General features: G+C 40.7%; 6 protein-coding genes and 1 pseudogene across 12 annotated transcripts; 3 read left to right on the forward strand and 4 right to left on the reverse strand.

Moving 5' to 3' along the window:
• The first annotated feature begins 1600 nt into the window (after positions 1-1600).
• Positions 1601-4373, forward strand: LOC146631794 (uncharacterized). Its single transcript, XM_085354841.1, has 3 exons — positions 1601-3538; positions 3588-3818; positions 4263-4373. The coding sequence occupies exons 1-3, from the start codon at positions 1601-1603 to the stop codon at positions 4371-4373; spliced, it is 2280 nt and encodes a 759-aa protein (XP_085210967.1).
• A 10874-nt stretch (positions 4374-15247) lies between these two features.
• aqp7 (aquaporin 7) lies at positions 15248-21873 on the forward strand. Its single transcript, XM_085353129.1, has 7 exons — positions 15248-15310; positions 15450-15651; positions 18638-18764; positions 18851-18988; positions 19337-19455; positions 19603-19820; positions 19961-21873. Exons 2-7 carry the CDS (start codon positions 15514-15516, stop codon positions 20145-20147), a joined length of 927 nt encoding a protein of 308 aa, XP_085209255.1. The 5' UTR covers positions 15248-15310; positions 15450-15513; the 3' UTR covers positions 20148-21873.
• Positions 21874-22575: 702 nt separating this feature from the next.
• Positions 22576-24577, reverse strand: tpgs2 (tubulin polyglutamylase complex subunit 2). The gene is made up of 7 exons (XM_085353130.1): positions 24499-24577; positions 24313-24392; positions 24130-24217; positions 23827-23967; positions 23543-23656; positions 23192-23355; positions 22576-22794 (listed from the first exon to the last, which is right to left on the reverse strand). Exons 1-7 carry the CDS (start codon positions 24563-24565, stop codon positions 22576-22578), a joined length of 873 nt encoding a protein of 290 aa, XP_085209256.1. The 5' UTR covers positions 24566-24577.
• A 243-nt stretch (positions 24578-24820) lies between these two features.
• kiaa1328 (KIAA1328 ortholog) lies at positions 24821-39420 on the forward strand. Of its 2 annotated transcripts, none has more exons than XM_085353913.1 (12): positions 24821-24884; positions 25262-25297; positions 25368-25609; positions 26761-26861; positions 26999-27114; positions 31542-31666; positions 32705-33087; positions 33187-33405; positions 33551-33646; positions 33735-33826; positions 33991-34099; positions 39192-39420. In XM_085353913.1, the coding sequence occupies exons 1-12, from the start codon at positions 24830-24832 to the stop codon at positions 39418-39420; spliced, it is 1803 nt and encodes a 600-aa protein (XP_085210039.1). In that variant the 5' UTR covers positions 24821-24829. The 2 variants fall into 2 exon arrangements, with proteins under 2 accessions (XP_085210039.1, XP_085210038.1); XM_085353912.1 differs by having other exon boundaries at positions 24830-24884; positions 33735-33823.
• Positions 39421-47924: 8504 nt separating this feature from the next.
• celf4 (CUGBP, Elav-like family member 4) lies at positions 47925-137205 on the reverse strand. Of its 6 annotated transcripts, none has more exons than XM_085353901.1 (13): positions 136929-137205; positions 111125-111207; positions 65130-65178; positions 58010-58138; positions 56985-57064; positions 54720-54860; positions 54230-54368; positions 52843-52995; positions 52399-52509; positions 50977-51039; positions 50506-50586; positions 49219-49302; positions 47925-48052 (listed from the first exon to the last, which is right to left on the reverse strand). In XM_085353901.1, exons 1-13 carry the CDS (start codon positions 137203-137205, stop codon positions 47925-47927), a joined length of 1518 nt encoding a protein of 505 aa, XP_085210027.1. The 6 variants fall into 6 exon arrangements, with proteins under 6 accessions (XP_085210027.1, XP_085210026.1, XP_085210032.1 ...); XM_085353900.1 differs by having other exon boundaries at positions 49159-49302; positions 50977-51042; XM_085353906.1 differs by lacking the exon at positions 52399-52509 and having other exon boundaries at positions 49159-49302; positions 54230-54367; positions 54713-54860; positions 136929-137202.
• LOC146631799 (uncharacterized) lies at positions 120121-123634 on the reverse strand. Its single transcript, XM_085354756.1, has 2 exons — positions 122761-123634; positions 120121-120236 (listed from the first exon to the last, which is right to left on the reverse strand). Exons 1-2 carry the CDS (start codon positions 123632-123634, stop codon positions 120121-120123), a joined length of 990 nt encoding a protein of 329 aa, XP_085210882.1.
• Positions 137206-215682: 78477 nt separating the features above from the next.
• Positions 215683-225539, reverse strand: LOC146631800 (uncharacterized; annotated as a pseudogene).
• Positions 225540-288358: the final 62819 nt, after the last annotated feature.

Here is a 288358-nt window from a genome sequence, read left to right on the forward strand (position 1 = left end):
AGAAAAGTTAAGTGTAGCAGGATAACGCATATAAAAGCGCATATTTTTCTGGATACGTTTTTGGCACACTCCGTTAAACGCACGTCGCATCTCTTTTACTCCGGTTGCCAAATCTTGTCGAATATGAATGATCTGTCCATCATAAGTCAGGGGGCCATTATCTTTAGCTGCAGTGAGGATCCTAATCTTGTCTACCGGATTATGCACCTTAATAATCATTGCACGAGGGTGATTAGGTCTTGATAATCCAATGGACCGATGGGCTCTGTCGATTTTGATTTTCCCCTGTTTAGTTTGAATACTCAACAAAGTTGGTAGCCAGCCTTCGAGGAATTTCACCGGTTCACGACCTTCAGTGCCTTCCTTTAAATTCAGAATTACAATGTTGTCTCTTCGGCTCCGGCCCTCCAAGTCTAGACATTTCTCCATAAGAGTATTCACTTTAGTCTCCATATCAGCCAGTCTAGTTTCCATACCTGACAGCGAGTCTTCTGCAGTCGAAATGCGATTCTCCGTGTCAGAGATCCGTTGAGAATTTAATTCCAGTTGTGCCGATATACTTTTTAGTGATAATGAGAGCTCGTCGAATTTATTCTCCATCATAGTAGATATTTTGTCCACGACTGTCTTTGATATTTCCGCAGCGAGCGCGTCGGTGTCCGGTGTACTTGGAGTGGTAGCTGTGCTCGTCGACATACCCTCTTTCGCTTCTGATTCTTCAGGGGATTTGTTGGATGCAGATTTTGCAGCTCTTGTAGGAGGCATTTTAACAGACTCTTGTTTAAAGTTTTTATCCCTCAAGGTTGTACAGAACGTATCGATAATAAAGCAGGATATGCTCAGTGGCGGCGGGAGCTCAGGAAAGACCTCCGCTCAGTCTGACACCATAAAAATTATAATACAAATTTTTAAAATCTTCCTGAAGAATGACAAAGAAAAACACATCTTCAGTTCATCATTAAGTCCATTCCATAATTTCACTCCCAAAACTGACACACATCTATACTTAACATTGGTTCTCACTTTAGGCATTTCATGTCATGGCCTGGGTCTAGGGACCCAGGGCTCATGTATTTTCAGTATATGTTTATGTTTTCCGTGTGTTGTTTTGGTTTGCTCTCCGTTTCTCCATGTGTCTCCGTGTGAGCTTCCGGAGGTGTGGGTTCGCTGAGGAGACTGCGAACCTGGAAGTGTTTCTGCTCCAGAGACAGCCACACCTGCCGCTCGTCGTCCTCTGCCAGCTGCAGCAGATTACGCTCGTCAAGGGAACGGCATTTAAGACTGCAGCTGAGCTGAGGCCGACGCTGGATCCTTGAGTTAGAACTCGAATCTGGAGCGGAGTGTGTTTCTAAGTCACGGTGTGGGAATTGGAGTTTTTTTGGAGTCGCCACCTTTCTCTTTTACGGACATCTGCACTGTGTGGGATTCAGGGAGAATCACCACGGGACCACAGTGCTGGAATTTTGTATATAGTTGTGTGTTTTTCACCTCCTGTAAATAAATCCACTGTCCTTCGCTAAGAGTCTCGCGTTTTGGGCCCTACTTTCATTGCCACTCCACGGTCTGCCATCGCAGCCCGTGACAGAAGGATCCAGCCATCATGGGCCCAGCGGACACAGGGACCGTCTCACAGGAGGAGTTGCTTGCCCAGCTCTGGAGTTACTGTCGGAGCATGCTCCAGAGGGCAGATCCTCATCAGAGACACTTACAGGTCGTATTTTTTGATTACTTCCTATCATCAATCACCTTATCTGTGAGCTTTTTGGACATTAAGAGACTAATTTCGATTATAACCACGCTGAGGGAAAGTTCCTGTTTTGAGCTGTTTGGTGTGGGCTGTCCGGGCGAGGAGGATGTGGCAACCTCCCTGGGAGCCCTTGCTGCCTATTTCTTTTTTCATAGGCAGATAGCCTCCCCGCCGTCGCTTGCAGCTCTCTCGTTGGACCCTCCATTGCGGGGGAAACGTTTCACACGCCCTCTGCACCTCACCACATCTCCACTCGCCTCTGCGGCACCTGCTGAGTCAGCGGACCAAGGACCGGCAGCTCAAAATCACACAGCTGCTCTCCTGTCCGGCCGGCTGGTGGAACCTCAGCCTGATACGCTGGCCCCGGCATCGTTAAAGAAGCGACGCTTGCGCCGCCGGCGTGCCTCACCGCAGCCAGACTCTAAAACTTTCCAACAGCCGGCTGTGGTGAGTCATATGGACAATTCATCTTCACTCACCTCATCTGTTTATTCACTGGACTGTGTGAAAGCTAACCTCGTAGCACAGCCAGCTGCCCAGCCTGTAGCCGTAGCACAGCCAGCTGCCCAGCCTGTAGCCGTAGCACAGCCAGCTGCCCAGCCTGTAGCCGTAGCACAGCCAGCTGCCCAGCCTGTAGCCGTAGCACAGCCAGCTGCCCAGCTTGTAGCTGTAACACAGCCAGTCACCCAGCTAGTAATTCAGTCTTCAGTCCAGTCAGCCTCTCGTCTTCATCCTCAGTTGGAGGCTGATATGCCTGCTGGAACTACCCTGCCATTATGTCACCCGCCTGTTGTTTCTACATCGCTGTCCAGTCTACCACGAGTAGCTGCCACACCATTATCACCTCCGCCCTTTGCAGCTACTTCTCCACCAGCGTCCCATCAGACTGCAGCGACCGCAGAACTCTCGGCTTCACCATCCACATCACCCGCTCGACCGTCATCTTCACCACCTGCAGCTTCCGCATCGCCATTTTCACCTCCGGATCAACAACCATCTATACCCGCGTCGCAGCCGGAGGAGCGGCTCAGCGACCCGGAGGAGCTCAGCAAGCCCGAGCAGGGGCTCAGCGAGCGGGGAGAGCCCGCGTCGCCAGCTGTGGAGCTCTGTGAGCCGGAGCAGCTCAGCGAGCCACCCACTGAGGAGCCCGCACCGCTGCTGGAGAACCTCAACGAGCCGGAGGGACCGGCGTTGCCTGCAGAGGAGCTCGGCGAGCGGGAGGAGCCCGCGCCGCCTGCAGAGGAGCCTGCAGAGGAGCTCGGCGAGCGGGAGGAGCCTGCAGAGGAGCCTGCAGAGGAGCCTGCAGAGGAGCTCGGCGAGCGGGAGGAGCCTGCAGAGGAGCCTGCAGAGGAGCCTGCAGAGGAGCCTGCAGAGGAGCCTGCAGAGGAGCACGGCGAGCGGGAGGAGCTCGCGCTGCCGGAGCAGGAGCTCAGCAAGCGGGAGCCGCAGGAGGAGCTCGCGCTGCCCGAGCAGGAGCTCAGCGAGCGGGAGCCGCAGGAGGAGCTCGCGCTACCCGAGCAGGAGCTCAGCGAGCGGGAGCCGCAGGAGGAGCTCGCGCGGCCCGAGCAAGAGCTCAGCGAGCGTGAGCCGCAGGAGGAGCTCGCGCTGCCCGAGCAGGAGCTCAGCGAGCGGGAGCCCGGCGTGCGGGAGGAGCGCCCACCATCAAGACAGCGGCTCGGCGTGCCGGAGGGACCCGCTCAGCCACAGCCGGAGGTCGGCGTGCCGGAGGGACCCGCTCAGCCACAGCCGGAGATCGGCGTGCCGGAGGGACCCGCTCAGCCTGAGCAGGGGGTCAGTGTGCAGGATCCGCATCCACGCCCTCCATGCCGTCCACGTCCAGCACGTCGGGGATTATGGGCCGTTCTACTCCACCACCCGCCGGAGCTGTTGCAACGCCGCCGCCACCGGACCTGTGGCCGTCCGCCGGAGCTGTTGCAACGCCGCCGCCACCGGACCCGCGGTCGGCCGCCGGAGCTGTCACATTGCTGCCACCGGACCCGTGGCCGCCCGCCGGAGCTGTTGCGACACTGCAGGGCGCCTGAAGTATTCCGTTGCTATCACGGGACCCGAGGTAGGCCACCTGAACTCTTGTGTTATAGTTACTGGCCGCCTGAACTGGTTTTCTCACGCCACGGTTTTGGGGGGTTATTGAACTGTTTTGTGCCTCCGCTGGAGTCGCGGTTGAGCCTCTGGGACTTTTGAGATGAACTATTTGGTCATTTGGGGGTTGGTTCCGGCCCTCCGTCCTGTTATCCCCCCCGCCGCCCGCCCTGGGGTGGTTGGGTTGTGGTTTTTGTTTTGTTTTGGGTCGTCGGGAGCCGACCCTTAGAGGGGGGGTACTGTCATGGCCTGGGTCTAGGGACCCAGGGCTCATGTATTTTCAGTATATGTTTATGTTTATGTTTTCCGTGTGTTGTTTTGGTTTGCTCTCCGTTTCTCCATGTGTCTCCGTGTGAGCTTCCGGAGGTGTGGGTTCGCTGAGGAGACTGCGAACCTGGAAGTGTTTCTGCTCCAGAGACAGCCACACCTGCCGCTCGTCGTCCTCTGCCAGCTGCAGCAGATTACGCTCGTCAAGGGAACGGCATTTAAGACTGCAGCTGAGCTGAGGCCGACGTTGGATCCTTGAGTCAGAACTCGAATCTGGAGCGGAGTGTGTTTCTAAGTCACGGTGTGGGAATTGGAGTTTTTTTGGAGTCGCCACCTTTCTCTTTTACGGACATCTGCACTGTGTGGGATTCAGGGAGAATCACCACGGGACCACAGTGCTGGGATTTTGTATATAGTTGTGTGTTTTTCACCTCCTGTAAATAAATCCACTGTCCTTCGCTAAGAGTCTCGCGTTTTGGGCCCTACTTTCATTGCCACTCCACGGTCTGCCATCGCAGCCCGTGACATTTCAAACTTATAAGACCCCCTCAAATCATATTTTCCATCTCTTAGTTGAAACATACTTAAAATACAAATTGGAACATTCTTTTTCATCACACGATATATCATTTCTAAAGTTTTAGAATATGTCCATGAATTTTAACATAGATGATCCTACAAAAAACTGGTTGGTGGACTCCCTATATCCAATCCTATCCTATATCTCATTCAAAAAAATCTCTTGTTTTATAAAGAATAGAAATAGACTTGGATAATTTCCTTTTCACATGTTCTATGTGGGGCTTCAAACAAAGTTTATCATCAATAATTACTCCTAAAAATTTTGTCTCATATACCCTTTCAATTTCAACCTTATTTAAATTCAATTTTACTTTAATATTACTTTTATTACCTCCAAATAACATAAATTTTGTTTTACTTTCATTCAATGATAGTTTATTAAATACAAACCATCTGGTTTGTATTTAATAAACTATCATTGAAAACTTCATGAGTTCTGTTTCCACTGTTTTCAGTAATTTCTTTATGTCTTTTCCAGAGCAAAATAAGTTTGTATCATCAGCAAACATCACATATTTTAAAGTATCACTGGCTGTACAAATATCATTTATACAAAGTAAAAATAACTTAGGTCCCAAAACAGATCCTTGCCGAACTCCACAAGTTACTTTTCTAAGTTTAGATTTCATGTTATTAATACTCACATATTGGAACCTATTATTCAAGTAACTATTTAACCAAAATTCTACAACACCTCTTAAACCATACCTTTCAAACTTCTGTAAAAGTAAAGAATTATCTATCGTATCAAAGGCTTTACGTAAATCAATAAACACACCTATTCCAAACTATTTTTCATCCACAGCCATTGCAATATTTTCAATAAATTCCATCACAGCTAGAGATGTTGAGCGATTTCTTCTGAACCCATACTGATGATCATTCAATAAATCATATTTATCAATAAAGGAATCTAGTTTGTTTGCAAATAGTTTTTCAAGAATCTTTGAAAACTGAGGCAGTAAAGATACCGGTCTATAGTTTGACACAATCTGTTTATCACCAGTTTTATATAGTGGGATCACTTTGGCAATTTTCATTTTATCTGGAAAAATTCCAGTTTGAAATGATTTGTTACAAATATATGTTAACGGTTGAAGGACACTATGAAGAACGACATGTCAAGGTCGTCACAATCCATGGATTTTTTACTCTTGAATTTACTCACCACTTCTACAATGTCACTCTCACAGACTCCACCAAGAAACATTCAGCTACATTTACAAGAAGTAGAATCTACTTCATCATTTCCTCCTGGTACAGAAATCTCTTTTGCCAAGTTGGGACCTACATTAACAAAGTAATCATTAAATTCATTAACTATGCTCTCAGTATTATCAATCACTACATTACCTCTTTTTACAATACGTGTTGGAGAACATATATTATGTTGATTTTTTATTATCCTATTTAATACACTCCAGGTAGCCTTAATATTACTTTTATGTTTTTGAAGCAGCTGTTCATAATATCTTTTCTTTTCATATCGTATAATAGATGTTAATTTATTTCGATATTTCTTATATTTGTCTTCATTTTCCTTTGTTCTATGTGTCACAAAAATCTTGTATATCCTATTTTTCTTTTTACAGGCTCTTTCCAGACCTTGTGTAAACCATGGTTTTTTTCTTTTTATAATTTTCAGAAAACTTTTTAATTGGACAATGGCTGTCATAGATTGACAAAAATATATCCAAAAACGCATTGTATGCATCATTAGTGTCTTCGATATAAACTTTTTGCCAGTCATAATTTTCTAAGTCTGTTTTAAAAGCCGCAATTTGTTCTGGTGTTTTTATTCTACCACTGAAATAAATGTGCTTTTCCTCTTGAAAATGAAGTTGATTGTTCATTTCAAACACTGAAAAGACAGGCAAGTGATCACTTACATCTGTGACTAACAGTCCACTATGTAGCTTGCCGTCTATCTTATTGACAAAAATATTGTCGATCAAAGTGGCGCTATCCATCATTAATCTGCTCGGCTTTAGAATCAACGGATGGAATCCAAAACTAAACGTCTTATTATGGTCGTTTGCCTTCAATAGATCAATGTTAAAATCACCACAAAAAAAAGTCACCTTCTCCTTGTGTTTTTTTAATATTACAGAAATTTCTTTAGTAAACTGATCTATACAGGATGCAGATGTACGATAAATGCAGCTAACTAATATGTTTTTCGATCTTTCAACCTGAATTTCAATGGTTAAACATTCCATCAAGTTATCTATCAATCACAGCAGTCATATTGTTAACAACTTTACATTTAAGATATGAAAAAACAAACATAGCAACACCCCCTCCTCTTCTATTCTTCCTATTTTGCCAAAACATTTCATATCCCTCTAGTCCATCTTGCAATTCTTTGTCATCATTCAACCATGTTTCTGAAATTGCTACCACTGCAAACTTATTTTGGAATTGATCAAGAAACGCTTTGATTTTAGAAAAATTACTGTAAAGACTCCGACTGTTAAAGTGGATTAATGAAAAACCTTTTATCTTGGGATCCAACTCTTCCCCATTATAATATTCACATGTCATATCAACATTCTGATAGAGGTGGATATCTGGATCAATACTATTGTCCAACTCATAAAATTTATAATCATGAGATCCAAAATATTCCATTTTTTTGCCTTTTATTTTGTTCACATTCACATGCATAGTTATTTTTCTCACACTTATCAGATATTGTTCATATCACAGTCAGCAACACAATTCTTTTCTACACTGAACTCTATTTCTTTTGTTTAAATCTCTCAAGATCTGCAATGTCTCTGACAACAATTACTTTAGCTTGTTCTGGTGTCCCATTAAGTCTTATGAATACCTTACAGTTCCTAGTCCAGGTATCTTGGATGTGCCTTTACTTCTTCAATAGTCTTGCCTGTCGTGCAATTTCAGCATTTCTCTTGGTGAGATGCTCATTCACATATACGCCAGTTCCCTTTAACTTCTTTCCCATCTTTAACAGTTCAACTTTATATTTCCTGTTCACAAATCGTAGTATGATAGTTGGCATCTTGGTATGTTTTTGTGGAATAGTATGACATGCAGCTATGTTTTTGCTATCCAAAAGAATGTCTTTGTCTTTGAAAAACTGAATAACTTGCTGCTCAAGCAAATCCTTTTCAGCTCTTGGTGCATCTTCCCCCTCCTTGTCACCTGCTGTACTCCGTGCATAGGTGTAGTGATTTGTCTTCAGTCCAGAAATAATCACATCTTCCATTCTTGTATACTGCTCCAAATCTTCAACTCTTTTTTTCCAGCTCTTCAATCTTCTTGTCTTTTTCCTTAATCACAATCTTCAGTTGTCTTACTTCTTCAATTAAGTCCAGCAGTCCTGCTTGCTGTTTCACCACCTTACTCAATTCCTCTGACATGAAGTTAAGAGACTTCTTAACTTCTTCAATATCTTCTGTTAGCCTCTTAGTTGTCATGTTTCTTGATCACCAATTTAAATTCTTAGAAGACAAAATGAATTCCAGGCTCCAGGTAATCCAATAAGCCAGGTGTTACTTGTAGAGCACGTGATGAAAAAAGGGACCCTAAACTTCAAAGTTTGTGGAAATACTCACACAAAATGAAGCAGAACTTCTTTGTGAAGATACAAGTCTTAACCAATCTTTTGGATGTTAAGTTCTTTTTGTGATGTTTGTTGGATTGCTAAGAGTAACAAACACAGTTTTCCCAATCAGCAGCCAATTTCTGTCAGTGCAAATACACATTTACTCTAAGGAGCTTGGAAGGAAAGTGACTGGACTTCTTTACGTTTTGTGAAACCAAGCTCCTTAGACTACCATGAGCAGAATGACTCAGTATGTAGAAGATAGTGCAAAAACTATTTTCTCTTTATTAGTAGCAAACACTCAAAAACCTATGAAAATACAGTTAAAACTCCAAAATCAGTGCATTCCTTTACACTGGGGTCTTTTCCCAGCTGATCCTGGCCCCAAGGCCTTGTGTTTGACATTCCTGGTTTGGAGGAAGTGGGATATGCAGTTTGATTACCATGGCAGATCAAATGTTTCACTGCCCAAACTGCTGATTTTAGCTAATTCAATGTTATGTAATTTTGTTACAAAAGTGCAACATTTAATGGAATCTGGTGTAATGAAGGTTACTTGATTGTTAATAGCAAGTACATTTTCCCTAACAATTAATGATTTGAATAAATAAACCTTTGATTAGATATGTTTCAGTTTCATTTGAATCAAAATTAATAGTTCATGTTAAGAAGTGAATAATATTTTATTTTTATTTTTAGCGTGAGGGAGCTTCAGAGGTAAACACTATTTTCATAGGATCAACATTTGTAAAAATTCTTAGTTTAGTGCTGGATAACTGATGAAACTATCCAAACATCCATCCATCCATCCATCCATCCATCCATTCGCTTCCGCTTATCCTTTTCAGGGTCGCGGTGGATGCTGGAGCCTATCCCAGCTGTCATAGGGCGAGAGGCAGGGTACACCCTTGACAGGTCGCCAGTCTGTCGCAGGGCTAACACACAGAGACAGACAACCATTCGTGCTCACATTCACTCGCGTATTCACACCTATGGGCAATTTGGATTAATCAATTAACCTATCCCCACAAGCTGCATGTCTTTGGACGGTGGGAGGAATAAAGAATCCTCCGGCAGTCCAGTATGTCTGGTGGGGTTTGTCCAGGGGTGCTTTTTTGCCTCTTTTTGTCTAACCTATGGGTTTTATTAGGGCCTGAGCACCGAGAGTGCGAAGGCCCTATTGTATCTGCTCCGTTTCTTCTTATTATTATTCAGGTAAAACAAGTGCCTTTTTGAGGGCTTTAACATGCTCAAAAACTCATGAAATTTTGCACACATGTCAGGTCTGGTGAAAAATTTCGTATTTTAAAGGTTTTATATATGAGCATTGGAAAATGGCTCTGGAGCGCCACCTATGTGTTGTTAAATGCAACCCTAGGAACACATAGTTTGAGCTACATGAATGAAATTGGGCCCACACGTGTATCATGCTGAGACGGACAAAAAAGTCATTGGGACCATTGATGCACACCCAACAGGAAGTCCGCCATTTTGGATTGAAGGTGACATTTTGTATCTGATTTTGCCATTTCCAGGCCTTGTACTTTTGCGAACTCCTCCTTGGGATTTGATCGTATACGCTTCATATTTGGTCAGTGTCAACTACACACCTGGGCCATATTAAATTGTAGAGCTTTTGAGTTTTCGGACAAGGGTGTGGTCGTGGCACCACGGTAAATTTTGATAATTTGCCATGAAAATCTTATTTGCTCTCATTTCCATATAAAGTGTCCCATCTGGACCAAACTTCTGACATATGATAAGACTCTGCCCCTGAACATATTTCACTTGCCATATTTGACAACGGCAATAGCGCCACCTAGTGGGAACAGGAAATGTCATGTTTTACACTTTGAGGTACAGTATAGATGTCGGTGAACCATGTAGCCTCAAATTTGTCCAGGAAAGCATTAAGGAGTTGGTCTTGGCAATACATGGAAAACTGTGAGTTTTTGCGAACTGGCATGACCCCAGCAGGATGGCGAACATTGATGTCTCGCCGCGAAGAACGAAAACGCCATAACTTAAAGAAATCCAGTCTGATCATTACCAAATTTTACAGACATGATTACGTAGCCATCCTGAACAGATTGATATGCCCATTGTCAGGAATACGCAGAGCACCACCTAGTGGGAACAGGAGATGTCATGTCTTTCACTTTGATATACTGATTTTCACAGGTTCATCAGGTCCACCTCAAAAGCGGGGAATATTAACAGTCCCTCATGATGCTTCAGTGACAAAAATTGTGAGTTTAAACTGAACAGCACACCCTGGTGGCAAGGCGGTTCACCATGAAAGATGAAGTGGCTGTTGAGGGGCTTGGAAAGTTTAAAAACTCTTGACATTTGGCCCACACCTCCAATGTGATGAGGGTTTTCTAGTCATTTTCATGGAATATTGCAAAATGGCTCCACAGCGCCCCCTGCAAAATTTAAAAACATCAGCCCCTGCTCCGTGTTTCATCTATGAGTCTGAAACCTGGTAAGCTTATGTAGGGTACCAAGATGTACAAAAAAGTCTCTTGGAGCAATATCCCAAATCCAATAGGAAGTCAGGCATTTTAAAATTAATGTGTAATTTTGGCGACATTTTCCCCTCTTTTCAGGCCTCATACTTTGACGAACTCCTCCAAGGGATTTCATCAGAGCGACACGATCTCCAGTGGAAGCATGGAATCTAAACACCTTTGTGATGTTAAATTGTGAAGCATTTTACGTTTAGGGAGTTAGCATGTGGAGTTTCAATCACTCGCCAAAAAGCAGTAATCTGCTGTCACTCGAAAACACAATGTCCAATCTCTCCCAAACTTCGCAGGCATGAGTCGAGAGTCAAGCTTGGAGGAAAAATACTGTGGCCCTGAGAGGCCAAACAGACTGCAACCTAAGAAAACATAAGCAAATAGAAAAACAGCGCAAAAGCACACACAATACAACAGAACACAAAGTAACTAAAGTTACAATTTAACCCTCATCCTACTGAAATATTTAACAGCCATAGACTACCAACTGCATAAACTCCCTCAGGATGCCAAGAGTAAATTACCCTAGGAACAACAGCAAACAATAGATAATAGCAAAAACAGCCTTTTCTTTTAAATTTACTCCCTACTTCCCTTGATACTGTGTGATGCTTTAGTTTAACACACATGCCAAGTAAATGGTAAATGGCCTGTATTTGTATAGCGCTTTACTTAGTCCCTAAGGACCCCAAAGCACTTTATACTACATTCAGTCATCCACCCATTCACACACACATTCACACACTGGTGATGGCAAGCTACATTGTAGCCACAGCCCTGAGGTGCACTGACAGAGGCGAGGCTGCCGGACACTGGCGCCACCGGGCCCTCTGACCACCACCAGTTTGGCAATGGGTGAAGTGTTTTGTCCAAGAGCACACCGACCGAGACTGTCGGAGCCGGGGCTCGAACCGGCAACCATCCGATTAACAAAGCTGTAAATTGCATGTTTCTGATAAAATAAGTAGACTGGTATATTAAATATTCCTTTAATTTGTGAGTATAATCATGCCATATCATAACTGTCTTAATTCATATAGAACAGAGGAAAACTGAACCTTAAACAGGATGATTTTTGCTAAATGAGTCTGACAGGAGTGAACAGAGATGATACAAACACATAAAATCCTTATAAAATATGATATAACACTATAAATCAACTTACCTCAAAATATATGCTGATGTTTTCTTAAGTTGCAGTCTGTTTGGCCTCTCAGTGCCACTGTGAAAAACCCCCAAGAGCTATTAAATATTTAAACATTAGCTAACTAAGATATTCTACAATAAAGTGTACCAATCCAGAGCAATTATAAGGATGAACTTTGTCTTATTTTGAAGGCTGTAGCCATTAATTATTTTAGTAATCGAGTATTCTAGCAATTATTCCATTGATTAATCGAGGAATCTGATAAGAAAATGCTTTTGTTTTATTAATGTGCAATAATAAATATTCAAAAGAGAAAAATAGGTCTTTCAGAATGAACTACTCATTGGTTTCTATTTTAGGAATTGCATTTTTTTTAAGTTTAACTGCTTAAACAACATCTGTCAAATTAATTTTTTTAAAGAAAAAATGTTCTTAAATTCCAAATGAAATAAATAATCTCAAGTACAGTCAAGTACAGGGTCTACTAAGTAAGTAAGTAAAGTTTTATTTATATAGCACCTTTATGTGTCATGGACCCGGCTCTGGAGGACTCGGGGGGTCCTTAAGCAGGATGGACTGTTATTATCGTTATTATTATTATTATTATTATTAGTAGTAGTAGTAGTGTTGTTATTTGGGGATGTGTGTTTTTCTGTACTATTCTGTGTTGTTCGGTGTTCCACTCATTATATGTAGAGGCAGGGTGTGGGTGTGTACATGTGTGGCTGGAGGATGGAGAACAGCCCATGCAGGCCTGATGGGTGTGGCCCTGCAAGAGGACTGGCCACACCTGAAGTTCCTGCCACACATCTGTTGGTGGTCAGGGCTCGTCGGGGGAGCTACTTAGGAGAGTGTTGGAGCTCCCACCGGTGTGGGATCATTGAGTTGTCTACCCAAGTTAGTGTGTGTCAGCGTACGACGGTGCAGTTCGTGTATGCCCGCTGGGGTTGGTGTTGATGGCTGTTTTTGTGGTTTTCCCCCCAGGTGGAAGAGTGGACCAGAACGGCAGCACGCACAGGGTGTGCGAGAACACAACAGTGGGGAGCACACACACGGGATTCAAGGGAGCAACGGGGAGTTATTGTGTTTACAGCCTTCACTGTAAATAAAGTGCACTGTTTGAATCGCAGAACCATGCGTTCTGGGTCCTCATTCCCCCATATCCCCACGGTCTGCCAGCCAGACCGTGAAATATGGATAAAAGATCACAAAGTGCTTCACACAGAGATAACGAATTATAAAACAAAAACAGACAAAAGTTAATGCAATGCAATTCTAAAAAGATGTGTTTTTAGTTGTTGTTTAAAAGAGACTACTGAGTCCACAGATCTTATGCTCAGTGGGAGAGAGTTGCACAGTCAAGGAGACACAGTGGCAACAGCTCTGTCTCCCTTAGGTCTCAGCCTTGTATGCTAAATAATAAGTGGGTCACATGTGAGTACTTAGATGTTTTGGTCAGAAACCTAGCAGCAGCATTTTGAACAATCTGTCCCGGTTCTGGGTCATTCTGATCCAGCATTTTCTGTTTTTTATGTTTTTGGTATTCTTCTGTATTATAATTTATGTTCTGATTCTTTAGCTATCCTGTGTTGATTATTATTATTATTCTATGTTCCAGCTTATTCCAGTTTAGGGTTTAGTTCTTATGCCCTCATGTTTAGTTTAGGTTTAGTTCTGTGCTTAGTTTTTTCTGCCCGTGTGTTCCCTCTGTGTAAGTCTGCATTTCTTAGTCTGTGTCTTTGTGAATTGTTTCCTGTTTTATTTTGAAGGGTTGTGGCTGATGTCAGTGTGTCTAGCTTCGCTCCCCGTCTCGTTAGCCCTAATCCCTCCCAGCTGTGTCTCCCTCCTGTTTTCCACTCCCTGATTACTCCCCTGTGTTTACCTTTGCTCTCTGCTGCGTCATACCCTCAAATTGTGCCTGTGTGTTTCTGTTTTCAGCGGTCTGTTTTTCAGTTCATGTTTTGTTTATCGCCAGCAATAAAGCTATGGTTTCCGCCTGCCCGCACACAGAGCTCTGACACAATCTGCAGACAACCCATGCCCCCCTTTAGACTCACCGCTGTTTGTTGCTGGTGTCACGGGCCACAGTGATAGAAAGTGGGCTAATTTAATCATGGTATCAGACTAAATTAACAGTTCATCTGCATATTATCAGTATTTCTTTTTAAAAACCAGGGCCTGCCTGGGCTTATTGTTGTCAAAATTTGTATTCACATACATGCTCCTAAATACGTGTTTATCGCAGGTCTATTTTATTCCCAAATGTGGGTGAAACGTTTATATAGAATTTAAACGAAGCGTCGAAAAATTTGCCTCGAGGACTTTTTTTTTTTTACATTTTTTATCATTGAGTTATTTGAATTATGCAATGAATCATTGCAGCCCTAAACTATAAACATCATTAGTCAGGCTGAGTGCACATTTAAGCATACTAAGATTGAACAAACGTAGCATTATTTTCAAAGATCAAAGACATTACAATTAACTTTTCAGGGAACATGAACATAAAATTTCATGGCAGTCCACACTGTCACGTCATTTACTACAGACTCAGGTTTGGTTAGGTTGTTTATGACTGTGTGAGCAAGCTGGGCGCTGAATTACCCTTTTTTGTGCGATCAATAAAATAAACAAATCTGAAACAGCTGAAATCAATAAATACGACATTTATACTGAAGTAACCAGTATTGGTGAAAATCAGATTTTGCAGCTGGAAATTGTTTGTGTGTATTGATCAACTTTTATCACCTACAAACTTCCAAAGTTGTAGCCATCGTAATCTACTTTTCAGTTTTTGTTGTTGTGTTTCTTTTGCTTATTTAGGAGAGAAAAAGCATGTATGGACTTTGTAATGCTATGAAGTCCAGATAGTGTGTTACTGTAGCAGCCTTGCTTCAACCAATAGTTTATGCTGTTTTGACCCCACTTCAGTAATGTAAGGTGCGAAGTGTAAGTGTAGATGTAAAGTGCATTTCATATAATCAGAAGTATACAGAACATGTGCACAAAACAACATGGAACAATTAAAAAAAGTCTACATAATAATTTCAAGGTAACTTTTTGTTGCTGTAAAAGCCATAAATAATAATATAAAAAAAATAAAAACATCTTATTCAGCCTTTTAGTAAGTTAACTTGTAATGAGTTTCAGTTCTGAATAAAGTACTCCACAGATGTATTTAAAGTGTTTTTATTATGACAAATTTGACAGATAATCAAGCACAGCAGGGTGTGTGTCACTGTATCTTTGGCCATTTCCAGGAGGAGGGGAGAGAAGAAGGGGGTGGAGGTGGGTGAGAGTGTGTTGAAGCCTTTAAATTGTGGACAACTTCCATTGGATGTGAGTGACAAAGAGAGACTGAGAAACACAATTAGGTAAGTGAGTGGAAAAAGGGGAACTTTTGAGGTCAGGAGACAAAAAGTTGGTCTTGTTTGCAAAGTACTGTGTGCCAGTCACTTCATAAATTTTTCAACCAAGGCTGAATGTGTAGTTTTTTTTTTCTCATTCAAAAAGGGTAAAAAAAAGTCCTGAGGTTGGAAGGAAAGAAGAAGAGGAAGAAAAAGTAGAAGAAGAAGAAATGAAGGACTTGGTGCAGTCAGTAAAACCCAGGGTGTTTCAGCAGAGGGGAGGTAAAGTAACTCGATCCAAAGTTTGGCTAAAGAATGAACTCATTCGTGTGGGACTTGCTGAATCACTTAGCACATATGTCATGATGGTAAGAATACAGTATTATCACAAGATTTCTGAAGTGTCATATGCTTTCAAATAATAATATGTAATATCTCATTAAAAACTGTAAAAGCACCTCTCAAATCCATGATTCCGCTGACATTTTGACTTTTCATTTATCGGGTCTTCTTTCTGTTTAGAATCTAATTGCTTATCTGTAGCACCCATATGCTATTAATCATTAATGTCGTGCTCTTTATCCTGATAAGTTGCAACATTCTCCCAAATACACACACACACATAAGCACTATTAACAGTCACATTGTCAGGTTCAGTGAATGAACCTGAGAGTCTAGTATTATTATAGAGTAATAGTCAGGCAGCAAGCCAGCTGAAGAGGTTTCCAGAAGTCACACGTCAGCTGTTACAATAAACCTTTTACTTAGAAGCCTGGAAGAAAAACACATGCATTTATAACATGATGAACATGGGAAGCGTAAATGCCTGAATGTGAGCACAAAAGAATTGCACTTACTGTGTTTGTGATTCGGAATCCTGACAGAAACAAAATACTCGTGACTTTGTTGGGGGAACCAGACTTTTCCTGTTTCCTGATAGAATGGCTACAGTTTTTCAGTGTCAGCATTTTTTTTTACCCTGATAACATAGCCGCTTGAGTTAAAAGCAAGATAATTCAGTAGTGTGGTGTCTTTTACATTTGTGCAGTACCATAATTAAAATGAAAATTAATTGTGCAACTCAGCCTTTTAACTTTTAAGTAAGAAAGAAAATGTTACTTATACAGTATGTTTAGAAACGAAGGTACTTCTAGAAATAATTAAAACAAACAAACAAAAAAAACCTCCCAAAAAACGTAACTTTTTGCTACTTACCTCCGTCAGAGAGGTTATTCTTTTGGTAGCATTTGGGTGCGTGTCAATCTGTCTATAAGCAAGACAGCTCAATTCTGATAACGCTTTCTAGGCGTGTAGATAAGGTCATGTTAACATGCCATTAAAATTTGGCTTACATTCACTAAAGCCTTCTAGGAGACTTAAATTATTCATCGGTTGAAAAGTTACAAAAAAACCTTATAACTTAGAAACTATGACGCTTACAAGTGTGATGTGTATTGTGAACATATAGTACCGTAGTACCGTATACAGATTTAAAACATGTGAGAACAAAAATGTGTGCGAACAAAGAAAATAAACTGAATTATACCATTCTCTTAAAAGTAAATTCTGCCCAGAGAGTGAGCTGCGTTGTGGAGGTTTAAACTCTCAGAGTGCTTCTTGTTTACATCCAGAAAGTATTCATAACACTTCCACATTTTTGTCATGTTACAGTGATATTTCAAAATGGATTCAATTCATTTTTCACCTAAAAAATTCTAAACACAATACTTCATAATGACAAAGGTAAAAAAATATTGAAATGTTTATAAATAGATATAAAAATAAAAAAGCAAAACTATAACATGTACATAAGTATTCACCACATTTTGTTGTGACACTCAAAATTGAGTGTCCACTGAGCCTCTGATGTTCCACTGGTGTTTCGACAACTTCCACCTGTGGTAAAGTCAGCCAACTGGATGTGATTTGGAGAGGCACACACCTGTTTGTATGATGTCCCACAGCTGACAGTGCATGTCAGAGCAAAAACCAAGCCATGATGTCCAAGAAATTGTCTGGAGACCTCTGAGACAGGACAGTTTCAAGGCACAGAGCCTCAATTATCTGGCTCCAGGTTATTCCATTTTGGAATAGCCATAGTTAGGAAGCTAATGAAGAACCCAATGGTCACTCTGACAGAGCTCCAGTGTTGCTCTGTAGAGAGAGGAAAACCTTCCAGAAGTACAACCATTTCTGTAGCACTTCACCAATCAGGCCAGTGTGGTAGTAACCAGACAGAAGCTACTTCTCAGTAAAAGTCAAATGACAGCCCACCTGGGATATACCAAAAAGCACCTGAAGGACTCTCATACCATGAGAAACCAAATCCTCTGGTCTGATGAAATAAAATTTGAACTCAGTAGTAAAATGGTGGCAGCATCATGCTGTGGGATGTTTTTCAGCAGCAGGAACTTGAATGAATGAATGTGCAATATACAGAGACATCCTGGATGATAATGTGCTCCCAAGAGCTCTGGACTGGATTGGGCGAAGCAGCTCTCTTCCAGCAGGACAACGACCCTAAGCACAAAGCCAAGATGACAAAGGAGCGGCTTTGGCACAGCTCTGCAAATGTCCTTAAGCAGCCCAGCCAGAGGGAAGGAACCTGTCTGAAAATGACTGTAGAGTATCTCAAGCTCCACCAAGTTGAATAAGGAGTGCTGGTTCACCAAAAACAAAAGGCTTGAGGCTGTAATTGCAGCCAAAGGTGCTTCAACAAAATATTTTGCAAAGGCTGTGAATACTTTCTGGATGCACACTATATATTTGTTGAGTGGCTTTCCCTACATCATATCAAGCTGGTGCACAGGATTTTTTAAAATGTTTTGTTAGACAATTCCATTGCTGGAGAGGGAAAAGTTGTACAGGAAATTATGTTTATGTTGCTTCAAGACTGTAACTGTGGTCCAACTCCTTGCATCCTGGCAGCATTCAGTGTAGTGGTGGCTGATAAACTGACATTCATATAAATCTGCAGTGCAAGGAGTAGGAGAATCATGTGATGAGCTGATATCTTGTCATATGTCAAAAAGACAAGGAGCTCAGGATGAGTTTGTTTTTACAGCCAAATATTTACAGTAAATTGAGATATTTTACAGGTGTTTTACAATCATTACTATTAGATTTAAAGTGGCAGAATAATAGCAACCAAACAGCTGACAGTGTTACACTATAAGATTTTTTACAGTGAGAAACTGCTATTGTCGATTACAAAAGAATCTGGCTGCCAGCACTTAATCACAGTTTGCCTCAAACATTTCTTATATTGTGAAATAAGCTTCCTGGAAAGTATTTCTTGTAATCTGTTTCTATGTTTGACTGCATAAATGATATATGGGTTCTCTTTGTCTCCAGTCATTGGGCTTGGGGTCTGTGGCCCAGGTAGTGACTGGTCAGGGAGCTTTTGGACAGTACCTCAGCATCAACCTGGGTTTTGGACTGGCTGTTGCCATGGGGTCTCATGTTGGAGGGAAGATCTCGGGTATGAAAGATGATGACATCAAAACCTATGAAATGCTTTCCAATTGTTGTTCAGCAGTCATATTTTGCTCTTTTGATCTGTTTCAGGGGCTCATATGAATGGCGCTGTATCATTCACAATGTGTGTGTTTCGCCGCCTCCCGTGGAAGATGCTACCTCTTTATATTTCGGCACAGCTATTGGGGTCATTTCTTGCAGCAGGGACAATTTATGCTGTCTACTATGGTGAGGAAACGCAACAGTATGTGTTAAAAAAGAAAAAATAGGTATCTAGGTCACTTGAAGGTTCAAAAACAAAGAAGCAAAGTCTCAGGAAATCGGCCCATGCATGATTTAAATTTAAAGCTTATCTGATGTTTTTCTGCATCTACACATGTGGAACACATTATGAAGAGGCCCACCATGCTGTACTGCACCATCATGTGTCCTAAGCGGCAAACGTCCTAGAAAAAGTATTATAAAAACCACATGGAAAACAACTCATACAGATCTGGAGGCACTGTTACTGAAGTATTGCTGCGATTTCTTGGAGTCACACAACTATCACGATTTATCTGTTTGATATGTTTGCAGAAGCCATTCATGACTACTGTAGAGGAAACCTGACTGTGACTGGTGAGAAGGCCACTGCTGGTATCTTTGCCACCTATCCTGCTCCATACCTCTCTCTGATAGCTGGATTTTTTGACCAGGTAGCACTGAAAGTCAACTAAAGCTTCATAGTTACAACTCTCCATCATCAGACATAATCAGCATGAATGATTTCCTTTACTAGATGGCTTTCTACACGGTTATCTTTCCAGACTGATGTTTTTGTTCTATGTGTGTGTTTGGGGAAGGTATTTGGCACAGCGATGCTACTACTGTGCCTTATGGCTCTATCCGACCAGAAGAACAAACCAGCGCCAGCAGGAAGTGAGCCTGCATTTGCGGGTTTCCTGGTGCTTCTCATTGGCATTTCTTTGGGTAGCAATAGTGGCTATGCCATCAACCCCACCAGAGACATCGCACCCAGGGTTTTCACTGCCATGGCAGGCTGGGGATCTGATGTGTTCAGGTACACAAAAAGGCCATATCATTTTCTTTTGCTTTTTCCACCTTAATCAAGGATTAGTCAAGAATAAACCCCCCCCCAACTACTTTTCATTATTAATTAACTATTTACTTTTTTGTGGTTTGCTGCCTTTATCTGTGTAGGGCTGGAAACGGATGGTGGTGGGTGCCTCTAGTTGCCCCCCCTATTGGAGGAGTCCTTGGAGCAGGGCTATACAAGGCTGTTGTGGAACTGCATCACTCACACCTCTCTAAAGCGGGTGGAGAGATGGTTGAAGAAGCTGTCCCTCTGGATAAAGAGATAAATACCATTGAAAATATGTGTGTGTGACACCCTAGCTAAGTTGACAGCTAAGTGAATAGCTCTATGAAGATGCAACATTCAATGAAGGTAAAGGGTTAAAAAGCCCAAAACTAACTTGTTAGATGGGAGACAGAGGATGATTAGCAAACAGGGAGTGAAATAAAGATTTGTTCAAATCAAAAATGCTCACCGTGTTTTACACAATTTCAACATCAACTTAAATTGGGTGTGGTGAGTTAATTTTCCCAAGTGGCAACATGGGAAACTGAGACTGTTGTGGAGGGCTGGACCAATAAGATGAACTCAGTTCTGCTCAATATTAATTATTCCTTTATAAGCTGCTACTGGTAAGAGTAGATGTTACAATTAGGCCCTAATTGTGGTCTCTTGGGAAAATTAATTGCCCATCCCTGAATTATTCTTCTAGAGTTAGTGTAAATGATAGACTACAATACATATAAAATATACACTATTAGACATTTTGACTCACTGTACTCGTTACTATACGCTACAATAAAAAGGTTTGAGACAAACATACGGTCACTTTAGAGATGAAAATTTGACAAAACCACACTCATGTTGTTTTTATTACTGCAATAGCAGCTTATGTAACCTTAGAAGACATAAATATCATTCACTTTAACACTCAACAGGGGACTACTTCCACAACTGTGGAAAAACTTAAGGGTGTGCAAAGAGAAGCAAACAGCCCCCATACACTGGGATCATATATTTTTTTGAAAACCAAACACACAGTAGGAGATGACTCCTCACCGCTTGAAAGGACAGCGACAAAACCAAATACAGACATTTTTCTTTCTAGCATTCTTGTGCACAGCAGCCTACAGACAAAAAGTACATACTAAAAAGTACTTGAACCAAAACTGTAGATGTGAGATTGGGTCTACTGAGCTTTATATTTGTGTTACAAGAGCCATTATCTTAAGCGCTTACCCAATTTAGAATCGGTAGGTGGGGTCTGTGGCAGGGGTATTAGCTGAATTAAACTTCTCTGGTGATTCTTTGTAGGGTCGACAGGGGCTACCTACGTATGCGGCTGATGTTGTTGCGGGTATTCAGGCTTGTGCGTGTGATCATGTCCTGATCTATTAGATGCAGTGCCAGCCACAAAAACGTAGCCAGACATGCATAAGAGGAATCAGTGGTACTAAACGTACCATCTGGTGCGATGTATAGTTGCTTATGAAGGGAGGCGCACGTCAGGTTAGGGCAAGCACTACGTTGTTGGCTTTCATAGAGGTTTGTTGTTTTGACATACCTGTGGCGAAGACTTAAAGTAGAAATCATGTGAAACAAACACAAGATAACCATTCACAACCTACAGCCAGTTTAGAGTCACCAGATAATCTGATGTGAATGTCTGTGGAAGAAGCCAGAATATCTGGTGAGAACTCGCACAGGCACAGGAGAACATGCAAACTCTGTGGATTTGAACGCAGAGACCTTCCACGCTGTGAGGTGACAGTGCTAACCGCTGTACAACTGTGGCCCTGAACTGTTAAAATATACCTTTGATATTCATTCACTCATGATGAATAATCTGTGTTAGAAACAGTGTTCATTTCTGAAGTTTACATTACAGAGCAGCATTCATGAGGCACTGCAGTAGTACAATGGCCAGTTAGTAGTCCTTTTATAATGTAACAGGTCACGTTTGTCTTCACACTTATGTGGCTTAATGTTTGATAATGAAGCTCTAAAAGCATCTGTTGAGTCCTATACGTTAGTTTTCAACCTGTCAATTATCAATACATATAGGGTGTGAGATACACAGCATTACATTAAGTCTTCTTGTTTCCTTAAGTTTAAAGTTATTAATATAAAGAGATGTGTTATCTAGCCATTTCCGCACTTTACAGTATTACATGCTGCATGTAGAATTTACATAATGCATTCAGAAATCAAGCCCACTGAAAACAGCAGCACTTATAAACTCTGGTTCTGGTTACAGCAGTGGTACAGTTATATTGTACATCTGTCTGCTTTGATTTTATATGATTTTTTTTTAACCATAAGCTGTCAGTAGTGAACATTACCTTAAATGAGTTTATAAGTACTGAATATACACTGATACAACTCTCTGTTAATTCAAAGACTAATTACTCTGGCAACACTTGGCATCCAAAGGTGGATAAAATTCAGGATTGTGTCTTTCTACATGTGAGGGGGATTCATTTTTAACCATCTAAGCCAGGTGTGATGGAAATTGCCATCGTCTCCTCAAACATATAAAATTTAGAAACATTTTTTGCCTTCAACACTTTTAGTACTATAACTGTATCACCTTTCCAATGTGTCTAGCCAGCAACAACCCTGGCTACATATCAACTCAGCCTTGGCAAACATGTCAAACAGCACCAAGTCCAACAAACTGAGTCCAGCTCCTGAGGGAACTGGAGACATTTGGAAATGTCTTCATCGTACGGGTACCTTCTCACCGCTTTGCTCCACTTTGTCTTCCTGCATTGCTTTGGCCCTTGGCTGCGCCCCCTGAGTTGCACTGTGTCGACTGCTTCTTCTTGGGGGCTGGGACCTTGGCTTTGCCTTTGAAAGCCTTGGAAGGATCCAGCTTGTTCAGATATAAATCCCCAGCAGGATCCGCCAAACTGAGCTCACAGTTGAAAGTCAAAGGCTGGTAGAGGGATGCCCACTGCTGCAGCAGCAACCAAGATATACATAATTTAACATAATCCATGTAACACATGGGGAAAAAAACAAAAAAACAAACCCACACCAAATGTGTTTTGAAAATACTACTTAATTTACTAACCGAGCCAGCAATGCTATATCTGATTCTGTGGAATGTATGGCACCTTATGCACATAATTATGCTCTCTGGAAGCAACTTAAAACTCAGTGCTGTGCTAACTTACTAAAATGTTACATTTGCCAGTATTGTAGTAGACTGTGAAAGAATCATCCTGAATAAAATGTATTCATACAACTGCAATGGTCTCACATGTTGTTAATAATATGAATAAATATTAAAAATACAATTTATGTCACAGCACATATTCTGAAAAAAAAAAAGGATTAGACACTTTGACTACCTTAGCCTGAGGGCTGGGGCCATATGGGGTGAAGTGATACTGCCACTCAGGCAGACCCAGATGGGTTATCATCAGTCGGTAGTAAGAGGTAAAGGTTGTGGTCAGAAAATGCCAGCACAGAGAGCGGTCTAGAAACCATATTTCACTCCTCTGAGCAACCACACCTGAAAAAAAAAAAAAGCAAGGATGTTAACTTAAGGAACTCAGATTTAAAAAAAATATTTTTTTAAATAAATATATATATATATATATATATATATATATATATATATATATATATATATATATATATATATATATATATATATATATATATTATAACCTATAAGATACAATACACAAGCAGAGCACCTGGAGTGCAATTTTTGTAGACTAGGCACACTTTGCCATTCCCACCACAGGAATCCAGCTCGAAGATGCGGCTCCGGGAGTCGAAATGAGGTGCGACGGGCACACGCGCCGACCCTGACAGATAGCATTAATGAATCTTGAATAAATATTTACGGTCCAATCAAGAGCTCATTCATTAGCCTGCTTTCTGCACAACTGAGCACACGTACTGTAAACAAACGTAATTGAAAGTGACGTGTTGTAATTGAGGATCCCACATGAGGATCCGGCAGGTGAATATTTACCACTTTCTGTGCCGCTCTCCTCCCAGTCTAGGTCAGCGAGTGATGGCGCATTGGGCAGAGAGAAGAGTGACACGGGCTGGAGCAGCGGGCACAGTCTGGCCACACTATTAATCATCATGCATCCTAAGGGAACACACTCACCTGAAAGACAGCACATCCACACAGTGAGGGCTGTGTGCCAAGAACATAAGAAAAGCTGCTATTTTCATTTACAACATTACTTTAAAATAGTTTAAATAAAAACAGACTTTTTTTTCTCTTTTGAAAACTGTGAATGCAGACAGAACACATCAGGACACCTACTGTCTAGTTTAACGCTCCATGTTAGTGTAAAGCTATCAGTTGTCAGATAGAAGTCTCTCAGGTCCTCTGGTAATATACATGTGTTTTTCTGGCAAATAAACACAAAAGATGAATAACACATGACAAAAGTATACAGTACTGCCATATCAATATCTGACATCTACCATGCATCTTCCTTCCCACCTGCTCCCATGACAGCAAACTCCTCTTCTCTGCAGGCTCTCTTTCTGCGAAACGCACGTCGACCACCCCAGGCATGTTCTCTGTCCCAGCAAGGACAAGTTCATGACATTTATTACAATCTATTTTTTCACAGAATTCAATGCTTTGCTAGCTAACGCTCTCAATACATATCACAATCATACACACCAAGTATCCGAGTGATACCGAGCATCAGCCTATCGGCAATCTTGAAGCTCTCCTTTGTTTCTTCCATTTGGGTGATTGCGATCACAAATTTGTACAAAACCCAGAATGCATCCTTTGCAGATGTCTGTAGCGCATTCTTCCCCTTGCTCCAAATAGCTCATCTGCGGACGCAAGCGGAGGGAGAAGGGACGCAAAACGGACATGAATTTGCACCAATAGAAAGCCACCCTTCTACAACGCAACCAATGAGATTTTTGCTTGTAAGAGAAAGGCGGGACATCTATTCCTTAGCAACGCTTGGCTCCCTGGGAGTGGTGGCGGTTGATTCAACATGGCGGCAGCAGCGAAAAGAAGTGAAAATTCGGGGATATTTTGGATGAATGGCGGTACGCTGACTTTTATCGAGCTACATTAGCCTTATCCAACACTTCACAGTTGTATATATCTTACAGGAAGACATAAAGCTTTTCGAAGTAGAGTTATAGTGTTACTTTTACGTCCGTACTAGAAAGTTGTTTTCTCTGAGGAAGTGAGAGAGCTTGTAGCTAATTATAGTTAAGATAAAGACTGCTCACCTAACCACTTATTTCAAGTTGATTTTGGATAGTTTGTTATTGATGATAACGGTATTCATGCTACCTCTTACACTGAGTTAGTCCTGCTAGGTCTCCCAATACAGAACAGAGCAAAAATAACACTGTAAAAGCCATCTGCAGCTGTTTAATTTGAGTGTCTCCATCCTCTTTTTGTTATGCCCACACAGTGTCAGATGATGAACGGCCTTTGGTGTTTATTCCTGGTGAGTCCAGTGATAAACAGTAAAACTTTATATAGAGTGGCTCTTATTGTTGTCTTCTTAACATCCTCAGGGGTGGACGGAGAAGTGACGTCTCAGGCCCCTTTTAACCTGAAACCACTCAGTACCAGTACATCCAAGAAAAGAGGCCACAAGATGGGAGTGAAGAGCACTTCTGACTGCAAAAAACAGGCCAAGCAAAGGAGAGAAGTCAAAAACCAAAGTGATCACTCAGGGGTTTATACTAAGGAGGACGTGTCTGTTCACCACAATGCTGCTGTGATGACACCTCAGACTTTTCTTCCGGTTTCACAGGTATCATAGGATTTTTTTCGGCTGAACTTTTTTGATTAAATGGCAATATGTAATGCACTGAATTTAAATTCGTATAGTGCTTTTTTTGGTCTCAAATAAACCCACTGTCCACTTCATTAGTGACGCTTTGCTAGTATCAGGTTGAACACCCTTTTGACTTCTGAACTGCCTTAATTCTTTGTGGCATAAATTCAACAAGGGGCTAGAAAGATTCCTTAAAGATTTTTGTCCATATTGATGTATTAGCATCACACAGTTGCTTCAAATTTGCCACTTGCACATCAATATTGTCAATCTCCAGGTTCGCCAAAACCCAAAGGTGCTCTTTTGCATTGTGAGCTGGTGACTTTTGGGGCTATTTGAGTAGTGAACTCCTCATCATGTTCATGAAATCAGTTTGAGATTATTTGAGCTTTGTGACATGTCATGTGACAGAAGATAGTACACTGGTCATAAAAAGATGGACATGGTTAATACTCAGGTAGACTTTAGTGTTACACCAAAGCCATCATGCTAATACAATGCAGGATGGATTCATTCTTTAATGTTATTTACTCCAAATTCTCAGACTACCATCTGGATACCACAGAAAAAATCAATACTCATTAGACCAAGCAATGTTTTTAAATCTTCTATTGTCCAATCTGATGGTTTGAAATGAAGCAGGTCAACTAGACCAGCGGTCCCCAACCTTTTTTGTGCCACGGACCGGTTTATGCCCAACAATATTTTCACGGACTGGCCTTTAAGGTGTCGCGGATAAATACAACAAAATATAACTAGTACTGGTACCGAAAAAAGAAGATTTATTCATAACACACGTGAAAAGACCCAGAAAAACCAAGTTAACGATAAAAACGATAACAAAATAACGCTGAAAACTGATAAAAACCCTGAAAACCATACATTTCACACCTGAGCCTCAACTCTCGTGGCCCGGTACCAAACGACACACGGACCGGTACCGGTCCGAGGCCCGGGGATTGGGGACCGCTGAACTAGACTACATGAATTGCTGTCATATGATTGGCTGAACCTAACAAACAGATGAATTTGTTAAATATAGTGGCCAGTGAGTGTATATAGAAACAGTACTGCTACTCTTTATTATTAAATCTGTATGTTTAACTCTTACTCTCATATTCTTAAAGGTAATTTCTGAAGTCAGCAAAGCAAAGAGTGAGGTCTGTCTGAAAGACCTTTGTCCTGAAGATAAGCGACGAATTGCAAATCTCATTGAAGAACTGGCTAGGTATCCAACGTTATTATCTTTTATGAATTTAACAATTTATAGTGATGGAAATTAAAATGTATTTTATTAACTCCTCATATGTTTTCCTTCTTTTTTTATTTTATTTTTAAATTGTCTTTTGTTTCCCTGTTCTCTAGAGTGAGCGAGGAGAAAGAAGAGTCGGTGCGGCGTCTGAAAGATGAACAGGGAAATTTTGAATGCAAGATTCAGCAGCTAGAGCAACAGAACCAAATCATAGCACAGGAAAGGGAAAGTATCCTTTCAAAGCAAGCAGACAGCTGCAATGTATAATGCCCTGCTTTTCCTAATGGGCCATATGAAGTGAATTTTTTTTTTTTTTAAGTGAAATGATAAGGCTGTGGATGCTCTTTTGAGAGCTGCATTGGGTTATGTTTATAATCAGTGAAAGCAGATCTGCTCATCTTGTTCTGTTTGAATGTTTGTCAGACAACTTGACCTTCTTTAATGATGTTTGTTTAAACTATTTTGGAACATGCATCTTCACGTGATAAGGCTGCTGCAAAGACACCAAAAAGGAGTTATTGTGCTAAAGCTGATGTTTAAAAAACCCCAAAAGTAAAATGTATTTAAGAAAAGACATTTCATAAAGCCAACACCTTGTGGCTCATTATGGTATTTACTGTATATGATTGTATTGTGTGTGCTGTTCAAAAAGAAAGTCTGCAGGGGGCAGTGTTGTCTCAGGCAAGGCTATTTACAGTCTTTGGGCAAGAACCTTCAATCTGATACAAAAGGCAGAGAAGTAGAGCAGATGAATTTATATTACTTGATGTCTGCTGCAGTTGTCTTTTGCGAGTGCTTGTAGCTTATCCGCTGTTGTGTACAGAATCAATTTCATGGTTGGAGCCGTGCCCTAAACCATCTAAATCATCTTATCATCCAAAGATGAATTTTCATATTCACAGAGAAGACCACAGTATTTGCTTTTTACCGTGTTTTTTTGTCACCCTCCCATACTATTCAGTGTTAGAGAATATCTCTCAGTTTCTCCTGTAGAAAATGAGATCAGACAGGTCAACAGCTGATTCTTGTTGGTCTAACATGTCTAACGGTGCTAGAGTTGTAATGCTACACCCCAATCTGCTGTCTTCATAACAATTCTGCTCAGGTCAAACTAGAGTATGGCCAGCAGTCAATTTAGGTTAAAAACACTGCGAAATATGAAGAGTAATTGACCCGGCTGGTAAATTGCACGATTGGCAACGGCGGCAGGGAAAATTAGGAAAGCACAACTCAATTAAAGGCACTTTGGCTTGGAGACTTGGCATTTACACCAAACTTCTAAACTCCATTAAAAAGGTATTTGAGAGGAAAAAGTGTTCGGATCCAAGCACCTCCGGGGGGGAGAACGTAGTCTTTTAAAGTGTGTGCAAGAGTCACGAAGGCTCTTCTCAGGCAGAAGGTTTCGGCACTTCTCCGAAAGGTTAAGGAGACACCAAAGGCAAACACACTGAATGAGAGTCTTGTCAAGTCTAATTCCATTACGCCTTAGCTTATCTTATCTCACCAAGATTCAGGGATGTCAGGGGTATAAAGAATGTAGGACTATACCTTAGCCCCAAGCCAACTAGGATGAGAAGGAAAAGTACCCTTGATATTTGGGATGTTCAGCTGACATTTGGAGCTGACTGGCACACAGGGCTGAATTTGTGTTTCAGATAGAAAGGATGCTTTTTTACTTCAGGGCATGTTGGCACGAGCACAAGTCAAGGTGGCGTTAGTAACATGGTATACTGTTTTACTTTCTGTATCCAGAACAAGGCACAGCAGGTGCTACATGTAATGCCACTTATTGAGCTGAAACAATTGGAGGGAATCCTGAGGCCATGGAGAGAGGGACACAACAGTTCTGCTGCGTGTTACTAAAATGGCATTTGATAGAGGAATGCATTGGCATTCCTCTATCACAGGAGTGCTAAATCCATTTCTGGCCTTAAAGGTTTTTATGTGTGACATTTACAATGCGGAAATCTAATTTTATCAAGTGTGCTTTTTGTGATAAGCATACATCAAATGCTTGCTTTTGGATAAATTCAAATTTGTTATGTTTTAGGGGTTATGATGATTTTTGGTCTTGTTGTTGTGTAACTCACCTTTTATTCTTGGAAGTAGTGCAGTAGTCCTTTACAATAAATTACTACCTACCAGTGGGTAAATACGACAGCTTTATATTTGAATATATAGCCATTCTTTCTGCAGGAGTATAATAAAAGTGAATGGAACCAGTTGTGAGCCTAATGTAAAATAAATAATGCTTAATAAATGTAATATTTTTTTTATGGACCTTGTGTTTTAAGCTTTGGTAGGTGTGCCATTTGACATATTCCATAGCCACCAGCCAGTTTGTACTGATGCCAGGTCGTGCATCTGTGCCTCAGAACTGCTATTGCTTTAGAGTTCTGATCAATGAGTCTCGAAGATGCCTGAGAATGGTTTTCTTCATCTTCACTCTTGGAAATTTCCAGACATTTTCTAAAATAACTGTAAGATGATGTGTGGAGTTGTGTATTGGTTTATTGTGAGATTTGGCATTCATGTCTCTTTTTCAGATTCAGCAGGATTGAAGCAGTAATGTAAACCGTCTCCTTCTATTAATTCCCCACCATTTCTTCCTTACACACATTCATACTCTCACACATATTCACACATCCGTCTCCGCCCCCATACCTCTCACATTCCAGCTCAGGCTCAATCTGTTTGGCACACTGTGCTAAAGCAGGTTTTAAAATATTCCCCCCTCCTGTGCAAATTTGTTCCACCTTGAAGTGGATTTCATTATTTCATTTGAGCCTCGGCCTGACAGGGAAGTGAATCATTTTGACAGACCCCGTCTGAAGCCTCTTCAACCCAAGCCCTTGATTCGGAGTATTTTTGGAGCAGGGGGGAGGAGTAAGTCATTGTTGGCACGTTGCAGCTCTGATGTAAACTAGGGGCTTGCTGAGAGCTTGGCCCCCATTGGCTGATGTCCAAGGCTGTAGAGGAAGCATGTTTAGTGTAGCGACTGGCTGAGAAGTGGAATCTTATCAGTGTTGCGCCACTCAGTTCAGATTACCTAGCACTTGCTATCCAGGGACTGCATTACCCTGTCAACACATTAACACATGTTATGTTCATCTATGCACTGGGATGATATGATGCTGCAGCCTGCTTGGGTGTTCAGCACAGATGGACTTTGCTTGTGTGTTTTAGATTGCGTGTGGTCTCTGCTTTGTATGCCGACATAAAGTGGGAATTGCCTTATATTGTGGTAAAATATGCATTTAAAAGAAAAACAAACCCTGAACACACCACACATTACCTTGGATTTCAGTGAGGTTTAGTTGTATAAGCATGTTCACTATCTCCCCTTTAGGACTTTTATTCATGCTGCATAAATAGACCTCCCAACACAGGTTTACATGATGTGATGTCCTTGTGATGTCCTTAAGTTCTGTGTATGGAACTGCTTCCATGGAGATCAGTGAGGCGGTAGAGGAGCCCTAGTTAGACGGAGGGTTCAATCAAAACATTTCCTCGCATTTTTCTAGTGTTTATGGAAGCTGTTGCATTGCTTTTGTCTGGTGTCTGGTCCTCAATTCAAAGTCGTCACCGCTCTCTTCTCTTTCCCTGTGTCTCATTTCCACAGCCTGATTGAAGTCTTCTAACAACCAAAGTGTTTTCTTATGGAGTGTTCTGCCAACTATTCCTTCAATAAGACTCTTCTTTGAACTTTGATTTTCTCTTTAAAATGAGGGTTTCTTTTCCAAATGGATGCTGAGAAACTCATCAGCTGGGGGAGCAGGGGCACCATCATAAAAAGATATGGCCTAAAGGAACACACTTTATGGTCAGCTTGGGTGGGAGTGTGTGTACTACTTGCTTTATTGTAGTGTTTGTGTGCGGGCTGTTTACAGTGCAGGTGGGGAATTTGTGCTCTTGTGTCTTGCTGTTTTTATGTTTGTACTAGAGAGTCAGATTGACAATGATTATTGAATGTGTGCGAGTATGTCTGTGTGCAGTCTCTCCATTCTCATGCTCATTATCTTTGTATGTGCGGGTGTGGTTTGGTGCTGCCACTGTCATTAGTGGGGCTCCTGAGGCGCAGCAGTAGTCCCGCTCCAGATTAGTTTTCTTGTGTCTGCCAGCTCTCTGTCTGGCAGATAGCCTGGCGTGGCATTGCCCAGCTCAGCTCAAAACAGCTTGGCCCTGCCCAGATGGTGAAAGCTCTGTGCCACAACAACAACTTTGATTTTGCTGGACTCTTCCCTGTCTCTGTTTTCAGCTTTGCCTTTTCTCTACTTTTCTGGTCCAATGTGTAATTGATTACGGAAACAAGGTTTTAATTCAGATTGTCGATCTAAATCCAGCATCTTCAAAGTAGCACAGGAGAAACTTTTCTTTTACTAAAACTACTTCTCAGCAAAAATTGAACTCATCAAAGAGCTACACGTTAGGGATTTGTAAGATTTATTTATTTATTTTGAATGAAAATGAAAACTCCTTCCTATTTGAATCAAATAGTGAAGCCAGAATTTCTTTCAGTCACACAATTTGATGGAACTCACTGCATGATTTCTCAGCCAAATCTGGGGTGGTGGTTATGTTTTACTCTAAGGGTTTCTTTTGTTTCAGTTTAGCTGTTGTTCTACTTTGTTAGTTACTTAACCCTTGGTCCTCCAGGTCTGCAGCAGCAGTACAAAGAGTGCCAGGAGCTGCTTGGGCTCTACCAACAATACATTTCTCAGCAACACGCAAAGCTCAATCAGTCCATTGCCCAGCTTAGCCAGCCATCAAGTCACAGTAAGGTAAGATATGGGATAAAATGGTTGTGTGTGTGTTATAGGTTATATGTACACACATTTCCTTTTATGTTTCTATTGCAATGGAAAATGCACAATAAAATGACAGCCATTCTCCTATGGGAGCCACATTCAGGCAATAGCCCTGTTTGCCATCAGTCACATACAAAAAAATCCAGTGGAAACACATGCAAGAGGCATTGTTCCATGGCCAAGTGCCATAATAATTTATAACAAATCACTACAGTCCACAGTCACTACCTCAATATGACTACAACCTAGTAAAAACTCTCTCAAGGTGACACTTTAAAGGCGAAGATGCCTCTCTGGCTGCAGCCTCTGTATGAATGGATGACTTGGCCAACCTCATTGTCCGCAGTGGCTCTGAATAATGTGTGTTTGCCTGCTCTCTGACCCTCAGCAAATTAGTCAGTCTCTTTCTCAGTCTACTATAAAATGGGCTTTTCTCCTTATGTTTATCTCATAATGTTCATGATCTTTGCTCACCTGTCACTTGTGTTTAGTTGAAAAACACAGGTTTATCCCTTTTATATTATAGCTATACAAGGTCCATGGTGAAATCACCACTTTAGCACAAGAGGATCATCAGTGTCATCATCATATCATTTTCATTACCAGTGTCTACAGAGCATGTGCTCACCTACTACCTTTTATATGAACTGTTCTTTGGTATCTCTTAACTCAGTACACAGCCACAGTAATTATGTGCACAAATGGAAGGAAGTAGACCAAAAAAGATGCCTTGGGTCGCAGCAGCTCACATAGAGTGCAAGTGAAATGTGAGTTCTTGTGAAATTGCTCTTGTAAGCAAATGGGGAGCTTTTACGGCACATAGTAACGCGAGCAAATTAGGTTGCTAAGCGAGGCCTAATTCCGTATTGGTAAATTTCAGCTTTGCAGCCAGCTCTAAATTAAAGTTTTATGGAGCAGTCGAATGTTTTGGCTGAAAAACTCCCATCAGTTTTTCAGAGGCTTCCTTAATGGGCCAAAACACATTAATTGTCCTCTTTGTTCTCTGTCCAGGTGCACAGTAGTGAGGAACTCCCCAATAGGACATCTACAAGCAGAGCTAATAGCTCACTCTTTGATGGCTCATACCTCAGTCACGCTGCTACTGGAGGACCACAAGCTCGAGCATACAGGAATGGTTATGGAAGAAGAGGAGCAGTACGGACATTTAGGAGCACTGCTTGTCTTTCTTGTGATGGACCGTTAAGTCCAACTCATGGGCCAGTAATACAGCATAATTGTCAAAAAATAGAGTGCAGGGGCCCACACTCATCCCACAGATGTGAGTGTTGTGAATGCAGGGATCAAGGCACTGTCTGTGGAACACAGCAGCAAAGAATTCACAGTTCCTCTCGTCTGAGCCACCATGATACCTTTAACCAAGATGAGTGTAAAAGGTACAGTATTCAGCCATACCAGCATTACTTTCCTTTTTTCATGTTGAAAATTTTAGCAAGGCACAAAGGAGATGGCATGTAACATGCATTTGCACATAGGCTCCATAGTGGGAATATCATGGACTCTGGGGCCAAGGAAGCTCTGACCAGGCCTCTGCTGGGTCAGGAGGACTGGGAGGAGAAGAGGCACCAGCTGCTGCTGCAGAAGATGCAGTTAGAGATGGAGAGAGAGAGGCTGCATGCACGCCTGGCAGAGCAGGAGGAAAGGCTCCAGAGACAGAATCAGCAACTACAGCAGTCACATCTTGATTACAAAAGGTAGAACGGTATTTGCTGTTGACGGTAGTTACTTTGGTACATCCATTACGTGTCTGCAATCCTTGGTCTTTTCATATTTTGTGTCATCCTCTGTACTTCAGTTTATACCATTGCAGACTATTTTAACTTGCTATATCTGTGTTAGATTTCAACCAGCTACTCAAGCTGAGGTCAGCTCCTCTAATACTAGGAGTGATGTTACAGAAGTGCAGAATCCTTCGCACCAAGATATACCCTCCAGGTAAAGCAAATTTTGGCATATACAGATATTGCACACCAACCAGACACATGTGAAAGGAACATTAATGCATTTTGTATGTTGTCTACAGTGTGTGTGATGATGCAGGAGTACATCCTGGAGGACAGAGCTTGCATGAAAAGCATCCAGAAACTGTACCTAATCCTCTGAACAATGGCAGTGGTAAGCTTGTATTATCAATTAATCAATAAAGTGTTTGCACAGTTTAGCTTGAGACAGGGGAACAGTTTAGCTTGAAATACATATTTTAGCACTCTCATGTATCACTAAAATACCTTGTTAAATTTTTAATAAAAAAAGCAAATATATCCTTTTCTTGACCTCAGAATATTTAAAACAGCCCACAAAGGACATGGCCACATCTCCTGCTGAATCACCTGCAAGCCTGAGGAAGCACACATCAGTATCTGCAATCCAAAAGACTCCAGACACCAGGTAACAAACATCAATAAACAATTTAATAAACATTTATTGTAATAGTTTGTAAGTTCATTAAAGTGCTGTACAATGTTTATAAGGGTGGTCCATTTTTAGCAATTATATTGGATAATGTAGTTCTCAGAAGAACAGTCTGTGTGGTTGAAATATTTATGTTAATGTGTTAAAGTGTTACAGTGTCCAGCATAATATTTTTCCCCTATACTACACAAGAAATACAAAATTTTATGTCATAAAGGTAAATCGATCAAATATTAAGTAACTAAAGGTTTAAAGTAAATGTAGTGGAGTAAATGCTATACCCCTTTTTAGACTCGCCCATGATTTGTGTATCGCTGGGCTGGGGTAGCTGCTGTCTGCTCCAGCAATCATTACAAAAAGTCAGCCAAATTTAAAGATTGTGGCAAACTAAACAAGCAGTTCATTTGCATATCTTGACAGCTTTCATTTGAACAATTTCTTAGTTTGTTTGTGCTGCTGTTGTGTAAAATGCACCAGTGGTGGGTTGGAGCAGCTGAAAAGTAGCTTTTCTTCACATTTAATCTAACTGAACATTTGGTGTGTTGTAGGACTTATTGGTATACTAACTGTAAGAAAAAACACTTCTCATATGTGAGAGTACATGATCACTGAAAAAGCCTTCACTGACCCCAACAGGCCAGCAGTTAGCCAGTCAGGGTCCCCAACATACTTTATTATTATTATTATTATTATTATTATTATTATTATGTATTTATTTATTAACTGACCCGTCGCCATCAGGCCACCAGTTATGGTGAATCTTGTGCCAGCAGATTTGTGATTTAAAAACATATATGAAAAATCAACACAGTTCAAACATCTGAAGGATGTAAGAAGTCATGAATCTGTGTTTATCTAAAATTCTGAACTGAGGGTCCTCGGGTTAAGGAATGTTTTCCACAAGGATTTATGGGTGAAATAAAGGTAGCAGCTTAGAAACTAGGTGATAAATTGGAGTGTTTTATTAGTGGTCTGTGGCAGCGAGTGTCTTTTCCTCCTGTTTCCAACAAAAAGATTACAGCAGATTTAGAATATAAGTATTTAATGTTTTTTTCCTGGGCTTGCTGTTGCTGCAGTGTTTGTGGTTAAATGATGACTTTTCTTAGTCTAGCTAACTTTTCGAGCTGCGAGAAGCTAATTGAAGCTTTTTACTGGGCTAGCTAGTGCTGCGGCCAGCCTGTCAGGAGACATGCTGCGTTCCATTAGTCGTCCTAGCAGGGATCCTGCAGCAGGTGTAATTGAACAGACTTCTGGATACACCCCCCCCCCCCCCCCCCCCCCCCCCCCCCGTCCGCTCAGCCACAGAAATGAGACGAAGAAAGCAGAAGTGAGGGAGAGATGTTAAAAGTGTGTTTGAGGGTGAGAGCATTGGATAAAGTGAAAAAATGGGAAGCGAGGAAAGGTAGAGCAGGTTCAGATGGATAGTAGTGGAAACGGTGAGAAAGATGTAAGAAGGGGGGAGAGGGGATTTGAAGATAGGGATGAATCACTGAGTGCAAGCATTTCCTAAAAATGCAAAGGACTCTGTACATGGAATAGTAATTAACCTGACTGTGTGTTGTCTTAATGCGTGTGCAATGTGCATGTTCAGTTGGACTCCAAGGCCGCAGTGGAATTAAATGCAAAAAAAATATCAGATGCTAAAAAATAATTTGTGATTCTGCACAGCTTTCCTTTAAAGCCATTATTATTTCCACACTGGAGCAATTCTTTTCTGTAATGTCAGATTTCCTCTACCTTGTTGTAAATGCAGTGGTAGATAGCAGATACACTAGCTGTGAGACAGCCTCCCCCTCCTTGTTTTGAAGGATAGTTCTTCAAAACACCTTGAAGTTTCCAACTTCTGACGATTAACTCTTAAATAAAGCAGCGCCTGGTCCAAGTTGAACTGTGAGCTCTAGCAGATGCCCATTAATTCCAGCAGGGGATCTGGAGTATCAGATCTTATTACCATTCATTTTCACCTCCAAAGCCTATTAAAATTGTTCTACTCTTAGATACACAATGTCTTCTTTCTTTTTTTTTTTTGTGCCAGTAATGAGGAAGTCTGTGTCTCAGATGCCTTTTGTGGTTTTCTTGCAACATGTTTTTTTCATGTGCATCTTTTCAGATATTTATAATCCTTTGGTAATCCACTGAATCGTATTAGACATATGTCTTTCCCTTAGCTGGTGTTCAAAATACCGAGAATAAAAATAGTTGTAAAAGAATTCAGTGAATGAAGTGAAGGCAATATGTTGTTGCTCTGAGCTCATCAGAAACCTGTCAGAGCGGCCTGACTTTAGCAGATCAGTAATGTGTGGTTTGGTGCTAGTTTTCAAAAATACTTATTTTCATCTGTGTGTGTGTGTGTGTGGGGGGGGGGGAAATCTTTTATAGCTTTGGTTAGTGAATCATGGGAACAACCACATCAAGTTTTGATATTTGAGGTTGTTTAAAGAAAGAATGGCTTTATTATCACTATTAAACTTGTTTTATTTAAATATCTTTAAAGATAAAACAAACAAACAAAACAAAACCAAACAAAAAAATCTTACTGAAAAATTCCCCATGTTACCTGAAGCGTTCTCCTTCACTTGGCAACAAAATAGCTCTTGTAACCATCTAATCTTAACCAATTCGATGTTGATGTGCAAATCGCACAACCAAACTGAGGTTAATATTAAGTGACCTTTTTAATCCTTTCATGAATCCTGTGCTAGTTAGTAATGAGACAGTTCCAGCGCACGCCGCCCATCTCATCTTGATCCTTCCTGCCATTGCCCGCCTGCTATTGATTGGCTGGGAAATTGACATGCGGGATATACACAGTGGCCATTATAGGTTTTTTATCTTACTGTTTGGACTGCAAATGAAAAGAGGCGCCGGGGCGAGACGGCTATCTTTAATGAAAGAGAAAGTTATGAGTGGGAAGGAGGTGGTGAGTAGCATATGCTGAAGAAGTTTTCTGAAAATTTTTATCTGGCCTCATGGAGCTAGAAAAGAGAAACAGAAGCTCTGTAACTGATAAATTGGGGAAAATAAAGTCCAGTAGTTGTGTTTTTTATTTTTTATTTTTATTTTTTTATTGTACTCTGAAGACTTCTTGGTGTACGAGTTTGAAGCATTTAAAAAGTATTTGAAAGCAGAGCAGCGCACATCTACTGTTTCACAGTAGTCATTATAACCCCTTTTTTAAATTTCAAAATCAAGATTAAACTTTGTCCGAGTCTCCTTTCTGTTACATTTCCTGTCCTAAGGATAAAAGTACTAAATGCTTTATGTTGACAACGTGATGTCTTCAGATGCTCTCAAAATGACCCGACATTCCAGGTCCAAGACCTTATTTTTCTCTTTTTAAAAAAAAAAACAGTGACAGAAACGTGTGTTGCTGCTACTGCTGTCCATGTATTTTATCTGTAAGCACACAGTAAAAATGATTCTGCCAGGACTCCCTTGGGAGATATAAATATCCATCATCAATTCACAACTTTACTTCATGCAAACTGGAGCCAAGAAATGAAGTTCTTTGTCGCACCGTATACCCCCTCTGAAAATCTATTGGCATTCTTCTCTTTGGCCTTCATGCAATCTCTGTGCCAGCAGCCCTCCCTCGCCCTACCCATTGCCACCCCCCAATACTGCTGCCCAAACTATACCCCCTACCCCCCGCACTACCCTTGTTATAGATTGTGACCGCCGGTAAGTGATGCATTATTCATTACCAACATGTCGTTTGTTGATGGATGGCTGTTTGAGAGCCCTGTCCATTAAATAAATCAACAAATAAAAATGCAAATTCTCACATTTCGAGCGAAGCAACCCAGCCAAAGTCCCTCCCCCACATTCCCTCTCTGCCTCCATCTCTATCCACAAAGCAGCAGTCATTTCCAGACTCTCTCTTACAAGCGGGCACATACACACTCCTTCTCACTCATGCTCTCAGACTTTCTCCTCTTTTCTCCTTTGCTGTTGACAGGCAGGAGACCAAATGAGGAAGACAGATTTACTTAGTTGAGCTTCTTTTCTTGTTTTTTTTCTTTCTTCCCCCAATCAAATCCCTTTGCTCAAACATGTACATACATGAATTCATGTTGCTAAAGCAAAATATAGCCCTTTAAAAGCCTTTTCGGCTATTGATATGTGAAGCCTGAAGTTAGTTTGAAAACATGACATATCAAGGTCCATAGTTACGTGTTGAGGAACATAAATGCACCCTGATTGGAAGTTTCACCACTGCGTCTGTGTGCTGACCACCCGCATGCATATCAACAAGTACATCCCAAGGATCGGCCTTACCTGGGAGAGCTGTGTGCAGAGCCGCGCAATGCAAATCGATGCGGCTTTAAACGAGCAGAGAATTATGTTAGCAACATCAGTCGAGCGTGCTTTAAAGAATTCATGTTTTGTATCTGGAATGGCCGTCGTTCGACTGTGTATACACTGAATAATTTATCAAACCAGCCAGACTGAGGGATTGAATCTCTATTAGCTTAATCTCCCCTGTTTTGGTTTATTTATTTCACCGCACATTCCCCTCATTTCTATTCCAGGGGAGAAGGCACTGGGTTCTCTCCCCCTTGTTCTCTCACACCTGCAAGAAACTGTGTTTTTCTGCTGGGACGCCCCAGTGGTTTGGACTTGTTAACGCTGCTTGTTAGGGTTCAGTAGGCACTTCACCAAGAAAGATTTGTTAACACTTGTATGAAAATATTTTTTGTTCACCTTTCAGTTGTTAACACAGACCACAAGAAAGCAAAACTCTCACCCAAGTGTTTTGTTTTTTTTTGCTTTGTTTTTAGCTCTAACTGGATGTTGCTTTGTACATTTGTGATGTCAGTCTCTCAGCTTGCTCTGTTTATGTGCCCTCATAGTTAAGCAGAATGTAACTGGCAGGCTTTCTGTGTGCATTCCTCTGCTACAATGAAACCACAGTGAGAAAGCTCATTTAAAGTGTTTCCTCTGTACAGGGCTCATAAATGTAGCCTGTGTCAATTCAACCTTTGAAACAAGCTGTGGAGGCTAAAAAAGCAAAATGGGGGGGGGGCGGGGGCTAGAAACCTAACCTAAAGTTTTTCTTTTTTTTCAGGTTGGACTTTTCTCTGGTTGAGTTATTGGATATCTTTAGTCCTGTTTCTGCACCTGAGCAATGCAAGACAACCACTCAAAGAGCCAGAGCATTGCAACACAGACCGGCTCATACTGCCCCCAAATCAGTGAGCCGAACCATGCTTACCCCTGGTGGACCTCGTCCTCAGAGCACTCAGCAAGACCTGGAAGAAAGCAAAATACTAGAAGATATTTTCTTCATTTGCTGACGAAAAAAATGAGGAGCATGAAAAAGATTCAGTCAGCTGTGTCCATTTTTTTTTTTTTTTAAATGTTTTTCATTTAACTTTTTATTGGTTTTCTAAAATCAGAATCAATGTCACACGGTTTGCATAGATTGTGATATTGGTAGAATTTTTTTTAAATACTAATAAATGTTTATTTTTCAAGCCTCGTTTGTAAAAAATTGCCAATATGACATAATTTTCCACTGTGCATCTGGCTAAAGGATGCAAATTTTATAAATCTCTGATTTACTGGAAATATTATACATAGTCGGTTCCATACACATGTGACAACTATCCTGTAGCAGACAGCTGTTGCCATTGTGTAAACCCCAAAGTAACCAGGGGAATCTTATATCAAGAAGTTACCAATCAGCAGTAATTATGACACAACACAAGAGTATTTTATTCTAGACTGTGCTTTATTATTGGGCTAAGCTGAGACGCATCATTCATTTAGAATTACAAAAGAAGAGTCCAGGGGACCAGAGAATGGTGCAGTCTGGAGAGACGGGGGCGGGAGCCTAAAGCGTGCTGCCCATCAGAAGCTTGGCTCATCAGGAACCTGGCAAAGCTTAATATGCAACATTCATCACCCCCCTCCATATGTGCTGAAATTGGGAAATAGATTTCCAGAACACTTTGAAAACCACATGAAGTAAAATGTGATTCTAGCAACACTACTGAGCTTTAGAAATAAAAATCACTGATAACAGCACCGAAAAAAAAATGATAGGAACTCAAATTTCTTTTGGATGAAATAGTGCAGTTTTCATTGAATTTAGTTCTCGGTAGAACACGTGAGTTGAACAAGATCAGAGCTCTGTTGAACAAAATGAAGCACAATGGGGAGAATAGGAAGGGAAGGGAATACAGTTTTCAAAAGTTGTTTACAATAAACCAGACATTAGTTCATTAAATATTAGCAGCAACTTATACTGACCTCAAGGCGTCTCTTCTGATTGAACAGTTGATTTAAGATGTGTTTAACTAGGGATTACTATTTCCCCCACTTTGCTTAACGGTGGCATTTTATTTTGAAACGATCTTTTAACAAAGCTTTTCCTTTTTTTTTTTTTAAATGAACAGAACAGTATGCATTTATAATTACAAATATACATAAGGCTTTAGTGTTGTACTGCATTGTTGTGAGTAGTTTGCAAGCCACAGGAAAAATGTAGAAGCAGTCTTAGTAGTGGTTAAACTTCCAATACTTGAGCGGTAAGATGTGTCGCGATTCAAGGTTAACGCTTGCAAGAAAACAGATCAGTGTCAGTAATGAGAGCTCAGATCTTGGCTCAAACAGCACAAATAAATAAACAAATAAATAAACAGACAATGAAATAAATAATTCAAATCTGTCTTTGACATCACTTGGTCAAAAGGAGCGTTTTTCTCCGTCATCAAAGAAGTTCTGAAGGCATGGTCCTGCAGACAGGAACAATGATCATCTGTGGACCACAACAGTGGCCCATGCATGTCATATAAAAACTATTTGGTCACGTACCAACTCATAAAAAAATAATGCCATGAAAGCATGCTTATCATTTCAGACATGACTTATAAATAAATATCTAAACAAACAGATAAATGAATAGAACCCATTAAAGTATTTCTTTTTTGTTTTGTTTTTTATAAAATAGGTCAATGTGTGTCTAAGCTCTAACTGAGGTCAATGCTCTCCCTGACTGTATTCTGGATAAATGCCTTGGTCAGGTCCTACAGTTTGTACCGTATCCTAGCGAATATTTTTTTTTGTACCTGGTTTTAATGAGCATTATCATGTTTTCATTCATATTTTTTTTTTAAGTATTTAAATTACTTTATCCAGTCCTTGTAGATAGAAGTAAAAGTCCTATAAAATATGCAAACCTATGTACAGAGGAAAACAGAGCAAAAAAAGAAACAATTTACAGTATATTCATCAGTTTATGTATATATTTATATATATATATTTATATTCAAACTTCCTCTGTTTCTTGTTTTTGAACCACTAAACTTTGTTTTTCACTTTTCTCATGTAAACTTGCAGCTTAAAGTTGGAGCAAATGAAGATGAGGTGGTTGGCATTTGAGTTCTCGCACATCTTTCTGCGTCTGCTTACTTCGTTCGCCGTGGGAAAAAAATGACTGATTGCTCAAACAAATCATACGAGAAGCACAGACTGTGATGGCAGTTTTTTTTCTTTCTAATTTTCTCAGAGCAGCGGGGCAGTCAAAAAAGGGCACACAGTGCTGCGATCAGGGACACCAGACATATGATATTTTGCCTCGGATGTTATTGTTAGACAGAGACAGGTCAGGTTGATGAGCTAGAGGTTTCGTACTAATCCACCAAAGTTAGTGGAAGAAAAGAACAAAAAAAGAGATCTCGATGGTCATCTGGTTTAACTGTATGCCACGCTCAGGAGATTGTTAAGTGGCACACACACAAACAGAGGCATTCTGGGATGTGCACTGGTGTCTTTTAGACTCACTGGATTTGGAAGGTAAATGTTAAATTATTCAAACTGCTAAAAAGGTTAAACAGAGACACTGGGGAAATGGCATAATGAGAAGTTTATAGGAAAACTAGTAACAGCACCCAACAGGAAGCATAGTCTTCCAAAGTGTCATATAGCCTTATAAATATTCATATATATAAATATTCATTGAGTAATCTCCACCAGCTCAATAAGTGTTGAATGCAGGGTCTAATAAATCCAAGTCTGTTGACCTTTTTCAGGTTTATAGTAGGTGTTTATACCATTTTTGTAGACTATTATGAGAAACTACGCTAAAGCAATATGAAACCAGCCTCGGTGATACAGCAGGCGTAATGGGTAAATGGTTTTTCACACTTATTGCTTCATTTTACAGTTTCATTAGAGCTTTTATCTTTATTTATTTATATATATATATATATATATATATATATATATATATATACATAATTGCATGAAGACTTAACGTAAGGCAATATAACAATTTCTAAAAGATATGCTTCATGTCAAGTATAAATCCTTTTTTTTTTCTGTTCAAAGGGAAGCCAGCTCTATGACATATTCATCAATATCACATCTCCTTCACAGCCATTAACCCTCTCAGGCTCAAACTAAGTTTTTGTTGCTAATGCACAAAAGAATACCTGCAGTGGTACTTCTGAGTAAAAATACCTCATAAAATATGTATGTGGGGTAATCAGGTTGTTAGCTTTTAAGTGTTACAAATCTGCAACGCCTGCCTTGAGAGGGTTAAAATCCTCCTCGGTCCAGTAAGCTCAGTCGCATCCCTTATCAAGCCACATTGTGCCCATTTCAGCCCTGATTTTTACCCTTTATTACCTTCCAACTAGTGGAACTTAGTCTCAGGTGCCTTGCACACAACTTGAAAAGTTAGTGCCTGTGCTAGAAGGTTACCTAATGCCCGCTTTTGTTTGAAGTTTGAAGTGGTATCGCATGAATCTACATTAGACCCCCCCCCCCCCAAAGACAATGATGGACCAACAGTGCTTGGACATTGGACAATTTTTGTTATATTTGACATGCACTGAAGCTCTCTACGCAGCTGAAAAAATGATATGGATCAGGCTGTAGTTTTGACATCATAATAGCGCGCTGGCTACTTGCAGTAGTGTGTGTGTGTTCAGTTTTTTTTTCTTTGTTTTCTGAGAGCACAGTGCTTGATGGCAGATTCTGCAGGTGACAAGGCACACCTTGACATGGTGACAGCCCATACGCTACATGCACTTTACTGAATGCAAAAGAGAGCAAGGGTTGTGAGACATTTTCATTTTGGTTCAAGTTTCAAAGAGAAGTTTGTGTGTGTATGCATGTGTGCGTGTGTGTGTGTGTGTGTGTAAGCTCAAAAGATATGTTTGGAATAGAGTCGAAGATAATTGTCCTTTTCCTCTAAAATCATCTAGCCTGATTCTCTTAAAGCCTGCTACTGAGATTGGCTTTTTGCATTTTCAGATAATATGTACACCATATGTGTTTCATCACACATGAATCTTTTTAGCAATATATTGTGTGTCAGCATATAGGTAATCAGAGAAAGGAATGCCTGCAGTTTTGGGAGGTGCCAGATTTGCGATTCTTCCCAAGCAGAGCAATGCTTCAAACTCCAGCTAAAATCTACAAAAAAATTACAGCTCAACATAGTCAGTAGCCGTTCTATATACAGACACACATATATAAAATATGTGCATATAAATACATATATTTGTGATTAATATCTATTTATCCATATATACTGTATATATGAATACATTTGCTTGAATGCCTGTTATACATATATATGTACTGCAAATATAAACAAGTTCATATATTTCAAACATTTCTGATGTTATTCTATCTATGAGGTTAGGATGTCAAGTTAAAAAAGATAAGGCTGTGATACAGAGCAGCCCCTCCCATGCACTCGCCATCCCTCCCGAGACAAAATGAGAAGAGAAAAAAATAAACATTTTGAGTAATTGTAAACTAGCGAAGTGAGAGACCCCATTTGGTCATCTGAAATAGTTTTGCCTGTATTCAAAAAGCATATCAGCAATATATATGTATATATACATGTGTTGTATATATTCGTAATGTACACTTCTTTTAAGTGCAACTCCCCAGCCACGCTGGCTGACAGAGATGCAGTGGTCCGAGTATATTAGAGCTACAAGTCCTCAGCAATAAAAATGTTTGGTCTTTTGGTCCCTAAAACAACTAAGGAATGATGGATAAGACTCCCTGGAGACTGTTGCTATGGCGCTCCTCGGCAACGGTATCCCCTGGAAACGGACAGGCACTCCGAGCTAAAGATGGCCATCCCAAATCGAAGCCAATCTGTGTCGTGAAAATGTCACATTCCTACTTAAGTTCTCTCTCAGAGAATTTGTCCCTTCTTGTTTCAAATCTTAAAAATTGGTCTTCAAAACTCAATTGCTCCACACTATCTTAATGAAAGATCTCCTACGGCAATCCGCTATTATGTTTTTTGTTTGTGGTTTTTTTTGTGGTTGTTTTTTTTTTTTTTTTTTTGTTATTTTTATATTTTTTTTTCAAAGTTTTGTTCTTGTTGGACTTTTGACATCCGTATTCCTTTCAAGAGTTCAGCGGGGTTGGTCATTGTAAGGAGGTTTGATGTAGTTTCTTTTACTTTTTTCTCCTCCTTTCTTTGTTCAAGTAAAAGTTTTTGTGGTCCAGAAAAGGTAGCTGTCATTCAAGCAGGGTTTTGTGGGGAAAGAAGTGTGTATATGTGTGCAGAAGAGGGGAAAAAAAGTCCTGGGGCTAACCAGGCTGGTACAAATTCACTCTGAGTTCCAAAGTTTTAGTACATCCAAAAAGGAGGTGTCCTTGACTCGGTCATCGCTCTCTCTCTCTCTCCTCTGTTTTCTGAAGCAGCCTCAGTGGTCCAGATGTTGAGTTTGCACTCAGTGGTGGGTAGCAAATAATCAACAGCTCAACAAAACCTGAAAAGCACAGAAGAAAAAGGGACTGTTTGAGTAAAGGAATGTGTGGAGAAACAACACAAGGTTTCACGTTTTGCACCTCGATGCATTGATGCTTGCACTTTTCCACAGGATAGCCACTGGCTCGAGCTTTTCTGCAGATTGCTTAGGTTCCTAGAAGTATCCCACGAAAACTGCACTTTGATACCAGCAGCTGTGGGGTTTGAAGGTGTGTCTAGCTTTGCGGTTCATTTGTGCACTTGCTTGGATCTGATTTAGATAATTGAATGAGACAGCTAGGTCGCTTGCCGTTGAACTTTCATTACACATTTCTACATTATACCGGAAAACAAGAAAAATGACGGAGAGATATTTGCTTTGATTTTTAAATTAATTTTTCTTTGGAAGCAATGACGTCACCAGTGTTGTGTGTTCCTTCTCTGTTGATTTTTGCTGTATTTACATGCAGATGGAGCGGTGCAGAATACTTAACAGGACACCTGCCTCTCTAAAGCGTCTTAGCCAGCACTAAGACTCTAAGTCCTGGTGTGGATAAACAAAGATCATTTTGCTGAGACAATTTTCAAAACAAATCAGTGCTCATCCTGCAGTGAATTAATCTGGCTTCCTGGCTGCAGCTCCGTTGTTATCTTCTACGCGATGAAACAAATTTTTCGTTTCTATTAAAAAACAAACTCTTCAATCCTGTTTTTGAAATGGTGAAGGGATTCTAATCGAGACACACCTTACCGTGTCATTAGATGTTAAATAAGAGTACTCTAGCTTGCTGTTGTGCCAACAGTGTGTTATTATTCTATTTTATTCTATTTTTATTTTTTTAGATGATAATACCAATAGTAAAGCTGGTGATGCAAGTCGAAAAGCAGCTCGCTAATCAGTTGAGAGCGTAATGATGCTCTGGGAAAAAAAAAAAAAGGAACTCAGAAGATGTTTTCTCCAACATTCAGTTTAAAAAAATCATTTTACATATCAAAAGGAGTGGCGGCACACATTTGATGACAAATTCATATGAGATTGCTCTTCCACCTGCAGTGATTTGCCTCAGGACACTGTCTGGTATGGTTCAGTTAGTTTGTGAGTGGGTGATAAGTTGCCCTTGAATGAAGTCATCAGTAGTGAATGAACGACACAGCCTAAACTCTCCATCACACAGATGAAGGGAGGAGACAAAGAGGAACAGCACAATTACCTGCCTGAGGGGTAATAAATGCCTCTCCCTTGGAAGCACTTTCTTCCCTGTGCAACATGCTGAACCATTTACCAATTATCTTTTACCTACGAGGTAACATACAGGGTCATTTACTGTAAAGTCGTTCTGCAAATAGAGGAGGCTACTTTTTTCGGCCAGCCTGGAAGCTGACATCAAAACAAGGTTTCACTTTCAGTATAGATAGACACGTCTTATGGTTCACAATTACATTTAACATCTTATATTCTCAATATGTTTTAACTAGTCTGCTTTGCCCCCTGTGTGTGTGGGACATTTCCGTTAGCGCTGTGCATCACAGCACTCTTGTTTTCAGCGAATGATGCACGGAGCTAAGAGTGTTTTCCGCCGAAGAAGGCGATGTGAGTGACACTTGTTTGCCCAAGAACACACGGCGCTCTGGCGAGAGTGTTGTTAGGTGTGTGTGCTGCACGTGAGGCACTGTAACACAGCTGTCAGCAGGTTAAAGCTGCAGGAGTTTTAGACAATGCAGTCGCTGCTGAAATTCCCTGAAATGTCACGTTTCACTCTCAGCTTGTCTTGGGAAATATCTGCATGTGACTAATGATAACAAAAAAAAAATCATTATTGTCATCTTCAATAAAGGGTAAGACAACAGCTGCAAAATTTCCTCTTGTTCTTTAGCAGGAAAAACGATTTAATCATTTCACTGTTCAATGAAAACATGAGCATGCTCAGTGAGTGCTTTCATGCACAACAGTGAACACAATTGGGGATTAAAACGAAGAGTTTCTCAACGAGGCTGAATCAGAGGATCACAAGATACTGAAAAAGCTGAAAACTGATGTTGATGCTTCTGCATTAAAAGCATTTTGTGTAGTGGAAATCATTACTACTGTACAAGTATACCAGTGCATCATCCAAAAACGTTTTGACTATCATGTAAAGATAAAAAACAAACAAAACATTTTTAACATGAAGAGGAATAGTCCTTGAATCAAAATCTCTAATTGTCCTGCATGGATGCTGCATTCTCTGAGGTAAATAGTAGAAGTGTAAAAGCATCTCAGATGGTATAGGTTTGTAAATGCTTTTGTACATCACATGGATAACTTGAACATCTGAGACTTGGTGGTAGTGAATGTTACAAAGAGGTTTTGAAGCAACATATGCTGCCATTCAATTGTCTTTTTGAGATAAGGCCTTGTTTACATCCTCACTAAACCCCATTCTGCGGGTATTACAACAGCGTTGCTTCATATTAAGAGCAGCTATAACTACCTGTATACAGTCTAGGCCTGTCAGTTCTTTTTTCAAAAATTTATGAAACAAAAGACAGCGGATTCTTGGGCAGAAAATCCTTTAACAAGGAAGACTGGGGAAGATTTTGCTCTCTATAGGTGAACATTTGGTCTCATTGGTTCCCAAACCCTTACAGAGTGCTGTTAAGAGAAGAGGTGATGCAATGCAGTGGTAAACATACCATGCTTCTAACTGTTTTTTGTGTGTTGCTGGCATCAAATTCAACACGAGCACATTTTTTTTAAACAAAATGTTTCAACTTTAATATCTCATAGGCTCTCTTTATACAATTTTTATATTTTATACAATTCAATGTATTGGTTACATTATTTTTATTTATTTATTTAGGTTTGTAGTCATGGTCCTGGGAGGATTGTGGGAATGTCAACACCTGGTTTTGTTTGGTGAGTGTTTGCCAGTATAATTTGCAATAGCTGTGCATGCACTCAAGAAACCACCTGTGAAACTAAACTGACAACAGGTGTTCCTCAAGGAGTCAACACTGATGCCTAACCTGTCTTTCCCTGTGTTCGACAGCTGCCCCGGCCGCCAGGGTGGCGGTGGCTGGCTGGGGCGCGGGCTAGTAGGGACGGTTGGCATCCTTTGGCCTCTTCAGTTGCACCTTGAGTCTTTTCATGCCGATCTGGAAGCCATTCATTGACTGGATGGCAGCTTGGGCACTACCTGGGTTGTCGAAACTTACAAACCCTGGGGGAAAGGCCAAAAGAGAGAGAAAGAGAAAGGAGGAGATATTGTTATATGAAGAAGCAAGAGCAGTTTGGGACACTAAAAACATGGAATGTGAAGATGAGTTCATTAAGATCCAATAGTCATTTACAGGTGTGTATGATATGAAAACTGGAACGATAATGAAAACCTTTAATCAGCACATAAAACTAAAAAACAGTTACCATTCATGAAACAACTAGTTGTAAGCGTAAATCTAATATAGTGTGATTATTAAAAAAAAAGCACATTAAACTAACATCACACAGATGTGTAATAGTATGACAACAACAACAACAGGATTACAGGATAATGGGATTTTATAACTAAAACATCAATATGGTAGTGCAACATTTCAGTTTTGCTTTTTAACTTCCACTGTGATGTGGGGGGAAAAAAAGCATCAAATAACAAATTAAAACCCGCATCACAAAAACGCCAACATGAATTGAGGAAATACATTAATGCAGCGTATTAGTGAGAGAAAGCTAATTTGCAAATGGGTTGCACCTGATGGACTCTCCATAAAACATTCTCCACAATCCATTTATAATTTGCCACATAATTATGCGTTCGACTACGCTGCACTGTCAGCAGCATGACGTGAGATGGCAGTTTTCTGTCTTTGCACGGCAGACTAACTGTGGGATTCTGAAGTTACGTTCTTGGCATGCATCCCTTTTTTTTTGTTTTTAGCTGAAAGGAAGCTATAGTCAGGGGCATGCGACTGAAAAACCCACATTTGTATTATACAAAATGTCACGAAGAGCACAGTCGTAATCGAAAGATAAAACGGGCCGCTGAGTTCTCAGATCTCAGCTGTCTGTAACGCTTGGAAAAGGAAAACAAAATATCCAAAGTATCCACTCTTTCTTATTAGTAACAGCACACCTGCAGAGAAACGATCTGCTCTTTTGTTCATCTTTTTAAAGGGAGAGGTGTCAAGAGGTTTGGGGGTAGGGAAGGCGTGGGGGTGGGAAGGGAGTATTGACTGCAGTGCAAAAAAAGGGTGATTAGGAAAAAAAAAGAATAATAATAATCAGGAATAAATAACCAATAATCGTTTGGTTTTGTTCATTTTTACCCACCAAAGCATTTACTTTGGTTTGTCGCCCGATCCACAAACACTTTGGAGGAGATGACATTACCGAATGGCAGGAACATCTGCATCAGCTCTCCATCTCCAAACTCCTGAGGGAGGTGGTAGATGAACAGGTTGCAGCCTTCCGGTCCTGCATGGAAAGAAACGGAGAAAGGCGAGAGAAGAGAGGGGGAGGGAGAGAGAGAGAGATAAAAAGGCAAAGGTCAGAGAAAAGGGTCAAGGAAAGAGACGGGGAGTAAGAATGGGAAAGGCAGACCACGAGAGGAGAAAACTCTGTGATGACAGTAAGAAATTATTTAAAGTGTAAAGTAAAAGATAAAGAGGGTAGAAGAGCACATTGTTAGTCAAAGTGGGCTAAAAGGCAGTGAAAGTCAGTTGCCTCTGACAGCTTCTTATAAATGATGTATAAACTCAATTTTCTGCCAAAAATAGAATAATGTTGGTTATTTTAGAAAAGACCTACATTTTTTTTTAACATAAGCTCTCACAGAAACCAATCAAGATGAACATTTCAACATTTGATTGCGTAATTTCATCAGTTTTCTTTGTTTTCTAGCTGTGTCGGTCCTATGTGGTAGTTAATCTCGCATGTTTGGATTGTTGTTTTGACTAAACTAGAATTTAAAATGCATCAGAGTGAAAAACACAAAATAAATGTTCCAGTTTTCTGCATCAGACCATCTTTATGCCCAGTTTCACATTAAAATTTTTTTTCCTTAAATGTGTTTCTTAATATTTGCCTAGTTTTAAGGTTCCAGAGTTGCAAAAATGAAACACGAATAAAACCCATAAAAAGTGTAGAGCAGTTTTCTCCAAGGCTTCAGTCACAGTTGAATGGTAACCTTAAGTTGTCAGGTGATTGCTGAATGTTAAGTATCATGAAAACTAACAACCTTCATACTGATAATTTTATGGCACCCCTTACTATATGACTCCCAAATGCTTAAAATATGGCCTCTGGGTTGCCACAGCTGTGAAATCATCTGCAATTTTTATCTTAACTTCCACAAGAGGGCAGTAAGGTCCCAGGCATGGGTGTTGAGCTTGGCGGTCATTCGGTTCATGAGAAGGCTTACAGCTGAGTTTGAGATGCTCAGTAATATTCTTCTTTTTCTTTTTCTTTGACTCATTCTCAACTCTGTCCTCTGTTTTTTTTTATATTACCGAACCAAAAAGCACCAATAATAAAAAAGCTGTTTTGTATCAGGTAAACAAAAACACCCCAAAACACTGCTGAATATTTGTACTTTTCGTAAAAACTGACTGGCAACATTTCAAATCACCCCGCCAGCGTGTATGAGTATTTCAGGAGCATGCCGTGCGTGAGCGTTACCTTCTCGCTGCTGCTGTGGGATGATAGGTGGAGGGTGGGGGAAGGCTTGGCTGATCTGGCCGTATGCAGCGGGGTAGGCTGCTGACACACACAAACACACACCGCGGATCAGATAACAGTCATGACTAGAGCGCACACTTGTATACATATAAACAATGTGATATATGCAGGGGCACAGCAGGCAATCGATCAGATAGCGCACAATAGAGTCTAACGTGTTGCACACCCGACGCGGTGCAGAGAACAAACTGATGGAGTGAGACTGAAACACTTAATGTTACAATATCAAAATTTTAATTTCGAACAAAGGTATGCTTATCCTTGTCCTGTTTTCCGTAGTCTGGCCTCCCTTCCTACTGCGCACACACACACACACACACACACACACACACACACACACACACACACACACACACACGCATACATATGCAGACACACATATCATTGGTGCAGTGAGAGTGACAGACAGACCTGCATACTGCTGGACCCCTGTGTAAGCCTGCTGGAGAGGATCAGCTGCAGTGGGACTTTGAGCTGCTTCAACAGAGACACAGAGAAGAGAAGAAAAAAGAGGAGGAGGTGGTGGTGGTGGGGGAGCACAGATGGATGGAGGTGTGTGTGTAGGGGGAGCGAGACAGAGGGAGAATGTAGATGGAGGAGAGGGCACGGAGGAAGGAGAGAGTAATATATAGCAGGGATGAGAAGGAGGAGAGCGATGGAGAGAAGAAAAAGCAGAAAGGTTAGCGAGCCGAACAGCGTGGAGTCAACTCACTTCACTTCGGTGTGTGAGGAACTGAATTCTGAACCTCTCCCTTCTCTTTTTCCAGACCCTTATACTTAAAAGTTTCCCCCAAAGCATTTCAAAAGTTTTCTTCTTCTTCTTTTTTTAAGAAAAGCAGGAAAGCAAAACTTTGATAAACCACAGTTAAGACCAACACACACACACACAAAACAAAAAAGAAAACAACCAACAACACATGGCTCCACTGTCACCACAACAAAGAAAAAAATGTACCTAAACTTGTGCCTATCACAGAAAACCTAAAAAAAAAAACAAGAAACACATTTATTTTTTACATGTACAACAACAGGACGAGCACAACGCACGTAACAGTGGATACGCCTGCTGCTTTCACTTCACATGTTCACAGATCTACAGCAAACTCTCCCTGCATCTGAACTACCGCCGGCACTGTGCCGCACCTTAATGCTACACACCCGTGCGTACAACGCATGCACAATAAATACACCACTGAGAACACACACACACACATATACACACACACACACACACTGATAAACATGTACACACTGATAACGCCAGTATCCTTTAAAACCAAAGTAACACCGAGCACGCTGTGGACTAACAGTAACACTGGAAAAACAGCAACAGATAGCCAGAAGAAAAGAAGAAGAGTTATGGGCTCAAAGAACCTTTAAAAAAAAAAAAAAAAACCAGGTGAAATCCTGTTCAAAAATAATTCAGCTGTCTGTGTTATTATCATCCTTTGTAACACTGTGATACATTTTGCCAGGGGAATTGCAAGTTTGTGAATGTAGCAGCCACAGGGATAGGTTTATTCTAACAAGATGATTTGTATTTGTATACACTGCAAAGAACTTTTCTTTATGACAGTGTCTGGAAACACGAAGTCAGAGTCTTTTTCAGAGCATATTACAGAGCAGAAAATATTTCAGATATTTGAAGCAATATAAATCTTTACTGTTCACTCACAAACTTGAATTTTCCCTCTTTCTTTCCTTCTTTTTAAAATGTTTTAAATGTAAAAAGAAAGAATGTTTGGTCCCAATGGCTTTGAAATGATATCTTCCTGTCCCTGAGCTCAGAAAGAAAAGGGATGAGGGATGAGGGTGGGAGGGAAAGAGCGCTACCTTCGGAGAGAGATGAGAGGAAGCAGCCACCCTGAACCCCAAAACAACTCCGCGGAGCCACGCCCAAGCCGTTTTTCTCTGAGTCCTCTCTAAAAACCACCTCCTGCAACACTGGGGAGACAAGACAACCAAACACATCCAATAAGGTACTAACCACGGCTCATGACACAAGCGCATAGTTAGACTCCGGCAGCCCGAACGCCTTTGCCAAACGATAATCGCCTCAACTTGCTTGCTTTCTGTGGACTACATTCGTCTGGCCTCACCCCCCATGAACATGCTTAAAGGCTATCCTAGTGTGTAAGCCAACATCATGCACGCTTTTCCTGTTGATGGCTGCTTTACAGTGGACGTGTGTCTACATTGAAAAAAATCATACTTTAACATTTGAATTTTTGTGTGTGTGTGTGTGTGTGCGTTTGTCTCTGAGATGATCATATTTACCAGGATAATGGTGTATCCCGTTGGTAAAAACTGCTTCTGCGGGGGGCTGTCCATTTGCCTGCGGGGGCGGCATGCCAGTAAAACCATTTACACTAATTGGAGATGGGATGCTGGTCACTGTGGGGGCGCTGATGCCTGGTGGAGTACTGCCACCTGCAGCCATGGGGCAGACAGACAGAGACAGAGAGAAACAATGCAATTTTTCCACCCCGAGGACATTATGGAAAAGTTTTACTTTGACTGGCCACCTAGTAACTCTTGCAAATGTCAGGAGGGCCGGTCCAGTGGGCCGGTGAAGACACTAAATGTCAGGGCTGATTTCTTGTCCAAGTATGGCCCTTACAGTGAAACAACAGCCATTAGATGTGACCCTCAGACGTATTTTCTGAGACTAGTGAATACTGTGTTGATATCAAATGATTGCTAATTATGTGTTCCCAGAATGATCTTCTTTTACATTCCTTGGGTGTATCCAGAAACATGCATTTTCTTCCTTTCGGCTGTATCTTATTTCCACTGCAGTCTTAGAGTCGGGTCTTAAAAGAATAAACTATTTTTAGTCATTAATATTACACTTTATTAAACAGCTGGTGCTGCTGTTTTCAAAAGGATCTCATACTTATATTCGATTTTCCACATCTTATTTTAATGTCTTCGCTTTAGACGGCATGATGGAAGTGAATAAACAAAAAAAAATCCTTTTATCCAGACTGTTGTGTCATGCAGTGCAGATATATTATGTTGTAGGGCCATGTTAACACTTCAGTCAGCCAATTTATGGATTGCATTTATATAGCGCTTTTCAAGGAAAGCCATATCGTGCCATCGGCCCCTCTGGCCAACACCAGTAGGCGGTAGGGTAAAGTGTCTTGCCCAAGGACACAACGACCAGGACAGAGAACCCAGGGATCGAACCAGCGACCTTCCGGTTGCAGATGCGCTTCCCAACCCCCTGAGCCAGTTTTAGTGTTTGAGTAAATCTGTAACCACAGTAACCAGGTGTTTAGACTAAAGAATCAACCTGATGTATTTCTTTGATGGATATGGTTATTCAATTTTATTGATTTATTTTATGTTGTATGTACTTAACCTTAAGATGACCTTTATGACCTGTAAAGACTTTTATGAGCACTCAGTAGCACTGAGTGCTCATAAAAGTCAAAAGTCTCATGTGCACAGATGGAAGGTTTAGGGTTTCAGATTTGGGTTCTTGGCTTCCAGTGACACCAGATTGTCTGCTGTCAGCCCCCCTCTGGAACATTAATGCTAGCTTGTGCTCATGTATATTTATGTATAGAAGTATAATCCACAATGCATGCACTGTGGTAGATGCACTTTCTGAAAAAACTCTGATAGGTACTTTAACAATTGACCTTAAACCAGTTACCTGACGTGGGAGTCAGCGGTGCTCCGGGGAGGCCATTGATGGTGGCCATGTGCTGCATCTGGGCAGCAGCAAAGGCTGCCATTGGACTGAGGTAGCCTCCTTGGCCTACAGATGCCATCAGTGCTGCTTGCTGCTGCACCTTCAGGTGGTGAAGAAGAAGGGAAAGCAGAAAGTAATAAAAGTAAAGACCTGTGAGTCTGAGCTAAGCAAAGCAAGACAAAAAAAGCATAAGAAGTAGAGCTATAGCAGAAATGCTGCTACAGAGATGGGAAACAGCATATTAGGAGGTGAAAACCATGTATTAAACTTTATAGAACATCTATCCTTTAATTTTTTTTTTTTTAAATTAACATTTGACTTGATGACTTTTGCTTCTTCTTTTGCCTTTTCAAATTTAAATTTGAGCTAAGCTCGAGCGCTCTGTTTAATCTCTGTGGCTCACTGAATAAATAACTGTGGATAAAAAAAGGAGTTCTGTGGGGCATCTTGCCTGAGCGTAGGCTCCATAGGCTCCAAACTGCAGGGCCATAGGGTTGAAGATGCCCATCTGACCAGCCATCTGCTGCATGCGGCGTATGGTGCGCTCCTTATCCGTGTCGGCGAACTTTACCACCAGACTGGATGAGGCCCCCTGTGCACCCACCCATCCACCCACACACATACACACACACACACACACGCCAGGAAGTACATGTTAATGTGGTTCGATAGACGTCTGACATAAGCTTGCATTAGCACACATACACACATACTGTTTTAAATCTCTGGCCAAGGCAATGGCCCCCAGAGCTTTAACTGGTGCCCATTTTCCCCAAAAAGTCCTGATGGGTTATAACTAAAAGGGACATTCCATGTTAAGTCAACCTTACATTCTCATGTAATTTTTTTACATTTTCATAATTTCCTGTTGCAAGGCTTCCGTTATGAATATATTCCAATTATTAGAGCAATTTAAATATTTATGAAAAAAGTGCCACTTTTACAGAAGGGCAAAATCGTACTTTTTTGCCTAAATCATAACTCACAAGTTGAGTGGTTTCACAAAGCTGCTCAGCAATACTTTATCTCCACCATTGTGCTTGTGGGAACAGCTGGATAATTTGTGTGGAATCTGCCAGATTTGGGAGTATTCTATGGGATTTTTGTCAGATACAGCAACAAACACAAAACAACAAAAAAGCAAAACATCAAGACAGATCTTGACTATTTTCCCCTGAAACCTGTAAAAAAATATTACCAGTACTAAATACATACATGTACATGTGCAGGTGAACACATCGCTATGCACTCTGAATTTGGCTCATGTAAACAAATTCTTTTTCATAGCTCTTAGTTTTGACTGTCCAATCAAACAAACGTTTTCATCAGTGGTAGGCAATGTGAGCTCACTCTCATTGCACTGTAAGCTATAGAGATATAACAGGTACAATGAATAAAATATGAACAATGTGAAAATGTAATTGGTGCTTCAGATAAATTCAGAAATGCCTGTTGGACTCCTTTAATGAGCCACTCTTCAAACTTTTACTGCCAGCCCATTGCAGGTTGTAGGTACTATTGTAGCTGATGTAATGCAGCACAGTAAGCTGCAATGTAAAATATCTTCCTAGTGTACGAAACACCACATATGCAAATTACCCATATAAATGCACCGTATCCATGAAGAATGTTTAAGATTTCAGATGCTAATAAGATCCAAATGGTTTATTCGAGGGCTACATGCCTTAGTTTGTTTATTTTGCTTGCACTGGAGGTTCAAGGTAGCGAACTGACCAGAGGATGTGTACACTGTCGACATCAGGGGATGGATACGCTCAGTAACAATACTCAAGAGGGCTCTGGCATTTAAACAATGCACAGTTTGTACTAAGGGACCCAAAGCGTCCCGAGAAATTGAGCCTGTGTGATTTATAGCCTCAGTTTTCTATTCTTAGCTGACAGGGGTGGCACCTGGTGTGGTCTTCTTCTGCTGCTGCTGTAGACCCACCTGCTTTGCGGTTCAACATGTTCTGCATTCAGAGATGCTCTCTGAGTTACTGTTGCCTTTTCAGCTCGTAGCACTCTGGCCATTTTCCCTTGACCTCTGACATCAGTACTGGATATTTTCCCTTTTTCCAGACCATTCTCTTTAAACTCTAGAGATGATTGTGCTGGAAAATCCCAGCAGATCAGCAGTTTCTTCAAAGTTCAAAGCAATTGATAATTATTTAAATGTGCTGCCTTTGTAAATTTAGTGAAAAATGTAACTACATCTGTCCCAGGCTGAACTTTTTTTTAAATATGTGAATGTTTAGCAGTTTTTAGCAGCTATTTCTTTTTAAACAGCAGAACAGGATGACAGATAAAAACTGCTGCAAAAAACAAAAATAACAACTGTGCCTACCAAAATTATAGGTATACAACATTTCCCAGTAGTCCTAATCCACTGACTATAATTTAAGCAAATATTGTGCATATGATCACCTCTTCTTTAGAGGACGCTGTAACTTGAAAAATATTTCCTCTATGGGTCTAATATTTGAGAAATCTCATGACATAGATTCATAGATTCATCTTTCAACCCAGGAAAAAAAAAGTGTAAAAAATGGCTCAACTGAGATGGAAAGATCGAATAGCCCTAAGGACAAATTTCCTCACTGGGACTGATAAACTCCAGCCCGAGTTAAATTTATAAGGAATATAAGCAGTATTTGAGTCATCTCCCTGTGTGACTCACCTCTCTCACACACCTACATGCACGCACGCAGTTACTCACAGGCATTGTCTGGCTCCCGTGTAGTGCACCGATGGCTGCCTGAGCTTCAGCATGAGAGGAGTATTTTACAAACGCACAGCCTTAAAGAGAACGAGAGAGAGGAGAACCTGAGTAAGGGGATAATGAGATCGTGAGAACAAAGGGAAAAAAAAGTTTCCTGAGAAGTATATCATACAGTATCACAACAAAGCATTTATAGTAACAATACAACAAGCAGACAGTCCCCCCCCCCCTCCTTTTTTCCCCACCTGGGATAAATTTTCTACAGTAACAAATATTTAGTGAAGAAAGCCTCCTTTGCTGCGGATTGCTACATCAATGTTGATCGAAGCTCAGCAGACTAAATGTGCCAATCTGGCGTCATTAACGACTTCGAGGATACAGCGTTTTGGTGTCGCTTACTATTGACAAGCGCCGTTGATAAATTTGAGTGATCAAGTTCTCAGTAATTATTGAGCTAAAGCCCACTTAGCTGAGTAAGCTGGCTGATGAAGCCTTGTTAATGGAGCTTCACGGAGGAATCAGAATGATCAAGCCCACTGTAATCATCAGGCTTAGTTATCATCGAGTTTCATTGATTAGCTGCTAAGCCCACTGATGAACTTCATGCGGTGAACTTGTGTAGCACTCTGACAACATTTAAAAAGGGGCATTTTTCTGGCATGACATGAAGCCCGATGGTTAATAAGGAGGGTGACTTATTTTTTTTTTCTTTATCAGAGCCTTGTAGGTTGACTCACGAGGTTAATGGGGTTCATCTGTAAAGAGCTGCTGGTTTGTATCTCTCGTCCCTTTGGGCGAAAGCTTTCAAATGGCATTTACTGTTGAAATTTACTGAATCTCCGGTATTCTTATGTAACGACTCCTCTGATGATTGTGAAATAGCCCGCTTTGACATCACTCAGCGCGGAGTGTTTTAAGAAGAACTTTGCAAAGTCACCAACTTTGAAAGGCCAAATCATTTCTGTGCAGTAGCCTGTGAAAAAAGTCTGCCGGCTCAAAGTCATAAACAGCTATAAACTCACCTTTGCTGTTTCCGTCGGGACCTCTGAGGATGGTGCATTCCTCGATGCTGCCGAAGGACTCGAAAAGGCGCCGCACATCATCTTCTGACTGTTGCTTGTTGAGCATGCCCACAAAAAGCTTTCTGTCTTCTAAAAGGAAAAAGGAATAGGTCACGATCAGGAGATCAGGAGATCAGGAGATGCTTCTACAAAGAGACGTGCTGTGTCGCTTAGACGGAGGCATTTTTGCTAAGCTTTAGATACACAAGCACCAGGTCAAATATCAGATGCAGTTTTGTTTTGTGATATAGTCAATTGCAACAATTTTCAAACTTGAAAATCTGCTTGATTAAGTTTCATTAGAAATTCAACTTTATTTGTGTTAAAAACAACTGAGTTGAAGCTACACGCCAAAAAGAGAAAGTTATAGTAGAATAACAGTTCACAAAAAGTTCATAATGCTAGAAAAAATAATTATGTAATGTAATCTAATGCTGCAGTCCTAGTGTATTTCTAATTCAATGCTGTTCCTGAGCTGAAAGTCTGTAATGTGCATTTTAAATGGACTAGCTGGTTGGTGTATTATGTTATTATTTAGTATGCAGTCTATTTGAGGTGCACAGCTGTTTCTGCATATTCACTTTAAAATGTATTAATACTGTTTACTGTTTAACCAGCTGCCCATTGCATATTTGCAGGGCACCATAATCAAGGCGAGGAAGCCCTTTTCTGTGGAGTCTCTGTCCTTTGGGAATATGACTACCCCATGGCACAGTATGTCTGATGCTAACAACAATGTTCTCTCTCATCACATTCAGTGCAGCTTGCGTGACACATGCAGTGTCTGTGGTAAATGTTTGCCACTGTATAAGTTGGCTATGCTGCTGGTTTCACGTGTCACGCCCCCTCTGCAACCTCAACTCCTTATGCAGCGGTAGCGCGAAAGTTTCTGTTGCCCTGGATTTAATTGTCTATACCTGACAAGGTGTGGCAGGGAGACCAGACACTGTCATGCTCTCTCTTGGGTGTTGGTGTCGTTTTTAGCTAAAAATATTTAGTAAATTAAAATAAAGCCCATGTTTCTAAAAAAGAAAAAAAAAGCAGTGTGGAGTCAATCTCCGATTTATGTTGGAGCTTATGAGCCAGGTCATAAAAGATGCCAAGGAAAGATGTTCTCCAAGTTTTATGAACGCTGTTGCTAGGTAATATTTTCCCTACATTTATACTGAGAAAATAAGCTATTTTCTGCTCTGTATCTTTTTTTATATTTCTGGACTTCATCTGTTTCATCTTGCTTTGCACTTCCTTGACAAAAACAGGTAGTGCAAATAACACTAAACAGAATATGGAGTATTAATAGCTATGATGTTATGTAGAAGATGTCTTTGTAGAGAGATTATCTTCTTCTTCTTTTGGCTGTTCCTTCCTTCCTACCTCCGTCTCATCCTATCCCTAGCATCCTCCTGTGCCACACCAACCCACTTCACGTCCTCCTTCACCATATCTATGAACCTCATCTGAGGGCTTCCTCTTTTCCTCCTGCCTGGCAGCTTCATCTTTAACATCCCTTATGTTGCGATGATGAGATATTTGACTAAAGTTACTTTCATATAATACCACTTTGTACCTCAAGAAGGGATAGTGAGTCAGTGTAGCAGCAATTCCCTCACTCAAGCGTGAGAAGAAATAGTGCTGCCCAGAGATTTGGTGGGTTTTTTTTAAAATTTCATTCAGCAGGAAAAACAGTCAGGGAATGAAACTGTAAACATAACTCTGGCAGAGTGACAGTTGAGAGAAGATTAACAGGAGTTACCAAGCGAGCTGGCCAGCTAGTCCAGCTTATGCTTCCTCTCACACTGCCCAGGCCACCAGTATTAAGAGATGATGGGGACTTGTAACGAGCAACGGGCGTACAGCAGATCATCACGGAGGCTGGTTGCAGAGCTTTTATGGTTTTGTGTTTTCTCATTACTTGTTTTTGTTTTCAATTCGGTTTAGTTTCACTTGGTTTCCAGAATGGCTTTGCTTTAGTTTAGTGTTCATTAGTTGTAGTCTTTGTTAATTATTTTCATACAGACGGTATTTGTCAGGGGGAAGAATTGGAAAATAAAAGCAAAGATGTTTTCATGCATAAATGCTTAGTAAAGAGGGTCCGACGCAAGTTCAGAAAATCATTTCAGCTAGTCTTGTTTTATTTTTGTTGGTTTTTGGTTAGTTTTTGAATGATTTCTATGCTGTAGCAATGTCTCACAAAGGCAAACCAGCACTGCTGAGACATCCATATGACATGGAAATAAAAGAAAGCAATACGAAGCACCACTCAGGATTCTGAGCAGTCACTGCTTTCTACTGTGAAGCAACAGTGGTCTCTTCTAGAGCGAGGTATTTGTGGCAAATTAAATGGTTTTGTTTATTTATTTATGACTGCCTCCTGCACCCCATCCACCAGGAGTCATACTCTTCAGTTCCATTGTGGAAGGAAATTTCACCAAGTCCCTCGGTCCTCCCGAGGATTCCACAACATGTCGTAATTTTCAAACCAGAATATGAATGATCTGAAAAATCTACCATGTTGAATGTTATTTGTGCAGATTCTACAGAAAATAAGCCACCAAGTGATAATCATCTTGTATTAAATGTTATGTGTAAATAAATGTGAATGCATAATGTGTGGTGAGACAACATCCTGTAAGCAGCATCCTAGTAGCTGTTTCATCAGATGTTTTTGTCAGATATGAAATGGCACGACAAGATAGAAACTCACAATGACAGTGTGACAATGCATGGGTCTTGCTTGTCACATCAGTCTGACATTTTTTTCCCCCATTGAATCAGTCATTTAAAATTACAACCTATAGGCAAGGAAGTGCGCCTGTCACAGGTGTCAGATATGAGAGAAGGCAGCTGTGTGGGTGTGCCTTTCCTCAGGTCAGAACATGATTAAAATTTAACTAAGGTCAGTTCCCTAGTCTTGCCAGTGAACTTTTCCTTCCCCCCCCCCCTCCCCCCCAAAGAACAACATATGTATTGTCATTATTATTATACAGAAGTAGGAAGTAATATGCATAAGTCAAAGATTATGCTGAATCCAGGAGACAGCTGTATGAATGTGGGAGGCTATGCGCATATTTTTCCCATGGCTAAAGAAAAGCTTTGCTAAGACCTTCGAAGCAGCATACCTACTTTCTGTATAAGGTTACAGCAGGTAAAGCGTCAGGAAAAATACTTTATCATTTCTCACGGCCAACACCTAATGCATTTATGGGTCTAATTCTCATTTATGAGCACGTAGCAATAATCCATTTGCATATATTAACTGCTGGCCTCTTCTTTGGCAAAAAGCCTCCACCATATTTATGCCCAAAATGCTGACGTGAAGTAACTTGATTACATGTAAAACTTACACGTAATTTTGGTACAAAACATTAAATTTAATGCAACTGGTGAAATTAAATGTATTTGATTGGTATACACTGAGTTTATACTAAACTATGTTTTTCAATGATTAGTTTGATTGAATTTGAGTTAAAAAACATTTGATTTTATATATTTCAGTTGCATTTTACTCAAAATTATTGTGTCATGTTAATGAGGGCCAGCACTCTTTTTTTTTTTTAGTGAAGTAACTCATAATTAAAACCTAATTTCTTTCTTTTTCACTGCCAATTTTTTCACATATAAACTTACAGGCTGTCAAATACATTGTAGAACGTTATAATTGGATACAAATCGGTCATTCAGGGTCTCTAATAAAATATGGACAGACCAAGGTTCGGCATCAGTTCATTAGTGTCAGCGTTAGTCGAGTCACTCAATGAGTGGTCGAGGAGAATTGTGAAGCTGAGAGCGAAAGTGTGCTGGAAGCGAAAGCAGCAGATGTGTCGATGTGCACGGCTGTCATCAGTTCCCGCGTCGCAAAGAATCTGAGCTTTGTGGAAAAAAGGGGGTGTATACGTTCGGAAACTAATGAGCCTCAGTGCAATTGAGGCTCTGAATGTGCTCTGCAAATTAATGTGTGTCTAGGTGTGGGTATCTGCGGGCGCCCGTGTGTGCGTGCATGCGTGTTGAGGGTCCGTTCCCCGCTGCTTGTGCCTGACAGGGTGTCCTTGCCAAGTCAACAAGACTAATCTGCGCTCTGGCCTTGCACCGGGGGAGGGGGCAGGGTGGGATGGTGAGTGTTTACAAGAATGTAGCGCATATCAGACACACATATGCACAGGCACGCACTCGCAAATCTTGAAATGTTTGCACCCCCACACCCTCCTCCTCCTCACATCTTCTCAGACACATACACATTCATAGTACACACCTCAATGGTGCCCAACAATTCACCAGGGAAGCCACCAATAAACATTACATCTTTCTTTGTGAAAGGACTTACACACACACGCACACACACTCATATTCAGCAAGAGAGCAAATCAATATACACCAGAGTCTCAATAACGATGTAAAGCCCCCCCTCTCTCTCACGCACACAGACAGTACATGACAGTGGCTCTCCCCGATCTCCCACTACAGTAATATTTAGTTGGCTCGAGTTGTACCAGGATACATAAAAAGTATTAGTTTCCAATTTCATTATTGATTTTTGCCACACTTAACAGTACTCCTTTTTTTTATCACTTGCGCAGACCCATCTTCACTAAATCAGTTTTCACACATGAACTCAGGGTCAGGGTAATCAGGTGTCCCCAGTTATCCTTTCTCACACACGTAGCGCACTGTAGCAGATGGCCAGCGTTATCTGCAGACTCAGTACTGGAAATACTGTTTGGTTTAGGTGAGGGAGATGTCTGACTAGAGCAAGCACAGAGCAGGATATAGGACACTCACTTGCTAGCTGTGAATTTGTTGGACAAAGCTGTTTTTTTTCAAGATCAAGGCACATTAGTGCACCTGGTCATCAGGCGGTCTTTGTACTTGGAAGCTGGCAAGTTAAAGGTCTCTTAATGTCAGAACTGACTGTGTGGCACGTTTTCATTCTCACGAAGCTCGATCAGAGAAGTTATGACTGAAAGTAGCTTCTCCTTATTTGTTAACAGTGGTGGAAAGCAATGTGCTTATTGAATCAAGTGCTGTACTTGAATCTCATTTACTTTAATATTTTTCAGTTTTTGCTATCTTATTGTTAAAGTAATTTAAAGATGAAATATTGTATTACTTACTCCAGTGCATCTAGTTTTATTTTATTAGAAAGCCATAGTCTTCAAGTTTCAATCTTGCATTTAAACTTATGACAAGCATTTAAAATCCAGAGCATTAAATCAGTGGGTCGAAACCTGTTGGCTTCTGGCACTGTTACAATAAGAAGCGCCTAGTTGGTGATCCATGCCAGTTTTTTAGATGTGAAGTATTTGCTACTATTTTACCCTGAAAAGGTAAAATAATAGTAAGTACGGTGGTGCAGTGGTGCACTGCTGCCTCACACCAAGAAGGTAGAAATCTGACCGAGATTTTTGTGTGAAGCTTGCATGTACTCTCCGTGTGGGTTCTTTCTGGGTGCACTGGCTAGTACTTAAGTGAATTGGTGATTCCTAAATTGCCTGTAGGTGTCTCACTGTGTTAGCCCTGTGACAGCAATCCGTCCAGGTTATACCCTGCCTCTCATCCTGCGGCACCACCAAGTGCTGTAACATCTTGTATCAACACTGGTTTTAGCTGAGTAATATCACACTGAAATGTATGTAACTGGGTTACAAGGGGCTAGAAGGTACCACCAGTACACTTTAAAACCAGTATATAAAAATTCAAATGCACAAATGTTAAGATTTTATTGATAACAGGTTACGATTATGTTATCAATATAATTGTTTTTGCCTTGTTTTTTGGCATACATTTGTTTTTTTATTATCATCACCAGTTTCTGACCCCTTATTACCCCATTACACAAACATACTCAGCTAAAACCGCTGTTGATAAAAGATGATACCTACTGGATACTGCCATACTGGATATAGATTTGGTATTTAAGTGGTAATAACTTGCTATCTCCATATTATTACCTTCTTATTCCTTCCCTTTTACCCCATTATTACCACATCGTTGCTGAGCTGTAACAGAAAGTGCAACTGAAAGATGAATTATTCCTCCACCAGTACAATTTAACACTCTGGCACTATATTATATTGCTTTGCTTTCCTGTGTGAAAATATGGGATCAAGAAGTAAAGAAATTTCCTGGAAAACCAGCAGTGTAGGGAACTAGATAAGAGGCAGAGAAGTATGGATGTCTTGCCTTGCCTTCACTTTCCTCATTCTCAGTGTTGCCTCTTTTCTCCCCCTTTCCATCAATCATTCTCAGAGAACCAACAAACTAAACAGAAGAGGAAGTTGCGGATTCCTTGCAGTTTTATTTATTTATTTTTTTGTACAAACTAACACCTCTCTCAGTCTGTAGACATCCACTGCTTATCAACCTTATCAACGAACTCCTTGCATGCTCCATTTCTTCTCCCCCCCTCCCCTCCCCTCACCCTTTCCATCTTTCTTGTGCCTGGAGAATCACTCTGGTGCCTGTTATATTAAAAACTGAAAACTTTGAAAGACTTCAGCCAAAATTGGTCAGACTGCATCAATCTTGTCTTGTACAGTCCATTGATTGATGTCAGGAGCAGGTCACTACTTGTCTAGACATAGAAAATTCGCTTTAAGCGGCCTTAGCTGTCAATATGGCGCGCTGCACACAAAATACCAGACCGGAATTCACTTTCATTGACACAGACCTGTCATTTACATTTTCAGTTCATTTGGCTGACACAAGCTTGTGACATTAGTCAAATTGGGTTTGCTTTGTTTGTCTTGGTGTTTGACAAACAAAGTGACCTGTTTCCCCCTCGAAAATAACAGGTCATGCGTATCTCCGTGTATGCATACGCGTTTGTACATGCATCAGCGCATATGATGAGACTCAAGGAAAGGAGCTAGAGGCTACACTGGCCAGGAAGAGCGCCGTTTACATAATGTGTTCTGAAAACTGGAGGGTCTGGCTGGGCCGCGCTGTCAGCCCGCGTCGAGGTACGGGGCATCGTTTAATAGGACAGATAATGGTGAGGCTGATACGCGCAGGCAACATGCTTGAAGGGCTAGAACAAAGAATGGAAGTGGAGGGAAAAAAGGCAACAAAGAGGGGCGTACAGTACCTCCTCGACTCTCACTGTCTGCTGGCTTCACCTGGATCGGTCTGTTCATCTGTGACATAGAAAGAAGAAAGCAAGAGACAAAGAACCCAGTTAGCATCATGTAATGGCACATGCTTTTACCCCCCGCCCCCAACCTCCCCCCCCTCCTAAAAAAAACTTTTTTAGAATCACTCAGCCGCAATTGAGGGTAAAATGTATTGAAAATCTCCAAAGCTGCAGCACTTACAGCCATTGGGGGAATAGCTGGTTGGGAATATGGGTTGGAAATATTATTTGATCTGAGATGAAAGGAGAGAGAAGGGTTGGAAAGGGGGATAAGCAGAGGGATGAAGGGAAAGATAGAAAGAGGGGATGATAGAGGAAAGGTAACACCGGGTCAGCAGAGCTACTGCGAATGTGTCTGTCTCTAGAGGTTTGATGTGGCACCACAATATTATCAGTGTGGGCTTTGTGTTTTTATGTGATACATATGCACGTACAGCGCAGCCAACACATACAGTACATACTGTACAGTGAGACTCTATCTTACATGGGTTTTCAGACTCCTAAGCCTCATTGCAAATTGTTCTTGCACAGTCTTCTTTTAGCCTCACACACCAGTACACACGCGTGCGTGCGTGCGTGCATGCGCGCGCGCACACACACACACACACACACACACACACACACACACACACACACACACACACACACACGCTGTCCCCCACTGAGACCTTTCCACACTGTGTCCGCCGAGGCCCTCCTTTCATTTCACTCCTGCCTGTCAAAATTTTCCTCTCCGCCTCGCCACCCTGCTAAACGCTCGCCACCAATCAATTTTTAATAATGCCAATCACCATGCTGCCAGGAGGAATAGAAGGGAAGGGAGAGAGGAAAGGAGAAGAGATCAGAAGAGAGGAGAAAAAAAGGAGAGGAGAGGAGAAGATGGGGAATGTGAAGGATGAAAGGGAGAAGGGAAAGGTCAAGGTTCTGTGTGATGCAGAATCAGTGTTTTGCAAAATGTCATTAAAATCTTTTCTTTTGAATTTGCTGATATAGTCATCACCCTTATGAATCTGCAAGCTTTCAGATGATTCCCCAAAAGGCAAAAAACTTTGAGCACGAGGACACGAGGACGCGGCGCAAACACAATTAATGCTCGGACCTTCACCCTTTTCTAGCGCTTTTCAGCTGCTAATATTAAATCACATCATTCCCCACAACACTTGAGTTACCCATTCCCTCATCTCCCTCATCTCCCTCGTCTCCTCCCTCTCTTTGACAGCCAAGAACCCTGCTAATGTTTTTAATGTGCTGTGATGCATTATTTATCAGACTGGCTGTTGATATGGAAAAAGGACAAGAGGGGATAAAGAAAATGGGGAATGGAAAAAAAGGGAGTTAAAAATGAGTAAAAAGCGAGAGTACAGTCTTGTGAAAAAAAGTTTTCACAAGACTTCACAGGACTCTGTGCAATCCTGTGCAAAACTAAGTACACCCAGTCACAAACTGCTAATCAATTGACCAACAAAGTATAAGCACCTCTAAAATGCCACAATCTTCCCTGGAGTTGCTGGCTCAGCAAATTCAAACCAGGGTCAGATTATGCACCAAGAGCTACATTTCAGGCTCTACAGACCTCAGAAACATGATGCTAAAATGAACAAGTATGGCCTGTTGGAAGGGCTACCTTTCTATAAAGGACATGCCCAGTACTGCTAAGGTTTGCAAAGCTGCAACCGAACAAACCACAAGACTTGTGGAATAATGTCCTTTGGACAGACAAGACTGAAGTTGCGATGTTTGGTAATGCACAGTGCAACGCTTTGCAAAAACCAACCACAGCATGTCAGCGCAAACACCTCACACCAACTGTCAAGCACGTCGGTGGAGAGGTCATGATGTGGCCTTGTTCCAAAAACACAGGACTTGGATACTTTGCAGTCACTGAGTCGACCACGAATGCCTCTGCATACCAGAATATTTAAGAGTCAAATGTGAGGCCATCTATCCAACAGCTAAAGATTGGCCAAAAATGGGGCATGCAACAGAACAATAATTTCAAACACAGCAATAGTCTCCAACATAATGGCTGAAAAAGAAAAGAAAGGTGTTGCAATGGTCTGATTGAAATGCTCTGGCGGGACATTAAGAGAGGGCCAATGTCTCCACAATGATGTGAGACATTGATAAATTCATGGAGAAAACAATTACTCAAAAGTATTGCTGCTAAATGTGGCTCTGCCAGTTACTCATCAGGGTGTACTTTTTTTTTTACACGATTGGATGGATCGCTGTGAAAACTTTATTTTCACATGACCGTATGTGAATCAAAAAAGTGTTAGGTAAACAACTGATCGCAGGAAAGGTGAGATCACACTGGGTGAGAAAAGTAAAAAAAACTAAATGAAAAAAGTGAAAAAAGGGTGGCGATGGAAGGAATAAATGTAGTGATAAAAAAGGGAAGTGGGATAAGGAAGAAGAGTAAGGGGAGAGGGAATTAGGAAAACAGGACATAGGGGAAGAAGAAGATATGGATCAGAGTATGGGCAACGTCAGCTCAATGCTCCCGAGGGGGTCGGGGGTAAAAGCCTGCATACATATGAGCACTTTTACTATGATTCATACAAATAGTTTGACCTCAATCTTATCTAATTGTGTTCTACCTCAACTAGTTCTTTATGCAAGTGTCAGCATTAACCTGCATGTTATATGATAACACTGACCCACTGAGATTTTATTTAATTACGCAGGTCTTTATTTAAGTCTTCACTTGGAGTTTAGAGAAGCTACAAAAAACTATTTGGGGATGGCGATGGCAACAATATACAGTATGTGATATATACTTGATCTCTTATATGTAATAACATATAAAAAGCTAGATTTTATTAAAATAATAATTCCTCACTCTTAACGTGCAAAATCCCGTGAACCCGGATGAATTGGTGAATCCCTTAAATCATCATTGCCACTTGAGCACCAGCATGCGAAATGTCTGCTCATAAATTTTTAGATACCGTTCAAAATAATGTTAAGTGGTTAAACCATTATTTTCTTTTTGTCACTGAGGGCTGAGTGCTGTTTCATGGGCTCTCTATCAGTGGTTTCCATTACTCCAGGCCCATAAACTGCTTCAAGGTCAGCTTTATCATCCTGCTCATAATAGGGTGAGTTAGCACCAGCCCACTGGACAACTGATCCCAAAACAGTTGTTAAACCCACACGCTGACTCGCACAGATAGCTCCCCTCGGATGTCTGTGGTAGTGCTAGCTAAAGCCAGATGGCAGCATTGAGCAGGAGAAGCTCTCTTTAGCCTAATACCAGTGAAAAATCTCATTTACACAAAAGAGGCTAAAATCCATACATGCATACATATATATACACGCAGACATGAAATAAGAGTAAGTGGCTAAGCTCACATGACTAGACATGGATGCTTATCCACACAAGTCTGGCGCGTACACAGAACATGCAACAGCACAAAATAGGCCTATGCATCCAAGCGTGCGCGGGTCGGGAAATAAATAAGTGTAGGTATGCACAAAAGATATGTAAATGTAGCTTTGTGAGTCAACATGTGCAGTGCCTAAATTGGCTCATCTCACAGCACGCACACCTAATACCCTGTTTGTAGATCACTTTCTCTCCTCATCCTTGTAAGTGCGGTCGCCTGTTTTTCATTTCATATGCCTAAAAAAAAAACGAAAAAAGAATCACACACACACATGCTAAGCTCCATTCTTGCTGAAAGTCCACCTCAGCAGACTTGTGTTGAGAATGGCCTTGGTGTGTACCACATGATTGACAGCTCAAGAGGAACTGCAGCTACACAAATGCATGGGGGCACGCACACTCACACACATTCTTGCTACACTCCTCTGTTGATTATGTAACTCAATGACAGTGCTCTGCCTCAGTGCTGCCATAGATTCCCTGTTAACTAGAAGCTGAGGGAATACATGGTCTGCATGCAGTCTGTGCTCTACCAAACTGGTGAGTCATTCTTCTGAATCAGTGTGGCTTGAATGTCTAGCAAGGCCCACAAGATTAGCTCCAAGCAGTGTGGGACTCAAGCTTTGCCTCATTGGATTCTCCTTTGAAATGGGACAAAACTGAAGTCCTTGATCTGAGTTTTGCTGCTTACAGTATTGATTTCACTGTGTGCAAAGCACAAAAATGAAGTTATAGGAACAATATTTTGATGACAACTCTACGGGATTTCTTTTCGCTGAATTTCTTTATAGTACCTTGTTATGTCAGATGCACTTCAAATACAGTTTATTACAAGTTGCTCAAGGCAATGCCAGCATCACAAGCCGCACACACACACACACACACACACACACACACACACACACACACACACACACACACACACACACACACACACACACAATAATGCATGCACACAGAGCTACATTAATACACAACACTCGCAAGGACACGAAAGTCCACAGTCACTCACACTCCCATCACTCTGTGAAAAAGAATATTGAAAGTATGCTTTACGAAACTCGGGAGAGGAGGTAGGATTTTCTCATTTTCACCCTCGTCTAGCAGATGTGTTTTTGAGAGAGAGTACAGCAGTGCAGGCCAGGTCATTTCATTATCACAGTGAGAAAGCACTCCATGAAAATCTCCCAGGGAAGCAAGGAAGGCTGCTCGTAATATTCCTCCCTTACTATTGTCAAAACTTGCTCTATTTTACATTTTACAGTCGAAGGTCTTTTTCTTATTACATTCCAATTGCTTTCGTTTTGTCTTTATCCCATTTGAATGCTGAGATGTTTGGGGTTCTTTTGCTCTCTGCTCATACATATAATTACTGGTTCTTAAATGTGGTACACATAAAAGCATCTACAAAAAAAAAGAGAACTGCTCCAAATGTTAAAATTATCTGCAGGAGCAATGTCACTGAGTGCAACTGTAACCAAATGCTGGTATTCATGTCAAATGAACCACTGGCACTCGACCTGGACCTGCTTTCCAAAGTATCTCAGCATGCATAACACTCATCTTGGGATGGAAACGCGCCAATGGAAACATTAGCTGAACAAATATGGTTATAACCCTGAGATGCTTTTGGGAAACTGGGCTGTTGATGGCGAGAAAAATCCACTCTCAATGGCAAGATTAGCTTGACTAGAAACATTAAGCAGGTGTATATTAGATTTTACACGTGATCACAACCTATTTTAAAAGCAACAATTAAGATTTGACACAAATTAAGCTTCTACAGTATATGATTTCCCCCCCTAAGTTACAAGAATGTTTTATAAAGCCGAAACAAAATCTCACGCATCACCGTTACAACTGCTTCAGGTGACGACTGAAACTGGCCTTTGCTTGCCACAGCATCAGATGTGTTCGTTACAAGCCATTCAGTCACAAACTGAACAGCTATATTTGCAAGTGCCTGAACTAATCTGTGCAACAAATGCTTTACCAGTGTCATGTAGCAGGATGAGCTGGAAAATGTGTAAAGTAAATGTTAACAAATGCTTGAATTGAATAACTCCTGGAGGTAACAGGAAGAACCACTATCAGAATTTTACTACAGCTGCTGTTAGAGGGATTTTAGGGCATGCCTCCCTTAAAGTTGTTTGAGTACATTAATATTTCAGGTGTGGCTTGAGTGCACATTCTTCTTCGGGTCGTGCCACAGCACCTTAGTTTGGTTAGGGTCAGGACTCTGACTTTTTCACCCCAAAACCAGATTTTCCTGTCTCTTCAGCCGTTCTGTTGTTGAATTGTCTTGTGAGCTCTAGATCGGTGTAGCTTTTTATCAGTCAGCCTCTCCTAAGCTTTAGGTCACTGACTGCTGCCCTGACATTTTCCTGTGTAACCTCACCTTTTTCAAGTTTCTTTCTTTCTTTGTTTCTTTTTTATTGTTTTGAATTCAAGACTCTGAAGAAGGAAAGCAGCTGAAACAATGACGATCCCTCCACCATGCTTCAAAGATGGGATGGCATTTTAGCGTTGGTGTGCAGTGCCTATTTTGTCATCTCAGCAGACAAGTTCCCTTTTCATACCTCCTTTACCCTACTAAAGGAAAACAAATATACGCTGTAATTCACTGTAATTTTTAAAATCATTCTTGTCTTCTTATCAGGAGTGTGGCACTTTTTCAAATTCTTCAGTCAGTATTTAGTCGTGTCAAACTAAATTCTGTTACAAATACTTATTTGTGGATCACAAAGTTACATATGGGACATTATTAAGCTCACTTGAACCATCACCTCTATGTAAAAGAAAAATCTGTGTGAACTAAAGAAGAATTGTTCTTCTAGACGTAAATTTGGCAGGAGTTTTTTTTTTTAAAACATGGTCACTGATTTCTTGAGTAAAATAAGCTACTTTCTATATGAGAGCCAATCTAAACTCAACTCATCCAGAATAACTACCTCAGAAGTAATATACAATGATATTAGTTTGGCAATTTCTCTCAGGGCTTCACAGCATACAGAAGGGGGGCATAAATTCTAACAGCAAAATGGTCACTACCTCCAGAGCAGATGTCAACAGCAATATATTCAAAAGTCTGAGGCAGCGAAACAGCAGAACAGGACCACCCTGCAAGGAGTCTTTGACATTAACCACTGCTCCACCTCTTTTAGATTTCTTGTCACTACAAAAGATCGTGTAATGCTCTTATAGGTATTGGTATCTGAGACTCTGTTATCTAGCCGAGCTATGAATCAGGCAAAAATCTCAGGGTGGCATTTATGTATCAAGATGTTAACAAAGTCCACTTTTTTAAAAAAGTGCTCCTAATATTTAAATGTAATAATCCAAGCTGGGATTTGAGTGGAGATAGTTGTAGTAAAGATGTGTCGTATCTCAGGAGGCTGCATGTTGATCTTTACAAGATCATACTAGGCATTTGTCAGACACAATTCTGTTACCAACAAACAACAGCCACCATGATGTTCTACTAGTTCCTGAAATGCCAGAAATGCAGTGTGACTTGATGTTGCCCCAGGCTCCAGTTCTACCGGGGCACAAAAGCATGCCTTGCACCCTCAGTTGGAACTGAATAATAACAAAGGCGTATCACAGACAGGCGGGGGTATTACAGTAATGTATAGTTTTTGTTATTGCTCTTTAATTCATTAAAAGCAGCTGCAGACATATATAAATGGTTGTAATCTGTTTTTGGCAGGTACCTTTTTGGGTGTCCACACCCAAACTCATTTCAGATGGATCCTAAGTCATTTTGTACTGGAACCAGGCCTGCCTTGGTTTGACAAGAACCTTTAGGTCTATTCTATAGTAGTGTTGATAACAGCTTATAAATTGATGAATGTTTAAATCTCACTTGGCTTCCTCTCAGGTTTAATCTCCACTAATGTCTACACATCTCACTGAGTATTTCCCCCCCCCCCCAACCACCGCTGTAGTTCTTCATTCTGACATACGGCCAAACATTAAACCTCTCTTTTGAAGTGAAACATATTGCAGCGAGATCAGGGTCTGCGTGTGAGGGTAAAGAGGGCTATAAAGCAAAACATCACAATCGCTTCCCTTTTGTTGCATTGTCTTCTTCTTTAACCCCTTTCATCTTTACAGACAAACGGAGATGGGCAATCTGTTTCGCGTCAGATCAAGAACGAGAAGAGAATTTCCTGACAACAGCACAGCCTGGCCCAGTTTTTTGGGGTGGGATTGAGTAGCATGCTGCAGTCAGCCGGAGTGGACAGGAACAAAATAAATATTAAGAGAGAGAGAGAAAGGGGCGAAAAAAAGGCATCCAGATGAATTATGAATTACTGGCACAGACTGTACTTTATGTGGCTGTTGAACCGCAGCACTAATGTGGCTAGTAGAATGACAACTTGGCTGCAGTATGCACTATGGCCCCCCCAAAAAGACTGATCAGTATTTCTTAATGTTCAAAATTCTATAAGATCACGAAGCAGCTCGCTTTCTCTGAAGAATAATATACATGCACAGTGTTTTTAGGGCTAGGTTTTGAGCTGCAGCTGAAATAGGTTTAATGTTTGGTGGTGAAAGATGTATTTGAATGGCGGAAGTTAAATTCCCAAACGTCCCTTGCAAAATCATCCTAAACAAATTCAAATTTAATATAAAGCTGCCTCTCTATCTGAACTGAGAAATCCCTCTAAAGCCACTACATAAATGAAAAATACCGCCACCTTCTTCCCCCTGCCTGTTTCTATATGCTGCTGCTTCCTCTGTGGTGCTGCTGTCCCAGTAGTGTCTACAGAGATCACTACGTCTCCACAAAGGCAGATGAAAGGGAAACACACAGAGATCACAAAAGAAGGCAAGCCTCCCTGTCCGACCCTCTGATCACCCGGTGATTCCTTCATCAACACGGCTTTTGAACACCGCTCAAGCATGCACGGAACATGAAGACAGAGGATGATAGACAGGCACACACACAAGCATCCAAATCAAATCACACCCTCGAGCACGGAGCATCATTCTTGACCTTGGGAATAATGTGTGTGTCAGAATAATGACAACTCAAAAGGTCCACTCGGTGTATTTATGCTCAACTTCCATGCAGATCCATCCTTTCCCGGTTAACGACAATTTCTTTGAAAATTCTTTCCCCAACTTTCTGACGACCTGTTTTTAAAAAAAAAACTAGTTACAAAATACAGACATTTTTAAAAGCTGCAAGTTATCGCACACCCCCACTCCTCCTCCACTCCTTTTTCTGTTTTGCCCGCAGTTGGTTGAGAGCAGCGATGCTTTTTCTCACATCCATTGTTTGATCCATTTCACACCAGCCCACCTCTTCTTTTTATCTCCTCCTGTTTTCTCTTTCTTTCACTGGCAAGCAGCCTGAATGCTGGCAGTAGTGGGAAGACTCTGGAGCAATTTTGAATGAGAGGTTAAAATGAAAATGTAGTTCTCTCTCTGTTTTTCTTTCTATTCTTGTTCCTATTATTCCCCCCTTATTCTTCTCCCTCCTATTCTCTTGTATGAATTTGTTTGTCGAATAGAGTAAATGAGTGTTAAGACCTATTTTTTCCCCGCAGCAAGTTCATGCATGAAAACAGTGTTTTCCCCTCATTTCCTCCACGTTTTTTCAGTGCTCCAACCTGGATAAGAATCTATGTGGAATGAGAGCAGACAGGGTTTATGCTTCCCGTGAACACTTTAATAGGAATCGACAGTTGAGAATTCTGTTGTCACAGCGTAACAGGATAGAAAAAGCACATCATCTGCACCCCCAAATGATTTTGCCCTGTCAGAACCTGTTATGGCTCCACACTCTCCTGTGACATGCACTCGTACACGAGCTACGCCCCGACTCACTAAAGACTCACGCGAATGAGATGCGCTCCCAAATGATATATCATATGTCAAAATGTTCTATTTTAAGTTTACATAAATGTTTCATTTGTTTCTTTAAGGCACAAAGCATCACAGCTGACTCGGAAGATCTTTTTTTAAGAGCCCTGAACACAGGTTGATTATCACACTACAGCTTGATTCATCATAGAAAGAGGCATCACTAATACAACAGTGCCAGGGTGGGAAACAAAAAGCCTGCAGAGCACGCACACACCTTTTGTGAGTTATATAATTAGATGTACAGCACCTTGGCAATCAACAACTCTGATGTTGCCATAGGGACAATAGCTTTGACTATAAAAAGAATGGATCTATATGTGGAGGTGGTTGAGGGCGGAGAAAGAAAAAAGTGTGAGAAAATTGGTGCAAGAGAAGCGAAGGTGTTGCCGAGGTGCGGAGCAGCTCTCGGTGCATGTGTGAGTTTGTGTGCATGGTGCACCTGCACGCGTGTGATTAGGAGCGTTCAAAGCTCGTGGGTGTGTGTGTGTGTGCACGCGCACCTGTGTGTATGTGCTGCTGTTCTTGTGTATGAAAGTGTGCAGGAAGGGAGAAGAAAAAAAACAACAAGGACAAAATGTGATAGAGTTGGTAAGTAAGTGAGAGAAAGAAAAGAAAAGAGCTAACTACAGAAATTGTAGAGGACAATTTTCAGCCTCTCTCTCCCCCTCTAAGCTTGCTGCATTGCTAAGGCTTTGCAGCATATAGTGAAGATTAGGCCAGATGAGAAAGCCATAAATTCTACTTTTCTCTTTCCAGAGGTGAACATAAATCATGGCTGGTACTGGCATGCCATAACTGGGTTTTTGCTTTTCACTTATCTAATAAATAAAATAAAATAAAAATAAGTGTGCGGGCTGTCATTGTCTGAGCCGAGCAGACTGCCTTCACTTGCATCCCTCCACAGTTTTTTTTGTCCTCCTCTCCAGCCATCACCGAGGTACAGAGACGATGAGTGGGTTTCCCATAATTGCTGCGGGAGCACTGTATTCATGAGCTGACTATCGCTGGACTGTGTGTGTGTGTGTGCGCACGCGTGCGTGCATGCCCCATGCATATGAAAGACACCTTACAGCATATGCAAATGTAAATATAGACACAAATAGCAGCATGGGCAAACGCGCCATCGTTGCGGCTCGGGAAGGAAATGCAACCTCTCTCGTGTTCATGTAGACTGAAAAGCCTGCACACGCACACTCACACAGACATGGAAACACACACAGCTTCTGTCTCATAAGGTTAGAGGGGTTAGAAGACGGTGTTGTAATGAGCTGTCACTCAAAATAGCCAGCTTTTTTTGTCCTGGAAAACCCCCAGAAGGGTGGTGGTGGTGGAGGGGTGGGGGGGGATGATGTAAGGAAAAATGAGTTGTTGATACTGATTTCCCCCCCTCCTGTCTTAATCTAATGAGTTTGATGAGCTTAATGCCATGACACTGTAACAGCTTAAGGAATATGGTTTCCATCTATCACTGAGTGCTCTGACTGCAGACAGAAAAATATAAAACTAGAGACCTTGGGAAGATTTAAAGGAATAGACACTGGCATTTTGAAGTTATGAAGTCATTACTGAAGGATTTGCCAACAAACAGAAGACGCTTTAAAGAAGCTGCCCAAAAACATACAAAACATAACATGTTGATTGGAAGCATTTGTTGGATGGATTTCATCAGCGACGGCCTGCGGTTAGTGGAGAAATGCTTCTGTCTTACTCTTCTAAGACAGACAGAAAAAGCATCTCACAACTTTCCACTGTTGCTTCTGTCAGCTGTAACTGTTTCTACCAGATCAAAATCAACACTGCCCTTACATGGACATAATAACATCCAAGTCTGGAGACAACTTTGACCACAGGGATGACTCTCTTCTCCCCTGTCCTAATGTTAACACTAGATTATTAACAACAGAAAAAGTACATTTAAGTGTAATGGCTATATATAAATATTCTGTATTTTATAAGCCAATTTAAAAAAACAAAACAATTCTAGGGCATTTTAAATTAAATACATCTTTTCTTTTTTCTCCCTTTGACATGACTGAAAGCACCTTGATTCTTAAATTCATGACTATCCTGTGTCTATGTTAACATGGCCTCAACGCTCCCCTGAATGGAGAGAAACAGGGGCTAGTAGGGAATGTGAGGGATGCTAGTATAAATAAAAAAGGCAGAGGGAAATTGCATGGAGGTATCATTCACGGGTGCATTGTCCATCTAAAACCCTGTAAAGCCTATTAAGTAATGTGTAACCTCTGTACTCCTTCATACTCTCCAAACGCTGGACTGCCCTTAAATGCCGGGAGGGTTTCAAAGGATTCAGAGAAATAAACGGCAGCTTGTCTCTCATGTGCATGCACGCACACACACACACACACACACACACACACACACACACACACACACATACACACACACACACACACACACACACACACACTCCTTCTCTTAGCTGCATATTTCCATCAAATAATCACTAATTCCGTGCTCCCCGCCTGATTAAATATAGAAAAGCCAGGAAGAGAGGAAGACGAGCGAAAGAGAAAGAGTGTTGGGAACAGAGCAGTGTGAGGGAGAAGAGAGGAGTTAAGAGTGGAGGAGGAGGAGGATGAGAAAGAAGGGAGTGATACAGTCAAATCTGCCTCTTAGGCTCCGCCAAAGAAACAACAGGGAGTTTTTCAGTAAGACAGCTCTGTTGGCTCCAAGCTAAGCCCAGGTGGGCGATGTGAATGTTCTCTCACTCCCACTCACTTACTAGTCAAAAATATGCACATGCACATGACTGAATGCAGTATAAAGTACACACAAGTGCTCACAAACAATGATGCAGGCCTGTATGTTTCATGCAACTCACCGGTCTGCCTACATTCATACACACTTGCTAACAGAGTCAAACGTCCATGACTTTAGGGGGCATTACACTGACTTAATGTAACTAATAACCAACATAACTTCACCCTTACTTTAAAACACACCTCCATCTCTAACATGTCTCCCGACTATGTGACTAAGTTTGAGAAATACCTGAGACCACACACTCACAAACACAAGCACAAGCACACACAGAAAAACATCTTCAAGGATGCAACAGCCAATGTGTCAGTCTGTCTTTGTTTTTCACACACGCATTTATTCCCACATTCACATTGATAGTTTTCACTTTTCAGTGGCCTGTAAAATTATCAAAGGCTCACTCTGTGTAATCCTGAAAACATGCAAAGAGACAAAGATGAAACGAAGGAAAGATGGAACGGTGGCTATGCCACCCCACTTGCTTTCCTCATTTAAAAGTGAAGGTTTATACTGAGGATAAGAGGAAGTCTTAAGCAACTAAGTGAGAGAGGGGAAGTTTTAAGTAGCAGCAACAGACCAACACCAAGTTCGTTCCAGAGGGAAGTGAGAGAGAGGAAAAGAGGGGAATACATTTCATTATTAATGAAGGAAAAGTTTGTTCAAATTGAACCTGTAAAGTATCTCCAGCTACTTTTCTTTTCAAACATAGGGAGGCAGGGAGAGGAGGTGGTGGAAGACCTGAATAAGGAAGTGGAAAACATTAGTGAGCAAAATGAAAAAAATTGTTTCCTCCATTTTTGTTGGAGTTTGGTTAATTTAATTTATGAATATTTATTGTCTTAGTTTTAATTTTTACCCATCCAAACCGAAGGACAAAGTAGTCATTAAAGGCATTGCGAGTAGCGCCAGTGACACGTAAGGCCTTTAATGTGTGATATGAAGTGCAATAACACAAACCTAGCTGAATTACAAAATACAAAATGCAGCATTGCTTAGTGGAATACATTAAGGAGTTTTCTGCTACTGCGTGTTTCTCCGGTAGATAATTTTATACAGATATTAATTCATTATTGTGCTTTGTGTAGGTTGTTCAACCAATTGTTTCTTACCGCTTTACTTTCCTAAGAAAACTACTGAAATTGTAATTTGTGACATGCTAGAATGGCGTGGCTGAAGCACAAGTAAAGAAAGACTACAAGGTAAGCAAACTGAATTTGTAATGTTAGTCAGCAAACGATACAGCTGCTGTCTGCCACTATAAACTACTCTCATAACAAAACCAGCTGAGTGTAGCAAAATGATTGACGTGGTGGGACACGGTGTGATGGATGTTTATTTTTGTTTATGGATTTTATTTGCTAAGGAAGATTATGTCAGTTTTCCTCCACAGTTAAAGAGAATTAATGTAACCATTCCCCTCATGCACATCATCACTTATGTGCTCTTTTAGCAGAGGAGCTCCTGTTCACATGCCGAGCTCCCTTGGTGTTAATTTCAGCCCTATGCTTTGATGTACTTTGTAGGAATGGTGCCAAAACACAGCAGTTTTTCATATTTATCTCATCATTTGAAACAGACGCCCTTACCCCCAACACACACACATATGCATACACATTGACACACACCCTCAACCAAATGACCAAATGAACTTTATTTAGTACACACTGAACTTAACATGCAAACATGTGTACAACAGATATACTTAAGTAGGTGATCTATCCACTTCTAGGGTGCTTTTGCCTCTATTGCATCATGTAAATTCAGCTAAATAAAAAAATAAATAAAAGTATAGCTTTACAGTCTCTGAGAAAGCAAGTTGTCAGATTGGATATGTGCAGTATGAATGCATTTTGTGAAAGAGAGAGAAGATCGATTCAGTGTGAATCACTGAGGTGCATTTTAATGAAATGCAAAATAACATCTCTATATAAAAGAGACAAGCAGGAGAGCTCTTTGCATGCTGTGGCTGTGAGTGCTAAGATCAAGAGTTACATCTCCAGCATGTTATGGGACCCCTTCCAATTGTAAGCCCTCCACCTTCCACATCCAACTTCCCTTGGGATATCCCATATGTCAGGAGTAATGTTTTACGTTGTATGAGCTAAAGTTAAAGCTCTTATGCAACTCTGCAGTGGAGTGGCCTTTATTTTCATTACCTGTCAGGGTGGGTATTATGTCATTCTTATGACAGCGCTGGCCAATATGTCAGCCTCTTTAGGCTGAGTGCATCCATCTGTGTTACTATATATCTGACTGTAATATCTTCCTGGCTGTTGGCCAGCTGAATCTTGGTCTGCCAGATTTGCTACTGTATCTCGCAGCGCCTCTCCTGCTCGCTCCTCACCACCCCCATGGACCTAAAAATATTGGACTTAGTGATAGGAAGGCATATGCTCCAGCCAACTTTTTACACACTTAAAATCTATGAAGAGAACTGACCATTTGTACACTTCCAAGAATTTCTGTGAGGACGCGAATCCAAATCTATAACTAAATGCATGAGTTTGTACTTCCAGTAGCTGCAAAGGCGTTTTGCAAGAAGAAATCTATAGATATTCGAGTGAACACCCTTATGGAGTGGTGCCTGGGAATGCTGAGGCAGAATGACTGATTTCAGGCGATAGTTTCTCCCCTGCAGAGTTAAGAGGGCCCACTGGCCCTTGGGAGCAGCCTGTCACAACTAGAGAAACTCCTGCTGGGGCCACTCTGTTGAGGTTTTCAGCCAGTTCCCAGGGGGTCCCCTCCACCACTTACCCGTTGAAATAAAAATCAATGGCTTAATGATCCAAAACAGGAAACAGAATAGGAAAAAAGAAAGTCCCTTAAACAACAAAATGTCTTTTGGCAAGGGACATTCTGTCCTGGGCCTTCATTTGTTTGTTTGTGTTGAAAGAAATTTGCTGGGATGGTAAGTGAGTATATGTGTGTGTGTACATGCACCAGCAGCTTTGAGAGAGTGCGCTTACCCTAGCTTAGTGGCACAAAACATATTGATTTATTGATTGCCTGTTTCACCCCCTCGCCATCTCTCTCTCTCCCCCTCTCTGTCTTTCTCTCTCTCGCCCTCTCTCGCTGCCTGTTATAGAGGCTCCGGGGACTTGAGACCGCAGTGGGAACTGAAAAAGGGACGTGAGTTTAGGAGAGATGGAAGAGGAGAGAGAGTCAGGGAAGGAGAGAAAGACACTGAAAGCCAGGGAGGAGTATCCCATTTGAGGGTTGATCCAGCGGCCTTTTAACCAAGGCCCCTACATCATTCAGATTTATGAACTAAGGTCATGGCCAAATCAAAACCTTGACCTATCTGTGAGGATGTCGATTTATAAGCACCTTGTAGTGGGGAGTGGTGGGGACTTGGCAGGAGGACTTGGCCCTGCTTTCCTATGGAGAGAGCTGGATCAGGGCTAGAGGAGAGGCTGGCTGTAATTTGTGATTAGCAGACAGGTTGTGCTTTATCATATACTAGTCACAGCTGATGCAACTCACTGTATTTTTTTTAAGTCACTGTCAAATACCATATACAGTAATATGTGCTGTCTCTCTATAAGCAGAGCATGGTGGAGCAAGTCATGTTGTAACCATCCATGCTATGGCTGTCTCTGTCAAGATCTGCAAGTTCCCATTAACTGATACTTTTAGATGAGTGGCCTTAAACACTCTTTAACCAACTAAACATTGCCACAAAGTGTCACTGACACGTAACATAACACTTAATGGGGGCATATCTGCAATGATTACAATGGCAAAATGGCAGCAAGCACAGTGAGTAGCTTACAGAAAACACATGTCATCATCGATTTGCACTGTGCCCCCTCCAGTTGCTTATGACTCTGGGGGATGCTTATGACAAGTATCCCCCCATGTTAGTTCAATGTCCCTTCCTAAACCTAGCCTCTCCATAAATTATGGACGGGATGAAATACGAGTCATGCAGCCCTTTGTTTCCCCCTCCCAGGGAGACCCAGCACAAAGCAAAATTTGTTGCTATTTTTTGTTCCTCACGCAACAGAAAAAGGAGGAGAGGAACAGAAAGAGACGCAAAGAAGTTAAACAAACTGAACAGCCCCTTGCACATTATGTAACAGAAGAAAGGAAGTGCAAAGTCACAGAGGCAGGAGGGCTACATTAAGCCTTTCTTTTTTTCTTTCTCTATTTACCATTTCCCTCCTGGTTGTCATGACGACATTTCATCCTGGGGTTGGTGCTGGTCTGCTCCCCATGGAGAAAGCTTGAAAAACCAGGTAGAGGAGGGCCACAGGGACCAGGGCCATTCTATTCTTAAAAAACAGCATCAGGCAAATACAATTACAAACCCAAGAAGGGCCAGAGTATAATCTAATAGATGCTGCATGGTGCATGTGGTGAAAGCCTCTCACTTTGCGCGAGATGGCAAACCCAGGCACAGTGTGCCATAGGGGGCCGTGGCACTGGCAGACATCCTGCTATGTGGAGTGCTGGGAGAGACTATTTGTACGACTGTTACAGAACACACTACAAGAACGATAATTTTATCTTCAACTCAAACCCACTGACTCAACAGTTCATCTGTGAGCTGTTGATTAGCTGTGATTAAACACAGTGTTGGTAAATTCTGGCACTTTTGTTGTGTAAGGGAAACACTTTTTGGACTTTTTCATGCCTTCCAAATTTGAGGTTATTGTACAGGCCAGTGGCTAATTAAAGGAAAACCCAACATAAAGCATCTCAGTGAAAATGCTGGGCCACTCAGCGATCGCACAGAGCAACTGCGTATTGATTTGCAGTGGCCCTTCCCTCTACGGGTAAAAATGGATCCAAACCATGCCAGTAAAATGTCACCAGATCTACTCAGTCAAGGAGTAAATAAAAATTCCTCATTCATCTATATATTTAAGACGTAAAAATCTATCTTTTTAACATTTAATGTGCAGCCAGCTTAAAAAAAAACTACGTATGTCCATTATTTATAACAGTTTATTCTCAGATTTCCCTGCTTTCTGCACTTCTGCAACAATGTTTCCTGCAGCACTGTGTTTGCCCAAGATGATGAGTCAGACAAAATCCATCTACTCAGAGGGGTTAAAGAGTCCGTTTGAGTCTTGGACGTCAGCTTGTCAGCCACAGCCAACTCACTCAGATTACAAATGAAAGGATCTAATGGTGTCGACTGCGGCCAAATTCCTCTAATTAAAATCACAATGGCTGAAAACGTGGTAACACTGGCATGTCTTTGCTGAGGGATGCCCATTTTGCCCTTAATAAAGGATACCTGGAGAGGAAAGGTTAATAGCACAGAGCTCAATGATACAAGCACTAGTGTAATTCTATTAACTACAGTGTGTGAGGCAGTTGTGGAAGAACTCTTTTTACATGCACAGCTAGAGCTTAAATGTTTAAGGCATTAAAGATGAAATAAGGAAAGAATGATTCAAGAGTTTTATTTAATCCTGTTTAAAAAAAAGGAACGACTAAAAGCCATATTTGGTGTGATCTATGCCTTCAAAAAGGCTACAAAGTTATAGTTTTTCCCTGCTCTTCTGTTTTTAAATATACTGACTGAATGACTCCATAATAGTCAGTCCAGGCAAATATAACTAGTTGTTAGCCACTATTAAATAGTTTGGACTAAGTAATCTGAGTCAGCATTCTAAATGCAATGTAAAACAGGAAATTATATATTGATGTTTCCAAAGGGAACTAATTTCCTTCTTTCTCTCTTAGTGTAGCTCTTCGAGTTATCTAGTTGGACCACAAAGGATCTCTGCACTGATGGGAATCAATTATTTCTTGCATGGTATAGGCAGCTGAAGGTTAACTCAGCAAGCTTGCATCAAAAAGGTAAATATCACTCAGAAATCACCATTCAGGTCTGACTGATAAACAGATGTACACAGGGACAGACTTACTCAGTTTTTTTTATACCTCTTTTCAAATGTATGCTGTCCCTGGAGAAATCCATGTTATTTATCAAACAAGCTCACTGGCCTGGAAGAGCAGTTTGCTTGTCACCTGCAGCCCACCTTGCATGTAATCAGTGAATTGTTCCTTTTTCCTTTATGCATATGTATTCAGGGCAGGATTACAGAACTAATTAAAAAAAAGATATGATAGGTGTGGCTTATTATTTATTCCACTTGATTTGCTAGTGTTGCGATTTGTGAACCGCGGTAAGTTTTTGTATATTCTGTGTTTATTACTGCAAAAGCTAAAAGTTAAATGTGCTGTTACATTTGGTTAGCCTGATGTAAACTTCTCTATGGTTCAACAGTTATGGGAAGCACAGTTTGGGCACTGTTACTTGTCCAGCACATTCCCAGTAAACAAGTGCATATTCAAACTACAGAGAACGGGAATGATCCCGGAAACATGTTCTTCAGTCCTCTGTGAATTGTACACATATGCACACGGTTATTAGTTAGAAAGCTCCCAGTGGTAACCACAATGCACGCAGCAAACATGAGTGCTAGCTCAGCCATCAGTTGATGGTTGAGCTAGTGCTCATGTTTGGAAATAATGCAAACTGACACCAAGTTTAGGTATAGGTTATTGTGCAGTAAACATTATTTAGAAATGTACAAAGTGTGAGCCTATTATGATTAAACTCAAAACAATTATTAAAAAAAACCCTAAAACAGCCCTATTTATAAGTTTGTAGGTAAAAATAAAAAATAAATAAAGCTGTCAGACCCAATTTAGTCAATTTAAGTCCCTATAGAGATTTTAAGTTTATCAAATACTGTGGAACTAAGTGGCAGCCCTTTGGGGTTATTCCTCTGGAAGTAGGCCCACTTTGCCTGCTTAGAAATGGCTACTAAATGGATTGTATTTATATAACACTTTTCAAGTCTTATTGACCACTCAAAGCTATGCAGCCCTGACATCCCAGAATGCATCCCGTAGGTATAGAGAAGTGTTTACACCTGGAGTTTTTGGCTTCTCTGGTTCTATCAGGACCACTTTAGTCAAAATAGGGTTGCTATTTGAGCTGTGGTATATTTAGTGGTGTGACTTTGTTATAGGGCTTCTTGGCCCTTTCATGCACAGACATGGAAAGCCAAAAGGCAGGGAGAGCAGCAGAAAGACTTGATCGCAGAGTGACAATGGACGTAACACTGTTTATGAGAGATATAGCATCAATAGCAGGAAATGGAGGAGATTGTGGGTTGCAAAGCAGCTTGCAGAAACAGCAGCATTTGTACACTGGCTGCAGTATGTGAAGTATCTATCTGGATCTGCTAATGGGATGTGCAGAAGGGTATCAGTTGGTTCGATGTGAGCAGCCACTGATGTGCCAGGATTGCTGGCTAAAGTTGACCTCATGGCCATCCAGTAGTGCTATGCTCAATTTTAAGCTTGTAATATCATCTTCCAAGTATCGGGGAGAATAAAGCAATGACATTTTTGTCATATTTTATTTTTCACAACATGTAACAGCAGGAGATAGTCTGCTGCTTCAGACATGTTCTCGCTACTGGACGTATGTCGTTTTGATTAACAATTTACCCAGTCGCACAATTTACCCAGTCGCCTGGGTAAATTGTGCGACTGGGTAAATTTATTTTAATCTTGATGAATAAATTTAGTAAATTCAGTTACTTACATTATTGCCATGTTGCCACAATCAGACGTCACACAGCATTTGTGTCTGATGCAACTACATCAGACATTTCCCTGTCATGTCTGATAAGCTCAGTACTGCACATGTTTGTAAAAACGAGTTCTATGTTTAAAAAAATGTATTTATGTATTTTTTTTTTTACCTTTTTCATGTAGCTCCTGTGCCTCCTTTTATGTCTCCCTCATCTCTGCTTTGCTCTCATTGTTGTTGCTTCCTGCTTTATTTTGAAGTTGCTCACCTTGTGTTTCCAGTGTCTTTGCTTACTCCAGGGCTGTTTCCAAATTACTTGTCTGTGCATTGAAAGTCCTGTTTCTTCCTCTTCTTTGTTATCCCTGCTTGTTGACCTTCCCTGGTCCCTTCCCAGCATTTGTCTTTGTGTTTCTAGTATCTTTAGTTTCTTTTTTTAATGTTTTACTACGCACTTTGTTGTAGCTACCTTGCCTTAAGAGTTTTCTCTCCCCCCCCCTTATTTATTTATTTGCTTCTTAGGCCTACAGGATCAGTATTTTTTGCTTTTACCTGGCTGTCCTTTTATGTCTGTATGTAGATTTTCCTTTGACTTTCAAACCAAGACAGTCAATGCATTTGTATATTGTAAAAGTATAAAGTCTCTGAACAAGTAACACATGGAATGAACCAGTATCACAACTGTGCAGTTTTCTGTCATGTCTGAGAAGATTTGTAGGTTTATGTATTTAAAGAATTACATTAATAATTTATTTGTTATTTCTGCAAAATTAAAGTCAGAGTGTTGACATTAGCACCTCCTATTTTGTTGGCAGTTGCAAAGACCAGACAATGAAGACTAAATTAAAGAGTGAATCACACAGAAACCGAGAGAGAGGTTACTTTTCCTAACATATAGATACAATTACATTTCAAGCAAATCCCTGTTCCCTGTTCAAAGAGGTCAACTAAAGTGTATCTTTATCGCTCACAACTACAGGAATAAAAATAAACTGTCTTGCCTCTGTAGAAAACTGTGATTAAATATTATTTTACTTCCCATTATTATGAGACTCATTTGAACCATGGGATTTTATTAAACACTGCATCAGGTAGAGTGAATATAGACAAAGACAAACAGGAGGAAAGCACTCAGGGGAAAGAACAAAAAGCACAGAGGAGGGTGCACATGGAGCTGCGGCTGACATAAGATGACACATGCACGGAAATAAATGAGAGATACAGTGAAGCAGAGAAGAAAGAAGGAATAGTTCTTTCTACCAGACACAAGACAGGAGCATTATAAGACTCAGCAGAGTTATGCTTAGTTGACTTTGAACGCATTTCGATATATATCTTAAATTTTGGATGTTTTGTTCCATCAGTTTTCCTTAAATCGGCATGTAATCGCAAAAAGCAGTCTAAAGCTGGAAATTTTAAGGAGTGCTTAAACAGCAAAACTTGAACAATGAAATTCTCCAACCCTGACTAATTTAACTAAAAGGGCAGGATAGAAGTAATCCTAGCCAATGCTCACACAGGAGGGCCAAGCAGCCAAAGAGCTCCCTACATGTGAGCCAGATGAACCTGCTCTCTTGGAACCTTGCCTGGACAAATAGGAGAGTACGCTTGTAAGGTCTGTGCATCAACACACCTGACATAAGCCAGCACTGCTCTGTTACACATGTAGGTTTGGCACAGCATTGGGAAATTTAGCATAATGTGATATGGAAGTTTTTCAGTTTTCTGAACGTCTTTTTAATAAAATAGCACACCTGGTTTTTAACAACATAAACTGACATGATTGCCAAATTCAAACGGGGCTAGAATTGACGTGTGTAGATATTTCCGCCTATGATAGCTTCACAGAAATGGAAACAAGCAAGTTGCACCGAGGACTTGTCCTGACTGCTATGCTGGCAAATTTTCACAGATGCTATAAAATTTCATGCGCTATCATATTAACTTTTGTTTAAGTGTTTATTAAAACCACAACTCTTTAAATGTCTGATGTGTGAAACACTGATGAAAGAAATGCTGAATGAGAGACTCCTCTGATTTATGCTAGCACAACAGAAGCTAGCAAAGGTGTGACGTGTGGGATTTCTTATATGTGGGTTTTTGCACACTGTATTAATTTACACCAAACCCATGTGATTAATTGTTCCGTGCAGACATTTATATTGACTTCTAGCAGTTGAACACAACCCTCTCGTGTAAACACGTAGAAAAATATATGTATATAAGAATAAGTATAAATGTACTCTACTACTTCCAGTTTGGACGCTTTTTTTAAGGGTGATATAATTAGGCCACTAAATACTTAAAAAAAAAAATCCCCCAAACGTCCCTCGACTTCACCGGCGATCTTACACAATACCCTAAGGAACATTTAGGTTTTGCACCTATCTTCTCACCTGTCCACCCCTGCTCCTTTGTTCCTCTCCTCTTGTCCTCCTTCACTCCCCTGTTGGCTCCCCCTCTCCCCCCTACCTCTTCCCTCTGCTAATGAGCAGGGTAATTACTGTTGGCCCAGGCCAAAGGGAGAGGGGGAGGAGGAAAAGACAAAACAGGAGGAGAAGAGGAGACCCTGCCTAGTCTAGCCTGGTGCTCCAGATAGCATTAGTTCTCTCCCTCTCTTTCTGACACATAGCCCTACGCTTAATTAAACATGCCTCAGAGGGACGCAGAGAGAGTGAGAGAGAGAGCGAGACCCACACAGAGTGGAGAGAGAGAGTGGGGAAAGTGAGTTCGTGTTGGCAACGAGTTAGAGAAGGGAGAGGGAAAAGTGAGGGTGATGCAAATGCAGAGAGAGAGGCAGATAAGAAACTGGTGATGGAGTGTGAGAGAAGGGGAGGCGGAGAGGGTGAGACGAAAGGTGGGGAGATATCGAAAGGAGGCTTGAAGGGTGAGTGAGGCCGAGAGAGAGAGAAAGAGAGAAAGACGCTGGAGGGGGTTCCAGCGAGGCAAGAGCCGAGGAGAAGATGAGGACATCTTCGGTAGAAAAAAAGAAACAAGTGAGGTCTGATGGAGACAAAAAGGAATTAAAGAGTGGTGAAGAGCGCGGGGAATAGGATTACTATAATATATGAAAATAATAGCAAATTGGCTCCCATGAGACTGTGGAGCGCCAGCTCCACAGAAACCAAAGTAGTGAAAATGGTGGCTAGAAACCTGCATTTTCTGGTCACAAGGAAATATGAGCATAATCTAAAGCCTTGCAAGCATCGCAGAAGCTGATGAGTTTACTATTCTAAAGTGTGTCATAGCTGCATTACGAAGCACTGTGTCATTTAACTTTTACCTACTCTTCATATTTCATGTCTTGGTCTGAGTCAGTTTTGACCCGGGCCAACAATTCCTTCAAAATAAGAGTCTGCTCCAAGTTTGGAACTGCAGATTTGTTTAGAATGTATAAATAGCCTATGTGGCACAAACAATTGGATGGTTAATCTTTAATTAATGTTTCAGAGAGCATGGAGAGTGCATTTTTTATATTTTACAAAAGCATTTGCTTATTGCACAGAATCATGTAATGTTTTACCCAAGTCATGAAAACATAACAGCCATAATGATTTAAGTATATCAGCAAAACCCTGCAGTGACTTGAACATAATTCTGTCTGGATACAAAATTTTGATTACTGATAGGTGACGTACGTTGAATGAAGTCACACGAAGCAAACGCAAAACATAACGTTACATTTGGGGGGGGGGGGGGGGGGGGGGGGGCAACAAAATTAACCTAAGGAAAATGAATATATATATACATACATGTGCTAAAATAATTATAGTAAGATGTTATTCAAAATGAAAATGGCAATAGCAGCCTTAAACTGTTAGGATTTAATATATATAGCTAATTATAACCATTAGTTAACCACAGTGCGTGAGTACTGGACAGCACACTTGCACTGCCGTGGTGTATGTGCAGGGCCCTTTATGCTGTTAGGCTTAGCATGTTTTGTTCAAACTCCATGATCCTTCAAGCTCAAGGCTAGCAGGTACCTGTCTCTGTCAGTCTGGGCAAATGTAGTGGGAACGCAAACAGTTCTTGTGACCGTGTGTTTGACAAGGCGCCCCTTAAAAGTCAAAATTCCCGAAAACCACCATTTCCCATAATTGCCTGGCTGCTTGCCTGTCTCCCTGTCTATCCATCTATATGTATGTATGCATTTATCATGTTATTGTGCTACACTATAATGTTACAATGATGGATGTGCAAATTAAGTGTAGGCAGAAGTTTAGATTATGAGGTCAACCTATGTAAGTGTCCACTTTAGTCAATAGGTCAGGCTTTAGGCTACTCTAAATGCTTGGTTTCTAATAGTTTTTTTTCTACTCTTGGTCCCAGTTGAGGTCAACAAGCGGGAATTTTACATATAGAGCCACACACGGAAAAAGCTGCTCTGAGTAAAGCACCCCCAACAGCCTGCGCGGTCTGACTCACAGACTTTTTCCATTGATTTACTTTCTTTAAAAAAAATGTACTTTAGGTTTTGAAGGAAAGTTACATCTGAGTGGCTTTTCTAAAGGAGAGGCATAAGAAAAAAGTATCTTTTGAAACCAAAGCCAAAAGTGTTTGTTTTTACACGTCACTTCATGGAAGAAGAGGCGTGAACGGAGCCCAGTATGAGGCTAGGTTTTGGCTAGGCTAATGCTAAGCGCAGAGCTGCTGATGAATTGAAACCACAAGCTGTAACATTACATCAGATGTTTGTCTTGTATTGATAATTAGATCAAAATGTCTAATTATCTTTACTATAACAAAGACTAACTTTAAAGTTCGGTGGCAAAGTTTGCAGGGAAAGTAGGAAACACAACCTTGCTAATTGGGCCCTGAATGGGGCCCCACCATACTTCATACATATATATATATATATATATATATATATAATATATAATTCATACTGCAAATTTTGATACAGATATGATACCAAGTAAATACTAGGCCAGTATTGCCAATACAAAAATGGATACTTTTAACCTATGAAAGTCATTATGTATTTTGAAACTGCTCTTTTGGAGACGTGGCATGTAAATGTGGCTGTATGCACTTTGGATCAGCTTAAAATAGATGTGATAGTCAGCACAAAAAGGTTGAGACATCTTACATTGATATCATATCGAGCTAGTATCCCTCCGATACCAATACCAGCGCTGGTATCGATGTTATCAATATATGGATCGATCTGCCAACCTGTACTCATACCTGATTCTGTTTAAATGAACCCAAGGAGAACAATGAAAGCAAGACGAAGAGGATTTGTGCTTTCTGGAGAGACAAAATAAAGAGGAAGAGGAGAAAAAGTAAGACAGATGTGATTGGAGCAGATGATAATGATTAAATATAAGGGTCAGTAACTAAATGCTGCCAGTTTAACACTGACTTTGGGAGAGCAACACTTGAATAACATAACTTCCACCTGCATTGCAATGCTGGTGGAATCACCGGACACTGCAGAGGTTCTTGTCCATGCATTTGTGACTTCACACATTGATTATTGTAACACTCTTCTTTCTGGGTTACCGAAGAAAAGTCTTAGAGGCTTACAGATGGTACAAAATGCAACTGCTTGCATTTGAACCAAAACTGGGAAATTACCCCATCTCTTCACTGGTTGCCTGGTCAGGTTCGAGCAGATTTTAAGGTCCTGTTGCTCACCTACAAGGCTTTAAATGGTTCGGCACCTTCATATATCTCTGACCTTTTGCACCTCTATGTTCTATCCCGTGCCCTCTGATCTCAGGACACTGGCCTTTTAAAAGTTCCTAAAGCTAGAAAAAAGACTATTGAGGAGCGTATTTTTCGTGCCCCATTTTTGTGGAACAACCCTGAAGATATTAGGCAGGCATGCTCCGTGGAGGTTTATAAAGCTAAGTTAAAGACACACTTGTTCACCCTATCCTATGTGTCTTAATTTTATGCCTATTAGTTTTTAAATTGTTATCAGTTTGTAAATTGTATAGCTTTTTTCTGTATTGCTTTTATTTATTTATCTTTTTATCTTCAAATAACTGTTCAGCACTTTGTTTAAAAGCGCTTTTTAAATAAAGTTGTTATTATATTATTGTTTTTGTTCATGTTGACATGTAATATTAATTAACGCCTAGCTAAGGAGTCCATTTTTTTGTTGTTTTCAGATTGTTTATAACATAATGGTGATGAGCGCTGGTTGGAGGGCCCCTGTGAATTTTGACCTAACAGACTCTGGAATCACCACTGATTCCAGTGATGGGCCACCTATCCGACTGAACATCACCCACACAACCCAAAAAACTAGACTTTTTTGTTCAAACTCCATTTCTACTTCTTTGGTATTCTGCCCCCACAGAAAAAAATCAACATCACAGCAACGTTTCAAGTTAAAAACAAAACATGAAGCTTTAAACATACATTTCACACAGAAAATGAGCGACAACACGCTGCGGACCCATGCTAATTAGTGGGCTTTACTGTTGTGAATAATAAACTAGGCTAATAACAGCACAATTATGAATGCGTAATCACATTAAAGGGACATGGAGACTGGTTTCAACCTGGTAATGATGACATGTAATTAGAGCGCAACTGTTATCTCCAGGATCACATCAATAATTCATCACCACACGCATTTTTGTGTTGCACAAAGATGACATCAAATGATTAATAACGGATACATGGGTGTCTATCTGTTCTGCAAATGCTGACAGTTGATGCCACATAATTGGACAGAACTGTTTTCCCATTTTTGAGAAGGACTGAAAGTGCTGGAAGACAAACCCCCCCCCCCCCCATACAGGTCAAACAGTCTCTGAATTTAATGAGGTTATCAGACATTTTGTAGCAGTTACTAAGAAATATCTGTCCCTGTGTCGGTTATGAGCTGCTAAGGGAGGCAAAATAAGGACATGGATACACGTGTGCTTTTAGAAAAGGATTTCAGAAAAATAAGGTACGGTGACCTCGTGGTCATACGAGAATAATTTGTTTCTCATTATGACAAGAAAACAGGCATGCTTGTACAGTTTTCAAAGAATTTATAAGTAGGCAAAATCGGCTACGTTTGTGCAGTGCTGGCAAACATGGGAGGATAACTGTGAAATTATCAACCTTTTCTACATCGCTGCTAATGACTGCATGAAGCTGGATATCTTTCAGCCTCCATTTAAAGAGATTTATTTACCATCTTTTGCTGCCAGGGCTACGTTATGTAACTTTGTCTCTTAAAAACACACCACTGTTGATGAGACAAGCTATGTCTTTGGAGGGTTTGGAATGATTTTTTGGTTTTGATAAGACTCGGGGAAGGAAAGATGCAAAACAACAAAGAGCCGACACATTTACATCCACATGTAAAAAGAAATTGTCAGTACAGCTTGCGCAGGAGGAAATGAAAACAACTTTACAAAAGTTTAATTAAAGAACAGAAGCATTGTCGTCAAGAGTCAACTGCCAGTCTCAACATCTGGGCTCCAGCTATTGTCGGCAGACTTTCTCAGCAGTCTGCCTCATTGGTGAAAGAGTAGCGGAGCAAATGAAAAAAAAATTGCTCTTCCATAGCATTGCGCAGACAAAAATAAATAAATAAATAAAAGACGTGAAGGAGGGAAGAAAGTGGAGATGCGGAGAAAGAGCCAAACGGGTTCTGCGTTAGTCGCTGCGAGTGACTTTGGATTGCATTGTACTTTTAAACTTTAATGAATACAGCCCTTGAGTCATGATGTAATGAGATCAAGAGAAGAAAAATAACACAGAAATCCCAAAGAGGGAGGAAGAGATACAGTGAGGGGGAGGACAAGAAAGAAATGCTGTGTCATTATTGCTGACTCAGCACTCATTGAGTAAACACACCCGAATCATAACGTGCTCACGCTGTCCAGTATATGCACATACCCAGCTATAACTCACTGTTAAATTGCTATTGATTCACCAGTGCCACTGCCTGCATAGAGCTTGCAACAAAAGGAATTGAATATCAAAGTTCAGCTAGAAACTCCAAAAGGCAATTTTGGATATGAGAATAACATGTGAAAACCACCAGGCACTTAAACGCTCAGAGGGTCACCCACCAGATGTGAACGATTATAGTGAATATTCAATCAGGAAAGCATTTGGTTGTTTTCTTATTTGCTTAAAAAGTCTTTTAAGGAGAGACATCTGTGAAGGATGCATGTATGTTCCTCTTCACTATAGCTCAAATAGAGGCTTTACAAATTGGCAGAGGTGTGGACTCGAGTCACATGACTTGGACTCGAGTCAGACTCGAGTCATTAATTTTATGACTTTAGACTTGACTTGAAAAAATGTTGTAAGACTTGTGACTTGACTTGGACTTTTACACCAATGACTTGGGACTTGAATTGGACTTGAACCGGTTTACTTGAAAAGACTTGATATTTTACCCCAAATATAAAATTTAACATGCATATTATATAGAGATTGAAAATGTGACGTCATTCACGGGTAGAACCGCAAAGGATTCTGGGAACTCGTGGCAAGAAGTACTAGCGCACGCAGGCTTTCAATTAAAATCAGTCACACAGCGATAAAAAGAAACACAAAAATGTCAAGAAGCTGTTGTATTATTAACTGCAATAGCCGGTCACATGACAGCCACGGGAAGCCGACGGGTAAAGAGATCGGCTGTTATCGGATTACGTCGTTGAAGAGAAATTGTTCGAGCCATGTTTCCGAAGTAACAAAGATGCGACGGATGGCCTGGATTGCAGCCATTCAAAGATCAAATATAACGTCCCAGAACACTCCAGCTCACAGGTTAGTCTGCTCCAAGCATTTACACAAAGGTCAGTGTTTTTTAGTAGTTAATACGTCATTTTCATAACATAATTGGTGATATAGGTTACAAGCAAGTCTGGCGCTGAACAGAAATGGTCGCGCTATGCTCCTTTATTTATTGTGCATAAATAGTGAATTGTCCTGACACAATATTGCGTTTCGCTTCTGTTATTATGGTACATTGACAAAAACATATACGTTTATTCACAGGATAAAACAGGTTTTTTTGTATCACTAATTGCCCAGTACGATTACAGCATACAATATTGTTGTCACTGCTACATTTCTGTGATGAACCAGAAATTATTTCCACTACTAATTAATTACCGTTGAGCTCAAAGGTCCTATTAATAAACGGTTAAGGAATGTATATTTATGACGACGATTTGTGAGACTGGTAAACTTATGATACGTACGATGGTCTTTCGTTCGACACGGTGCGTTTCAAGGTCCTGTACCCATCCGTCGGTAAACTGTACCTGGGCTTGTTGCAGTGACCGGAAGTTACTAAACTTCATGAGTGTGTGCACTCACTCCAAGAACCGTATGATTATAAATATGCATATAAATATGCTAAGATGAGATAGCTGACTTCATCTAACTAGCAAATGTTGTCCAGGCTATGTTGGTGATACAGTTTTTTTTTTAATGTGTATGATATTTTTGTCATGCGATTTTAAAGCCAGTCCTACAACCGCATCCAAGAATAACATGCAGCTTATCTCAGAACTGTCGGTGAAAATTATTCTTGGAGCTAGGTTTAATTGAGCTGCATTTTAAAGAGGTGCAATTTCACAATTTGTGTATATTTTCTAAGTTCACTATTTTGTCATGTGTTGAGAAAAACACAGATTTTAAAATTACATGGTCTAATATTTACATTTAGCATAACTGCAACATTATTTTTTCGTTTTTTGTTTTTTTAAAGACTCGAAAGGACTTGAAATTCAAAGTTTCAGACTTGTGACTTGACTCGGACTTTTACACCAGTGACTTGAGACTCGACTCTGACTTGCCTGACATTACTTGAGACTTGACTTGAGACTTGAGGATAAAGACTTGAGACTTACTTGAGACTTGCAAAACAATGACTTGGTCCCACCTCTGCAAATTGGCATTGTAGAAGGCTGCTGAAATGCTCAGCAGCCTTGAGGTTTTAAACTACACATAATAATAGCCGGTCCTGAGTGGGTAGCTGTTCTAAAAATTCTCTGGTGTGCTTTAAGTAATGGCACAAATACAAGTAGAAGTGCGTAGTTGGTATGAGTAGAGGCAGTCACCAAGGCTGAGTGGAATAAGAACAGAACGCCATCTGCAGAAGCCCACACTCAAAGTATAGAGAAACATTTGCTCAGAGGGGCTTAAAAGGATAACCGGCTGTCCCGAAATGCTTAATTCTGAGTTAACACGAAAATTACCGTTCCAAGACGGAAAAACAAAAGCACAGCGATGGTGAGTGAGTGATGCAGGTCTCGTGCTCAGACCAGACTGTCAGTTATTAGAAGCAATCTCACTTTGATTATATTCTTATTTTGGGTGAGTGCCTAGATGGAGATGCAGTTTTTTAGATGTATTGTTAAGCGCTAATGTACTGTAGGTCCACTGGCAACTTTTACTAAGCAGCAAATGCCTTTAGTTAATGCGGTATTATTAGTTAAGCTTTTAAGCAAACAGCAGCATGTCTGAAGCAGTGACATAGTTAAAATGTCTTTGTGTCTGATGTGTTCATACAGTGTGGATATGATTGTGCCCCTCTAGACAAGGTCACTCTTAGACACCATCCTAAAATCTGCCTTTGTATTTGCCTCACTAGTGTCAGTAGTTCATTTCATGCTAGCTTGTTTTGGGATTAAGGGAGCTGCTGTCAGAGTTGGAGTACTGGTAACACAGAGTCAAAGACGACACTGGGAAATGCAGTTCAAGAACACAAAACCACTGTCTTCTCACTACAGAAAACAGATAAACAGGAATTTAAGAGATGATCATTTAAAACGTAATGATGTGAAGCAGTGGAGTTTTTTAATTATTAGTGTGCAGAGAAAGCTATTCACAGAAGCCATTAAAGAGGGAAATATACACTAGGCAGCTTAGAACTAAGTGCTTCTGCAAGAGCCATGTCAAACTTTTAAGTCCTTTACTACTCGGGCAGACGTGTTACTGTTCAGTAAATGAATTATTGGTTGGCTGGATCCTTGCCAAAGACAACCTTGCTGTGGAACATGATTGTTAATTAGGTCTAGATGTGCTTAAGGGCTAACAAATGTGCACAAGCACCACACCTCCAACATCCAGCTGAGATTAAACTGTTACTACAGCCTTATCTTTGCTTCCTTTAGTAACTTCACAGAGCCGAACCTGTGACTAACTAAATTAAAATGCTCTGCCCTTTGGCATTAAAAGTGGTTAATGCATGAATCAGTTTAGCCATCTTTCATGCAATGCTAATATTCTGTTTTGCAGCCAGCGGGGAATTCATTTGTCTGTTTAATTTCACAGGTGCCCTTAACGCACTGATCAACAACAAGCGCTGGTTGTGAACAGGCGGCACCATCTGTGTGCAGGGAGTGCCAAGGGCCCTGAAGTATTCGCTCTTTGCCACCGAGCACTAAGACTCCATTAAGAAGTCTGGGTCCATGCATCTTTGGCCATCATTTATTTGGCAAAGGCAATTAAAAAGCTCCCCCCACCCAAAGACAGCATGTGCGGTAGAAGCCACGTCTCCTCTCTTAATCACTGGTAGTAATTAGTTTCTGCAAGCGGTATCATTAGGTATCACCGCTGGCACTGTTGTCACAGCTAGCGCACATCTTGGATGACAAAAGGAGACGGAAGGAATAGAGGAGAATCGCCGCTGTAACAGAGAATCTGGCCGAGTTAGACTCCTGTCCAAAAACGATACAAGGTTGTCCCACGAGAAGCATAATCCATCAAAGTGATTTTTCTTCTCTCGCTTTCTCCTGTCCCCTCCTGTTCTGCCCCCCTGTCTTCTTTGCAACGTAATCATTTTCCTCTCACGGTGTGTGACATTCATAAAGGAGGCTAGTGCTGGACCGCATCTTGCCAAAGTTTGGGATGAGTTTTAGAGGTGTGTCTACAATGTGGGGTTGCCAGAGGTAAGTTACCTTGCTTCTTGGCAGACTTTAACTGTCCTTCTTGCCTATTTCTTTTTCCTCGCTTTGCTTTCTCTCTCTTTTTACCCTTTTGTCCTGCCCATCATTGATCAGGCATTTAAGAGTTGAGTGACTTTAGGAGGCCAAGTTTTCCGTATTTCCAGAGAGCTATACAGTAATTTATAAAGCAGCTAGGAATATAGTCAAAAGTAGTAATTTGAATGAATTAAAATTGTAAAATTGCCTAACCTGTTGTCCAGAATATTAATTCCTGATCTTCTGGTCAGTTTAAGTTTAATTATTAATAATCTAACCCTTCTGACTTCAATCCAATTCAGTTTAGGGCTTTGAAAGTGGGTCTTCGTGACACTTACTAAGCTAAGGAACATCACCAATCTGTCTTTAAGCTACTCTCTAATAAGTTTTAGTTATTCAGCAGGCAAATAATGTCTACAGGGAAATGGAGCTAGAGCTTGTGCTACATTTTCTTGGGTATACAGATCCAAAGGAACGCAGCTGTTCAGTCCCTTAACCACCTTTAGTTTTCAGTAGAAGATCCTTTATTCAAACTTTCTAGGGAACCTCAGAGGAAAGGCTGTTTACTCACAGTCTTCACAAGCATACTAACAAGCTGTCTGAACATACAAACCGTATTATCACACAAGGCTTGGGACTAACCCCCACCCCCCCAGTCCCCATTCCCCACCACACATACACACACATACAACCACCCTGTAGATTTTTGTTTCATTAATGATGCTGCAAAATTTTAGTCTGTTGACATGTGAGGGCAGTGCATCTCACAGCACTTTGTCAAATATGTAGACAGCATTAAAACACACAGGCAAAAAAAAAAAAGGAAAAAAAACAGGCATGGGAAAGGGGGTGGAAAACAAACATCATCTGACAAGTTTGTGGCACATTTGGTTCAGACAGTGTGATTCCCTCTGGATCTAAGAGTGGTAGCGAGGAGAGGAGGTGTGGGAGAGGAAGGCAGAGAGACAGAGTGAACTCTGAGCAATTGTTCTTCCATGTGGAAAGGTGACAAAAGAAAAGTGTGAAAGGGCTCACCAGATACAGGAGGTATTGAACAGAAAGGATGGAGAAAAAGAGGAGGGATGAACAGAAAGGAAAAGGATGAAGGTGAGGCTGTAATACGATTAGAAGGTTGTAAAGATGTTGCACTGTTTGGTACAATCGCTTCTTTAAAAATAACATTTAGATATTTCATGTCTGTTGGGAGAAGTGTTTTGTGTAGCTCCCTAACAAAAAATCCAAAATTCCCTAAAGCTAACATGAGCTGTTGTTTTGGTATTTGTTGCCAGTGTTGTATTCCTGTAGTAAAACTACATGGGAGAGTGTGAAGCACAAATCTCTTGTTTCTGTATGTTTAAGATGCTGAGCCTTGCAAAAATTTGACACTCTTCAATGTCTTTGCACAGAATTAAAAACATTGTGTGATTTTTCTAATGTAAAATCTTCTTAAGTTGCAGGTAAAAAATGATGATGTAAGGATCGATACGTAGTGTTCTTCTTTGGTACAATGTAATGTCAGATGTTCTGTTCCCTTTCTGAACCAGTTAGTATCAGATATATTAAGGTGTCCCAAAACCAAGGTGCAAGCTACACTGTGATTTTTTATGTACATTTCTAGTATGAAGAAAAACACAGGCGTTGTTCGCACTAATGCCAGCATACTAGAGGCACCACTCACACCAACAGTTGTTGCTTTTCTACTTTGATTACTCACAGAGGACGCATAGGTATTATGACTGTGCACAGTTTCAAAGATTTCATGCAGACATCTGAATGGAGCCTCACATTCACCTTCTGATGACATCACATAGACGCAAGTGGACATTCGAAAACTGCAGCATTGGTTATTTTTCCTATTTGTTCCAAGTTTTTCACAGGCCATATATAAAACAAAGAAAAATAAATAATCACATAAACAGATTAACAACATAACTTCAACTCATTACGGAATTCTTGCAACAGTTGTATTTCTTTCAGTATTTTAGAGGTATTTCTTTTGGTGGTAGAATCCACCTGATCCACTGTACAGAGACTATTGTGTTGTAGAAAGCTGAACATGTAACCTACTTTTAAAACAGATAAACTAATGTGCAGACTGTCAAATTTAATTAGCACATTTGCTTTGCGACTGGGACAAATTAAATGGCCCCCTCTGGAAATCTCCAGAAGTTCCCAGTGGCCACTCTCGTATTGGTGATATGTTGCCTGACAAATGGACCGCCTGGGCATGCCTTCAGAGCCGTAATCATGGTTACAGAAAAAAGGGGTGGGATTTGTTAAAAGGGGGTCAGATGCAATACAGAAGTAAAGTAAAAACACAAAACTGTGTATAATTTAATTTGTTAGCCGCACTATGTCCTATGACTATTATTCTATGTTCTATTATTACTTGCAAATATCAGTTTAGATAATCTAACAGTAAGCCACAGCAAGCTATATCTACTCTAATAATAGCTTTTAAATTAAATAATCAAAATGTGATAACTGAAAAGAGTTTTACAAACATTTTTGTAACTGTTAAATTTTCAGAGGCTAAAAAGTAATTGGACAAACTAACATACCTTTCAGATATAAGGCTTGTTTCCTCTCTTGAGATAATTTGCCAGGTGTTTTTTGTAGCTATCTTTAGTCTTTAGTAACTGAAAAGCATGCTCCGCTGGACTGAGATCAGCAATCAAACAACCCTTCAGTGGCCAACTCTGAGGGGTTGTTTTTGCACTCTGCTTTGGGTCATCATCCATTTCCACAGTGAATCACTGTTCAGTCTATTTTGCAGCGTTTGTCTGAAGCTGAGGAGAAAGTCAAGGATTTCTCCGGCCACTTCTATCACATCCTTAATAAAAAGTAGTGGCTCGGTTTCACTTGAAGCCATACATGTCCATGTCATGACATTGCCTCCATCACGTTTGACAGATGATGTGACTTGCTTCAGATCATGAGTTTTTTCTCTGCTTCACTATACTGTTATCTTCCTATCATATCATCTCATCCTCTCACGTTACCCTTGAGTTCATCCGTCCAAAGATTTCTTTCTTTTCCAGAACTGTGCAGACTCTTTCGGCAAAATCTGGTTAGAAAAGTAAACTCTAATCTTTCACTTTTAGCTGTCATCTGTGCTCTTCTGTGTTTTTGAGCTGCCCAGTGCATTCATTCTTTTTCAGTATGGACCAGACTGTTGATTTGGCCCCACTCCTAAACTTTTTTCTCTCTTTCTGATAGGGTTATCATCAATTTCCAGCCTAATGATGGTCTTCTTCACTCGTGTTGACATCTCTTTGGACCTATACTAAGAGTTCCAGTAAACAGCTACCAAATGCAAGTTCAACACTTGGAACCAACTCAAAATACTTTATTTGGTTAATTTGTCATGGAGTGACAAGGGGCCAGCCCTAACCTGGCCATGGAAATGTTTGTCTGCCTACCGTCCGATTACTTTTTAGGCTCTGAAATTGGGGCCTCTACATTTAAACATGGATAACCAGTTAGTGCAATGCTTTTATCTAACCCCTAAAATTTGCACTTTAATTACATCTTGATTACTTTACATAAAATCCAGTGTGTTGGTAGACATAAGCACGCTACATTTACCAAGAAAATATGTGTGATTGTCTAAAATTTTTTGGATCTAACTGTACTCAGGTAAGTCTTTCTGTGTATCTTTCTCACTGTCGTTCTGCCTGTTTCTCTATCACTCGCTAACACATACACACATATGCAGACCTTGTTGTGTCTGCTGGTTGGAGGTGATGCTCCCAGCAGTGGCATATCAGACCATAATGAAAGCTCATTGCCCATGGTTTGGCAGTGTGGACAAACACTCTTTCCATTCCCTCCTTCACTCGTCCACACACATCCTGAATCACAAACACACAGTGAGAAACGCTTAAGTGGGTGAGTCAGACCCGCGCTCTTCCTGTGTCTCACACACATGAACACTCACCCAGGAGAGACGAGGCAAACAGCAGAGCCCCTGCCAGGTTATATGGAGGGACAGAGTGTTCTGAGTTACTGCACAGTGCAGCCACTCTCCACGGCAGCACCATACAGAGTCCATAAAGCATGATGGATGGCCTATCATCATTTACCTCTTTGGTGACTTCTCAATGCTGTCACACCCCACCAAGCACATGCAAGAGAGGTGAGACACACCAAAGCAGACAGGCAAGCAAAAGGCAGAGCCTAACGACAAAAACAAACAAACAAAAAAAGGCAATGCGGACAAAATGATGCTAAAATGAGCATTACAGAGAGCGATGCAGGCAGGCGGGGAGTGAGAAGGGGGAGAAGAGTTAAACAGAGAGATGGATGAGGGAGCATTTTTGATGTTTGCTTGAATTAATGCACACTTAGTTGCATAAGCAAACAGTCGCACACACAGACACGCAAGCACACACCACCACAAAAGAAGTGAACCATCCCCTGTCCCTTCTGTCCTTTGATGACAGCACCCCACACACGTAGAGGCTGTATTTAGAGCATGCAAAATCTACTGTCTCCTCCACTCTTCTCTCTTCTCCTCCTCCTCCTCTCCATCCCACAGCAGAGGGGAGCAGGAGGAGGAGAAGAGGGAGAGAGCGAGGCAGATACAGAGAGAGAAAAGAATGAACACCAGATGCAGCGAAATGACACACTGATAGTTTACATGTCAAAGCGGGTGAGACATCAACAATGGGAGAAGGAAAAAAAGAGAAAAATAACGGCTAGAACAGTAAATAACTTCCATGAGAATGAGTGCAGCCAGAGAGCCAGAGGGGGCCACAAGGCTCACAGCCTGCACTGCAGGCTGGATAGTAAAACACCGTGCAGTGGGTAAATCTGAGCTCTTGTTCTGTTTCGACGTTGGGAACCTGAGGCTTCAATTTACTCGGTTGTGTTTCAGTCAAGTGTGCCATATATTGCTAACGTATAGGGACCTCCAGTGATGAGGTATGGCACTTGCGAAAAGCAGTGGGGCAGAAATGTTGGCTGTATGTTTAAAACTCCAAAATACTAAAAATAAACTCAAAGCTACTTTGGCAGCCAACTTGATATTATTAATTAAGCTATTAGGCTAAAATAACACATAAATTTTCATTTAAGAACAAGTATCTTAAAATACAAACAGATCTCATTGTCACACATTTCCAGAAATAATCTCTGTGCACTCATGCTCACGTAAACACATATCAGATGCCATGCTGCCATGCTGCTCACAAAAAAGTTGCTGTCGCTCTTGACGCCAGCTGCTGCTGCCGTTCATATAGAGTTACAAAAGACATAACAATAATCTGCCCCTACCAAACAGAAAACGGCTCATGTGAACACAATCAGACTGAAACATGAAGCTCAAATAAAATAGCAGTTCTGTCTGATTGAATTGAAGGCATGCAACTGTTTTAACGGGCTGGGCTCCAGCATTGCGAAACAACATTAGGCTACCTGGAAATGGCAGGAAGCTTGTACTGCACATGTTTTATTTAAAAAGTGTTGGAAGGGGTTAATGTGCTTAACAGGTGCTCGCGGGTCTTAAATTATTGTCAGTGTTTTGATGCTAAGTGAATGAATCCTCACCGTGTTGCTGAACTGAGCACTGGAAGAAAATATTTTCACTAGACATCCAACCTTCATAGACACAGAAAGATAGAAAGCATAAGAGAGAGAGCGAGCGAGAGAAGGAGGGGGTCTGCCTCTCTGGACAGTGCCTATTGATCGCCACCCGGCACACATCACCACAACTTTCACAAATTGCTATTGAGAAGTGACCTGTAATGCAATTACTGGCCAATCCGGGGCCTTGGCTGCCATCAATTATTAAAAGCTGCCTGAGTCGTGGCCCGCTATGCCGTCTCAGCAGGTGCGTTGTGTCATTATCACATCTGCCGGCCACCAGCTCACCAGCTGCTTCAGCGGAGTTGGGAATAAGATTTCCGAGTGCCACTTCGCACTCTGCGGAACGTATCAGAGGATATGGGCCAAACGAAGAAAGTGAAATTGCCACATTATATATTCCAACGGCTACAGCGGAGGTGAGGTGGTGAAGGTCACGGAATAAAATGGGTTTTGATTTTTCCTTTGCACATTTCCACTGAGCATGAGAATGGTATTTACAGAAGGGTAAAGCCCTCTTTGTGAAATCTGTGTGGTTACTTTATGCTTCATAAAAACTTTTCTAAGTAGAAAACAACATTAATATTGCAGCGTGGTACCACTGGCTCCTAGTATTAAAAACTTTTAGTACTGTAGTCAGTGCGAGTAACAAACCAATGGGCAATGTTTCCATCCACAATCCAACACTTTTATAATTATTTTCCACATATTTCCGCTTCACTTTGGTAGCTTTTCGGAAGTTATTATGAGAGATTACATCAATGATAGAAGGAGTGCATGATGATTGCACTTGGCCTTGAACTGGCAGCAATTTTTTCTAGATGTTTTCATTATAAAAGGCCTTGTTCAAACTGGGCTTTTTTTTCACTGCAATCACAGTGAAATTATTTATTGGCTATCTCGTTCACTGTAAAATACTGTTACCGAAGAAATCGAATCTAGAATGCAACTTAGCATCAATTTTTAAACACTCGAACAACTTTATTCCAAAAATTCTATAAAGCCATTTTGGAGAACGAGTCAAGACTAATGTTCATTTCGAGACTTCAAATAAAATAGAAAGACTTAAAGACAATTAAGCTCAGTAAGCTTTCATTTTATAACAGCAGTTGGTCTGCTTGAGGAAAAAAAAAAAAAAGGGAAAGCGCTGATTAACAGAAAGGGCTGATAAAAAGATGCAGAGCACAGTGGACTTCACAGTAAAAGCTCCAAGAGCGCTGTAAAATCTCAGGAAAAAAAGAGAACACTGAATGAAAATGTTTGCTGCTGTTTAAAAGCATCTGCTCTGCCCCACATTAACAACTGAGGTAGGACAGACTAGTCGCTGGTGCTTGACAGAAAGGATAGATGTGCAATGCGAACTGTAATATCCTCCAATGATCAATAAAACACCACTTTAATAGATAAATTATATTGTAGGCGTGACTGATTTATTGCATTTTATTGTTTCCAGTTATCTTTCCACTGTTCTTCAACATTTAATGTGCATGGTAAATTACCTGAACAAGCCACAATAAAAGAAATCAGACAACACAGCACTCGCTGGTGTGGAAAGACACATTGTACTGTATGCGTGAGGAGGCTTGAGAGCATGAAAAAGACAAATAGATATAGCAGTGTGACATACAGCTATTCGGGGAAAAAAAGAAGTCCCTGTCCTGGCAGGAAATTTCAAAGCAGCTGGAGTCAGGCGAACTCAATACAGCAGCAGCAGCAGGAGGTAAAACTATGACAATGGCAGAATGACTATCACAACCAGCTTATGGAGACACTTAAATCTGTGAACTATATGCACACCCAGCGCTGAAGCCAAGGCGCACACTGGTTAGGATGCTATTACAGTGGGGTTTTTTTTTTTTCTTTTTTGAATAGCTCCAGCTGCAGCAGCCTCCACTTCTGTCCTCTCCCCAGCGACAGTCACAGTCACTGCCAGCTTTGTATCTGTAAGCAAGTTCATGGCTTTGAGGGTTTACAAAACAATTCCAATCAAGCAAGAACTGGATGTGTGATTTCTCTGAACAGTAACTTGGGCATCACAGAGCGTTTTTTTTTCTCTCTCAAGATTTTAAAAGTGAATAAACTGCGGCTGGATATATATATATATTTTTAAAAAACCTCTTTTCACTTTGGTGAGTGCAAGGAACAGCCTGAAAATGCCAGTTGTGACATTAGCACTTGTAAATGCTCAGTGGAGCAGGCTGTTGAGGACGAAGACTCATTGGTGCGCTTTAAGACCGTGCTTTCGCGGATCAATACAAACTCGAGGAAAAGACAAGATGATTTCAGACTGTGACAGGAGCTTGAGCCAGCTATAGACTGAGGTGCTGGAAAAAAAGAGCATCCCACTTCTAAAATTTCTGAAGTGGGGGACATGCTTTTAGTGTAAATAATGGTACCTCTTAAAGGTGTTTAGAATTGCTCAGACAGTTCAAGCCATTTCGTTGGAGAGCATATCACGGGTTTTAAAGCTGCTCTTGGCTGAGGTCTTTCTTTGTCTTCCTCATCATTTCCTGCGAGCAGCACCGTAGTAATCTTTCTTATGAGAGTAATCTGTAATTAGAATAATGATTCATACGGCAACAAACTTGAGTCAACACATGTCACGATGATGATTGGCAATGGGGCTGACTGGAACAGTTACACTGGCGAAAACCCAAACTGGATTAGCAATATAATGCTACATGTGCTGCAGTATGGCTCAGTAGTAAAAAAAACCCTTAAAACGGAAAGAAAAAGTGCATAATTTCACATATGGATCATCAGTCTATTGACCCAGCAGGTAGCATGCACCACCTCTGAAATTAGTTGGCTTATTGGACTACAGTGAACTACTGCCTCGAGACAGATAAATTTTTCTCATTTGTACAATCTGCTCAAACTCCACTTGGCAATGGGAGGTTGTAACATCAGGCCTGGAGCCCAATGATAATGGGACCATTCAGACTTTATATGACAAAAGATGGTGTGTAGGCATGTAATGATCTTTGTTGCAATTATGGCACCATTCATGCTTTACTCCTTAAAGGGGTTCAGCCAAAGCCATCCTATATAAGCCAAAAGTATGCGGACAACCAAACACCACAACCATATTAAAAAAAAATGTTCACTTCAATTTATGGTTATATGCTAGATTTTGCTTGCGGCAGGTGTAGGGCTAAAAAAAAAAGCTGAAATGACGTCCCACCCTGTTCGTAACAACCTAACTGCCAGAAGAATAGCGGACACTTTAAAGGTGAGGAAGATTAAAAATTGAAACTAGGAGGCAGGAGAGAGGTGCAGCCTTGTCTTTCTCACCCACAGCAATGACATGGATGTGAATGTGAGACTGTCGGCTTTGCAAAGTTGTTTGGAAGATCTGGGGTGAAGGGTTTTTAGATGCTGCTCAACTGTCAGTCAATCACTTTGGTTGGATTGGCTTATACAGTAGTGGCAGCTTAAGCCCGTATGGACATAGCGCCATGTAGTTCAGGGCACAAATCAATCAGTTAATCAATCAAAACCAAAACCAATGGCATTATTCTGCTGCTCTGTTAGCCGCCATTCTTCAGTGGAGGTTGAGCTGGGAACCCGGCTGCAGGAATATGGGCCTGTTTCGGCACAGGAACATTATCGTTACTGGTGTTTGGGTGATAAGGCCTGGCGGACAGAGACTTTTTCAGTTCATCCCAAAGACATTTATGGAGTTTAGCAGTTATGTTTTTCCACAACAAACCATGAACAATGTCTTTTTGGCCCTGGCTTTGGGACATTGCTCCATTGAATGACAGAAGGCGACGATCCCAAGCTACTGCCAAAAAGTTTGACCCACGCTATTGTCCTAAATATTATTGTATGCTGAAGCATCAAGACTGAAACTGAGAGTGTAATCCAAAGAACAAAAAGCCACAGAGCATAAAAAACAGACTATAGCACCTCTAAAACGTAAATTGTTAGAAATAAGAACTTACAAAATTAAGTTTTTCAACAAACTGAAATCTCTGTTTACCTCTGAATTTATTACAAACACTATTTACAGAAAGTCTTTCTGCTTTTCTACTGTCTGTTTGGGGAGACTCATTTAAATTTTTATTGCAGGCTTATGACCTGCCAGATTCCGGCTGCCTACCGCCTCACTTAAAAGCTTTGCTCTGGTGTGGACGCTGGGTACAGTCTACTGTTTCTTCATCCAGACTACTGCCAATGCATGCTGCTATTTTCTTTTTCATCTTAGGCAATGTGAGACTGAAATAAGTTGCTCATTATGTCTATGAGTTGACTAAAATCTGTATGTGCGTGTGTGTGTGTGTGTGTGAGGAGAAGTCGTTTCAAGCTAAAACTTGCTTGTGCATCACCCCGGCATTCTTTCAATGACTGTGCATTCATTAAATGGAGCACCTTATGGGGCAAATGGTTTTCTTTTGGATAGGGGTGATTAGGATAGTTGATGAGGTGATAGCTTGGGGAGAGAGCGGGGATATTTTAGCTCCAGGGTCTGTGGCATTATTCATGTGGACGTGTAGCTATGCCTCCCGCACGCTGAGCCATAAATCTAAATCTACAAGAAGGACTGAACTACAGTACTTGTACACAAATCATAACTGAGCACCACCAAAAACCCCGCCATCCAAACACCTCTTCACCCATGTCACCTGGGGAGCTTGGCAGTTATTGACCAATGAGGGCAACTTATTGAGAAAAAGCTGCCATGAAACTGGGTCGCAGGAGCCAATCAATGGCATGGATTTTTTTTTTTTTTTTTTGCCTTGGCATTATCTCGACTGAGAGCAAGGACTGAAAGCGGGGGTGGTGGTGGGTGGGTTGAAAAAGAAACAGACACAAATCATTCGGTATGGAGGCACCCCGACTATACCTCTCCTTTCACTCCCTCCATCCACCCACTCTTTCCAATCTGCCATCATCCACCCCTTCCTCTTTCCTCCATCCTGCTATTCATTTGCTTTCCTGTGATTTCTGTTGTTTGTTTGCCCCTGGGCTGAAAACTCTGTGTGTTTATGTGTGTGTTTGTGTGTGTGTGTGTGTGAAAGCGCTCTGAAATGACGCATTGATTCACAGTGTTCTATATTTTCTCATCTGGCTCACTATTACAGTGAGAGTCAATCGACGCCGTATTTCTCTCACTCTCTTGCTCTCTCTCTCTCTTTTACTTTCTCCCTATTTCTTTCGCTCTCTCTGTCTTTCTGTGTGTATCGGAGTATCATGTTTTTGAATGGAAGTGCTTATGAGGGGTGTTGTATTGCAGTTACAAGAGAAGTGTTTGGAGTGTGAGTGCATGTGTGTGGGGTGTTTTGTACCTGTTTGTGTGTATTTGTATGCATTATTTTCTAACTTTGAGCTCAGCGCTATGTATGCGAGAGTGCGAGCTCCCTCTGTGCCCTGTGTGGGGGGCACTTGGTAGTGCACTGGCCCGTATATATATATATATATATATATATATATATATATATATATATATATATATATATATATATATATATATATATATATATATATATATATGTATGTATGTCTTTTCTGCGTGTGTTGAGGGTGTTAGTGTTTTTATGTTTGCCAGAATCTGCTGGCGAGTCTTTGTGCAGTGTTTCATGAGCACATGTGCTAGTGCTAGCGCTGCAACTCCACCCCGTGACCCACACGTAAATGCACACCCGCATGCACGTGCGCACACAAGAATACATCTTCCCACTCGTGAGGGCTCTTCTTTTGCCAGAATCAATACAGGAGCTTTTTAATGTTTCTTGCCATAGTACGAGTCTGAAACTGGAGCGCAGGATCATAACTGTGGCAGTCAGGGCCTGGCGTTTGGGACGCGCCCCCCCCCCCCCCCCCCCCTTTTTTTTTGTTCTGTCCATTTATGTGCTTGTTGTCTGTTTACCTCAAAAAAGGGAAAATCTTTTTCACAGGCATATTTCCCATTATGTTGAAAATGTAGCCATATTGAACAAGAATTGTCAAAATCTGGAACAGTCATAACTACATGGTACGTTTGCATTTATGGTAACTGTGAAAGCTTACCGTAACGCTAAACTGCTGCAGATGGCCTGCTGTTTCACGTGTAGATCAGTATTTTTCTCATGGTGTTGATTAATAAAATTCTGACACAGCAGACCCACACACTGTGGTACTCATGCCTAAAACAGTGCCTAAAGTGCCTGCAAAATACACGCTTTGTAGTTGAATGTCAACAAAAAAATATTAAATTTAACTGATTGCTCAATCAAGTTTGAACATCAAAAGCAAACTGATACACTTTTTACCAAAGCGTTTGCTTTTTGAACCAAAAATAAGACTATTATATACAACACAATAATCAATAGCAGTCATTTCTTGCTCCATGACCTATTGACTGTTCAGTGATCCATCCACGCTTCAAGAGAGTCTTTCACTCTTTACTTGCTGACTTTGCTCCCTTTGCACTGCGTTGGTTTATCATTCCAATACTGGATCCATGTCTTGAATATTTTGAATGTTCAGCAGCGCTGGCTTCTGTGTCACTTGTCAGTAGAGCTGATTTAATTACGCTAGCAGACACATATTCTCCATCAGCATAATCCTGTGTACCTGTAGTTTGTAGTGCTATAATGGAATGAGCAATGTGAAAACAATTTGTCATCTATCACCAGTAGTACAATGTCAGCGTCACTTTAACATCAGTATTTCTGCTTGTCACTTGTTTACCCAAAGTCTCTCCTGACACTGCACCCGCTCGGTCGCGCGCACACGCACATGCTTACGCTCATGTGTGCGTGCACATTCACATCAGGCATCCCTTAGTACTTTGTCTGAGCTACACCAACAGCCTACAGTCATGCTTACAGGGCATTTCCACTAGGAAGTCAAATCCCCTCTTCTCTCAGCTCACCTGGCAGCACGGAAAGAAAAAAAAAAAGGACGGCAGAAAACTTTTTAAATGTAAGAGCTGGGGAGCAACTTTGACGGAAAAAAGCGCATCAGGACACAAAGTGAAGGGGAAAGAGGCTTTAACAGGGTAGAAAGGAGATTTCATTTGCCGGGTTTTGGTTGTGTTGGCCTGTGAGTGGGGGGATTGATAGAGGATAGAAGGAGAGCGAGTGAAGAAGGTAGGTAGGAAGAAAAACAACACTGAATGAAGGAATGGAAGTAAGAGGGTGTAGCTGTGCGCCATAAAACGTCCCACTGCCTTTCCCAGGGCCAAGTCCTCGCTCTATTTCTAATGAACTCATTTATTCTGTTTTGCTGGATTTACCTTCACCAGCAACAAAAGACAGTCTCCTGGTCTGCCTGTCTGAATTCTCTGCTTCAGGGTTTGTTAAACATCTAGGTCTGTCCTATAGCCTGCCTGTGTTTATCTAGCTCTCGCCATAGGTCAAACACAGACTGTCCTAAACTGCCAAAGGCATCTCTAATTGGCATCTTCCTTCTAAAAACAATATTAATTACAAGCGACTGGTTACAGTAATTTGCTGGTGATGCATTTCTATGTAGCATGTGAAGCCAAACATAGTCCCTTCAAGATGGAAAGGCAGAATCCTCAAAATTTTTTTTTGTGAACCACATATTCTGGTCTGTGTCAAACAATAGCAACAAAGGCAAAAACATCAATCGGCAGCACACTTTGTGTGAACACAAAATCGCATTCTGGTTTTGGCCAAATATTTAATCTCTCCTCCTCTCTCTCCTCGTGTCTCTGTCTCTCCCTCCCTCTTTCTTTCTGAATAATATGCCACTGGGAAGTAAAAAAAAAGAAAAAAAGACTGAGAGCACGGATCCCCACTCCTCCGCTCTTCTTGACTGCACGTCTGTGATGTCATAATCACTCACATCAAAGGCTGTGTGCTCAACACGGCGACTGTCAGCTTCCCTGGAGGCGTCATTAAAAACGAACAGAGCAAACCGAGCCAGGCCTGACAGAAACGCATCAAAACTTCCTAAGACTCACACACACGCACACATATGCGTAGCTAATGCCGGCTACGCATCCATGTTCACGCTCACACTCAGGCATCGGGGAGCATGCACGTACTAATCAAAGCGTGTGACAGAGACAGACACATGCACACAACACACATATGTAATAATAAAATCATGTGTGCGCCAAGGGAAGAGCTCACATTGCTGATAAAACCCTCAGACTCGCATGCGCACACTACTACAAACTGAAAATCTGCATCTTCTCTGTGACAAAGTGAAAACTTCCTCATCCTGTCATGCAAAAATAGAAGTCGAGCATTCAGACGCGCATGTTTTGCTTCCAGCTGCATGTGCGTGTGAACAGCAGCGGCCGCAGCACGTGGACGGACATCTGTCGTAAAAGATGTGCTCTCTTGATATGCATTCACAATGCACTCCTGTTTCGCTGCCAGCCTGGGACTTAATGCAGAGTGTGCACATAAATGTAGAAAGAGTCTACATCTACCAGATTTTCATTCCTCTTTCCTTCTCTCCGTCTATCTCTCTACACACTTGCCCACACACATGGGCGCATGCACACGCACAGACACACACTCATTTACACAAACTGGAGAAAGGACTATAAATAGTATGCCTATGATGTGATGCCGTGTGGTTTATCCCTATGGGTTTGTGTATGTGTGACTGTCAAAGTGAAGAGAGAGGGAGGCAGTGAAAGGAGAGGGGGGGGGGGGGGGTGGCAGATGAAAAAAAAGACCTTTAGGAGAAAGAAGTGTGGTGTATAGCCAGTGATAAGCACTACATGGCAGGCATGGCAAAGACAGAGTCTCCTCTTTGATCTGAAATAAATATAAGTCATTATATGCTAAAATGAGCATCTGTGTTTGTGTGCGACTGAATCCAAGACGTGTTTATGTAAGATTTCGCTTCTGGCTTGGCATGTCTTTTCTTGTGTGCGACTTACTCCTGGCAGGGTCTTCTGCTCGTGCAATGCATTCTGGGCTTTCAGGGCTGACTCTCTGGCACAGTAGGTGAGGAAGGCACAGCCTGAAATACAGCAAGAGAGAAAGACACAATTATGTTATGTGAACTGGGGACAGAGGAGAGACAGCTACGGGAGGGGGATGCACCAATCATCAGCAAATAGCTAAAAACAACACACACACACACACACACACACACACACACACACACACACGCACAACCACACGGAGTAAGCCTGCAGCCATAGCTCTGAAACTCTGTCTACATGGCCGCAGAGGGAATTTGTTCGTGCTTGTGTGTCCACAATAAACAGCATTTCGGTGACTGAACAAATTGAATATTTCTGCGACCGCGAATGCAATCCACTTGCATGCAGAAGGGAAATAAGTGGGACTAAAATTTGCGTCAACGTGTGACGATTTGTGTATTCTGTTGCGCGAGAGCCACCATGCCCCCATCAACACATCAAATCTGACTGAGCTTTCTCCCTGGCAGCCTGAAATAGCAGTTATCCATTCGTCCATCGCACTCTTCTGGCTGTTGTGACAGGGATAGACAGCCTGACAGCTTCTTTCTCTCTCTCTCTTACCCACCCTCCCTCTACTTTACTCCCTCCACTCTTCATTTCTCCATCTCCCTGCTCCATATGTTCCAAGACTACCCACAATCCTCGGTTTTGTTAGCACCTGGGCTGACATGTGGGGGTGGAGAGAAGATGGAGACGCAGGAGGCAAGGAAGAAGAAGCCGTGGGGGAACGTGCGCGCTGTTCCCTTGCCACCCCCCGCTGACAGTGAGGCACACACCACTGTCAGAGAGCTGACAAACTGTCAATCTACAGATCAAGCCTAATGATTCATGTGTTTGACAGATTAATAAAACGCTCACAGAGACAATTGCACAATAGGTTGATGCGCAATTTGAGCTCATACTGTACGCACAGGTATTTTGGGTGTTTGCTCACATCCAGGTTGTGGGAAAAATGTAAATATTCTTCATTTACACTCATTTCAGTCACAATCAGGGAAAGAACCAAATGTGCACAATTAGCCTTTGGACTTGTTGCATTACAATATCTGGGAATTTTCCAAAAAAGCGATTGTAGAGGTATTCAAAATCATTATATCACAGCAGCAAGAAAATATTTCATAGTGCATATAATATATTTATTGTTATTGCTGTTTCCAATCTGTAAGAACAAAGGTACATAGTTTGTTTTGAGAACATCAGCACCTAAGTCTGAGATGATTATCATAGACCCCTACTTACAGACCAAAGACCAAAACACAGTGCATTTTAAATAATGCACCCCCTTCTCGAAGCTCTTTGTCCTTTTTAAATACTGGGGGCTATTTGTTGTTGAGGGTAACATCATGTACAGTATGTGGAAGGAGAGCAGCTTCCATCCTCTCTGCTCTGTGTCTTTAACCCCAGGTCGCCCTGATGGTGGGACCCCAGGGAGCTCTGCTTGTTGGTGTTTTTAATTAACGTGCCTCTCTCTCATTAGGCGAAGTGGGAGCTGGCCGCTGACAGCTTGGCTACCTCCTTGTCCTCTCCGGGCCTGTCGTGTTAGCACTACATGCCGTTGCTGTCCCAAAGGAAGGACACGCAAGCCTCTGATTCACACGTCTGACGCTCATTCACATGTTTGGAGCACAGTCACCTACAGCAATCAGCGTATTCAACATAGGAAGACGTACTCCTTTGGCTTACTTTAAGCAAGAACAGAAATGCAATGTTAAAAATGAATTTTTACTCACAAAATACACCTAAGTAGCAAAAGCTAAAATACTCATGATGACATTTTACATTAACATTTTTTAATTATTAGCAGTGTGTGAATATGTAACATTGCGATGCAGATATGGAGATTATTTCATATTTCAGCTAAACAGTTTGCTCCAGAGGTTCCCAGAAAGTTTTGACTGTTTCACACCCACAGTGATGAATTGCATTTACTGTATATAGAACAGAATGTGCAACATTAGAAGACAGGCTGCATAATGTTAGTTATGTATTTGTTTGCCTGCAAAGACACTTTGGCATGCAGAGTGGAGGAACTAGGTGATCTAATCACCAATAAAATACACCACTTAGTATTTTATTCCCAAACAAAAACAAAATGTAAATCTATTTTATTTATGAAATCATAATTTCCATTTATTCAAATGCACCTGCCTTCCCCACATTTTATAATCTACCCAATCACAACAGCAGATGTAACTCTGAGAGTAAAAGCAACCAAAGACATGCTGGATTACTACATATTAACCCGTGTGATCACTGTGCATTTTGTACATTAAAACTTAACCTGGAAATAGCTACATATTATAGCTGTCTCGTATTAAGTAGAGCATACTGTAATATAGAAGAAAATGAAAGATGTGCTAAGCACATTTATTTAGATCCACTCACGTATGAGAGATGGATGCTCTAACATGACTAAATACACAAACACATACGCATGCACGCCAACACACACATGAAAAGTGACAGTCAACAAATGTTCAATTTATCATCATTGTCACAAGTCAGATGCTGGCAGCAGCTCTAGTATCTGACTAAGATCCATATTGGCCCAGGAGAGAGAGATAAGCTGTTTGTTTCTGCTGTCAATGCTGCCAATTTGGTTTCCCATCACTTCAAATTCAAATCAACAGCAGCGCAGAGGGGGATCTGAGAGAATGTATGTGTGCGTGTGTGTGTGTGAGAGGAGAGGAGAGAGAGAGACGATGGAAGATGGAAAGAAGGGCAAAAAGAAAGAGGGGGAGGAGAACAGCAGAGAGGAAAAACAGAACAGCGAGGGATGCTCGGTAAGAGACGGAGAGGGAGAGAGAGTAGATAAGATCACCTAGCTTCTGTGAACACCATCCCCCTGTGTCCTACACTCGCTTCTTATCTCAACTGCAGCAGACACCCTAAAGGGACACACACCCACTGAGAGGGAGAGAAACAGAAAACGAGCGAGAGACAGCGAAAGAGGGAGGGAGGGAAAGAGAGAGAGAGAGAGAAATATGGGGAAGGAAATGAGAGAAGATGAAAGAAAGCAGCAGGGGAATGGTGGAGGCTGAATACTTTCTGGTGGAGGAAGAAGAAAGAAATCTGCCATCACCAGACCTTATTTAAACGACAGCTGTGTTGGACCACATGGAGCTTTGACCTTGTTGATTTGGAAAACCCAAATTTGATGAGCTGCCTTTGCCAATGGGTTGCCCAACAAGTTGCCAATGGGACTGATTCATTGTTTGTTTAAACATTCTGTTGTAAAAGATAACTCAACGAGGAGGGATCATTCATACCAAAGAACATTATCCTGTATATACATTATATATGAATCTAGAGGAGTTTAGCGATTAGATACCGATAATGCAACATAGCAGAGCGGTGTCCTGAACAAAAGTAGGAAATGGGACAGGACCCCAGAGTCTAGATGCTGGTGATGGAGCAGGGTAAGCAGATGGCTGATGGAGACTTCGTGTTACTCTCTGATTATCCAGGATGAGGTGGAGATGGAGCGGAATGCAAAGACAGTTGAAAGGCAGGAAGACAGAAGAGCTATGTGCAGAGAGAATAGGGATGGTGGACTGATCGTCTTGGATAAGAGGGCAAGAAAATCATTGGACCGCAAAGTTGCAGTGACTTTGACAGTAAAGTGGAAGTGGGAAAGTGGCAGTGAAGAGGAGAATTGCTCAAACATGTAATGCGCACATTTGAATGGAAACAGATTCTCCTTATTAAGCTAAGCTTCATTTCAATGACTGATGCCGAGTATCAAGTCAGGACTTTGGCTAACATTACCCCCGATTTGAAACGAGTGCTTCAATCCAACTTGTGTTATGCAAATCAGATATTTGATTTTTTTGGGTTATATTTTAGCTCATGAGGAGCTAAGTGCTGTAATCTGTTGCTAACTTTTTTTTAAATAGAAGGAATCCACACAACCTTTCCTGGTTTTGAGGATGTGGTATGTTACATGTAGACGTACATATGTTGCCATTTCATCCAATCTAACAGTTTACCTCGTTAGTAAGTAGCAACATAGATTTATCAGTTCACCAGTCCATTCTGATCCACTTATCTAATTCAGGGTCCCAGCTACTATAGACAACCACACCTATGGGCAATTTAGAATCACCAATTAACTCCACCAACTGTGTGTCTTTGGACTGTGAGAGCATGCCAGAGTAACTGGAGAGAACTCATGCGACATTGGAAGAACACGCAAACTCCACACAGAAAGGCTCAGGACAGATGGTGGATTTGAACCCAAGACCTTCTTGCTACGAGGCACCAGAGCTAACCTCCATGCTATAGCAATTCGAACAAATGTTAAACAAATACTAAAAATGTATCTATATGCTACTTCATTATTTATTTTTTAATAACTAAAGACTGTCGACATATTTAACGTGTAAACTGGGTGTAAAGGTAATTAAAACCCTCAGATTCCCAGAAACAATATAGCGACCGTGATCTCTGTGACATCCATGGCCCAGGTTGGGGACACACCATTCTTCAAATTCTCCTTTGAAACTAATTATAATCCTACTAAAATTAAAAGGACTAATGAATTAGTGCTCAGCACTGTTACCGGACACATGAATCACTTTTTACCAGCATACACTGCCTGATGCCACCCAAGACTAAAAAACTTGAGGGACAATGTTATTGTACAGAGTTCTCTAATTATCTTCTGCCTATTAATTCAGGGATTGTAAAAGGCGGACATAAAAAGTTCCCTCCTCTCGCTCTCCCTCTCTCTCCCTCCTTTTATTCCCAGCTACAGATGAGGAGAAACTCCCAGTGATCATTTAAATATTTCAGAACAACTTGGTAAGAGCCTAAAAAGAGTCAGTAGCATTAAAAAGCTTTATCCACGGCACAGCTGAAATCCCCGGAACTCTGCCTTGAAAAACTTTGGCATGAAACTTTGTTTGAGGCTGTCCAATTTCAGTCAGTCAATAGAAATCTCCACGTCTCCCCCTACCTCACTTCTGTTAGCACTTATCTTCACCTGAAAGGGTTGACCAAGGACAGACTTTGCTCAATAAACAGAGGAATGTTTTTTTTCTCCTTTTTAAAAGATTGACCTTAAGACAAGAACGTTCTGACTGGATTTCTGTGAGTGCTGAGGCTTAGATAACGCTCTTCAATTCACTCTTGAAATGGGTCAGAGTAAAGACAAAAATTCTTGACTTATTGTGTTAAGAGAAATGGCATATAAAGCCTTGGTCTTTTAGTCGTATGGTGAAAATGAGTAGCACTGAGTGCAAAAGTGGAATACTAATAAGTGTTATATTAAAAGAGTTTCTCAACGATACAGTTGCCCTTGTACTGCTGTAACTGGGACACTCGGTATGAGCCATACAATTGCTATTCAGTCTGTATCTGGTTTTCAAATGCAATAAAATTAAAAGAGTAAAGTTAATACTTGCAATGCAGAGGAAAAAAACTGCTTTAAAAAAATAAAAAATAAACACAGCTATTAAAACCATGTCTCTATAGCTATATTCCCATCTTATCTTTATTCGCTGCAGAATCATTCTCGCCATTTCTCTAATGCATATGTATACAGGGAAATGTTTAGGATGACTTAAAGTGGCAGACTTGAGAAAAAAAGAAAAAAAAGTCACATATCTCCAAGTAAATCTGATATCGAAACGTAAAAGCCCAGACAAGCCCCCTCACTTTTGGTTCTGCGAGGAATAGTAATTCAATAAAGTGAGCAGCAGCCGCTCATATCCCCTTCACCTTTGCTGACCTTTCAGATCATTACTCACCAAGGAAGAAAGAGACAGAGGATAGAGGCTATTTTAGGGGACACAGCCAAGGTCTCCGGGAACACGCCAACTTTCTCCTGTATCGTCTTAAAATCTTTAATTGGCTGCTGTAATCGCTGATTAAATGAAAAAAAAAAAAAGCACTTTGAAGCCCACAGTACGAGCTCAGAGAACAGAACTGAGTGTACGAGTGGAAAAAAATAACTCAGTTGCTCAAATCGAGCATCTTTTTTTTTTTCTGCGTGAAAGAGGCCTTAAAAATTCAGGAGTTGTTTCAGGGGACGAATGAATGTTGGTCTTGATTATGATATTATTTCAGCAGAGTGAGGCAGAACTAAGGGGCAGTGTTATGAAAGAGGAGGTGAATTCATTTGTAATAGAGTGTAATAGCAGTCTCAGCTCTCCCATAGGCAGCTATATGCAGATCCCTCAGCCCTCTCTTCGGGGGGAACTGGAAGAATCCATAATATAGAAACGCACAACAAGCGTACCACTGAGGGAAGCAGAGAGCAGGAATAGATAGAGCAAATGTTAATAACCAGGTGATGGATGAATCTCTGAGGGACGGCACTTCTGTACGTCTGTTATATTTTTTTCCATTCTTAAAAGTGCAGGACATAGTCATTTTGAACAATAAAGGGGACTCCGGTTGTAACTAAATTACTTTTGGAGATGAGGATATGAAGATCGTAAAATAAAAGTCATTATACTGTATTCTGTGTGAATACTAAGTTCTGATTGACTCGGGGTGTAAAATAAATTTTAATAACTGGGCATTTTCTGCAAAACTGTTAAATCATCAAGGCAAATCAAAGCTTGCTCATGGTTTGAATGTGAATTTTAAGCAGCACAGTGAAAAATACCCAGAATAAATTACTCCCAGATTGCCCTGAAAGATGTGGGAATAAAAACAACCTTATTTCAGATAATAGAAGCTTTGAAAACCAGGTAACTTTACATTTCAATGTGGTACCTTTAGGGGGATAATAAAGGGAGACAAAAACAATCGACATTACAGATTCATGCAAACTAAAAACGTTTTCCCCCCGATGCAACGTCGTTTTCAATGAGCGGGGTAGTGTTTTAGACTTCAGTAGAAGTCCCTACACATCTAAGCGGTATGACACTGTAGGAAAATGATTGGGATTGTCACTGTCATGGGACTTGTCAGCGTCTCCAAGGATATGCAGGAGAAGCAGCAGATGGGAGTCTGCCTTTTAACATCTGGTTAAGGTGGTTAAAGGGTTGTTTTCATGTGTTCTTTTTAGGGTTGAAGGCCATCTGATTTATAGCACCGACTCCTAATCTAACCTTTCTATGCTTCAATGCTTTTCTACTTTGGATATTAAAAAACAATGACAGTAAAGGAACAGTGAACAGCGATGCATCAGTATGTAATGAGCTGGGAGTAACGATGAGCTGACCTGATGCCTTCTAACATTACAACTAAAGATGAATAAAAAGCCTTTTTCATTTGTTTCTTTTGTTTTGATTGTGACATACATGCGTGAGAAACAATGAGAACTTTTAAATGGTTTGTGCTTGTGTTTGTGTGCGCGTAAGTCCCTGAAGACAACAAGTCCCATCTCTCGCCCTGCTTGCCAGAGTTGCCGTCTCTAAGCTGTGCTAATCGATCGGTGAAGGAGGAAAAAGGGCCAGCTTTAATGTGTTGCATGTGAAGGATTTAGTGGAGAGCACAGCCATTGAATCAATGGAGTAGAAAATGCATCATTAGGACAGTGTCAACTCCCTCTGCCCCCACAGACACACACACACACACACACACACACACACACACACACACACACACACACACACACACACACAGAGTTGCAACAACCCTCACTCAACCTCCACTCCCCCCCCTTATCCCGAGTGCACTGAAAACGTCCACATATTCATACAATCGCATGACGTGAGGCGTGCACAGAAAAGGCACGCATGTGATGCTTCAGCTCTCATAGCACAAAATAAAATACCTTCTTAAACAGCACTCACTCTGAGTGCATCCCATGAAACATGGATGCTCCAACACCCACTTGTATGAGCTTGTTAAAAGCTCCCCTGATGGCAAAACACAGACGTTAAATGTCCCAAAAATCCAGGCAGACGAATCACCTCACTCCCATCCTGCCGCTGCCATTTTGTCAGGAAATGTTTTGGGGGGGACTAATTTTAGCTTTTCATTATATGAATTATTAAAACTGCAGTGACTCCTATGACGAACTTAAAGTCTGAACCCGGACATACCAGGTCAGTCACTGTGGGAAATTTATTGAGGCAGAGACTAATAAAACAATGTGGGACAGATAACAAATGGGCATTTTTGAGCTCATGTTACTATAGTTCAATGTATTATATGGGAATATTATACTTTAGTCAGTGGAAAAACCTCTTAAGGAGTGTTTGGACTACTGTGGGACACCAAAACGCTCCTTCAAAAACAGCACTACACAGCAGTATAGGATTTATAGATGGTGATGGTGATTTTTTGGTTTCTTGTGTATAAATACCATTAAGAGACAGACTATACCGGCCCAGTGTGTGTGACAGTTGTGTGCACAATGTTTTTTCATCATCTGTAGTCTGCTTTACTAAGAGATTTTGTTATGAAATGGTACTTGTAGGTTTTTCTTAGTTGGAAAAAACTGACAGTGAAACACGAACCATGAGTCACACCTGCTCACGCTGCACTCGCTTAATGGATCTAAAATTAACATGTTCAAAAGTTGCTGTGTGGATTTGAATGGGGATACTGACTGACTGAAATTAACTGAACATAAATTCAACATTCAGACTTCAGCAAAGTTTATTATGCTTTTTTCACAGACAGACAGACAGACAGACAGACAGACAGACAGACAGACAGACAGACAGACAGACAGACAGACAGACAGACAGACAGACAGACAGACAGACAGACAGACAGACAGATAGATAGATAGATAGATAGATAGATAGATAGATAGATAGATAGATAGATAGATAGATAGATAGATAGATAGATAGATAGATAGATAGATAGATAGATAGATAGATAGATGGTCAACAGTCAGACAAGGACCAGGCAAAGCTGATTAATCAAGAATCCATCTCCGGATGAATCATGTATCACTAAGAAGACAAAGTGAATTCTGTCATGGGAGTGGTCCCATGTCTCATCCCCCTGGTAAAACACTTACAGGATAAAGACTCCCATTAATATTCCTCTGAGCTCCTCGCCACTCCACCTGCCTCTCTCTTCTCCTTTCCTCTCCCTGTCCTATTATCCTGCCTCAGCGGACATCCTGTCCTGTCCCGTCCGCCTTGCCAACCTGCAAGATGGAGATGAGAGGACGATCCAAATGCAGAAGGGGGAACATGAATCATTACACTTCCTGTTGTTGCACACCGTCCGGGGAAGGAAGAGAGAGGACGCCCCCGGGGCTCCGATTGATTCCGGAGACTTAATTGGGTTTATTAGCCAAGATGTTGGGCACCGTGAGGAGGCTCCCAGAGGCCGCGGAGTTCCCCCCCTCCCCCCATCCCCATTCCCACTCTTCTGAAGGAGAAAGCCTGCGTAATTGTTTTCCCTCCATCTTCTGTGTCATTGTCAGATGGGTCCTGCGGGATTATTAGCAACCCCAGGTCCCTCAATAATTCATCCAGAGCTATTTATACACAGATGGAGAGTCCTCTAAAGTCTCCCCCAGTGAGATTATCTGACGCTTAGACAGACAGACAGAGAGAGGGAGAGCAATGAAGAGAAACCGGGCTACAAAGGGAAAAGCACGAGAGAGACAGAGAGAAAATGGGAGAGACGTACAAAGAGAGTAAGAAGGATGGAGAGAGGCAATCACAAAAAGAAATGCAAAGACGAGCAAAGCAAGTTTGACAGTGAGAATGAGAGACAGCAGTGGTTTAGGTAGGCACAATGACAATGATTCTGGTGTGCATTGAGTTTCAAGGTGAAACTCTCTGCTCTGCTTTGGCAAAGTGAACAAAAGCACTGTCCCGGGAATAGCATATCCTCACACAACACACATTAATGGCTTTTAATCTTCCCCCCTTTTTCCTTCATTTAACACAATTAAGATGTTTGCAAAGCTAACATGGACCACTAGTCGCTATAGGAAGGACAGATGAAAGACACTCAGGGATTTCCATATACAAAGTAAACACAGTTATCCATCCTTTCTAACGTGTCAGTGCGTAAGACCAACAAAACAGCAGCCAGCCATTTCTTAAATCACCTAATAATTCACTAACATAACATTAACACATTAGCATATTAACATTAGCGCATTAAACAGCTTCTAATCCCAAACAGATAGTGGCTGGGCTACACAAGGCTGCGCGACTGCTGGCTTTTAATAGCTTTGCAGATACCTGTGTCTTTCCGCCTGCAAGTTAAGGGGACATTTTGTTGTCGTCAGACTAATGAAGCCTTTGGCGCACAAAGTTGATTTTCAAAGTCCCTTTGTTGGCGCTCCAGCCGCAGATAATTATATATATTCATCCCCTTTGGCAGTCACTTTTATCCAGCTCATTTAGAAAGCTTGGCTTCCTCTTGGACAAATTGGGACATTGAAAGGCAGATTGGAGTGATAGTTTTTACATTTTGCATCGATGGCACATTAATCAGGGCAACTATGGCTATGGGAAAAGTCTCAAGCGCCCTCTGAAACACAAGCCATTTATCTGTAACAAATAGTATCGCCGTTAAAGCTACGCCTTTATCTAAATGCATTGTTTCATTCTGTATGAATATCTTCCGAAGTAAAATTCTAATTTCCCAAAACATGGGAGCTTAAACCTCTTCAACCTAAATCTAATAAACTGCAAATAAAATCTGGGTTTTGGAAATGGATTTGAAAGCCTAAAGCAGTACACACACACTGAGGTGTGTCAGCGAGTGTCACGGTCTGGCTGGCAGACCGTGGGGATGTGGGGAAGGAGGACCCAGGCGCGGAGCTCAAAGTTCAAGCAGTGTGTTTATTTACAGAGTGGAACAAAAACAACAATAAATCCCCGTGTTCTCCCAGACTCCCGTGTCGTGTCTCTGCGTGAATAGTTCGTGTCTCTGTGCTCTCCGCTCCCGTGTCAGCACCCCCCGGTGCTCGCTGCTCTTGGAGTCTCAAGCAATGATCCCGCGTCGGTGGGAGCTCCAAGACTCTCTTAAGTAGCTCCGCCAACGAGGCCTGATCAGCAGCAGGTGTGTGGCTTCGGGTGTGGCCAGTCCCCTTGCAGGGCCACACCCTCCAGGCCTGACGCCGCCTATAAACAAGTGCTCAGCCACCCACACACACATATACACAAGCACAGGGAAGGGGGAGCAACACCAAAATACACAACAATAATAATAATAATAATATAATACATGACTGCTCAGGGATCCTGGGTCGCCCAGTCCCAGGACCCTGACAGTACCCCCCCTCTAAGGGTCGGCTCCCGACGACCCCAAAACCAAAACAAAAAAAACAGCACAACCAACCCAGGGCGGGCGGCTGGGGGAACCAGGACGGAGGGCCAGAACCAAAACAAGCAAAAACAACAAAACAACAAACCGACCCAGTCCACAGTCTCAGAGTCAGGCCGCGCATCCCGCAGCGGTGCAAAAAGAAAACGAAAAGACGCCACAAACAGTCACAGGCGGCCCATCAACACAACAAGAGAGTTCAGGGGGCCTACCTCGAGCCCAACGGCGGTGACGTAGCAGCTCCGGCGGACGGCCCCGGGTCCGGCAGCAGCAGCAAAACAGTTCAGGGGGCCTGCCACGGGTCCGGTGGCGGCGGCGCTGCTCCTCCGGCGGCCTGCCACGGGTCCGGTGGCGGCGGAACGGTTCTGGTGGCCTGCTACGGGTCCGGTGGCGGCGGAACGGTTCTGGTGGCCTGCCACGGGTCCGGTGGCGGCGGTGCTGCTCCTCCGGCGGCCTGCCACGGGTCCGGTGGCGGCGGAACGGTTCTGGTGGCCTGCCACGGGTCCGGTGGCGGCGGCGCTGTTCCTCCGGCGGCCTGCCACAGGTCCGGTGGCGGCGGAACGGTTCTGGTGGCCTGCCACGGGTCCGATGGCAACGTCGCTGCTCCGGTGAGCAACAGCGAGGCGTGGCACCAGGTCCATGACGCGCCGATCGCTGACGTGGACGCACCGGACGTGGACGGCGAGGAGGCCGCGCTAGACGTGGAGGTCCCTCCGGTCCGCTGACCTCCGGCCGAGCGGGACCCTCCTCGGCCGGCAGCGAGAGCTCCTCCTCAGCCGGCAGCGAGAGCTCCTCCTCGGCTCGCAGTGAGAGCTCCACCTCCGCTCGCAGCGAGAGCTCCCCCTCGGCCGGCAGCGAGAGCTCCTCCTCTGCTCGCAGCGAGAGCTCCTCCTTCGGCTCGCTGAGCTCCTCAGCTGGCAGAGCGGGCTCCTCCGGCTCGCCGAGCTCCTGCTCGGGCATGCTGAGCTCCTCAGCTGGCAGAGCGGGCTCCTCCGGCTCACTGAGCTCCTGCTCGGGCATGCTGAGCTCCTCCGGCTCGCTGAGCTCCTCAGCTGGCGGTGCGGGCTCCTCCGGCTCGCTGAGCTCCTGCTCGGGCATGCTGAGCTCCTCCGGCTCGCTGAGCTCCTCAGCTGGCAGAGCGGGCTCCTCCGGCTCACTGAGCTCCTGCTCGGGCATGCTGAGCTCCTCCGGTTCGCTGAGCTCCTCAGCTGGCGGTGCGGGCTCCTCCGGCTCGCTGAGCTCCTGCTCGGGCATGCTGAGCTCCTGCTGCAGCTGGACGAAGTCTGAGGTTTCCCGAGCTTGCACTACCCCCCGGGCTTTACGCAGGGTGCAAAGGCAGGCGGAAACTCCCCTGAGCTGGCCGAGGTAGGGGTTTCCCTCCAGGAGTGCCTCGATGGCGTTTAACCCCACCACTCTTGCCCTTGTGTTGGTGGTGTGAGCTACCCAGTCCATCAGGCGTTGGACGCGTGTGAGGTCGCTCTCTCCGGACAAGGCCGCTGGAGTGGGTAGTGGAATGGAGGCTGCTGCTGGTGGAGAAGATGGCTGAGCGGGTGATGTGGACGGTGAACAGGATGAAACGGTAAGCGGTGAGGTAGATGTCACGGGGGATGATTCAGCAGGTGACGGCTGGATTACTAGCTGGGCGATAGGCTGTGGTACAGCGACCAGCTGGGCCGCGGGCTGCGCTTTGGCTACCGGCTGGGCAGCTGGCTGTGCCGCAGCTACAGGTGGCTGCTGAGCAGGTAACTGAGCCGAAAGCGGACGGGCAGCTGACCGTATAAACATAGCCCCAGAGTAAACAGTTGAGGTGAGTGACGATGAATTGTCCATATGACTCACCACAGCCGGCTGTTGAGATGTCTGTGGATTTAGCTGCGGTGAGGAACGCTGGCAGCGCGAACGTCGTTTCCGTGTCGGTGTCGGGGCCGGCGTCTCAGGCAGTGAATCCACCAGCTGTCCGAGCTGGTGGGCAGCCTGAGGAGGAGAGTGGAGGTGGAGGGTGGAAAGTAGAAAGTCCAGGACCACCGCATTAAGGGAGTCCACCAGCCAGGGGAATTTAAAAAGCATCTCCTGCAGCCGCCTCTCCACGGCGCGACGCAAACCTTCCGCTGGCTTCTCCCACCACACCTCACATAGGTGGTACACTTCATCCATAATTTCCCTCCTGAGCCTCTCCTCGGAGACCGCTGGGTCCATAAGTGGCGGGATCATTCTGTCACGGTCTGGCTGGCAGACCGTGGGGATGTGGGGAAGGAGGACCCAGGCGCGGAGCTCAAAGTTCAAGCAGTGTGTTTATTTACAGAGTGGAACAAAAACAACAATAAATCCCCGTGTTCTCCCAGACTCCCGTGTCGTGTCTCTGTGCTCTCCGCTCCCGTGTCAGCACCCCCCGGTGCTCGCTGCTCTTCGTGCCTTCCACGCTCCTCGTGGAGTCTCAAGCAATGATCCCGCATCGGTGGGAGCTCCAAGACTCTCTTAAGTAGCTCCCCCGACGAGGCCTGATCAGCAGCAGGTGTGTGGCTTCGGGTGTGGCCAGTCCCCTTGCAGGGCCACACCCTCCAGGCCTGACGCCGCCTATAAACAAGTGCTCAGCCACCCACACACACATATACACAAGCACAGGGAAGGGGGAGCAACACCAAAATACACAATAATAATAATAATAATAATAATATAATACATGACTGCTCAGGGATCCTGGGTCGCCCAGTCCCAGGACCCTGACAGCGAGAACATCACCTCAAAACATAACTGCATTTCTATGGATGCTGTGAACAGCAAATCTGCTCAGTGAACATTTTACATTTTGCTGTTTTCTTTTTAAGATAAGTTTCAAAATGTTTTCCCTTGTATAAAAAATATTAGACAGAATTCAGTATCTTTTACACATGAGAATAAAAAATGTTTGGATGGAAACGTTTTCAGAAAATGCCAATGCAAACTAATTTGGTCAAAGGAGCTTGCAACGAAAAGCGTCTGAAGCGCCTTTGACTACGATGACCTGGATGACTGAGAACCTTCACAGACAAACTAATTTGGTAACTTTTAATCAATGACTAACAATCAATGGTAAACTGAGTATGTCACTTACTTTTCATTGCTGTATACAATTAAATCATAATGAATAATAACACCTAGGTTTATAACACCTGCTTTAATGGACATAAAAATGATGTTGAGGAAATTCACATGACTGAACCTTTGTCTTATAAAAGGCATAAACTGTAACACTACAAATGACTAGTGAATATACTGTTTGGTAATTGTGAAATAACTGTTCACTTGAGTTCAGTTAACAGTTTACTATTTATTACTGATGGTTATTATGGATTTCTACCACTAGTTTGACATTTCTTCTAAACTACTGGGAAAGTTTTTGTTAGCTTTAGGTAAAGCCAATGCCAAATTAATTGCTGCTGCCCACTGCGTCCTTACAGTATTGATGAACAGTCTATAAAGTAAGAACACTTTTCTCTCTCTCTCTCTGCTACACACACACACACACACACACACACACACACACACACACACACACACACACACACACTTCTGTTGCTCCGGGGAAAGCAAAGCTTATCAACTACCCAGTGCTCACACACTCTCACACACACACAGACTTCACTGTCTCTATCTATAAACCCCATGAAATCATTCCACACCAAGTGAAGCAGGCTATGTATAGGTTTGGCCAGGGTTCCATCTCCTGTTCTGTGATTAAAGGACCAAACTAATAGGCTCTGTCTCATTGGGAACCTGTGTGGGGCTGGGAGAGACCTCCGAAGCCATTAAATTGCAAATCTGTAATAATTTGCTGAAGGCTTTCTGTCCAGATCATTCCCTGGGCTGATTTGTGCATTGAGGTAGCGTTCTGAATGGCCAAGCACAAACCCAGCTGAGCCCACCAGCTAGCCAGCCAAGTTAGTCTACAAGGGGGCACGCTCCAGATGTGCATGTACACACACACACACGCACGCACGCACGCACGCACGCACGCACACACACACACACACACACGCACCATATTTGCTTTGCAAGAACCACAATACAAAGTTTCACAGAGTCTTTTTCACTTAATTTGCACCAACAGTCTGCTTCTAATTAAAGCCAAATTAAATAAAGGCGTGAGCTAATACGCTTCATAAGTCCATGCAAGTTCAAACCTCCTTTTTGAGGTGCAGATTTGTGGAATGGAACCTTCTTATTAAAGACCATAAAATATATTTTCTACATCAGCTTACATGTGATGAACACGAACGCTCGGTTATTTTTTCCAGGCAGCTATGTTTGACAGGGGGCTTTAGATTGCAGGCAAATCCCACGTCCCAGCTTGTTAACTTGTTATTTAACCCTATAACAACAAGTTACATATTTGATACCAGAGTTTTTGTGAGTTTTTGAGACCACTGTGATTTCTTTCCCCCTGAAAACCTTAAATAAATTGCACAATACACTTTTAAGCAATAAGTTGCACAGAAGCAATAAGTTGCACAAATTTTACACAGTACAGCAAATACAGATTTCAACTAATTTTTCCATAAAGAAAGATCTGGTGGTTCTTCAGCTTTAACAGCTAGTCAGTTCCAAACTAAAATGAAACATCTGCATTACAAAAAAAAAGGAAGAAGTTTGTAAATTTTTACTCTTGTTACTTTTGGCACTTGAACTTCTTTCAGAAAAAGAAAAAAAAAATCCTGGGTTGTCCAGGATTTCTGCTGCATGAGATGAAATGCATATTGCATTCAATTTTGATGCAACACAGCTGAAGCATACCAGTGACAATAGAAAACCTCTGTAATGCAGTAAAAAGTTGTTTCTGTCCACAAGCGACCTACGCAGCTGCACCCTCACGTGAGCAACTTTAAATAGCTGTCAAGATCAAACTTCAAAAAGTAGCATGTGAGGAAAATCCACAAACAGACACACACACCACTGACAAGTATACAAGTCCAATTAACATGTTGTCAGAGATCATGCTAATATGGAGGGCACTTCCTTATTTACCCCTGGGGCACCTGGGCGCTGCAGGGGTCTAATTCTGCTCCCATCCCAGGAAGGTCATTCTCCCTTCTCAAGCCATGATGGCCACAGAGTAGTGCTTAAATCTGGTAAAATGCAGCCTATAAATTACAGCAGAGGACAGAGGGGTCAGAGCCTGGCATGGAACTGGGCCAGGAGCTATCAATCTGCCGGGGCCAGCGAGGGCGACATCTGTCTCTGGGACTCCCTCACTCTTTTTACTTCTATCTCTGCCTGTCGTTTCCCATCCCTGCTTTTCGGTCTTTTCTTTTCAGCCCCTTCCGTCTTCCCTTTCGTTCCTTTTTCTCACTCCGTGTCTGTCACTGAACAATCTCTCCATGCCTCCATTTTTAGACTGCACCTTCCTTTACAATCTCCGCTCTCCTTCTTTTATATCGCTCTGGCTCTTGATATTCTCTTTTTGTCTTTGTGTGCAGCCCCCCACCCAAGCGCTCTCCTCCATGGATCTCCCTTGCCTCTTTTCACGCATTCTCTTACATCATCCCTGTTTCAACATGTCTCTAATTCTGCTTCCCTCTCTCCTGCTCTCTCCCCCAGTCTCTCTCGCTCTCTCTGTCTAGAGCTCCTTGTCGTTTTACGCACTCTTGCACCATCTCCCTCTGCAGCGATATGTTTTGGTCTATCTGCTCTCCAACCAGCAGGACAGAATAAAGCCTTGATGTACTTTCCCTCAATGTGATGCCAATATCATTTGAATGGTAATATCTGATGGCAAAATGCACATTTTGGAGGGAATGAAAATGGACCCAGTGGGTATTCAGAAACAAATACAAATTTGATATACAAATTCAAAGCTGATGTCGTTCAGGATTGTGCAAACTACACATTTTCCCCGAACAGAAAACTGAGCAGTTACAAATCTTTTCTGAAGCAAGTAGCTAACTCATGAAACCACACTTATATATTACAAAGAGAACAAGTAGTTTTGATATGAGGCTAACTCTGGAAGTCAAAACTTGTCAAGCCTAATTTACAACAAACATGTCTGTTTGGTTGATGCTTTTCCTAGTTTTGTCAGAACATCTTGCACTACATTTGCTACCCAAACCCTCGAAAACTTCCACATAACTTATTAATCATCCTCCATTTTCTGAATCAAACTTGCCTTTGAATAATTGAGGGGGCTCTTTGAAAAGCCCTAACCTCCATTCCCACCTTCCTTTTACAAGTCAACGTGGTGCATTTTTAATTGGAGGGGGCATGAAATAGGCATGAAGGGAGATGGGAAGAAACGGAATTGGAATCAGGGACGCTCAAAATGTGGCAGTCATGGCGCAGCGTATGAGGTTGTATGCAAGCATGCAGAGAAGGCTAAATATGCATCTGGCCTGACAAGTCACACATGCTTGACAGCCCATGAGGTGTTTTCTGCGTGCAACGATAGCACACGGCCCATGTAATCCCTGCCTTAGAATATCCTAGCAGATGGACCTAGATACGCCACTTTGAGTTATGCTTAGCAATTTGGTTGAGAATAAACATCAATTCAACTTCCTATAAAGCATAAATCTCCAAAGCCGAATGATTTGTTTAGTCTACATGAAACAGTCTTGTAGGAGCTAAAACGGTAATTGAAAGTACATGCATTACAGTCTGAAAAAGCTGTGTCTGTTTGCAAGGTAGTAGCAATGATTTGCTTTTGTGATATTAAAACCAAATTTAGCCTCGAGAACAATATAAGAAAGGGTCAAAACAGAAACAATATTAATCTATTTGAACGGGGACTGAAAGGAATGAGAGTCCTTTGGAGCCGGACATGTAACAAGAATTAATGCTTGCAGGGTATGCATTAATGGGCCATTGCCACAGTTGGCTGTGACAAACTTTGGTTCTATTTTTCATATTGCTGCTGTGTCATGCTGCTATTTCCTTGTGGAAAGCCTCTGCAGTAGAGAGCTGCAGCTGGGCCCGTTTTTATGAGCATACTGAGATTTTGAATCAGGTTTGGACCCAAGATATATTAGTAAGCATTAAAAAAAGTCACTCTTGAGCGCTACCGTGGCTATGATTGAACTCACAGCACTGTAAGCACATGTGGCACTGTGTTTTCTTGTATGCTGATACGCACAGATCACATAATTCTAAACTGTATGCATATAAAAAGATGATCAGATGACAGATATATATAGAAAATGTATATATACCTCACTTTAAATACACAGGTGCACAGACACAGATATGTGTATTATAAAATTTCCGACCATAATGCCTCCTGACTGTGCAAAGCTTGATAAAAGGAGCCAGAAGTTCTAATCGAAAAGGCAAAACACCAGCTTCTAACTTCAAAAACAGAAGAGATTCATAATCCTTTGACTGCTGAACAAAAGTAACTATTGTTAAACCTTTTACACTCAACAACCACATATAGAGTGGAGTGCCTGTGTAGTTGTATGCCACAGATAAGTATTCTAGAAATGAAACTAAATGCAAAATCTAGACAGTTAAACAAAGAAAAAAGACACATTATATTTTTTTATATTAGCATACATGCAGCTCCATGACAATGCTTTTATATATCATCTCTATCATTTCGAAATACATTAAAATTTTGAAAAACTGAAGGAAACCTTATTAAGCTGAAAGGAAAAACAAAGCTCTTCCTCACAGGAAGCTCTATGATTAGCACTGCAGACTTGAACACAATCAGCAGCAAAACAAAATGAAACTCAAAAAAAACATGTAAGCCTTTCCAACATTTCAAAATTATTGCATTCTCCATCTCCACAATCGGCCACCGGTGCTTGAAGCAGGGGGCGTTGAAGTAGTATTAAGGGTAGCTAAAAGATTGAGGAGACCCAAAGCATCAACTTTTAAAAAATTTACCACAAAGCACAATAATATTTAACTGATGCAAGAGCCTTGAAAACCGAAAACATTTACCTCTCCAAGGAGCACTTGTCAAAAAAAGGTTGTTTTTTTTTCATCCTCTGAAAAAAAAAAGCACACGGGGGCAATGAACACAGCAATAAGAAAGCAAGATTAGGAAACAAAGACAGAAAAAAACGCAGATTGTGGCGCAAGCATCTCAGCAATCTTTTTATGAAAAACTAAAAAGCCAAATGTTGTTGAAAGATTTAAGGCATGCTTTATTTGAACTCAGCCCTGGGTTAACTCTGTCAAAACACAAGAAAGCTTTTATAATGTACATACAAGTTTTTCAAAGAGTCACCTTAAAAAGTGTTGGAAACATCTGTCACCGCCACTGACCACTGTTGGCCACAACTTTATCACGTGGAACAGGTTTGAACCACAAGGCAGTTGTTTCTAATTTTTGAATTCTAATTATACAAAAATGATGTGCATTGTGTTAGTGGAGGAAAGAAACAGTTATTAGAAAGTATGCTGTTGTTATTAACAAAAATTATTAAAAGATAAAAAAAGAAAGTTTGCTGCAGGTTGAATGCTTAGTGTGTGTCAGTTGATTTGCATCAATCTTGAGGACATGAAATGAGGTGAACAGGCAGGTGCACAGCCTTCTCTTTACATAATTCTCTGTGTATGTAAAGGTCAGTGGTTTAATGAGAGGACTGCCGAGGTCAGGGGAGCCAGAGGGCTCCACCTCTCTGACAGGCCACATAACTCCAAACCTGCTGTTAGCATGCTAATCCTTGCACAAGCTCCATGAGCACTGCCTCCTTTGGCTTGGTCAGACCATCTCTCAGTGTGACTAACTGGCTCCCCGCTCGGCCATAAGCCAGCCCCCATCTGACAGTCCCCTCCAATAATAATGGACAACAGAGGCAGCACTGGTTTGACAACGGTCCTCGTGACAAATTAGACTCACTGTACTCCTCATTCTGGCTCCGCCTCTCGATTTCTTCTTGTTGCTTGGCAGTTCTGGGCTCTGCCAGGGCAGTGGGCGCGGTATGGCACCGGTTGTTGAGTTTACTTTGGTATGAAGTGCCTTCCTCTACGACACATGCTGCCTTTCTCCCTGACGAAACACTCGAAATCGATGCGTCTTCATAAATTTGGAGCACAATGTGAGACCTGAGCGTGCATTCTGAACGGCGCTGAGTGGAACACGGGCCAAGGAGACAAGGAGCACATAAACATACACACTCACTCACACAGTCATCCAAAACTGAATGCGAAAGGAGGAGAGGGAAGGATCCCACAGAGAGGATGATGCAACCGGAGTGAAATTTTTCGGCCGGAACGCATGCTGCATTAACGCAGACCTGCAGGACGAAAACACACACCCGTACTTCGTTCTTTTTCTTGTTCAAAGCTAAATTTGGTTTTATTGCCCCATTTTTTAAAAATAAAAATAAATAAATAATTTTTTTTTGCATCCAACAACCTGTAACATACAATTTCCTGAAAAAAAAAAGATCCTTTCATGTTACTGGCATCATGACTTTCTGGCCTCACTGAGAATGATAAGCCAAATGAGCTGTTCTGTTCTAAATCTGCTTGCCTGACAGATTCAGGTGAAAGAGCTATAATATCTAAAGTGAGGGAATTCGAGAGAACCATAACTCCCTTTATGACCTGCACAGATTATAGTCCCCATCTGCAGCATAAGGCATCTGCAGTATGGGTAAATTTAAACAAGATTACAGTCGGTCATTACACTACATCTCTGCTTATTTGATTTCAATCATATTCCATCGTAAATATTCAAATAAATTTCTGCAGTATTGATGGACTTATAAAATGGTTTAACAGCCAATCCATTTCTTTTCATTGGGTTAGTAGTGTCTTGTGTAAGTTGAGAAAGCCTTATGAAAGGGTGTAGTCTCGGCCAAAGACCTGTGGCGCCTCGCTTACATCACTTCCCAGGTCAAAACGGACAATTTGGCCCAACTCTAAATGAGTTTTCAACACCTGCCTTGACTTTGAGCAACTCTCCAGCTTTGTAACTACTTTAACTGTCGGAGCCTATGGCGAGAGCCGCTGCTAATGTATTTAGTTTGACCAAGGACAAATATATTACTCACATTAAATAAGCACCAAATGAAACAATGGCCCTAAAACAAACTTGGTGACAGTTGTGTTTGCTAAGAGGAAAGAAAGATGCTGACAATAAAGGTTTGCCAAGAAATACAATGCTGCGTGATGATGTGACAACAGTAAACAGTAGATAACACCTTTGGTTATTAAATGTGCTCCCCCGTATCATCACAGCTCAATTGCCCCAGTGATTATTACACGAAATCAGGTTGATGAATAGTGCTAGCAATCACATCTACACCTGCTCTTCTTGAATGGATCTCCACCTCCCATGCAGCATTGCCAGAGAAAAGAGAAAGGGTTGGCTCTTTGTGCTCGCCGTCCCGTTGTGCTTGGTAGCAGCAACAGCAGCAGCAGCAGCAGCCGGTGACCATTATAAATGGCCTCTATTAGCATGGCTGAGTCGCAGAGGGGAGAGAAATAAAATCATTGGGAGAATGTAGGCCTGCACTGGTGTCCCTGCACCCGCTACCAAGCTCTGTCGACCTCCGTCCCAAGCTTCCCTCCTCCCCTCCATTCCAAGGGGACACAATCCTAAAGACTAGATTACTAATGATACATGGGGTCATTATGGGGAGGGTTATGGCAATAGTATCACAGGCACAGCTGACAATAGCAATAAGAGGGGTAGCTTTCTTCAGCGGTAGCATTACCATAGCAAAGGCTGTTCTTTATGCCTGTTGATGTATAGCAGAAAAGGATGAGGGTCTTTTATTTCCTGCCATAGCAGAAAAAGCTGTGTATTATCTCCCTGAAAACCATGCTTAGGTCTTTGTTAAAATGCCATGTCTCTGTGAGTAACGTTAAATGAACACAAAAGTATCCCCAGACAAGGCATTACCATGTTAACAATAACAGTTACCAGCTACGTGCTACATGGAAAAGCAGAGGTAGAACAAAATTGTAAAGTAAATGGCAGTCGATCATCTACAATCTGTGGTTCAAGCTGGGGCTTTGTACTAGAGATGGCACGATACCACTTTTTTATGTCCGATACCGATACCGATATCATAAATTTGGATATCTGCCGATACCGATATGAATCCGATATAGTGTTTTTTAATCAACAAAACCGTTTTTTTTAAATATCTTGCTGCATTTTGTATAAGTTCATACTCAAGTTTAAAACAACAACTACACTAAAGCTATTCTGTTATACCTATATGCAAAAAAAAAAAAAAAATTTCATAGTTCAGCAATACTGATCAATCTAATAAACTTAAACCTACACCATCCTCCCTATTCTGGTATTTTAAAGAGTACTTAGCGTAAATATTAAGCAACCTAACTAATAGGGTTCCAACTCCCAGCAACAACAAAAATAAATAAATAAAAAATAGGGAACCACCCCTCACGCTCCACCTCATGATGCTTAATCAACGTAATCAACCTTAATTTGATGCAGTGTGAAAAAAAAAGCACAGAAATCAATTATTTTTCAAGAAATATTAAATAGATTCAACATCTTTCTTCAACAAAATTGCAGACTGCACAGATGGTACCTTCCCAAAGGAAAAAGTACTATAGCTTACTAGGGTATATATATTAGACTTAATAGTCACTATATACAGTAATTGACTTCTATTCATTTTACATCAAATTAAAACTTTGGGTGTAAGATTCGGATAATTATTTATTAAAAGCTAGACATTTTAAATGAGAATAAGAAAGAAAAGTATGTCTTTGTGCCCCCTTTTCCCTGTTAATGCCCTATCGGCCCCCCTGGCTAAACTTTGCTAGATCCGCCCCTGCACAGTTACCAGCGTCAGCTACGTAGAAAAAGATCCTCGAGTAGAAAGTAATATTAAATAAATTCTAACAACAGCTGATCAAGCTTAAACGTGCTGCTGTTGTTCAGCCGCTGGTTTCCTCTTTCTGGTGCAAAGTGGGCCAAAAGCAAACTAGAGACACGGACTCGCGACAGAAAAGCTGATCAGCTGATCATTAAGCAGTTTCATGATTGAAGTAGCAGCCAGAAGAGGCAGTTGCTCCATATATCGTTTGGTAAGCTTAACGCAGGAATGCTTTACAAACATTCAGAGATGGACTTACACACTTGCTTTACTTCTCTCGGGGATAACTTTGTCGGAGATGAAATGCCGGGTTGCTAGCGAAGCTCCACATGCTATCCAGACCACTGACAGGTCCTGCATGCCACAGCCGCTCTATCACGTGATGCATACTGCTCCGACGTGCTTCGTGATATTTAATGGATCGGATTACATTTTTTATTTTTCTCCGATATCCGATCCAGTAATTTAGGTCAGTATCGGACCGATACCGATACGTAATATCGGATCGGTCCATCTCTACTTTGTACTACCACAACCATTACAGAACAAGATGCACTGTCACTGAACACACAAGGTGTCAGTGCATAAAGTGAAGAGAAAAGAAGAGCGAAGGAAGGGAAGGAATGAATGGAATCAAGCAGAGTTAATGAAAAGGAGAAAAGATGGAAGAGGACTTTTCTGCTGGACAGTTCTATAGACTTCACTCCACTGGAGCATTTCACACCTTAAAGGGTCATCATGCCCTCAGCTTGATGCTCTCTATTCTGTAAGAGGACAAATGCAAACAGTCTGAAGAAACTGAAAGGAAAGGGGAGAGCCACACATATGCGGAAAAGCTGACAGGGAAGCGTAGCAGCTTGAAAGCCAGTTCAAATGTGTTCATACATAAAACTGCTATCAAATTCGTTCACATGGATTAATTTCACTTTCATTTCTGCAGATCAGTAATGGTGATCTCTTTAGAAAACAGGTTCTTCGTATATATATTTTAATATTTGCGAACTGCATTTATCTTCCTGTGATGGCTTACTGTACCTAGTTCATGCGATATTGTGCAGTGTTCAATAAGCCCAGTGTGACGACAGTCGGTCACTTTGCCCGTTATCCGTGGGATGTACTGTCTTTTACTGCTAATTTGGGCATCTTCTACGGAAACCTCAGGGTGCGGGGGAAACGCGGCCTTCAAACAGCTCGCAGTGAGCCAGTGAGCTGGTAAGCCAAGGAGTAGCTGGTGCCTCGAGCTAGTTAAAATATGAGCACAGTGGGGGCTCGCTAATGAAAGCGGGGGCTCAGCCTGGGAAGCAGGACCGTATATCGCAGTTAGGAGACAGTTCTTAGAATCAGCTGGCGAGCCATGCCTATAGTTCTGGGGCCACTAGTGATTAACCGTCCAACAGGGAGTCTCTACTACAGCTGGGCTATTAATAAAAGATACACCCCCCTCCTCCTCCTCCTCCTCTTCTCCTGCCTCTTTGGTTCCCTCAATGTCTGCACACACTCTCTGTCCTCTGGAATTTATTTGTATATCATAATCATTTCCTGACACATGGTGGATGTCACACATTGTTTGCACGAGGCAAAGGTTCAGGGTGGGGGGTGATGGCTTAAAAGGCAAAGGAGAGGGGTCCTGAAAAGTGGCAGCTTACTTTTCACCCTGCGATGTGTCCTGCAGGTATAGCAGATCAATTTGTGACCTCTCACTAGATGGTGATTTCCACAGAATGACTATTCCCGTGAGAGTAGAAAATAAAATGCAAGGGTAAGGCACCATCATTCATGCTGGAGCACTTCAATTCTTTATATTACACCAGAAGGGCATATAACACTGTTGCATCAAAAGTTTATGATGATTCACTGTCGTCAATTCTATAACAAAGGCAACCCTGACAGGGTCAGTCATTGTTGGTACAGAAAAAGCTATTAAGGCAGTATTTGATTAGAATATTTCAAAACTGGTTAAAATAATACCTCTATATGCAATCACCACTTTAGTGCGATTTCTTCTTTTTATTTTTATTTTTAAGAGGGAATCACTTCGATCACCCAAACCTGAAACACTGACAAAGGCTTAAATGCTGCACAAAATTACAACATGCTCATAGTCCTTCCACTGTTGCACACGTTCGTGTACATGTGCACGCGCACACCCTCCCTCACTCACTCCCTTCCTCCCCCGCCAACTCATCACAACCCCCACCCAACTACCCCCCAACACACACACACACTGAGCGACTTACAGAATGTATTGCTTTGAGGCAATCAAACAGCCTCCCTGCTATTGCAACGTGAAAACACCAGGTTAATAATCAGGATTCAGCAGAGTGAATGAAAGCACGTTTACAACCGCTGGACTAGATGTGTGAATACTCCCGTGCACACTATAGGAACATTGGTCCTCCTAAAAATCACCCCCCACACATATTCATGCCGTCGTGACTCCCGATTCGTGACACTCTTATGCTTGCATATGTGTGTTTAATAGGGTAGAAAATGAAGCACTGATTTTGGGAGCCAGTGACAAGTCAGACGCTGGAAATAATGTCCCCCTCTACGTGCCACAAATGAAACAAAATGCGAATAAACATGCAGAAAAGTAATTCAAGCTCCAGCACTATAGAAACAATTGGCCAACAATTGCGCTGCTCTACCTATTAAATCCCGCATGATTCAGGCGCCCCGCTCTCACCAAACGTGTGACAGATTTCACTCTGGCAAAAACAAATAGAGCCATAGGTGTCGCGGGGAATATGGGCATAACCCACCTTTGTGCATGCCCGTGAAGCGGTCTTTGAGCACAGTGAGCTCGTAGATTTTGCCGAACTCCTCGAAGAGGGGCCGGAGGTCCTTCTCATCCAGGTTGCGGGGGATCTGACCGATGAAGAGTTTGATGGCATCGTGGTCCTTCATGGGGATGGTGGCCGGGCATCCCGCCGGGCTGTGGCTGTGGTTTAATCCGTTCACGAGCCCGTTCGTGCTGGCGGAGACCACACCAACACCGTGCACCGTGCCGTCCACCTGCCCGTTGGTTAAAGTTGCCATCTTCGGACCGGCCAGTGAGTTGGGATGGGTACAACAGCAGCAGATGGTAATGGTGGAGTCTCGTTTTACGTTGGAAAAAAGCTGGTGGAAGTCTTGGTCAAAATTTGGTTCCGAGACCAAGCCGTACCAGGGATGGTTCCGCTCTCGTCCTATCAAAGCCAGTATTTACAATGATTTGAAAACACATGAAGCATTTGGCGAAGACGCATATCAAAAGCGCGCAGTGCCGTTGGTCCCGGTGGAGGCTTTGATTCCTTATATTTATGTCCTAACCAATAACTCGTTCATTGATTTCATAAAAGAGAGAGAGAAAGAGAGGGAAGAAGAAGGGGGAGGGAGAGAGAGAAGAGAGAGAGAGGGAGAGAGACCAAGAGCGTTCACTGTCTATTTACACCCACGTTCCTTCGTCCCAGCTTCTTGGCACCCTTTTATTTTTTTTGCATTGAGGAGTCTGTAAGGGTGTCTTCTCGGTTTAAACGAACAGGGTCGGTTCGATCTCTGCCAGAACAGAGGGGAGGTTAGAATAAAGGGGGGGCGCTTTAAACTCGGCATATATAAACCCCGCATATTTCTGTCCCCCCCCTTTTCTTCGGCAAGTAGACAATGGTACATTCCACCGAGGGGAGAGGGTCTATAAATAGAGAGATATAGAGAATACGGTCCTTTGTGCTCCTACTCAGAGCAAATAACTACACTTTCAAGAACTTAAGAATGCAATACTTGGGTGACTGACAAACACTCACACACGCAGATACACACAGACAAAGACTCTCTCTCACACACAGTTTTTATCAGGAGTAATAAGCCGTACAGCTATTTTCAGAAATGTACCTACTATTAAGTGAAAATAAACATTGACCACAAATTGATGGTGTCTGCGGTTAATCGGAGGTTTATTTATTGTTTTATGTGCTTAAGTCACTCTGCATATCCTTCATCCACCTTCCTCATCCTCGACGGCAGCAGCAGCGAGTCGCTGCATCCTCGCTTCGCTCCAGGACGGTGGACAGCTCCGTGGTGCTGAAACACAGCCTTACAGGCGAAGCTCAAAAATACACGAATGGAGAATTCCTCGCACGGCTTCGACTGTTCGCTGTTATCAAAAGCAAGCACAGCTTTTTTTTGCAGCGGTTTAGACTACGTATTATTATTACTTTCTTCTGCCGTTTCGAAAGTCACACCGAATAGATTATTTCATTTTCAGAAAGGGGAAGTCTGTGAGCACCGCCGAGTGGCGTAGAGAGGGGGCACAAGGAAGAAAAAAAGGAAGAAAAAAAGCCATTCGGGTTATTTCAGGTAATGAAGACAATGGGGTGGGGGGGGGGGGGGGGGGGGGGGGGGGGGCGACTACATTTTGATTCCATTTACACCAGAAATGAGCTCAAAATCATAAAAAAGAAAGAAAAAAGATATTTCCTGATCATTTGTTGATCATTTGATGAGCTAAACATTCACTCAGCTTCTTCATCAAATCGTTTTAGTTTACGAGCCTGAAGGCACCAACAAATCTGAATTTAAATAAAACCGGAGGCCTTATTCTGATTATTTTGGCAGTCCTTCATTATAAAATTGACAGTTTGAGCGAGTTAGGTGTTTACACATTTCCCATTGAAGGCATGCACCAATTAAAGGCGTGCTTATGTCTGTGATAAAAATGGACTAAACAGAATAACCTCTGTTATATAACAGCAAGTATCATCTGATTCAAACTACCGCAAACGGAAATCTGCGACGTTACACGGGGAAGGTGCAACGGCGGTGGATTTGAACATTCACTGTAACCAAAACCTCAGCTGAATATAAGATCAGATGGTTACATCAGCTTCCTATTAGCTTGGACAACGACCTCTCAGTGGGATAATTGCCATTCCTGGTTGTTTCCTTTGGGAGTAAGTACATGTTTATCTGTATCCCCAGAGGAGAACAGCAACACCCGGGGTCTTGTTAGTGTATAAATGATAAGAATGCTGATAATCCTGTTTGAATCCAATCTAATGAAAGCCATTTTAGCGGTCAGCAAAGCAGAATGTTAACGATGAATAACTCACAGTGAAGTTAAGCTAGTTGGCTCTTGGCAGTTGTGTCTGCTGGACACTCCTTTTAAATAGAATGATTCAGACCCATTACCTCACAGTGGGCCCTTGGGGGACTGCCATGCGCGCAGCCATATGTACGCCGAGTTGCCACAGTAAGGCCAGGGTATGACTCTTAAAATTCGTACTGTGCTATGTTGTTTTCCTCTTTTTTTGGGAGGGGGGTGGGGTGGGGGGATGTGTGGAAACCCCACCCGACACCCCGCCCAGAAATTAGCTAACCAATAAATAACAAAAGACACACTCTCAGGGCGACACAGCGCCTCTCTCACCTCTTTCCGCTCTTCCGCCAGCTAAATGGCCCGGTAATGTCATCCCGTTCTCACGGCATGACCGAGCCCCAGCAGTTGCGGGGGTGGTGGTAATGGTGGTGGTAGTGGAGAAAGGAGGGGGGCCGGGGGGTGGGACTTGGCTTTCTTTGGCATGACACTGTGCTCTGCTCTCCAAGCTTTCCCTCGGGGCCACACTCCATTCACCACAGCAGTCCTGTCTGCGCTCACGCCTGAGTTACCTGCAGCAATATTTTTTAATACAAGGGTGAAATGGGAGGGCACAAATCATTGTAATTATGTTCAGTGGGTACTGTCGCGATGATTACGCAAGGTATGGCGCCACAACGGGTCCCTCGTGGTCTGCTTCGTCACACAACCTACCTGAGAGGTAGTGGAGAGGCTGCGGTGGCTGAGCCCATCGGACTGATGACACGCAGTTAGCGAGAAAGACGTGTTACAGCGTGTCTGTGCACTCCCCAAATGGCACTTATTCCAGTCCATTTGGGTATACTCAAATACGATTGTGTAGCTCTTGCAAATCCTTTCCGCAATACTCAAAACACCCAGTCTGTCAGACAATTTCCACATTTATTTACTGTTATTTTATACCCCCCTTCATATTTGTTTGAAGCAATGGAATTATAATTAAGTTTTCAGTGCTCATTAGCAAAATAAATCAAGACTTGGACTGTTAATATTTACAGCCTCACAGATTGCAATTGTTTAACAGCAACAACAAAAAGGCTTTTAAACACAGGAATGCTGACTGAGATAAGCCTCTATCCACGGTGCTGAAACTAGTGGGAAGACAAGCAAAGCGTGCCTCTGTCCGTGGTGCTAAATTTAATACAGCACAATGGTGGCAAGTGTTGCTCTTTAATAAGACAAGATGCCCCGATAAATTCTCAGTGACAAAGCTGAAGGCCTTGGAGAAGAATCTATAAACAAGGTGTAGATAATCATATGTAGAAATGCCATTTCTCTCAAAAGATTCCTCTGAGCTCAACAAAAGAGGTCACTCTATCCCTCAGAAGATGGCTATTTTGCCTAGGAATATTGCTTCAATTTTCAGTTTCAGCACTGTAAACGGTTGCAGCAAGGCAAATAAATGAAAAGGGAAATGAAGTAGCCAAGTTACACAAATAGATTGATAATCTGCATTGGGCACCGTAAAGTGCTCTGGCGTTTTCAATATTACCTATTCTGCATAGTAATGTCTTTTCTCACCTCTCCTTCATATGGGACAAAGTTCTAAATCTCCTTTAGCCTTGGGACACTCGGGCTGTATATCACCTCTCAGTAATTTAGTAGGAAGAGCACAAAGGGATGAGGAAATGGCAGGCGCATGACTGAATGCTCAAAAAGTTTAGAGGGACAAGAAGGGCAGGGGGGGTCCTCTTTAACTTGATTAGCAACAATTTGCTAGAGATTGGAAGGGATGTGCCAGGAACAAAATTACTGCAGTAGTTTCAAATGTGCATCTTTTGAAAATGACACTGTGTTCTTGGCATAAGCCGGATCTATATCTACATAGATACAGATACCTATAGCTAGAATATCTATAATATTATGATTGTTTAAAATGTATTTATTATATGCGAAGATTCCAATCTAACTTACACATAAAACTATAGGTTTACTATGTGATAAATAAGGGGAGCTATAAATGTTAAGCACTTATTATGCAAATGCATATATACAAAAATAGCTGCTGATCCGGAGACAGAGAATTCGTTAATTTCCAGAGGGGGGAAAAAAGCATTTTATTGGGCCATGTGTGGAGTGAACAGTCTTCCAGTGGAAGTTTGTTGACACAGGGATAAGAGGCGGTGACTTATCTCCCCTTAGGCAAAAACAAACAAGGCCACAAACACATTCAATAACACATTAAACCTTTGGAATTATCTGCAAAGCGGCCTTGCAGCAGATGTGTGGCCTAAACATGTCTTAAAACCTTTGTTTAGTTTAATACACAACATGAAATTATGAGCTTGATATAAAAGTACATCCACATACATTTAGACCTTGTTTTGCATAATTAAACACAATAATGTAAGTATGCGAATCACATTCCACTCACCATTGGGTGATAAAAACCAAGAGTTCAGCTTAGTTTATACAGTGCCACCATACTTGATATGACCAGGAAAGTAATCCCCGTTGCTCTGTAAGAACTGGAAAATTAGTGGATTACACATATGCCATCATAATCTCAACAGGGTGCTATTTTTTTATTAAGATAAATCCTGTAGATTTGCGAATTGCTGGATCTCAAGGGGCTCTTACTATGTGGAGCAATGAGGTGTGTGTACCTCATGCCCCTGCAGTTATACCTGGCCTGCATTGGAAAGAGATTAGCGCTGTGACATTTGACATGGGTAGGCGTCTCTGCTTGTGCCGAGCACCGGCTGCACAGATCAGCCATGCTGACAGCTCCTCTCCTTGACTGACTGGCTGCCCTGAAAACACACAAGTCTCTTTACAAACACCAGCTTCTTGACAACATCACCTATACACTCGATTGCACCGTGCACATTCCTACCTTTGACACCCACGCACACGCACGATTTCGCGCTCATAAATGTGACATATAATTAACCTAATTCTATTTTGTGTTCTTTCTGACTATAAAACTGGCTTGTTGGATCTGATGTCATACATGATACATGCAATCAATCATCATAGACAGAAAATGACTTCATTTACTCGCTGCTGTCTGAATCATGCAGCACCAAAATCCCATTTCCACCACAACAGATCAATTCCACAGAGAGGTCACGAGGTGGGATGAACTCTGACTCCTGGCTTTGTTGGTGCACACTGATGATACTCCGAGGGCTTGCCCCGGTTGTCAGGGTGATGTGACACCTCAGTTCTAGATAGGCAGCCATTTTGGGGCCACAATTTCCAACTCCAGTTTGTCATTAATTGCTCTGGGAAGGAAAACAGGACTCATAGGGGAGCACGATAACACCTGGCTGTTTGGTATACCCATGGGCAAAAAATGTCTTGAGAGAAGATGAGGTGTAGTGCATGTATCACTGTGTGTGAGAATACTTTTTGAACGTGTCCATTTTTATATTGTATTTTCTACACATGCATACATTTAAATATCTGAAAATATCACGCTGGTTGCCAGAGAATATGAATATAAGCCTAACATGCCAAAGCAAATATGAGCCTATGGCACTACTCCCTTAAATTAAACCTAACCTTACCCTAACCTCAAATCGAGGGAATTCGTGAATTCGATTTTTGCCATGTTTTTAAGAGAATTTTAAATAATTCATTAAGTGTACACAATGTGATCAAAAGTATTGAGGTCATAGCTCTTAATGTTTGAATGGTTGGTGTATAAACTCTGCACTTATCTATTTCTTTACAAATTTCTAAAAGAATGATTCATTCCCAAGCAATTGATGACGCCTTATTTTATAACCAAAGAATTCTATGGTGTTATACACATTTTCTTTTTACACTTTTAGCACCAGTAAACCAGCAATTAATATGCTGAAACAGCAGATATATGATTCAACAGGTCAAATAATTCTGCATAATTACAATGCATGTCTAACCTCAGGTATTAAAAAAATCCAACATGGGGTGAAATCTTAAGAATTATAACTTAAAATGTCAGCTTCAAAGGTTTCAGTCTTGGTTGATTTGGCACAACCTGTAGTTAAGCTACTGGTGGTAAAAGCAGCAGCACTTTAAAACAACAGGTCAAACAATTCTGGGGGCAGCAAAACATGCTAGTTCACAAATTATAGCCATTTTTCCATCATTCGGCGAACAACTGTGATCTGATTTTATGCTGCACACGGCATGAGCCTGCGAACAGCAAAGCACAGTGAAAGTTGGTTACCTCACCGAGACGTCGCCTGCAGCTCTTCATCTAACAGCTCGCTGCGGTTTCTCCCTCTTGTTCCATTACTCCGTGCAATATTTCAAACTGATCTGCTGTCAAAAATCGCAGAAAGTGACTGTTGTCTTGTTTTGCAGTCAGTGGCAGATTACTTAATAAAAAAGGTCAACTCATGTTTCCACGGTGAAATGCTTTTAATGTGAAGCTGCAGCAGTAGGAAATGTTTGGTTTACATTAGCAGTAACTTAATACAGCATTTCCCCCTGGAAAGACACCACAGACATGCTGCTCATAATACTACAAATGCATCAATATTGCAGTACTTTCATTTGCTGGCAGCTGTACACTGTTGTTACCTCATTCAGCAATAAACAGTGTCACATGAGACACCCATAGTCATAAGACTGAAACTTTAAAATATAGTGTTTCATATTAGATAATCTCCCACTGAACCCATTTAGCATGTCTAAAATCATATATACACTCACCAAACATGATATCAGTTACTTCCTGCTAGCACTGGGTTGGGGTCCCTTTTGTCTTCAGCGTTGTTTAATTGTTTGTGGTATACATTCAAAAAAGTGATCAAAACATTCCTCAGAGAGTTGGGTCCATACTGAAACGACATCATCAAACAGTTGCTGCAGATTTGTTTGCTTGCATGAAGCAAGTCTTCCCTTACACCACATCACAAAGGTGCTCTTTTGTATTGAGCTCTCCTTTTGAGTACAGTGAACTTACTGTCATGTTCAAGAAACCAGTTTAATTGATGTGGTCAGCTAAGATACTCAGGTAGATTATAATCTTTATGCCAAATTCTAACCTTACCGTCTAAATTTCACAGAAGAAATTTACACTCATTAGATCAGGCAATGCTTTTCCAATGTCAGTCAGTGTGGTCTTGGATGTAATAAGTGGTTATTTCAGTTACTGCCTTCATATAACCTCTTTGGAGTTCAGCTATTCTCTGACTTTTGGCATCAATAAGGCATTTTTTGTCCAAAGAACTGCTGCTCACTTGATGTTTTCTCTTTATTTGGACCATTCTCTGTAAACCCTAGAGATGGATGTGTGGGAAAATCCCAGCAGTTTCTGAAAAAAATCAAACTAGCCCATCTGGCATCAACAACATATCAGGTCCAGCGTCAGTAAATCACCTTTCCTTCCTATTCTGATGCTGAGTTTGAACCTCAGCAGGACATCTTGTCCATGCTACATCTCTATATGCATTGAGCTGGTGCCTCTGGGTTGCCTGATTAGATATTTGTGTTAAGCATCTCCAAGGGTGTACCTAATGATTGGCTGGTTAATGTATGTTTCATTAGAAAAAAGACTTAAATATTTATAAAGGTAACTCAGATCACAAGCATGCAGTTTGTGATAAAAATTGTGATTGTGAAGTAGTGAAGGAAAAGTAAGGTATTTTAATTGATTTAGTCAAATTCCGATCTTTACCACAGAGCTCCCATTGGTGATAGGTGGGAAAAATATTCTTTTATTAATAATACTTAGGAATATAATGAATTACTTGTGGCCACAAGATGTGCTATCTGATTTGTACTAAGCACAACAGGCCCATTATCACGTGCGGTTAAATTGAATTCATTTTTTTTTTAAATTAGGGATGGATGATAATGATATTATGCAGCTGTTGTTGTCGGGCAATTATAACAATTTGCCTTATCACATAAAATAGTATTTTTGATCAGGGGATGTAGTGCAATCAGAAGAGGGTATTGCTCAGTGGGTCTAGGAAAACAAAAAAACGACACAATGCATCAAAAAACTGACCTTTTGGCATTAACTACTAAAATTAAACCAGCACCATCATCACAAAGTATTCTTTAATTTAATTTACTATGGAGAGCGTTGACAGAAATATCACTGTCAATAACATCTCGTGGCCATGCAACAAATTTCCCATCCATGTCATCAGAGTGGGACCAAAGTCTCACAGAAGACTGTGGTTTGGCTGAAGTTCTCCACAATACAATGGCAGCAAGAAGTCTAATTATAGCTGCAAAGAGGAAGTGATAGTGAATATTGACGGCACAGTAAATCCCTGGCACAGAGAAGAGCCCGTGATTGCAATATAATAATTTGGCGTTTGGCTAGACAAAAGAGGCAGCAAAGACATATTTCTGAAGACTTAGACAGAAAAATGACAACAAAAGAAATAATGGTGTAATTGAGGTGAGATCTCGCAGAGTTACTTGTGTGTGTGTGTCTTTTGGTGGTCCCCACAGCTTGCTCCTGAGTGATGTGTAGAGAGCCTTATCGGCAAAGGAGAGGAAGTATGTGTTACATTTTTTTGGTCTGATAATGACAGATGAATGGAGGCAGACGGAGAAAAGAATGGTAGAGTGATAGAAAGAATTGCTAGATAAACAGGCAGGTGGAGCGATAGATAGATAGATCAGTTTTACAGTACTGTCTGCCAGTGAAGTTTGAATGTGCTTAGGAGCATGTCTCTCACAGTGTAGGAGTGATTGTCGGTGTGTAGGCTCTGTGAATAGAATATCGAGCCTGGATGAGCACATTTAAGATGATTGTTCAAACACACAAGCTCACAACGACGCACACACGCATTCACAGCAGCACACTCACAATGCACCGTGTGCACAGTTGCTTTTTAAGATCAATTAGCATGAAAATGCCATCTTGATAAAATCGAAAGAGGCAAATGCGAGATGACTGAGAGAAGTGAATGATTGCACGTGCTGCCTATCTTCCCGTCTTCTTGCACACCGTTCTTTTTATTTCTTTCCTCTCAGGTAGAGACAGACAATGCAAATAGCAAAACACCAGTCTGCCTTTTCTGACCCCTAATTTGTGTCCAGCATGCCACTCTGAACTTTAACATCTTGACCGTTATGTTCGTACCATTCTTTACACAGTGTGTGGACTCTGCGGAACAAATTAAACAGTATTTGTGCGAAAGACGCATACCAAGCATCGAAATCCATCAGCCAACAAGTCTGAACAAGGCCGCAGTTTCCCCAGCTCCTGGCAGACACCAACACGAAGGGGCTTCCTGGCAACAGCTTTGCTCAGGTAGAGAAAGGTCATTAATAATGAATACTAAATCAGCATGTGAAAAAGGTTACCATTTTCAAACGCTGCACTCTCTTCCTTGTACCTCTCCCATAGCATTTATTATAGCCTTTTCACTTTCCTTTCACTGTCACCTCTTTTGTCAGTGAAAATATGAGCTATGGCTTTGCTCTGGTTCTGTAGGGGGCAGGAAGGGAGATGAGAGGAAAATGGTAGGATAGTGTGATTCATTCATAAAGATCAAGTGTGATGGCTCTGGGAGTTGTGTTGGACTGTTTTTTGTCACTGTGTAAGGCTTTTCATAGTAATGTGTTCTTAAAAACCTGTGGAAGGATGTACGATTATAAAACTGTGAACTCTTTAAACCAATAACTATACAATGATTAATTATTTACTGGTCTGCAGTGCTTGCTTACTTTGCTCATGTATTAAAGCACAAACATGTGTGTTAATTTATCTTCTTATTCTTTCTTTCTTCATTATATCACTGTATACAGTCAAACAGAAAGAAAGGTACGGCAAAGGTACAGCAATTCTGAAACACAAAAAAGAATAATAAATACTTACATTTCTTCTTCTTCTTCTTCTTTGCAAGCTCCATATTCATTGTACATGACAAAGTAATCAATCACAGGCACCATTAGCGTCACTGGTTGATGAACACTTATTTGCAGATATGCATGGCAACACAATTCAGTGACATCAAAATAACAAAGCATTTTTTAAGCAAAATGTATTTAAAAACAATAACATGCACGTAACGTATGCGTAACATTAAGAATGCAGACACACCAATAATGTACACGTAATGTTATTCTTTAGCTCACAGTGCTACTCACATGTGACCTATGTAAGGAATCTTCAAATAAGGATAAAAATGAGTTCAATAGCTGGGACCACATCCTCGGTAACGATGGGCAATGAGGGATGAGGAAGTGTGAACTGGTGCTGCGGTTTGGGGAAGGCCTCGAAGGGGACTGGTGACGGCTCCTGGGCCGGGCAGATCCCCATGTACTAACAGGAAATGAATTAAGGAAAGGAAGAGAGGAGAAGAGGAGAAGAGAGGGAAAATTGGGGGGGGGGGGGCATGAAAATGAGAACAACAGGTATTGGAGAAGGGGGGCTTTTATGGTCTGAGGCCGGAGGGGCGTGAAGGGGGAGTGGTCCCGCTCCTGAAATTCAGATGATATCTCCACTACAAAGAAGTTAATAGTGTTACAAACAGACTTTCAGATCAGCTTTTGAGGTCCTTTAAAGGTGTGAGCTTTGCAAAAAATCAGACATGAGCACATTGGGACATTCCTTCTCTCCTCTCCTCATCTTCGTTGCTCTAATAGTGCCTCAAGAACTTTGCACAAACCATGACATACTTTGCCAGTGTTCATGCAATGCATTGCCTGATCTTCAAATACACCACCTAGTCTTCTTGCAAAGTGCTACTCTCTCACGAACAGCTTCCCTTGATCCTTGTGGAGGACTCCTGGAGGACACTGTGGTGTCATGCTGTGAGGCTGTGGCCACATATGTGTGCACCACATGGTTCCCCTGAGGGAACCGTCTGATTGGATATGGGTGCTGGAGCCTGTCGCCTATCTGTGAACTCTCCCTTAATCTGGATATAGTAAGCCCACAGGGAAAGACACATCACAAGGGCTAAGTTCACTGTTGCCTTCACTATCTTTCTTTCCAACTCACTCATGCAGCTGACAGAAAAATGTATTAAGAGGACTGTTATAAACTTCAGCTTTTATATACTGACTACACTCAATCCACATGGTGAAATCACATTTTATAGTGCTGCACATGAACAAGATTTGATCAGGTTTATGGGAGCTGTTTGTAGAGTGGAAATAAAACAATATGCTTAAAATGTTCTTCCCTTTAGTAACACTTTGCATATGTTTTTGTAACCTAAATGGTGATAGCTCATGGTTAATATATTTATATATTCATCTTTTGAATACGCCTTGCATAAACCAGAGTTCTTCATTTGTCAAAAAAATCTGAGAAGTGTTATCTTCTTGTAATTATATGTCCTACTACTAAGAGAGAAAAAAAACCCCTCTGATGCGGGGTTGTTGTTAATTACCCACCTAGACCTCATTACTGAGGTGTTGAATCATTAGGCAGTAGGAAAGTTAACAAGGGTGATGCTGCTAGGAGATGTTCCCAAGGCAACTTCATCTTACGTAAATGTGAATACGCATCCAGAATCTGAGCTGATGTAGTTCTGACATTATTGTTAGGACAACATAAAAATAAACTGTATTTTCAACTGATTTTGTCAACCAAATAAAGTTGAAATCTCTATGAAAATTATTAAGTGTAAGCTTAGACGTATATGTTTGAGTTTGTGTGTGTGTGTGTGTGTGTGTAAGTGAACTTTTACACACACATGCCTAATGGGCACAGGTGTGTCGGCCTGACTCTAGGTGGGTGACCTCTCCCTTTATGTTAGAACCTCATGTCATGCAGAGGCAGAGACAACACTTCCCAGGGTGGATCGATCTCCTCTACGCCGCAGTACTCTGCTCCCCTGTCTCAAACACAAAGGGAATGCACCTGCCTGGAAGTGCAGCTTTGACATAAAGCCTGGAGGGAACCAGATGTCTCTGAGGCATGTTGTGGAATTAATGCTTCCACCTCCAATCATTTATATCACACTAAAATAAGTGTAGTGCAAATGGATAAAAACAGAAAACCAATGCTATCTTTACTTTGTCTAAAAAGAACCAAAATAAAACAAAAAAGTTTAGTTAAATAAAGATTCTATGAGATGGGGTTTTAGTGCTGTTCCCCAGCCTGGACTTTCACAGTTCTTTTCCATCTGCTCCAAGTAGTGAAGATGCTGAAGACTTGGAAAACTTTGATCTCCGGGAAGACTCAAGTCAGGAGTTTTAGGATGACATGGAATCTATCGAGAGCAGCTGCTGACAACAACAACAACGTCTGCAGTGCTTTGCACATACACTACAGCTTGTTATACAACACATACCGAAGAAGACAAACGTTCTGAACACTGTCATGGCAAGAGTGACTAAGTTCTATAGTTTACTACATTCTACTTGTGGACTAAAAGAAGCATTTGAGATGGTGTCTGTGGAGCCATCCGGCACATCCCTACAGCTGTATCAACAAGATGGACCAGCACTTTACGCTTTGTAGAGGCAGTCACTGACTGGAATCCCCAAATTCTTGGAGGCCCAGGGTCATAAAAGGCTCAGGTTATCAGCCAGAGAGTTGAGTCAGCTCAAAGAACTTGTGGAGGTTTTGGCTCCATTCATTCAAGGAGACCTCATTCAACTTAGTAACTTAGTGCAGCGCTTCTATCTGTCACTTACTCACTTACCAGACATCTCATTAGGATGCCAAATGCAATCCATTCACTTGGTGTGTTTTGTAACAGCACTGCAGAAGTCTCTTTTGACTGGTGCAAGATGTCCAAGGGCCAGCTCGAGTCAAACGGGAGGTGAAGGAGATGATAACCAGTAAGAACACCCTTTTCAAACATTTAATGATTCTACCATCATCTATGTGAATTTCATTGTCATTTATTTAATTAAATAACAATGAAATATAATGTATTATAGCTATGTTATAACTAATTGTGTTTTTACTGCAATATTTCAGAATTTCTGTTTGTAGAAACGTGGAGTCGGAGGAGGTAAGCGAATTATGCTGTAGGTGACATCAGACGCCGGAGATTTGGAGGAAAAACGCAAATGGTAGCATAGAATTTAAAAACGCTTTAAACATCAAGTATTCCAAATAAATGGTAAATGGTAAATGGCCTGTATTTGTATAGCGCTTTTCTAGTCCCTAAGGACCCCAAAGCGCTTCACACTACATTCAGTCATTCACCCATTCACACACACATTCACACACTGGCGATGGCAAGCTACATTGTAGCCACAGCTGCCCTGGGGCGCACTGACAGAGGCGAGGCTGCCGGACACTGGCAGCCTCGCTGTAATTTAACTAACCACATCTGTCCAACTATCTCCAACACCCTGGAGGATAACGAGGAGAGTTTAGACGCTCTCCAAGATTTCATCGACTGGTGCTTCCATGACCTAGTAATGAAGATGGCCCAGAACGCGTCTTCCCCAGCCAAAGTTGAGACGCCGTCATCTAAAAGATGTCGCCCGGCAGACTCCCCCGGCACAACATTGCCTGCCGGCAAAGACGTTGTAGACATCCTGGAGTCAATCGATAAGCGATTGTCCAGTTTTGATGCGAGGCTGTCCCTGGTGGAGATCTTACGCCGGGAATTTAAATCTCTATAGGAAGAGTTCAGCCAGCAGCAGGTGGAAACACTTGCTGCGGAAAACGCCGCGCTGCCGGATTCGGTCAAATCTCTAGCCAAAAAGGTGACCCAGTTAAACATAGAAAATAAGAAAATAAAACAGACCGTTATTGATCTACAAGCCCGTAGCATGAGAGATAATCTTGTGTTTTCCAGAGTCTGCCAGAGAGGACCCGGAAACGACCGTGAGAAGCTTCATTAAAACCCACCTGAAGCTACCGGGGGACACGGTGAAAAACATAGGGTTTGAAAGAGTGCATCGCATCGCACTCCGAAGACAGGAAGCGGGAGACCACATTTAGCTTCACAGCACACACAGATATAGGACACACACACTCAGATGTGCTCACACTTGCTCATATTAGTTATTAGGCACACACATAGTCAGACCTATGGAGCTTCTCGACGTGCATTTTTCTTCTCTTTATTTACAAACAAATGATGTGTTTCCATTTTCCTCACCCGTCTAAGTGAGACACACAGCGTACATCATTCGCCACAAACACACAACTATGGGCACACTAAGGTTTGTCACATGGAATGTGCATGGAGCTGGCTCCAGAGAAAAAAGGTTAAAATATTTAACCAACATAAAAACCTACAGGCAGACGTTGTTTTATTACAAGAGACTCACAGGCCTGTCACAGGTCTGAATGAACTTAAAACACCTGAGTTTCCTAATGTGTTTTCAGCCTGTTATAATTCTAGACAAAGAGGAGTAGCAATTTTAATACATAAAAATATTAATTTCACAATATTCGACACAGTTATAGATCCAGAGGGCAGATTCCTAATCGTTAAACTATCTATACTTAATCAAACGCTATGTATTGTAAGTGTATATGGTCCAAATGTTGATGACCCCTCATTCTTCCACGAATTTTTTAGTGCACTCTCTGAACACCTAGCTTGCACACTTCTTCTTGGGTGGGACCTCAACCTGGGGCTAAATGAAGAAATGGATAGGCTCAATACAGCGACTTTGGTCTTTGCGATGCATGCCGCTCCCTTCACCCCAACAGTAAGGAATATATTTTCTTTTCACATGTCCATCACTCCTACTCTCGTCTGGATTATCTCCTAGTCAGCAGCTCACTGCTGAGTGACATCTCAGACACTGAGATTCACCCTATAACTGTCAGCGATTATACTCCTGTATCTTTAACACTAATACACAAGAATAATACTACGCCAAGTAAAAACTGGAGATTAAATACATCACTACTCAAAGATGAAAAGTTAATCAAATACTTTAAAAAAGAATGGACTCTATATTTAAGCTATAATGACATTCCTGGAACATCAGCATCTGTCCTCTGGGGAGCAGGGAAAGCTGTGATGAGAGGTTAAATAATTTCTTTCTCATCACATAAAAAGAAAGAAGAAAACAAAAATGTTCAGGAATTAGAAAAAAACATCAAATCCTTAGAAAAAACCTATGTGTCCTGCCAAGATCAAGAAATATTGAACAAAATACGCAAAACAAAACTAGAATTAAATGAAATTATTAATAAAAAGACTCAATTCTTAGTACAAAGACTTCGCCTGCAAAATTTTGAAAATGGTAGCAAATCCGGACAATTTCTAGCTAACCAGTTAAAAATCAATAAAGAAAAAACAACCATATGTGCTGTTAAAGATTTATCTGGGAATACAATATATGACCTTAAAAAAATAAACAAAATTTTTAGGGATTTCTATGAAACTTTATAGACACCACAAATAAACCCATCTAAAAACGAAATTGATCAATTTCTCGACAATGTAACTCTTCCAAAATTATTAGACACCCAAGCAATGACACTGGATTCGTCACTGACACCAGGTGAACTCCAGGAAGCTCTGATAAGTATGCCCAATAATAAGGCTCCAGGTCCAGATGGTTTTCCAGCAGAATTTTACAAAGAATTCTGGACGATCCTGGCACCAGTTTTTCACAGAATGTTGAAGGAAATCAAAGAAAATGACTACCACCTATGAACTCTTCAAATATTAGTCTCTTACTAAACCCAGGCAAAGACCCTGTATTTCCTTCAAGCTATCGTCCAATATCCCTTATTAATGTAGACCTTAAAATAATCTGCAAAGCTCTCTCAAAGAGACTGGAGAAAATAACCCCCCTTTTGATTCATCCTGACCAAACTGGTTTCATAAAAGGTAGGCACTCATCAACAAATACACGTAGATTACTTAATTTAATAGACTACTCATGCAGTAAAAACATTGAAACCATAATATTGTCTCTTGATGCAGAAAATGTGTTTGACAGAGTTAACTGGAAATTTCTATTTGCAACTTTACATAAATTTGGTTTTGGAAACTCTTTCGTAAGCTGGTTAAAAATATTATATAATTCCCCAACAGTCAAAACAAATGACCAAACATCCTCCAGCTTCTGTCTCCTGAGGGGCACCAGGCAGGGATGCCCACTCTCCCCTTCACTGTTTGCAATTTTTATTGAGCCACTAGCAGCAGCAATTAGACAGGCTACAACAATTAAGGGCATAAAATGTAAAAATATAGAACATAAAATCAGCCTTTATGCGGATGATGTGTTGCTTTTTCTCCAAAACTCACAAACCAATCTCTCTGATGTAATTGCATTGATAAACTCTTTCTCAAGTGTCTCAGATTGTTCAATTAACTGGTCAAAATCTATAGTACTTCCGATTAATTGCTCCTTCCATAATTCTTCATCTACCCGACTGCAATCTGGAAATATTAAATATTTAGGTATCAATATCTCACCTAAGCTTTCAGAATTAACTAAATTAAACCACATCCCACTTTTAAAGACAGAAGAAGGCGATCTGGCTAGATGGAAATCTCTACCCATATCACTCATGGGAAGGATCGCCGCTATAAAAATGATGGTCTTGCTAATTTGCTAAACTATTTATTTTCAATGATCCCAAGTAAGCCATCACAAGATTGGTTCAGATCTCTAGACTCGTATATTTCTAAATTCCTTTGGAAAGATAAACCCCCCTCAGCTTAATAACATTACAAAGGACCAAGGATAAAGGAGGACTAGATCTGCCTAACTTTAATCACTACTTTTTAGCCAACAGGTTTCAGTTCATCTCTAGATGGTTCAAACACACCTTCTTAGATGAACCCTGGATAGATGTAGAACAGGCACTATGTAATAATCTAGAAATTTCAGACCTACCATTTATCAGCTCAAACATCAAACGACATGAACGCTTTAAAAGCATCAACATCAGCTCTTCTCTGACAGCAGGCCCGTGCGGGGGACCTCTGGTGCATTGGCCCCACTGGAGGGCTCTCTAACTGGTGGGGAGGCTGTTATATCTTTGCAGGAGGTCTCCTCTCTACAGGAGTTCACTCTGCAGGTGGGGGAGAGATATAGGAGAAGTGGAGAATGAACTCAACCTGGGTGTCTATTGTCTTATGTAGTCTGGGAGATGATTGGATGATGGGGTGGGTGCAGTTTTCTCTGCGGTGGGGTCGGGTGGGCTACCCCAGACTCTGTGGGGCGGGACGGTGCTGCTGCTGCCCTTGTGGTGGGTTCCAGAGTGTTGGGGTGCCTACGGGGGTCAGCGGGGGAGCTGGCCCCAGGGAGGGGCCACTTGACCCTCCCTTTCTTCCCCCTCCCCGTCCTTAGCTGCCTCCCTCTTCCTGGTCCACCACACCCACACACACACGCAGGGCTTGGGGTGCAGGTGTGTCACCAGGGTGCAGGGGAGGCACTCCCCCTCTGTCCCCTACTGTCCGCCCGTGCCTCAATTTTATTCCGCAACCTAGACATCCACATTACTCATACTCTCATAACACATACATATAGGGCCTTGGGAGTGGGCACGTATACAGCGTCCAGTGGATGGTCTGTGTATTCAAACCCACCTCTGGCGCTGGTGCCCTACCCTCAATTTTAAATGCATATAGACACTGAGGGTTGTCGGGAGGAGCTGTGCTGCTCTCTAGCAGGAAGCACCATGCCCTCCTGGGTTTTAAATGCACTTTAGAACAGCACGCAGCAACACTATATATGAGCGGGGGGAGGGAGGTTTGGGGTCTTCACTCATCCCCTTTAACCGTCGGGGCTGAGGGGCTCGGAGGAATTGCTGGCCGTCAGATTGGGGTCTGGGATGCGGGGCCTCCCTGCTACTGCAGATAAAGAGGCGGTCTGCTTTCCTTCACCCCAGAGAGAAGAGCTACATCCCCTTGGTCTGGGTACGGTTTGCCCCTCTGGGGGCAGGGGTACCCTGACCTGGGATATAGAGTATGTTTGGGGAGTGTGAATGTGTGTATAGTGTCTGTTTGTGTCTGTCTCCACGTTGGGTGAGTGCCAAGTATTTGTTTGTGTATATGGGGGTGGGAATGCACGTTTGTGTCGTGCGCCTGTTCGTCTGTGTCTATATGTCAGCTTGGGTCTTAGACTCCACCTCTCTGGGAACATCTCAGGCTCTCCGAGGTATGGAGGCCTATCTCCCCTCACCACACTCCCTGTCGGTGGCTGATGCCCTCAGACATTGGTGTGTTGGTGGTTCTTGGTGTCTGGGGCTGGGCGCTCATGTATGTACAGACTCACTCCTGGTGGCCGATTGGCGGGGCCTGGCGCCTGTGGCCCGGCTGGGCCCCTTCCGGAGGGTGGGGTACCCTCAGGCCTCAGGCTATCAAAAGAAAGCCAGCAAGAAAAGGGTGGACCATGACTCATTGATAAAGGCTGAAGTTATTCGGTACATCCAGGTGGTATCTGATGAATATGAAGTTGACTGTGTGGAAAAGTAATGAAAAAAGTTTTTCCAAGACTTTATCATGTAACTATGAAAATACTTGCTCCAGCAGTCACCAGAGCACCAATGGAGCAGGTATACAGCCATGGAGGCATTATTATGTGCCTTCACATAGCCAGACTTAACACCAAGACACTGTCAAAACTGATATTTTTTAAGTCTAACTGTTCTGTTTAAAATATTCCAGGACTGATGTTCAAGTAGTCAACCTGTTGCAGGCTTGCAATTTTTAAAAAGTTATTTTATTTTTAATATTTCCATTTTTTGCTGTTATTGAATAACACCATAGTTGATGTAAGAACACTTTCAAATGTTTTCTCCAAACTTTAAACATGGAAAAATTTATGAATCAGAAGGTTGAGCTACAAACTAAGTCAGTTAACATCCTACATCCAGTTGTAACAAGCAAAGAAGTTCATGAATTTATCGACTTCAATTGAGCAGTTTTTCATTTTCCTTTATTGCAGCAGTCCTCTTAAGTGAGTATGCACGCATCATTTTAAATGTTTATCAATAGAAGCTATATAACATAATTCATGACATATAACAAAGTGTTATAGGGAGACTTTTTTAGTGTTTATCTGACAATAAAACATCAATTTCAGCCATTAGAGACCTGAGACTTGGCTTGGACTTGCAAAAATGACTCTCTGCCTCTAAGTCATAACCATTGAACAAAGAGTGGGAATGGGAGGTGAGACTCACCAGGACTGAAGGAGTGACTTGCAGTCAGTGAGTGAAAAGGGGAATGGGAAACCCTTCTAGGCTACTGCTTAGTCAAAACTCAACAAGAGGTACTAGTGATTTTCAGCTTACTGTTCAACACCAGTTATGAACAAATTGTTAAACTAATCTGAAGACATACTGTATTTTCCCAGTAATGGACATGTTAATTTATGGTGATCAGATTGAGGATGGGAATGCTTTATTGATGTTACATTTACGATGACTTCAGAATGAGATGCCTCATTTTCATGTCATTGTTATGTAACTCAAATGGTCTGCTGAACATGCCCTACCCAAAAAAGCTATATATTTTCATTAGACTTTCAGCATGAACATCATGTTTATTGTAATTCTTCAGGAAAGGAGAGTGAAAATACCTTAAAGTGACAATCAACTCAAGATCATTAGCTGAATGAGGAGCTATCATATGGAATATTTACATCAATCTCTATTATTACTGTTAAATGAACTGTAACCAAGAAATCAAGGGTATTGCAGATCTCCTTTTTGATTGAGAAATAATATAAATGACCTCCATCAAAGACAGGTAAACAGATGAAAAAAGAACAAGGAAACACACACACACACACACACACACACACACACACACACACACACACACACACACACACACACACACACACACACACAGTGGTGTCTTTAATGGGTCTCCAGCCCTCTAATTTCTTAATTTCTTTTTGTTGTTCTTTCAAAACACAGTCTCACATTTTACAAGCGTAATAGTGTAAAAGCCAACAAATAAGAAAGACAAAATTAAGAATAAAACGTAATCCCATATTGCTATCCAACCAATCTTAGTAGCACTTGCTCCACTGCTGTCTCTGATCCTGGACAGAAAGAGGATTAATGCTTACCAGTAACAAAATTACAAGGAAATCAAAAGCACATGTGAGACTGCACCATGTGTAGTGGCCCCTCTCGCTGCCCCCTCTACCACACATGTGCACACACACACACACACACACACACACACACACACACACACACACACACACACACACACACACACACACACCTGTCTCCGTTCTAACACATTTCAAATCCAAAAACGTCAATAGTCATTTCAGTCACAGACAAGGAAGAATGAGTGTATGTGTGTGCGTGTGTGTGTGTGTTTGTGTTATGGGGTTGGTGAGGTGTGTGGGGGCTACTTGTACTATGACAGACGTGTGGAACAACAAATGAACAATGCCTCGAGCAATATCAAAGATATCGATGGGAGGAGATTTGAATGGCGTGTCGGTGGAAATGTTGATTATCACTCATGTCAATTGTTGAGACAATGAGTGCTCTGGGGCATCTGTCTCTGTTTCTAGTTGTTTCTTTTCTTGTCATATCCAGGAGTTTCAAGGTAATGAATGTTCTTCTTTTCTGCTGGCTAATGTCATTGAATAAAGGGTGATGTACACATGCTGTACAGTGTGAAAACCACACAAAGGCCATGTAGTCATATTTTCTAAATGCTGCACAACTCTTGTATAGTTGACAAATTAGACACTATGTTACCAGCTTGCTCTTGGATTTACAGACTTTAACTGAAAACAGCTTCCCACATAGGGTGAATACAATTATGCTATTTAAACTGAAGCCTAATAAAACAGAAAGACAAAAACATTTCACAAGATAAACATGTATATTAAAAAAAAGACAAGAACAAAGGTTGACAGGCAGATAAACATAGTGAAAACAGAGACATTAGACAGACAGTGATGTGACTGGTAGAATGGGTGATACGCAAGCTAGTAGGGGTGGAGAGGAGAAAGAGAGTGGCAGATAGAGACAGCCAGGCATGTACAGTAAGCTGACAGGAAGGAAAACATGGAGGAAGACACAGAAGCAGATCGAAGAGGGAAAAAGGAGATACACATGCAGGTATACAAGCATAAAGATGGACAGAGAGTTATGAAATATAGGCAGGCTTGCTGAAGAAAACTGGCTGTCCAAAAGGCACACATTAAGATGCTGAGACTGCCGCACATGACCAGGTCGACAACCCAGAAGCATGTGATCAGGGAGACATTTGGAAATTCTGGGTGGAGTGTAGGCTATTTGACGGAGAGACTAGCAGACAAACAGACAAACAGAGAAAGTGAGAGTGCAAGACAGTGTTGTAAATGGGCAGGTGGAGAGAACACACACACACACACACACACACACACACACACACACACACACACACACACACACACACACACACACACACCTGTCTCCGTTCTAACACATTTCAAATCCAAAAACGTCAATAGTCATTTCAGTCACAGACAAGGAAGAATGAGTGTATGTGTGTGCGTGTGTGTGTGTGTTTGTGTTATGGGGTTGGTGAGGTGTGTGGGGGCTACTTGTACTATGACAGACGTGTGGAACAACAAATGAACAATGCCTCGAGCAATATCAAAGATATCGATGGGAGGAGATTTGAATGGCGTGTCGGTGGAAATGTTGATTATCACTCATGTCAATTGTTGAGACAATGAGTGCTCTGGGGCATCTGTCTCTGTTTCTAGTTGTTTCTTTTCTTGTCATATCCAGGAGTTTCAAGGTAATGAATGTTCTTCTTTTCTGCTGGCTAATGTCATTGAATAAAGGGTGATGTACACATGCTGTACAGTGTGAAAACCACACAAAGGCCATGTAGTCATATTTTCTAAATGCTGCACAACTCTTGTCACAAACGCATGACACTATAGTTGACAAATTAGACACTATGTTACCAGCTTGCTCTTGGATTTACAGACTTTAACTGAAAACAGCTTCCCACATAGGGTGAATACAATTATGCTATTTAAACTGAAGCCTAATAAAACAGAAAGACAAAAACATTTCACAAGATAAACATGTATATTAAAAAAAAAGACAAGAACAAAGGTTGACAGGCAGATAAACATAGTGAAAACAGAGACATTAGACAGACAGTGATGTGACTGGTAGAATGGGTGATACGCAAGCTAGTAGGGGTGGAGAGGAGAAAGAGAGTGGCAGATAGAGACAGCCAGGCATGTACAGTAAGCTGACAGGAAGGAAAACATGGAGGAAGACACAGAAGCAGATCGAAGGGGGAAAAAGGAGATACACATGCAGGTATACAAGCATAAAGATGGACAGAGAGTTATGAAATATAGGCAGGCTTGCTGAAGAAAACTGGCTGTCCAAAAGGCACACATTAAGATGCTGAGACTGCCGCACATGACCAGGTCGACAACCCAGAAGCATGTGATCAGGGAGACATTTGGAAATTCTGGGTGGAGTGTAGGCTATTTGACGGAGAGACTAGCAGACAAACAGACAAACAGAGAAAGTGAGAGTGCAAGACAGTGTTGTAAATGGGCAGGTGGAGAGAACACACACACACACACACACACACACACACACACACACACACACACACACACACACACACAGGCAGACAGGCAGGGCCAGAAATGAGCCTGGGCAGAAGATAAGATTCCTGGGTGGCTTTGCCATGGGCACCGGTCTGCAGAGCACAGCAGCTTGGGGCAGAAGGAGGAGTAGGGGGAGGCAGCGAGAGGGGGTGGGGATAGTGTTATCAAGCCAGTGCAGAGGCTGGGTTGGGCAAATGGGCAGTCTGGGAATCCCACCTCTACTACTACTCTCCCTCTCTGCCATCCAGCAGCTGTGGTGAGACAGGGAGAGGAAAGACAGAAGAAAGACCAGAAAAAGGATCTAAGTAAAAAAACAAACAAAAAAAAAACGAACCCATGCATACACACCTTGTTCCCGAGGTGTGTATGCATGAATTCATAGGTGTACAGTTGTCTCAGACTGATAGTGGCTTCAGATGAGTGAGGAACACAATGTTCCTTTATCACTTTATACTGTTGGGGTTTTTTTAGCAAGAGGAAAATAGACAGAGGGAGAAAGCAAGCGAGTATGCAAAAAGAAGTACCGGATAGTGCAGCTTTGATAATGATGTTTCTCTGTATACAGGAATGTTTACAAAATGATATCCACAAAAAGTTAAAGGCACGGCTATGTGACTCTGACGAGACTCAGGTGAAACTATAGATGTTGCACATACAATCTTTTCTCCTCCCTTTCATGTGTGACACTGTCAAGTATCATATGTCTCTGCAGTCGGAACAAGACTCTCCCAGCATGCAGGCGGTGCATGCGTATGTATGTGCCTATGTTCACAGCAGGGTATGATCTGCCCAGTAAGACTAAGGATTTAAATAATATGCTGGATGCATTTTCAACAGCGACCACACAAGCAGCTAAGCAACACTGTCAGTTCACGTTTTCTGTAATTGTGCACCGCAGTGCTAGGCAATACAGCAAAGTTAAAGAAGCAACTTGTGCAGTAGAAATGTCTCATTTTTAAGAAGATACTGACGTAGAGTTTACTGAATATTTAATCAAAATTTTATGTAAAAAAAGAACAGTTATAAAGTTTTGGTGCAAATACTGCCACTGTGTGGCTACTTATTAAAGAAACCCTTTAATACATAGATACATAAAGCATGACGGCACAAATATTGCTAAAAGCATGCTCCAAATACATATCTGAAACTATGGATAGGTTTAAGAGAACATGATTCTGGGCACTGGATTATTGATCAGGACATCTGAATGTTACTGGTTGACATTAGTGGAGTCTAATGTTGTATTCTGCCATTTTTTTTTTTTTTAAAAGAGAGGCCAAGAGAGGCTTTGAAGGAAGTTTGAGGGTAGTTTGGGTGGAATAAGCCTACAAGCTTTCTGGTGGGTTGTTATTTTTTTAAGGTATGCCACAACCCATTAATATATTGCCAGTGGTGTAAAAACTGGTTTAATACATTAAAATTGCATACATTTTTTAAACTTATGCATCAAAACACATCTAAATAGAAAAATAGGAAAAGCACATGCAAAAAGAACACATACACATATACAACGTTACACAGAGGGGCTCAATGCTGCAATAATTTTTGTCTGGAGTTCCCATTATGTCACTTTATTAAGTTTACATATTTCAGGAGAGGGAACAATTTAGATTTCTCATTTCTCCTCAGTCTTTCGTCTCTTTTAGTTTGTACCCTAACTGTCCAAACTAAGATGATATAATTATTTCTAATCCCGAGTCTGATTTTTCTTCTCTCCAGAGCAGAACTTCACTCACCTGCTGCCTGTTCTCATTATAGATTACAGTGTCATCTGCAAACACCATAATCCCATATGCCCTCTTCTCTGGTATCATCCACAATCCCTTTATATAAAGTCAGTACATAGTCAATTTCTGTTTACATTTAATTTACCTTATTGTTACCACAATCCCTCTCTTTTGACTGTTTATTCCAAAGTAATAAACTGAAAATACAAAAATTCGGCAACCCTCAAAAATGGTATTGATTACATCTCAATGTCTGTGAAGGTTCTCAGTCATCCAGGTCATCGTAGTCAAAGGAGCTTGCAAAGAAAAGCGTCTGGACTTCTTTAAGTTACTTGAAGACGTTTCACCACTCATCCGAGAAGCTTCTTCAGTTCTAAGGTCAAATGGTGGAGAGTCCCAGGTATAAACCTAGTGGGAGTATCCCCCCACAGAGGGACAAAAGGACCCCCTGATGATCCTCTAATCGCCTGAGCCAAGGTGTGAAACTGGGTGTGGGTCCCAATCAGCCAGAGTTTCGGGTGAGTTCATTGTGAAACCTGGCCCCATCTTATCATGCGAATTCCTGAGGTCAGATGGCCCAGGATGTGAGTGGGCGTTAAGGCGTCTGGGAAGGGATCTCAAAACTGGATTATAGATGGCAGAGAGTTGGTGTCGTAAACCACCGCCTCTGTTCAAAGATGGTCGCTCACAGTGGACATAGATGGCTTCTTTCACTCCTCTTTCAAACCATCTGTCGTCTCTGTCCAAAATGTGAACATTGGCATCCTCGAAAGAGTGTCCTTCATCCTTAAGATGCAGATGGACTGCTGAGTCTTGTCCTGTGGAGGTGGCTCTTCTATGTTGTGCCATGCGCTTGTGAAGTGGCTGTTTGGTCTCTCCAATGTAGAGGTCTGGGCATTCCTCGCTGCACTGTACAGCATATACCACATTGTTAAGTCTGTGTTTTGGCGTTTTGTCTTTTGGGTGAACCAGTTTTTGTCTGAGCGTGTTGCTGGGTCTGAAATACACTGGGATGTCGTGCTTGGAGAAAACTCTCCTGAGTTTTTCTGATACACCGGCTACATAGGGGATGACAATGTTGTTGCGTCTGTCTTTCTTATCCTCCCTCGCTGGTGTCTGGTCTTCTTTTCTGTGCCTCTTTGCTGACTTTAAGAACGCCCATTTAGGATAGCCGCATGTTTTGAGTGCTTCCTTTACATATGTGTGTTCCTTCTTTTTTCCTTCAGGCTTAGAGGGAACATGTTCTGCCCGGTGGTGTAGGGTCCTAATTACTCCAAGTTTGTGTTCCAGAGGGTGATGGGAGTCGAACAGGAGGTACTGGTCCGTGTGTGTGGGCTTCCGGTAAACTTCGATGTTGAGTTTGCCGTTCTCTTCAATGTGCACAGCGCAGTCCAGGAAAGGCAAACAGTTGTCCTTTGTGTCTTCCCTGGTGAACATCAAGCAAGGACAAGACTCAGCAGTCCATCTGCATCTTAAGGATGAAGGACACTCTTTCGAGGATGCCAATGTTCACATTTTGGACAGAAAGGACAGATGGTTTGAAAGAGGAGTGAAAGAAGCCATCTATGTCCACTGTGAGCGACCATCTTTGAACAGAGGCGGGGGTTTACGACACCAACTCTCTGCCATCTATAATCCAGTTTTGAGATCCCTTCCCAGACGCCTTAACGCCCACTCACATCCTGGGCCATCTGATCTCAGGAATTCGCATGATAAGGTGGGGCCAGGTTTCACAATGAACTCACCCGAAACTCTGGCTGATTGGGACCCACACCCAGTTTCGCACCTTGGCTCAGGCGATTAGAGGATCATCAGGGGTCCTTTTGTCCCTCTGTGGGGGGTTACTCCCACTAGGTTTATATCTGGGACTCTCCACCATTTGACCTTAGAACTGAAGAAGCTTCTCGGATGAGAGGTGAAACGTCTTCAAGTAACTTAAAGAAGTCCAGACGCTTTTCTTTGCAAGCTCCTTTGATTACATCTCAATGTCCTCTGTCTGTAATGGAGCCACTGAAATGTAAGCAACAAAGTGCAATGCACTGCACCAACTCTTTCAGTTCACCAGTCTGCGAGGAAACTTGTACCATCATGATAAGTATAGGATTCCACTAAGATGGAAAAGCAACACCAAACTTCTGCAAATATACTAGAAAGTATATTAAACGGTATATTAAGTAAAGAATCAAAACAATTTAAAATGTCGCTGCAACACAAATTATTTGAGGATGCACACAGGAAGGGTAAGAATCTCTTCCCCATCCATCTTCCTTTTCCCCATGTCTCAATCTAGCTGTGATAAAGGAGCGCCTCCTCTGCCAGACACATGGCCAATTACAAATTAGCCAGTTTGTCAGAAGGATGGGGGTGGGGGGATCGTAATCAGGCTTCAAGAGGTGGAGCCCCTTGAAGATTAATTGGAAATGGGCCCCCGGTAAATGTCAATGGCAATCAAGGGTTTGTACAGCTCTGATTGACTCTATACACAGACCCCTCTACCCAGGATAAGCTTTCTCCAGCCGTGACATTGCTGGCACCACTCCCTTACTCTCTCCATCTCCGCTGAAAGGGAGAGAAGACAGGCACAAAAGAGACAAGGAAAAATGGCGTTGTACGACAGCGATGGAATACCAAGGAAGGGAACAAAAGAGGAACGTCTGACATTTCGAACCTCCTGTAGTGTTCATGTTTAGGAGCTTTGGTTATGATTTGAAAGAGTGCAGTGCAGAGGCACACCAAAAGAAGCAATTTTCCACCCTGGGACTACATCTGAAGTGAAAGTCATCAAGAAGGCAATTTTCTTTGCTTCCAAATATGGCCCTGGAATTTTTTTAAATGCATTTTTCCACGTCTTTTTAATGCCTGCGAATAACTCAGGTTTTACTCCTTGATAATATATCTGTCAAAATATGCAACTCACAGAAATAAAAACCTGAATGTTCAATTATTTTTATCTGAATCAAAATAACCAATAAAGAAAGATTATATCTTAAAAACTGAACTATTTAACTTTGAAGTGTAAGCCAGAACCTCATCTGCTCAGTGAGAGATCTGTGTTATTCTGAGTGGCATTGCAATTAGGAGATAAGGTTCTGAATTTAAGTGTTAAGCAGCTGCGGTTAGTAATGAAGATAAAGCTTAGAAAATACACTTTCTGAAAATTATAACTTTATATGTTTATGGCATATTAGGTGTATGGCAAAGTTGATTAGCCATTCACTAACTTCCATAGTAATTGTTGTTAGCAGCTACAATTATAAAGCTTCCTATTCTACCACATCAGTAATGTTGTTTACAATGAATCTGGTGGCAGATTTATGACCCACGATACTTGGAAAATGTTTATTATTAGGTGCTTGACTTCAAACAGAGGTATTAAGTTTTGCTGATTAAAAAGAAAACTGTCAGAAGAAGATTCAGTCGGTTTGAGTCAACCTCATAAGCTCCAACAAGTCACAGGTGATCCATGGAGACTTAAGGTTAGTTTTTGGTTTAGCCAGAAGACAAATAGGAAATTTTCTGGAACTAGGAGATGTCACATATCAATTCCAGTCTCATATATTTTGCTCTTACAGTTTTCATGGTAAAAGAGTTTTCATTGGGGTGTTCAATAGGACAGGCGCAGCAGTGATGTAGCAACAAGAGCCATGGAGTATGAGTGGATTTCTGTAACTTGTAAAATAGACGGGCTAAATGAGAGAGTTATCTACTTAGAATAGAATAGAATAATCCTTTAATTGTCCCACAAGGGGAAATTTGGTTGTAACAGCAGCCAAAAAGACACATATACATATCTACTATAACTCTGAGGTGAGCGACTGAAGAAACTACCAGTGTGACCAAAGGGTTTTGACTGACTACATATAAAGGGGATTGAACTATATTAGAAGGTTATACCTATTACAATACAAAGTATGACTAGCAAAGACTCAGCAGTTACAATGTGACAACTGTTTGAGTGTAAATAAATTTTACTTTTAACTGAATTCAAAGTACATTCTCTTGCTCATACACCTTACCATTATGGATTTTTTAAAAATTTATACAATAGTAAATTTCCATTATTTTCAGGTATTTTTCTGGTGCCCCAGCTGCTGTAATGTCACAGTTTTTATATTTATTATTATATAAAAACAAGTATTATATGTATATGTATATGTATGTATTATATTATATGTATATGTATTATAACATTGCTACCTCTGATCCATTTACAATAAAGCAAATCTTAATGTGGAGTCAACAGTTTTTGGGAAGGAGTTCTGGGGCATTGATGTCCTCTACTATCCTCATTTGTATAATTCACAGCATTTTCATTTACATTTAAAAGCCTCCCAGTGTTGGAAGTATCTTTCTTCCACTCGTGTTTTTGACGCCTAGTTAAAAGGAAATACTTTCCCAAGTGTCTCAGCTACCTGTCTTCAGTGCTTTAGGATGTCTTACATGCAAAGACCCAGTGTGACAGTGAATCGAAGCAGGACCGGTCAGCCTGCATTTGATGGCATCTTGCTGCTCTTGCCAGAGCTGTACTGTAGTGACAAATGCTGTCAATATATTGGCTGAATGTCAAAAAGTTCGAAAACAGGATTTTCTTACTCAGGCCGGTCTTGTCACAAACAATTCTGCAAGTGCATTTAATTCAGCTGCCTCCTCCTGTCTCCCCATACCAATGCAAATTTCTGTTAACCGAGGCAGAAAATGCCCGCTTAGTTGATTAGATTCTCCCAACGACAGGAAGAGCAAAGTCAACGATGAGTTGAGGCAAGATGACTAATGAGGAGGGAGATACAGAGGAGGAGACGACATAGTGTTACGTCAATTATTTCATCGATACTGGCAGTTCATCAACCCGAACACACATTAGTTGTTGGTAAACAAGATTTTAGAGTTTGACGACTGCTACACGAATGGGAAAAATAAAAAAGGAACACAATCAAAATACAAAATGACATTCCATGTTTTCCCTCGAAAGCACAAAATGCTCAGATCCCAAAGAGGACTGATCTCTTTTCTGTTTTCTCCTCTTTTAAAGCATGGTGAATATTTAGGGTTATTGAAACTGACTTGAGGGTTAGAAAATAAAGGGTGTTCTCGGTACACACATATATATTTGTTTTCTTTTATACTTGGACTTGTGCAGCCCACCCTCTATGCTTCCTGCTTAGAGCCATCAAGTCATTAAAAAACAAATATCCATCACAATAATCAGCTCAAGCCATTCAGTGGTGACCGGCCTTTGCCAAGGTTTACCCTGGGCATGACATCACCTGTTCAAAATGAGAGATGGTGATCAAGACTAGCAAATTATGATTGGTATGATCTAGTGATGCTCTTCAGCTTGATCAGTGCCTCTGTTGTCTTCCAGGTGTTGGTAAAAATTACAAACCAATAAATGATCTAAAAAGTTTTGTAGGTTTTTTTTTTACTTTCATGATATCCTCATTTTCTTCGAAAACTTAATGCCCACTATCTGACTCTTCAAACCCAAAGGGCATGAAGAGTCTGGTAGTCTGTTAGAGTTTTCCCATATTCCCACATACCCCCTGGTATTTTTTCTGATCTTTGACACTTGTTTTGTCTCACTCATAGGCCCATCAGTTAGTCTCTCTTCTGGATTTTGCCCTCTAATCAACAGTCGTACTGAGAAGACTAAATAGGGCTTGGAGACAATGCTTTGTTGTGTTGCCTCCCATCAACCCCTATCTTGGAGTACCCATGTGGACTGTACTGAGTATGCCCATAAATCGCTAACAATCATTCCACTTGTCTGTAACCTGCAGAGTCATTATTACATGAACAACGACCTATGTTTCATTCTCAGCAAAGTAAGGCTACAGTTCCTTCCATTAGAATGCCACACAACTTCAGCTGGCGAGATCCATGCAGCCCCTTTTTGGGTTACTGGTTGACCAAAACCAGCTAACAATAGTGATTCTCATGAAATCGCTGCTTTCTTTTAAAAATATTCCGTTAAAAATGCAGCACTAGCGTGTTGGACATTTTCTAATCAAATACCACCTAATGTGTGCGGGGTCATTATAGCAACGTGGCTGAAAGTCCAGTGATGTCATTTGTATGCGACATTAATGCCACAACAAAGGAGGATGTTGAAGTGATGGTATACCTGCTGCTTGGTGCATAGCTTTCTGTCAGATTCAAGGACCACAGTGTTGTTTTACGTGTAGCCATTTCCCTCGTTGCCGGCTTATAAAAATGATGGTTTTGATTTGAATGAAAGAGACGCTGTCATGATTCATCAAAGGACACTACTGACTAGCCAATCACTGGAATGCAGTTACATTTTCGAATCGTTTGGAACCTCACCCGAGTAGGTATTAAAAAAGTACCTGGTACCAGGTAACATCACCTAATGGAAAACCTTAAAAATTGAGTTGAGTCATGCCAAGCCACCTTGAATAGGCACTAATGGAACAGAGCTATCAGTTTGCCAATTTGGTACCAACTCTATTGGATATATACAGTTTTTGTGAGATTTTGAGACTTCTGTATTATCAGTGTGATTGCTTTTTCCAAACCCTAAATAAATTGCAGAATACAATTTCAAACAATAAATTGGGGGAAAAAGGATATCAAATATATGTATTGTGCAAATTAATATTTATTAAAGTTTTTAAAATTGCTAGAAGGTTCATTAAACACTCTTTTAAAAAAAAGTAATTTCTTGCAATAATTTCATGTTTCAGGCTTTAAAGAGTAAAATTCTGTTTATTTTAATTTTTTGTGGTCTGGCCTTGTCGCAACTCTCTGGTAAACTCACATGCATTGCCTGCTACTTGCCAGCTTTGTCCATCTTAATGCCAGTGAAACCCCACCTATCAAGACTGTTTGTCCGGCTCTTTCTTCCATATTACTTGTCCATCTCACTGGCCAGCATCGCTCCCCATCGACTCAACTAACTCTGACAACCTCTTGTCTGCCAAACCTCACACTTTCCAGAATGAACCCAACCTCTTCCACCTGCAGCTCACTGTGATCTGCCTTTTAGCTTACTACCGAGTGTTCACTATGTCCTATCCCACCACCTCTGCAATATTCATGCTCACCCTTCAAATATCACAGTAAATCCGGTTTTCCCTATTTCTGAGTCCAGCTTTTCAAGGTTTTGGAACCGTGATTGGCAAATTCACAGATAGTTTTGTGTAGTATACGCTGCTGCAGATCAGGATGCAAACATACACATGATCTGATATCCATGCATTGCTGTTGTTCCTACGTCATCATAACAATGTCGGTCCAGCATCAACTAGCCAATCATGTTGTCTGAGCATTAAGTCAGAATTAGCCAATCAAAAACTATAACAAGCAAACCAACACGAGTGACCTAAATTTGGCTAACAGGAGTCCTGACTTAATAAAATATTTGTTATGTTGCATAAATTAATAAAGAAAACACTTGAAATGATTAGCATTTGTTCAATAAGAGAGTTTTGTATAAACAAAGATGCTTTTTAAATGAAACCTATGACATACAACAACATGTTAGTTGCAATGTTGGTCCTGGGCCAAGATTATTATAATGATGATTGTTATGGAGGAACAACACCGACACAGGGATATCAGATAAAGCTAAATCGACACCATACTGTAAAAACTGGCGTTAAAAAGATGTTATGTCGGTAAAAATAATTCCATATATGGAGGAGGCCTGTGAATTTCCAAGTATAGGAAGCTTCATCCTGATAAACATTCACAATCTAATTCCTGCTGAAGTGACACAAAGTTGGGTAGACTTTTCTAAGTATGTGAGAGCAGAGGAGAGTTTAAGAAGCAGATTTGGTGTGCCAACGCAAGTAAAGGCTGTACATTTGCTGTCAACGAGTCTTTTTCTTCTTCATTTAAAACCTTTGACAAGCTTTTTTAAAAATGGAGTCGTGCACCATATTAAAACAAGAGTCGACCTCATCAAGTTGGTCTGTGCAGCAAATAATCCAAAAGCAGATGGTAAAGAAATATTTTAAAACTATGTTTTCCTTGATTTCCTGGATGGAGCTTCACCGTCTGATTTGTAAGCCAGTGCCAGTGACAACTGCATTTTAGAAGCTCTGCCAGATATATTACAAGGGGGAACTGGAGCAGAACAGCTCACTGGCAATGCACCATAGACATTATGCAAATACCATAAGAGAACATATTAGCTAGTCTATCGGTTCCCCTCAGAGATGCCTCCACCAAATTGTCTAAGAAGTCGCAGTGAGCCCCCACTGAGCCGAGGAATGGGTGAATTTAAATCAGGGTGACAAAGTAGCCTTTCTGACATCTTGTATTGCTCTTCCCAATTTCTGAATGTATAGCGCCTACACGTTTTATACCTTCTCCAACACAGTGCATGTCTTAATTTGTGTCTCCTGCAGCAATCACATGCAGATGCCAGATAGCCAATCATCACAAATATGACTTAATGAAGATACAGCCAATCTGAAAAACCCCCAGTGGTTTATTGAAAAGCATTTGGTGTAATGTCCCATAACACTTGACATGCACATCTCCAGCAGAGCATTTGAGTACAAGTCAAAACGGCTGGATCAACAACGCTGACAATGGCATATCTTTCCAGTAATAGCCTTTATGTTTGTTTTTAAAGAGGCTATGGCAATGCATGCCATTATAGGCCTAATGATGTACGATTGTCATCTCACATATTGCAGAGTTAATTGGGCCTCTGTGATCATGCCTAATGGCTTTACCAGGGAATTATTGACACAGTGATGTGGGCCGACGTGCTACAGGTTGGTGAATAAATAAATAAGCAAGCCCCCACTACACCCACCCCTTTTTGCTCAGCCACGATGCTCGTCAATCTTGGCAACTGCCTCTGTAGCAGCCCAGTCAGTTAACATTTTAGAAAATGGCTGTCCATTAATAATAAAGGCATATTAACATAAGTGAATTCTGCTATGGTGTGGGATTCAGTGGAACAGTTATTAAAGTCCAATTTGGCCCCATTAATAATGCATCCACCTTTGACTTTTTGATATCCAGATTATGTGGTATTACTGTGGCTATACATTATTTATTAACCACATTCAATTGGGGACCTTGATGACTTCTAATTGTTAGGTGGTGGTGCCATTAAGTTATCCCTGATGAGGCTTGTCAATCAAGATGCATTTTCTCGACCTCAGTGTCCAACACGCTACACTCACACACACGTAAGCACACAGTCAGAGCCAGGTGCCAACAGTGCCAACAGTGGCACAGTGCGGGACAGGGGCATAGTGCTCCACCCCACAACCCTGCTGAGACATAGAGGTCTGACTCCTGTCTGTCACGGCCATTTGAAGTCTTGCAGAGGGGAGGCCAAACAGCATGGGGCCTGCAGTTAGAGAGGCCTGGCTTAAAAAGTTAATGGCTCCTGTTCTATACTGAATGACACTGGGAGGGTAAGTGATTGTCATGGCTCCATTCTCAAGGGGAGACTTTTGTCAGTCACTCACACAGACAGACAGTAGCACATGCACAGTTATATAGATTTAACTAGGCAGTCGTGCACACTATACAATTTATGTCCACAGGGGAAAGTGCATATAGAGCACTTCCAAAATGTACAGTACTCTAAGTATCTGTAAATGCATGTGTATCGTGCTGAAGAACCAACAAGATGCCAGGCAGCATGCTGTAACTCTTCTGATGGCACACACTGTGCCGTACAAATGGTGAATAAATGACAACACATCCCCCTCAACTGTAGGCTAACAATCATGCTGAATACCATGTCATTCTGTCCAGCATGTTGAGATTTTATTGCACGGTAGATCACCCCAAACTAATTTGAAACTGAATGACAATCACTTGCTCATGAATGTTCCTGCTGCACAGAAAGGGCTGAGTAACAATTTGTGCACCGCAGAGTAAGAAGAAAAAGGAAAAACGAGTGTGAATGAATTCTGCTCCCCTGAGTGCAGGCAAGAAATGGAATCAAGATAGAAAAAAAAAAAAAAAGAGGAAGTGAGATATCTTGTTAAATACACTGGAATTGGATACAGCAGCAGCACACAATGCTCTAGCGCTACACACAAGCACACACAGACACAGACACACACACGCGTAGACACCAGGTGAGTTTTATGCCTCACACATCCTAAAAATTAGAACTGGTGCACATTACACAATTAAGCACAATCTTTAGGAGCCTACCTGAGTTTTATAAATTGATATTTAATCAGCGCTCCGTGGGGGAGACTTTCTGGCAAATACAGGGGACCTCATGTTGAATCTGGCAAGCACTACATCCCAAGGGCCACAGTAGCACCAGCTGTATATGACACAGAGATATTCCACAGTTCCGTTAACAGGGATGAATATGGTGCAAAGTGTTCTTAGGCTGCCGGGATCAGTTCATGTGACCATCTTCAATTTGTGGCCACTTAATTAATGATCATCTGTATGCCTGGTCATGCATTCAAATAATGCAGTTAATGCAGAACTCGAGCATAAAGACAAGAGTAGATTTTTTTCCCTGCGTTAATACTTTTTAGCTTGTCATTTTATTTAGTGACCCCAATTCAATGCAAAAACAGTAGCAAAAAGTCCTAATCTTTTATTTTTAATGTTTAATTTTTCAAGATAATAACACAACTGTTCTTATATAATATTCTTATTCTTATTCCAGGGGTATTATTATCTAATTATCTGGTTACTTGTTACATGTCAGAATCTGAATAAGTCATGCATTAGCATGCAGAAGTCTTGCCACTAACTCTTATTGTGTATGCTGTGCGTTTGACTGAAAGGATCTGTAACTCTTGTGACATAAATGATGCACCAATCATTTGTATTTACAGTTTGATTAATGATGGTTGTTAATGATTAATTAATATTAACTAATCGGTAAATTCTTGTTCGAGACATTACTATAAAATGTTGGCATTAATATTCATGTTCACTGAATATTCATGTCCATTCTCACCCATCAGTATGCCTGCTAGGAGCCAGGACAAGGCCAACACTTATAATTGGCAATCTTTTCCTGTTGGTTGACAGTACAGAAGAGTCATTTCCTTGCATTCAAATCTGCGAGTTGCACAAAGCCGGCTTGTCAACTTTCCACTTCATTACAGGTCAAGCAATAGACTCATTTCTCTCAGGCGCATCGCTCCCATAATTGTTTTCCACCTCTTCTTTCGTAGCCAATTTACATGTGCTTCCTTGCTGAGTGTAATAGAGACAGAGAAAGGAAAGACGAAAATGCTCCTGCTTTTCACTTCCACTCACCGTCCATTAACGACGTGACACATGGAACGCAAAAAGTAATATGAGTTTTGTCCCTTTTTTCGTAGCATTTGCTTTAAGCCATGTGATACAGTGTGCTGAACTGAGCTGAGAATTTGATAGGAAATTGGGATGTAGAACGGAAAAGAATGGGATAAAAAGCAGACTGGAGGAAAGGTATAGACTGCACTCAGTGAAAACTAATAAACAGGTGCCTGTGTGCTTTTCGTGCCTATACGAGTACAGGCATTATCTGCAAGTGTAAATATATAACAATAAATGGCAGTTACAAATTGAGATATACAGTTTAGCCTTGGAAACATCAGAAAAGGAATACTTAACAGCTTGCTATAGCCTTTCAACTGTCATTGCTTAAAACCCTGTCATGATCCTGGGTCCTTTTGACCCAGCGTTTTGTGTTTTCTCTTCGCGATTTTGGTTCTGTTCTCTAATTGGTGTTTACCCTGTTCCCCCCCGTGTGTTCCTGTTTTATTGTGAAGGTCTGCGTCTTATGTGAGTGTTTTCAGTTTGCCTCCCTGGTCAGCTGTGTCTCCCAACTGTGTGTAATCTCCCTGTGTTCTGAGTGTATTTAAGTTGTATTTTCTGTCTCAGTAATCGCTGGTTCGTCTCTGTTGTTTCCCCTCGGTCTCTCCGTATGTATTTCCCCGGACCTCCCTGCATCTTCGTTTCTGGTTTGTCTTATTAGTTTACCCAGTTTAGGTTTCTAGTTTCATGTTTTGCCACCCTTGCTGTTTGTATTGACCCACTATCATAAATAAACACCCACCTGCACCAGAACTGCCGTCCTTTTGGTCCTACTACAAATCCACACGGCTTGCCCCGCAAACCGTGACAAACCCCAAAGGCTGTTGCATTCACTTTTAAATGAACACTTGGAGTGACCAGTTAAGTCATTTTAAGCGATTATATTTTTTAAATAAAAAAAATATGTTTTTCTTTTTCCTGCTGTTCCTACTAAAAAAACCGTCTACAAAGAGTTTAATAAAGCAATGATACCAATCTCATTCCTGTGATGAGATTTGATATAATTCTCAACAAAAGCAGGAGTAAAGCACTCTTTTTGTAACCACAAGCTGCCACAAGCAAACCTACACAGAGGCGGGAGAATCAGAGGCATGAAGGCATTATTAAAATATCAAAAATCCATGAATGCAAAACACGCAAATAAAATCAGATCACTTGTGACTCAGGAAAAAAGACAGCAAAGATGAAGCACTTTCATGTACCTTCTGGCTTAGAAAAAAATATCAAAATAATAAGAATAAAACACAAAGTAAAACAAAAATGATCATGGAAGAAATGTGACTATTTTTTAATGAATACTTAAAATGATACAGCACGGCATAAACTGTATCTCCAACCTGCATCCACATCTTCCGCTTCTATTGACAGCTAGGTTAAACTCTTACATGTAATAATTGTGCCTTCTGGACATGTGCTTTTAAATTATATTATAATAATTATTTATTTTTTAAATTAGAAATCGGTGTTAGCACATAAATATCCAATGCACAAGATGATACACACAATACATGCAGACAGTTTGGTATTGGCATTCCTTCATCCACTATTCCATATCAGTGATGCATTGTTAATTTCATGTAAAATTCTTGTTCGGAATTTTCTCTCATGATTTTTTAATTATATTCATACTGCTTATACAGCATCCTTGTATCCCTTCCCTCTGCATCTCACTCCTGTGTCTGCCTTTATAAATCATCATCCTTCTGAAGTCATACTGCTGCGATAATCGTGCCCCCTCTCTTCTGAAAATCTCTCTCATCCTCTTTCCCTCCCACACTGTTTCTCTGTGTCTCAAAACCCCATTTCTTGACGCCAACTGGCAGCAGCAAGCGAAGACAAGTTTCTCTTATGTCACCCTACGCACAGACTGCACGATAATGCTAATTCACCACGACAACAATTTAGCATCGTTACTATAAATGTTTAACATGTTCCCAAACAGTTCCCGTCATGATTGGCAACACAATTACTCAAAGAAAGGAGCTGACAAACTGAAATTTAATGCGAGCCAACGTTACCCTGGATCGCATCAGTGGTACAGAATCGACTGCAACAGACCTTTTTAACCAAATCTGGCGAAGCAGAATCAGCAGTCGATGTAGAAGCGCATATGTGCATTTTGGGACTCCTTGATACGCGTGATTGCAAGAAGGTGTAAGATTACTCAAAAACTTGATCGCTTGTCACCACTCTCTTATCCACATAGAGCAGGCTGATACTTTCTTGGAGTGCTAAAGCCACAGTTCTTCCTGCCTTTTGAAGTCTGATGAGTGCATGTTTCATTAGTGAGAATTGGATTTCAACTTTGTAGCATGCATTTTTATCATTGACGAGCATGTGTGAGTCTCCTTTATTGCATGCCTGCTGTTTGGGTAAACTTGTGACAATCTGTTGGAAGCTTTTCATTTTCCATTTCACTCGACCACGAGGCTGTTTTTCTGGCTGCACTGCAGAGAGACCTTCACAAGGCCGAGCTTTTAATTGCTTCTTTGCAGGGGGCTCGTCTTGACAGTGCCTCACATCCTTTCTTCTGTGAAAAAAAAAAAAAGGAACGAAATCTTAGAAATAGTGGCAAAAGGATTTCTGCCTACGCTTGATCTCCCCTGTGGAGTTTGTCAAACAAAAGAAGATCCTTTAATTTGGTCGCAACAGGAGCTTTCCACTATACTCGGCACGCACAAATTCGAGCAAGAAAAGAACAAAAAAAAGAGCTACCACACTGGGAAGGGTGAAGACAACTGGGTTGCCCAGCCCTGGCCACGAGGTGTCCCTTATTTATTTTTCAGGGAGTTGGCAACCCTACACTTCTGCCACTGTGCTTGATAACTGGTAGGAGCTTTCTGCACTGACATGCTATGTTTAGTTTTTGCTAAATATGCAAAACTAACTTTCCACTTTGGTCTCTTCTGGTAGAGAATACTGTTCCAGTAGTCTTGTTTTTTGTTCAGATGGTATACCGCAAACCTAAGCTGCTGCGTTCTTCTTAGAGAGAAAAGGCTTTCTCCTGGTAATCCTTCCAAACAAGAAATTCAGTCTTTTTACTAATTGAACTGCCATGAACTTTGACATTTAACATGCTAGCTGAGACCAGTACATTCTGAAATGAAGCTTCTTCTTCTTCTTCTTTTTTTTTTTTTTTTTTTTTTTTTGCTATTTCGTTGAGCAGTGGATGGTCTGACCTTGGAGTGAATTTTCTGGGATGTCCACTACTGGGTGGTTTATTGCATTATATTAACATACGCCTGAATACTCCAGAACAGCAAACTTCCAAAACCTTTACTTTTATATGGATGGTCACACTTGCTAAGATCAGATAATCAATAATTAAGCACATTTGATTAGCATTATCCAGCTGTTATTTCCTTACTTTATGTAAGTGGTAAGGGTTTACTGAGTACAGTGAAAACTTTCTTTTCACATGACTATTTAAATGCACAAATCTTGAATTTAAACATACTTTATAAGTATGTGTGGGTGTATGTCTGAGGATTTTCTTTAAACTCTTTATTTAAGAGAAAAGTATGCCCTCACAATCTGCCACTGTGTATAAATCTTGAGTAAAGTAGATTTGTTGTGCTCTCGTTTGCCCTTTCTTCCTTTTAAAGAGGTCTAACATGTTGTGAAAGAACCAGTGATCCATTTGCCCAGCAGGATCTGCTGCTCTGTGGGGAGCTGGAGGTCTGGCTGTCCCTGGAGTACCTTGATCCCTTTCATCTATTTCCAGGTGAACCTGTGTGCCATCTTATTGAAACCCCTTTCCTTACTGTGCTCAAAGCCACGTAGTCCAACCTCGACGCATGCCTTTGCCATGTAAGGATTAAGGCTTAATATGGTGTCAGCTTCAGCTGGGTTCAGCTAGATAATTGAACCCATGTGAACTAGTGTAAGTATTTCACAGTAAGAGAAAAGCTCAGGATTAAAACTTCATTCTCTCATTTATTTCACATCTACATTCCTTTATTCAGTAGTCACCAGTAGTGAATACAGTAATTTATTAGGTTTGAATGAGATGTAAAATACTTAGATTTAGCTTCTTTGCTGAATTCGCTCATGTTTTATATCTATTTCCTGTGCACTTTCCCATTTCAGTATAATCTAACATCTAAATAATATAAAATCCATGTGTTTTCTTTTCCACTATTTTGAAATTAACTGAATTTAGTAGCCTAGTTGGGAACAGCTCTTGCCGTGTGTATCTCACACATGAGTATGCTAGTATCTTTATGTGTGCATAATGTTTAACATATTGCAGCAGAAATACAACAAAGGAACTGAGCAGCTAGATCTATGACAGTAGCATTAATCATAAAAAATAATGTGTATGGTTGTTCTTTATATGAAACACATCACCTAATATGCATTTTAGAATCTACAACAAGAGTCTGAGCTGGCTGGTGGTGTAAGTTTCCAAAGCAGCTGGGGGGATTATGATCTTATAACAATGAAAATGTATGAGGATTGGAGATGCAATGAACAATCTGGTGTGATGTGTGCTGTAGCTGACAATTTGTGGGGCATCAGATGATGGTTGCCTGTTGATTTCTGTGGGCTGGACGACTGCGGGAATCAGCCTGAGCACTGCTCAGTCAGTCTGTCGTCTCTGGCAATGAGAATGAATGTCAGGCATTATGCTTGATCAGCTATGACCACTATATTCGCCCTCAGGAAATGTTGACAAATACTTGAATCACACACTTTGACTGACTCTGCAGCTCTGCGCCCCAAAATCTCTCTTTTTTTCTCTCTCTCATCCCTCCTGTCCCTCCTTTTTCACAGTTCTCCTTTTCTCCTCTTTTCTCTCCTCATCTGAGACTATGATTTGTCATGGTGACTGAAAGAGGAGATAGAAAAAAAAATGTTTACTTCAGGAAAAAAAAATGTCTCTAACGTGTCTTAATGTATTCTTTTAAAAGAATTGACGCAGTGGCACGGAAAAAGATTAATTTATCACGCCATCAAGCACAGGAACAGCTGCAGAGAAGGATGGGTGTAAATTGCAAGTCGCTGACAATGCCTGCGTTACAGATGGATTTCTCTGTCTGCGTTTCATATTGAGATGCCGGGTGTATGAGAGGAGAAGAAGGGAGCGATGGGAGAGAAAGGGGGTTAGCGAAAAAAAGCAATTTTGTCAGCTTTCATCCAAACTTTGTGACGGGGTAATTTTGATCCATTAGCTCTAAGCTCCTTGCCTTGGCCAATTTTCCATCTTTCTCACTTTCACAAGATCTGCTCTGCGGGAAAAATACCTTTGGCCTTAATGGAATCTGTTTTCAATGCAAAAAATGTGCACGAATACATATCTGTTGGATGCATCCGCTTCCTGCTAACACATACTGTTGTTTAAGTCAGTGTGAAATTGTATGCAGGTGTCTAAATTGTTAACAGAATATCAGTCTGCTCTTTCTTTAAGTGGAATTAGAAGTTTCATGACAGTTTAAGAAGTTTTAGGAATTGCTCCAGTAGTGAGACTGCCTAGAAAAGCCTGGGAGATGGGCAAGGGGCCAAGAAGCCACCCCCTCAAAACTGGGATTGTGAGATGACAATAACAGGCGAGATCAAAGGCAAAATGGGGAGAAGGGGGTGAAATTCTAGAGAGCCACCTTCAAAATCGCATCACTGGCTGAGCGAGCGTGGCAGCATTTAAGGTGCTATTTGTAATATCTTTGTCCCCTGGCCCACATAATGGAAAATAGAAGCAAAGGCGGCTACAATCCAGCAAAAGCGTTTATTTAAGAAATACATTTTTATGGTTCTGTTTTCTATTAAGATGTCTTTTTCAGTCTAGATGAAACAGTGCGAGCACGGGCAACACAATGCAAATGCTGCATCCGCGAAAGGCACATTGTTCAAGCTTGAAATTATCAGCATAATAAAGGATCAGAGATTGAACCATTGCAGTACGCTTTTACCAGATTTGTACGATTAAAAAAAAAAGGGTGCCATTTATTCTATATCAGACTTAAAATGGCTCTTCCCCTCCAGCACTGTTGTTGGAGGAGCTTCTCCTGCCAAACATCTTCAAAGAGCAAGAATTACTGTATATACACAAACAGAGAGCCTTCTGTCTTAGACTACAGCTCAGGGCTAACTTCCTGTTGCACATTCTGTGGGGAGAAGTGTTAACACAAACATGTTTTCAGAAAGACGGATTACTCTACTGTGTATTGGTCCACTTCTCCTTCCCCGTTCCCTCTCTAGGTTCTTGGATTGACCACCAGTGTAGTGGGGCACTCAGCTGAATTGTGGACCTGTTTGGAGATTTTTTTTTTTTTTACGTCAGATTAGAAATGCCAGTTATGCCTTATCAAGATGGAGGGTCAATAAAATATTGAAGCAACAGTGTTTACTCAGATTAAACCTGCAAGTGCCAGATGGTGATTATGGGACAGTTCAAATTCAAGTTTGGTGAGAAATAGGGTACATGTTGAATTATGGATCACACGGCAAGCCTCTGGGAATGCAAAGAATAGATAGGGAGGTAATCCCAGAATGCTGAGGAACCTGTGAGAGGTAGGAGGACAAGAGCTGATAAAAGAAGTAGGGGGAGAAATTGTGGATGGAGGAGTTTGGTATCTAGGTTGGTTTATTTTCTATCTGTAAAGTAACATCTCCTTCAGAGGCCCTGTTTTAATTTACAAAATGAAATATACGGTGCATTCAGTTTCAATTTCATTTCAACTGCCGGCAAATATCCTATTTACTTATTTAACATACAAAATCGTATCACGAAAAAAAGAAAATGGACAAAAAGTAGTGGCACTGCACTGGAGTCAAAATGAATTCACATTGGGATTATTTTCAGGTAGCTGTAAAAGGTAAACTAAAAGGTAAAGAACCTGATTTAATAAAGAAAGCATATTGTCAACTTGCAATCTCTTCTACTTCAAACATAATTCAATTTCACTTGTGAAAGGAGATACCACTTTTAATTAAATTTGTTTTAGTTTTCTTTGAAGGTGCAATAGGTGACAGACCTCAATTATAATGTACTAATTAAAAAAACATAAATAGATAAATAAATAATTTAATATACGAGGGGAGGAAGTAGAGAATGTGTAACTCATGAAGCTTGTGAAGTTCCTGCTATCTCATCATTCCCATTAAAAGAAGGGAGAGCAGCTAAAATTGAAAGTGACGGTGGAGTCTTTAGGAGGCGGCCTGTGATTTCCAAATTATCATATTTTCCGAGTCAATAATAAAATGCTTATGATAGTGCTAGCTATGCTGACAGGCTTTAATAAGATAGGGTTGCTGGAGCGCCGTAGAGCGAGGGACCGAGTGGTTGTGTGTTTTTTGCATATGTATCACAATGTGTCTATACCGCGCACCTGAGCGACACTTCACTCGAGTGTGTGTCTCCGTCCAGCTGTGTGTGTATGTTTGCGTGCTGTGAGCGTGCACTTTGTTGCATTCATGCGTCTTATACGGCATGTGTGAGTCATCAGCCGGCAGCACTGTCTGCCAAAAACCATCAGTTCAAACGTACAAAATGTAAAACCAACAGAAATATAAATCAGGCCTGTGTCTCAGAGCCAACCCTGGGATCCTTGCATCTATATTTTGGTTCTGTCTTTGTTTGCGCGGTTTGTGAGATGTTTATCATGCATAACATCGCAAAACCCGTTTGAATTTACAAGAGCTTCTGCTCAGTGGCAAAGTATCATTGTTTATTAGGTTACTTCAGCAGAGATCATTTAAACAAGCGAAACTCTCGCCACCATAAAACACTAATAGTGTTCTCTGGCAACACTGTCAAAGTTGTCTTGCTTTTGTTGACACAACACATCCTAATTTAAAGCGGGACTGTAATGTAGCCCTCTTGGCTTGCAGAAACCTGTTTAGCTTGATTGCTAATGAAAGCGAGCCTGCTGCTTGATGTGTTGTGAACTAAACCTTGAGTGTGGTTAAAAGTATTTTTTTTTAAACCTTTTGTCACAGTTTGAAAATAGCACGCCCGCTCCCATCACTATATGACTATGTGCTATCATATACCAGTGCCACATACTGTATGATACATGAGCCACAGTATCTGGGGACATCATTGATACCATATTAGGAGAAAAGATAAAAACTAACAGGCCCATTGGGCACAAGTGTAGATCCTTCATTAGGGCACTGCTCATTGATTTCCCTGTTGGTAATTTCACACTGATGAAGTGAGTGGGTACAAATATGCATGGCCCAGTGATTACCTTGACCCCATCCTACCCACAACCATTAGCAAGTGGGTGGAGAGGGGGGCTGCTGGGTAGAGATAATTGTCTCTGGGGAGGTCAAGAGGGAAGGTTAGGCCTGGGTCCCAAAGATGTGCATGCTTTTAGTATGCTGTCATTGTGGTGGGAAAGTGCCAGGGGGACCATACGGGATGTAATCACCACTCACTTAAAAAGACACACTTTAAAGATGTTTGTGTCGACAATTTCAAATTCTTACACCTATATTTTTAATGGAAAAGATCACAGGTTTAAATGAGGTAGGGGCCACTCAGTAACAAATATCAAGTTGAAGCACATGTTCATGTTGCACAGTTATACACCAGCAGCTTTGAACTCCTGGTCCATTTTCACCAGTAAGTTATGACTATATCTATTTTCATGTGTTTGATCATTTTATCAACATAACCATGACTGACTCTGTGTAACGATTATATTTGTATATAAGAGAGGCTTATAATAATGGCCTTGCCACTCCTTGGACTGCCATAGGAGGCTGTTATGAAAAGTGGGCACTGGCCTGTCCTTTCCAATAACCTTTCCTTGGGAGGGAGAAGACAAGGAGAGACAAAACAGGTAAAGGAAAGAGAAAGACAGCTGGGGACACAGAGAGAAACCAGTTACGGTAACGGTTGGTGGCATTATCGTCTAGATGGCTGACAGGGAGGTCTGAGTCTAAAGCCCTCTCTCATTAGATATGCGAGCACATTAGTGGGGACGGCTGTCTTGCTAAAGGTCAGGGATGGAGGATGCTGGGACGGCGGCAAAGCGGGAAGCGATGAGCATCCAACCTTCGGGCTCACCTCTTTGAACTTCAATCATTTTGGCCTGGACTTAATAGGTCCCTGGAGAGGATCAGAAGCAGAAAAGGAATAGAGAAGGGAGGGGAGCCTTAATGGGACATCACGCCACCTTGACATTTTAATTAAGACTCCCAGCCATTAGCATGCCAGAAGTTGGACTGTTAGAATGGAGCCTATGTAAAAGCAAATGACAGCATGTCATTTTCTTTCGTTTGTGTGCGTAGCAGGACACCGTGATGGTGATCAGTGGCTGATTTGCCAAAACGCTGACGCAGATCATTACTGTACACATTATGCAATTAAGTGCAGTGTTTGTGTGCAGATGCATCATCAAGTGACATGGCTTTATATTAAGATTTAACACCAATAATAATCGTATTCTTAATAGTGCATCGCTGCTGTGCTGTTTCCAGTTCGATTTTTCACCATTAAACTAAGTTCATGAATTTTTTATGAGAGCACAGATTAAAACATTACAGAAATATGCTGCAGCTTCAACATACAGCGATAGAAGCAGAGCGATACACTGTTGTTCAGATGGTACAAGTTGTTGTAATAGGAAAACACTTTTTTTAAAGGAAATTAAATGAAACTTTTTTAATCGTTGCCACAGGTAAGTGTGGGCAATAAATTTAGCAAACACTAAAATGCAGACAGAATTTTAAAGTACTGAGACATAGCAGTACCCCAGAATCATGAATGCATTATGATTGTTATAATTATTGTAATTATGAAAGAACAATATAAAAATTTTTCCTTTTGTGAACATTTATGTTTATTTGCTTTAGCTGTTTCATAATTGTTGGCTACTGGGTCACTGAACCCAATTAACATCTGCTAATATTCAGCAATGAAATTGTTCAGGCAAAAGCAAAATTTAAAACTAAAACCCAAAAGAATGGTGTATGACATAATGTAAGGCCTTATTAGAATTATATTCATCAAAAAGAATAAATCAGAAGAAGTATTCTGCAAGAACTTGATTTGAAGAGCTAAATCTGAATAAGGATAAAATGTAAACACCATACCGACCTCAGCAAAAACCTGCACACATGTTGCTACCTTCAACATACAGCCAGTCAGTGTGATGAACTTAATGGACTTTAGCCCCAAATTTGACAAATCCAATCTCAAGCTATGAAGAAAGGAGGCACTATTGATTTACAGAGCCACCTAATTTATCACACCGCCTGAAGTTCCTCAAAAAAAAAAAAAAAAAAAAAAAATTGACCAACGGGGGTTATTCAATACAATTTTCTTCATTGGTTTGTGGAATGAAACTGCTCTTCTTCTGCAAAAACAGTAAATGATGACAGGTGCCAGGATAAGAAATGTGACAGGAATTCTTTGTTGCCTTTCACTTCAGGAAGCTTCATTGACCACATTAATAGTCTCTGTGATCTCCAACCAATGATTTACTGACCAGATCTGTACAGATGTGTCTTGTCTTGTCTCCTTTTACTTACCTACCAAACTGAAATACAGCTCTCTACAGAGGTGCTCCAGCTTCTGAAAATGTGGACATCTGAACACTGTACAGGCCTATAGTGATACTGAGAACAGCTATAATAGTGCATGTCTGCCATACTATCATCCTGGTTTGAAGTCTGTCTCAGACCTCCAAATGGTACAACACATGTTTAATTGCATTTTGTTGCATCCATTTCATACAGGGTCTTCTCCTCTGAAAGGGTGCAGGTCTCTCTATACTCCCACAAGAGACCAGACAAACATAGCAATCTTTATAAGTGCAGAGGGAAACCATTGTAAAGGCACTGACCCTGCTGAGAACAGGGCACTAATAGCAGTACCTCTTAAGCCAAATGTGATAGCAACTGACAAGCCTCATCCGAAAGTGCACAGCGAACAAACTCCTGTACAGCTTGTCCCCAGCGCACACCAGAACAAGAAAAGGAATGGAAACCTATACATAATGTGCCATGCATGTGCCCTGATTTTTGATGTGGTATAGCAAGGAAAGGGCAGGACCTCTCTCATGACTTCTACTAAGCTATAGATAAGTCCCTACATTGTAAAAATTTTAACCCCTATAAGCTGTTTACATTAAGATGTAGCTCCAAGCCCTCCTGGGTTTTAAATGCACCTTAGAACACACATGCATCAACATTACAATGAGCGGGTGGAGGGAGGTTCGGAGTCTTCTCTCACCCCCGTTCTCTGCGACCTGCTGGAGCAGGGGGGCTAGGACTAGGAGGAGGAGTTGGCCGTCCGACTGCGGTCTGGAGTGTGGAGCCTTCCTGCTGCTGCGGAGTCGGGGCGGTCTGCCTCCCCCCACCGCAGGGAAAAGGGAAACACCACCTGGGTCTGGGTGCAGTTCCCCCCTCCAGGGGCGGGGGCACCTAGACCCGGTTTGTAGAGTACGCTTGGGGAGTGTGATCGTGTGTACAACGTCTCTTTATGTCTGTCTCCACGTTGGTTGAGTGTGGAGTAAGTGCATATGAGAGCATGAGGGTGGGAATGGATGTTTGTATCTGTGTGTGCCTGTATGTCTGTGTCTATATGTCAGGTTGGGTGTCAGGCGCCACCTCTCTGGGGACATCTCAGGCCCTCCAAGGTTTGGAGGCCTATCTCCCCCTACCACCACTTCCCCTGCCAGTGGTGGACCCCCTCAGACATCGGTGCGTTGGTGGTTCTTTGTGTCCGGGGATGGGCGTCCAGGTACACACCGGCTCACTCCTTGGCGGCCGCTTATCGGGGCCTGGAGCCTGGGGCTCGCTCGGGCCACTTCGGAGGTGGGGTGCCCCCGGCCTCTCGGCCTGGGGCTCGGTCACTCAGGCGCAGCTGGCTGCCGGCGGAGCTCACGGGCGCGTCACTGCAACTCCCCCTGGCTTCTGCTCCGCGGCTGCTGAGTGAGCCCTCATCTGGGACTCTCCTCAGCTCTTTCTGGGACAGTGGCACAGCTGCCCCTCTGTTGGTCTTCCTTGGTCTCTTGTGTTCTGGGGGCCTCTGGATGTCTGGAGTTTTGATCTCCTCCACACCTGCTTCACGCCCTGGAGGACGGGGCTGTGGCCCCCCCACACCCTCTAGCAGATTATTACATGAAGGAACCTTTTAAAAAAACAAAAAACAAGCGCGTCCATGCTCACAGGTGTACACACGGGTGATCACACCCACAAACTACACCCTTTTTGGCTCCTACCTCAAAGCACACTGTGTTCTGTTGATCTTATGTGCTGCACAATAATGTTTAACATTTAGTATTTACTGTCATATTCCCATATATCATTGTGATGTTGTTTATTCTATTACTCTTGTTCTCTTCTGCTTGCTTTCTTTTTTCTTTCTCAGCAGGTGATCCAGGTGATTGATATATGCATTTTTTTTTCTCTGCCCGTTCTGTTGGTTTTTGTCTTTTGCCCTTGTCCCCCGTCCCTCTTCTCAGCTGTTTCTCTTTCCCTCTTTCTTTCTCCCCTTCTTTCCCCCAGTCAAGTCTGTCCCGTATTCAGTAAGTGAAAATAAAATAAACAATAAAAGGTGAATCAAATGGACCATTACGGCAAGGCTGGGATGGTCAGTTTGGTAAAGTAAATCCGTTGGGCATCTTTCTTTGCCTTTAGACAACAATTCTGATGGCAAAAGAGCCAAACGGGACAGGCCAAAAAAAAAAAAAAAAAAAAAGAAAAAAAAAAAAAAAGAAAAAAAAAAAGATGTGGCGGATATGTCTACTTCATTTCCCAGGTTCATTTCCTGACCACTGACATCTCAAAACATTTGATTCTCATGACTGTAAAATAGGGTGTGAGCTTACCTGATACAACACCAGGGGTTAAGGTGGGATTTGAAAGGTGAGGCACACTAAAATCTGGTATACACATTATACTGACATTTCCATGCCAGCTAACTGTATGGACTAGCCAATTTGCACAAAACACCCTTTGTCTTTCCTGTTTCTTGAGTTGACTTTGAAATTACCTTCTACCTGGGAAAACGAAAACAGCATTTTATCACACCTTCTTTCTCTTGTTCGATGCTCGAGATGAATACAGCAACCATAAATTTAGTGACATCTGCATAACAGGGATGAAGATGCAAAAAGGATGTGTGCACTGTTGGGTGACATCACTTTGTGATTACTTTCTTATTTATTGAGTATGTTTCTCTCTGCCATCAGGTGGAAAGAACAGCAGGCTGAAGCATGTAAAAAAAAGAAAAAGAACTTTCCTGGAAATATTATGTATAACCTGACAATTAGATTTATTCACTTATTAATCAAAGGTGCTGGAGTATAATTCTGGCAAGCTTTAACCTCTACAACAAAGATGCCTAGTGGACTAGATGAATAAACACACACACACACACAAATTCAGGCATTCTTTTCTTCAGATTTATAAAGTCCTGATGGTCCTATACATCACAGTCACTGTGAAATTGTCCACATGTGCACAAGCTGGATTCCCACTCCCATCTGTAGCCATTAATATATATGAAGGCATTCCCTTAGTTTATTATTCACAGATAAAACCACAAGTCATGAAAAGAGCATACTCTGTTGTGACATACAGCATAGTTAAGTCCACAGATATTTGGACAATGACAACATTTTTCTATTTTTTTCTACAGCAGGGTTGAAATCAAACTGTCGCGGTGTAACTGAAGTGTTGACTTTCAGCTTTAATTCGGGGCTTTAACAAAATATATCATTAACTGTTTTGGAATCGCATTCTTATACAGAGGGTTTTGTTTTTTAAAGTAATCAGACACTTGACTGAACAGTGGTTTTCCAGGCCAGATGAGACCTGTTCTCCTGTTATTCCATGACAAATTAAGCAGATAAAGGATCTGGAGTTGATTCCAAGTAAATACATAAAATATTGATCTGTGCAGAAAGTGAGCAGGAAATCCAACAGCACAGTCAGTCAATAACTGTAATCACTGTATCTGCCAAAAGAAGGTAAAATGTAATAATGTCAAATGAAACCAGATATGGATTCATTTAAAATCAGCCAGAAAAAACATCAGTATTTGTTTAAGGCACTTTATTAGTGCCACAGTCCCCTGTTCTCTCAGTGGATTGTATTTATGCTGTGGATGTACATTCGGTGTTTTTCCTGGTGTCAGGGGAATGATCTACACCAGTGGGAGGCTACTTTGTTTCCTTGCAGAGTGTTTAGCTATCAGCGTAATGATGAACCTGTGACAGAAGCCAAAGCAAACAGCCTCTGCAGAGAGAGTTATGATGCCAGACATTAACAGATCGGCAACACTGCACAGGAGATAAGCCCTCAGGGTTAGGTCCAGTGGCACACATAAAGGGAACCCTCTTTTTATACCTCCTGCTTTTTCATTGACATTACCCGTTGCGTCTGTTTTTTTTTCTTTATTTGCCTTTTCTCCAGAAATTTGGAATGAAATATGTGAAACCCTGTAAACCATGCCCACAGAAGGAGAAACGAATGGTGCCACAATATGCAGCCAACAGTTTAAGCTTTAACAAATGGCTGTAGCTGACTGAAATTATTAGATTTTACTATGTCAGAAGATTTTTTTAGAACCATATCTCCAGTTAAAGTAAGGTTCATTAATATTTAGACAATGTAATTGGACAACCGGCTGACAAGCAGCTTCATGGCCAGATGCAGCCCGTTCCCTTATTTAATGACAAATTAAACGCATAAAAAATCTCGAGTTGATTCCAAGTGTTTAACTTGTATTTAGTATTTTTTTACTGGAAATGTCAAAGAGATATTGATGCAAGTCAAAGAGACCATCATTAAGCTAAAAAAAAATAAACCTATTAGAGAGATTGCAAAAACTTAAGGACTGGCAAATTCTACAGTCTACATTATTAGAAAAAAGGCCAGCTCAGCACCAAAGGCCTGAACCACCACTAAGAAGACAACTAAAGTTGATGAAGACAAAATTATTTCCATGATTAAGAAAAAAAAATCCTAAATAACCGCTTCTGTTAGGAAACCGTTGTATTGAAATTCTGCTCATTAGCATAAATACAAGACAGCAGGTTTACAAGGTGGAAACCACTGGTTACATTAGAAAACAAGAAGCCGAGATTAGACTCAGAAAATATCTGAAAGATACTGAACAGCTAGGAAAGGAACAGCTCATGATGCAAAACATACCTGCCATCTATTAAACACGATGGAGTATATGTTACGGGCATGTATGGCTGCCAGAGGAACGGGCCAGTAATGTTTTTTGATGATGTGACGGCTACTGGAAGTAGTAGGAAGAACTCTGACGTTTACAGAGCTATAATCTCTCCTCACACAAATGATGTGAAAAAACTGATCAGACAGAACCAATGGATAATGACCCTTCAAGGCAAAGAAATGGGTTATTCTTCCATAGTCAAATCAGTCACCTGATCTCAAACCGACAGATCGTATTCTTCTGTGACTAAAGACTTAAGGCCATCATTTTTACTCCAAGTATTAAAAAAAACAATCCTTACATTAAAATTCTATTGTCCACATACTCTTGAGCCTAAGTAGATGAAATTGACAAGAAGGCACAATTACCGAAGAGTCTACAATTCAATGGAGAGTGATTAATTGGTTTTCCCTTTTTTGTCTAACTGACACCTAATTGCTCTCAGACTCTGTGGAATAATTTGTTTTCTAGCTGAGAAAATGAGAACAGATGTGTGATTATAGATGTCTGTTCATAAATATGAACAAGCTCAAAATGACAAAAAAAAACTGTAAAAAAAATTAATAATGAACGCTTAAACGTGTAGAAAAAAGTGTAGAATAGTCAAGAAAATGTTTTGTAAGTGTGCATACCATGGACATGAAATGTAAGATGTATGATAAGTGAAACTGTACTTTTGTTTTCTTTTATAGGACGCATCAACCCAAGACTATAATTTTGCTGCCTAAACCAAACGAAAGAATTAAAAAAAAAGTAAATGAAAATGCAACAGTTTTGGGTGTAAAACTAATTCAAAGAAATGATAAAAAGCATTTTTTTTCATGGGTGGTTTGAACTACATACATTGTACATTGTGCCACATAATACGTGCCACAATAACTCAAACCTTCCTCCAGCCTTGTGTTGCAAACCTTTTACTTCTTAAACCTAGACATGAATCAATAGAGTGAACCTGTTTTGGATAGCTTGCTGAATTTACTTTATATTTTGCTATTGCGGGGCATTTACCTTGCAATATCACCTCACAACTTGAGACGACTGTTCGTACCCAGAAAACACACAAAAGTGACTTTCTCTAGTGGCTTGATTGGCTGCTTCTTATTTAGCACTGATTAGAGATATATAGATATCTTTTGTCTTTGTAAAGTAAGCAAAATAAACACTCTTTGCAAAAGATATTGAGGTTTTGTTTCATGTTTGACTTAACAAAATCGCATCTAATTTAAATTACAACATAGAAAATGGCCAGATGTTTCAATCGTTTGCATTTTGTTGCTATTTGACGACAGGTTTTATTTATCATCCTCAGATGGTTTTCGCTGATTCTCTCGTGACGGATTTACATTTTACATGGACATAGTTTATGAGGACAGTGAGCATTCATTGGAAAATTTGTTGTGAAAAGGGTCAACAGGACTTTTTGACTCGCACTGATACAGAGTTTAGTGTATTACTCATAACATTTATGGATTTGTGCAGTCATCCACTAGAGCGGCTAATTGTGTTGTTTTATCCCAAACTTAAGGACCAAAATACGGAGCTAATAAAGTACATCCACACTTCTTCTGCCAAGTCAATTTCAGTTTTTAAATAAAGAGCTTATGTTTGAAGTAGTTCATATTAATAACTGTCTGAGAAACTTAAATGTGCACGTGATAGATTCAGAGTTTTGTATGAAAATTGTTCTGTTGGAAACATAAACTTAAGTAAATCTATCATCTCAAGGCTTCATCAAAGTTTAGGGAGAGTTTTAGTGTTCACAGTGAAAGCAATTTGGAAAAGCAGTCCACCTACGGCAAAACAGAATGGGACTTATAATCCTGAGCATCAGAGCTGAACCTCTCAACTAGTGCAGACTCCATGTAAATGGGCTTAATCAAAAGCTTTACATCTGCTGGTGTCATAATTCTGATGGAAGGTCATTACTAGTTTGGGGAGCAGCTGAGCATTTCTCCATTAAAAAAGGAGAAAAAAAACTAATTAGTTTGCACAACAAAAAAACAAAAGGGCTAAAACATGGCTGCACTGCGGGCTATCTTGCAGATAACTCTCTTAGCCAGACACGTTTCGTAATTAGTTTTTCCCCTCCACTGGGATATTCAATAACCTGCAGTTGGAGTGATGGAAGAAGAGATAGTGATACTTATCTCAAATGTTTTCTCGCCACAAAAAATAATCCTGTCATTCAAAAGGAGAGGATTAAAACTAGAAAGAGTGCTCATGTTTTTGCTGGTAAACAGGTTTTGAAGGAGGGACATTTCCTCATGGGTTTAGCAGGGAAGCATATTTATTCCACTCGAGCTCATTTTTCGGGTCCCTGCAGTCTTCTCTCGTACTTTTTACTTGTTTGGAGGTAAACAAAATTGCATAAAGAACCTAAAACAATTGCATTGAAACGATAAGTAACTTAAATAAGGCCAAGGACAGTGTTTCTCGCATTGCAGTGTACGCCTAACAAGAAAAACTTTAATTCAAAGACTCAACTTTTCTTAAGCAATAGTCTTTTCAGCTTTATATAACAACAATTCTGATGGTCCATATAGGGTACATTCAAATAAGACAAATTATGAAAATGGACTGATTATCTTTCTCTGGAGCTGTCTGTGATGTGGTCTGGGAGTGACCACTGGCTCTGGGTGCTGATGGATAGATATGTTGGTGCATTCGCATGTCCAGAGTCTGGGAGATGGGATTACTTCTGACAGCTTGTTTGCTCTTATTCCACCTGGCTGGAGCCAACCCCTGAGCATCACCACAGGACAAAGACACTTCTATGGAAGCAGTAAAACATACAGCTTTATAAACCATTCAGGTACTAAGTCAGCTTATCATGCTGTCCAGTCTAAAGACTGGCAAACACTGTTTAGATTTTACACTGCAGCTCATTAAGTAAATGACTAAGATATTTTTGCAGTATATTTTCAAGAAGCAAGAGACTAAAATAACAATATGTATTCATTATGAATTATAATAGCTAGCAGTGCAGGGCATTGAAGTGATTGAAGTGATTTTGATTAAGTATTGTTCTTCATATTTGATAATATTTTTGCTAAACCTCTCTGTTTGATCTGCCTTTTGAATTACTCACTCCTTTTACCGTCTGCATCAGTGCAAACATCACACTTCTTCCATTTTTATCTGTTGTCATGAAATGACATTAAGAAAAAGCTGCATTTGCACAGCTATATCCATCAGTGCGGCAACAGTGGCCACCACAGCAGGTCATTATTTGTGGTTTTGAGTGAAATGTTTCAGCAACTATTGGATAGATTAATATTAAATGTGCTTCAGACAGTCGTGTTCAATCATGCAGAAAAATCCCATAACTTTATCTATCACCATCATCAGGTTTATTTATTATTTATTATTTTACTTGCAAACCTGCCTCATCTATGCATATCTATGTATAAATATTGTTAGCATGCTAGCATTGTAATCTAAGATTGTGAACAATGTTTATAATAATGTTGCGACTTGGGGGGAGGGGCCTGTTCAAGTCTTTGTGCGTGTTCAAGTTCAAGTTGTTATTGCAGTTATGTGGTGTTGCTCCATTATTGTTGTTAAATTATAATGTGACTTCTAGTTTTTTCATGACTAAGAGCACTGCTGAGATCAGTTAACAGCAGGTCACCATGACTGAGGCCACCGTGGTGATTACTCACCTCTGGCCACTGTTAACACACTGTTTTTTTGTGCATGTTAATGTTAATAAAACTGCATTATTGTATCTGTGGGGTGTAAGAAACCAGAGGAGTCTTAAGGCTTTTTCTTCTCTATGAGCTTCCCACAGTAATTAAATTATATAATTTAGTAATTTACTTAATGAGACTATATAATTATTTTCGTCATTATAGTTTTAGGGTTTTTTTTCCGTCGCTGGGGATCAATTCCCATTCCCACTGAATGCATCATTCTTTGTGCATTAAAATGAATAACGACTCCAACCAGTACTGCAACTGATATCATTGCATGACTGACTGTGGAGGCTATTCGAGTGAACTCATTGTCATCTACAAGAAACCACTTTGATATGATTTGAGCTTTATGACATCATGCATTATCCTGCAGCCATCAGAAGATGGGTACATTGTGCTTATAAAGGAATCGGCTTGGTCAGCTGTGGTCAGGTTGTAGTGCTTAAATTATGTTCAACTGCTGCTAAGGGGCTCAAAGTGTACTAAGAAAATATCCCCCACACCCGTGCACCACCAACAGCCTGAACCTTTGATGCAAGGCATGATGGAACAATACTTTCATTTTTCATTTTGACCCTAATATCCAAATTTTGCAGCAGCAATCGGGATTACTAAGACTAAGCAACATTTTTGCAATCTTCTGTTATCAAGCTATCGTGAACCAATGCAGATTTTAGACTCAGTTCCCTATTCATATTTGGAAGAAGTAGCCCATTTGCTTCGAGGTTTAGCTGTTTGACTGCTGTTCTGCGTATTTGGTTTCATTGAGTGATTATTTGTGTTACTGTTGCCTTCCTATTAGCTTGAAGCAGTTCGGCCATTCTCCTTTGACCTTTGGCATCTACAAGACATTTTCACCCAGAGATCTGCCGCTCTCTGCATGTTTTCTCTGTTTCTGACCATTCTCTCCATACCCTGGGGATGATTGGGATAATGCCAGTAGATCAGCAACTTTTTAAATACTAGCCTTAGTAGTCTAATAGTGTTTTAAAAAGTCTTTTTCTTGTATACTTTTATAATTTTAGTTGAAGAGGTCAAAAGGTAATAAACGTGACTGGAAGAGAGGCAAATCCAAAGAAACAGAGGAAAATCATCCCGGGAAATGAGCATGCAGTAAAACTGAAAACCAGGTGTATACTCATTAATTCCATGTCATTATTTTTGGACTGGTAAATCATTAATAAATATTCGCATACACTCCCCCTGTTGGCTTACTTATAACAGTAAATAGCCAAGTCAACTGTATGGTTTCTGATAGTGGTGGAACATGAATCTTTCGGAAAGCACTGCAAACTGCAGCTAGTGTTACTTTACAACGAAGTGAACAGTTTTTAAGAAATGGACTTGGTGCTTGTGTGCAGCCATGTGGCTCTGTAATTAGCATATTTGTATCATGACTGATGCATCTGGGTTTTTTTTTTCAATACTGCCAGCTTTGCATCTCCACAAAGTGCTAGATCAATCAGCTGTGAATGGACAGGTCACTGAATACTCACTTCCTCATTAGGAAAACCAGCCGGCATTTTAGAAAGCTCGGCGTTCTTTTTGGAAAGGCAAATTTAAAATCGCCTTAAACGAAACACCAACCGTTCGTCTTCCCTTACACCTCCAAGTATAGGACATCTCGCTCAATAAACGAATTCAAAGAACTATTTCAATGCCCTGTTGCTGAAGCATGACATATATGAACGATTGCGCTCCAGGAGATCTCACAGAGAATCATAAAAACCTGAAAAATAAAAGTTTGTGAAGGCCGCAAGTTCAGCGGCGCTATTCAGAACTGTATTGTGAGACTTTCATGTAATCCTTGAAACCTTTTGGTAAGCCGGAAAAAAAATATAAAAACAAAATAAATAAATAATTTAAGATGTTTCTTTAGCAGGAAACTATTAAAGCAGCAAGTACTTCCAATTTCATCAACACGATAACATGCACATATGCACACGTGCACACACCTACGCTGAGATCAAAGCCACCGTAGACAGGGTTTGCCCGAGTTGCAGGCCACTCTCCATGGATGTACATTCACAAAGCATACCATTAAATATAATAGGGGTTTTATCATCGACTGTCAAGAAATATTGCTTCATTTGCATTCAGATTTAATTTACCATGCAGAAGCTGGTGCATCCAAGAAATGTTCCTGTATGCCCTCCCACTTGTGTCACACACATATGCACACATGGACATGCTCATGATTTTTAATACGGTCGTAAAGACAGGATCTTGCATAAAGTCGCTACATTTTAGTTTCCAGTTATTAAGTGATGCCGGGTATATTTGCTACTATTAATTCACATTATTGTGTGAATAAAAATAAAACATAAAAATCTCATGCAAAGTTGTTGAACTTATATTTGCCGACACATACAAAGATTGTTATTCTCTAGCTGCTAAAAAGAAGATTTTTTTCAGCACTACTCAATTCTACTCCTGGTAATCTAACAGTAAGCTGGACAATAAGTGAAACAAAACACGGTGCTGTCAAAACAATTAATGGTAAAAATGTTTGACAACTACATCGATTAGCTTGCAGTTGCATTTTACATACTCCAATTTAAAACAAACGCAGTCCCTCACGCTGGAGAAAAAGAGCTATTGTAAAAGAGTGAGACTCCTTGCTCGTCTGCCTCTCTATCTCTTTTCCTGTCTCTTTTCACCTGGAGTAATGCAGACTCTATTTCACAGACAAAATATCCTCTGTAGAAGCTGTCAAAGTGTTTACCCACAGGCCCGAGTCTCTATCTGAGGCCTGACATCTAATATAGAGAACTGGCCTGCAGCACCCACCGCCTTCCCTTCCAAACGTCCACTCCAAGAATGAGAGAGGAAGGGGAGATGAGGTGCAACGTGGAGACGAGGAGTGGTGGTGGTGGTGAGCGAGTAGGTGGGTGGGGGTGAGGGGCTGGACAGGAGGTTAGAGGACAGGAAGTGCAGAGAGATGAGTCACTGAGTTTAAATTCTCAGTGGTGCTTTCGGAGAATAAAGGAATAAATTAACTAAATACACATACTATATTCTCATAAAACAAAAGTAAGATGGATGCTTAACACAGCTTTGACTTTGTACCATAGTGGGGGGGGGTTACAAAAATAATCGCACAGACGCAATGAAACACACAGCTCCACCAAGTGGTTCTGATGAACTTTGTTAATTTCTTTGTAACCTCTAAACCGTAATATGAAATCAACTTTCTAGGTGTTTTGTTTTTCCTAAGGTGTTTATGAAATACAGTAAATGCTATAAATGTGCTAGTTTATCACTTCATTGTACCTTCGGAGTGTGGAGGGTAGCGAGAGGTACACGTTTTATAACCTACCAGGAAGACATTTCTATAAAATCAGAGCTGCCTCTTGAGCACCATCAAGTTTTACTATCATCTTTAGCTCGCATAAGGAGGGCAGAATCTAAAGGGTTGCTAACTCTGAGCTCACATGCGCACACACTGAGAGTCGCAAAACAAAATTAAATATGCTGTTTAATGCAGCCAAATGTGCTCATGTTATACATACTGTGTGCACACATGCCACACACATCCTCTGCACAATGGGGGATCTCAATCCAATTAGCTTGATTATTAATTAAAGCGTGCACTCAGAGGAAAGCTGCCACTGGTGGAGGCGGCCCAAAGGGGGGTGTCTGCTGAGTGGGCTCTGGACCCTGGACTCACTGTAGCAAAAGGTGATTAGGCTGCATGGCCGACACACCTATCTATGCTCTCTGAACAATACGCAATGACAGAGTCGCTTGCATCCTGCGCATAATGCACTGATACAGCTAACGAGTGCAGACACAACTCAGCTGCATTCAAAGTGTTTTTTTCTTTTCTTCTATCCTGTTTCTTTATCATGCAACTCAAAGAAACACTTCAAATGGTCTTTCCTCATTGTCATAGTTATGCAGTGACCCTGTACATCCACATAGACACGCCATTTCTATCCATTTAACATGTATATGTGGTATCTTTTTCTCTTTGTGCCTCATGTAATGTTGGCTATAAACCACCAACTGCACAGGAATTAAGAGGATAGAGATGACTTCAAAGCACAGATTTGTGTAGATATTTCATTGATTCACTGACCTGTTCCTTCAGTCTGGCATTTCTAAAATAGAATATCAGCATGGACAAAATCTTCCCTGAGATGTACATGAGACATCTACTTCCTGAATTCCTTAGTTTTTACTTCTGTTCTTACCTTTTGATTGCCGAATTCTTTCTAAGCGAGCTGTGGTCGGCTCCACGGTTATTTGATGTATTATTTGTCATATAAATCCTTATAAATAATATATGCCGCATATATTTGTAGTACAATTGCATTTATGCAGGATATATATATAGAAGACATGCAATTTTTAGGCCTTTTCATCTAAAGACTGTATGAGCCACTATTTTTGTTCCTGTGACTCCCTTAAATTTGTGGCTAAATCTATAGTCATAGTCCATAGTCTCATTTGCATGTTTATCACCTATATATTTTCATTTTCTTGTTTAGATATGGTAGAAAATTCCACAGCATTCTCCATGACTGTGGGTATTTATGGGAGAATGTTATGCATTGTTCAACACCTAGAGTGCATTTTCTTGCTTTTGAAACTTTGATTTACACAATTATTATGTACTTTTGTTTGTGATAGAAGTAAATGACCCTTAACTGATGGCTGAAGAAAATCACAAAGGCTCTACTTCAGTCAGCTCTGTGGCTGTGCAGCGCTTACAGTGGGGCAAAAAAGTATTTAGTCAGCCACCGATTGTGCAAGTTCCCCCACTTAAAATGATGACAGAGGTCAGTAATTTGCACCAGAGGTACACTTCAACTGTGAGAGACAGAATGTGGGAAAAAAAAAAAAAAGAAAAGAAAAAAAATCCATGAATCCACATGGTAGGATTTGTAAAGAATTTATTCGTAAATTAGGGTGGAAAATAAGTATTTGGTCACCTCAAACAAGGAAAATCTCTGGCTCTCACAGACCTGTAACGTCTTCTGTAAGAAGCTTTTCTGTCCCCCACTCGTTACCTGTATGAATGGAACCTGTTTGAACTCATCATCTGTATAAAAGACACCTGTCCACAGCCTCAAAGAGTGAATCTACAATAGGCAAGCAGCTTGGTGTGAAAAAATCAACTGTGGGAGCAATCATCAGAAAATGGAAGACGTACAAGACCACTGATAATCTCCCTCGATCTGGGGCTCCACGCAAGATCTCATCCCGTGGGGTCAAAATGATCATGAGAACGGTGAGCAAAGATCCCAGAACCACACGGGGGGACCTGGTGAATGACCTGCAGAGAGCTGGGACCAAAGTAACAAAGGTCACCATCAGTAACACACTACAACGGCAGGGAATCAAATCCCGCAGTGCCAGACGTGTTCCGCTGCTGAAGCCAGTGCATGTCCAGGCCCGTCTGAAGTTTGCCAGAGAGCACATGGATGATACAGCAGAGGATTGGGAGAATGTCATGTGGTCAGATGAAACCAAAGTAGAACTTTTTGGTATAAACTCAACTCGTCGTGTTTGGAGGAAGAAGAATACTGAGTTGCATCCCAAGAACACCATACCTACTGTGAAGCATGGGGGTGGAAACATCATGCTATGGGGCTGTTTTTCTGCCAAGGGGACAGGACGACTGATCCGTGTTAAGGACAGAATGAATGGGGCCATGTATCGTGAGATTTTGAGCCAAAACCTCCTTCCATCAGTGAGAACTTTGAAGATGAAACAAGGCTGGGTCTTCCAACATGACAATGATCCAAAACACACCGCCCGGGCAACAAAGGAGTGGCTCCGTAAGAAGCATTTGAAAGTCCTGGAGTGGCCTAGCCAGTCTCCAGACCTCAACCCCATAGAAAATCTGTGGCGGGAGTTGAAAGTCCGTGTTGCTCGGCGACAGCCCCAAAACATCACTGCTCTCGAGAAGATCTGCATGGAGGAATGGGCCAAAATACCAGCTACTGTGTGTGCAAACCTGGTAAAGACCTATAGTAAACGTTTGACCTCTGTTATTGCCAACAAAGGTTATGTTACAAAGTATTGAGTTGTATTTTTGTTATTGACCAAATACTTATTTTCCACCCTAATTTACGAATAAATTCTTTACAAATCCTACCATGTGAATTCATGGATTTTTTTTTCACATTCTGTCTCTCACAGTTGAAGTGTACGTCTGGTGCAAATTACTGACCTCTGTCATCATTTTAGGTGGGGGAACTTGCACAATCGGTGGCTGACTAAATACTTTTTTGCCCCACTGTATGCTTTTAAAAGCATGATTGGTGAAGATGTAAGATGTATTGTTCTTATTTTATTATGTTTTGTGATTGGCAAAACACTTTTGTAGGACAAGTTTTGTAAAGTGCTTCATAAGCCGACCTCATGATGATAATTGGTAGTTGTAGTTTTGTCACTAAAAAAACATTATCTGGGCCTTTAACGCCTCTAACTCTAGACAGGACTGTAACTCTGTGTATTTTAGGTTTTTCTACTCTTTCTCAACTGCAGCTGGTTCGAAATTGAGCTGCTTTTTAAGTGATACAAAAAACGTTGACACATCAGTCCTATTTTAGCTCAATTCCACTGGCGACTTGTGAAAGAGGGAGTTTTATTGCGCGTTTATTGCGCGTTTTAAAGTCCCTCTGTGGATCAGCTCTAAAATATATTGCAGATGTTCTAACTCAAACTATATTTTGCCTCGTGGTCACTGAAATCAGCATTCCAACAAGTTCTCTTATGGGCATCTGGGCTTTCTGTGCTACTGTCATACTAAATTCGAAATGTATAACCCAGGATTTTTATATTAGTTATTTATTTTCATCTTAATCATGCTGCTTGTTTATGTGGGGTTTTGTATGTTGTATGTGGTCTTTTTGGAGACAGGGAATATGTCTGTATATGCCTTTGGGTCAACTTCTGTTGTTTGACGGCTCCATCACACTAGTAGAAATTGGCCAGAACTTCCTTGCCACTAGGAAAAATCTGTGACTACGCAGTGATTAAATTAAATTGAATCATTTAAGCTGCATGCAAGTACAGTTGCAAGTACAAATTGCAGCCAACTTGTTGCCCAGCAGGGGTTGAGCTTGCAACACCATCGGCCTCTGAATGACCACTTTTGATCACACGAGTCTCATGGTGGCAACCAGTTGGGATCCAACTCAGGTTGACTGCAGTGAATGAATGTCTGTTTTATGACCATTTCTGTGTTTGTAAATGGCAGTAGATTTTCACCACTTTAGTGCAATCTGTGTTTGGATATACAGATGTAATGCATGTAATTGCCAACTTGACCACATTCAATTGTAAGCTGATAGCAGACTGACCCTGTCTTTTATTAGGGGTCTATTAGGGGTTCAAGTTTATTGCACACTTTTATAATAAAGGTATATTTGGCCATGCCGCAGTTGCCAAATCAATCTTTCCCAGAGTGTGACTGTAGCATAAATCAAAATGACCTGACTTGACTCAATAAGTTTTTACCACATTTTTAAAGTTTTGGGCGGGTTTTTTTGGGTTTTTTTTTTGGTCTCACATTTGAAAATCTGTAGCATGACCAAAATTATCAACCCTATGCTTTGATTATACATATATGTGTGCTTAAAGAAACATATCCAAGTTAATTAACCAAGAAATGTTTTGTTTTAGCTTTCTGTATCTCTGTCCTACTGCTTAATGTCAGAGGTATAATGTTTGAAATTCATTTCATGTATTTTTTTGAAAAGGTCCTGGTTCAGTGTTAGATATTGTTGCATGTGATGAGGATGGGCAATGTAACACAGCCTTGGAGGCAAGGCTTCTCCCATCGTTTCATTCACAGGATTGAATTAATGTGTTCTGCTGACCCCCTGACCTGCTGATTTACATTGCATCTCAAAGACACGATGTAATAAAATGCCGGCAAAATGTATCTGCTCTCTCTTGGCTAACCGGCTAATGCAATGCACGGTGTGCGGAGCTCCAACAGGGACATTTAATGAAAATGAGGAAGTATGGAGAAAAATTGGAAAAAGCCTTTCTGAAATTAATCGAGGACCTCTATTAAAGCAACAAAGGTGGAGGGAAAAAAAGATCATAATTGAAATCCCACACAGAGGGCTTGTCTTTCTTTTACCCTTTCTAAGACAGAACTTCTTTATTCAATAACTTTTTGATGCCGTGCTCCACCAGTGAGCCAAGACGCAGCTCAACATTACACAGGTACATTTTCCTTTAGGTGGTTTTAAACAAAGTGAGTTATTTTGACAAGACACACAGTGGAGGTGACATATGTTCATCTGCAAGCATATGATAAACATCTCAAATGGGATCAAAACCAAAGAGACCAAAATACAGCTGGAAGGAAACTCAAACTTTAAAGTAAACAGATTTTTGTAAAACTCTCATATGGGTGTATGCGATGCCTAAACTTAAGAAGTAAAAATAAGAGGGAGAGAGAGAGAGAGATCTTAACAGTGAGTAAAACAGAACATCAACCACAGTTTCTGGATTATCTTGTGTATTCTGATTTATACCACCAAATCTACTCACATGTTTTTTACAGTTGCAACATCATAATAGTCATCACTTCTTTCTGGGTACATTGCCATGGTAACTTATGCTGCTAACATCACCAGCTCCAGAGCAAGTTAGGTTGTAGATTAGAGATCACAAGGCATGAAATCACCACCCACTGACCCATCAAGCGTCACCATCCCTGGAAGATCCAGGAATACAGACAGTGATAGGGCCAAGTGTGTTTCCCTAATAAGCATTATTAATATATTTATTATTAATATATATACATACAACATACATGCAGCTTAAATTTTGGCTGCGAACAATTTAAATACACTTTTATTGTTCTATAAGGATTCATATCTGATCCTAAACCCTGTACAGTGCTTTTCCTCTCACCCAGTCACACTCAGCAACTGTGTTATGTGTTTATCTTCCATTGTAAAATCAGCCGCTCTGCTGCAAGTACACTTACCCATGTTTGTGATTGGTCAGATACTGTCACTCCCACCATTTTTATGTGAATGCGCAAAACCTGAATTAACTTAGCCAATAACAAGCTTCTTTGGACTTCTTATCCTGATTGCCATTTTTAGAGTAAGTAAATCGAGAGAACGGAAAGATGCCTAGGGTATGTTGAAGATGGTTCATGGTAGAGGTTTGATTGCAAAGGTATTTTTATATTTGCATTGTTTTTGTCTTTTTTGTCTTTTGGCCAATAGATGCTCCAGCAACAATCATTGGCAGTCTGTTAGTGGCCCAATAGGCAAAATTCAGAGCAAAACCTACATGTAAAGCAATGCCTGCAGCACCATTGGTAGGCGTAAGTGTGTTGGTCAGTGGGAGGTTAATAAGGCTCGATAAAAGCACCTGTGTCTCTTTCACTTTGTTAGTGATGTGACTGAGGCCTGGGCAGGACCCCAAATCCCAAGGTTGAAGGGGATGTCTGCTGATTGGTGTAGACACTTCCCAAATAAGGGCCTCCACCTGCTCCATTCTCTCACACCCTATATTTACCAGTTCACACAAATATAGAGGCATGCACACAGACACACTGTAGTTGTATAGACACAGACAGCGGTTACAAACACTCCTCTGGGAACAGGTGGCACAGACCATGCGTGGGTGATGCAGCGACCACAGAAGTGATTCTTTTCTGCTACCATCCTATCTGATTCTACAGGATAACCTTTGTAAAGCAAGGACACAGGAAGACAGAGACACTGTCTGACAACATCAACCTCTTCAGATGCTGAGGTGAATAGAGGAGTTTTTCAGTGCACCTGGGCTCAGTTTTGTTTCCTAAAAGGAGCATTTAGCTTTGTTTTTTTTAAATCCCTAGTTTATATCTTTTATCTCATTCTGTTTTTTGTTTTTTATGGCGTGGAAGGGGGTGCTTTCTGTGAAATCATATGAGGAAGTCTGTGTGTAAGAAGTTACATGTGTAAGAAACAGAAAAAGTAATTACTGGATCATTTCACAACAACTACACTCCCCCCCCCACCCACCCCCCACCCCAAAGAAAAAAAAAATTAAGGAATGCTTTTAATACACATCAGTGGGGAAAACATGCTGGATATCTATACTGGTGTGGACTGAGTAATGTGTTAGGAATGAAAGGATGCCACACTGTCTGATGGAAATAAAAATTATTAACCTACAAAGAGCTGAATTCATAGGCACCCTAGGAATCTAAGTGGAAAAAAATGATGCTGCAGGCTAGTCTATTTCACCCAAATTTCATTGCAGCGACTCAAAATGTTGCTCAGTAGTTTGTGTGGCCCCCATGTACTTGTATGCACAGCTGACAACATCAGGGCAGGCTCCCAATGAGGCTCCCTGGGGGATCTCCTACCAGATTTTTACCAGCATGTCACTGACTCGTGGACAATCTGGGGTACAACTTGGGGGCACCGGGCGAACCAAAACATAATGCTTTCCATGTACATCAGGTGGGATCCAGGACCCACTGCACCAGGTCTGATAGTGGGTCCAAGAATTTTATCCCAATGTCTAATGGCAGTTAGGGTGCTGTGTCCTAGCCTGTCTGTGGGTTCCTCCATGGATATGCCTCCCCAGAGTATCACTGCCTCACCATCAGACTGGTCATGCTGAAATATGTTACACATCATTCTCCACAGCTTCCTCAGACCCTTTCACATCTGTCACATGTGGTCAGGGTAAACCTACTCTCATCTGTGAAAAGCATAGGGCAACTCTGGTGGACCTGCTGACTCTGGTATGCTATGGGAAATAAGAATAGGGCTCCATGGTACTGGGTAGTGAACAACACACAGCCCACTAGAGGACGTCAGGTCTCAGGCCACCCTCATGATATCTGATTCTGATTGTTTGATCAGAGACATTCACACCAGTGGCCTGTTCGAGGTCATTTTGCAAGGCCCTGGCAGTGCTCATCTTGTTCCTCCTTGCACAAATGAACAGATACCAGTCCTGTTGATAGGTTAAGGACCTTCTACAGCCCTGTTCAGCTCTCCTAGAGTAACTACCTGTCTGCTTGAATCATCTTCATGCTCTTAAGGCTGAAGAAAATCTCCTAACAATGGCACATATTGATGCGCCATCCTGGAGGAGCTGGACTACCTATGCTCCAACTGTAATGCTACCAGCAACGACTGACCCTAGCGAAATACAAATCTAGTGAAAAAACATTCAGAAAAGATGAGGAAGAAAAAAAATGACAGTGGCCTCCACCTTTGCATATGCTTCCACACCCCGTCAAACTGGAATGTCTTGAGACTGTAATAATCAAAGTGTAAGATGAAGACTTCAAATTTCCGGCATTTAAATGGCCAAGGCTGATAACTGAGATTTTCAAAGCACATAATTTGGAAATCTGTTAGGAAGGAATCAGAGTGGGCAGAGGAGAATGCCATACTGGAAGAAAAATATCACCTATGATGTGACATTTGAATAAGAATGGAACACATTAAACAATTTCTGAAATATCTCAAACTTTAAATAAAGGAAAAGTGACATGCCCTGAACCTGTCGACAGATTGCACACCTGCAAGTGATCAATACTTACATTGTACTTCGCTGAAGCCTGAAATTATTGCATATGCTGTAAAAGGCCAAGATGTAGAGGTGGGGTTTTTGGAAGAACAAACATTTGAAAAGGAACAAATGTCAGTGAAATTTACATAAGTTAAAATGAGCCGCAGGAATTTTTTTCTTTGCCATTTTCTTTTATAACTTCTGCATTCTTATTTCCACAGAACACACATTCACTCGAAATGAAACTATAAATTGCTGTATAGTGATGAACTCAATCTTGGCAAAAGAGACACGTAGAGGGATAAGGATAATGAAAGACTTAAAATACAACACAAGTCTTTATGATGATTGCAGCACACACTCACTAGTTCTGCAATGTGACAATAATACATAACAGAATTGCCAGTAGCATTTATTTCATGCTGTGTTTAATTCTGCAGGAATAATGATAAAAGGAAACAATCAAAATGTGTGTGAACACAATAAAGAGAGTGACGGAATGGGCTATTGCTCTCCCACAGGGAATAATTGAGCCCTAACCGGGGGTCGGCGGAATAAATCACCCTCCTATCTACAGTAGCTTATGACCTCCAGTACACCCACCAGTTTCTCCTCTGAGGTTCTATCCTTACATGTGTGAGGGGCTGCTTCTAGTTCTGGATATTTCTATGCCCAGGATTATTACCAAAAGACCTTGTTCTGCATTAGGATGTAAAATTCAGATGAAAAGTCAATGAGCTTTATCTATATAGTGCAACTAAACCGGTGAAAGTTTTTGCAATAAAACGTGTAAGTAGTCCCCTGAATGTGACTGCTATAAATCTTCATTACTAACATTAATTTGTGTCCCCCCTCCATGTTTAAAGTTGAGTGTTTCTTTGTGGGTGCCGTGTGCATGTTCTCGCTGAAAAGTTGTCTGCTTTTGAATTATCGTGTGCCTCTGCATGCCATTGTGTTGTTATGCTCACATCAACCTGTTTGTGTGTGTAAGCGTTCATTTACGCACGCCTGTGTTTGCGCGTATGCATTTGTCTATGTATTTGCATGTGTCTGAGCTTGTGTCACCTACTCCATTTCTATGGAAATCAAATGCGGCAGCAGCCACAAGTTTACACATTCCCCCTGTTTTGACTCCATTCAATCAACTGTGTGCATAATTACCTGGTGCCGTATGGTAATCTATTGGGACCCAAATATTGCAGTTTGACAAATCCTTCATTTGTATTCAGTCGCTACACAAAGCATCAATCGTGCTTTAGCACACATGCTGCCCACCAACCCCCAGACTCTCTCTCCACACTCACACACGCACACCACACACTACACAATACACACTACACCAACCACGCCCCTCCCCTTTTCCCCAGAAACACAGAGCGGTGTGGAACCAAAAGCTGGCTGATTAGAACAGCGAGACACGCTGGGATCTGGGTTTGTCATTAATATTTCTCTCTTTCAGATGGTACCTCCTACAATGCAAAAAGATACCACCACTGGGCCAGAGACAGGGATGGGCCTTTTTATTGGGGGAGAAGGACAAACAGACAAGAACAGCACAGAGGTGAAATAAACATCTTTTTTCATCCTGAAGCTGGAGGGTTAGTTGACAGCTGTTGAATACTGCCTCTTGTTTCAAACGCTTATAATATTAAAGCAGTTTTCTCTTCACTTTATTTATTGTTCACCCTTGCTATTTTTGACAAAAGATGCTCATTATGTGACAGTTATATTATATAAGTGGTTTTCATCTGTTCTTATCTCAACAACAAAGAAATAAAGAGATCCTTCCAACAAACTCCGGAGTGATTCAGCTCTTTTAAACCTCCAAAATTATGTGTACATCTCATCAATGCACAAACGTAAATCCCCACAATCCCACGCTGCCTGGGGGTGCCTGATTGAACTAGTGACATTTTGAGCCTTATTACATGCTCACAACACAACAAGGCACAACAAACAAGAAGACCAATTTCAGTTTTCTCTCTCTCTCCCTCCCGCTTCAACCCCCTCACTGTCATTTTCTTTCCTCTTTCATTCTGTTTGGGATTGAGGATGAGGGTTTGGGAGGAGAGCTGCGGTAAACAAGGGCGGAGAGAGAAAGAGAGATTAGCACCAGCTAATAATCCTCTCTTTCAACACGTGCAGCTTCATATTTCCAAATTAAAGTGGAGTGCAAGGAAAGGGGCTTATTAAACATTAAACGTCATCTAGCTCCGTCGCACTGTTCACATTCATCCCCTTCCAGCTCTGCCCTGGAGGTTTGCAGAAAACTGTGCAGTGCTGGATTTGCAGTGCTGAAGTAAACTAAAGCCATACATCACCCAACTGATCAGGCCTTGGGAGAGGGGCCTGGGCCAATCATTTTGAGGTTAAACAATGTAATTTGGATCTTGTAAGTGCAATTTATTTTGCCCGTCAGACAGAGGCATTGAAACATTTTCTCTTTTTTTCTCCTCCTCCATTAGATAAAAGGAGGATGGTATTTGGAAGAGAGTGAGGAGGTCCCACAGAGGTGAGACATCAGCGGTCATTTGCTCATTGGTGAGAAAAGAGTAGATAAGGCAATGGCTCACTAGCTCAAACAAACATAAGAAATATTTGTCTGGGAACAATTACAAAAGATCTGTCCTTTTACACGGATTTCAAAAGCAAAATACAACAATACTTCCATCATTACGGTAAATATGCAGGAATTAAGATTACCTACATATTCTACATAAGACGTACATAAAGTTAAACTTGACTTCTTTACCTAATTTACCTAATTTTAAGACTTTCAAAGGACTAAACGATTTTGTATCATGTCCTGTGCTGTGCTTTCTTTTCACCTGGTTTCATGGCTGTAGGTATATTTCCAAAAATCGTTATGTGGTTTTATCTATAGCTTCTATAGATAAAACCACTAAGTACTGCATGTTCTCTTCATATACTGACTTTAAGCATAGTAACACAGCACATGCATACTCTTTATGTAACAGGTAAATGCAACTGAAAGCTTGTCAAGTTTAAGCCATCCTTGTTGTAAAATGCTTTTTTCTCCTTTTACTAGCACTAAAACTTTTCCAAGGTCAAAAACTAAAAGAACATATCTGTCTAGTACCCACTACCACAGTATATCACTCCTAATGACAAAATATCACCAATTATCTCCACTGAGACATCGCTGGTTGTCTCGACAAGAATGGGATTATACATACTCTCTGAATCCCTGCTGGAGATTTGCTGACCAGAAGCCCAGTTTAATGTCCCCTCCAGTGAGAGCTGTTATCCTCTCCTTGTGAACATATTGTGGTTATGTCTCTTAATGTGTGCTGGGGTTGGTGCCGGTCAGAAAATCTCCTGCAGTTTAGAGGATTAGAGCTACAAAGTGCCGCTGGTGGAAAGAATGAGCTAGCCATTTGAGTGATACAAGTGAATTAAGAGATTAAAATGGTTTAGAAAGACTGATTACAAAACCATAGGGGTTTAGAAATGGAAAGACAAGCCTTGAGATGGGAAAAATCCCTTGTACTTTTCTTGTAGGTGGTGGCTATTATTTTGCTCTTTTGCAAATACCAGCGCTCGATCTTCACCAAATCCTTTTGAATTCATCGAGTCGCTAGACTGAACAGACTGATCTCAATGAAATATGCACAAGGACTGCAACCTCTTACAAACACATTGTCAAGAACATCGTATGTTAAAATTACTTTCTGGCTCTTTATTTCATATTTAATCTGCAGTAACTGCAATAATTGTAAAGCTTGTGAGCAGATATTACTATAAGTGTAAAAGTCACTAAAACACTTTAATGCTCACTGAAGTATCTCAGGAACTACTGCACGGACTGACATGAAATTCAGTGCTGCCCGCAATGAATCCCATTAATCCTTTAAGACCTACCATAGAACCAAGTCCGCAAGTGCCATTTTTGGGAGCATTTCAAGTTGTTATACAACAACAACCGTTATAGCCCAAATTTTAATAATATGTGTGCATTAAGTCCATAATAACTACATAAATTGCAAAAAAGTGCTATAAAAAAATTATTGCGCTAGCTTACGTGTTTCCGGTTCTACAGGGATTTAAAAATAGTTACGCAAAACGGAGCATGCCCACTTTAAAGGGTTAACTCCGGTGATCATCTGGGTGGCCTTTCAGTTTGTGGCTTACAGTTAAACGTGTAAAAAAGTTTTTAGATGTAATTTAGATGTAAATTGGTGGATATCAGAGGAGGCCCTGATATCTATAGGGTGTTCATAGGTTGCAGCTTCTCTATTTTGAGAGGCACAGGGGATTTCATAATATAAAACAAGGCTAATTGGTTGAAACACACCAGAATAATTCATAATTAACTGTTTCTCTTCTTTGAAACAAATCCAGGTCCAGTACTGAAATTGTGATTTAAACGATGGATATATTATAACATTTAAAGCGACTGACTTTTTATGCGAATAAAAACCACATAAATATTATGCACCGATGGATGAAATTCTCTCTAATCAATCAACAATCAATACTGATGTGCATTAGTCTAATGATCATTTTCAGATATTTGTTTAAGTTAGCTAATGCAAGAATTTGTTGAATCAGCCTTACAGGACTGTTTAGTTAATGGAGAGCATGGATTTGGATAGGGGATGTAGCAGAATGTGACAGCCTGGCTCCTGGCATAGTACTGGAAAAGAGCTGATGCACAGGAAGTATATCCTGGAGGATGTTCAAGTGACTCCAAGACATCAGATGAGATTTATAAGTGTAAACAGATATTTTAATGAATTTGGGATCGAGCTACTATAAAAGTACGATGTTTACCATGTTGTTTCCAGGGAATACTATTGCCAGGTTCCATTAAAACGGACAAGTGCTCCATGAAGTACAACCAACCTCTTGGATGACTGGATATAACAAGACTCACAGCATCTATGAAAATGTAAACTACTGGAGTACTGTCACAGGCAGAAATCAAAACACACTACATGTTTCATTTAAATTGATTTCAATATTTTTAGAATTTTATGTTTTGTTTTGTTTTTCTTCTTCTTATTATTATTATTAGCCTTTATTGGATCATACAACATGTAGCAGCTTCTAGTGCTGCAATGTGTGCACACAAGGTTGTAAGTTGCACCAGTACAGGTAGAGCTGTACTGGTGTTTTGTGCTATTAAGTGTTAGCATGCTAACACAGTAGATACTACTTGCTAAATCCAGTCCATCCATACAAAATAATAGTAACCAAAGTAGAGCCAGGAATTCCCCAGCACCCAGAAAGCAGGAGAGATCCCTCCTGTACATTACACTGATTTCTTCTATCAACACTGTTATGCTAAAATGGATCTATTATAGTTCTGGAAGTATATTACTGGTTCCTCATGACCTTGCTCGCTGTCATTTTTTACAAAATTTCCATGACCCTGGTGATGTCTTCTACTCAGCAATTCTTTTTCTGGTGAGTGTTTTATTGTGTCAAGCTTTAGCACAGCACATACGGTGGCCCTGAGAGGCCAAATGGACTGCAACTTAAGAAAACGCCAGCAATAAGAAAAATGCTGCAAAAGCACACAAAACACATTCAAAACAAATAGGAAAAATGAAAACAAACAGGAAAGAACACAAGGGATGTTTTTCTGGGGAGACAATAACCCGACAGACCAGTTCCCAGAACCGAAAAAATGGTTGGTGTGTTTTATCATGATTCATACTGATGATTGATTTTTAGGCTAATAGTTAGGCTAACACACTTACCTGTCATCTCTTCTTTCCTCACAAAACCGATAGATCCTCCACTTCTTTTAAATGTCTCCCAGTGCAATTCTTAGCATATTTTGGTTCCTGCAACTGGCCGTCGGGTTATTGTCTCCCCAGAAACACTTCCCTTGTGCTTTTGGAAATCTGTTTTTTCCTATTTCCGTTGTCGTTTTTCCCTATTTCCGTTGTGTTTTGTTTGCTGTTGCAGCATTTTTCTTATTGCTGATGTTTTCTTAAGTTGCAGTCCATTTGGCCTCTCAGGGCCACCGTAAGCACAGGAGTTAAATGATCACAAAATTAAATCTATTTCAGAATGAAATAGATGAAAGGGCAAAGGTTGTCATTCATAATGTTAGTGCAAAGGTGTACATTTCCCATGTGTTACAAGGTACCTAAATTACTATGACTTTAAATAAAGATCATAGTGGACAAATTAATATTAGTCTTAAAGGAAGAGATATAATTATCCTGAAAATCTAAATGAATCAATGTTACAAAGTTACATTCTGTTTCTCTGAACCTTAATTAGGAGAGGTCACATGTCAGTGTTGTTGCAAAAGAACTTTAATAAATCAAACACATGGCAGTAGGGTCCTTTTGTGTGAGATGAAACACTCTCCTCGTGAAGAAAGAAAAAACAAAAACAGATTTTCCAGTTCCAAACAATGGCCACATTCCAGCAGTGAAACACTTCTAATACAAAGAGCAACAGTAAACTTTAGCCAAAGCTATACTGCCAGAGATTATTCTGGAACAAATCGATCCAAAAGTAGCCTGCCAGGCGTTGCAACTGTGTCCCAGGAAAGTGTTGAGGAGAAGAAGAACAAACAGAATGAATAAGAAAATGAAAAAAAAAAAGGAGAACAGATAGGGGGGGAGATAGAAAGTGCTGGCCACTGCAAAGTCTCCAAACAAAGAGGATATGTGAGGCGTGTACCTCAAGCCTTTCTCCTTTACAAGAAGAGCCAGTAAGCACTTTTCTCTGCGCTGAAAAGCTAGCTCTCGCTCTTCGTGTCACATCAGCAGTTTTTTAGCGAAGCTCACAAGCACCATATCCAGGTGAGGGGTGTACGTTAAGGATTTCTTCCTTTCCCCTATCAGTCTTTTTCACTCTTACAGTCCTCTTCCTCAATCCCCGCCTCTCAGTTTCTCTCATTCTCTGCCAATATGTCTCTTCCTCGTGCTCCCCCTCTCCTTCTTGCACTTTACAATTCTCTTTCTGTCTCCCTCAAGATGTTTCAAAGCTCATATCACTCCTTTCAATCTCTTCATGTGTGCTTATGTGTAAGCAGATTTCTTTACATTTAATGTCCATGTTTGCTCTTTAGCATCTCCTGCTATCTGATCAGTTTCTTTGAAATAAAGAAAAGAAAAATGAAATCGATAAACTGCATATTTGAAGCACTTAAAAGTTATGCTATCCTATCCTTCTCTTATTATTTGCAGGAAAATTAGTATTTGTTAAAAATTATTATTTTGCTTATGATGTATATTCATAGCTATTTTTTTTTATTTCTTTTTAAAAATGTTTCTTTGATGTGTAAAGGGTAATCACATTGTGAAATGTTGTGTACTGAGGAACGACAAACAAAATATATGAAATGACTCACACTCGGACACAAAAAAATTGGCATACAAGCTTACATACGCACACATGCATGAAAGGGTCCCTGGGTGGCTGAATAGCAAAGCTATTCACGCGACTGGAACACCCCTGACTGTGAACACCACTTTCCCTAGAAAGTGAGGCTGGGGCACAAATCACATTTTCTGCACAATTAAAGCAGGGCTGTGGCTAAGTGTATCAGAGCCTTGCTCTCTGCAGGAGCCCAGGGAGTCAGCAGGCCCGTCCCCTCTCCCCTTGTAATGGCAATGTGATGAAGATGGTTTCCCTGTAATTAGTTTCTGAAAGTTTTCATTCAGTGAGTGAGGCCACAGACTGTGCAGCACAGAAAAGACCAGTTCGTTCTGCAACCCAGCGCTTACAGCACAGACCAACTATAAAAGGAGGCTGATGATTAATCATATTGGCCAGTTGTGACTGTAAAAAAAATCTGTTTTTTTTTAACTGAGTAGTGTTTTAACTAAAAGTATTTCTATTCTTTAATAAGTCATCTGTGCGCTTGTAACAAGGTCGGTATATTTCTCCTGTTTATTTTCCAGCATGCTTAACATAATAGACTGTTAAAAAAAACAACTGTAACAAAACCCTAAGTAATAAAAGACTGCCAACTGCAGACTATTTCCTGATTTAAGCAACATAAATAGCTATTAGCTTCTCTATCTAAGGACATAGAGCACAATAGTCCTCTAGAACGCCGTAGATTTGAAACCTGTCACTTTACTGTAAGTGTAAAACATGAACAAGGGCTTTGGGCTTTGAGATCACTTGCAGCAATAAAAGCCAGGTAGTTAATATTATATTACCCCATTACACCATCTCCTACTATTACAGTGGTCTTATAAGGAGAGAGTTTTTATGAATTGAAACTTTCATAGTTATAATGTACTTGTAAAGCAAAGTTTGGTGTAGACTCTGTTTTAAGCTTAACATGTAATCATGGGGAAGAAAGTCCAAAGTCAGTCAGCAAAACAGAGCCTTTTACATTTATGTGGATCCTTTTAATTTATGGTTAGGAATGCATTGTGCATACAAAGGATGTGACCAGGGTCTGGAGTGTGTCTCTGGAGTCCTGTTAAGGTTCAGGCAACAAAAGCACTTGAGGTTAGCGAAGGGTTGTGGCTTTGATTTGATGTAAATAAGCATGGTGGACTATTTCTGTATTCAAACTAGACCTAACTTTAACCACTGCTTCCTAAACACAGTAATAAAAATTATGAATACAGTAATGCTTTGTTACTAGAAGTGAAAAGTGCACAGAGAGATCAGACACTTTGGAGAAGTAAGTAAATTTATTTCTTATACATTCAGAATTAGGATATTTGTGTTTCCAGCACAATGTTAACTCTATATATTAATAGAAAACACATTTCTGTCACATTTTAATTTCCTTCAAAGCATATTTACTGGCTGAGATCAACCTTCTGCGATTCAGTCTGGACTTTTGGTGAGGATTGAGGTTCTGAGTATCTTCTGCATGGATTCATTTTATAGTAAGTTTATTTTATTAGGTGATGTGAGGACACTGGAGGATCACACTTTAGCAATCATTTTAGGGTCACTGGAAGAACAACAACATTTCCAATCTACATTTTTGTGAGTGTGGACAAATTTTCAAACTTTATAAGATTTTATTCTGATAAAAATGAAGAATTTTTTAAGGAGGTTTCCTACTTTGTTTATTAAATCTCATCCTGATTTGGCTATTAAAGTAATAGTTGGTGTGTTGCTGATAGCTGTGCACTCTAAAGATTGTCCGACTGGTTGATGAGCAGCATTTGAGCACCCACAGCCAACATGTATGATGAGTGTAAGTACTGAAGATGATAAATGTAGCTGAGCACTTTGCAAATGGGAATGGGAGAAGTTTCTGGTATAAAAGAATGGAACTCATTGATAGAAAAACAATAGTATAGTGCAATGAAGCCATAAGTATGAAAAGTCAATGTTTCTTGCTAAGCAAAGGCTGAATCATCTGACAAGGACTTTCCAATATTGTGACACCCCTTGAAAAGGGAGTGCTACAGGTTTAACTCAGCTGTGAATCACAGCCGGATAACTGGGTTCTGGGTGAATTGGGACCATACTTCTTCCTTTGTGAATGTCAGAGCAAAGGTGCAGTCTATCTAGCGACAGAGGCAGAATGTGCAAGAATTATTTTCTATACAGAGACATCTTAAGTGTGACAGAAGCCCAGATGAACAGAAGATGCTCATTTCATAAAATAAAAGTGCCTTTATTAGCACCTGTGTGGGTAAACGACAGGGAGTGGAAATTTTTTATCTTACGTGATTGCATGATTCAAAAACAAAAGCGAGTTGCTGCTTGATTTTTAAAACGACTGGCAATGTGAGACACAGAGGAATTTATGGGGAGAAGCCGAGAGGTGTGGCTTTACTGATTGGAGAATAAAACGGTGAGCATGAAAGATTTAAGAGGGAAGTCTTTCTGATTGAACTACTGCGAACTCCATAAAGTGATGCTATATTTCACTGCAAGCAAAACCTCAATGGAATCAATAGAAAACAGGTTTATAGTGACTGTTCTGTTGTTAACTGCTGTCATTATTAACATTGTCGTTATTGTTTTCTATTATTAGAAAATGAAATAATTTCAACACATTTTTTCTCCACAGTGGATATTTAAATTTGAAGCTCTGAGTTTATTGTACACCCATGATGACACACGGTTTGTGAGGTAAAGAGGTAAAGTTACCGCCAAGGATCCGTCGTTGAAAGCTACATCCATAAATGCTTGACTCCAATTCGGTTCTCAATATGACATCTGTGAAGGGGGAGATTAGAGCATGAATCACAAATACTTCCTGCTGCCGCCTGGGATAGCCCAGAGGAAAATGCATGTGACCCAAGCATGAGGAATTCTCAGGAGCTGTCAGCCGAGATCAAACTCATTTGCCGACCACAGGCTTCAGTGTGCAAATATCCCGCTACCGTGGACAAAATGTCGGATTGCTGTTCCCCGTTTTCCTCCCCCCTCTTATTCTCTCAGTTTCCATTTAGAATCTGCACTTGTGAAAGCAAAGAAGACGGCAATTATAGGGCGAGGATTTGCACTTTTCAAGAGCTAAAAATAAAATATAAAAAAGATATTTCACGTCACATTTAACGAGTATAGAATATATGAAAGTTTGCCTTTTTGTTTTAAATTGATATTTGAGATTTTTCAGATGCACAAGTGGATTGTCATAAACAAAAACACACAAAGTGAGCACTTTGTCTATGTTTTTCACCCAAGGGCAACCTTGAAAACAAGCAAATAAAAAAAACTTGAACAATGAAAAAAAGAAATTGGACTGGATTGTCTGAATGGTACGTTAGTCTCCATTCCTGTTGTTATGCTTTATTACTCTACTCAGTTTTTATGCGTGTGTTTGCATGATTCTGCAATTACAATGCAATTCTTGAAACATCACAGAGGTGCAATCATTTCTCATCTTTTAGGTTTTAATATTCTCCCACTCCTTCCTGGCTAAATCATGCCCTGTATCTACCTATTCCAAATACAGATAGCAGCTACAAGACACAAGCTGCCTGGAGAGGATACACAACATACAGCTGTGATGGATGGTGTCGTACAGGTGTGACTGAGGCTGTTCTTTTCTGTAACCAAGCCCGGAGTAGAGGAGATGAGAAGAATGTATGTGACCGGCGAAACTATGATGGCAACATGTTGAGCGAGACAGAGCGGCAGCAGGGTTGAACAGGTGAAGCCCGCAGGTTCGGTGATAATCTCGACGCACACCTAGCCCAGAGCTTGGGGCTGGCGGCCTTCGGTTTGCGGTGATGCTGCGCCTGTCACGTTTCTGCAAGCTCCCAGCAGAAATAACCAGCGTTGGCAGAGCTGGTGGCCGGATGCAAGGAGGTGCCAGTGGCTATAACAGCAGATATATCGCTTATGAGATCAGATGTCTGCGGGGCTGGAGAAGCCATGAGAGACTGTGAATGAGAGAGAGACAAAGGGAGACGGTGAGAGAGAGACATACAGCATTCACATCAGGAGGAAATTGCTTTGCTGCCACCAGCCCCTTGGTGGTAAACACAGCAAGTTAGTGTGTGCGGCAGCGAGTGGTTATAATTGTCTTGACGTGAACATTGTTTCGATGGACAGAGTGAGGAGTGAGAAAGGAAGAAAGGTGGTGGCGGGGAGGGGGAGCAAGGGGGTGCATGTGAAGTATGGATTCAGGAAATTGGCATGGCGTTCACACAGTGCCCGGGTAAAAGTGGCTCAACGGCAAAGGGAGAAAATTGTTTATGAAGCTTTCCATCCCCGAATCTAAACTGAACAGCAAGGGGTAGGAGGGGAGGGGCAGATGGGAGAGAAAGGGAGAAAATTGGATGGGAAAGTGTCTTGGGGAGAGAGCTTTGAATAAGGAGGCAGCAAGAGGAATATATGGATTACAAATCAGATATAGCCCAGTATGGACTGTGAATCTACTGCAGCCTATAGGCTACAACTATTCCAGCATAGGAATATTTCCTCTATCCCTTTTCTTTCTTCAGAACCTATGGTTATGCACATTACATTATACACTCTCGTAATAATTACTACTATAAGTCACAAGCTCAACCATTGAGGCTAAATTTATGGCACCGTCATTTACGGTTACACAAAAATGACGCTGTATAAAAAAGCAATTGCGCAGTATAGAGGCCATTTTGCAATGTGAGAACCACATTACCTCGGTGACAAACATAATGCTTCTGTGTGGCTTTGATATCATTAAATATTGAAACATTCAGTACTGATGAACATGATATTATCATCATTACTGTTATTATATTTATATTATGGGTTTTTATACTCTGTATATCACAAACAGGACTTCCGACTGTCAAAATCCCCAAACTTACATTTGAATTTCAATCTGAACGCGTTTATTTATCAAGTAACAAGATTGTTGTTTGCATTACTTACAATCTATTGTATGAAACTGCACATTGCCCGTATGAAAAGAAAAATAGATCACATTTGTAAACCAAATATTGTGCATCAGTAAACAAAACATGCCTTTGGAACATTTTTGGTGGAAGACTTTGTTGGAGTCGATTTGTTCACCTGCAAACACTTTATTCTAAATAACGTCATCAGCCGCTTGTCAATCACAACCTCAAAGAAAACATACTGTGGCATATCACTGCATGTGTGCTTCAGCGTGGGCCCTCTGTTTCTCTCCCTCGTCACGATCCCATCTGCACAGACAGTAAAACACAAACAGCCGTGCCAGCTTTGACTCACTTGGTGGGACCTAGCTAACCAGCCTTAGCAGTTTGTGTGCTGGGTTTCTCTTTAGCTGTGGCACTGGGCCGTGGGGGCTGTGGGGAGATAATCCCGGGCACTGCTGAGTGGAGCAGGCATCAGACACATAGGGAGAAGTGGATTACCCCGACTGGTAGAGATAGCAACAAGCTGGAAGGGTGGAGTGTGGGGAGTAGGAGCTCCAGCCCAGATAAGAGTGCAGGAGAAGGAGCAGGGCTACAGGAGGGGATAAGAAAGGAGAGGAGGAGGAGGAGACTAATATTGAAGTAGCAAGCAGAAAGTGGGAGATGAGGATCTTATGAAAAGACTCTAAGGGGGGAAGGATGGATTTAGCGAGACTGTCCGTGTGTCTGCACTTTCACTTTTAATAAATGTTTTGATACTTGATATTTTTTTCTTATTGAAAAAAAGAAGAATGCATTGCACTATATGCACCTTATCTCAGGAGTAATTTCACTTTGCTACCACTAATAAAAAAAAAGGGGGGGGATTAGTAATTCTGATAGACAAAAAAAGGAATAACGTCAGTGGTAGTAATGACAGATCATAGCAGACCTCAGTTCAGTGGAACCTCAGACACACTGAATTTATTTGAGCTCTTAGATTGGTCAGTATTCTTTATATAATTCACAGCAATCCAACTATTGATCATCTCCATTGTGTGGCTAGCTATAGTCATTGACTCATTGATTCACTTTGTTTTATAGATGCAAACAGTGTGCTTTAAGTGGCCTATGTAGTTGACAGACAGTGATTATATGTATAACGTGACACTTATTTTTTACTCTCCCTTGCAAATTTCGTTAGCATCTTTCATTTTCCCTGCTATTATTAACAAGTTTAAAGCATCAGGATCCTCCCTTATTAGAGCTACATTTGTCTTTTCTTTTTATATTCTCTTGTACCAGTCCTAGATATGCAGCATTTGAAATCTCCTCATAGAGCTATGAGTCACTGTCTAGTTATCACTAATGCTACCTTCAGGCACTGAACTATAAATGTTCAAAAACTAGGATCAGTACTGTATTTCAGATAATCAAATAAGATTGTGCAGTTGATGTAGTCTTAAAAGATTTTTCAAAATACTAAAACAATTTACAAGGTTAATGAGGAAAAGCTGGACAATCATTCTTTCTTAATTTAAGGGATACTGAGCTTGAATGGACAGTAAAGAGTTAACCTAACACCATTTCCCTCCTTTATACATCATTGATCTTTTCACACTAATTAAAGCATAGCCAGGACTATTTAACCAAGCTAACGAGAACAGGCAAATTCGGCCTTCATAGTGCTGGGAGATCATAGCAATGGAGTGCGCTCTACCTGCAATTTAAGACAGAGAGAAAGAGAGTGTATTTGTGTGGTCTGTGAGTGTGTGTGTGTGTGTGTGTGTGTGTGTGTGTGTGTGTGTGTGTGTGTGTGTGTGTGTGTGTAATAGCAAACTGAAGATAATTCACCAAAACTCCAACCTAGCTGCAAAAAAACTGAGAGAGCAAAAAAACAAAAAAACAAAAACAAAGAAAGACAAGCAAATATATGAAACACGACATTTTGGAAACATCCATATTTGCTTTATTTAATGCCAAGATTATAAAAAGAAGAGGACTCTCGGTATAATGAGAATGTGTTCCAAGCAGCTCAGTGACTTTGATAAAATTAACTTTCTGTGAGATACCGCCTTGCAAGTTTACGTATTTTGAAGAATAGCTATATGTGCAAACTCTACATAGTTTCACCATTACCGTCTTCTACTCATTAATTGTTTATTCAGTATAGGTAACCTGCTCAATGAGACACAGTAGCTCATCTGGTGGTGCGCACAAAGAGGCATCTAGCAGCTCGGGTAAAATCCCCATACTATGAGAAGTCATGATCAATAATGCATCGGCGTAGATGTGAGGGATGCTGCTCAAAGGCATTTGCTTATCTCAGATGCCAGTTACCGCTTTCATCCCAGGAACACGCAGCAGTTGTGTGTGCATGAAAGTGTGTGCGCGGGGAGGTCGAGAGGATGCAGTATTTACACACTTCCCATCATGTGTTATTTATTTCACACCTTGATGTGTTCATCTAGCCTATGCCTCTGAGGAAATCAGCACTCATAATGCAAGAATCAACACAGAGCTTTTAAGCCACTATGCAACTGTCTGTTTTTTTTATCTATTCTCCTAGTTAGAGAATCTAATTGCGCCGAGTGTTTATTTAACTGTGTTTAACTTAGCCTAAAGAGGCATGGAAAGACTATAAAACACTAGTTTTGAAAAAAACAAACAAGTATAGTAAATTTTACTCTGTGGAACAAACAGGCCGCAAGAGTCTGCAGCCACTATTTGACTTTGCGTTATTTATGGGAACTGCTCTAGTGCTGTTGCATTGGATGAAACAACACTTTATATGTGTTTTTCCTTAGAGCCGTCAACAAATTTTTGACAGCGTCATGGAATACTGATTATATACATCACACATCAAAATCTCAGTGATTAGTATAACTGAGATGTGGGTAAATCTAGAGACAGCCATACCACAGAGCCCAGTACCACAGGGAATTGAGAAGTCAGATAATCTGATAGGTTGCTTTGCCATCTTGTCTAAACCCTATGAAAACTAGCATATGAAATATCCATTAATATATGCTTTATATATGTGTGTGTGTGGGTACAACACTCATCTTGTGACTGAAATGGGATCGTAACTATAGGAAGGATGAAAACCTACAAAAGCAAGCCCGAGTTGCTGATAGAGGTTTCTGCAGAGTCCTTGTGAATGTGGCTTAAGTGAACCTCCCCCAACAATTTCTCTATGCTTGTTTGTGAATCACACAGAAAAAACAAATCACATGGCCAGCCGCTGAGAGAAGTAGTAGGGGAGCAATCAAAGAACAGATGCTGAAACTCTTCAGGCTACATTTTCAATAGAGTAAGGAAATTGCTCTTGTGGTGTGGTTGTACCGCTGTATGAGTTGCCAGCATGCATGAGGAACGCCAAACTGATAGGTGCATATGTAAAGATATTGAGAAACAATGTCTAATCAAGTATATTTCTTTTTCCTATATAATTATCCTGCTTTCAGAAAATGCTTTTGTGTTGACTATTCATGAGGAGTCAAACACTATAATTTTTTTCTTTCAAAACAATCTGTGTGCTACACTGTTGGGTCCCTGATTAACAAAATATTGACCAATAAAAATGGTAATTAGAAAGGAAGCTCAAGACTGCATGCATTTCAGGCTAAGAAACTAGCTGGAGGTGACTATACCTAATTAAACTACCCCGTATCTTCTGTTTAATAAATTAAACAAAACTTCCCTTTAAAAAATGTTATTTAACAAGCTTGAAGTCAGTCGTTGCAGTAATGATTATTGTATCAATTTGTACATAGACTGGTTTACCAGAACTAACTGTACAACTGGGCAGTCGGGGAGAGGGGGAGGAGTAGCAGGAGAGGTGGACAACGTCGACCCAGTGAAATAACTAACTAAACAACACACTGAGACTTTGCCACTGTATTACACTTACAATTTAATCCCTGGACTTTCTTTGATTATTACCTTTTAAATTCTGTTGCTGCTGATATTTAGTTCTTAATATTCTATTCGTAATTATTTGTACCTGCTTGGTATTTTTTTTTTTCTTAATTGTGTTTCAGGTGTTGAGCTGCTGAAACCATAATTTCCCTAAATTCTATGTTAACTACTGCGACCTCCCTAATCAGCACTATTACTAATAAAATAGGGCAACAGACAGTGAGATATGGATGAAAATAAATGTTGGTAGCACTTTTTTTTATTACAGCTTGGTAAAAATGTGGTTATAGTATGGTTTTAAACTAGGAACAAAAGGTTATAACACTGACATAGATGTTAGTGCTACTTTATTTTCTAAAAATGAAGACATTTCAAAAGTGATTTAAGCTGAGTAATATTACACTGGAACATATTAATTGGATAATGATCAGTCTGAGACAAAAGAAACATATTTCTATGTGGCAAAACCATTTGTAATATTATTGTAAGACCCTGATAATAATAAGATAACTTAGCAATAAAATAGTGACATCTGTGCATTAAGATTTTGAAGTACTGACTTTAAAATGATAGTAAGGTCATAATAACAATAAGGTAATACTGCTTCATGTTTTCATAACCTACTACCGTGTTATAATGCTGGGATTAGTCCTAGCTTGTGTCCATTAATATGTGTTTGAGGGTAAAAGTGTTACCGTCAAACACAGAACAAAATGCTAAATGCTGTGGCTTATTACCTAGAAACACCTGCGGTACTTTCCATGTTATAACCAGGTATCAGTTTGCCAAAATGCAAAAGTAAACGTTTGTACTAAATTCAATAAACCAGAAAACCATATCTGTATATGCTGAATGTAAATGTTATAATCATGAATCAAACATTGCTTTTCTTGCCATTTTACATTGTACCAGTGGGGAGTAAATTGTTTATATGTAGCTATATAGGCAAAATGATGATCTAACTCTTGAAATCATAGTACACAAAAGATTTATTGATGAACAAGTACCAGATGCTGTGGCTCCATAAACACATTGTGAAAGGCCTGCACTCTCAGAAATAGGGGTACCAAAGTGTACCAAAAAGGGTACAAATGCTTGTCGCTGGGGGTGTTCCTTTTTGAAGGACATTTCTGTACCCTTTAGGCTTGGTACATTTTTGTACCTTATAAAGTTGTACCATCTGAAGTACAATCATGTACTTTCCTAAGACATAAATGTACCTTCAAACTATAGTACAGAAATGTTCCCTTGAAAAGGGTACAATAGGGTACCTATGAGGGTACCCCCCCAGCGACAACCTATTTCGTACCTAAAGAGACAAAAATGTACCCCCAATAGTCCAAAATATTTGGTTATTTAACTATTTATTTTCGATAATAGAATCACATCAAAGCATTTAAACAACCACAGGAATACATCCTTGATTACATTCATACATTGCCATAGGACATGTTAAGAAAAATACATTCATTTAAAAAAAAGTAAACAATCACATAAAGACATTAAACACCTGAACACAATGTTTTGACGGATCACAGAGATGTCATGTATTTAAAAAACTGTCCACACAAATGTTTTGCTCTACTTCATCAAGCCAGAATATATATATGTCATATATATAGACAAAGTGGAAAATGTTCTTGCAATCACGTCACACAGAATACCTCAAGGACACAAACAGTCTATCATCAACTAAATAGGTGTCTAGAGCTTGAAAATCTAATTCATTTCCTGGATTGAACAGGATCCAGTCATTGTCAACTGCCACTTGGTAAGCATGGAAATGACATTCATAAGTGCGAGGAAGTAACAGTTTCCCACACAATACCCAACAAGTATCAACATTCAAAATATACTTGATTTTAAAGAATATAGGTATGGCTTCAGTGTGTACATGGCCAACTACAAAAACATCCTCAAGTTCATATTTGACACTGCTGACAGATATAGCAGACACACGCTGAAGCACTTTATCCTGAAAATGCACATCTGTAAAACTTTTGTTCATTTCCAGAGCATTCTGTAAGTCACCTGGCAGAGATGAAAATGGCACACTGACACTTGTGCTGAGTGAATGTTCAAAGTCAACAAGCAACCTACCTGAAGAAAACTCCCAGCACTGTTTCATTTGATGACGATTGCTAAGAGTTGCAGTGATGTTTACAAAGTTTTTGCATTTACTCGCTATATTTTTGAAATATTGATGCTTGCTTTCATATCTCATACACCATAAAGGGCGAAGAGGACCATACATCAAAATCAGCCTTGGGTAGTGAATAAGGTAGTGACACTTGGGTGTTAAAACATTTCCAAAGACTTTTGTAGTCATTTCAAGAAATTCTTGAATAAGCAGGTTTAAATGAGCAAGCTCATCTTTTCTCACATTTGTAGCCATTACACGATCTACGATTTCTGAACATAATAAGAACACATGCCAATATGGAGTGCCAGGTGGAACATGGGGAGCCATTAAAAAAGGCAAGAGCCTGAAAAGGCACCATTTTTGACTGGCTGATCCAACTATGTTAGAATTTCGAAGCATCTTTTCCGTCAGTGGCACTGGTCTGTTCGGCTTGTCATTCCTCCCAAACTTCACATTTTTCAGCTCATCATTGATTTCATATATGGTGATGTGCTTTTCCCTGTGAGCTTTACAAATAACCAAGTTCATTACCAAAGGAATAACCCCCTCCAGCAAGTCGTGCATTACATCTGGGGGAAGAGACTGGGTCACATCAAAATAAGGCAGTGCATCAAATGTACAGTTACCATACACACCGTACAAAGCAGCACTCTCTGGGTTGTTTTCCACACAGTTTATGTGGTACTCATGTACTTTGGTTGTTCTAATAACAAAATGGTCCTCACAAAAGTGCTGTTGTATCTCCGAGTGCGAGGCCATACAAAATCGGCATATTCTGCCTGTATTGAAAGACATTGAGAAACGCCCAATCATATGAGCAGAAAGGTTGTTGCATGAAATGGTAGCAAGAGCAGCATGAACTGTGTGCTCTACTTCATCGACACAGATAGTGAAACCCTCTGTGGACAGCATCTTCAAGTCAGTTATCAAGGGCTGAAGTATAGTTTCAAGCCCACACTCTTTTAAATGTGAATGGCGAACCAGTAAGGCTAAATGAATGCGACTCAACTTTGAGCGATGTTTTCCACTTATGTTTCCTATAGTATAATAAAATGCACAGATTTTGTATTTATTTCGTTTTGCACCAAGGGGGTTCACAATTTCAAATTCATCTTCATAAAAATGAAGTCTTAGAGCTTGAGGATGGTCTTTGAAAAATGAGTGGTCTTTAAAATACATGCCATCTTTGTAATCAGTCAAAACATCATCATCTTGATTTCTGTGGTTATCCAGAACAATTTGTTCCCACACATCCTCCACCTGACAGTATTTGTTTAATACCTGTAGGATTGGAACATACGAATAACTACCAATTTTCACACCAGAATGGTCTCTTACTGTGTAACTGATAGGTTCTGTCATGTTCATTTTTGATTTGCAGTGTTCTTTTATCATAAATGGTGAACGAATTGAATCACATGCTTTCTGGAAAAAATCTGAAGTAGACAAAACCTGCTCAAGTTCTGGACAATCACTGAGGCGGAAACCATGTTTATCCAAATGATAACGAATAAACGAGTCGTAGTTTTCTTTAAAAAAACACAAAAGAAAACTAAGATCATCAACGATGTCTTGCTGAACAGAGTGTGGAAGGTTATTTTTTTCAGTACATTTGAGAATAAAGCTAAATAAATGATCTCCTAAATTATCAAGCAAACTGTCCATACTAGGTGGTGTGGGCTGCTGAACTGTGTGCGTCTCGTCTGAACTGTGTGTGTGTGGGTCTTCAACCTCTTTGTGTGCATGGTTTTCAAATCCATCTTCAACTACCTCAAGGCTATTCAAAACAGAGGGTTTGTGTTTGCGATACACATGGCGTCGAAAAGAGTGATACTTGGAAAAAGCTGCCTGGCAGTCATTTATTCCACAAGTGATGCTGAAATGAGGCTCATGTGCGTGTACTAACCCAACATGTATAATCAACTTCCTCAGAGTAAATGCCCTTTTTGAACATTTTGAACATTTGTGGAGTGGGGGCATATTTAATAGAGTTGGTTAAGTACCCTGGCGACACTTACTGGCAGGGGTTTGTCTCCCTGGTCTCCTATGTTGACAATGCAGTTCTGAAGAAAGACAAGTGTTTTCTTGAAGTATGCAGGGTAGGTCATGTTGAACATGAAGAAGGTGGAGAATGCTGAGATGTAGGCCTCATCCAGCGAGACCTTCTTCAGTAGCAAATCCTTGGTCATTTGAAGAACATTTTGAAGAACAGCAGTGAAGTTTTCGCTAAAGCGGCGACAGATGTTGTCTTGGCAGGGATGCATTAAATCAACCTCATAACACAACTGGAAATGAAAAGAGCAGAATAGACAAAAGAATGACATTTTACATTGAGGATTTAAATTTTTGACATGTTTAAAGACACAGACTGGAGATAAATGTAAAGTGCTTTAACCCGTGAACAAAAATTCTAAAGATAATGAACAGATCGATTAATCAGTTAGTACAGAAAATAATAATCAGATTTAGAGACAAAAAATCATTAGCTGTTTCCCCAATCATCTTAACAATTCTTACCCCTGCAGATGTCCCCAGGAATGGATATCTCTTTAATAGGTCCACAGTACACATTCCTTCAGCTACCTCTCAACGTCTCCATGCAAAGGTTTTTGTCATGCGGTCTTTCACCAGTGCTGTGTCAGGATGTAGCTTCTTGTGCTGATCATTTAGCACCTTGATATGAGCATCAACGGAGGCTGCATCTTCCCCCACAAAGCACAAATCCTTTGTCAAAACAGATATCAGTATTATCATAAGTAAAATCTGATAAGTTAATGTTACTCGAAATGCGGTAATTTGTACACCAAATGCTTTGAAAAAAATGCAAAAATGTTGAATAGGAATTGCAAGTTGAGCTGACTTTTGTTAAATCAACTGTGAAGTTCCTTTTTCTATGTTAATGTTATCTGTTAACATGTTTCTTTCAATTAATGTTTACTTTTAGCTTTACAGTGAACATAATAAGACTACATATGTTACCTTAGCTCTTAAAGGCTGAGGGTGTGAGGACTTACGAGAGAGGGCTTCAGTCTCTTCAGACAGGAGCTGCTGGATTCCTCTGTGGTCCGATGTTTCTGCGTGCGTCCAAACTTTTCTTTAACCCGGTTCACTTCTTCGTTGCTGATTAGGGGAGCCCGTTCTGCTTTGAACTTTCTCTTGAGTTGGCTGTGCCAGGTGTCCTAGTTGTTTCAAATGTATATAAGTAGTTAATTATGCTTACTTTATATTAATATAATCTATAAAAGAAACAAAAAAGGAGAGGTACTCACATAACCATTTCCGTGTACATCTCTTAAAGGATACTTCACAATCAGGGCTTTGATTACCTGGATGTAGTCTGAGTGGGTTGGGTACCTGTTTCAAACATAAGAAAGACAACCCACAGTGCACTGATTACTCTTATCCTTTCCTGGGGGCTTTTCTGTTCTTCAATTCTTCTAATCATATTGTTATTACCGTAAATAGTATGTTGTAGACCAATGTCAAATCAATGTAGCTAAAGTTGATTTTAATTTTTTTAAAATGGGCGTGGACAAACAGCCACATCTCTCCCAAACTTAATAACATAATAATAACAATAAGCTATCATTGTGAATCTGTCTATATTCCCCAAAAGGAAGTTACAATTAATTCTCTTGATTAATTGTTAATATAAATTAACTGGTAATATAAAAATGTAAGTAAGTGTACTCCCTGCACAGAGCTTACAGCTCTCATATTCGAAAATCCCACTAAGTAGGTGGAATGGTACAAATGTGTACCTTCCATTGTTTAAAATCCCTTTGAGCGGGAAACAAGTTAGATGGGATAAATTTTGCTTAGAAAACGATTTTGTTAATAGCTATATTTACATACTAGCATGTTTTGAGAAATTATTGATTTTTTTACATTTTTGTACACGGTTCGACACTATTTATTGATAAAACACTCGAATACGGCGGGCAGACAGACGTTGAACATTCCACCAACAGTCTAAATAGTCCACATTTGTACCTTTCTTTGTTTAAAACTTAGCTAACTGCTAGCTTTCGCCCATGTTAAATCTAGCTCTTCGGACTTTTGCTAACTCTACTGTAAAATTACACGTTGTAATTTTTATAAAAACACAAAATCACACCCGACTTACCTCTAAATCTTTGCGCCTCGTCGTCTGACACATCAATGCCTTCTTCCATCAACCTTTTAAGGAGCTCCTCCGTGGATAACCCCCTGAGAGTCATTTTCTGTGTCAACGCTAGTCAGCGCGGAGGCGGAGCACTCATCACTGCTGCCTTTTCGGCCTTTGGGATTAATGCGCGTTGCGAACTTGACACATGAAAATACAACATTGTGGTATTAATGCGCAGTTGTTTAGAAACCGTTATGCTGTCTTGGCGAACTATATTTGTAACTTACAAAATGTAGTCACCGTAACATAAAAATCTGCTTGACATTTTAACTTCCAAAGAACCTCGGTTTAACTTGATGTTGCAAATTCCATAAAAACCTCACAATTAATGAACAATTCTAGGATGTAGTTAAAGCAAAAAAGTAAAGTCCAAACATAACAGTAAAATGATTTCACGTTTTTGAAAGATTTAAAACATTAAAAAATTATAACTGGAACTTAATAAAATGGAAATGGACCAGTTTTTTTTAACATCATTTGGTTGTGCCTGCATGTCATTGTGTGTGTGTTTTTTTAAAAATATAATTTAACATAACTTACACAAAGGTAGGTTACAGATATTCTTTGCATCATAGGATAATTTACGTACAGAGGAGAGGACCAACAGATTTGATTATAAGATGTAGCTTTTATGAGCACACTCACATCTCATATGAATTTTACAATTAACCAGGCCCATCCAGATTTTCCCATGCTGACCCATTACCACATTCTGCCACTGCAGTACAGGTCAAAATGGTACAGATTTGTACTTTATTTCAAATTGAACCTTTAAAGGGGCATTTCTGGACTTTTAAAGACCAGTATTGTACTTTTAAGGGAACATTTTAAAAAAATGTACCTATAGGTACAAAAATGTTCTTCTCTCGTACCTCTATTTCTGAGAGTGTGCTGTGCAGCAGTTTTGCCAGCTTACACAGTCTGACTTAGAGCACTGAAAATCTATGGAAAAACAAAATAATAACCAACCTTGTTCCATGTGCTCATAAAACCAAAACTGTCCCTTCGTTTTGAAGACCCGCCTGCCTAACATAACATGTGATTAGCATTCTGTGGTTGAATTAATCTTGTAAGCTATGTTGTTCAAGCATGTTTTACAGAAAACAAAGCATGTATAATATCAAGAATCTTTAAATTAAATGAGAAAAACCTGCATTTTACACATTATGATACAGCATGATTATTTTTAGTTAACAGCAACTGTACATTAATGAATTTTCATTTCATTATTTTTTGTTAAATTGGATAGATTTCCCAATAACACTTACCCAAAGATTGCCATTGTTGATTAAAATAGCGTTTAAAGCAGAATATTGTTATTGTTTTCATTATTTTATGAGTATATAGCAACTAAACTGAACTGCCATATGATCAGGATGTATAAAGTATACTAATGTTTTGCTTTTTTCTCTCTTTACATGTCTTAGGGTATGATTAGAATTTTTTTTGAAGCCACAGAATTTTATATTTGCTCATCAATAAATGTTTTGCAGTCTATGGTTTAAGGAGTAAAGCCTGGATTAAGAAACGGCTGGAGATCTGCCAGCCAAGTAGTCATTCCTGTTACACCTCTTCGAAACTCACTTGAAGTCCGCTGCATGGACGCATGCGTAGTTTATGTGATGCAATTCTAATTCTCCTCAGATGAGTCTGCGCAAGGACCCAGACATCTGCACGGACCCTCATCCTTACCGTCTGAAGGGTGGACTGACAATGTATAATCCCTGGCATTAGACTATCATTTAGCCTGTATTAACATTAACATAATTTATATACAGCCACTCAAAACTGCCTCTATGTAGTAAAGAGACTGAAATAATTTGTGCATGCTTCTCATCTTATCTGCTTTGCCACAAATGGTTCTTTAATTTATTTAATGACTTAGTCTTTGCCTCTGGATTGATAATTAAAGGCTCCACCCTAAAACAGGCTGAATATTTTAAAATCTCTGATTATTCGTTTTGAATTATTCTTAGACGCTACAATAGGTCATCCAATTAATTAGGTTGTTTTTGAAGGTTTCATTGTAATGTTTATCCAATTGAATTGAGGTTTGCAAATGTGAAAAGGGTTGATTACATTTGGAAACAGCATACTCCATTAATATTAATTACAAGGAACTGCATGCATGACATTATCATTGGGAGCTGAGCCCCCCTAAAAGTTTAAACCTAGAATTGCCCCTAGCCCTTAAAAAAATCATATTCTGTGAGTGCAGGGTGTTCGTATAGTCGCTCATTAAGACCAGGTGAATGCTAATGACTGTTAATTCTCACCTACCTGTAATCTCACATTTAGTTTTTGCATCTATAACTAACTAACTAACTAAATGAATAAATACTGCGGGTTGGACACTTGTTGGCAGGACATAGACCCGTTGTTGCATTTGGAGTGTCTCTTTTACAGCTCAAAATTTTTCAACCAGGGTATTAAAATGAATCGCAAAAGTGAAATAATAAGTGGCAGACTACTTCAGTAAGCAGTCTGCCACAGACCAACGCGTTTTGGCTTGTGACCTGACCCTGATGAAGGCCACAAGCTGAAACGCGTTGGTCTGTTAATAGTTGTTCCCTAGTGTTTCAAGTGTTGCTGGAGTCTTTACCTCACCAGAAATACACACACATGCATATTGTTGTGCAACTGAAGCGCAAATGTGTAGCAAGCCTGTAAATGAATGAGCCTCCACACTGCTCCCTGTGGTGGATACACGGATCTGCTTAGAGGGGTTACTGCTCATGGTTGCCTCGCCCATGTCACTGATCGGGGATATCATTACCGTAAACCAATTGGCCAGTATTTGGTCAGGCTTCTACCAGGCATCCATCATGGTCCTTTCACTGATGACGCAGGCATTTTAAGTGACTGTATCTGTAAATGGTTTGCTTCCTGCTGGTGTAAAACAAAGTAGGCAGATATTTCAGTATAGTTATAGTTTTATTACCTTGAAGTGAAACTTTATCAAAGATACCCACTGGGTCCATTGTTAGTTCTTACTGTTCGAATGAGTTTGACCCAAAGGAAGGACGGTACAGTCAGTTTGCAAGGGTGATACAAAATACACAAAACCAGAATTATAAACCAAAGCACAAGCTATAGGCAAGAAGCAACAGCAACAAAGGAAAGATAATACAGAGGTAACAAAAAATAACAAGGAGCATTGGCATACTGAAAGCTTCAAGGAGATGTACTAGACCATAAATATAAAGGGACTATTACAATAAACAGTCACAGAAGGCAGAAAAGATCTGAACACAGGAAACAAAGCCACAGCAACAGACAAGGTGAGTGTGTAATAAAACAAAAACAGGAAATAAAGGGTCTGAAACAGTTTTATGATGTAGATGCAGTTTTATGTAAAATGTTACCATTTAATCGCTGTTAGAAACTTAAAATGCTTACATTGTTTTACATTTTCCAGATGTATGCAAAATAATCCTCGTTCCTTCAGAACTATTTATTTCTAACACAGACCACAGAATGAGGAACCATCATTGATCACTTGGTCATATACAACTGATTAGCCTTGTGTGATATATATATATATATTTTTTAATCAGAGAGACAGTTGAGAAGTGATGGACACAAACTGTATATATTTACTGATATTAATCTTATTTTCTTTTTGTACAAATCAAAACAGAAGGCAGGACACATAAAATAGGTCAAGAGCTCAGAGGGGTATAAGAAAGATGACAAATATATTTGAATAAATTACTGCACGCAGAATATAGGTCAGTGTTCAGCTTGCTGATTCAGTTAGACTCGGTCGTGTCAAAGTAGCTTGCACCATATTTCCATGGGCCGAAATCAAACGCCTACAGTTCTGTTCCTGTATTTGTTTGGGGTTTTTTTTGAAAATGTTTATAGCGATCTTTTAAATTGTACATGGACTGCAGTCTGCATTTCAGCAGGACCGTTTATGAAATCCCTTATGGATCTGTAAAGTACAATCTCTTTTGGGTAATGCTCCTGTTGGACCAGTTCCCTGCAGCACCCCTCCTGCTTCCCTCTCAACTCCCTCTGAACTGGTTAATCACATCTCCTAAATCTGGGCCCAATGAGCCCAGCAGACAGCCTCTGGGGTTTTGCACACAGTTCAGAGAATACACACAGGCCTTCAAAGTGTGTTTGCAGGTGTTGGTGTGTATATGTTGAGTTGCTCTGGACAGGGTGTGTTTCTAGATGTCATATTTGGTTTTCCTTAGCCAATGGATAGCCTTGCACTCAACCACACATGCATTCACACTTGCACTTACACACACAGACACATGCACATGAATTCATTGCATCCCCTTGGCAATGTTTGGTGAAAAACCAAGGTCAAACAGAGTTCATTGTACACACACACACACACACACACACACACACACACACACACACACACACACACACACACACACACACACACACACACACACAAATTCAACAAATTCAGACAAATGTACACTGACAAACACATTTCTTGATTATTATTTCTTTTTGGTATAAGAGCATGTGGCCCCTGCAGTCAAATTTCTTAGATCTTATGCAGCCACTGAGAATAGTTTTCTCTCTGTTAACTGGATTTGGTATTCAAAGAAATTCATGGTGTGGAGATGGCTGCTCAAGTAATGCTCACATGCACCATAAACAAAAAGGACATAAAATATTCATGCAGCTAAAACAAGGATGGGAAGTACAGTGTAAGCAAATCAACTAACTTTGTTTGCTTTTGGGCTCGCCTCTGCAGAGGTTTAGTTTGATTAGTTGTCTCTATATGCTTAATTGTGTGGATTAAGTTGTGTTCGGTATAAGCAAACTTTTTTGCGTGTTGAAAAATGCAGCACAGCAGAGAAGACAATTTGTACCACAAAGTAAGAAAAATGCAAAGTTGGCAAAGTAGAAACAAAAGGAGACTTAAAATGCTTGAAGAAATCATAGAAAAAAGAAACTTTTTTCAGAAAATGCAGCACAGCCAGGCAGAATGAAGGAGGGAGGATGTGAAGGCACATTGATCAGTGCAGATTCGGGAACAACTTGGCTCGCTGGCTCAGTGTGATGCGGGCCTGGGCCCAAATCAGTCAGACGACACCTTTGAAATTCTCAATAGCTTCCTTGTGAATCAGCTGTCTCCTTTCACGGCTGCCTTGGGGAGATAACAGGCTCAACTCTGTTAATGATCTCACCTAATAGACTTCTCCCTTGTCAATCACATTTCAAAATACCAATACAGCCCAGAAGCCCATTCACTCATTCACACACATGCATTCACACGCTCACGTTTGTGCGCCTCACTTTCAATGAACGTCTTCTTCCTTACGTCAGTCAACATCTGCATTAACACAATGAATGCCTCACTGGAAATGTTGTGTAACCTTTGTATCTCAAATGTGTCTTGATTGTTCCTTTGTTTTTAACAGGTGCTATATGCCATGATCTCACAATGTGCCCGTATGCTTTACATGCAATAACGAAACAAAAACAAATATACGATGAAATGCAACATAGTAACAGGATATGACACAGTGTGATACAATATGATAGATCTAAATACAAATGTGATGCAGTTAATTGTGGAACACAGCACAATAAAATTTGATTACTGGTCTATAGTATCCATAAGCAAAATCAGCAATCTAATTTCTTTTGATTAAATGTAAGTCTCCCACAGTGGAAAAAAAAGAATTTGCAATTGTTCTGCTTTTGTATCTATGTGTATTTATATGTGTATGTCAGTGTGTGAGTGTGTGTGTGTGTGTGTGTGTGTGTGTGTGTGTGTGTGGGGGGGGGGGGGGGGGGGGGGGTTAGTTACAGTTCATATTGTCTCAAATAGCATAAAGCCCCCAAGGTGACACCCCCCACACGCCTTTCTATCAGCTGGCACATTTCTACAGGATGCATACTGCTACAACAGACGGGCTCCTGACTTCAAACTGTGAAGGATCCACATGCTATGTCTTCTCCTGCCCTATCAAACTGTATCCCAGTGTCGCGGGTGTGCATCAAGTGGAACTTAAATGAAGAAAATCTTTTAGGTAGCAAGGAACCCCTAAATCCCTGTCGTGATGAACCTCTTGCATTTATGTTTTATTTTATAATTATTATGTTGCCTATTATTAAATGCGCTACTTTGAGGATCGTTAGACTGCTTAGTATGAAAGAAAATGCTCATTAGCCTTATCTAATATCATGACCATTGTAGCACACTGATGAATTATAAGAAACCCAATGAATGAGCCTGTCCCATGCTTCTAAAGATGTGAATGGTTACAGGAATATTACTTGTTGCCATTTCTTGTTCTGTTATATGACTTTACAAGAGAAAGTAAGAACTAGGTTATTCTTGAGCTCCCTTCTTGCAAAGCACATGAGGTCATCACATTGATTGTAAGGCTGTTTTTTGTAGTCAGCGAAGCTTGAATGAAAGGCTTTGAAAATGTGTCTTTCTACTTTTAAAACCTATTCTTGAAGAGAAAACTTCACCTTGATATTTCAAAACGAATAAGTCTTTTGCAGCTGGTTTATTTTGCAGCACACTAAACTCTGGCCCTTTCCATTTATGATCTAGAACTGCGTGAAACAACAGTTTGAAAGCAGCTTAAGCCCCAAAACATGTACTTTTCCAAATACTTAACTTCACAGGAGTAAGAAGAGTAAGCACAATGGTTTGATAACTAAAATTAATATTATACATGATATGGGACATACAATGCTAATTATTACATGTAATACAATAATCTAAATTGAAAGCTCAAACAGCCCCTTTAGAATCTAATTCTTTAAAATTATTGACTATCATTTTTCTATACTGTAATGATGAGAAGTAAAAGAGTAAGGTGTATCAGTCTGAATGAAATAAAGAAGTTTTATTGTTGGTACGCTTTAACCTGTAATGGGTATCTTCTCTATTCTAATATCACGAGTGATATAGGTCTGAGAATGGTAAGAATGCAGTAAATACTGGTCCAAGCACTGACAGACATTTTCTTTTTTGCTGACAATGTCTAAAAGTATGCTGATGTGTTCATTTTATTTTTGTTTTTGTGTGATATTTAAAGTTTGTGTGTAACAGGCTTTATAGAACAACAATGGAGGCAAAATTTCTTCTCTGAGTTTGTCTCAAAGGCAACGCTTCTCCACAGACGTCTTGAAGTTTTAGCACTTGTATTCGTGTTGCCCTGTAACAGACAGTGCTTAAAGGGTAATGTACATGTACATCTCAATTTTCTCAGTGGGTCATACTTTAGCCTTTAGGTACCAAAATACCTTCAATAAGCTCTTTGTAGTTTGTAGTTTGAAGGCTTTACTTGTCAGGACATAATAAAGATCTTCTGGTCCTTAGTGGGTCTTAAAATGAGGTAAATACAACCTCAGATGAGCAACAACACATTACACAGCACCTAGTACCATTATTTATTTAACAAATAATAAGCCAAAGTGCAGAAGCAGTATGTGAAGCAGTAGTAATCATTACTACTACTTCCAAAAGAATCAAGAGGGAACGTAGCAGGAAGGTGCTGATAGCCAAATGAGCTTGACTGACTGACTGATCATCAGCAAGTATGACCACCTTTATAAAAGCTGACATTTTGGCAGATTTCTGGCCTGGAGCATTCAGGTGTGTGTTAATGCAAAGGAAGAAAGCCTTCAGCAGAGATCTTAGAGAAGCAACTGTTGGTGCCCATTAATCTCCAGAAGGTTATAAGGTAATTTCCAAACAATATGAAGTTCATCCTTCCACAGTGTATAAGCTTATTCACAAGTAGAAAATAAAACTTGTTCAAAAGTTAGCTCTGTAGTTACCATGCTGAATGTTAAAGTTCAATTAGAAGTATGGCATGATTCGAAGGATTTCCAGCCTCTTCTCTCTAAAAAAAAAAAAAAGACACATGGCAGCATGGCTTAGGTTTGGAAGTTGTGTCTGAACAAACCACAAAATATCTGGAAAACAACAGAGGAAATCTTTGGCCATAATGTGTACACAGACCCACAAGCACAGCATGTCAGCACAGACAACCCATTATAACTGGCAGGCATGGTGGTGGAAGGGTGATGATTGGGGCTTGTTTTTCAGCCACAGGAGTTGCATAACAAAGTATTCTAGAGTCAGATGTGAGGCCAGCTGTCCGACAGCTAAAGCTAAAAAAGAAGTTGTGCACAAGTGAATGCCAATAAAGCTCAAAGAATTCAAGCAGCATTTTAAAGAACAGTGGGCAAAAATAATTACACAATGATGTAAGAGACAGCTAAATTCATATATCTAAATGTGACTCTACAAGCTATTGAATCATGGGGTGTACTTTATTTTTAATGTACCACTTCTGCATTTTGGCTTAGTCTTTACAAAATAAATGATGCCATATAATATGTCATCATTTAATCTTCATATGAGAGTTATTAAAATATTTTTAGAACCTAACAAAAACTGGATGATTCTTTTCTTATAAGGGCCAGATACATAACGTTTTAGAGAGAGGGTTTACTTTACCATGACTGCAGAATTTGTGTGGATAAAGTGTGATTAGATGACCTGCTGCTGTTGGTTCTAAAGTGTAATGACTGTGGATTTAGCCAACTATACTCTACAGAATATAAGCAGATGTTATATAAGCTACAGTATTATGGCTGATTTCTACATCTTAGCCAGCAAAAAATAGCTAAGTGTTATTAAAGTCAGCAGCATACTGAAACACATCTGGGCACTTATTATGAAAAGTTATATAAGTTAGCTTTTATTTTCAGTGACCAAACCAAAATTGCATCTACTGTGTTGAACATCCAATCAAATCTGCTAAAAAATTTTTTTAAGTTTGCTGACTTTGTACACAAATAAGCAGTTTTAAAAGTTTCTTCACCCAGAAGTTAAGCTTCTACCACCATTTTTGCTGTTCTCCATTGTATTTTCATTTAGAAGTCTTTGAGTGCCATAATATCTCTGTTGCTACTCTGGACCCAACTTAACAGCAATCATGGATATCACAGTCTACCCTGCACCATTGCAACATAGTTCATCATTGTGCAATAATATAAAAAAGAGGTTTTGTCTGCATTTACTGTCTGGTGTAACCACAGAATACCATGAAATGATCTTTTACAATATGATAGATAACCAAATAAGAACAAAACAACATAAACAGATCCTCTGTTTAAAATGGAATACATTAAACTTCATTGGCATATAACATGTAAGCTTCGAATTTCCAGATTATCAACTGCTACATGTTGAATAGCTTATAAACTGCAACTAATAAAAATGTTACTTGTTTAAAGCTTTTCTCTCTCCAGCTGAGCAAGATGCTGAAATAGTGCAACTTAACTGACATTTGTGTGCATGGAGACAAAATAGGGAAGGGAAGGAAAAATGATGAGTAGAGTGTGCAAGCAGGACCATGTGGTGACTTAACTGTCTCCATGGCATCAGCTGCAAGAAAGTGAAAAATTGATTGATTGATTGATTGATTGATTGATTGATTGATTGATTGATAATACTTTATTGATCTCGAGGGAAATTGTTTTAAAAATGGGTTGCTTGATGGTATTTTGTATTTAACCATCAGATATACTTCTTTAATTCCAATACTATTGCATGTTCAATAGTTGGACATCACAAAAATAATTCTAAACTGGAAAGAATTACACTGCGATCTAAATAATTGATCATGGAACATTTAATCATTGAAAGAAAAGGAAAGAATTACACTGCGATCTAAATAATTGACCATGGAACATTTAATCATTGAAAGAAAAGATACACACGCTCAAAAAAGTTGGTGGAATGTCTTGTATAAACCCTAGACAGTATAAAACATGCACACAGCCTCCGGGTCGGACAAACTAAACCAATGTTAAAATGCCTTAAACCTGCATTCTGACTGAAAGCCCCCAGATGACGAAAGCTGAAGTCACAAAAGACTTTCTATCCTGTAGAGGTCTATTGGAAAATGGCTTGAAATTTGGAATCAAATTTTGTCATCTCAAATACTATTTAAGGATCAACCTCTGTGTGACTCACATCATCTGGCAGTCACTGAAGAAGGTAGAAGGTGTGACTTTCAAATCCTGGAAATATTTTGACATTCAGATAGTGCCCATATGCTTGTGTTTCTTATGCAGGATTTAATTGGATATATGATTTGTATGAATGGTGGAAGTTGCATGCTACATTTATTGCTGCTGTGAGTTCGGCAGCTGCAGTTCAGCACCTGCCCCACATGCAAAATTATTCCCATTCACAACCTCGTGGAAGAGCATCATTATCAGGACAATGTAAAAGCATCAACACCATCATACCTCATGCCTTGCACGCCATTTCACACATCAGTCATATGACTGTAATGACTCTATCTCTGACTGCTATGCAACTTCCCTGACATAGTGGAAGTGATGATGCATCAGCTATGTGAGATGATTTCTTTTTGTAATCTGACCAGATGAATGACTGATAGGAATCTCAAAGAGTGCAAGCTTCGTTTCTCTTATGCTCTTGTGCTCTCGCCTGCCACGCCTGCTAGTGATGCATTTTTCTCTCATTGACACAAAGAACACCCCCCCCCCACTGCAAGATTAACACACACACACTGTCACACATTCACTCACACATGCAAACTCTTTCTTTCTCTCCCTTTTCTGGCAGTTTTGCGTCAGTGCTAAGACCACAGGGACGGTTGACATTTCACTCTGGCTCCGTTTCCATTCCCTGTGATCACAGCCATGCTGCCTCGCCTCCCTTAAAGGTCACTGTTGTTGTTTGTCAAAATCCCAACAAAAACACACCACGCGATGCTCTTTGTGTGTGCGTGTGTGTGTATGAGACAAACAAATAAATTGAGAAAGAGGGAAAGTTTGTGTGTTTAACCTGAAGGACTGTAAAACAAGAGCTGTCAGTCAAATCATATCAATTTTATCCAGACCTAACCATGGTGCGGTGTGTGTGTGTGCCAGCAGTAGGTGTGATTTCTTCCTTGTCTGGTTGGTCACTGGTTAAGTCTCAGTTGTTGTTTTTAAATCTGTCCCAATCCTACCAGGAGTGCCAGTCTAGCACAAATTTAGCACAGAAATGTCATCTGGGAAAAAGATCATCTTATATCTTGTGAATTACAAGAATAACTCTGTAGCTCTAACACAATTTTACCAGTTTTTCTTAATATCGACTAATATCTAGTAATAATCAATAAAAAATACCATAGATTTTTTTTAAATTCTAAAATGTATACAGATCAGCCACAACTGTGATTTAATTGGTGAAAAAAATCAAATCTATCTAGTGCAATAATTTGCTCAACTGGCATTAATGAGGATGTAACTTTGAAACACATGACTCACCCAACCATTGTTGGAGACCAAGCACAACCGCTCAAGGCAATGGCACTGCAAAAAAACAACAACAACAAAAAGAAAAGAAAAGAAAAGAAAACAAAACAAAAAACTGAGTAGGAACTGCTTGAAGATCATGTTAAACTCTAAACTGTGCAGGATGTTCTGGAATAAGCCACAGCAAAGGAGGTCAAGAGGATGTTTTCTATTAGGAAGGTAGCTATTGAACCACAGCTCTGAGTGAAGTAGGTAATAACAGACTTTTTTGGACATTAAAATTCAAAGAAAAAAAATACCTCTTGTATTAAAATCAGTGTTGTTTATTTTCTTTTGCATTGTTTTGTTGTTTTTTCATTCCCATGTTAATCCGGTCTTTAAGTCTGATGCCATTAGCTGTTTCCAAGTCCAAACTCCGCTTCAGGTCCCAAAGTCAAATGAACACTGCAGCATCACTGAGCGTTACAAACTGTCTAAATTCTTTCATCTTAATAAAATGATCAGTGTTGCTGCTTTACCAGGTGTAACAATTAAATTTAACATACAGGCATCCGTGAAAACGGAAGTTTAACAGAGTTAGAAGTTGGCAGGGCGTTAGCTGGCTAGTTTCTACCAGAACATAATATACCATGTTCTGACTGAGGGATTTCTGAAAAAACATAAACGTATAGCTCTGCTATCACTACTGACAGGAATGAAGACCGAAAACCAAACAGCAGTGCCTTTTTTAGCGTTACTGAAGTTGGACTACCTGGTAAATAATGATGTGCTGCGTGGTGGCTAGCTACATAGCTATGGTTAGCATAATATAAACACATTAGCACAGTGAAGCTAGAGGATGAACGCTAACTTTTTTCCATTCAATAATTGTTAACATGAGGGTTCCTGATGGTTGGAGACATATGCAGTCACATGGCAGTATCCTGTAAACAGACCAAACTTCAGTCAGGAGAACAACTGAGACAATCCATCCACAATATGAGGTTAGGTTATTCATTTACTACTGCATGGGCTGGGCTGTAGTTACATCATAAGGTTTTAAAAACTGAGCTTTAAACTAAATAGTGGTGATAAAAACTGAGAGAAGCCGACAGTGATCACTGCGTTTTTTAGAGGCTAATGAAAAGCTATATATAATAAATAATGGGTGTTTCTTATGCTATCAGTAATTAAATTTTATGCATTGGAAGGTAACTATTTTTAATTACTGAGCCAAAAACTTTTCTTTGAAATCCAACAGCATCATCACAGTTATTGGAGGGAGGAAGATTATTTTCATATGAGGGAACTGCCTGAGAGATGTTGCATGCCCAGCTACAAATTCTTGGATGTTTCCAAAATCAGCCTCAGGGAATCGGTAGCACATCTGCCAATGCTGTTCCTCCAAGACACGGATGGAAGAAAGGGAGAGGAATCCAGACCGAGGTTGGTCCTGATTGTCTGCCTTGCTCATCTTACCCCACGGCAACTGTAGCTGTCCCTGAATAATGTGTTTTGAGTCCTGTCTGGTAAAAGTAAAGTAAAAGTCTTAATCACACAGCTTATGTGTTACACATTAATGTACTGGACTAACGTAACAGACTTATCTTACCTAATAGCCTTATAGGTATATTAACAAGCACAATATTTTTAATAAATGCAGTACTGTGCTCAATTCAGTAACTATGTTACATTTGTTGCCTTTACAAACACGCCATTGCTTGCATTTATCTATCCTATCCACACTGAGTGGATAGAAAGAAAGAAAAACATTAAGCATTTATTTTCCCTCCTGGAAATGTACACTATCACTAGCTGATGTGGCAGGGAGCAAAATGGTGGAGTGTTTCTAAGAGGAGTGTTTTTTAAGAGTGGCGATATGGACATAGAGCAGGGCAATATGGCCAAAAATATTTATCACGATATATATTTGAAAATTTGCGATAACGATATAACTGACGATATAATTGATGCGAGACAAAATACAACTCCACAACATTACTAGCGCAAAAAGACAACCTTCCATTTATTTTCACTTAAACAAGAAGCTGGTTTTTATGTACATTAAAGCTTTATAAAAATGTAACAGTGCAAATGCAAATTCCTTGCTGAAAGTTTAACCAAAAGGTATTTCCAGTAGAAATGGGCTGACATATCCTAAGCATAACCATGTATAATATCCACTGAAGTTAAAAAGAGGTGCTTTGCAACATTAAACTGCAGTGTGCAGTACGTATTTTTCGTACCATAAGGTGCACGGGATTATAAGGCACATTAAGCGAAACAAAGCAGTCAGATAAGTCAAACTTTATTAAACTCATTCTTCTTGCTTCCTCCACTTCTGTACCATTGATTCATTAATGTTGAATTCTCTGGCAGCTGCTCTATTCCCATGTTGTTGCAGTATATTAATGACTAACCTCATATTGTGGATGGATTATCTCAGTTGTTCTCCTGACTGAAGTTTGGTCCGTTTACAGCATCCTGCCATGCGATTGCATTTGTCTCTAACTATCAGGAACCTTAACTTTAACTTTTATAAGTGGGGCCTGGAGCCTGGGGCTCGCTCGGGCCACTTCGGAGGTGGGGTGCCCCCGGCCTCTTGGCCTGGGGCTCGGTCACTCAGGCACAGCTGGCTGCCGGCGGAGCTCACGAGCGCGTCACTGCAACTCCCCCTGGCTTCTGCTCCGCGGCTGCTGAGTGAGCCCTCATCTGGGACTCTCCTCAGCTCTTTCTGGGACAGTGGCGCGGCTGCCCCTCTGTTGGTCTTCCTTGGTCTCTTGTGTTCTGGGGGCCTCTGGATGTCTGGAGTCTTGATCTCCTCCATACCTACTTCATGCCCTGGAGGACGGGGCTGTGGCCCCCCCACACCCTCTAGCAGATCATTACATGAAGGAACCTTTTAAAAAAACAAGCGCGTCCATGCTCACAGGTGTACACACGGGTGATCACACCCACAAACTACACCCTTTTTGGCTCCTACCTCAAAGCACACTGTGTTCTGTTGATCTTATGTGCTGCGCAATAATGTTTAATATTTAGTATTTACTGTCATATTCCCATATATCATTGTGATGTTGTTTATTCTATTACTCTTGTTCTCTTCTGCTTGTTTTCTTTTTTCTTTCTCAGCAGGTGATCCAGGTGATCGATATATGCATTTTTTTTCTTTTTCTTTTTTTCTACCCGTTCTGTTGGTTTTTGGTTTTTGCCCTTCTCCCCCGTCCCTCTTCTCAGCTGTTTCTCTTTCCCTCTTTCTTTCTCCCCTTCTTTCCCCCAGTCAAGTCTGTCCCGTATTCAGTAAGTGAAAATAAAATAAACAATAAAAGGTGAATCAAATGGACCATTACGGCAAGGCTGGGATGGTCAATTTGGTAAAGTAAATCCGTTGGGCATCTTTCTTTGCCTTTAGACAACAATTCTGATGGCAAAAGAGCCAAACGGGACAGGCAAAAACAAAACAAAACAACAAAACCTTTTATAAGTGGAAAAGTGTTAGTGTTCGTCCTCCAGCTTCACTGTTTATGTTATGCTAACATAGCTGTATCGCTAGCGATCGCGTAGCCCAACTTCAGTAACCCCACAAACGTCACTGCTGTTTAGTTTCCTGTCTTCATTTATGTTGGAAGTGATAGCAGAGCTGTACGTTTGAATTTTTTCAGAAATCTCTCAGTCAGAATATGCTATATCATGCTTAGGTCACTAGCGAAACTAGCGAGCTAACTTCCGCTAGCTTCCTGCTAACTTCTAACTCTGTTAAATGTAATACATTTTTTTTCATGGATGCCTGGAAGTTATACTTCATAGTTACACCTGGTAAAGCAGCAATGCTGATCGTTTTATTAAAGATGAAAGAATTTAGACAGTTTTTAACTCTCAGTGATGCTGCAGTGTTCGTTTGACCTGAAGCATACGGAGTTTAGGACCCAGATTACTCCCAGATTTAAGAGCATCTTAGTCTGACAAATATGACAATAACGACGGCCGCTTGCATGTTCTGCAAAAAAATGTGCTTTGTCGTGTATCTGACGGACAAACACCAAACCAGTTCCACATCACTGAAGTTGGACCATTTTTACAAACCAATTCTGGTTCATCTGTTTCACTCAACAATCGGCCATGTGCGTATGAAAACAAAGGCACTGCGCATGCGCGTTTTACTCATATTCTATCGTGATATTTCATTTTCCTATCGTTGCCTAACATTATACCGGTATTACCGTGAACGGTATAATATGGCCCAGCCCTATATGGACATTCCTTTTATTTTCATGTACAACACAGTATACAGTGGGGCAAAAAAGTATTTAGTCAGCCACCGATTGTGCAAGTTCCCCCACTTAAAATGATGACAGAGGTCAGTAATTTGCACCAGAGGTACACTTCAACTGTGAGAGACGGAATGTGAAAAAAAAATCCATGAATCCACATGGTAGGATTTGTAAAGAATTTATTCGTAAATCAGGGTGGAAAATAAGTATTTGGTCAATAACAAAAATACAACTCAATACTTTGTAACATAACCTTTGTTGGCAATAACAGAGGTCAAACGTTTACTATAGGTCTTTACCAGTTTTGCACACACAGTAGCTGGTATTTTGGCCCATTCCTCCATGCAGATCTTCTCGAGAGTAGTGATGTTTTGGGGCTGTCGGACACGGACTTTCAACTCCCGCCACAGATTTTCTATGGGGTTGAGGTCTGCAGACTGGCTAGGCCACTCCAGGACTTTCAAATGCTTCTTACGGAGCCACTCCTTTGTTGCCCGGGCGGTGTGTTTTGGATCATTGTCATGTTGGAAGACCCAGCCTCGTTTCATCTTCAAAGTTCTCACTGATGGAAGGAGGTTTTGGCTCAAAATCTCACGATACATGGCCCCATTCATTCTGTCCTTACCACGGATCAGTCGTCCTGTCCCCTTGGCAGAAAAACAGCCCCATAGGGCTTTGGAGTTGACGTCACGCCGCAATGCATTGTGGGAGCGCAGCTCCATTTTCGGGGTCTACGAATCAAAACAAACACACTGTGTTGGAACGACGACGACAAGCAACATGCTTAAAAGCAGCTCAAAAGAAAACGGATGGTATAGAGACCGATTGCGTCCAGAGGCGAAGCAGCGGTACTTGAAAAAAAAATAGAGTGCATCGCAAATCTGGACCCATATGAAATACGGCAGTGGAGTAAAGACCCAGACGACTTACCGCCACTGTCCTACCCCGATATCTTCACGTATCTTGTTTGTGGAGTATGCGCTTACACAGCGAACCAGTTTCGTAATTACAAGTCACTGGAGGCGCACATCCAATTTACAAATGGCTGGGTGCAAGATTTGGCTATTTTCAAGCCGCCAAACTCTGAGTACGTCGTCAAAGGAAGTCAGCTGGAGTGCATCGAGTGAAATAGCCATTTTCCACCCCGCACCATAATTAATGTTACACATTTATCATTGAACTGCTAAAATATCGTTATCATATTATATGCCCATAATTGTAAAGTACATGCAAATTAACACATTGATAATCGGGTAAATTATTAACGCCAATTTGTGTCCTTCCTGTCTCATTTCATTTATTGTCTTTACATCAACCAATCAAGTCACTCCATTCTATGTTTGATCGCAATTTCTATAACTTCCGAGACCACCAACGATGATATTATTCAGCTATAAAGTGTGATGTGAACATATTTAGAACTTACCGGAATGAAAATGTCTTGAGCACACCAACTGATATCTGGAGACGTAACAGAACTTGATATCAGCTCGTCTCACGGCTGCTATCCAGGCTAGACGCCTTCGTTTGGTAATATCCGATACATGAGCTCCTTCATGTTGCTTCCAGGTTGGGAAAGCATAAAAAGACAATCGAAACTTATTCCCGTGCCGGTCGTAAGATCGAACATTGCAGCCGACCACACAGCAAGTACGAACCATGACTATGCTTTCGCTCCTTACTTAGACCCCCAAAATGGCGGATCGGGCCAAAATCCTTTCCACGCCCACCTCCGTGGGGTTCTACTTTGGTTTCATCTGACCACATGACATTCTCCCAATCCTCTGCTGTATCATTCATGTGCTCTCTGGCAAACTTCAGACGGGCCTGGACATGCACTGGCTTCAGCAGCGGAACACGTCTGGCACTGCGGGATGTGATTCCCTGCCGTTGTAGTGTGTTACTGATGGTGACCTTTGTTACTTTGGTCCCAGCTCTCTGCAGGTCATTCACCAGGTCCCCCTGTGTGGTTCTGGGATCTTTGCTCACCGTTCTCATGATCATTTTGACCCCACGGGATGAGATCTTGCATGGAGCCCCAGATCGTGGGAGATTATCAGTGGTCTTGTATGTCTTCCATTTTCTGATGATTGCTCCCACAGTTGATTTTTTCACACCAAGCTGCTTGCCTATTGTAGATTCACTCTTCCCAGTCTGGTGCAGGTCTACAATACTTTTCCTGGTGTCCTTCAAAAGCTCTTTGGTCTTGGCCATGGCGGAGTTTGGAGTCTGACTGTTTGAGGCTGTGGACAGGTGTCTTTTATACAGATGATGAGTTCAAACAGGTGCCATTCATACAGGTAACGAGTGGGGGACAGAAAAGCGCCTTACAGAAGACGTTACAGGTCTGTGAGAGCCAGAGATTTTCCATGTTTGAGGTGACCAAATACTTATTTTCCACCCTAATTTACGAATAAATTCTTTACAAATCCTACCATGTGAATTCATGGATTTTTTTTTCACATTCTGTCTCTCACAGTTGAAGTGTACCTCTGGTGCAAATTACTGACCTCTGTCATCATTTTAAGTGGGGGAACTTGCACAATCGGTGGCTGACTAAATACTTTTTTGCCCCACTGTAATTGTAAAGTGCAAACTACATCCAGGACTGAACTAACTGCATGCTAGCAGAACATCGGCTCTTTGCAAACATCTGAATAGGGAACATGCTAACACAAAGCTAGCAAAGAACGCAAAGTCATGGCCAGCACCCAGAGCCTGATCTTCAACAGGTAACAACAGGAGTAATGAACAATCAGAAATGCAGCACTGTAGCCTCAGTGTTTCTACAGATAAACTGCAGTAATAGTTGCTTTGAAGTTTATGAGGTGGTTTTCAATTTTGCTTTGTGTTGTTAGCTTTGTGTTCATGTCTCAACTCTAAAAGAAAGACCGTTTGTTTATTTCCTTATTAGGGTAGGGATTTGTGTGATGTTGTGGGACTGTAGCTTCAGGTTTATGTTGTTAAATGGTAATTATGTGACAATGTGTGTCATGCCACATTATAAAGTATAGTAATGAGTAGTGTAACAGGGAGTAATTAAGTAACGTAACACATTACTTTTCTTAACTAATGTATATCTTTTTGTATTTTTTATTTTTCAGCACAGTGTTAGCTGTGGATTCTGGACTTACATTGATGATGAAAAAAAATAAATTTGTTGATTTCGTGAAGTAATTAAAATCAAAATAGGATGCATTTGGTTTTCAGGTTTTATACTAATGAAGACAAAAATGATTACTAACAATTGCTTTACACAGATAAAACCAAGGTAAAGAGTGGGCTGTATGAACAAGAGATAGAAGACTATTATCTAATGTTAATTATTAAAAACATGATGTTAGGTACACATATAAATTTGTTGTCTATTAGAGTTTTTAAATAATCCTATGTGGGTAGTTGTGGTATTGACATTATTATTAGAGCCAGGGTAAAATTTAGATTGGTATGACTAATTCATGCAAGTGCATGGGGTGATTTTTGCTGTGTACAGTCCGGCACCAAATTGTGTTGTTAGCACAAGATGGCAACGTCCACATCAGCAATGGGTGGTGGCTGATTGGATCAAGCAACAGTAGGTGGATGTTCTATTTTATTTCGGTGTTATGCGATGTGAAGGCTGCTCGGTCGTAATCAGTTATGACATAACTATTAACAGCCTGACCATCTGTAGGCACAGGCAATGATCCCAACGAAAAAAATTTTTTTTCCAGGAGTTTCCCCTCTATATGCACAATTTGACTAAAATGAACAATGGTTTTCAGCCATTTCAGTAGTAACCAATCACCAGTCACAAGTCAACATAGTATTCTTTTCGGTAGCACTAACTTTTTATTTTCATGTGTATTCAAACTTTCATGTGCTTATGATATTGTAATGCTTTAATCTACAAGCAGTATTAATGTAATACATAATATTATATGTAATATAATTAACTTCATACCTGATGTGTTCCACTTGTAGAAGATTTTGCATTAATTGCTTTTTTTAGGTGTGTTAAGGGGGCATGCATTATGTACAGCAATATCTTAATTCTGTCAATCTAGTATCCAGACAGGATAACATAAGCAGAGCACTGTTAAAGACTTTTGAACTAGCATTTAATAACATTTTTACACGTTATATTGTATTTTCTGTTATAATCATGGAAATAGAAATCAGTAGTGATCAGTGTTAGAGCATTTGCATCTTGCACAATTTGAACTAGAGCTACATGTTCTTGTGAAAGACTCTGAAGCTCTACGGTACCCATTTTAATTGTCTCTCACATAATAAATAGAATGCAAATAAGGCACAATAACTCATCACATCAAATTCATATTCAGGAGTTGGACTTTTTTGTTCTCACATGCACATCAGGCAGATAATGTCTAGGAAAGTTCAGGAGTGCAGTGCATGTGTAAATCCAGCTCAAGTTATGTAATCCTCCTGACTGGGCATGGGTGCATAACAGGGTACTTTTTTGGATTTTAAAAATGTTGTTTTGTTTTGTTTGAGCACTACTAAAAGAACTCTTAACCAAAAATACATTTAGTATTCAAGATTCCTCATTTTTTGCTAAACAGGTCAAAGTTTAAATCGGCAGTCGGTTTGTGCAAACCTTTTAAAAAAGCAATGAATATTTTCTTCCGGTTTGGCGGGTCGTGTGATGGCTGTGTAGGATAGTTGCTCCCGACATTTTTTCTACCCCAATTTACCTAACTCGAAACATAAAAAGTTTGGATTTATCTTTGTGGGGTACTATACCAAGGAATAGAAATGCCCAGAAAATCCAAGAAAAAGGATGTAGGAGAACGTACTGAAGCGGAAGAAGATGCTTCGTCGCAAGCTAGCAGCAATATGGAAGAAGACCAGCAACCCGATGCTAACGCCACAGCGAAGGACCACCCAGCTACGATGGACATGATATTAAAAGAATTACGTGCTTTTAGAAAAGACACAAATGATCAGTTTAATGCTATAAGGGAGAAGGTCGTCGGCATTGGTATAAGACTCGACGAAGCAGAGGGACGCATAGACGTAATGGAGACTCGAATCCAGGCCTCGGAGGAGCTGCTAATTGAAATGGCAAATTTTCAGTTGCGATGCGAATCTAAGCTACTGGAATTAGAGGGACGGTCACGTCGCAAGAATCTTAGAATATATGGCGTGAGGGAAGGGGAAGAGGACAAATTTCCATCCGTTGTCAATTTTGTAGAGGTTCTATTTGAAAAGACAATGAGTCTCTCCCGCCCCACGGTGTTGGGAATTGAAAGAGCACATCGAGCCGGTGGCAAAAAACCCCCGGAAGGAGCCCCTCCACGCTCAATTGTAGTTAAACTCGCAAGTTATCGTAACAAAGAAGACATTATTAAGAAGGCCTGGCAGGCTAAGGGCTTCAACTTTATGGATTCTAGGATATATGTGGACAATGACTATGCCCCGGAGATACAAAGAAGAAGAAAGGAATATGCGACAGCGAAGAAGGTGCTTAAAGAGAACAATATTCGCTTCCAGACGCCTTTCCCGGCCAAGCTAAGGGTGTTCTACAGAGAGGGAATTGTGACATACAACACAGCGCACGAAGCGACTACCGATATGGTGAAGAGGGGATTATCGGTAGAAGTTGTGAAAGACAGAGACTCATTCTTGGATCAAATAAAACAGCACACTTGGCAAACAAGTACGAAGAAGAAAGGTGGAAACTCGACTCCAAAGCTTGGTTTCAAGGAACGCCTTCAGATATTTAGGCACCAAGATGACAGTGGATAAACAGCAAGTGTGTGACGGAGCACTATACTAGAGGTAAACTCAAGAATATTGAGACCTAAGATGAACTGAGAATATGAATTTTATTTCGATTTACTTGTTTTGTTATATAATTAGTTAATCTTATAAAGAGGGCATATAAAATTACATTAAAGTCGGGTCATTTATTTGCACAATAAGTTGGACCCTACAGACCACTGGGCTTTCGGCCTGTGTGCCGGAGAGGGCACTCTTCCACAAGTGGACAGAAGAGTTTTTCCCTCACCAAATATAGCTAATATAGCGATTATGTTTTTGGAAGTCAACATGATTATATGTTTTCGTTGTATAATGTTTTTTTTGGGGTTTTTTTTTTTTTTTTTTTCTTCTTTTCTTTTTTCTCTTTTTTTTCTGTTTTGGGGGAGTACCTTTCGATCTTTGGCTATGTACAGAGATTGGAATTATATAAGGTCGTACATCAATGCCCTGTAAGGTAACTAAAATAGTGTCATTTAATGTAAATGGTCTGGGGAGCCATATTAAAAGAAGTAAAATTATGTCAAAAATAAAAAGAGAACAAATAGAAGTTGCCTTTATACAGGAATCTCACTTATCGAAGCTCGAACATGATAAATTAAAGAAATGGAAATTTAATCAGTATTCCTCTTCCTGCCCTCAGAGTCCTAAAAGGGGTGTGGTAATTCTAATCTCTAGTAGGTTAAATTTTGAATGCATCCAAGAAATCAGTGATAAGGAGGGGAGGTTTGTGTTAGTCAAAGGGTACCTGGAGGGTATACTGATTACTCTTATAAATGTATATGCTCCCCCAGGATCAGAGATAAAATTTTTCAAAAAGGTTTTTGAATTGATTGTTGGAGAGGCACAAGGTACTCTGATTTTGGGAGGAGATTGGAATGTTCGCCTCAACCCGTCCTTGGACTCATCAAACCCACACGCTCCGGGATTGAATAAAACAACCAAAAACATCAAATTAATCTTAAAGGACGTAGGGCTCATAGATGTATGGAGAGAACTAAACCCCAACAAGAAGGATTATACCTTTTTTTCTCACCCTCATTCATTTTATTCTAGATTGGATTATTTTTTTATGTACCAAAAAGATTTTAGCAGGGTGATCAATTGCAGGATAGGAGTGATGGATTTATCAGACCATGGCCCATTGTACCTGGAAGTAGTGCTTGGATACGAAAGAAGAGTTACATCCTGGAGATTAAATACAAGTATTCTAAGCACGATGAAAGAACAAATTAGTCAAGATATAATAGATTATATAGCGGAAAATAATAATGAAGAAGTTTCCCCAAGTATTCTATGGGACGCCCTAAAAGCAGTGATAAGAGGAAAACTCATAGGTTACAGCGCTAATTTAAAAAAGAAGAGAAATGAGCATTTAAGAAAACTCCAGACACAACTACAATATCTTGAAGATGCCCATAAAATAAGCGCAGTTACAAACTTACAATTAGAAATACAAAAGAAGAAAAACGAAATCGATGAAATTTTTTCAAGTGAAATACAAAAAAATATGGTTTTTTTAAAACAAAGATACTATGAGGTAGGAGGCAAATCTGCTAAATTACTGGCTTATAAATTAAAAAAACAACAATTAGAAAATACAATATATAAAATAAAGGACCCTCAAACAAATAACATTGTGTATAAACTTGAAGATATACAGTCAGCCTTCCTAAAATTCTACAAAGAACTATATACACAACCTAGAGTGGATATTAAAGGTATGATATCTTTTTTAGATTCATTCGACTTACCAAAGTTGAATGAAAAACAGAATATAACCCTAATCAAGGACATATCTGAATTTGAAATTAAAAAAGCTATTACAAAATTGAAACCGAATAAATGCCCAGGCCCAGATGGATTCCCATCAGACTGGTATAAAGAAATGAAAGAGGTACTGATTCCTTTGATGAGAACATCATTCAACTATATTTTAAAGACGGGAGTAATTCCCCCATCTTGGAATGAGGCTTCTATCTCTATAATAGCTAAAGAAGGAAAGGACAGGCTTGACTGTGGAAATTACCGCCCCATTAGTGTTCTTAACCAGGACTTTAAGATATTTACATACATTCTTGCCAAAAGAATTGAAAATATTCTTGTTCAGATAATTAGTTTGGATCAGAATGGTTTTATTAAGCAGAGACAAACGCAAGATAATGTTCGCCGAACACTACACGTTATTGATTATGTTAGGAAAAATAAAATTCAGATGGTCCTTATGAGCTTAGATGCAGAAAAGGCCTTCGATCGGGTTAATTGGGAATTTTTATACAAAGTCATGGATAAATTCGGATTCCATCAATCGTTTATCAGGATTATACAAGCATTATATAAATCACCAAAGGCAAGAATCAAAGTTAACGGGGCGCTTTCAAATGTTTTTAACCTACAGAGAGGGACACGTCAGGGTTGTCCTCTAAGCCCCTCACTCTTTGCTCTCTTCATAGAGGCCCTGAGTCAAAGTGTAATACAAAGCAATACTATTACTGGAGTCAAGATTAGGGGTCGAGCGCATAAGATTTCCTTGTTTGCTGACGATATTTTGATTTATTTGACAAATCCAAACACTACTTTCCCCAAGCTATTGTCACTTCTGGAGATCTTTAGTTCAATATCAGGTTATAAACTAAATATATCGAAGACTCAGATATTAACTTTTAACTATGAGCCCAATTATGAAATTAAGGCTAAAGCCAATTTGAAATGGGAAACGGAGCAGATGAAGTATCTTGGAGTAAATATTACTAAAGATCTGTCTAAGATATACAATGCAAACTTTAATCCTTTAAGTTATAAAATAAATGAGGATATTAAAAGATGGAATTTATTACCATTTTTAAATTTTGAATCACGTATAGATACAGTTAAAATGAATATCTTGCCCAGGATGCTCTACCTATTCCAAACACTCCCTGTAGAAATAACTGACAAACAATTTCGGGAATGGGACAAAATAATCTCTAGGTTTATATGGCAGGGGAAAAAACCACGGATTAAGTACCAAACTATTCAGTTGGCTAAAGACAAAGGAGGGTTGGGGTTCCCATGTTTGAAAGACTATTATATTTCTGCTCAATTGAGGACATTAGTGTGTTGGTGTAATGTAGATTATCAAGCGAGATGGAAAGAACTAGAAACAGTGACCTTAAAAGATTCTCCAATTCAGGCAATTCTAGGGGATGTGACACTTATTAAAAAACAAATTCATCAAGGAAACCAATGGATTAACCTACCTTTAAAACTCTGGTTACAATTTCTTAATAAGAATGATTGGATTGAAGAGGTTAGGATTTTAAGATGGTGCGCTTTTGACAGTGATTTTTTACCTAATGAATTAGACGTAAGATATAAAAAATGGTCTGGACAAGGTTTAACGGCATATTGTATGTTTTACGATAAGGGAATTCTTAGGGACTTCCAATCAATAAAAGATCAATACCAGTTAAGTAAAACTGACTTTTTTAGGTTCTTACAAATTAGGCATCATCTATATAATTTTATACCTAAGAGAACAGATCTTTTTTCTTTACCTGTTCTGAGTATATTTGTCAAGGCTTATCAGGCTGACACAGGCCTTAAGGTGATTTCAAGATTGTACAAGGGTATACAAGAGGTTAAGAAGTGGAATACTACCTACATCAAAAAAAAATGGGAAAATGAAACAAATATAGCAATATCAGATAACATTTGGTATGAGCAGTGCGCTTTTCAGTGGAGAATTTCTAGTTCTAATACATGGAGATGTTACGGTTGGAAGAGTATCTGTAGGTTTTTTATTACCCCTGCACAAAGTAAACATTATTTTAATCACTCTAATTGCTGGAGAAATTGTGGGGCCCAAGGAGTAAAACATTTTCATCTGTTCTGGTCTTGCCCAAGGATCAACATTTTTTGGGTATTGATCCACTCTGAGTTGCAGATTATTTTTGGTATGCAGCTTCCCTTTAATTGGGACGAACTTTTGTTTGGATATTTATACTCAGTAAATGTAGATAAAATGTCTAAGCAGTTGTATGGTATCCTGAGTTTGGCTGCCCGTAAAATTATTACCAAGAAATGGCTTAGTGTGAAAATTCCATCACTGGGTGATTGGCATGAGACTGTACATGGGATGTTTAAAATGGAAAGAATTACCTTCATTAAAAGACTCCAGTTTGATATATTTAGTGAAATTTGGGGTAAATGGAAACACTACATCCGGTTAAGGAGACCCGATCTTGTTTGAATCTCTGTAACTATATATGCCACATTTCTGAATCGTTATGTGTTTATATGTATATGTTAGTATGTATGAGACTACAAGTGAACACATATGTAAGTAGGTATGTGTATGTATGCTTAAGAATATCGGTGTGTGAGTGAATATGTGTGTGCGAGTACATACACACTAGAGGGTACACCCGTCTGTTTTTCTTATTTTTATTTTTTTTTTATTATTTACGTCTGTTCTTGATTATATGTTTATTTTGGATTATTTGTGTTTATATAGGTTGTTTAATAAAAAGAGAATAACAAAAAAGAAAAAATATTGGATATTGTTTTAAAAAATAGTTTCCTTTTAATTTTCCCACAATGAATTCAAATTATCATCATTAAATAACAGCATTTAGTTGAATTCTGAAGAAACATTTCTACTCATTTCTGCCTAATTGCTAACATTGAATGAAGAATAATTACAGTAATTGGTAGCCAGCATTCCAAGTGTATTTGCATTTGCCAAGTTATGACTCACCAAGTCTTTATATTCATATTTAACTGTTTTATTTACCCTTTTTATGTCATTTTAGTTAAAAGGATCTTTGAAAGAAAAATGTCCACAAAAAACAGGAGCACATTATTAAGTATAAATCATAGGGGTTTAGAAAATTTATGAACTGAAGCATTAATTTAGTTTGGGGGTCTAATGCTACTCTTTGTGCATGGGCTGCTGTTGTACACACAGCAGCAGTAGCCTTAGGCGGTTAAGATTTGGGTAGCACTGTACTGTTTTGTTCCTGTTCACTCTCTCTACACACCCGAGGGGGAAATAAATTTAATCTGGTGTTTTTCTTATCAAACAGATAGAGCAATGTTACCTGTAAAAAAGGGTTTCTATTAAAATTACGGTAAGCTGACAACAATGCGCACATGTGTGTGTAACTGCCACGTATAGGCACATTTTCTTTCAACACATTGATTTAAACCCTATGATGATTTCTTATGGATGTTTCTTGTACAGAGACAGCAAGACTGAGAGAAAGGGGGAGAGAGAGAAATGGAGAGTGAACACAACTCAGCCCAAAGTGCCTTGAAAAAAAGAAGAAGGGGAAAAAAAAACAATTCAGATGACTGATTGACACAGCACCCAATTCATCACAATGAGAGATGGTGGAAAGTATCTGACAACCAAAAACCACAGTTGGAAGGTAAACATGCACACACTGCGCTTGCACACAGAAACCAACATAATCGGGTGCATGAATGCACACACACACGCGAACGCACGCGCTCATGCGCGAACGTCAAAATAGTTCAATAGCTATTACACTGTAGCTTTGTACAAATCTGGTATCAATGATTTGCTGCAAACAAAAAAAGTGTCCGCACTGTTATGCCTGTGTATGCGTGTGTGATTTGTGTGTGCACGTGCAGCAGCAGGCTTGTGTGTCTCTCCCCACCTCTCCCTACCCCTCTGTCGCTCACGTCCATAGCCATTAGTGAGGCGGCCGTTGAGGCTGCCTTGTTTTGACAGATGCTCACTGTGTCCAAATGCATCTCAGAGGACGTTATGGCGCTTGTCACACTCATCCACCCTCTCTCACTCTTTCTCTCTATTTCTTCCCTCGTCTTCTTTACTCTTACTTTTCCTGCTGTTCCTTGACCCATTCATGGGTTCAAATACAGTATTCTTGGTCCACTCTTGGTAGTAATGCTGATATATTATTCAGTGTACCCTGCACTCATTTTCCTAACCCCAGTACATATCTGTGTCTTCCTATATGATCTTACTGTGATATATCCATATAACTCATAAGTCAAGGTTAGCACTGTGTGTGCACTCAGGCGCTCCGAGCCCCTCAAGGCCTAGATGTGGATGAACTGTAGTGAACTGAGTGGCAGGTCAGCCTTTCATTGTTTCTTTCGTGGAGGTTGGGTTTTGAAGAAGGAGGGGGAGGGTGAACAGAGTATGAGGCAGAGACGGTCTCTTGGTCATTCAAGGAGCACCCTGCCACAGTGCTGTCTCAATGCTAATCTACCTGGACACAATGAGGCTAATGCTAAACCAGACATCCTATTGGCTTTAGGACAGAAAAAGAAGCTAGTCTGGGATTTAGAAAGAAATATAAGCCGATATATAGTAACCAGTAGTTCAGTAATGTAATGCATGTATTATTAATGTATTAAAAAAAAGTGTATAATTTGAACTGATTACTTTTTTTAAATAAGGGCCCCAACACTGGCAGTGACATGCTTAATGAAAACTTGACAAGATGAACCACAATAAACTCACCAGGATTATGACCTTTTGGTGCTAAATGTGAAGTAAAATGTAACACGAGCACACATTCAGTAGACTGACTGAATAGACTTTGAAGCTGAAGAATGTGACATGAGTTATTAGGTCCTGTGAAGTGGGAGCACCTGCACGTGGTAAACAAAGCTGCTTGTCATCAAGTCGAGTGCTAGTGGCATGTCAGACTGCTACCGCAAGAACTGCTGAATCCAGGCCATACGAATATTTGAAGATTTATGTATTTATTTGCTTTATGAGCAAATCAGTCAATATTGTGAAAGGAAAAAATCTTGCTCCTTAATGCAACTTGTTATGATACCTTATGTGAGAAAAGAATAATGCGTAATAGAAATCTGTCCATAATATTAATCTAGCATTTGGAATTTGGAAATAATTCTTTATTTAGCTTGGGATTGGCTGCATGGGTGGGTTAAGAGTGTTAGGGTACCTGGGTCATTGACCCAGTGTTTTCAGTTTTGTACCTTTATTTGTGTTCTCATCTTGGTTTATTACTGTGAATGTTCTGGTTTCTGTTTTGCATTTCTATTTTCCCCGGTTCTTCTTGGTTTGTGATTTTGTAGTTCTTAAGTTTGGGTTTCCATACTCCCTCTGTTCTGTGTCCAGTCGGCGTCTGTGTCTGCCCTGGTCCCACGTCTCTGTTCCTTTTGTTGCACTGTCTGCTTGTGAGTCTGTGACTGTAAGCCCAGTCTGTGTTTCCTGTTTTACTTTGAAAGTCTGTGTCTCATGTTAATGTGTCTGGTTTTACATCCTTTGTCTTGTCAGCCCTGATTTGCCCAAGCTGTGCCCCTCCTGTCTCCCATTCCCCGATTGCTTCCTCTGTGTATTTAAGCTCTGTGTTTTCCTTTGTGTTGTGATCTACCCTCGTTCTGTACTGTGTGTTCTGTTTGCTAGCCTGGTTAGTTTTTGTATTTTTTCAGTTTAGTTTTTGGTCCGGTTCACCATTAAAGCTGTTTTCGAGTTCACCTTTTTCGTCTCTGAGAGTCTGCACTTTGGGTCCACCATTCCATTTCTGCCTGCACACAGCCTTCACTTAACAAAAATGAGTTTCTAGTGAAGGAAAACACTCAGAGGAGCTCATTTAAAAGGAATAAGAAAATCATTAGATGCAAAACAACCTTCATTTTACATCCAAAGAAATTCTGAGTGAGAACTGCTCTATGGCACCCACTGCTAACAAACCGCAAAAAATGTCCATGCTAAAGTCCCCATGGCTTACAGATTCGTGCTTATCAACTGTCAGTCAGTTAGGTCTTTCTCCCCCAAACCATGCATTCAAATCTAGAAAGATGACAGTTCCTCATGCTTGTAGATCAATATATGTGTTTGCCCTAGAGGGAGTCAAATCTGTCTGTAACAAGTCATGCTGAAACAAAAAAATTCCAATATTTTTGAAACCTGGTGGTATTTTTCAAACTTTATGGGGTCTAGATTGTTAATAAGGACAAAAAATGTTTGGAAGAAGTCCAATACTGAGAAAGATACCTACAACTGGCTACGGTGAAGCGGCTCCAATGTAATCCCACAGGGCAATTGTCATTCAAGAAAAGTGCTTGTTTTCCCAGGTTCCCAGTTGAGCAAAACGTTAACAAAAGATCCCAACAGGGACAGACCAGTACCTTGCAAAAGTCTCTAGTTACATAGTTACAGAAAATGTAGATATTGTTATTGAAAAAAACAACAAAGGCAAACAAATGGTTTATGGGTGCAGATTTCTGAGTTGTGGCAACACAATGACACACTACCCTTCACAAAGCTTTTGCAGAGTAACTTTGGGCAATGGGGACATGCCTAAGATGTGACCAGCTGTGCTACAAATTAACAAAAACACTCCTGTTCGGGCACTGCACCTTGGAAACCATCTGGTTTTGTGTGACCATTTTATCTGAGATTACTGGGGTCAATCACAGAGAACAGCAAAGCACATTTTCTACAAGAAAAATGCAAATGTACTGGAGTTAATGTTATTGCTCAAGCTATTTTGTTGACATGGCATCACTGCAATGCAAAATGCTTCCAAAAAAGGTACGTTATGGAAATAGGTTGATTTTTATGATTACTTTTTACTGCTCCTTATTCAGGTACTTATTACCTGCACACTATCACTGTCTTAATATGTATTGGAACTAAATAAAATCAATCAATCAATCAAAACCGTGGCAGGATAACTTGAAGATTACAGACATTTACGGTAAAGTATCAAATATAAACATTGTGATGTTGGGCAATAGCCCCGTAGGATTATTTTGCAGTTGCTTCAACACTGCTGGTTATTGCTCTGTAGTGAGCTGACTCCAAACATCTTTGTCCCTATTAAAAATTTAAACCCCAAAAGATGGGAAAACAGGGCCCAAGTTTTAAAAAGACCAGAATCTTTTCTTTTACCTGTATCCTCCTCAGTGCTTCTATCACTTATGCGTGCTTTTAGCCAGGCAAAAGTGACCTTGCCTTGAGGATTGAGATCTGCAGAGCTACCCCTCCACACCTCTTCTTTGTGCCTCTCCTCCAGTGCAGCCTCACTGTGGTGACTTAAGAGAGGAAAAAGGATGTCTGTGACTTTCTCACCGAGTGCCTTGTGTGTGTGTAACTGCGTGTGTTTGTGTGAGTATGAGTTGGCCGGGCTTCAGGAGGGCTGAATCACACCGTCTGGGCTCTCCGTTGGATGGACAGGACTTGGCTTAGGGCTGAGAGGGTCCTTTACGCCTCAACACACGCTCTCCCACCTAAACTCTCCTCGATCCTGCTCACAAGTGGTGGGGTGATGAGAGGAGACATGCCAATACATCCAAGATTTCAACCACTGCTGGAAAGAAGAAGGATAGAAGGGAAACGTAGGAGAGCAGACAGAGTAGATGGAAGTGAAAAGGGTGTGAGACTTCATGTGTGCATGCACATGCAAGTGCTCGCGCAAAAAAGATGGAAGTGCAAGCACTGTACTCAAGACACGTAGTGCAGGGGAACAATGAATCACAGCAAATACAAGTGGATGAAAATAAAGAGACAGAGGCTGAAGTGACTACATGCTCACAGTTAACAGCATATTTTCTCCCACCTTGCCAAGCAGCCTGCTAGTCTCAGCTCTAAACGGCAGGAGGGTGAAAAAAAAGGTTGGGGTCAACTTCATCTCTCTGCTCATATTCTCCACTCTATCTCACCTCAATCTGGCCGGTGCAGACTCAGCCCTGGCCTGGAAAGTTTTCAATTCAGATTCCAAAAAAACAATCTGGTGAACTTCATTTCCTTTTCCCGAAGCTGAGCACAAACAGCCCTCGAGGGCAGTCCAGTGTTCAGTGTGTGGCATCAGTATAGAGAATCCTTAGAAAGGTTTTCTTTTCTTTTCGTCCTTATTCCCATCTATTAGCAGTAGGTATATTACATATCATATCAGCATTGTGATAACAACACAGAGCTGTTAAATTACATCATCAGAGGTATTATACTATTATTATAGTCACATATTTCCTTCTCTTTCCATTTTTAGGAAAATATGATCATTTATTGGAGTTCTTTTTATTTTATTCTCTTCAGTTTTTATTATTAGTGCCAAGGGATGAGGGCTTGTCTGATTATTATGATTGCCATATAACTACAAACACCTTTAAGTCCCACCTATAAACATTTTATCTTGTTATAGCGATGACCAATGTTTGAAAATGACAGATTGTGATTTTCCACAGGTTTATGTCCTTGACTTTACTTGGTTCTATCAACATATTAAACTGCTTAAGGTTTCCAAACATGGCAAAAACAGCAACTTAACCTCCTGTTCAAAAACCTAAACAGGCTGACGTTGGTGTTAATTGAATGAGACTGTTCTCTTACAGGCAAATACTCATCAGATTACTGAAATGAATTTATTAAACGCATGTTTTTTTTAAACTAATTTGTTGATGTACCCATCCAGCCAACAACAAACTTATGTCCCCAACACTGGTACATCTTTCATTTCTGAGCTATTGGCCTAGACGACAAGAAAAAGAAAATTAGCCAACGGTTATTCCTCTGTGAAATATTTAAGCAAATAGCCAAACAGAGAAATTACATGTTTATTAGTGAGGTTTGTAGAAGCTGAAAACGTGCTAACCAGGAGCTGGCTGCAGAGTCATTTCACCATAGCCTACAGAAATGTTGATGGTGGTTTAAATTTTCTCTTGTAAGTGTTGGAAGCAGAAACCTAATAAGCTTATTTCCCCAAATGCTGAATTATTTATTTCACTGGGTAATCCCTTTAAGGTCAGAGTTAAAAAAAAATGGCGGGGGAACAAAGAAAGGAACATTAAAACAGACACACACAGACAAACTGCAACAGACAAAAATACAACAGCGCACAACAAACATAAACATCAAGCATGCCAAAGAAAAAAGATATTAAAAAAAGATAAAAGATATACTCTAACTTACAGGTATAGGCAGACAGATTTTCTACCTCTTGGCCTTTCCCTGCATGCTTCGCTGTGATGGGTGACTTGATCCTTGTTCCAATCCGAGCACACTCCTCTCGGAGGAGAGGCGATGTCACTGGAACATAGAGGAATAGAAATCAAATCTGTTTGAACTGAGAGCAAGCGAAGGAGAGTGTGCCAGAGGACAAGGCAGTGATAACAGATAAAAGAGGAGGGGGAGTATAAGAATGATATTTGAATTATGTAACTCAGCTCAGGGATGATTTGGACGATTCCACCATTGACACCAACATCATTTCTCATTACCTGAGAGCCGTGTGTGCCCGGCGCTTTGCCTCGTCCCGTGAGTCATCTCACACCCAGCTATCAGAGAAGGAGAGAGAGTGAAAGAGGAGGGGGAAAGGAGCAGAAGGAGGTGAGATGTTTGCGAGATTAGAGACAAAAAAGCTGAAAGCACACATTTGTGTATACTAGAAATATAAGAAGCAGGATGTTCACACATTTAAATCACAGTGGAACACTGACTCTGTTCGTGGGTATTTTACATACTGTAGCCGGCCTCATATACACTTCAATCTGCTGCAGACAAAAGCCTGAATATTATGTATGCATGCGTAACATGCGCGTCAGCACAGAACTGACAAGGTACTTAAAATAAATCACAGTGATACTTGCTGTGTTCATTGCAGATCAAAAGAGGAATAAAACCTTTTGCCCGTGTACCTGTGTCAGCATATTACATGTTCAATATGATGTTTTAAAATCAATAGCTTATAGATCGTGCATATTTTGTATGGGGTCTATTACTGTATATAAATTTGAGGGGCTAGTGATAACATGTGAAAGACTTCTTCAAAGTAACAACCATGTAAATGAAACATTACTAAGTTATTAAAACACCCAACCTATCAAGCTGTCCTACTTGTTGTTACTGCGCATGCGTACAACTCAAAACGCACATGTTTTTGGTGTTAATAGTACACGCCTATTATTTAATTCTACCCCGATCTCGTGCGTGCGAAAAACAGTTAGTATTATATGTTTTACTGCTTTATTACAGTTGATACTTGTTTTCCTTAAGCTTTTGTCAATTTGTTAACTTTTCAAGCTAACATGCGTCTTGTTTTTTGTGCAAATACTCCAATTTGGAGTCTCAATTGAAGTCATATTTCAAGTCTTGATTTAGTACATCTTAACTTCTGTAAACTGGCATACAACGTAAACCTTGTCAATTAATGTTAGTCCTCCTGCCTAAATAAATCCATGCAGGAAGCACGTTTTGATAAGTGTGATTTGGCCATCAGAACATCCTACCTATAGATATGTACGATGGAGGCAAAAAAAAAAACACGTAAGGTAGTATATTGTGATAAGGTAGCACAGACTGATAGACATGACTATAAATTTATGCTACGCTAGGATGTTTTGACAAAGTAGGACGTTTTGTCAGAACACTGGAACACAAAAAGAAATAGGAATTAACATTTTTTAGATGGGTTATTGTGTAAAAAAAAGGGGATATTAATATCGTAAAAGTGAGGTCAGTTGAAGCAATTAAAAAATGATCCATTTTGCATCTAATGGAGAAGGTGTGCCACACTCAATCAGAGATCTCATTTAAAGAAAAATGTACTTTTTGATGTACAACATGAATAAATGTATATCCAATATCAAATGAGAGATGCATGTATGTGATACATTATTAGATATGGTATTAAATGCCAGCTACTGAATGAGTTTATAATACTATCAAGCGGAATTTTATAAGATTCTAATATTTGATATAACAAATGTTTTCCCATGATTCCTGACTACTGAGTTGTCAAATTTCATACATTTTTTGCCATTTCTAACCAAAGTAACTGCTCCTAGTGGATCCTTAGTTGGGCTTAGAAGCATGTAAAAACACTTATATTTTACAGCCTGTGAGTACTCAGTTGTATGTTTAATTTAAAGCATGTATAATAAACATATCAGAAACCGTGACATCACCAATGCTTCTTGTGAGCCTTTTGTAGGCTGTGTTTTGTTAAAGTTATGGGAAAAAAAGGGAGCATGATCTTCCCAGCACAGGGTGCACGAGCACCCAGATACTTACACACAACATGCTTGAGTTGTGCCAGTCTTCTCCTCTGCGCTGTGTCTGTGTGGGGGTGGCTGGTGCATGACACATTGCTTAAAATAGACATTCGCTCTCTTTACAAGAGGAGGTTGACAAAGAAGTGAGAGGGAATGAAAGCTCATAAGGGAGCGAGAGAGTGTGACAGACAGAGGAAGACAAAGGGAGGAGAAAGAAGGAAAGTCAGGGAGGAAGAAAGAAAATCCTTCCACTGCACCAAACTAGAAGTCAGAGGAAACAAACACATGCAAGTTTGAAATGGAGATGGAAAAGGAAATGAATATTTCAGGTGAAGGGAATGAGCCAGATATCCAAGAATGTAAATGGGGACAGATGTGCGCAACAGAGATGCAACACATTTAGAAGACACATAGAGAACCCAGCATGATTTCTGCATTTCGTAATAACTGGAAAAAAATCTGCGCAGTATGTATTAATTCACTGTATTGATTCACTGTAGCTCCATCAGTATGTCCTGAGTCAAAGTTGTGATAAAATAGTTTAATCATTTCAGCTAATCATCACTGACATCTACCTAGCAAAGGCTATTTAAGCCTTTTATATAAGAGAAAAGGTATGTACGCAAAGACTGCACAAGATGTATTAATAATAATACAGTACGCAGTACATGAGCATCAAAGACCTGACAGCTCTATGTCAGAAGAGACTTAACTTAAGATGACTTTGGATCTAGAAGATGAAAAAAGTTCAAGTGAATCACAGTTTACGGTGGATGGATGTTAGTACCTTCCGTCATTGTTAATCTGTACTCACCAACACCTAAAGTTGAGCAGTCAGCAGAATGAAGCTGGCTCGTGTGTCATCTTTCTCTCTCTCCTCCCCCTTCCCCCACGTCTTCCCAGTGCTTAAGATAAGTGACAAGGCATCAGAGCCAAAGAAGTGCTTTAATACCAAGAGAAAACTCTGTGCCCATACGTGGGCGGATGCCTCCATCTGCGTGTGCAGTTAAAAATGTGGGTCTGTGTGTGTGCGAGCCTACATCGGTTACAGCGAGAGCTTAATATTGCGATGTGCGTGCGCACTTTACTCTTTCTCTCTGTAAGAGTGCACAAGTTTGCTTCTACTGTAAATATTTGTGTAGAAATGCCTATATGCGTTTGTGTGTTTATGTGTGCCCTCTAGCCTTGGTAAGGTTATCCATCACTCCAAGCATCAGATGACATCACCACCGACCCCCATCCTGCAACTCTTACCCTTCCACCCACCACACACTCTCCACTCTAAAGGCTTGGCTGGATTCCACCACGCACCTTCCTCCTCCCCCTCCTCCTCCGTTCCTCATGCCCTGCATTTAACTGAACTCTGGTTCTGTGGTGAAAGTGCTGAATCATCACTGCTGGCCTCACTATATACAAGGCTGACATGGGTCAGGTGTAGGGTGTGTTCGTGTGTGCCTGCGCGTGTCTATTTTTCTATATGGGGTGGCGGTTTTGTAATCAATACAGTGTCACCTCTCAGCCCTTATACTCTTGTAAGGCTGTAACTGCATTAATGAACTGTGATCCACAGAGGGTACATTATGATGGCTGCTAACTTTATTATTAAACCTCATGGTATGGCCCTGGGAGAGAACTGCAGCTTCAACTGAACCCTTAATGGACGGGCTTTTTTTTTCCCCATTCTCCTAGTAATATAGACTTTGGACAGTGGGTCTTAATTGCCAATCAATGTAAGGGGAGGTGTTGTTAACACTAGGAGGGATTTTTTTTTTTTTTATCCTGAACTGAGTTCAGCATGCCATCGTTGGACCTTAATGGATCAGCTAACCTTCGAGAGTAAAAACATTATTGCTTTCATTCTATTTGAGCCATAAAACACTTTCAGATACAACTTGAGCCGAGGGTGGTGATAACGTAGATGTTTTAAAACATCCCCATGGCCTGAAATCAAACCTAATGTGTCACAATTAGACTGACATGATGGGAAACCCATTTCAGAGACAATGTTCCTTTAAATCTCGGTAACATGAGGTGACACAAGTGCTGCAAAGTGATTGGTATTGTGGTGAAGCACAAGTGAGGCCAGTCTTGATTACTAGTACTTCTAGCTACTTCCTGACTGGTATAAATGAATAACGCACGTCTATTTTCATCTTTACTTATAACCCAGACTTCACCTGACGTATCGCTTAAGCCCATAAATATTCTTAAAGAGAAATCCTCCAGCAGGTTGATTAAGCTGACTTTGAACTCAGTATAAATGTTTATATAGTGTTGAGACAGACCCATTCCTGTCGCTCAGTGTCTCTTGCAAATATTACCAAATACAAAACACTTTAATTTAAATTATGTAACTAATGCTTCTCTTTTTGTGAAATATTAAAACATGTATTTGCATTTTGCCCTCCACACATGGTGTGTGGGATTTTATAAATTCAAATAGAGTTGCTGGATTTTTTTCAGCTTTTGCAAAGACCTTTTCATTATGGAGCAGATGTGGTGATTTTCACAGTATACTATTATGCATATCTGATGCTGAAGGCACTCTCTCTTCTTAAATACCCAAGCATATAAATGAATGTATTTATCAAAGCAGTGCGGGGCTGCTCTGTTTAGCTGTTGTTTGAAATGAATATGTTAAGTGGTAGAAAGCACACAGTGGGTTATGACATTTCATTTACATTCGGCAGTATGAATTTAAATGCTTTTTCACCCAAAACATAATGCATTTTAAATTCACCCACAATGCTCCCACAACGGAGACTGTATATTATGAAGTTTCTGACCTTATAGAGATGCTAGATAGATTTCTTTCTTTCTAATTCGGTATTCAGCAGCCTCGTTCATAATGTTCAGGTTCAAAATTTTAATTTGATGAGCGGCGACAAGGTGCTAACACCTTGCTGAAATCGGCTGCTCAAACAAGGTTTAAAATATCAAGCGGCATACATGATTGCTTACTGATTCCCATGTGTCCCCAGTGATAATGGGGTGGTTGCATTTGATATTATGTTTATAATTACAACCGTCACGGCACATTAACTAAGTCATTGTTGATGAAATTAATATCAGAATAAGAGTGTGGCCAGTTTAAAAATAGCATGTGGTGTTTGCATATGGTTCATCGTATAGTGTAGCTCTGACTTTGCTATGATTTGTATTTCACTGGATTTGTCGTAGTACTTTAATCGCCTATGCTCACCAAATTATCCGAGATTACACGTGAAGTAAACACCAGAACAAAACAAAATGCCTTGTACAGTGTGTGATTACAAATCAGATCTACATATCAAATTTGTTTAAGCTGCATAAAAAATTGATCCCTTCCCCACTTACAGGAAATAAACACAGGAATAGAAACCAGGACTGAGGCTGAAGTTGACTTGCTGATAGAGGTGTTTGTCTTTCCAGCCCATTACAGGAGAACCTATTTGGAGAAATCTACTAGAAGCAAAACAATTTGTGAAGAACCTCATTTCATAACTTAATGGGCCATATCATTACATTGATTCTTGATTTGCTCACACACTGAACTGTTTCCTCATGGTTCAGCTGACATGATTGCACACAACAAAGAGAAAAATGTGGATTGTGTAAATGGTTTGCACTTGTCTTGTCTACAGAAACGAGCGGCTGTCTCTTCTTCCAACAATTTGTATTTCCATGTGTAAACTTCATCTGCCGGCCACCCGGTTACTCGCAGTACAGTGAATTAGAAAAAGGCCACTGGTAATGCGCTCTTGCGGGTGCGTCTGTTCTACAGTGTCTGGCTTTGTGCATGCATGCATGCACGAGTTTCTGCATAAAATACACTGTGTGCAATATGACCTTAGTCAGTGTACTCCAGCTGCCCCTGCAGCATGTTGCATGATTGGTGTGTTGAGTTAGTCTGGTCAGGAGAGCAGCAGCTGTTTGGCGGTCTGGTCGGCTTCTTGAGAGGAAGGCATATGTGGGTCTGACTGGCCAAGCTGTTCAAGAGGCACACCAGAATGAACCTTTGATAAGGTTAGACACAAACAGGAATTGCAGTCACCAAGGCACAAGATGTATACCGTGTGTGAAGAGAAAAAAGATAATTAGAAGTGTTTTGGAATATATTGTCAAGTTATTTTGGGCCACGCTAATAGGAAACAATTAAAACAATGTTTGTTTGTTTTTTAGCATTTTAAGCACACACTGCAATGCACTGCAAAGACATCTCAAAGTTCAGTGAAGGTTTTAAGGGCCATGAAAGGCCTCAATAGCTGCAAATTTGTTCAAATTACATACAAATCTTATTAGTTAAAAGAATAGCAGTCATCTCCAGCTGTTATCCCAACAGTACGGCAATAAAAAGAAACTGACTTTAAAGTTTGCTCATTAAAAATGCATTTTTTTCTGTTAGCATCGGAAATGCCAAAACACAACAGTAAGTAAAGTCAACCGGACATGGAAAAAAGAAAAAAAAATACCACGTACAGCAATTTAACATTTCAGAAAAATGAAAACCTCGGTATCGAAGAGTCACAGCTCATTTGTGGAGGAGCCGTTTTTTTTGTTCTCAAAGGAATCAGGCAAATCCACACTACAGGAAATAAAAAGTCCTATAGTAGGAATGATTTATTACTAGAAAAATATGTGACAGCCTTGCTCACCTAAAAAGTCGGAGCCCCTATTGTGGTGCAGTATTAAGATGCACTTCATAAAAGCAACCACTCTAAAATACTCAGAGACAGAAGAAGAACGCTCCGGACCCCCAACATTCCAGCATCAAAACCATCTCCTGCCTCAAGTCATTTCATAAAATGGCAGCGATAAAGAGATAGACTGCTCTTTATTGTTTTTAGATTGTGGGCACTTTGCGAACTCTGCTCGCCTGTGTCTAGAATAATGTAAATATTTCACAGCTATATGCCTGCTAATACATAAAACAGATATATAAGTCCAATAAAGCTGCATAACTGTTTGCGCCTGACTTCCCCGGAGGGTCCAGACACTTTAGCAGGAGGGGATATTCCCCACTCAGCTGACAGTGGGGACACTGAGACTTCCCTGATGAATGGTACACACCTGCTGCAGTTCCATGGCCGTCTTTTTGATAAGTAGCTTAAAGCATATAGCAGAAGCTCATAGCCTTTAATAAAAGAACAACTGACACATGAATATATGACTGTGTTTGGATCTTTTTATGAGCAACTTAATAAGGTGCTGCTTATACTATATGTTAAAGATCTTCTTTGGATTAGAATAGAGAAGACGTGTGAACTAAAATCCTTTTTGCTTCTTGGTCAGCTGTCACGTAGGTACAGCTGGTATGCATGCAAGCTCATGCTTGTAAACAAAGAGAAAAGGAAATGAGTTTGTTCAACTCATGCTTTGTGGCGCTCACTCCAGCTCATAACCAATAAGGCACAGAACAGAGGAGTATATTGTTGCTTACTGCAATGCAATTGCCAAGGACATCAAAAAACAAAATGTGGCAGTCAGAGTGAATGACATCTCTTGGAATTACTATAAATACCAGCAGCAGACAAATCACTCATTAGGAAGATGATGATGGGGGGCGGGATTGAGGGGTATTCAGATGGACTTGTGGTGGGAACACAGACAAAACAATGGGCTTGAATAGAAGAAGAAGATTAGCATCATTACCAGTGTCATTCACTTTGTTTTGCTTTGAAAATATGACAAGGAGAATGAAATATGAATTTTCTGAACTGTTCTGAGAAATGTTAGGCATACATTAAACCGCACTTGAATGCAAGGGTAAAAAAAAAAGTGACAGGAAGCTAAATTTGTGCTCATGATGCATTTTGTTTTTATAATTAGTTCTGTCATTTTGAGAGTTTCAGAAATTTCCATAAACTTATAAACTTATTTTAAAAATTGCCCACAAAGGTGTTAAATCTGGACTTTGGACAGGATTTGTAGTGAAAAATCAGAAGTGTACTACTCATCCCACCACGTGTCTACGCATGCTGCACAGTGATGTGAATGCTATTGTGATCTACAATATCTATTATCTACTTTCCATCAAATGGGTTGGAGATGAAAAAGCACAGAATTGTAGAAAAATGAACCCATTGGTCACCTCATCTTTAAATCTAAGCCATTGTTTTCTGTCTTTGTCAATTACATCAAAATGAAAACACACGTGGGGATTTACAGGCATACGGTCTGACCTCTCATCCATTTTACCTACCACTGGGGCCTATTGTGACCCTAAAATTGCCAATATTGAAGCTCAGTGGGGTGAGTAAGAATCAAGGGCGGGGGGCTAAAAGACGAGACAGCTACAGCTGTGCTCTGTTCTTGCCTCACAGAGACAGAAGAAGAGGGGAAAAAATCATAATCTCACGCTGTCTGATGCAAGCTTAAATGCTCTATTGCTTTGCCGATCACGTTGCGCTCCTATCATCTTTCCCTGGCGTCTCCAAGACAAATCTGGGCTGCTGCCATACACACACGTAAACTACTATGCACAGCAACAACAGCAGCTGAGGCGTGATGAATGACGCTCTCGTCCCGACGGATCCCTGTCGATGCATGTTCAAGTGGATGGGATTGAATTTAACCATAGAAATGACAGGCCATTCTTTTTTGGGGCATGGTGCAGGCTACATGAATGGTTTGTGGCGATGAGGGGCTTGGTGATTGATGCCCCATGAGGAAGAGCCGGGGAATCTGCGGCGAAAGACGAGGGAAAACCACCCTTGTCGTAAATGTGAGCGTCTGGAGGATCCATGGGTTGTGGCACTTTTCTTGAACCAAGCCACTTCTTATCCTCTTTACCACCTGATCCCTGTTTGAAGGAGCTTACACCTCTCCTCATCCAACCAAAAATGGTCCTATTTATCACACGCTGACGTTTCTATCATCAGTGGCCAACAATGTTGTTGGATGAGACACTTGCGCTAAGCTCTAGAGAGCTGCTGGAGAAGATGCAGTCTGTTTTGTTCGTGTACTGTGGTCAAAGGCAGTATACAATTTAAACTATATTGTCGTTGATAGTTTCCGTTGTCTGCTGATTAAGCCCCGCCCACTTAGAGTATGTTGATTAGATTACAAATGTATAGTCGATCTCTGGCTAGCCTGTACCTTTTAATTTGTCACAAAATGCACTTTATGGTGGCAAACCGACATTATTATATTGAAAAAGGAAAAAAGACATTTGGGAGTGGGTTGAATAGACACGTATGTCCACTGTGTCCATTACACGCTTTGCCTCTCCAAAACATGTAAAGGACACGCATGCAGATGTTGCAGAACCAGCTGAGGGGAGATAACATATTTAAAGCCATGAAGTCACTACTGACCAAGGAAGGTATGAAGTACGTTCCAGGGTCCTTCTGTGCCAGAAATGATTAAGCTATCTTGCTAATCTGTATTTACGTGTAAATGTGTTAATAATGTCTTTTTAAATGTTTTCCCGTGATTATTTTATTTGTTAGCTTAAATTAAAATAGCTCCCTCTGCTGGTACTGCAGCTTACTGCAACTTCTGCATGCGTGTCCATTTCACGCTGTGGAGAGGCAAAGTGTGTCCAGCTTGTGTATTACATGTTTGTCGTGATATCGGTTGAACGATTGCACCACTTTGCAAAATGTGCTGTAATACTTGCTCAGAACATAGTAACTCTTGCTCCTGACACCACAGATATATGTAAACAAAAAGAAAAATGATAAGAATCTGTAAGTGCATCCTCCCTATGAAGTTTTTCTTAATTCTTTTATTTTTATGTATTCTTTTATTTCTTTTGCTATTTTATTTTCAAATAGTACATTCTCCTGTATTTCTTAAGATTTTTTTTTTACGTGTAAACCATTTTTGGCCTCTAGAATCTATCTTTCATTTGCAGCTCAGTGGGAAAATAAAAAGTAGCTGTTTGACCCATGGTGCACTGAAGTAACAACCAAAATATTGGAAATGAAAATTAATCAATAAATTATGAAGTAAGTTATTTCTGATGGCTGCTTCTTCTGAATTTTGTGGTTTTTGTTTTTCTTACATCACTGCAGTTATGCTGTGCTGTGGGGAGGCTGTCCTTGTGGAGTATAGCAATACTCAGGTGGTGAGTATCAACCTAACATCTTCATGAAACCCAAGACCCAAGATTTCCCAAGAGTGGCTGATCAGCATGTACCCAGTGCCTTCTTTTTGCAGGTACAGAAATACAAAGTCTGCTTGTTTTTCAGGAAATGTACATTTGTTATGTAAAACATAACAAATCTATTTCTCACCTATCTTCCACAGTTAAATATTAACATCTAGACAGCTTAAATACATTTATGTTAATGTTTAAAGCCTGAGTTTAACCATCAGTGTTTTAGTTCATGACTGAAACTGGCTAGTCAAACTCAAGAGCCTGACATTCCAGAAATGTCTCTTAACATATAATCGTTGCAAAGAGTTACAAGTGGATCTGGTATCCCAGAACAGGGACTTCAGTGCTTGCAAGAAAATGCTGAAGCCTTCAGAACAGTGGAGGGGTTAAGAGGGTGAGACCCTGGGAAGAATTAGGAGCATGTTTTCCACTATCCTCACTTCCGCAGGCATCTCCACAGACTTCTCTCGAGCCCTGTAGCCCGTCTACCGGGGCTTCATTTTCTCATCTACTGAAGTTATGGAAGCAGAAAAAACATTCAGAGATCCTGTCTCCACATCAGCTGGTTTAACTGACTCCAAATGCATGAACATAAACAAAGAAAGAAAGACTCTCGCTAATTCGGAAACATCATCGCAGTGACGAAGAATGCAATTAAAACTGCTCTTGATAATTAACCCATATCCATCTCCAACCCCATCCCCGCTGATTATATAAACGGCCATTACCAAAGAGCTATGAATATTCATCACTGATGAGCAGTCTTCACATGGTAGTCATTTTACCTTTTTTGGGGTGGGTGGAAATGGGGGTGCGGACGGGAGGTGGGTGAAGTGGGGTGCTATTTGGCTGTGATTATAACGCAGTTAGAGAGAATTTAATCTGTGACTGCAACTTCAAAGCCATTTTACTGTTAATAAGTAGTTTGTTGTTGTCTGTTTCTTGCTAAGTAGCGCATTACTTTATCCTGTTATTTGTTGATTCTGGTGGAGATCTTAAGTGTTTCATCGCTGGCAGTTCATTATTAAATTCATTACATTAAATTTCATTTATGCAAATTCAATTCACGCATATTTGCTGTTGCTTTAGAAGACTATGTATTGTTGACATTCATCAAACAGGACCTACAGATATTACAGAAAACAAGACAAATCTATCAGGCTCAAAGTTTGGGTGAAGGAACTGACAGAAATAGGTTTCAGTACATTATAAATGGGGAGGGGGGTTAATCAGTCTTGTGAATTGTGACCACATTGTGTCACCGCTGTGATCTTGCCATAAGACTTCAGCAGCGGCAAACAGAGCAGAACAGAGAGGGGAGAGAACAACTGTGGGAGCAAAGGAGCAGAGAGTGAAAGAGGCGGAGAGAAACCTTTCATGATAAAAACTGCCCGCTCACAGTGCGATAAATTGGGAGATGACACAAGTCACAGCACAACAAAAGGGGAGAACATTGGATGGGGACCCTTCACTGAGAAATTGATGAGATCGAGCTGGAAAGAATTGTCTCCGTGAGCCAACATTGGGGCTTATCCCCCAAAACACTCCAGGATTAGGACAACATCCCGCTGGAGGTGGAGTTGGCATGAGCCCATTAGTCCCTCATGATTTCTCTGACATGTTTCTCACTTCTTTGAAGTCACTAATACCTTGTCTCATACTTGGCATAGCTTTCTTTTTGTGAAAAGAAGATAAATACATTAACACAGATGCAACTGCAGCCACGTCCCAAAATAGTTGCAAAATTGAATGTGGTTCGGTGACGGATTGTGTGAGCGAATGCAGGATTTGTGATGAATGGCTCACCTGGCTTTGCATCTGAATAGAAGATTGTCAGATGCTCGGTAGCTCATCAGATGAATTCAACAGTCCTCATCTTTTAAAAAGTCTGACGTATTTGAGATCAGTACACTTCCCCAGCAGGTCAGTGCAGACAATGACACTTGAATACCTCATGGATGCTACATGAGCTCTCACATTAGCTTTTCTATCGGGATTTTTATACACAGCAAATACATAAATACACATGAAACGGTAACATTGTGCTAGCAGGATAGTAGCATGCTAGGAAAAAAGTGATAAACTTTGTTTTAAAGTTAATGACACCAGTTGCTCACATCTTACTGGTTCTGTTGTTAAGCGTGACAACGTTACATTATAGCTGCAGGGCTCATTCAGGCTTAATTAAGATAGTAATTCATCAAGTGAGATACTAACCTACATCTTTCATTTGAATTCTACTCAAGATCTCAGATATTACAAAGATACAGAAAATGACAGGCTCAGTTACAGAGGAATAATGCGTGAAATGATGCAATGTCACCTTGAAGGTATCTGTTCAGTGGGATTTCACTACTCAGTGAAAGCATGTTATGCAGTAGCTTAAACAGAGTGATGCAATGTGTGGAGATGAAAAGTGATTTGCATTAAAAACACTAAAGAGCAGATATTTTTTGTTATTATTCTATCAAACCTCCTTTAGTTTCAGTTAAAAAAAAATATGTTGAATATTCTCTGACTGATATTTTAAATGAAAGAACAATTTAATCAAGTGGTCGTGTTGGGGTCGGGGTTAAACTTTGGTGTTTTTGTGTGCATGGTTGGGGATTGGTGCTTGCGAATTTGTGTGTCTACATTAGCCCGCTTGGGTGTGTGTCTCCATGTGGGCAAGAACGGAGCATAAACTCTCATGTTTTATGCTTTACTATAAATGTCAGGGTCTTGAGACGATACGCTGACTTATGATGATGCGTTCAGGTTTCATACACATGCGCTTAAGCGCTCTCTGAAAACAACACAGTGCTCTTCATACGCAGCTTTCACTGAACTGCCAGTGAATCCAAGGATCTGGTTATGGAAACGTTTTGAAAATCAATGGAGCATTTGATTCACAGCTGTGTGCAGAGAGACACTGTCAAGAGTTCAGTGTCTCTACCACATCATGTAGTCTCACACGTACTGTATGAATGAATGGAACACCATCTGGAGTTAGCAGTAAAAAAGGTTGAGCCCTTACAGTTTTTTCAGCTTTACTATGAACTAACTCTAATTGTAATCAGTGCAGAAAATATACATTTTCCACTTATGCCAAGTTTGATTATGCGTTTCTCCATTTATAGCTGTCTAATGTTCAAGCTATTAAGCTATGCACTTGTCGAGATTTAAACGAAAACATCTCTCATGTACTCCAGATCTGACACGATGACAGTACAATAAGTGGCCTGTAGTAGTGTTCACGGGTGGGTTTGTACCATATACTTCCTACAACGTTAGAAAGGCTTGAATCAGCATAAAACACCAGGCCCTGTTAATGTGTTGGCTGATTTATGATCCATCAGACAGTTAATTAATTTGATGAGACACAGCAGAGTGTCACTATCAAGGAGGGTCATTCGAAACAGAGGTCTACATTTTTTTCCTTTCCTAAGGATAAAATTGTCAAATGGTTCTGTGCAGGAATGTGCTTTATTTTGGTCAAACATAAGTGGAGAAAAGGGGCAACAGGGAGGACATCTTTTGAAAACAAAACTAGATGGATGGAATACTCTGTCAAGAGTTCCCATTTTCATTCTCACACAGCACTTCAATCCAATTAATCAGCAGAAGAAGACAGTTGTATTACACAGCATCCCTAACATTTCTGGGCTGAGTGACAGTTTCAAAGATGTAGATTAATTTTGTCAAAAATATGATGGGGGTCTTGAAGCCATTGGGAGAGGAAATGAGGATGTCGGAGTCAATTTTTCCGCCAAATGGAGTGGCCATCATCGCAACTTTCAATCTTGTTTCTCTCCACATACATCAGTCATCTTTTTCTTTTTCTTAATGAAATGAGAGGGGGGGGAATAAGTTGAGGGGTGAGCTTCTTTTTTTTGTATTCAGTTAGTACACAAGTGATGAATGGGAAAATGTGGAAAAAAAGTACCCACAACCCCTCCTACAGCCAGTTACTCTACATGCACCTTTAGCCCTCTATCTGCCCCTCTCTGTATGTGATTTATCTATCAGTGTATGGTAGGATTGACTCTCTGCTGTACAGCAGGCCATTAATGCCTGGGGGAGATTCACCTTGCCAGGCAGCTGGCTCAAATGAAAAGCTAAAAGAACACATTAACTCATCAATATGAGGGCATGAGATGAAAACAGTTGTCAAAAGCCTGCCAGAAATAACTGATCGCATAATGGCGCTCTATTGTATGTAAGTGAGGTCATGGGAGTCAAACAGCAGCTAAAGACACAAGGAAGTGAGAACACAGAGTCCTCTGAGGCTTTGATAGGCTCCCAAAAAACAAACAAACGGTGTGTCATCTTCAAAACACGCTATTAATATGTCGTGCAGCAAGCTGAGATTAGAGCAGTGCTTTTACTTAGTGTTGTCAATGCTTTTGAAAAGCCATTAGGCAGCACTTTCAATAACCATTCAGGCAGTTCTAATTTGTGGTTAAAATACATTTTTATTCATTCACTACTCTTCATCAGTGTTTGAAGCCAGATAATGTGGCTCATCCTTATTTTTATCTGTGGCTATTTTGCACAGCACAGATGGTATGAAGCCAGAATAGAAATGATTTCAAACATTTTTTTTGTGGCTTTTTTGTGGTTTTGTGCACACACAAAGACATTTTCTGAATGATACTCTGTCGCTATGCAGCATGAAACACTGTGTGCAGAACACATTATCGTTGGGTATCCTAGAGCGGGTGCATCACTCAATACCAGTCACAAACCATTTACCACATGGTGGGGGAAGCTGCTTCCATCGCAGAGAGTCCCTCACACTGTCGTGAGTATCACTGCACGCCTCGACACAAACTGCTGGAAAGGCGTGCGTACGTCTTCAAGCATAATTTTTGTTGATTTCGTTCTTTTACATTTTCCTCATTATCGTTTGCGCTGAAAGCTATTCCAGCATCAATCAATTTGGTTAATTGGGCTTCAGTTGGAAAGCGCATATTTGCAACACTTGAAAATTTAATTTTATACCAGGACATATTAAGCTATGTCAGTTATAGCTGCAATTACATGTATCACTAGGCAACAAACCCTGCAAACCTGGAGAAATGCCCGTATTCACTCAGTATGTCAGCAGTTTATTTTCTTTCTTGTACTTCATCCCCTGACTAGTTAAGCGCTGAACAGTTTCCTGAAGAGTTTATCACTCTTGTACACCAATAACAATCGGATCTTTAGATTTGTTACTTTTCTAGGAGATCATGTCTGGGTCTACGTTTTAGCACTTGAGCATGGAATATATTTGCATATCGTATTACACGCACGCTTTCATTTTCCAGTCTTAATACAGATAAAACAGCTTCATAGTGTTTCACTTTTTTGCAGCTCAACGTGTACAGGCAGATCCTGGGAGACAAGCGGTTCCATCACATGCCTTAAACTTTTGTCTTTTTCTATTCTTCATCTGAAAAACTGTCAAATTAATTCTCATAATGTACCTACCAAGGCTTATCCCTCTGTGCTTTGAGCGGAGGTCATTTCTGCACGCAGTTACGTCAGAAATGAAGTAGACAGAGGAAAGAAATTTATTCGTAATGTAAATCACTCTCCCACTTCCAGCTGAATGTATAATGGATAGTGTAACCTCGGTAATAATCCTGTTAAACAATTCCTAAGAACTTGGGGACAAAGGAGACTTCAGATAAGGGCTGTTTTAGGAATCTCTTCCTCCAGAAAAGCCTCTGTGGGACTGAGGTGCGAGGGGGAATCTTAATGAGTTGATAAATAAATAAGAAGACTTGAAATTTTGCCAGTGCCCGCACTCAAAGAGACAGAGGGTAGAAAGACAGAGACAAAGAGAGGAGAAAGAGAGAGAAAGGGCAAAAGAATGGGAGAGAGCGAATTGGAGGCAGAAGGAAGCCTGAGGCTAGGATTCGTCTTGTCAAAGTGAGACCTTTAACTGGGTCCTGAATTCTGTCAACAAGATTCTTTCGCAGTCTTACACCATTTCCATCTGGGGCCTGTTTCAGTGAGGAGGATAGCTTATGGTTGGAGGAGGTTGATGGGAGACCTGCCGCCTTCCGATGCTGAGTCTGACACTGGCTCCAGACCTGCGAATCTGAGCCAAGGATATGAAGCAGCAGATGTGGGAAAACCAAATAAGCCTGGTAGTTGGTCTATTTTGAATTTTGCCAGACAGGAAGACGGCTTGTAAACGATGGGGGGCAAAAAAAGGCTTATAAAAAAAGGCTATAAGGACACATTAAAGAACCACCAGCAATTTGGGGGGGGGGGGGGGGGGGGGTTTCTTCTTCCCCCAAAGGAAACCTGACTTCATTTTGTACACTTTAATATGGAACGCTTCCAGTTTAAAAGTCGCCATTTTGTGGAGCAAAGCACGCATGGGGAGAAATGTTGTGGAGCAAACAGATGAAAAAAAAAAAAAGAGATCTTAAAGCATAAACAATTATATCGTGCACTCGACTCCCTGTGTCTTAAAGAAGGAGGGGAGAGAAGAGCCTGGCAAGGTCTGATAAGGTCCTGTAACAATTATAATAACATTTTCATAAAGCTCATTAATTGAGAGTCTAGAGGTAATTGCTACGTTTGCTGCAGGCTGACTATGTTGTTAATGCTGACGACTGTCAAAATGACAAACAACAAGTTGTAGAATATGGATTTTCTTCCCTCTCAGCATGTGTTAATAACCTACCATCTGAGCATTGCCAAGGGAGACTGTCAAGATGGCATCAGTGATAAAATGTTCACATGTGACAAAACGCACCTGCCCGCAAGAAGAACAATTCAATTTGAAATTGAATTTGTACGACTATCACGAAAACCTTTTTCTTAATCCTCCCCTGAGGGAAAGTAATATTGATTAAGAAGAAAGGAACAGAGGGAAAGTTTTTTTTCTTCATTTGGTTTCTGTCTGTGAGCTGCCACACACATTCAAAGTGAGCAGACTGACATCAGTTAAAACAAACGCTTGTACAGTAATACCCAGAGTTAATGAATCTTCCTGAAAGGATGGCAGTAGCCATGTGTCCAGGAGGTGATGTTGTCTTTTATGCCTTCAGAAACTAGAAGTCCTAATTCGTTACATTCATTACACGTTTACGGGAGTCCCAGAAATGAACGCGGCACGCCTTAAAATTACATTAATGTCAAGTGTAACCTGCAGTTTGACAGGGTAGTTTGTTTTCAGTATATTTAAAGTTCACAAAATTAAGCTTTTCAGTCAATTATCTCGAGCAAATTTGACTGATTTCACATTAAATGATCACAATGATAAGGGGGAGAGTTACAGGGCCGTTTTTTATATATATATTGCTATCGTCCTTCTTCAAACATTTCTTCTTTCTTTCCAGTCACATCTCTACTGTTACACAACAGGGTTGTTCAGGCTGAGTTCTTGTTTAGCAGAGATTTGTCATATCTATGTAGGCATACGTTATAGACACAGTGTGAAAGGCTGCTGGGCTATGAATCAAATGTCCCATGGAGTAAACATGTGCTGTGATTCTGGCAGCCTTACAAACTACCTCTATGTTGCCTTTTGCAACAACAACAAAAAACAACACCCAGAAACAATAGGCTTGCCAATGTATGTACTATTTCGAATTCAGCCATAGGAGACACCTAACAGAAAATAAATCAAACGCAGCAAATCCTTGACTCTTGTCCTGATCAGTCAGAACAGTACATGCTACAACTGGCCTATGATTAGATGCCTAACATTCAAAAATTCATACATTGTGCTCTTCTACTACTTTCCTCCAGTGCAGTGCTGTCAAACACTTTACTAATTAGGTCATCATCAGGGTCATCATTGCTATCTCAAACAGAGCTCCTGTCATCTCTATCATCCTGCAAACACCGGCTGTCACCAGTTGATGCGGCGGGAACCAGGCAATGGGCAGCGGCGCTGGTGTGTTCATGATGTGTGTTGATGAGTGATGCTGTCTGACGGTTGATGTTGGGTGAAGCGTACAGTAATGGGGAGATAGAGGTCAGAGAAACCATTACCACGGTGAGGGAGGAGGAAGGGGTAGGGGAAGTGAAAGTGGGACGTACGCTGTTGTCTTCAGCAAGTGTAAGGCAGGGCTGTTGTCCTTCTGTCATGTCTGAACGTCTGCTCGCTGGATTCGCATTCATTATGGCGGGAGACTGCTCATCATAAATACATGACAGGGGTGGCGTGGCATAAAATGTTGCCGTGTCTGCTCTTGAAGCGAAGGGAAAGGATAGTTATGAAGCGATTCGGTTTTGTTTGTGTCTTTGTCCTTTCTCTCCTTCGGTATTTGGTCTGTGCTACCAGAGGTGACAAATCTGCCAAAAAAGCATGAGATGGGTCTGCAACAGTGGCTGAGCACCGTACACCAGCACAAAAACACAAGAATATGATCTCTCTCACACACTGCAGTCCTGCCTTCACTCCAAAGATCTGCTTAAATAACATTTTACATTTGCATTCATTTTCTGAACTGACTCAACTGAGACATAAGTTGACCCTAATCCTGTCATGCAAATAACTCTAGCGTGGAATAATAATAGCTCCTCATATGAAGTGGCGTAATTACTATGTCTGACCTCCCCTAGCAGTTACTGACTAGTCACCACATGCATAAAACCATTTAGTGCGTTCTATCTATCAACGTGAGTCACTTTGTTGTCCTCACGACAAGGTTACCATGGCATCACACTGACGCCCCTCCGCCAAGATGCCACGTATTGTTGCAAGGTTATAACTCAATGACTGTTGACGCCAATGGATCCCTCTTATTATGAGTTGGAACACCTTGATATCCACCGCAACATTAGCGCACCATCTGGAAGGGTAATGTGACGTCCTCTGGAGCCATGGTTTGGGCCCTTGCTGCGCACAGCTTTGTTGACTAATATTTCTTTGTGAAAAAATAAAGAACAGAAGCGTGGAGATATGAAGGACACGGAGGAGCAAAGGGGGGAGGAAAGGGGAGGAAGGAGACCCTTCGATCTGAAACAGGGGATGACAAGGCAGGCGGCGAGGGGGATTCATCACACAGCCGGGATGTCTTGTACCGACACTAATTTTGGGCCCAAAGCTGTGGGTAATGAACATATCCTGTGACAAATGGGCGAATCGTAACAGTTCAGGCGTTGTTGAGAACACATTTGCATTCCGGCAGACTGTCATGACACCACCTGGTGTCTGGAGACGGAGGAAGGTGCCAGGGAAGAGAGCATGTCCCCAGAAGCGTGAATCACCACTGCCCTCCCAGTTGAAACTCGCCAGTCGGAGGTTTGTGGTTTCACATGCAAGGCTTCCTCGATTGCTCATGACAAATGCACCCTTGATTTATGAATCAGTTCCCCCGAGAGCATAAGTGTGGACTGATATGATTAGAAGGCATTCAGACATAATCAGACCTGGTTGTCACTTTCATCATTGTGATTTTGTCACAACCCTTTTCTTTCATGCACTATGACAAATCCTGACCCGCCCACTTCGAATTAGCTTAATTTTTCTTTATCCTCAATGACAGTGTGAATTGTTACAGATCTGTTCTTTTGTGGCTGATCTTTACAGAGGCTCCAAACAATTCATCCTGAGACTTATGAATGATGGAAGCACTGAATCTTCAGGAGCTTAAGACTTTAGATACGTAGTCAGTTGTTTCCTGACAGTGGACTTTTTGTGGCTGAGAAACAGACATTGTCAAATTATATCATAACAGTTTGTGCAGCATGGTGACATGGTGGTTAGTACCTTTGCCTCACAGCAGAAAGGTCCTGAGCTCAATTCCACAATCATGCCAGTGTCTTTGTGGGTGGATTTTGCATGTTCTCCTCATGTTTGCGTGGGTTCTCTCTGGGTACTTCGGCCTCCTCCCACAGTCCAAAGGCATGCAGTTAGTGGGGATAGGTTAAATGGAAACTCTAAATTGCCCATAGGCGTGAATGTGAGTGCGAATGGTTGTCTGTGTCTACGTGTTATCTCTGCAGCAGACTGGCGACCTGTCCAGGGTGTACCCTGCCTCTCACCCTAAGACAGCCGGGATAGGCTCCCCGCAACCCTGATAACGATAGGCGGAAGAGAATGAATGGATCCTGAGAGTTTGCTCTGCTCTTTCTTGCATAGTTTACACTATGATGAAATGAAAACAAGAAGCCTTGATGGTTAATGTTCTTTGATGAAGATCTTTTAAATTCATCTTCAGGTTGACGCAGTGGTCAAATCCAGCATTTAAGTTTGTTTCAAATCTGATGACAAGGCCAACAACAACCAAAAAACAGAATAACTATCTTTTCACAAGACTTAAACTGGTTGAAAGTCCAATGATTTATTGTAAATGTAAATACAATATAATAGTGTGGCCTGGTGCAGAGAGACCACAGGCTTTCTTCATAATTCACCATTATACGTTCTCAAGAAAGGTCCTGAGTCAATGTGATCATGGATTATGATATAATCAGGTCATGGATACCCAAATCTGCATCGCAGTTATGCGGCAGACTGCCAGAGGGGACCTTGTTTTGTGACTAATATTGATCCAGAGAGACTTTCTCTTATAAATCAAGAAAATAAAAAACATGCCTCCACAAACTGGCAGTTTACACATTCAGTTGTAATCACTTCGTCTTAAAGTCCAAGTGAAATTTTGTGCCAGATTTAAAGAAATTCCCATGTTATATTCAGGACATATCGCATCCACAGGAATAAAAGTAACATCTGCCTGACAACCTGAAAACAGTACCCGTGCTGAGGCGTACTCAAATCTGGGGCCAAAAAAATATTGGCAAACGCAAACGAGACACTGTTCACTGGAGCGAAAAAGGCGTTCCCAGAGTTATCTGAGCTAGACCAGTGCATCTGTGCTATTTGCACAGCGCTCTTTGGTGTGCCATCAGCTGAGCATTTGAACCTGTCCTATGAAGCAGAAACTGTGCTGTAGAGCGCATGTGCGTGCAGTCTGTTGCGCAGATGGTGTTAGGTTGACCGGCAACGGCGTCTTCTCTTGACTGGGACCTGTTCTTGTGCTTTATGGGAGAATGTTTTATACTGTTTGGCCAGCTGAGTTCTTTCATCACCAGCTCATGGGAGTGTACTGCTTATGAATTCCTTTGATATTCCGATCCCAGATCCTAGCTCCCTTTTAAATTTCCCGGTGCCTTTAAAGCACAAAGCAGACACTAGTAGGCGCATATTTGTGGTACAGGTTCAGAATTTCCAGGGTGGCTCCACAGTGCTGGCTGTAAAACATTGCAAAGTCTGGTATTGCATTGCTGTGGAAGATGCTTTTCTTTCTTGGGTCAATCTGCAACATCTTTACGCAGTAGCAAATATACAGGGTAAAGCACAGAATGTGGAAATAGACCTACTTTGGGCCTATAAATAATGTGATTAATTCCACAGATTATTGCGTGATATGTTCCTAATTTATACTGAACACATAAAAATTTCTTTTTTAAAAAGCAAGTCTGCATGATCTGTTTGAAATGAAGATATATCATTTCTTCTCCCAATGTTTTCAGTATGGCAAGTACACAGCAAATTCAAAAGTGTTAAATGTTTTGGTGTTAATAGTCTTCTTGCAAAAGTAAAGTTAATTTTACTCTAAGCAGAGTCACATTCTTTTAATGTAACTCTGAGGTGTAAAATGATAGTAGTTAAAATCGAGTGTTAAAAATGAGTGTTTCTCTGTCAAATCTGGAGGTGTTACAATGGAAACATTAACTCGTGACCTCTTAACTCTGAACTCCTACAGGGGCTATGACACCAATAGAGTGAATTCACAGACTCCGCCCCCAGCACGGCTCCAATCGAAGCTGAAGTGAAGCCGTTTCAGAACATTTTGCTCTACATATTTGAGTTGTTTGCCATGCTTGGTAAGTCATTTTTTTCAATTATTATTATGAGCTTTTACTTCTGTGGCTCTTTGGAGTTGAGACAAAGCTGTGTGAAAGGCATTAGCCATGTTGCTCGCTGATAGCATAATATTCTGTTTTAGCTAGCTGAAAGGTATTGTTTGCGGGCAAATACCACAGCCTTGAAAAAAAGCTTGCATGTGAATTTTCAGTCAAACTTTTGGTCAAATACACCTAAAACAATGTCTAGAATGTGAAATGTTGGTATAATGGTGCTACTTGAAGCCTGAAAACGATCGCCCATAAAAAAAACAACAACAACAACAAAACGAGCTAACAGCAGTAGCAGACGTCCTGACTGGATTCTACGTTAACATAGATCCCTCCAGAGTTTTGTGCACACGGTTTAGGTAAAAATGAAAAAGGTTGAGGTTTTACATTTAGTTCAGTATTACCTGTTGCCTGTGTCCTTGTCTTTTGGGAAAATACTTAACACAAGTAATGGCTCAAAGAGGATTCCTTTTTTTTTTTACTGTGCTGCAATTGTTTACTGGATTATTTGTGCCATTAATTAGTGTCAACTAATTTTTATTCAATCTCCACACAGGATATGCTTGTGAAGATGGAATATGGGGGAGAGCAGAAGTGCGTTGAAGTTCCACAAAGGGATGAATGAAGGACATGCATATTGTATTGAAGAAATAAGTGATGAGAATGCTGTTATTTGCATTTACCAGCTCACCTATGTCAGACCTTTTGATAAACACAATTCTAATGAAAGTGAGAACATGTATACTGTTACATCTTTCAGAAAATGTTTTGAAATTGTGGTGCACAGTTCAGAATAAATGTTTTTCAAAAACCATTGCATCTTTTTAGTAAATGTTTATTTCCAAAAGAAATTTCTAGAAGTTCAGAACAGTAAAATTCCCGCTTTTTAGAATGAATTAGAAGATAACTCTTACGTAGTTAAACTAAAATACTCTTTGAGAGTTAATATATAAACTCTTAACACCAAGTGTTAAATTATCAACTCCAGACAGATTTGGTGTTTAACACTAAATCAGAGTTAACAAACCAACTCTCCAAAAAGAGTTAAATTAACACTCTCTGGTGTGGACCCATATAGACTTTAATAGTGTTGAAATCAAATCCGACAGTGTTAATTTGGACATGCTGGATTTGCTGTGTAGGCAAAACACAGTTTTTCAATGAAATGATTAGTTTTGTGAGCTACTAAAATAGGGCCAATACAGCTGTTTCTGTTCTGCACCCTTTCTGCTTTGTGATTACACGGTTGCTGGTGGTCACATGTTGAGATTACCTCCATACAAGGTGCTGTCATTTCATTCTATTGAGACCAATGGCATGCTTGATCCAGGCCCTTTTCATTTACTCCCACAGATCCCCTTTTCTCACCCATTCAACCTTGATGGCTCCTTTCACACCACTGTCTGCACCCTCCCATGGTAGCACAATGAACACCAGTCTGTCGCTCTCTCCCAGACAGACTTTTATCTGTGAAGAAGCCCACAGCTCGTGGAAGCCCTTTTGTTACCTATCCCCGAGGTGGCTGAATGGCTTTTTCCTTTGATTTGTACTTTGCCATTTCCCCCCCGCACACTGGATATTTCTCTCTCGCACTTTTCAGATGTGACAAAGTAGTCCTATGTCTTGGCTGTTGGATACCATTCTTTTTTTATGATGTGGTCCCAGCCTCTAAAATTTTGTCTGGGGCATCTTTATAGCAGTCAGTCACGGACAGAATAAGTATATAATGTGTGGCATCATATTCATTGCAAAGACATTTCGATGAGAAAACGTATTACAGAAACTATGCTACTGGTATAAAAGAATAAGGCTGATACGGCTTGGTGTTTATAAGATTCGAGTCTTTTAAAGCAAAACTCGTAACTAAATTGGATCAACTGTTTTACAGGTAGTAAAACAGTGGGCTGCCTTAAAAAAGTCTTCTGCCCTCATGCCTTATAAAAGAAAAAGAGTCTTTTTCTTAACTCTACTGTTAAGAGAAAGCCGACAACAATCTTCTCTCAGCAGTGTGAGTGGCGGTGTCGGACAGGAATCAGCCTTTATATAGATTGTAATTGTTTCTCCCTGGTCATGCGTCTCTCTACCCATCCATCTCTCTTTTTTTTCCTGTTTCAGGCAGGTTTCAACCGCACAAGGTCATTGCTCTTAGGCCGCCGCAACTCGGCTTTATTGTTCCAGCGGGTCCGACACACATCACAGCTATTATTCCTCAGGAACAAATGGCCGTCCCACGCTTTGATCTATGGCCTTCCTTCTCAGACACTTCCATAATACCCTTGACAGGATTTCTTTTTTGCCCTGTTCCTGTTTTTGGTTATGATCCATCTCTTTTTACCACCTCTTCCTCTCAAAGTGCCATATTATTGGTAAAGGTGATTTATAATTGAAGATTTGATGCAATGTTTGACATATTTTTACATGACGAATGTTGGCTATATGACTCGGAGAAGAAATTTAAACAATACTGAGGTAAGATGCTTTTTTTTTTTTATCTCTGGGATGCAGACAACATGGCAATGAGATCGCAACTTCTATGTAACAAAACTTTTGGCTAAAAACAGTAAAGATGTCTCAGCTTTGTTAGAGATTTATGGAGGTGGTGCAGTGTCCAGTCCATCCTGACTTTCTGTGATAGTAAACTTGACCATCGTCTGAAAGAAACTACATGTCAAACTTTTAAAAAGCATATTTAACCTCCAGCCGGGACTTTTGCTGCATTCATCTACAACTGCAACATCAACTTGTCCCTGATTAATGAGTTTCATGTGGCATTTTAAGCCCCTCTCGTCAGAAGTCCAGCAGTAAGATCATTTGGTTGACCCCACAGCTCCTGCTTTACATATGAATAAGAAGCTTATCATGTGTGGCATTGCAGGCTGGGGATGGTCAAAGGCGGGTGTATGAGCGGGGGCAGCATGGCACTGCTCAGTAGTGTGATTTCTCTTTTTTTTTTAAATTTCACATCCTGGGGCTGGAACCCTGCTTTAAAACACCAGGGTCCTCCAAAGCAAGCTTTGAGCTCATTACTGAAAGCCCCTGAAAAATACCTACAGCATGCATAATGCATGACAGTTGGGGGTCTCTCACGTAACACTAGCTTGCGTAAAGTTTAATAACGCAGAACTGCCCGGCATCAGTGATGGATGCACTGACAGGCTGGCTGGGTGATTCACGCTGAAAAAAGAAACACACCCCTTCTTTGAGTCGCCTGCAGGAGTATCGCTTACATTTCAACAATAAGCAAGGAAAAGTATGAAAACTGTACACAACTCATAACAAGAAAGAGTGAAACTGTGTTGTGAAAATATTTCAGGGCATGTACATGTAGGTTGTGTCACAGGAAGGCCGTGAATATTGAAGATGAACAAATCTAAGTTCCCCCGTGCCATATGGGCATTTGTGTTTTTGTAAGATGTACAAACCCACTATTATACCTCAAGTATTATCTAGTTGCACCTGAATTCCCTGCAGCCTATCCACATGCATAATAAATCTAGGAAATGTCAGCTGTGAGGCCTGAGGGAGACGCGTGCCATTTGTTTAAGCTCTAGCTGGTGATACAGCCTTGTGCCATTGATGTTTGGATAGAAGTGAATGAATAAAGAATGCCGGCACTTGCATGTCAATCAGGTCTTTACAGCGGCCTGAACACGGCGAGCCTTAAGCCAACATATGTTCCTGATATACAATAAGCCATCAGAAATCAATAAATAATGCGGGTGGTTATTGGGTATTTTGATCAATGCTTCTGCCATCACCAGCTTGCTCGCATCAGGCTTTTTTCAGACGTCTGTCAAATCAACATGTCACAGCAGAAAGTGATTAGCAATTTCATTAACAGGAGCAAATATCATTACCAAGATGTCCATGTACAAAAGGACAAGTAGTTTGAATATAAATCTGCTTTAAACTGTGTGCTGAATCTCGCAAGCATGTTTAAAAGAGTACCTTGGAGCTTTTCCTCTCTGTCCGACTGACTGACTGTGGGTTTTTGGTTGCTGACTCCTGGAGGCCCAGAAGTTTCCACTGGCTTGTTTTTCATTCCCACAATCCCTTTCCCTGCTAGCCAAATCACTGAGCTATGACTACAGGCCTGGTTGGGAGTCCTTATCTGCTATCATTACAGATGCATTTATTCCATTGCCTCAGGTGCTTGTGGGTGTATGTGTGTGTGTGCATGTGCGCGCTTGTGCGCTTTCAGATGCCTTTTCCTTGTTTGCATGTGTGCACATGGTTGATGTATGTGTGTGAAAAGAGAGAAGGTGCAAAATAGATGAAGGGGGTATAAATGTTTGCGTGTGTACGTGTGGGCGACTTCAGGGGGGGTCCTGTGTGCGGACGTGGATAAGGCTTTGTGTTTTTCTGTGCATCTGCCTGTGATTTGTGTCTATTCTCCAAGGTTAACACAGTCCTCCCACACTAGGCTGATCTAAATAGAGACAGAGCAGGGTAAATGGGGATCAGAAGTCAAGCGCTGGCAACCATGCTAAATTATCGGTGGAAATCAACGCTGTCCTCATTAATTACACAAAAGGCCGTTAGTCATTTCCACCCTCCCCCAATAGCCCGCCCTCCCAACGCCTCTCAAACTAACTGATGCTTCTCCAGTGATTTCTCTCATTTTGCACACACATACAGCATACCCACAAATTTCCGCATATTTTATTCTCCCGCACAGACGCAAAAACAGAACAAGGGCAGAGATGAAAGGAGAATCTGTCTTTGCAGCTGACATTGAAACAGAGCAACCAAAAGATAATGTAGTCTGCGAGTCACCTTGAGTCCCCCCCCCCCCCTTTCATTACAGCTTTCGTCTTTCACTAAAGGTAGCTGTGTTGTTGTTCTCTTCCCAACAATCACCTCAATAATTTATGACAATGAAACTAAGAGAGCTGTGCTCTGCATAAAACTGTTGATAAGGCACAAAGTGTCTTCATTCGCCACAATGAAGAGCCATGACTTTGTTTTAACGTGGATGCTCTTTTGCCTTTTGTGAAAAGTACGAACAGGCTCACAGCAACTTGGTTTGTTGTTCAGAATGATTTATTTAAATTTCACAGAAGCAGTTTGACGCTTAATAAAATGGAAAACCCAAGTATCTATGCATAAGTTTGTTTATGGTTTGATGTTGCAGATCCTGTCTGCAAGTGTTGGTTGCATGTCAGTCAGCACAGAGCCTAGGTTTGACATTCTGGGAAATACACTTATTTGTTTTTGGGGTGTGGTTGTTTTGTTTTTTGACACTAAGTTGACTGATACCACTGTCTAGCCTTTGTGCTAAGAATGATGCTCAGACCAGCAGGTAGTTAGCTTTGCATAAACAGCGGGGTGAAGCAGCCACCTTTTTATTTTTTTAAAGTTTCAGAATAGGCCTACAGGTGCCTCTCCAACTCACTAGTCAACACATTGCAGTTTGTTTTTAATCCGCGCACAAACAGAATGTCAAGTTGTGCTTTCACAAGGATTTACTGTTTCTTGCCTTGTAGGAATTTTGTTGTTACTATGAGCCAAGCAAACATCAGAGGCTCGCTGCACCTTTGGCTGCTGGTTGCCAAGATATATTTACAGCATTTAACACCCTACAAACACCTAAATGGTTCTTCTTGCATTTCAGTGTGTGTGCACTGTGAACTAACAAGAATCAACATGTTGAGTGGGGATATTTAGCATTAGAAGTGCTGCTAGCTGTAGCAGTTTTTGTACTTTAGACAGAGCCAGGTGAACTGTTTCCAGCTGCGACGAGTTTTTGATGTAAGTTGGCTAGAAAGAGTCTTCCTTTTTCTAGTTGGGGAAATGTTTGCTTAATAAAAGATACCGAGTATAATGAATCTACACTTTTAAGGGAAGAGGTTGGATATGCTTGCATCTTAGAATAAAGATTATCCTCTGGGATTTCTCAGTGTTTGTTTATTCTGTATATAAACATATAAGGGTACATTAAAGATACAAAATGCACTGCTTGTAAATAGGATATTGATGCACTATTACATCCAGAACTGTGTGCTGTTCTGTAACTGTGGGTATTTTAGAACACACTATAAAATAAACCTACACCGGGGTTGTGAAGGTTAAGAATTCTGCTCTGTTTCTCTAAGTGTGCAAATTTCATTTTTAAAATCAGCCTACAGTTATGGTTTTACTGCACTTCATATCACACGTGTTAAACTTGAAGCCACAAACCCGAGTGTAAGACACAGAAAAGGCTGGTTGTGCCTAAACATAATTCAACTGCATGCTGATTTCTCCGTTCGAAGGAGTTAGTTGGGGTCTTAAAGAAAGCCATTCATTATTTCCCAGAGGAGGTGGATTACTCGTCAACGGGTGCTGTTTGACATTTACCGTATGCATTTCATTATTGGAACTGACCTGGAAATTAACGGCAGCTTCCCGGAGCCTCAGCTCCAACCCCCCCATGTGCAACTCGTCAAAGGACTGACCCTCTCCCCATCTCGTTCCTGACCTTTCAGTACTGCATTATTTAACGCACACAAATCCCAAACAGACCGCCACTGAATGCTAGGAAAAGGTATTGACAGAGACATATGGGTGCTCTTGGATAACATGCATAATTGAGGGATGGAAAAACAGGTTATATCCCTGGCCACGATGTGTGTGAGTCAAAGACACCGACCTTGGTCCTCTGTGCCCACGGCAATGGGAGTAGACTTCTGTTTAAACGCCTACTGCTAATTATTCAATACTGTCGAACTGCGCACTGAAAAAAATGCTGCGCGCTGACCAGAGTTCTGTCTTTCAGCACACAAAGATGCAACGTCTGCAGATTTTTATACTTTTCCAAAACTTCTGATTCAAATGCATTTTGCTTCATGTCTTTTTCATGTTGTTAGATATGTGGTTTTAATAGAACCCTTCCCTTATGGTCGGTTGCAGTGCACTCTCCTAGAGGACAGTTTCCTCTCGGTGGCAGCATTCGGATGAATATCTGAAAATTGTCACAAGGGGTCCAAAAAAGCTATTTAATAATTAACAAGAGTTTACAAGAAAACCAAAGAAAATAAATGATAGCGTGGTGGAGGAGGACAATGAGTCGACATTAACAATCAGGTCTGCCAGTGAATAACGAGCTCGCCCCCAACATTTTAATTAGCAGCGCGCCGGACGGCACAGTGATTAATGAACACTATTTGATTTCAGCGTTGCTCTGAATTAATAACAAATTGACATTTAATGAAAATTACTTACTGCAATTGGAATTAAAGCGGTTTCTTGCCCCTTTATGCACATCAGAATAATAATAAATACAAATGTTGTTATCCCCAATTGATCATAAACATGCTAAAAGAGATATCAAAGGTGATGGGATTGAATTATGGCAGGATTTCGCAAACAGCATTAACAGCCCCAATTATAATTTCATAGCCTTCACTCAACTGTTTATGAACATCTTCCATCATTTCGTGCCTCAACTGAGAGCGTTTTACAGGGGTGATAACAAGAAGCTAACAGATTAAAACCTCACAATTCTGCAGCTAAAGTACTTATCAGATCATCTAAAAGTGTCTAAGCTGCCCTGTTTCAAAACGTACATCACAAATTTAACAGTTATATCCCACTGTGGACAGTCAAATCCACTATGCAGTGCAACTGCAGGGTGTAGCTGCTGTCACAATGTGTTCAACTGCAGCATTGTACAAGTGCAAAATCCACCTAAATATATGAAGGGTTACTTCTATTTATATGATTAATTGGCACCAAAAATAGTATAAAAGCAGTTACCACAGACATCAGCCACTGGTATCTGAAGGCTCCTTTTGAAGCCTCAAGATTAACATTTGTGCTGTTGCCATCTTGGTTTCAAAATTGCAAGTCATCATCTAATGAGCGTACCACGGATAATCTATGGAAACATGGTATGACCAAGATTTACAAAACAGACTTAATTTTATATTCTATATGAACCAAAGTGACTAAGACCATAAACTTGTCAGGAAGTCAAAAAGCTGTTTTCTCATAGATTTGGATGGAACTGAAAGTCTTTTTGTTATAACCACAATTATCTGGTGCCCTTCAGTCTTCCACACTGGCCTTTTCCCAAACCAGAAGCTACATCCATGTTACATTATATACTATCTTTGACTGAGACCGCAAACGGTCCAAATACCTAATCATTATAAGGCGATGAACAGTTTGTAGTTTTCTTTGTTTTCCTTTTAACAAGTGAGTTATAATAAATACATTTTACTAATCATCAATAGTGAAGTTTTATCATCATTTCACTAGTGATCAATGAGAGCATTGTTTCAGTTTAGCCACACTAGTTATGATTGCCCTGCACTGTGCCCAAGCACGATTCTGCCCCCTCCCCTCTTGGCCTGCACACACACTGCTCTTAATGATCCAGGACTGAGTGAACTACAGCATCAACTGCTCTCTCCCTCTCTCACTTGCTTTCACTTTTACACACATGCGTGGCCTTGAAAAGCAATCTTGCAGAGAACAGAGGCTTCGTGATTTTATGCATTTTGTAGGTTAATCATGAAAGAAGTGACACAGTGTCTTCTCACATGCCTTTTAGAGTAGTTAATTACCTAAACTCAGTTTTATGAAGCCTCCTGTCATCAGTGAAGAGTTGGATTTCTTTGATGAAAGTATAACAAGGTACAGTTTACTTTA

This window comes from Diplotaxodon limnothrissa, linkage group LG5, assembly GCF_057381915.1.
Source record: "Diplotaxodon limnothrissa isolate DT_005_m linkage group LG5, D_limnothrissa_male_GT1.1, whole genome shotgun sequence".
Lineage (NCBI taxonomy): Eukaryota > Metazoa > Chordata > Actinopteri > Cichliformes > Cichlidae > Diplotaxodon > Diplotaxodon limnothrissa.

Excerpts from the sequence above, each read along its gene's own strand:
- aqp7 (XM_085353129.1), top strand. The coding sequence starts at position 15,514 with ATGAAGGACTTGGTGCAGTCAGTAAAACCCAGGGTGTTTCAGCAGAGG. Across the intron at positions 19,456-19,602 it reads TAGCTGGATTTTTTGACCAG|GTATTTGGCACAGCGATGCT; the intron begins GTAGCACTGAAA and ends TGTTTGGGGAAG. Across the intron at positions 19,821-19,960 it reads TGGGGATCTGATGTGTTCAG|GGCTGGAAACGGATGGTGGT; the intron begins GTACACAAAAAG and ends TTATCTGTGTAG.
- LOC146631799 (XM_085354756.1), bottom strand. The coding sequence starts at position 123,634 with ATGCCCGAGCAGGAGCTCAGCGAGCCGGAGGAGCCCGCACCGCCAGCT. Across the intron at positions 120,237-122,760 it reads GTTCCGCCGCCACCGGACCC|GTTGGCAAGGCGGACGGGAC; the intron begins GTAGCAGGCCAC and ends TCCATCTTGCAG.
- celf4 (XM_085353900.1), bottom strand. The coding sequence starts at position 137,205 with ATGGCAACTTTAACCAACGGGCAGGTGGACGGCACGGTGCACGGTGTT. Across the intron at positions 52,996-54,229 it reads ACCGCTGACTCCCACGTCAG|GTGGCAGTACTCCACCAGGC; the intron begins GTAACTGGTTTA and ends CCATGGCTGCAG. Across the intron at positions 49,303-50,505 it reads CCCACAGCAGCAGCGAGAAG|GACCGGAAGGCTGCAACCTG; the intron begins GTAACGCTCACG and ends CTTTCCATGCAG.
- LOC146631794 (XM_085354841.1), top strand. The coding sequence starts at position 1,601 with ATGGGCCCAGCGGACACAGGGACCGTCTCACAGGAGGAGTTGCTTGCC. Across the intron at positions 3,539-3,587 it reads CCGCTCAGCCTGAGCAGGGG|CACGTCGGGGATTATGGGCC; the intron begins GTCAGTGTGCAG and ends GTCCACGTCCAG. Across the intron at positions 3,819-4,262 it reads TTGCTATCACGGGACCCGAG|AGACAGCCACACCTGCCGCT; the intron begins GTAGGCCACCTG and ends TTTCTGCTCCAG.
- kiaa1328 (XM_085353913.1), top strand. The coding sequence starts at position 24,830 with ATGGCGGCAGCAGCGAAAAGAAGTGAAAATTCGGGGATATTTTGGATG. Across the intron at positions 33,088-33,186 it reads AACCAAGATGAGTGTAAAAG|GCTCCATAGTGGGAATATCA; the intron begins GTACAGTATTCA and ends ATTTGCACATAG. Across the intron at positions 34,100-39,191 it reads CAAAAGACTCCAGACACCAG|GTTGGACTTTTCTCTGGTTG; the intron begins GTAACAAACATC and ends CTTTTTTTTCAG.
- tpgs2 (XM_085353130.1), bottom strand. The coding sequence starts at position 24,565 with ATGGAAGAAACAAAGGAGAGCTTCAAGATTGCCGATAGGCTGATGCTC. Across the intron at positions 24,393-24,498 it reads CGGTATCACTCGGATACTTG|AGAACATGCCTGGGGTGGTC; the intron begins GTGTGTATGATT and ends TTGCTGGGACAG. Across the intron at positions 23,657-23,826 it reads GGAGAGCGGCACAGAAAGTG|GGTCGGCGCGTGTGCCCGTC; the intron begins GTAAATATTCAC and ends GCTATCTGTCAG.